This window comes from Pelobates fuscus, chromosome 3 (assembly GCF_036172605.1).
Source record: "Pelobates fuscus isolate aPelFus1 chromosome 3, aPelFus1.pri, whole genome shotgun sequence".
NCBI classification, from domain to species: domain Eukaryota; kingdom Metazoa; phylum Chordata; class Amphibia; order Anura; family Pelobatidae; genus Pelobates; species Pelobates fuscus.
The window spans coordinates 65400406-65607445 of record NC_086319.1 but is presented as its reverse complement, the minus strand read 5'-3'; the positions used below and the strand labels follow the sequence as shown (position 1 = coordinate 65607445).

Genomic DNA, 207040 nt, shown 5'->3' with positions numbered 1-207040 from the left:
TGCACACACATACAGACACACACCTTGCATCCCTTATGCATACAAACACAGATTCACACAATGCATCCCTCACACACAAACAGAAACACATAATACATCCCTTATACACAAATACACACTGCTTCCACTACACACAAACACACTGCATCACCTGCACAAACTGGTATCCCTATACACTACATACCATAAGCACACATATTAGATAACACATAACACATCCCCTACACACTCCACTCCCTGTGAGCGAGCTCATGGGTGGGTGGAACATATAAGTGGACTTATGAGTGGGCCTTATGGGCATACTCACCGTCAGGCACTGGGGCCCAGACCTTGAGCTGTGTAAGAGGCCCCCAAAAAATGGAGCTGCTTCCAATTCTCCCAGAACGTTGAATTTTGTGACCACAGTTGCAAACAGCCTCCAGAGGTCCTGTTCTACACCAGACCAGTGGAGCCTAACTGCAGCCCATCATCATCCTCATCTAATTGTAAGTAGGCAATCTAGTATATTATTAGTGACACTAATCTATAATTTACCTCACATTAAAGGGACACTATAGCTTAATGAAGTGGTTCTGGTGTCTATAGCTGGTCCCTGCAGGCTTTTTAATGTAAACACACACTGTGTGCAGCACTGGCGTTAGTTCATATGGCAGATCATATGGGTGGGGCATTGTGATGTCACATGGGGGGGGGGGCGGCAAATTTATATTTTGTCTAGGGCGGCAAAAATCATTGCACCGGCTCTGACCCACAGGAGGGGAGTTCACTGATTGCACTGCACTCTCCTCCTGCCCAGACCCGTCTTGACCGCAGTGCAAGTGCCCTCTGCCCTCTGCCCCTAATTTACAGTGGCTCACACTCACAACAAGCAGTGCCTGGAGCCCTTTGCAGAGACGGAAACAAAGAGGTTCTGCGGCAGATGGCCGTCCTGCAAGCCTTACATTAAACAGCTGTTCCCCATGCAGCCACAGGTGGCATTGTGCTGGGAGACTGTGATTACTCTTCACTTCCTCCCAACCTACAGAGCAGCGCATGGGGGAGAGTGAAGGAGGCATGATTTAATTTTGAATAAATCCTCTAAGCAAACCTTTATAAATTTGGGGGGATCAGCTCTGTTTCCACAGTTTATTGGTGTTTACGCTCATCTCTGTATTAATATTGAGGGATGTCTAAGTAGTAACATCAGTGTGTGTCAGCAGGGCCAGCCGTTGGGGTGGGCAAGCTGTGCGGTCACGCAGGGTGCCATGACAACAGAGGCGCCCGGCGGCCAACACAGCTCACAAGTTGGGTACACCAGCATATTTAATTTAAACGATTCGCTGGTGGTCCACTGGTGCGCACCAGCAGTAGGTGCAGTCAGATCATATCCTCTCCCTCGTGGTTCCGGCGCTCAGTTAGTGAGTCAGAGCACAGGCTCAGAGATTCTCTGCTCTGACAACATTGAAAGTCAGAGCCGTGAAGGAGCGGGTATGGCAAAGAGCTACTGGTTAGCATAACATCAATATCCGTTATAAAACCAGAAAAAGGTGGGCATGGATGGTGAACTGATTTGGTGGCGCAATGGGCCACTTGACTGGTTTTGCCCCCCAGGCCTAAGGCTGCCAGCCCTCCCCTGCTTGGAGGGACTAACTTTGGAGAACCTGAGAGTAATTGAGACCTAAATGTGACTCCTTACTTATATCATGTAATATTTAAATAATTTCATGATATTAAAATACAGCATACTTGGCATTAGTACATTATTAAAAGCTAATCTTTTATTCTGAAATAGATATCAAGTCAAATGTTGAATTTTCGATAATCAATGATGCAGACTTCTAAAGGTAAGCAATTCATGGACGCCTATAATTCTAGAATAACGATGTGAACTTTCACTCTTCCTTATCTGGTTAGCCACATGTTTTACAAACCGAACTTCCTTCTGCAGTTCATAAGCTGGAAAATAAGCAAAACAGTTCATAAAAAAATGTATTTTCTTTAAATCCATTGATGATTACATGTTTGTTTTAAATTGTTCTCATTTCATACTTTTCCAGAAAATGTAATATTTGCTACAAGAAAATAATACAGATTAATCCAAATTCGTATTTTTATAATATTTTCGTACACACAAGCAGCTTATTCTGGACTATGTAATTTGTCTTGTTGAATTCTTTATGAATGGCAGTTCACTGCTGTCAAGAATGATTAAACTGGCATTTTCTCAAAGGTTACATATCACAATATGATAAATAACGGCAAACAGGAAAATGTAAAGAAGTTCATTTTAGAACTGTAAAGCACGTGTAATATTCACTGGAAGTGGAATCAGATGCGAACTTAGATAATGCCTGAGTTGAAAATCAGCATCTATTGGGGATTGCTAAAAACCTTTAACGAGCCAACAAAGCCATCCTCCCTAGGCACCGTGAGCAAGGGGATTATCCCTTTAAACTTGTGGAGAGCAAAAAAAAAATGGGTCACAAGAGTATACTGAGAACGGGCAGCAGCTGAAATAGCCTGCCCTTCGGTGGGTCCCCGCTCAGATCTCAAGCTGTTTTTTGCTCATATTGTGCGATTACAGAGAGAACATTTCTGAAACATATCAGACTGGTCCCACCCATACGGGTTAAAGGGATAATCCAGACGTGGACCCCTTGCTCAAGGTGCCTAGGGAGATATCAGCAATGCCTCACTGATGATGCTTAACAAGGCTGAAACGATCGTCTGGGGTTGCTGTGTCTCTCGTGCAGAGAGAACTTGCTGGCATTTCAGATCTGGACTGCCCGTATGGGTGGGACCAGTCTGATATGTTTCAGAGATGTTCTCTCTGTAATGGCACAAGATGAGCAAAAACCAGCTTGAGATCTGAGCGGGGACCCACCGAAGGGCAGGCTATTTCAGCTGCTGCCCGTTCTCAGTATTCTCTTGCGACCAATTTTTTTGCTCTCCACAAGTTTAAAGGGATAATCCAGACGTGGACCCCTTGCTCACGGTGCCTAGGGAGATATCAGCTATGTCTCACTGATGATGCCTAACAAGGCTGAAACGATCGTCTGGGGTTGCTGTGTCTCTCGTGCAGAGAGAACTTGCTGGCATTTCGGATCTGGACTGCCCATATGGGTGGGACCAGTCTGATATGTTTCAGAGATGTTTTCTCTGTAATGGCACAAGATGAGCAAAAACCAGCTTGAGATATGAGCGGGGACCCACCGAAGGGCAGGCTATTTCAGCTGCTGCCCGTTCTCAGTATTCTCTTGCGACCAATTTTTTTGCTCTCCACAAGTTTAAAGGGATAATCCAGACGTGGTGTATGTATTTTTTTTGTGTGTATGTATGATTGTGTTTGTCTCTGCGAGTATGCACCTATGTGTGTATACAGAGAGAATGACTGGGGGTAGCAGCCAGAGGTTTATGATTTCTGATAAAAACCTGCAATAAAATGGCCGCACAGTCAAAGCTTCATAAACTATGTGCGTCTGTGTAATCTCCAGCCAGTACTCATCATCCCATGGCAATAGAGTACTTGTAGTACTCAACGTCAATTTAATCAAAGATCATAGAAAAGCAAAGCATTAATATTTCAGTTTTGCTATGGGACTTTATCAACACAAAAAACGGTATTACAAGATATAAATATGGAAAAGGAAAATAATGTTCCTGATTTGTATTTATTTTTCATATACATAGAATTTTGACCCTGAGGAAAGTCCCGAGCGGGAACTGAAATGTTGGTCGCTGATTTTATCCTGATTTGAATAAAGCATTTGAATTTTAAAAGACCGGTGAGCAGTTATCTTTTGGCATTATATATATATATATATTATACATTACACCATTTATTACCTTTTAATAATTCATTTATGTCATCACTGAATAGACCACATGCAATCCAGTCATCAGTGTTATGAATGTGTGCAAATGCAGTAAATCCTTGATTATCCAAATGCTTCACATTTGCTCCTGCACAGAAAATGTATGACAAATCAAAATTAACAACAGCCATAGAAAGAATAAAAAATAAATTTAGATGGAGTATTCAGATAAAATAATCTAGCTCCCTGCTCTGGGTAATGATTTTAATAGCACAATATACAAAAAGTGTTTTTATTTGCATTTTACTATAAACATTGTGTAGGTGGCAGAGAAGCTTTAGAAATGTGAAAATCATTTGGATTCCACAGGCATATTAAACTGTAACAAAAATCCCAGACATTTGTGGGTACACTAGTGTGCTGTTTAGAATGCTACAAATCCACATGTAAACCACATGTTTGATATCTGGTCTAAATAAGTTACCATTAATACAAAAATGCAAACACACCCCAAGCAGATTAGCTAAAATTAATGAAAATCTATTTTTAAAATTACATTTTTTTTTCTTCATTCAATCTAAAATCCTTTAAGAGATCTTTGTCAACATACCTCTATATAGAATGCACCTGTCATGGTTGAATATATTTACTACCTGTTATCTGTTAAATCGATGTATTTGTGTACAATATATGTATTGTATATTGTATTATTTTTTTGTAATATTATATTGTACCCTATGGTAACAATGCAATGTTTGTGTTCCCAGGATATACTTGAAAACGAGAGAAATCTCAATGTATCCTTCCTGGTAAAATATTTTATAAATCAATCAACCAATAAATAAATAAAATAAGTAGTTGGAGCAAGACATGTTAGACCAACAGGAACAGAATGTGCTGAGGGCCCTGTGCAAACATGCTTGCATTCTAAGGGAGTGGGGGGAAATGATACAAGACGGAAGGGTAAGATGTATTCCATGTATGGCAAATGTAGGTTGCTAGAAGGCTTGTGAAGGCTTAGTTTTATGGATAACACAGTTGCAAGGGGAGAGGTGTTTTGTCAGGAAGGAAAGCTATTATTAGTTGAATTTTTATGACTTCTTGAAGACATGCATTTTCAATAGTAGCAATTATAGCATCATTTTAGATCAATATTAATATGGCCTGAAGACAATATATTGGAATAAAACAAGAAATAAAATGACAAGTATAAAATTATGAATTTGCAGAACTCAGGATTCCTTTTGATTTATATTAATGTAACATGGTAACTATATATGGAACTGCATAGCCATACATCTCAACAGTCCGTATTTAGGAGGAACAGTCCCTATGTGGGGCCCTAATCTCTCTGCACCTCTTTTCTATCCTAATGTCCCTGTTTTCTAGGAGCTCCATATTGTTTATTTGTCGGAATGTACAACAGAGCTCCACAGCAATAATACTCACAGTAATGTTTCTTTAAACTTCAATAGATGCATTTAGAAATCAGTCTAGGTAAATAGGATGCATTGCTCTTGCTCTATTTTATATTTGCATACATTTTTAATAATAAGTTAGTTAAAATTGATTCAGAACATCCCTGCCCCAAGCCATAACTCCATTCACGCCCCTAAAATGTAATTATAAAGTGCCCCTCTTTGTCCGCTAGAAATGTTAAGAGGTATGTATGGCAGTATCAAAATGCATTAAAAACATAAAAAAAAAAAAAAAAACTATGCAATGAATGTAATGAATTCAGAATACCTAATAAATCTTCCAAACAGTAAAATTACTAATGTCTGCGGACCCTTGCATACCCTCTTTGATAACAAATGTATACCGTACCATAATCAAGCAAAAGTTTAGCTCCATGAAAGTTTGATGCAAAGATGGCATTAAAAAGAGGAGTCATGTTTCTGTCATTTTGCACATCAACCTCACTTCCTGAACTCAATAGCAGTTGAAGAATCTCATAACAGTTGATGCGGAGAGCAGCCAAATGCAAAGCACTGGAATTTGCAAGAAACAAATTAGGGCCAGTCTAGATTACATGCCTTACATTTACAAACAGCATTGACACTGGTGCAGATAACACAAGGGATGCAGAATTACAAAATACACAGCAATAGTGCAACAGTGCAAAAATAACTTCTGCCCCCTCCTCCTAAGTTACAAGTCAGTTTCATCCTTTCCTGTAACTCAATTTAGCAAAATACGCTATACTTGCTCTTAAAGATTATTGACATTTTTCACATATCGTATTTAGCAGAATTTGGGATATGGGTGTAGTCTGTGTTGACTTGTAGAGTGTTACATTGGGAGAGGAAAGGCATTCATTTAACATCCACAGATGATGTAATATCGTCCAAGTAGTCTTACCTCCTAGAACCACATGAAAATATAACTTCACCTGGATGAATAGCAATTTGAGACAATTTGCAGGCTCACATTCAGACAGAATTTACTGAATTTACCTTCATCTGAACATGAACAGACCAATTTAAGTATTGATTTAAGCAAAAAATAGCTACTTTGCTGCTATGCGGCTGATTATATTTGCATAATGGGATTTGCAAAGTCTTGGCATATGAATTTATGGAAAGGTTCAGCTTATTGACAAGTTTTATGAACCATCTAAATCTTCCTTCTGTGAGTCCGAAACAGTGGCACTGGCAGCTGGTGAACATTTTAGATGGAATGGGGATTAACTCCGCTTTACTTGAGCATGATATGTATGGTGACTAGGCTGCATGTATACTAGCTCAGGCCTTCTAACTGTCCTGATTTTTGTGGGACAGCCCCTATTTTAAGGTCCTCCGTTCATCCGTCCCAACTTTGTTTCCTGGTGTCCCTCTTACGCTCACAGTACTAGGCTCATGCAGAGAAGGTTGAAACAGTCTGCTGTATGATTAGCAGTTCCTCTGACATGCATTCAAGCCAGACTATTTTTCGCGGGGCATGCTAGCTCTTTTCCTCTTCTTCTTCTAGTCTATTGGGGCAGGTAAAATAGAACCCTGTGAGTTTATGTTCAAATAATTAAATAAATAGGGGCACCAAATAAGCTACTGAGTGCCCTTCAATTGAAGCAAAATCCATGAGTGATTTCATTATATGTAGCAGTTCAGACAAATAAAAATAATTATTGGCCATGCTTATTGTGATAAAAGTGACTTTAATTTAATTACATTAAACAAGCATACAGCCTAATCACAATGCATGCAATGTCTATTACGTTTAGCTTAGTGATTAGGCTGTGTGTGAACATTGATGCTTAATTACAATGCTTGATTTAAATTGAATGACCGTCACTCTCAATACATTAAATATAGGCAATAATGAGCAATTAGCAGTGGGAAAAAAACTGTGGCAAAAAGGTGGATAAAGAATATGATGTTTGTAGGAACACAGGTTTGAAAAAGTCATGAAAAAAAAAATGCAAATCCATTTGTTACTCTTTTATGCATAAAACACACACACATACACACATATATCACATTGTACCCCGAAATCCTCAGCACATGTATAGATCATGCTGTACTCTGCTTACATCATGGAGCTTTTGCAGCATCCATTTTGATTTCCATTCAATCATCAATACATGTAATTTTATTGAGTAGTAATAAGTAACCTTGGAAAAGTAAGTACATGTGTACTTGTCCAACATAAGAAGTGCATCATGCATATATAGAATGTGATGAATAATTAAACAATTCTAATAATCTTTGATTGGATAGATTGCATATTTGAAAAAGCCGAATAGAATCGGCGAAACGAGTTTTGGACTCATCAGCACTGTGTATGTATTGTAACTTATTTTACAGAAGTTTTTACTGATAGAATGAATATAAATTTTATTGATTCTACACATTGGTGGACCATTTATCCTACTCAAAGAAGGGTAGAGTCACCCTAGAACTGGACTCATCTATTTATACACTTAGAGCCAAGTGATAGGCTCTTTTTAAGGTGAGAAGCCATCTATATGTGTTTGCATTATACCTCACCTGATTAAGGATTTCTGCACCAGGGCAATTTTCCCTGTCTCCCCCCCTACCTCTTTGTTTTACATGCTTCTGAGGAACATCTTTCACGTGGACCTATATGGTGTGTGCCACCTTAAGTGCACAACGGTGCAAGTGATTAGAGCCAATCCAAAATAGGCTCTAGACCACGTGAGTGCTTCCATTTGGAATATATATTTCCACTTTAATTTAACAGTGTTGCACTATATACTTTTCCCTTTTTCCTTCTACAGCCATTTGCACATCATTTTATCCCCAATAATTTGGGAGTAAGTAATCTACTTTTTAGCGCTACACACCTTCACTAATTTGGCACTTGTTTGTTAAATAGTGTTTCTCTCATATTTAATTAGATGCAATCTGATACTTAGAAACATAGAAACATGCCAGCAGATAAGAACCATTCGGTCCATCTAGTCTGCCCAATTTTTAAAAAATACTTTCATTAGTCCCTGGCCTTATCTTACAGTTAGGATAGCCTTATGCATATCCCATGCATGCTTAAACTCCTTTACTGTGTTAACCTCTACCTCTTCAGCTGGAAGGCTATTCCATGCATCCACTACCCTCTCAGTAAAGTAACATGTCCTGATATTATTTTTAAACCTTTGCCCCTAATTTAAGACCTCCTGTTGTGGTAGTTTTTCTTCTTTTAAATATAGTCTCCTACATTACTGTGTTGATTCCCTTTATGTATTTAAATGTTTCTATCATATCTCCTCTGTCTGATCTTTCTTCCAAGCTATGCACGTTAAGATCCTTTAACCTTTCCTTGTAAGTTTTATATTGCAATCCATGAACCAGTTTAGTAGCCCTTCTCTGAACTCTCTCTAAAGTATCAATATCCTTCTGGAGATACGGTCTCCAGTACTGCGTACAATACTCCAATGAGGTCTCACCAGTGTTCTGTACAATGGCATGAGCACCTCCCTCCTTCTACTGCCAATACCACTCCCTATACAACAAAGCATTCTGCTAGCATTTCCTGCTGCTCTATTACATAGTTTGCCTACCTTTAAGTCATCTGAAATAATGAGCCCTAAATCCCTTTACTCAGATGTTGAGGTTAGGACTCTTTCAAATATTCTGTACTCTGCCCTTGGGTTTTTACGTCCAAGATGCATTATCTTACACTTATCCACATTAAATGTCAGTTGCCACAACTCTGACCATTTTTCTAGTTTACCTAAATAATTTGCCATTTGGCTTATCCCTCCTGGAATAATAACCTGGTACATATCTTAGTATCATCAGCAAAAAGACATACCTTACCATCAAGACCTTCTGAAATATCACTAATAAAAATATTAAAGAGAATGAGTCCAAGTACAGATCCCTGAGGTACCCCACTTGTGACAAGCCCATGCTTTGAATATACTCCATTGACTACAACCCTCTGTTGCCTGTCACTCAGCCACTGCCTTACCCATTCAACAATATTGGAATCCAAACCTAAAGATTGCAGTTTATTGATAAGCCTTCTATGTGCAACAGTGTCCAAAGCTTTACTGAAATCTAGGTAAGCAATGTCTACTGCACCACCCTGATCTATTATTTTATTTACCCAATCAAAAAAATCAATAAGATTAGTTTGGCATGATCTCCCTGAAGTAAACCCATGTTGTCTCTGATTTTGAAATCCATGTGTTTTTAGTTGTTCAACAATTCTATCCTTTAACATGGTTTCCATTACTTTCCCCACTACTAAAGTAAGATTTACTGGCCTATAGTTGCCCGACTCCTCCCTACTACCTTTCTTGTGAATGGGCACAACATTCGCTAACTTCCAATCTTCTGGGACTACTCCTGTTAACAATGATTGGTTAAATAAATCTGTTAATGGTTTTGCTAGTACACCACTAACCTCTTTTAATAACTTTGGGTGTATTCCATCAGGTCCCATTGACTTATTTGTCTTTACTTTTGACAGTTGAAATAGAACCTCTTCCTCAAAAAAAATATATAAATATATATATATAATAACTACAATAGTACCAATTACTCACATTCACCAGGATATTTCAGTTTTTTTTTCTCTCCTTTTCTTAAATTAAACTAGGTTCCCCCGAGACTTGATCTCGGATCGCTGGAGTCAAAGTCCAGAGTTCTAAACATTACACCATGGAACCACTTGATGATGTCCAGATGCCAGTGGTTTGCCTGAACTTTTAATATTTTCGGCATCATATTTTAGTTTCAATTTATTTTATTGCCATGAATCAAGAAGATATGGTAAACAAGACAGTTATAAATATCAGAAGAAGATATGGTAAACAAGACAGTTATAAATATTACGTTTCAAATAACATGCCTGAGATTTTCAGATTGTGGACATTTTCATCTCCTATTAGGAGTGTGCATGGGCAAAAAAATTGGTGTGGTTAGGAAATTCCGTTAAGTAAAAAAATTCTGCTCTTTGGCAATTTGGTTCAGTTCAGCACTTTAGAAACTCGGAAGTTCGGCAATTCAGAACATCGGCAATGCAGAACTTCGTAATTCAGAACATCTATAGGGCTCCCTAACCCTACCCCTAACCCCTAACCACCACAACCACTTACACATCTATAGGGCTCCCAGTGCCTGGATTGCCACCACAACCACTTACACATCTTTAGGGCTCCCATGACTAGGGATTAGCTTACTGGTCAAGATTCCTGTCATAATTCACGTAATTTTCCCTCCCTCTCTTGTTTTGCCAATTTTCAGAAATCCGAGGCACTTCGGCACTTCGGCAATTCGGCACTTCTGATATTCGGACTTCGGAAATTCAGCAATTTGGCACTTTGGACATTTAGAAGCATCCAAATGTCTAAATTGCCCGAAATCCGTCTGAATTTACATTCGGAACGAAACGAATTGTACATGTCTATCCCCTATACTCCGCCTGAGTATATCCGATATAGTTCTCCCAAACCCCAAGTGAAGCAGTGATTAAAGCTTAAAAATATATAATACCCCACAAAGATTTCATCCTTAAATAGCCCTGATCTGAGTGCCCAAGTTCTCCAAATAGCGCTCAGATCCATGCAGTGTAGGGGAAATGCCACCGTGTCAAAGTTCTGACCACCCACACACATGGTCCTATGCCCAAAACAGTTCCACAGCATATGGTACTTTGGCCAGTCAACTTTCATGAGCTCCTGGGGCCGCAATACAGGATGCTCAGGCTGGGTCTCAGGTAGCGTTTGTTCCCCTTAGCCTCAGGCACATTCCCTTCAAAAAGCTCTCTCCTGGCAGATTTCAAAGTCGTTCAAAACCCTGGACCAAGTTGCTGAAAACAGTTCTATAACATTCGCGGCTAAGTCCCACTGAGGTGACCGGGAACCCACCTCATGCCGAATTTAGTTCCATAACGATTGCGGCTAAGTACCGCTGAGGATAATTTGTGTGTTTCTTCATGCGAACGGCCACCAGGGAGCTAGTATTCAGTTGCATTCGAATGAAGGGAAAGTGCCAAACAAGGGCACCCCGGAAAAGCTGCTAATAGTGGCTGGGGAGATTTACCTCCCGAACAGAGTCTTGTATGTGGCCCATAGTCCTTGGGCAGGAGCCTAGCTAGTAGGGATGTGCAAAAAAATTTGGTTTGGTTCCGCACTTCTGAAATTCGTGACTTCGGCAATTTGGCACCTCAGTTCAGTTCGGCGCTTCTGACATTTGGAAATTCGGTTATTCGGGACTTTGGCAATTCCCTAACCCTACCTCTAACTCTAAATCTAACCCTAACTCTACCGCTACTCCTACACCTAACCCTACCCTAGCCCTACCCCTAACCCTACTCCTACCCCTAATCCTAACCCTACCCTAACTCTACCCAAAACCCTAACCCTACCCCTGTCATCATTCACGCAATTTTCCCTTCCTCTCTTGTTTTGCCACTTTTCAGAAATTCTAAGCACTTTGGCACTTTGGAAATTCAGCAATTCTGCACCTCAGCAATTCGTCAATTCTGCACCTCAGCAATTCGGTTCAGTTTGGCACTTCCGTAATTTGGCACATCGGCAATATAGGGTTAGGTTAAGCATTCAAATGTCCGAATTGCTCGAAATTCGTGCAAATTCACATTCAGACTGAAATGAATTACACATGTCTACTAGCTAGCAGGCCCCTCTAGGAGTTGTCACACATCTTACATGACATTTTGTTTAAAAGCCAAGTTAAAAGAAAGAAAAATAAAAAACATAAAGCTGACTATCACAGCTCCTCCAGAGCCTGTAGCTCCTCCATTTTGTTATACCACAGGGTCAATGGTGGAGCTGTGTCTTTTTTCCAGTACAAGGGTATGATACATTTTGCTATGTTAAGGATGCAAATGGTCAGGGAGTGTTTGTATCGGGGGGGGGGATATTGTGTGATGTAGTAGATAGGGGGTTGGTTGGAAGGGTGGCGGGTTATCTGTAAACAGGTCCACGATGGATGCTATTTTTTCCCAGAACAGTACTATGATCGGGCATTCCTACTATATGTGTAAGAAGGATCTTATTTCCCTCCCACATCTCCAGCAAAGGCCATAAGTATCATAGTGTGCTCTCTGCAGGAGTTCGGGCGTCAAGTACCATTGTGTAAGAACCTTAGTTCTAGCTAGTTTACTAGCTATGGCACAGTGGTGTACGAGGTCACAGATCTTATGCCATTGGTTTTCCGTGAACGTTTCCCTGATGGCCAATTCCCATTTAGACATGAAGGGGGGTGGAGGGAGCCCATGTTGTTGTTGTATCATGGGGATGTGATCTGGATCCTGACATACTTGTTCAAAGGGTGTGAGATCTCTATAAATATCAGGCCGTTGTGGTATAGCAGTGACATAATTCATGATTTGGGTGTACCTGAAGTTGGTCATGAAGGTGTGGATGAGTGTGCCCATTTATGTTTGGGAGGCTGGATTTTCGCATTTGCGGTGATATAATGGGTTCGGGGTATTTCTTGTGGGAGTATGCAGTGAAGGTTTCCGGGTCTTGTCTCCGGCTCAAAGTAAGAATTACTTAGAGGACACGCGTAGTTTCCTCTCTTGTGATTGCCAAATTGACATGGTGTTTAGTGAGGTCTCTATCCATTTCATATGGAATTGGAAGGTGATTTTTGTATGAAGTAGTGATAGTGGGGAAGGGGGTGATCTAATAATGTTGTATACTTTTACATGCTGCTGTTAGGATCATATGGGCTAATTTCAGAGTGTGGCTTCATTCTTCCTTTGCTACCCAATATTGCCAACAATGGAAAAGATACAGAAAGATCTACCTATTAGTTGTGTTATATAATTACCTGTTAGTTCTGTCCTACATTTCAAACAGCTCGCCAAGTCCCTGAATTTTAGAGAACAGAACATGTTTTTCAGTAAATACATGCTATGTGTGATCTGCATTTGCTTATAGGAAGCTGGTAGGAGCAGTTTAAGCAGCTTGACGGTTACGTAAGAAGGGGTTTAATCTATTGTCACTGGAGCCCCAGGAGCTGTCTCACCAATATCCATGATTTAATAGTGGATGCCAATTAAGGTTTTTCCTGTGCTTCCTCTGGGAGGGAGACGTATGGAGTGTGTAATAGTGTTGTATTCTAGGGCAGAGTTGTGCTTCTATGTGTACTACTGTGAATTGTCACGAAATAGTGTGCTGCTAGGGTGTAAAATTTTAGATTTGGAATATTTAAACTCAGATTAAATCTGTGTTGAGATAATGTGTGCATTGTTTTTCGTGGATGTGTTTTCCTGCCACAGAAATTTGGAGAAGATTTGAATTAGAGTTTTCTCACCAGATCGCAAAAGTAGTATTGGCAAGGCTTGCTGTGAATAAAAGCGTTTTGGTATTAACTGATTTTAGGAGGGGGGTCTCTTCCCCAAAAAATCAAAGGGAGGTGCTCCCGTCTAAAGAGAAGATCTTTTACCGCAGCCAGAAGTGGTGTCATGTTGATTTTATACATAGTGGACATCCTGCATTTAAATATGGGCATATTGAGCAATATCTCTCAAAATTGGCAATTATGTTCGGAAGAGATGTTGCAGAATTCAAGAGATAAAGCAAAAGATGCTCTGAAGAACCGTACCTTTAATGGTAGGGCGGCCCAATTGGATTCCTTTTATATCCTCAGAAGTATAGATCAATCTAATAAGTGGTACTAAACTTAGATTAAAAAGGATACCTGATAATGGGCAGTTTGTTTTACCTCTCCTCGCAATTACAAGTTATTTGGAATCTAGGTCATTAATGTTTACATTTATAGATTGTTGAGTGTATAAGACCTTCATGAAATGTCTTTTGGTGCCCTACCATTAGACATTATAATGCTTTGCTATATCCCATCACTACATGTTTATTCATACAGAACTACAAATACAAACATTACTTATGTTTTTATTTTGAAATATATATCCTTTTTTTTTAGCGTTATGTGCTGTTTATGGTTATATTGTCTGATCACATTCATTTTGTAAAGAATACATCTTAAACACAGGAATTCTATCTACGTAATCACCATGCCAGTTTGCAATAAATAATATTAAAATACTTCCTAGAAAATAAAATATATTACTACCAATCAATATCATCTTAGGAGTCTTGAGTCTTTAGCCTGCAAATGATTAATCTTAGTGCATTGATAAATCCATGATTTATATTTTTCTCATATTGATGTTTACTTTATAAATAATAATATTATTAACCCCTTTAGGACACATGACAGAAATATTCCATCATGATTCCCTTTTATTCCAGAAGTTGTGTCCTTAAGGGGTTAAGACAAGCACAAGCGCAGTTATCAAGCATTGCATAACATCTATATTTAGGATCTTAATATGTGACCTTACTTAACTATAGCAGTCTCCGGAGGTCTAATCACAAGAGATGCCCAATGCCACAATAGCTTTTTTTGAACTTGCAAGCTTTGCTATGCATGTGTGCATAAGGCTGCAGTGAACATTGCATTCTCCAATGTACAAACACATAATCCCTATCACCCCCGGGGAAAGGCTACCGTAGAGGGTAACATAGATTTTAGTATGCATGCAATGTTTGCTCAGCTGAGAATGGCTTTACCAAGTAGGAAAGTCCCTGATACCCAGCAAGGCACACTGTATAATATATCTAGATTGGCTTCACTTCAACTAGAATTAGCTGGTTATAGTCGCCAACTTCCTAGTATTTTGGTGTGATAGACTAAATACTACTTAATAATGTATTCTATTTATATAACATCAATTGCAATCAAACTAATGATACTGCAGTGCTTGCTATTGGACATTTTGGAAAAATGCAGTTTGTGTTTTGATTCGTTTTTTTTTTTTTTTTGCATTTCCTAAACTCCTTTCCTAAAGGTACCCTTAAGTAAATATAGCACAGGCATAGCTTTATTGAGGACATCTATACAATGAGTGGACACTCCGCATCAGTTTTATTACAGGTTACTCAGTGTTACATCTTCGTAGAGTTATCATTCACAAGGTTTGGTCTATTATTTCCTATTCACCTAACACAGCTTACAAACAAAAAAGTCTACACATGATTTTATTTTCTAAAAAATAAATAAAAAAAATACACGTTTATTTAGAAACATTTAAAAAGATCTTATAATATCGAGCTTGGTAGGCCATTATTGTGAGGTCAATGAGAAAACCAATGGTGCCTTCATTGGGTTAATGATCACATCACAAGTTGAAAGTTATAGAGAGACAATTTGTAAAGATGACATCAAGTACAATCTTTAGAGCCCTAGAAATAGCTATATAACTAGCACCATATGAAATCGCTATCGCCGGCAACTGGAAAAGCAGCCAGAAACGCTTGAGACCAAGTAAGGAGTGCAAGTTAGAGAGGACATATGTGACTGTAGGGGAAAGCCTGAAAGACCTGCACGGAGTAATAGTGGGATTATGGAGAGTGAGACACAGAGAATGAGAAATGTGGAAATGGAGAGAGCGAGAGGAGTGTATGCTAAGCTAGTGAGAGTGTGAGAGGTTGCGAGAGGCTTCGTAAATGCTTCTAGGATGAATGGACCTTTTATTGCTGGGTGAATGTTGCTGAAAGTGGTGAGGCTATGTGGGACTGTGAGTGCTCATAAAACAATAGAGGATAAGAGGAACACAAAAGACAAACACACATTTTGTCAAACTTACCTGTTTCCACAGCTGTCACAGGTGTTCACATTCAATCCATTGCTAATGAGAAAACGGATATTCTGCACATGGCATTCTCTGCGTAGGTTTAAAAAAAACATACACAAATATGTGTAAAATACTCAAATATATAAATATATAACCAGAATGATATATGCATTCATTTTAGAACATTCATAAACATCTAGACTGGCCAAAATTTTACCACTAAAGGCACCAGGACCACCTCATCTCAATGAAGTGGTCTGGGTGCAGTAGTCCAGGCCAATCCCCGGAGCGAGTAGAGAGGGGGGAGCATGACTGCTGCCCTGAGGAGTTGGCATAGCAACTAAATGGATACAGTTGGTTTTACAGTTGAATTCTGGGGAAAATTACCAGACTACTGGTGAACAATGCTGAGGGAGCCTGGCAGTGTATTTCCCCACCCACCCTCTCCAACTGTTCTGTTCTGGAAATGTTGTTTTGTTTTGTGTTTTCTCTGTTTTTCATTTTGTCACAGCTGCGGCTTTCCTGCCCCAGCAAGTTTGGTAAATAAATAATGCCCGGACGGGCTTGGGGAGTCGCAGCCTGAATTTGGTTGATGACGAAGGACAGGCTGAAGAGGCTCTGGAAGAAGTTTAAAGTGTACCTGTGTGCTGGGTAAAAGCAGCAGCTGACAGTATTTGGTTATGCTGGTTTAAATAAAGCTGTGGCTGTTGCCCTAACCCACTTACCATGTGTTGCGTTACTTATTGGGAATGGAAGGGTAATGGGATTTGATGATCGAAGGAGTCAGCAGTCATATTCTTTTAACCCTGCAATGTAAAACATTGCCGTTTTGTATAAACTACAATGTTTGCATTGCAGGGTTAAACACATCTCTAGTGACTTTCTTCCTTACAGCCACAAGAGGTGTTTCCCTCTTAGAATCAAGTCAAACTTAGATCTCAACCCAGTGCTGCTCCTAAAGGTGAGGGAGTAAAGTTAAGTAATTTTAACTTTTTAAAACCTCACTGGGGGTGGATGTCAACATAGGTAGCATAGGAATACATGTTTGTATTCCTAATGCCATAGTGTTGCTTTAATGCTTTCTGAAGTAATGAACAAACCTCCTCCATCCCCCTTCCGCCCCCCCCACCCCCACCATCTCCCCCCCAAAAACCCAAAAAACTGTTAGTGCAGAGTCATACACTAAGATGAAAATGTTTAGAAGAATGTTATACTGGCACTTTCATTCTTGGGGTCTTTGCATTTTTTTTAAAGACCTCTCAGGGTGACATGTCTGCTTGTATGTTTATGGCTGTGGAGATTTGATGGACACTTCACCTGCCATTAGCCATCATCATCACTTTTGTACTCTCATGCATGCACAAAAAGAATAGAATGGACTCTGTGGACGGTCCTGCAAGATCACAAGATCTTCCATAGATAACCTTGTAGTCATGCAATAAGGTGTCACAGACATCTTTTGGACATTGTGTGAGATGATGCCTAGCTATCCACTGTGACTGACCATTGATGGCAAATGGCCATCAATGGCCATTGATGGCAAGAGCTGCACACATTGCCAGAGGTTGTCAAATAAAAAGTCTTACATGAGACAAAGCAGTTCCTAATTTGAATTTATCTTTATGAAAAGTGCTTCTCTAACTATGCAGGCGCATGTGCAACAAAAAAACTGAATAAATGTTAAAATAGTTAAATGCATATTTGTATATGTTGATTATGAGGAGTTCTTCCTAGGGATAACAAAAACCAGTTCCAGATGCATTTATTGCAGTGCTAGTATTTCAGTAGACATTTTAATTAAAAGAAGAGGAAAAAAAAATATGTTTTTCTTTAATATTAATATGCACTTAAAAAGTGATGTGTGGTACTCTAGCAAACAATTGCTGTATGTAGCATATGCAGATAGATACCTGTCTAGAGGAGGAAGGATAATTAACCAGCATTCAAACCCCAGTATATTTTAAATGTAAGTTATTTGCATAGTAACATATATTGTATATAACATTGTATTGTATGCAACAACTAATTGACACAAGAATTACGATAATTCTTTATTTAAGAATGTTCTTGTGACTATATTGGAAAAATCACCAGAAAAATGGGTTTGAAGGAACACTATATGGTCAGGAACACAAACATGTATGCCTGACCCTATAGTGTCAAAACCACCATTCTATAGCAAGCTTCCAAAATATTTGGCTGAAATATACACTAGCAATGCTCCATTCAAATCGGAATTATGTATCAATTAACCCCTTCAGGACGGAGTCAATAGTGCACGTTCTGATCAAAACAAAAACTGTAATTTGCGCTAAATGTCTGTTCACCCGTAGTTCCCCTCTTTCATATTATATGCACCCACACTTATTATATATAATTTTTGTTCAGGAGAAACAGGGCTTCCATTTAATATCAAATATTTATATATGAAACATAATTTATTATGAATAAAATAAAAAAAACTGAGAAATTTAATTTTTTTCAAAAAAAATTTGTTGTTCCGCCTCACATTTTAGCTGTAAATGTCATAAAACTGTTAAAAAAATGCACATATTTGTAATCAGCGATGTCTCACGAGTACAACAGTACCCTCCATTAACAGGTTTTATGGTGTTTGGGAAAGTTACAGGGTCAAATATAGAATATTCCATTTTCAAATTGAAATTTGCCAGATTGGTAATGTTACCTTTGAGACGGTGTGGTAGCCCAGGAATGAGAATTACCCCCATAATGGCATACCATATGAAAAAGTAGACAAACCAAGGTATTGAAAGTGGGGTATGTTTAGTCTTTTTTAGTAGCCACTTAGTCACAAACACTGGCCAAAGTTAGCGTTCATATTTGTTTTTGTGTGAAAAAAGCAAAAAACGAATATTTGGCCAGTGTTTGTGACTAAGTGGCTACTAAGAAAGACTGGACATACCCCACTTGCAATACCTCGGGTTGTCTACTTTTGCAAATGGTATGCCATCATGGGGGTAATTCTCATTCCTGGGCTACCATACGCTCTCAAAGGCAACATAACCAATCTGGCAAATTTCAATGTCAAAAAAATGAAATGCAAGCCTTATATGTGACTCTCTAACTTTCCAAAACACCATAAAACCTGTACATGGGGGGTACTGTTATTCTCGGGAGACTTCGCTAAACACAAATATTAGTGTTTTAAAACAGTAAAACATATTACAACAATAATATAGTCCATAAAGTGTCGTTCGTTTGAAAAAAATGCAAAAAACTTAACTTTTACTTAAAATATCATCGTTGTAATACAATTTACCAGTTTGAAACACTAATATTTGAGTTCAGCAAAGTCTCCCGAGTAAAACAGTACCCCCTATGTACAGGTTTTATGGTGTCTTGGAGAGTTACAGGGTCAAATATAGTGCTTGCGAATTAAATTCTCTGCACTTTCGCCCTGTGTTGTCAGGCATGTCAATCAAATTTTAATTAATAAAATCACATAATTATGTTCAAAGATTATTTAAATATACACGCAGAATTTTAATATATATGCATTTATAGGTATTTAAATTCTACGTGTAGACTAATGGAATCTTTTATGTAATTATATGTATTTATCTATATATATATATATTTGTGGTTATTTGTATTTTATATATAGATAGATAGATATAGAATGTCATTCTAAGTGTATTTTGTTACCAATATATATATATATATTAATAACAAAATACAGTTAGAATGAAATTACATATGAATATATAATTTATATTACATTTTGTTTCAATATTTTATTTATTTAATTATTTAATTTATTTATTATTGTAATTAAACGTATATCTATAATATATGTGTATATATCTATTATATATATAATATATATATATATTATATATATGTAACGTCATTCTAAGTGTATTTTTATATTAATATATATACTAATATTAATATTAAAATACACTATGTATGACGTTACATATATATAATATGTATACATATAATATATATACATATATTATATATATAAAAATACTTTTAATTTAATTTTGCACTTGTCTAATATTTTTTTTTTACCCTACCTACCAGCAGGGGGACTGTCTGATATTTTAGACAGTCCCCCTGCTGGCAGATCCACAGCCAGCTATAGGGGGCCATGTGATCGCTCTTTGAGAGCGATCACATGGCCCCCGGGGGCCTGATTTGCTGGGGGAGGGCTGCCTGGGCTGTCAGGCAGCCCTCCAGAAGAGGATCGCGGCGGAGGTGAGTACATCTCTCCTCCTGGGGAAGAAAGCCGTTATGGCGTTCTATGCCGCCACAACGGCTTTAAAGCCCTTTAAAGCCGGGATGGCATAGAATGCCGTAATGGCTTCCTCTTAGTTATCAGGGACCTTGGAGCACTTCATATCCAGTCACCGAGGCTTGTCTGGGATCACTGAGGGCCATTTCCACCTTGGACCAAGCTAATGTGCTTACAGCCCTGGACACCCTTTCCATCAGCAGATTATATCCCTTTCCCCAAACCCAGACTACACCTGGTGAAGGTTAACACAGCAACTGACTTTACTAGACATAGCACACTCAGCCTCATTTACATACAATGGTGCATAGAATACTATAGTATGAGGAAGGGTGGGGTCATACAATAGCAAGGGCTGATGGGAGATTGTAGAAAGACAAAGCAGCTAGATTAAACTGGTCTGGCAGTGTCCCTGGGACAACGCCCGACTGTGAAAACAATAGGACAGGAAAAAGAGGGCGGTGGAGAGGCACAGACAAACAATACATTTAACGTACCCTGCATCAATAATGAGCAAACATACAAAAGAAATCTGGGGACCCACACATACTTGGTTCGGTAAATGAACAGGGGGGTGTACGGACAGCCGAACAAAAGGGAATAAAAGTGTAGCTAGAGCATCCATTCCGCTACACTTAGGTTGTGGAAAAATCACTTACGTTTGAACATCATCGTAAATTATGTAAAACAACAATTCTTCCTGTTCTCTTTCTTTGAAGGATATGTCTTTTGAAAGTAACCTAGCGGAATTGAAGGTTGAAAAATATTTTTGTTTTTTGGTTAAGCAATTCATGTTAAAATCATTATTTAGAAAGTCAGAGCTTTATATATTATTTCTATAGCAAGGATTCGATTTAATATTTTTGGATTCACTTTTTAAATGATTTCAGACTTCTGGATACATGTTTAAAATAATTTTTTCCAAATATTAAGTTATAAAAAAAAGTGCATAATATATAAAAAAATATATCATATATAAAATGTATGGCAGTATACAATAACATCTAAATATTACATAATTTTAAAAGTTTATTCAAAACTATCAAATCATATAAAAAACGCATCCAGAAGTATTAAAACTGAGGCCTAAGGTAGTTTAGTCCTGGACAGGTTTTACCATGGCCAGATTATGTCTTACGCAACAGCCTTCATGGGTTTAATGATTACATCACAGGTTAAAGGTTACATTCATAGTTACAATTTGCGTACTGCATTCAAATTATGGAGAGTGTTTGTCAATCAATAACCGATCGGTTTTAATTAATCTGGAGGTTATTCAATAAACACTACATTTTAATTAAATGAAAATCTAGATGCAAAATTTAGACAACAACAGATGATTTGTAAAAAATTCTACAACTCACCTATATTTAAATTATTGTACTTTTAGTTCTTTTAAATTTGAAATCCCTAAGTCATGGGAGACTTTTATATAGATAAAAACATAAAGTCTTTCCAAGAAATATATGAATTGAATAGCCCTTTAAAATCTGAGTTCTTAGCTTACCAAAAAATAAGAAACATTCTGAAAACTAAGTGTATTGAAGAAGATCTGTTTGATAAAATTGTATCGATAAAGGGGAAAGATCAGATAATTTCAAAAATAAATAGAATATTATATGATTATACTCCTAGGAACAAATTAAATAAAATCAGTAGATGGGAACAAGAAATCAAAATAGTTTTCTCTGAAGAAGATTGGGCAAAGGCATTTAAATTAACAAAAAAAAAAATACATAATATTATTATTTATGAGAATTACATCAAGATTCTACATCGGTGGTACATGGTACCAGTAAAACTTTTTACATTTCAAACAGGTTCTAATGATATTTGTTGGCGATGTAATTTGTTTAAGGGTACACATTTACATATATGGTGGGATTGTCCAAGGCTTCAATTAGTGAATAATAAATAGGAAGTGGTAATAGGTGGAATTTATGGAATGAATATCCGATTAACCTCTTACACATTCTTATTTCATTTAGATTTACCATATAGTAATATTTATTTTCATAGGCTGACGATACAGATTATAATGGCATCAAACATTTGTATGGCTAGGCGATGGAAATCTAGTTTAGTCCCGACATGGACGGAGATACAAGCTCAGATAAATTTTCAAAAAATGATGGAAAAAGCAGTGTATGTTAATATGGAAAAAAAGGAGGAATTTTATAGAATATGGAATCCCTGGGAGAATATAGACGGTGACCTAGAAGGTTGATTCCCTCTCCTCCCGACAGTGCTCAAGAATGTATGAGATTAGTGTGACTGGATGAGTAATTGAGGTAGAGTGTAGCTACGTCATTTTGTTTAAATATAAATATTTAATACAGTATGAAATTACAAAATAAATGTTTTAACAAATGATGATATGGTGTTTGATATTAGAGCTAATTATGACAGAGATATTATGAATTAAATACCATTATCTGATGTTTAAAAAAAACAAAACCAAAAAACTTAATCCCATTGTTATTCAGCAAATTATGTGCACACAATGAACACCTTTCATTTAAGTTGTTCTCCAAATAGAAACTGGAGGTAGTGCAACTTGCAATAATTTAATCATTATCTGTGACATGTAACGAAAGCAGTTCTGATATAACTGATCTGAAAAGTTAGTATTCGAAATCTTAAAAAAAAAAAAAAAAAAAAAATTGGAAATTCCTTTTCAACTAAGTACAATGTATTGTTTATTAAATAAACCTCTCTGTGTGTATAGGCCATTTGTAAATGTAGTCTGTGTGTTTATCATTGTTCATAAAACACTTAGAGGGCACAGTGGGGGCATATCAATCATGTCTCAAAATTTACATTCTGTAATATTATGGTATCATTTTGTGTTTCTATAACATGTATCTGTATCCATGTTCCATCTAAATATTCCAATTATTGAGGCTTTTTTGTAGCAAATCAGCATCTAAGACGCATTAAAGATTATTCCAATCTTAAACCCCTTATCTCAAAAGATGTTCCCTTGAAATGCATCAAGGTATTTGAAATAAATAAATAAATAATAATAAAGAATGTTGTACTTTTATTCTTAACATAGATCAATGATGTGTTATTAAATTCCCTTCACTTTGATTTACAATCCCTACTGTCAAAGGTGGCTTTGCATAATTTGCCATTTTTGCGTTTACACTAAATTGCCTTGTAACCGGTGTCAGAATGAGAAACCAATGAAAAGTATCTAAATAGTTGTCATAGATATGTATTTTAACTATAATTTATTCTGTATAAGCACTGGAAATAATCTGGGATTTCTAATTTCCTGCAGCCCATGTTCTGTGGATGGTAACGTTTTGTTTATTTTGTTTCTTCTATTGCTTGAAATATTTCTCCTTTTTAATAACGGTTGGGTGGAACACACTTTTGCCACTTGTTATTCCAGTTAAAGTGTTAATATTGCAAACTAAGGTGGGAGAAAAAGAGTTTTGAGGTGGGGAGTTATATTATTTCCCATCTCTGTTATTAACCTAGGTTATTGTTCAGAAATGTTTACTAATATGGGATATGGAATTAATATTTCCATGTATGTCGTAACCAAGTAAAAAACACTTGGGTTCAAGAACCATGCCCAACGCATTTCTCTGCAATATCTTGGACAACCTTATGGTGACCAATTGTTTAATGGTCTATAATTATTTTTTTTTGTAATAGTTTTCAAGAACCATTCAAATAGACATCAATCAAACACGACACAGTTAGAAAAAGTTACCATTTAGTACACTCCAAGTGGTTGTTAGATAATGCAAGATATGGAAGGCTTGGTGTGTTCTTTTCCATCATCTCTTTGTGGATTCTACCCCATTCTGTAGCATAAGATTCCACGATAGTCTCGATAACGTCTATTCGACCTTGTATAGCAGCACAATGAACTGCTTGAAGGCCTTTTTTATTTTGCTTTTTCTTCGATGCTCCTTGAGAAATCTGAAATATGGGACATAGTATGGCATAATGAGCTTGAAACTTTAACAACTGGTGATTCTAACAAAACTAATATTATTAATAGTAATACTATTGAACAAATGTCACATGCCTATAGAGAATATAGTAATATTATATGGCTAAAGAGTATGAGCTGGCCTAAGAGCATTATCAATAGGGGTGCTGCAGTGGAAGAGACAGCATGTCTCTTACTAAGAATTAAGTATTCTGACCAGCAAAGTATTAAACAATAGGCTTCTGTATATCAACTTTAGAAAATCTAAGAAAATATCGATTTTTGTCACATTACGCATAGTTATGTATGAAATTTTGTTACATTATGCATAGTTGTGTATGAGATTTTACATGTGTTTTGAATAAGCTATGCTTAACTATGTTAACGTTGTATTGTTAAAGGTTGCACACAGGTGTTAACAACAGTGAATACAGTGAAGTGGCACTACAAGCACAATTCAAGTGGAGCAAACGTATGTTTTGACTGGTGAACCCTCTTTTGTCTATGAGACTTTGTATTTTTTCGGCAGGCCGTGTTATTATTATTATTTTACAGTTATAGAATGGTAATATTTTACGACAAGTAAATGACATACAAAAAATAACAGATTCAGGTAAATTTGAATTTAAAATAATTATTGGTTTATAGCATACTAATGTTATATCAAATATAACAATAATATTTTATTAAGCCACTATTATGACTTCTAGATGCTGGTTCTGTTTTGCTTTGTATTCCCAATTACAATGTCCAAAGGAAGTAGTTTAATATTGTGTGTTCTCCAATGTGTCTCTATTCGTTGGCCCTTCTCATCTGATTTCATTTAGAACTGTAAGCTAATTTCTAGACATCAGCTACAAAATACAAATTAAAAGGCTACATACACTACAAAAATAAAAGAGAACAATGTATTAATTCATTTATCTGTTTATTTATTTATGGGCTTGTAAAACAAATAAATGGAAGCTATAATATTTTTTTTTTTTAAATTCTTTACTTTTGGTGCAATAGATTTAACAAACAGGCCTGTGGTGCCACGACAGCAGACACAGGCAGGTTAATGCAGATATGGTCGTGACATTATACAGTTGCACATTTTGTATATAAGACAGATTGTAAACGTTAGTGAGGTCGTTGCAAATAAAACAGTTGTAGCGGCATTTGCGAGATAGCATTAGAAAAGTCCTTAATGTACAGGTTATAAACTTTGCCGGTGCAGTACATGAGTGCCAGGCAGTCAGGCTCAGCTTCTCTATGTGATTGGGTGATAGGCTGCTTGAAAGTGTGTTTGGTGTGTGTATTACAGCGATATGTATCTATGTAAAGCATACTGAGAGAATAGTGGCTGTATAAGAGTGGTCAAACATTAAGCATTTCTATAAGGCTTTGCATTGTTGGTGAGTCTCTATTTAGAAGGCTGTAACGTGGTCTGTTCAGTGTCTGTTGTAGCAAAGGTTCTGGATGTGTACCTTTGTGGTTCCCATCTTGTGAGTCCAGTATCAACCCACCCCCAACACAGGGAAAGTTGTAGGAGAGGTGTTAGAGTCCCACTGGGTCACAGCAAGTTGCAGCATCGCCGTTTTCAGCGGCTGGCTTGTCAGCTCATTGCAGTGGAGGCCTGTTCTGGTGACGCAGGTGAGTGGTGTTCCCCTCTGATACTCTGGGGCCCTCTGTGGTTTCGGGCGGGTTCTGAGCTCCGTGGACCGCTTGCGCTCAGTCGATTGTGTCGTGGGTCTCAGTTGTATGCCGGGTCTATGGGGGGCTCGTGGTCTATTTCGGGCAGACCTCCTTGCGCGGTGTATTCTTGCTCGTTTATGTGCAGGCGGGAGAGGTCTCCTTCTCCAGCGCCATTTTGTGGGTCTTGTCGGGCGGGAGCCCGTGCGTTTCTGGTAGGTATACGCGGGTTCTCTATTGGGTGGGTGCCCTAGTTCTTCAGCCTGTCGGCCTCTGCTCGCCAGTTTCACCCAAAATGCTTTGAGTAAGGCATCAAGCTTAGCATGCATGTGTTGCTTTTCCGTTTGACTATTGTGGGCACATGTGGCGTCCGCCATCTTGTGGGCCCGTGTAGTGAGATGTTGTCTGAGAGGTTCCCCTTGCAGTGCATGATTTAGCTCCGCTGCCTGGAGGGGTTGGACCGGGATCACCCCCACCGGTCCTGAGGGGGAGGGGGGTATGCAGTAGTTTTGCACCTCTGGTGTAGGGGTGAGGAGAGTGGCCGTCTCCCCCAGCCCCATCTGCCGCAGGCCGCAGCTTGCCGCCTTCGCCTCTCGGTTACGGGATACACTCAAATCCGGTATCGGATGCTTTACCAGGGAGCCCCCGGCATGGGTAGCATGCCCCGGTTTCATTTCAGGCTTGCGAATTGTGGGTTTATCCCTTGTAAGTAGCTTGTATGGTGGGAGCTCCTCCACCATGCGGCTGCTCTGTTTGCAGGTCAGGCCCCGCCCAGAAGCTATAATTTTTAAGGATTTTCTTTATGAAGATTTGCAACGCATTAAACCCTATTACTTCTCCATCAAATACATCATTTATTTTCATCAAAGTGTACAATATTCAATCTCACAATATAAAACATATTATATATCCACAAGTCTCTTCACTGTTAAATTCTTATTTCTTATTAAATTCAAATTAAAGCTTTGCAATTCAATTGGAAAACCAAGATTCAAAATTTGCAAACATGATTTTAGGCAAAAAAAACTATTTTGTGTATAAACTGCTAAAATGTAAATTGTATACATAAATATAAATATAAGTTTCCAATTTATTTGTTCATTCTTTTATCGAAATGTTGGTAATGTATAAATTATTAAAAATTATACAACTTTCCGTGCCTGGTAAAATATCTGACATGCTCAGTATTGGCATTAAATTACAAATATCAATTTTATAAAGAATTTGTAATAGTAAACTATACAAATGTAAATAGTCCACTCAGTATTATATATAAGGAATCTGCTGGTATTTTGGAGAATGCAATGCAAGTGTTCAAAATGTAAGCAAATGGTAAACATTGGTCAAGGCTCTTCTACCTGCATATTTTATCTACCTATCTATCTACCTACCTTCACCTTTTTTTTCCTCCTCATATTTTATATTGCCTTCTCATCCAACTCAGCCTTCTCATCCAAACATTTCCCACATTTCTTATTAATACAGTCTTAAACAATGTACAACAAAAAGCAGATTCAAGAACATTGAAACATTCATGGAAACCTCAGATTTCTGTAGAAGTATGTGGCAAACGTGCCTATGCAACGAGGTCCTGGAGGAGATTGCTAGCTAGCCTTTGGCAGCCAAACCCATGAATTGTCCGTGATTGTTATGAAACTAAATTCAGCATGAGGACTTTGTGGGTTCCTGGTCACCTCTGCGGGACTTAGCTGCGAATGTTATGGAACTGTTTTTGGCATGAGGTGACTGTGCAGATCCCGGACAACTTGGTTCACGGTTTTGAACCACTTTGAATTCAGCCAGGAGAGCACTTTTTGGGGGGAAGGTGCCTGAGACTAAGGGGAAAAAACACTAAGAGCCAGCTAGACCACCCCGTATTGCGGGCACAGGAGTTCCTGAAAGTTGACCTGCAAAAGCACCATACGCCATGGAACTGTTTTGGGCATAGGACCACGTTTGCGGATTTAAAAATCTATTTTTTGTGGGGTTATTTCTTTTTATGATGTTTTGGGGTATTTTTATGTTTTATATTTTTATAAAAACACGATTATCTCCCAGGCACAGAGATCTTTGTGAGGGACTTGCATTGTAGTGTGGAGACTGCCTGCTGGGGGTTGTGTATATAAGCAGGCAACTTGGCCATAATAAACCGGTTCCTTTTTACCCTTCACTCAGTATGGGCTAGTGTTTGGGTGGATCAGCTATACTCTCTGCCAGAGGGCTTAATCACTTGCATTTACCCAGGTACCTGTTCCAGGACGGGAAGCGATGGAGAGACCCCAGCCAAGCTGCGGCGGCTAAGCGCTGAAGCATTCCTGTGTCCCAGAGGAGAGCTAGGAAGTGAGCTTGACAGAGGTACCCAGTTGGGGTGCCAGGCGGTCTGTCACATAGTATTTTTTTATAGGGCCTTTACTCTTTTGTCACAAGCATCCCATACAATGTTCATGAAATTAAGGTTTTGATACTTGGCAGGTTTAGTAATTAGATTTAATCCTTCTTTACCAGATATGCATTCTACAACATCAGTGTGTATTTTAGTCATTATTTTGTGGCAGAATAAAAGACTGTCCTACTAGCCAATAGCTTAATTGGAGCAACATATTCCTAAGTTGTGTTATAATAGATATACTTGTTAAACATTGGCTTGGTAAATATCTTTAACCCAGTTAAACAATAGTCTAGGGCTGCTGTATGTCTCTTTCAAAAGAAGCTTACCAGAAAATTAGCTCTGAACTGTATGGGTTCTCCTTGTAATGGCACAAGTGAGCAAAAACATGTTTGATAACTGAGAGGGGCCTAACCTCTAGCTATTGATGTTTCTCTGAGCTTTTGTCCATTCTCAGAGTTCTCATTTCCTCTGTTTTTGTGGCAATGCGTTAACGTAGGCTCTCCCTAAGTTAAGAGGCTAATACAGATGTGGAGTCTGTGACCACTGTACGCAGAGAGGTGTCAGCTGCACCTCACTGTCAATGCCAAAAAAAGGTTGAAATGATCTTCCAGGGATGCTGCATCTCTCATGCAGATAGAACTTGCCAGAATTTTGGCTCTGGACTGCCCTTATGGGTGTGATCATTCAGATATGCAAATGGTATTGTTTTTCTCAATAGTGGCAAAAACATTTTTGATACCTGGGTGAGAACTAACTGATGGGCAAGCTATTAAGGTTTTTCCAAGCTTTTGCTAGTTCTCAGAATTCTGATATTCAATGATTTTGTTGAAAGATATATTTACCTGAAATTTGTTTCCCCATGCACAGCATGGTCCCCTGGAATGAATAAACTGGTTGTACATCTAAATACCATGATCAGCATCCCATAATTCCTATGTGCAGCCACTTTCATCCTCCATAGATGTTGTATTTCCTACTATTCCAATAGCAGTAGATTGCAAGATGGTTGTAACGGAGGTCCCTGCCAAGGACCGCTTCCTAGCTGGAACAAGGGACAGACCTTTGCACTTCTGCCCCCAGTCACCGTGACTTGGAACCACTCCATCCTGGATCCGAATAGGGAACTAACTCTATCCACTCCCAGGCATTGGACGACACTCAGTCCTGGGAGCTGGAGTCCTTACAAGGACTTTCCCCGTGGAATCCTGCACACTGGAATAAGCCGGTGTAGTGATTAGCCCTTTCCCCTTCCAGTAACCAGACGACACATAGTTCTGGGAGTACAAGCTGGAAAAACCTTTAATCTGACCAGATGGCCTGCTTTTATACAATTTAGACACAGTCAAACATGCCCATAACACTCCCACACAAAACAGGATAATCCCCCCCCCCGCCCCCTGTGCCTGAGAGGAGACAAGTTACAAGCAAACATCTAACATACTCTTCCCCTGTGCCTGAGAGATAAGTACCTGAGCACACAAACTTATCATTTAATTATCTATCAGTACAGAAACAGGCAATATAACAAAACCCCTAAAATACCCCCAAAACACATAAAACCTCCACAAAAGTTACATCCCCTGATAGCCCCAATCTGGGTGACCAAAATATTCAAAAATGACCCAGATCGGTTCAGGAGTTCGGAATTTTCATGGAAGTCATAATTTTGACCGACTGTGCACATAGTCCTATGCCGAAAACAGTTCCATGAAATCAGTGCTAACGGTCGGTCAAGTTCGGTAGTCTTTTACAGTGGGCAGTGGGCAGGAGGCTGGCAAGCAAGCTCCTCCAGGAGCTCGTGGCAAACTCATGTGGGAAGGGGAGTTTTGAAACTTTTAAATGGATTTTCGCAGGATTACAAGGGTTATGTTTTGCAAACTTGATACGTTTCTACACATTATTTTAGGACTTGATCCTTAATCTAACTGTAGTATAGCAACATTTTAATAAATAATAATTACTAAGCAATTTATTTTTTCAATCACACTGTCTTTGTTTTGAAAGAAAAACCAGTTTAAGTGCTATATTTAGTTTTCACTTGTGCTATTTCTTAGCAGATTTTAGAAGGCACGGCAGTTACTGGGTGACTTACTGAACTATTGTTATAATGAAAAGATTAAGATAAAATCTACCAGGGAAGAAACTGGTCATGAAAGTACTTATTTTAACAGCAAGACTCTGTTTGTTAAAGTCTACTATTGGTATACTGCTGAGATGATGCGTATGTGTATCTACACATAGACAGATTTAACCACGTTAAGTCTCATTAGCTGTTGCAATTGTTGTGATTTAAAAAGATCAAACATTTGAATCATGCCTTAATTAAAATGTTTTAGTTATCACATGTATCTTTTAAAAACAGCACCTTTAAACATAGGGACACTATAACATGGGAGGACTGGCAAGGGGGCAGAAGGACAATTAACCCCCAAGACCTTTTGTACAGGAGGGATGGCAAATGGGTTGTGGACTGCAATCTCAAATCATTCTTTTGAAAATGAAAATAACAGGAGGTGTGTTGGGATGTCTGTTTGCAGAGTTTTGTAGGAGTGGAGCAATGGGTAAGAATTTTGCAGGGCTTTAGATAGCTCGACACCGTGTGGGTTTGTACATAGACTAGAGTCCTGTGCTCTCCAGGCCTGGACTGGCCCATTGGATTAGCGGACGCTGAAAAGGCTGACAGGCAACAATGATGCCCCTGAAGTTGTTTGCGAGTGGCCAAAAGGTGAGGTGAGACAGCGATTATGACATTTATAACACATACCAGTTATAAATGTTGGTCCACTATTTCAGGTATTTATTATGGCAACAGCATACAAAATGATGACAAAATGATGACGCTTGACAAAGGCATTGTGTTTGGTCTAAATATTGTCATATTGTACCCTGTTGCCTTATTAAATGGAGAGCTCATACCTGGAGTGCTGGACCTACATTTATTTTATTTTTAAACTGGATTGTGGATCTGGGGTCCCGGCACCCTATTACGGTATCCCTGTTTAATTGCTCACCTCATTTTTATTTTTTTAATATATATATATTTGAGTCAATGATGATGAAAAACAAAGTCTGCATCAGTTAGGTATGTATATTTGTGTTTAGCAATGTATTAACTATTCACTTACTTCAGGTGGAAGGGGTTTTAATCCACACTTTTTTCCTGTCACGATTCTGGGAACCCAACACGCTAACACACACACACACAGAAAAGGTGCAGTACCAGACCTTAGAGTGGCCGGGCTAAGCACACAAAGCACACAAAGAATAGTCAAGCTGAGTAAGGGGAACCAGAAGACAGAATAACGAGAAACAAGCCGAGGTCAAAGGGTAGAAGAAAGTCACAAAGTCAGATTAACAAGCCAGAGAGTACGTAACCAGAAACACAAGTTCAGTAGCAATACTAGCAAGCAAAGACCACAACAGGGCAGGGAGGAACAGGAAAGGTAAGTATTTAAACCATGAGGTTAATTCTGATTGGATAATTTCCAATCAGAATTAACAATCACACGTGGGAGATATCTAAACCTCCCACTGTGATTGAGGCACTGTGCCTTTAACTCCGGGTAAGGTGACTGACCCCGGCGTGTAATATATTGGGCGGTCTCCCAGCGTGCAGCGTCATGCATGCTGCCGCTGGGGACGTGGAGGAAAACGCGGGCGGCATCCGAGGCTGGAAGGATGCCGCTCGCCGAGCCCACGAGGAGAAGGGGACCGCGGACGGCTGGAGGGTGAGTACCGCGAGCGGAGTGCAGCCTCCCCTTGCAGCCGCCCGCGGGATCCCGACATTTCCCCACCACCTGTTGGTATGTGTATATATATATATATATAAACCACAAAAATATATACAGGGTGCACTCACAGGTCTTGATTACAAGTTTTGTTTATTCACATCGTTTATTACATGTGCAGAAAAAAATCTGTGATCGACGTTTCGACCCTTAGAGGATCTTGAAAAGGGCCCTCTAAGGGTCGAAACGTCGATCACAGATTTTTTTCTGCACATGTAATTTACACCAGTGAATAAACAAAACTTCTAATCAAGACCTGTGACTGCCCCTTGTATATATTTTTGTGGTTTATATATAACACTGAGGTTTGCACTCAGGCAAGAATACCTTTTTTGCTTACAATAGGGTGAGTGCCAAGATTACTTTTATATATATATATATATATATATATATATATATATATATATATATATATATATATAGATATAAAATGTTATTGTCTGTCCTGATGAAAGCTCCATGTGGGAGCTGAAACGTCGACTTTTAATGGATTAAATAAAAGTTACGTTTTACTTTAACTTTGGATGAAGTCCCTGGAGTGCGGTTCTTTTTGCTCTATCTACATGATTTTCCAGACCAGCACTGGGCATTACTGAAGGTGACCAGGAGTGCAAGCCTTTGCAGTTTGTTTGTTTGTTTGTTTATATATATATATATATATATATATATATATATATATATTCATATTTCATATTCTGTGCAGATGTTTCGGTAAACAATCCCAGCAACTTGGTTGTGTCTCTCCATGTATGCTGTTCCTGCTAACATCTTGCTTCCGGATACTAGGTGCTGGACTATCTCAGAGGCCTCTTTGCACATACTGTGCAGACTGTGCAAAGAGGCCTCCGAGACAGTCCAGCACCTAGTAGCCAGATGCAAGATGTTAGCAGGAACACCATACATGAAGAGACACAACCAAGTTGCTGGGATTGTGTACCGAAACATCTGCACAGAACATGGATTGGACCTGCCTAAATCCAGATGGGAGATACCACAAAGGGTAGTTGAGAATGACAGGGCTAAGATCCTGTGGGACTTCAAGATTCAGACAGACAAGCAAGTGCTGGCCAACCAACCAGACATTGTGGTGGTAGACAAGGAACAAAAGACTGCAGTCTTGGTAGATGTGGCAATACCCAGTGACTATAACATGAGGAGGAAGGAGCATGAGAAGGTGGACAAATACCAAGGACTGAAAGAAGAACTAGAAAGTATGTGGAAAGTGAAGGCAGTAGTGATAGGAGCACTCGGGGCTGTGACTCCCAAGTTGGGGAAGTGGCTTCAACAGATTCCAGGTGGGACATCTGAGATCGCTGTCCAGAAGAGTGCAGTTCTAGGAACAGCTAAGATACTGTGCAGAACCCTCAAACTCCCAGGCCTCTGGTAGAGGACTTGAGAATGAGGAATAAACATTCCTCCCAGGAGGGGTGAAAATCAGTTTATATATATATATATGTGTGTGTAAGACCATTCATACTGAGACCTGTGAGCTTTGTACTCAGATAAAAGATCGTTGGTTTAAACGTGTGCACCACCAAAAAGCTGCGAGCCCTCCCTTGAACTGTCACAAAGTTGCAATCATAAGAGCACAGTGGCGTTACATTTTCATGTATGTGATATATTGCCGGACCTTGATTTGTTGGCCGAATACACTTCACTGCAAATTTACTTACAGAGTACTGAGGAGCATTGATTTGTTGATATTAAAGGCTGAGATCAGAAACTTTACCAGCAATCACCAGCACTTATATGGACTGCAGTAGATTAGAAAGTGAGTACTGGTCACAATTCAGTTGTCCTTGTATGTTCAGTGTTTAACATTGATCTAAGGGTAACATTGACTTTATATAGGGGACTAGACATTGGATATGGATGTCACCTGTGCTGAAACTATTATATACAATAACACATGTTATTCTTAGCCAGTTAAAGCCAGCATCTCTCAAATCCAACATGTTTGCCCTACATCATTGTATCCCACACGCTAAGGAAAGAGTGCTGACAGTGTGTCATTTTATATTTCACTACAATGATTATAATGACACTCAATTTTTCAACTCTTGTATTACAGTATGTTTTGATAGAAAATTGTACTGATATCTTTTGTTTGCTTATTACGTATCACGTATAGATAAACACTGTAGAAACATTATATGCCAGCGAATACATTCATAAATTACAAATAAAGAAATATTAATATTTCACTATAAGTCAGTTTTGTTTTATATACTAAATCTATACGGAAGGAAAAAAAAAAAACATATAAATTGTGTTTTCAGAATAATAACTTTATATAATTTGAGATGATTACTTTTATTTTCCCTTAAGATTTGTTTTTGATTTTTATATTCGTAGCAGCTTTGATTGTAACATGAAATAAGTTGACTGATTTAATCCTGTCTTCCTACAATTGCTTCTTAAGTTACTAGCACATAGTAGATTAAGTAACTAACTAACTAACTAAACTGGTGTTTTGTCTCTAAAGAACAACTTGTTTGATGACTGGACAATTAATTTGTTTATTGGTCATTCAATTCGTATTTATCTATATTTCAGATTTAGTAGTGACTTTACTATAGACCAGGATAAGAGCATTAATACCTTGAATAACACAGACCCACTGGCTTTTTAAAACTTAACTTGAATCAGAGACAACCAAGGCATCATTTTCAACCCATCCTACCCCTAAATTCCCCTAAATTGTTCAGCAAGCTGAACGACAACACCCACTACTGTCAATACAGCTCTAGAATACATGAAGCTACATCACTGACTTTATCACAGCAGGGCTGAGTTCTACACCATACTACTTACCCTATTACTAAGCAGCATGGAATGTTAAGCTAATTTGATTGACGAATGGTAAATAAATATTACAGATAATCCTTTTATTTTTATAAAGATAAATTAGTTAAAATCATTATCTATACAGGATATGTAAGGTGGAGGGAATGGCCGGCCACTCTATGGCACACACTACATGGGATTCTAGTAGCACATGTGCCATCTAGGACCTAAAACCCTGCTTATTTACAGTTCTTACCAGAAACAGCAAACAGTCAATAGTGGAGGGCTTCCCTGGCTCACCAAAGCAAACCATGTGTAGAGCTGTATTGCCATCATCATCACTCCACTTTACATCAGCTCCATGCTTTAGTAAAAGCTACATAGAAAGAAGAAGAACAAGGGATTAGTTATCCATTCATGGCCCTCACCTCATGGTGCTGAGAATGCTACCAGCTGCATCTCTCTGATGGTTCCAATGAGCAGTTTGGGTTTCTGTAGGTCTTTTACAGACAAGACTTGCCTGGCATGATAATTCTGAAATATTCTTGTGGGTGAGATCTTTTTTTGCCTCAGTCGTGGTTTAGGTGAGCTAAAAATCTTTTGATACCTAAGTATGAGAAAACTAATACACTTTTGTTGTTCTATGTGTTTTCTGCGATTCTGTTTTGGCCACACAATTTGGTCTATAATGTCTCCATATGCAGGATTTCTCTGAGCAACTTCAGAGATTCCACAATCTGCGGTGACTTGTTACCAAAACAGTATTCTTGCAGATATATTTCATGGCAAACAGCAATTCGACTGAATTTGGGCCCTACGGATGAATTCCCAAACCCCAAGCCGTATTGTAGATGAATCATGAAATAAATGAAATGGCCAGGCATTTTTGTTTTGATTCGTGATTTGGAACCAAAAAGATACATGACTGATGGAAAAAAAAGATGACTGATGGCTAGGGAACAGTCACTAAATGGCTAATAGTGGAAAAACATGGGAGCATTAACAAATATATAATATATAATCTAATAATGTGAATTTTCTTTTCGTTTTATTGGTTACAGTTTTCTCACTTGATCTGTGACCCAAATGGCAGGAATATGTGCCTATCATTGTACTGTTAAATATAGCCATTATTTGCAGTACACTGATTTGCCCATTTTCAAACCCTTTTGGTTCTACTGATTGGTTTTCCAGAATCTTTCTTTGTTAACAAAATTCAGCTTTATTTTTGGCAAAAGGGATTCAGGTGAAACAAATATTTCCACTATGTCTACAACATAGTCAATGTTATTTACCAAAACATGAATTGTTAAAGCGCTATGGAATCTGTTGGCGCTATATAAATGGCAATAATAATAATAGTAATAACAGAAAATTAAAAATTTTAGATAAACACTGGAACAATTTCTCCAAGACTACTGATTTTCTTACTATTAGCTACTATTGGCCAATATTTGATATTTCCTGTTTAATTTGTAAAAATGATTTATTGATTGCTGCGGTGTGAGTTGTTCATCTCTATGCACAATTTAGAGCAACATAACAAGAAAATCTGAGTTTGACATTTTCAAGTCTTCTATTTAGACTGCAATGGTTGTTATATGAAATAAGCTCTGCATTTAGTGACTTGACCATTCATCATCAATTTGATATTAAAGGGGCATTACTACTAATACAAAAACCATGCTGTCTAGAACTTTTATTTGATATATTTTCTTTGTTCTTGCTTTTTGTAATTCTTGCACATATCAATTTGCCTCTGCGTCTTGCTTTATCAAAAAATAGCAAAAACAGATCAAATAAAAACACAGGCAAATACTGTGATACTTACCACTGTTTGAATTTCCGATTTTTATAAAACCACCTCAATTTTATTTAACTCTTCACCTTCTAGGCTACTTCACAACCATGTGCTATCGCGAGTTTTAGGATTTTTAACTCACTGCATTTATAGACTAATATAGACTAATATTTGTCTGTGTTATTCTCAAAAAATACAGTACTGTATATGTTGATTTTCATCAGATTATCCATTTTTAGTTAATAACTTTTGTTTACAAAAATATCTAAATATTGAAAACAGCCAAAATACAAATAATAAAAAATAAAAAATTGTGCAGTTTTCCTTAGTGTTCATAGCATTAAGAAACAAATTTGATGTTTTCACATCTAACAGAATTTCAACTGTGAACATCACAGTCATCATCTGCAGTTAAGGAGTTAAAAATACATGTTTGGGATAGGAAAAAAACATTGTCAATAAACATTATTCACTAACAAATTAAAATATAACCACATTCGGATAATAAAGACTATAATTATTCCCTGCTGAATTCATCATCCTTCTATGGACCCGTGTTTTATTATTTTGCTGATGTGTGTATCCAACGGACATTTATTATTTCATAAACATATTTGCTATAAGTACACATTACTCGTTTATTATATATTAAATCAGAACCGATGAGTTTTCATTTGGGAAATGTGTCAAAAATGACTTCACATCTGTGAAGAACAACTCATAAAATCCCTGCCAAGTTTTTAATGAAAGATTCCATGATGCTGATTGGCTCCCCTTTGTGTAACAGTTGTAATTATGTAAATATCTTAATTACAAACAAATTTAGAAAAGACAATGCAGCATTCTGTTACATTGTTACTATGGCAAATACATGAATTCATGACAGAATTATTACTATTTCGGAACAAAGTGAAACACAAAGAACAAAGCATTTTGCAGCAATTCCTTTACACCAGTCATGTATTGCGGGATTTTAATTATGAGTGGGAAATGGTAGCCATTCTTCATGGCCATTATCTTTGCATTTATGTTTACTCAACAGTACTAAATGTGACTGACACTTCAAAGAACAGCAGGAAATGAAAATTCATTTTGGGGGATTCAGGTGATGATCATATTCATTGTGTCCAAAGATATAGATATGAAAACATTACAGTGGAATATGTAGGATTAGTGTTTGCAGCAGGGTTAGTGTTAGAAGCAGGGTTAGGATTAGAAATAGGATTAGTGCTAGGGTTCATTAATCTTAGCGCAGTAGTAGGACATAGATGGTATTAAAGAACTGCTCATCTGCCCAAACTCATAGCTCTACCGTAGTCTTAACCTAAGGCATAGCCATAATCATAACTTTAGATTTGAATCCAACCATAACTATAGCCTTAACCAACTAAACTGGAACCTAATCCTAACCCTAACTCTTATATCAGCCCTAGATTTGGCCTAACCAATCCTAATCATTGCACTAACCCTAGCATAAACCCTAAATCTTGAAAGACCATTATTTAGTTATCAATATCCCACTAGACCCCAGACAAATAAAGTAGGACATGGGGTAGGTAGAGGTCTACTGAGCAGCTCCCAATGGCAATAAATATTGTTATTGAAAACTATTGTTCTTTGTGTCTCCCGGAGTTGATTAGAATCCTGTGTCTCTTACTGGCTCTGTCTTTCTCTCCAATGTTTCTCTCATGAACAAATCCTACAGATTTTGATAACTTTATAATGCTGTGCTAAGTGGCCCTCAAGGGATCATTTCTATGAAGCAATATTCTAAAGTTATGTTAACTCTTGGATTTCTTTTTTTTTTTTTCAATCTTTGTTTTATTAAGGCATATATGAAGGGTACAGAATAAAGAAAGGGAAATGCAAAAATATTCCACAAAAGATAAGGGTCAATACAGCTGTAACAATGCTATCTACATTTCTGAGATAAACATGCCTCATTTTATATTTTTATATGGCTTTGAACAGAAGCGTATACTAAACAAGTTATGTTAAGAAGCAAACTAAAACAACGATTATGTGAATCACGTTAAATAGGATAGACATCGCTAACGGTCTGGTTGCTTAAGTTAGTGTGAAAGTTAGGTTACATGCTTGGCAGTGTTCGACTGCGAGTATTCGTGTCAATTCTGCTTAAGTACACGCTGGGTATCACACAGTAGGCCCCTGGGGAAAGTTACATTAACTTTACAAGCTAGGTACACGCTATAGTTACAGCTATCATAATAAATTGCTTAAGTGAGTGATGGCAGTCGCTGAAGGTTACTATACATTTGGTTAAGTGTTAAGAACCACAGTATACATCTACATGCTGAAGTTACAGGCTATGGTGAGTAACGTTTGATTCGTGGTTAAACGTCGCTTATGACAGTAAACTGGCTACATAAATCCTAGATAGCCGGCATACAAACTGGCATAAAGGGTAAGTATTAAGGACCACAATATACAGTTACATGCTTAGGTTATAAGCTATGGTGATTAGCATTTGACCCATGGTTAAACATTAAGTATGATAGTAAGCTGGCTACATAGAACATAAATGCAATAGATGATTAGGTAGGTAAGCGAATAGGCAGGCATTACTGAGTGGTTGGTGCAGTTAACGCAAGGTTAAGTTAGCCTTTAGGCTAGTGTTTCAGCAGTGTGCCTGTTGGGAGTTGGCTATTGTTTAACTAAGGTAAAGGTGAAGTATTCTCACATAGAGGCTTTCTAGTCATCCTATTAGACAGACAGGAGCATATCAGAATAACTAAACTGTCACATAAATTTTACATTTGCGGCAAGCAATGTGGTAAGCCAAGTCGTTAAAGCTAGCACACATTTCTTAATACTGTTCTATCAAAGCGCTTATCTAGACAGCTATGGGTAGGAATTAAGCTAGTATGCATATTAGGCCAAGTTGGAGCTTGCATTGCGTTTTATTCTGGGGCTCTGTACAAAGACAGATAACCTTTGCATCTAACTTGTGCAATCAAAACTGGGGGCATCCAGGGGTAGTAAGGCAGTTCTTTCGCACCAAGCCGAGTAAGGCTGATGGATGCCCCCGGTGCACCCTTATTATAGTCCACATTCACCCTATACCTTGCATCGGTAGGGCACGTTCTCTGCCCACACTGGGGCATGCCAAGCTTTGGGGTCCAGATGATAGGCAGTGCAGTTTGACACCCAGCGTTTGGTCTTTCTGCAGCTTGTCGGGTTTGGGCTTGTTCCACGGCGGTTCCCGCCCCTATGCCATCGCTAGTGGGTCTTTGCCGGGTCGGCGTGAGGGTGAGCCTAGTTTTCCGCGGTGGCCCACAGCTCGGGTATGCGCTTGGTTACTTGGATTTCTTTTTAATAGATAAGTGGGTAAAATGTTTTCAATAAATCAATCTCTGAAAAATTGCCAAAAACCATGGATTTCTAGCTCATAACAAAGTCTTTTAACCAACATTATCGCATTAATGCATTAAAATATTTATGTCTCATATTGTAAATCTTTCCTGGCAAACCTACATTAACCTGTGATAGTTATCCTCATTACATATATATATACCTAAATATGGAAGTTCCTGAGCTGCTGATATTATAATTTAAAACAACTTTAAAATAATGCAGATAATTTATTTTTTACCTTTTTTCCGCAAGGGAAAAAACCTTTTAGCCAACCTATAATACACAAGTGGAAATACTATACTAATTGCCAGTTTAACCTGATAGTAAATTGTAATCTACTGGGGAATTATGCTGATAGACCTTAGTCAGGACAGGATCTATACAATTTGGTTCATGACTGAGAGATTTGTGGAGAAACCTGATACCTTAGGAAACACAAACACAACAAAATCCACTCAAGATAAATCTTTCACTGTAGATAATACTGCAATCAACACATACCTATGGCTGATCCCGTGAGAAACACAAACACAACAAAATCCACTCAAGATAAACCTTTCACTGTAGATAATACTACAATCCACACATACCCTATGGCTCTGATAAGTTAGTGGTGGGACAGCTCTAGAGAGAGAGAACAAAATGGAGAACCTTGACTCATTAGGTAAAATGCCTTGTAAACATTCTATGGTAGTCCTTTATGTAAAATATGGTTATCGCTATACACTGCAGTTACTAGCACGTTTATAAATACCATTTTGTTACATAAGGTTTCTGCATTTACCTAAAAAGCTGATCTTAACTATGAACAATATGCACTTTGTCAGATATGATGCAGGTATTTAATTCATTATATAAGTACATCTCTTAGGCAACATGTGTCATATTCTGCTCATTTGCAGCTAATTGTCACGATAGTGACCCCTTCTCACATAGTATAACCCAGAGGAGAACGTATACCGGACCTTAGAGTGGCCGGACTAGCGTTTTAGAGTAGTCAAAAGTATAGCCAGAGATCAAGGGAGTACAGAAGACGGATAAACGATATAACCATCGGCATTTACTTGCCGACCACGGCGCGCATGTGCCGTATTATAAATGAGTGAGCGTTGTGAGCGGCCAACATCAGAAGGGCTGTGCCGCTAACCGGAAAAGGATGCCGTGCTGCGCGGGTCCGAGGAGGAAAGGTAAGGTATTGTTACACTAATTAGCTCATTAGAGCAGTAACTAAGAAGAACGTGTCATGCACAGTAAACCCTCAGGCAGTGGCCTATGGTGGCACATGAATGGATCAACATAGTGTGCTTAGGAGAAGAGACATTATTTTGGATTGTTTATGTGTCCTGACATTCTCTAGGGATTCAGTATGCCAGGTATAATGATGTAATATCCCATCTACTGTCATGATAACTCACTTATGCCACACCAAAGGGTAGTTTTTTTTGGCTAAAGATAAAGTAAATATAATTTTGCCTCTTTATAAATCAATGGTAAAACCCCACCTTGAGTTTTGGGCACCAGTTCTAAAGAAGGATATTGCAAAACTAGAAAAATTTCAGAGGCAAGCTACAAAATTAATAATGGGGATGGAAAACATTATTTATGAAGAAAGCTAGAAAAATGGTATTTGTTTGCTTTATTTCTTTAGAAAAAAAGGCATTGCAGAGGGGATATGATAGCATTTTACAACTATATTCAGGGTCAGTACAAATTACCATGTGCTAACATGTTCATTAGTAAGAATATACAACAGGCAAGAGGTCACCTATTGAGACTAAAAGAAACGCATTTTCGATTACAGCAGAGGAAAGGGTACTTTATAGTAAGAGCAATACAGATTTGAAAATATCTGCATTAAGTGGTTGTCTTATCAGATTCCGTGGAGATTTTTTTTAACCCCTTAAGGACAAAACATCTGGAATAAAAGGGAATCATGACATGTCAGGCATGTCATGTGTCCTTAAGGGGTTAAAGGGACACTATAGTCACCAGTGCAACTACATGTATTCCTGACCCTATAGTTTTAACACGACCATCTAGCCCCCTTGGGCCCCTCATGCGTCCATAAATATAGTAGAAATCTTATTGTATTCAAGCTAGAAGCTGTAAATCTGCATGCTGTTAGACTCAGGAAAAACAAGCAGTCTGCTGACATGTGATAGCCTGATCCAATCACAGTGCTTCCCCATAGGATTGGCTGAGACTGACAAGGAGGCAGATCAGGGGCAGAGCCAGCATGATTCAAACACAGCCTCGGCCAATCAGCATCTCTTCATAGAGATGAATTGAATCAATGAATCTCTATGAGGAAAGTTCAGTACCTGCATGCAGTGGGAGGAGATATTGAATCACAGGATGCTCGTGCACAGCAGATCTGAGTGGATGGAGGCATATTATGCCTCCATCAACTCAGAAGTCCCTCTGGTTCCCTCTGAGTGACTGCAACTGGAGGTGTTCCTAGCTTTCAATGTAACACTGTATTTTCTCAGAAATACAGTGTTTACATGAGAAAGGCTGCAGGGAGCTATAGTTCTCACCTGAACAACCTCATTAAGCTGAAGTTGTTCAGGTGACTATAGTGTCCCTTTAATGTCTTGGGTATTTTATTTCTAAAAACTGAATTTTTAACAATATAAATAATAATATTGTGAACAGGTTGTTGATCCAGGTAGCACAGTGGTTATATGCCTATTAGTATTCATGAATTTCTACATGTACTCCTTTCCTAAAACCCCTTTGATTTGTGATAGTTGACCTCAACAACCCAGGACAGCAACCACAACCTAACAACCTACACATTAATAAGGTTAATGGCTTGCTTCCTGCAAATTTTGCTCTCCTGCTTCTGGGACATGGTCCTTCCACTTTAGAATGATGCATTATATTCTCTAACCAGTATACGTCACCATAACCATTGCAGCAGTAAAGGGTGCATATACAATATTTCCCTTGAGGAAAGTCATAAGTTTGGGTCATTACTCTGTGAATACTAGTGATGTACCGAACTGTCCGCTGGCGAACAGTTCCCGGCGAACTTAGCGTGTTCGCGTTCGCCGCGGCGGGCGGACACATGCGCAGTTCGATCCGCCCCCTATTCGTCATCATTGGGCAAACTTTGACCCTGTGCCTCTCGGTCAGCAGACACATTCCAGCCAATCAGCAGCACTCCCTCCCTTCCACACCCTCCAACCTCCCTCCCAGCATCCATTTTCGATTCATTCTGAAGCTGCATGCTTAGTGAGAAGAGGGAAAGTTTAGCTGCTGCTGATTAGATAGGGAAATTGATAGCTAGGCTAGGGTATTCAGTGTCCACTACAATCCTGAAGGACTCATCTGATCTCTGCTGTAAGGACAGCACCCCAAAAAGCCCTTTTTAGGGCTAGAACATCAGGCTGCTTTTTTTTCTTTTCTGTGTAATGTAATTGCAAGTGCCTGCCTGCCAGCTTCTGTGTGAGGTTCACATTGGATACTGTGCCCACTTGCCCAGTGCCACCACTCATATCTGCTTTTACAATAGCTGAAGCTTTAGATTAAAAAAAAAATATTTTGTTTCACTGTAATAGAAGAGCAGTTGCCTGCCTGCCAGCTTCTGTGTGAGGTTCACATTGGATACTGTGCCCACTTGCCCAGTATCACCACTCATATCTGTTTTTACAATAGTTTAAGCTTTAGATTAAAAAAAAATATTTTTTTCACTGTAATAGAAGAGCAGTTGCCTGCCTGCCAGCTTCTGTGTGAGGTTCACATTGGATACTGTGCCCACTTGCCCAGTGCCACCACTCATATCTGTTTTTACAATAGCTTAAGCTTTAGATTAAAAAAAAATATTTTTTTTCACTGTAATAGAAGAGCAGTTGCCTGCCTGCCAGCTTCTGTGTGAGGTTCACATTGGATACTGTGCCCACTTGCCCAGTACCACCACTCATATCTGTTTTTACAATAGCTTAAGCTTTAGATTAAAAAAAAATATTTTTTTCACTGTAATAGAAGAGCAGTTGCCTGCCTGCCAGCTTCTGTGTGAGGTTCACATTGGATACTGTGCCCACTTGCCCAGTGCCACCACTCATACCTGTTTTTACAATAGCTTAAGCTTTAGATTAAAAAAAATATATATTTTTTCACTGTAATAGAAGAGCAGTTGCCTGCCTGCCAGCTTCTGTGTGAGGTTCACATTGGATACTGTGCCCACTTGCCCAGTGCCACCACTCATATCTGTTTTTACAATAGCTTAAGCTTTAGATTAAAAAAAAAATATTTTTTCACTGTAATAGAAGAGCAGTTGCCTGCCTGCCAGCTTCTGTGTGAGGTTCACAGTGGATACTGTGCCCTCTTGCCCAGTGCCACCACTCATATCTGTTTTTACAATAGCTTAAGCTTTAGATTTAAAATAAATATTTTTTTTCACTGTAATAGAAGAGCAGTTAGTTGTCTGCAAGCGTCTGGGTGTCAGGCCTCCTTCAGCGTGTGCTCTGCAGACCTGTGCCAGCGTGCTTTGACAGTTGCCAATCATATCTGGTGTCTCTTTAGCGTGCTTTTACAATGAAAAAAGGTTTCCAGTGTAAGCTAATAGCAGCCAGTCAGTGTCCTTCAAGCGGCTCTGTCAGGCCTACAGTGTGTGCTCTCCAGAACTGTTCAAGTGCACATTGCCAATCATATCTGGTGTCTCTATAGCGTGCTTTTAAAACCAAAATTTTGTTTCCACTGTAATAGAAGAGCAGTTGCCTGCCTGCCAGCTTCTGTGTGAGGTTCACAGTGGATACTGTGCCCTCTTGCCCAGTGCCACCATTCATATCTGTTTTTACACTAGCTTAAGCTTTAGATTTAAAATAAATAATTTTTTTTTCACTGTAATAGAAGAGCAGTTAGTTGTCTGCAAGCGTCTGGGTGTCAGGCCTCCTTCAGCGTGTGCTCTGTAGACCTGTGCCAGCGTACTTTGACAGTTGCCAATCATATCTGGTGTCTCTTTAGCGTGCTTTTACAAAGAAAAAAGGTTTCCAGTGTAAGCTAATAGCAGCCAGTCAGTGTCCTTCAAGCGGCTCTGTCAGGCTACAGTGTGTGCTCTCCAGAACTGTTCAAGTGCACATTGCCAATCATATCTGGTGTCTCTATAGCGTGCTTTTAAAACCAAAATTTTCTTTATCACTGTTATAGTTTGAATAGCAGTTACTTGTCTTCAAGCGGGTGTGTCAGGCCTACAGTGTGTGCTCTGCAGAACTGTTACAGTTCACATTGCCGATCATATCTGGTCTCACAGTAGCTTGCACGCATAGTACCACTAATCCCAAAATAAATGACAGGCAGAGGCAGGCCACCCGCAGGGGCCGTCGTGGTCGTGGTCCTGTGATTCCATTTTGCCCTAGAATAATGCCCAGTTTTCAGAAGCCACGTACCCTGAACTTGAAAAGTTCTGAGGACATAGTTGACTGGCTAACACAGGACACCCAATCTTGTACAGCCTCCGCTCGGAACCTTGACGCACCATCCTCCTCCAGCTTAGCTTCAGGCACCTCTCAAGATACCACTCACCCGCCTGCCGCCACCACCAAAACTAGCACCACAGCCGCTTTACTTGGTATGTCAGAGGAGTTATTCACACACCCGTTTGAAGAAATGAGTGATGCGCAACCATTATTGCTAGAGGATGTAGATAACAGGGATATGTCTTAGGCAGGCAGCATTAAACACATGGAGGTACGGTGTGATGATGATGATTTTGTACCCGCTGCTGCTTCCTTTTCTGAGTTGTCAGATACAAGCGAAGCGGTTGATGATGACGATGCGTCCATGTATGTCACGTGGGTGCCCGCTCGGCAAGAAGAAGAACAGGGCGAAAGTTCAGATGGGGAGACAGAGAGGAGGAGGAGGAGACGAGTTGGAAGCATGGGGGGGGGTCGTCGCAAGGAGCTAGTGGCACAGTCAGACAGCATGCATCGGCACCTGGGGTCAGCCCGACAGCACGCCAATCAACACATGCTGTGTCCACCACCAGAATGCCGTCATTGTAGACCTCAGCAGTGTGGCATTTTTTTTGTGTGTCTGCCTCTGACAACAGCGATGCCATTTGCAACCTGTGCCAAAGGAAACTGAGTCGTGGGAGGTCCAACACCCACCTAGGTACAACTGCTTTGCGTAGGCACATGATCTCACATCACAAACGCCTATGGGATCAACACATGAGTACAAGCAGCACGCCTACTCTAAGCCGCCATCCTCCTTCTGGTCCAGCATCTTCAGCCACGTCAACCACTGCTGTCCTCCTTGCCCCCTCTCAACCATCCACCACTCCGTCTCCCGCCTTGAGCAGTTCCCGCTCATCTGCCCACAGTCATGTGTCTGTCAAGGACATGTTTGAGCGTAAGAAGCCAATGTCACCAAGTCACCCCCTTGCCCAGCGTCTGACAGCTGGCTTGTCCGAACTATTAGCCCGCCAGCTTTTACCATACAATCTGGTTGAGTCTGAGGCGTTCAAAAAATTTGATGGGTGTGTACTAGTGAGTGACTTCTGAAGCGTGTGGGCTGTCCAGTGCTGCCTCCTGCCGTGAGTGTGGTCTCTGCCTCACTTGATCGAAACTCCTAACCTAGGGAGTCGCGGGGGGGGTGGTCGTGGTAAGAGTGTAGCAGTCACTCCATTAAGCGTTTGTGGTATGTCCTCGTCTTAGGTGTACCAGTCGTGCGAGAGTGGGTCCCGTTGAGCCTGTGGTGTCAGTCAAGTACGGTCCATGTCAGGGTTAGGCCTGTCGATTGTTGTACGTGTGTCAGTCTTCTAGTAGGGATCGCAACAACATAAACAATAAACCGTTTAAACGTCCTTTTGTAACTCAGGTATGGTGTGAAGTTAGATAGGTTTCTCCTGACCTATGCTTTTGTATGCAATTCTTGACTCGTTTTAGACTTCACAAACCCTCGAGCTTAAAGCTCTACACCCACTAAGAGTGCAGGACAAACCCTAATCTTTGCAGAATAATGTACGTTGCCATATGGACACTTTGACGGTAGGTAATGGGTCGTATACAACCTGTACCTTTACTATGCAGCCCTCTTAAAGGCCGGCTACTGTTCAGTATTCTAGATTAGTCATCTATATAAGGTCAACATTTAATGGGCTTTAGCAATATATACATTTTGTCAGACCATTTAATCTTGTTTTTGTAGCTTGAAAGTAGTGAGGTGTGTTTATTAAATTTTAGTGCCCCTATTCAGCCTTAGGGGGGTAATGTCCCCTAGTCATGGGACACTGAGCTTGGCTTTAACCTCTATCAGATGTTTGGAGACCTTACAAACTGACAGCCACCGGCTCAAAAACAGGGTTCAGGAGAAAGAACAAGGTAATAAACAATTGTGATTTTCGCATTGAGTGTACGAACTGTAGGAATTATGGTAACGTTTCCAAAACGGCACTTGGTTACCAAAATTGGGCTCACAAAAAAAATAAAAATATATAAATATATTGTTGCCCCCAAGAACAATGGGGTACTATAAGAAATGTTAAATGTTCAATGAAAATAACTTTGCAGTCTTTAGACCTGAGGTAAAGGTGAGCGCTGGGAAGGTGTCCCTACTGTGCCTCATTGTCAGCCAGTCCCTTGAGGCTGTCTTGGGTCCGAGGACTGAGGGCTTCTGTTCCGCGGTACAAACGTTGCGGTGTGCTCTGGGTCCCAATTGGTAGTAGAGGGTCTTGAGGGTGAGTTGGCGGTCGGTGGGTCCAGTCCCAAGGCCTGTATTATTGTGGGTGCCTCTTCCATGGAGGCAAGTGTGAGTTGGGATCCGTTCTGTGGTATCACCAGGGATGCAGACATGACCTGAATCTTGTCGTGTACATTTGGGCACGTGAGTATCACATCTCTGGGTGTGTTTGAGCGTACCTTTGAGGACGTAGGCAGGCGGTAGATCTCCTCAGTGACCATCTTCTTGACCGTGGTGTGAGGCAGAATAGTGGCCAGAAGGCGCCTTGTGTAGTGCGGTAGTTCATCTGGCAAGATGGCTGCCGGGATGCCTCTAATTTTTATATTAGGGCGCCGATGGCGTTCCCCCATGGTTGTCTGCTGTGCCATTATGGCTCTTTGTTGCGCCTGAAGGTGGTGCATTGATTCTTGCAGCTCAGCTAGGTGAGTTTGCATGTCTGTAATGTGTTTTTCATTAGTGTGTACCCTGTTTATAGTGGCAGTGATGTCCTATTTGATGGGAGCCAGTTCTGCCGCAAGGATTTTATGGAAGTCCGATAATAGGATTTTTAAATCATGCCTGGATGTTGGGGTCATGTCTGCTGGAGGGTCTAGTTGGTGTTGTGGCCCTACGTGGGCTTCTGATGTTGTTTCTGCCTCCGGTTGATCCGTGTGTTGGTAGTGGGGCGCCGTACGCGGCGTGTCCACGGGAGTAGTTTTAGCCGGAGCAGGCCTTTGAAGCATGGTCCCTATGTCCCGGTTTTGTTCTATGGCTTGTGGGCGCTGTGAGCGGCGGCCCATGGCTGGTGTGTGTGCCGGATGGTCTGACCTTTGGAGGGAGGCTTCGTCCCGCGCTTGTCGCGCTCCGTAGCCGCCGAGTAGTTTCTCCAGGTCTGGGATTGTGAGCGTGGGGTAGGCCCCAACCTTCCGTCTCCGCTTCTGCTGGGTGGAAGCCGCAAAGAAGGGCATCGATCGGCTCGGGAGTAGGTAGGGAGTCCAGCTGGGGGCTGGAGGAGGTTGGATCGGCTGAGGGTGTTGGGATTTTTAATAGATTGTGCCCATTTACTGGGGAGCTTGTCGAGATGGCGTCCGTTTAGCTCGCTGGTTAAGCTCCGCCCCCTACGCTGCTGTATTTTAGCTCTGAATGACGTTTGACTTGCGTGACTTATCCGCCACCAACTAGGGTTCAAGCCGCCATGTTTTAGGGCACTTTCTGCCTGTGAAACAAACATCAATTTTTCTGGCCGCTGCTACAGCAGCGGCAGCAACAATACCACGTTTTTCAGGCATGTGTACATGCCTAATTTTTAGGCCCACTGGTGCAGCACTGTGGCTTCAAAAACCAAACCAAAAAAAAAATCCTCCAAGATGGCACCAATATACCAGTGGTCTAAGCATCTTCCCACCTTGGCCTAAAAAGGGGAGGTGATTCAACAATTAAAAATCGCCATTTACACGTCCACTGATAGGAGACGCGGAAGGTATTTAACTGATATGAACAATACTAAACTCACCACTCCTATCTGGTGGCACATTAGCATGCCCGCGCAGTGCCCCAAATTTCAAGTAAGAGGACCGACCAAGCATCTTCTTCCATCTCCCTGTTACAGAAATCACTGCCATATCCATAGAAATTGTACATAATATCCAGGAGAGTTTTACAGGGCCAAATCATGTCACCTTTATGAAAGAGGTGACCTTGCTCGGGTCCCAGGTGTGCGGTTCCTAAAATGGCTGCCATATACATGTCCACTGATAGGAGACGCGGAAGGTATTAAACTGATATGAAAAATACTAAACTCACCACTCCTATCTGGTGGCACATTAGCTTGCCCGCGCAGTGCCCCAAATTTCAAGTAAGAGGACCGACCAAGCATCTTCTTCCATCTCCCTGTTACAGAAATCACTGCCATATCCATAGAAATTGTACATAATATCCAGGAGAGTTTTACAGGGCCAAATCATGTCGCCTTTATGAAAGAGGTGACCTTGCTCGGGTCCCAGGTGTGCGGTTCCTAAAATGGCTGCCATATACATGTCCACTGATAGGAGACGCGGAAGGTATTAAACTGATATGAAAAATACTAAACTCACCACTCCTATCTGGTGGCACATTAGCTTGCCCGCGCAGTGCCCCAAATTTCAAGTAAGAGGACCGACCAAGCATCTTCTTCCATCTCCCTGTTACAGAAATCACTGCCATATCCATAGAAATTGTACATAATATCCAGGAGAGTTTTACAGGGCCAAATCATGTCGCCTGTTGAAAGAGGTGACCTTGCTCGGGTCCCAGGTGTGCGGTTCCTAAAATGGCTGCCATATACATGTCCACTGATAGGAGACGCGGAAGGTATTAAACTGATATGAACATTTACTAAACTCACCACTCCGAGTGCTGTTATTTATTTAATTTTTTTGTGGTGAGGCTTTACAGGACAGAGTGCTTCTCAACGGGACATGTTAACTCACGGGCAGCTGGCTCATCAAGGAACCAGAGCAGCTTGAACGAGGTGACCTTGCTCGGGTCCCAGGTGTGTGGTTCCTAAAATGGCTGCCATATACACGTCCACTGATAGGAGACGCGGAAGGTATTAAACTGATATGAACAATACTCCACTCCTATCAGTAGGTCCGTCCCATTGTGATTTATGCCCCCCACCCACCGCGCAGGGATGGGGGCCGGGAGGGAGGAAAGTAGGCCCCCCCATTGTGATTTATGGCCCCCACCCACCGCGCAGGGGTGGGGGCCGAGGATGGGAGGACAGTAAGTCCCCCCCATTGTGATTTATGGCCCCCACCCACCGCGCAGGGGTTGGGGAGGACAGTAGCTCCCCCCAGTGTGTATCATGGGCTATGATGACAGGTGTCAATCCATACCTGCCAAGTAACCCTATGTAGGGGGAACAGTCTCTATTCTGCTCTGTGTCAGTGTGTATCATGGTCTCTGTGGACGGGGAGCAGTCTCTATTCTGCTCTGTGTCAGTGTGTATCATGGTCTCTGTGGACAGGGAACAGTCTCTATTCTTCTCTGTGTCAGTGTGTATCAGGGGCTTTGAGGACAGGTGTCAATCCATACCTGCCAAGTGACCCTATGTAGGGGGAACAGTCTCTATTCTGCTCTGTGTCAGTGTGTATCATGGTCTCTGTGGACGGGGAACAGTCTCTATTCTGCGCTGTGTCAGTGTGTATCATGGTCTCTGTGGACAGGGAACAGTCTCTATTCTGCTCTGTGTGAGTGTGTATCAGGGGTTTTGAGGACAGGTGTCAATCCATATCTGCCAAGTGACCCTATGTAGGGGGAACAGTCCCTATTCTGCTCTGTGTGAGGAGGAGGAACGGGAAATGAGTAGCTCGGCATCCAACCTTGTGCAAATGGGGTCTTTCATGCTGTCGTGCCTGTTGAGGGACCCTCGTATAAAAAGGCTGAAGGAGAACGACCTGTGCTGGGTGTCCACGCTACTAGACCCCCGGTCTCTATTCTGCTCTGTGTCAGTGTGTATCAGGGGTTTTGAGGACAGAAGTCAATCCATACCTGCCAAGTGACCGTATGTAGGGGGAACAGTCTCTATTCTGCTCTGTGTCAGTGTGTATCAGGGGCTTTGAGGACAGGTGTCAATCCATACCTGCCAAGTGACCCTATGTAGGGGGAACAGTCTCTATTCTGCTCTGTGTCAGTGTGTATCAGGGGTTTTGAGGACAGAAGTCAATCCATACCTGCCAAGTGACCCTATGTAGGGGGAACAGTCTCTATTCTGCTCTGTGTCAGTGTGTATCAGGGGTTTTGAGGACAGAAGTCAATCCATACCTGCCAAGTGACCCTATGTAGGGGGAACAGTCTCTATTCTGCTCTGTGTCAGTGTGTATCAGGGGCTTTGAGGACATGTGTCAATCCATACCTGCCAAGTGACCCTATGTAGGGGGAACAGTCTCTATTCTGCTCTGTGTCAGTGTGTATCATGGTCTCTGAGGACGGGGAACAGTCTCTATTCTGCTCTGTGTCAGTGTGTATCAGGGGCTTTGAGGACAGGTGTCAATGTTAGGTGATTTCTGCCCTTTATGGATTAAAAGCAGACTCTGCATCAACTGTGTAATTTTCCATGGGAGTTTTGCCATGGATCCTCCTCCGGCATGCCACAGTCCAGGTGTTAGTCCCCTTGAAACAACTTTTCCATCACTTTTGTGGCCAGAAAGAGTCCCTGTTGGTTTTAAAATTTGCCTGCCCATTGAAGTCAATGGCGGTTCGCCGGTTCGCGAACATTTGCGGAAGTTCGCGTTCGCCGTTCGCGACAACACTAGTGAATACATTCAAACATTCAGGTTAAAAAAAAAAAACTGTCTATGTAATATATATTTGCCATAAACCCAAGTACCCTTTTATGTTTTATCTATATATTCCTGTTACATTATTCTATTCACATTTTAGGAGCGTGGGATACAACTCAACATAACCTTAGAAAATGTTATTGTGTTTGCTGATGCTCTAACCAGGAGTACAGGAACAATTGGTTTGATATTTAAAGAATTTCAACTCTAATTCAATTAAGGTAAGGGGACACTAAACAAAAGATGCCGAACGGCAATACTGATAATATAACACAAGATTTGCTGCTAGAATCTTAAGACATGAAATAGCACAGAACCTTACACACAGTCTCCAACCCCAGCAGCCCACACTCTTGTTGTTCTAAAAGGAATATCTGTACACAGCATGAAGCATTAATAACTGGTTACAAGGCTTTCAATATAAAGAATTAATCTATCTGTATTTTACAGAAAAGCAGTATGTTGATTGTCATGGCAACAATTCACACAATTTTCATTATATAATAACAGAGTCATATAAAAAAGTTCCTTGCTAATGAAAAGTACAAATACCTAAATCATAGTCGAACAACATATTATGCTGCAGCATTTTTTTCTATCCAAGCATAAGACAAACAAAACTGTGACTTAAAAAAAAAAAGTAAAAATAACTTTATTAAAATCACGATTAATCTTACGAAACTTAATGCTGAAATTTAAAGTTCATTGCTCAGTATGATGTCCAACTGTTCATTAGAATGATGAACAAGTGTTGAATTTCTAAAAGTGTAACAAAAATAGCACTCAAAATGCTGTAATATAAAACCTGTTCCTCCTGGATGGTTTTAAAATAGTTTTATTAATAATTTTAATTAAATCTTGATGGTTTTCATACATACAGTAGTTGGTTGTGGGATAACTGAATTATATAATATTAGTGACATCTTAACACGATATACACAAAATATAAACATAAAATTCCAAATATCTTTGAGTACCTGTCACATGTGCAGTTTATATGTTGCCTTGTTTTCCAGTTACTTGAAATTATTCCCAAACAATAATGTTGTTATTGTAAAGGGATTTAAAACTTTGCCATTTTTACTGAGTGTGCACCTTCCTATCATTCCGGCTGGGCACCGCGGACCGGAGAGGAGCTTGGTCACGCAACAGGGAAGGGGAGGTGAGAGGAAGGGTAAGAAGAAGGAGGGGGGTAAGAAGAAGGAGGGGGGTAAGAAGAAGGAGGGGAGGGGGTAGTAAGAAGTGGGGGAGGGGGGAGTAAGAAGAGGGGGGAGTAAGAAGATGGAGAGGGAGAATGAAGAGGGGGAGGGGGGAGTAAGAAGAAGAGGGGGGTAAGAAGAAGAAGTGGGGGAGTAAGAAGAAGAAGTGGTAAGAAGAAGTGGGGGAGTAAGAAGAAGAAGAGGGTAAGAAGAAGAAGAGGGGAGTAAGAAGAAGAGGGGGAAGTAAGAAGAAGGGGGAGTAAGAAGAAGGGGGAGTAAGAAGGAGGGGAGATAAGAAAAAGAGGGGGGAAGAAGAGGGGGAAGAAAAAGAGGGGGGTAAGAAGAAGGGGGAGTAAAAAGAAGAAGGGGTAAGATGAAGAGGGGGTAAGAAGAAGAACGGGGTAAGAAGAAGAGGTGGGGTAAGAAGAAGAGGGGGTAAGCAGAAGAAGGGGGAGTAAGAAGAAAGGTGGGAGTAAGAAGAAGAGAGGGTAAGAAGAAGAAGAGGGGTAAGAAGAAGAAGAAGAGGGGGTAAGAAGAAGAGGGGGTAAGAAGAAGAAGGGGGAGTAAGAAGAAGTAGGAGGGGGTAAGAAGAAGAAGGGGGAGTAAGAAGAAGAAGAGGGGAGTACGAAGAAGAAGAGGGGGGTAAGAAGAAGAAGAGAGGGGTAAGAAGAAGAAGAGGGGGTAAGAAGAAGTGGGGAAGCAATAAGAAGAGGGGGGAGTAAGAAGAAGAAGGGGGGAGTAAGAAGAAGGGGTTGTCACGTTTAAACATTTGTTATGAAGGAACACAACTGCAGATTTCTTATAGTTTGAATATTTATTATAAAAAGTAGAAGATATTGTGACGTTAAGTCCAATTTACAGGTACTGTAGCTTTAATTAGTAAACGATAACTGAAGTCCACAATTACAGGCACTGTAGCTTTAAGTAGTAAACGATAACTGAAGTCCACAATTACAGGCACTGTAGCTTTAAGTAGTAACCGATAACTGAAGTCCACAATTACAGGCACTGTAGCTTTAAGTAGTAAACGATAACTGAAGTCCACAATTACAGGCACTGTAGCTTTAAGTAGTAAACGATAACTGAAGTCCACAATTACAGGCACTGTAGCTTTAAGTAGTAACCGATAACTGAAGTCCACAATTACAGGCACTGTAGCTTTAAGTAGTAAACGATAACTGAAGTCCACAATTACAGGCACTGTAGCTTTAAGTAGTAAACGATAACTGAAGTCCACAATTAGAGGCACTGTAGCTTTAAGTAGTAAACGATAACTGAAGTCCACAATTACAGGCACTGTAGCTTTAAGTAGTAAACGATAACTGAAGTCCACAATTACAGGCACTGTAGCTTTAAGTAGTAAACGATAACTGAAGTCCACAATTACAGGCACTGTAGCTTTAAGTAGTAAACGGTAGTAATTAGCAGACACTGAATCAGAAAGAGTCTCTTAGTAGTATTAACGAATTAGGTGATAAGAAGTTCCATAGCATTTAACTGAAGCAAGACAGATGCAGCTAACTTGTATAGTGAATGAGTTAAAGATAGCTGTAACTGGGTTGTTTTATAGAAGGACTTTGGTGACAGGAATAACGGCTTTGAGATGTAACGCTTATCACAGAGTGTATACAGTATAAACAATGAAAACAAGTGTGGTAGCTAAAGTGCTACAAACCACCTGAGTGGGAAAACCCCTCACACCACTCAATATAACATAAATGAATACATACAAAAGATGGTAAATCACACTTCCGGATGTCTGTAAAAAATAAATATAACACGCACAATAGTGTAATAGAGTTTGTATAGCTGAGCAGTGCAGAATTCTCAAATGAGGTACTCACAAACGTGGAGCCAATGACGTGTGGCTCTCACTGGTATCGCCTTGGGACGTTTTTTGGGAAGGATGTCCCTCTCCTGACTGGCTCTCTCCTCCCACTTGATTTCCAGATGATTTCAAGATGGGTGAATGTTGTCAATTTCTCAGGAAAAATATATAGATAAATCAAGCTCTTCAATATATAGAGAATGGCATAAATAGCCAATGAATTTATTCGTTAAAAAGCAAATTATAAAAACACTTAATGTTAAAATAACATATAAAATAATGCAGAACTTTTAGCTAAAAACTGCTAAAAGAATAAATAGCCCAATGGCCAATGAAAAGTCCGAAACGCGTTTCGCCCCTGTGTGGGGCTTTGTCAATCGGTAATGCAGTCCAAACTCTTCTCTGGCGGCTTTTTCTTCCATTGCGTCCTTTTACTTCCGGGTTCCGGCTGGATTTCGTTGTGGAACGCACTATGCGTTCCAAATCACTTCCGGGTTCGGGTTTTTTTTCATTTGGAACGCATTGTTGCGTTCCACTTCATTTGCTACGTCACTTCCTGGCCCCAAAAGTCAATCTTTCGCAGCACTTAATGCTTGTTCCCCATACACGAAATAGTCTTTTATTATGGTATAGAGGAAACAGTCTCTTTGTAGCCTCAATTAAATAGATAAATCGCATTAGTAATTTTATCTCCAAAAAATGTGTACTTATCTTCTATTAAACCGGAGTGAAGGAAGGAAGAAAGGAATAACTCTAAAATGTGTGAAGAATAGCCACTAAAATGTGCCAAATCCATCTATTTTATGACTAATAGGTATACAATGGAGAAAAAAAGTCTTCTTTACTACTGTTCACTTTTAAAGGGGCAATGATTAACACCCCTTACATTCTGTAGAGGCTTATAACAACATGCAATTCAGAACACATTTTTCATGCATCTAAAAAAAGTGGCACACCTCAAAATCAGAATTCAGACCGTGGGGTGCAAGAGTATTAAAATTATATATGAATTGCATCTCTTCTTTCCCTATTTTTTGGTTAAAGTCGCCTCCCCTCCAATCTCTTTTAACTGTTTTCAAAGGACAAAAGAACAAATTATCTGGATTTTTTTGGTGATATCTCTTAAAATGATTGGACACACTGTGTGTTTCTACCCCATTTTTAATATTTCGTATGTGTTCTGAAATTCTTGTATGCAGGCATCTTATGGTCCTCCCTATGTATAGTAATTTACAGGGACATTGTAATACATAGATCACTCCCTTTGAAAAACATGTTAGCTGGTCCCTAATATTAAAATCCTTATTAATGTGCTCTTTCAGGTTAATTAGATGTCTTTTCTTACTTTTAGTGCTTCTGCATGCTAAACACATTCCGCATCCATAAAAACCTTTATTTTGATTTAAAAAGTGTATGTTCGTAGTTGGACCATCACTGCTGTGGACCAAAGTTCTTTTAAAATTTGCCGCACCCCTATAAATTATATTTGGTCGGATAGGTAAAATATTTTTTAAAATGGGATCTTCATGTAGAACGTGCCAATATTTCTTTATAGCCTTATTTATACCTCTATGATTACCATTAAAATTACAGATAAAGGGAATTTCTTTGGAGTGTGTTTGTTTGTTAGATTTTGGTTTATATGTCAGAAGTTTTTTTCTTGTTATTTTTTTAACATCTTCTATGTCTTTCTCCAAAGTTGTTTTCTCGTACCCTTTATCTTCAAACTGTGCTTTTATTCTTTCTGCCTGTGCTATATAATCATCCTCATTGGTGCAATTCCGCCTGATTCTGAGGAATTGCCCTTTTGGTGCATTGTTTAACCAAGGCCTGTGGTGGCAACTCGATTTCTCTATATACCCGTTTGCGTCCACTTCTTTAAAATAATTTCTAGTTTTAATCTGGGCATCTTCTATAAAAATTTGTAAATCTAAAAATTGTATTTCTGTCTGGTTGTGGCTAGTGGTTAGTAAAATCCCCCATTCATTGTCGTTGAGATAAAATATAAAATTCTCTAAAAACTCTGCAGGGCCATCCCAAATGAACAAGATGTCGTCAATGTATCGATGGTATGACACCAAATTCGACACCCAGGGCTGGCAGGAAAAAATAAAATGTTCCTCCCAATATGCCATGAAGAGATTCGCGTAACTGGGTGCGAATTTGGTGCCCATAGCTGTGCCTCGGACTTGGAGATAAAAAGTATCATTGTACCAAAAAAAATTATTTGTTAAAATGAGGTAGATTCCTTCCATAATAAAATCTATTTGTTCTCTCCTAAAATCGGCTTTGATTAAAAAGTGTTCGACTGCTTTTATCCCTTTCTCATGCGGAATCACAGTATACAACGATGTGACATCACTTGTGGCTAAACGGTAGCCATCTTTCCATTGTATTGATTCCAAAATTTGCAGGGTGTGAATGGTATCTTTGAGATGAGCTTGTGTTTTGATAACTATGGGTTGTAGTAGTATGTCGATATATTCGGAAATACGTGAGGATATTGAATCTATACCGGAGATAATAGGGCGGCCTGGGGGGTTAACTGGATTCTTATGCACCTTTGGCAAATAATAGAAAACTGGGATTTTTGGATGGGCTATTGTTAAATACTTGCCCTCTTTCTCCGTAAGAATATTCTCTGCAACTCCTTTTTTGATGTACTTATCGAATAATTCCTTTACTCTCTCAGTGGGATTAGAATTTAATTTTCTATATGTCGTTGTGTCAGATAGGATTCTCTCGGATTCCTTCATATATTCCACTTTCGACAGTACCACTATCCCTCCCCCTTTGTCCGCTGGTTTTATTACCAGTTCTTTGTTCTTCTGTAGTTTTTCCAGTATTTTCTTTTCTTTTATCGACATGTTGTGCTGAAATTTGTTCAACTTTTTCATTTTGTTAATTTCTCCCATCACCATAGTCTCAAAGGTTTTCATCTTATCTGAAGTCATGTGTTTTGGGTAGAAAGTAGATTTCTCTTTTAAATCAGTTTGTACGTACCTTGTACTTGTGTCTATTTCTTCTACACTAGTAGTGCTATATTCTTTTTCATTAAAAAACTTTTTAAGACATAGACTCCTCATGAATTTGTTCATATCTATATAAAAGTTAAATTTGTTCATTTCAGCGGTTGGAGCGAATTTAAGTCCTTTTTGTAGGACTTGTATTTCTCCTTCTGATAGTGGACTATTTGTAAGGTTGTAGATTCCACTGGAATCTACATTCGTCCCCTCTTTTCTTTGTTTCCCCCTGTTCCTTCCTCCGGTTCTAGTTCTCTTGATCTCTGGCGTTTCCCTGGAGATTCCCACAGTATGGGTTCTTCTTGCCATTTGAGTGTTTCTATTGTTGCATGTTGTTATAAGCCTCTACAGAATGTAAGGGGTGTTAATCATTGCCCCTTTAAAAGTGAACAGTAGTAAAGAAGACTTTTTTTTCTATTGTATACCTATTAGTCATAAAATAGATGGATTTGGCACATTTTAGTGGCTATTCTTCACACATTTTAGAGTTATTCCTTTCTTCCTTCCTTCACTCCGGTTTAATAGAAGATAAGTACACATTTTTTGGAGATAAAATTACTAATGCGATTTATCTATTTAATTGAGGCTACAAAGAGACTGTTTCCTCTATACCATAATAAAAGACTATTTCGTGTATGGGGAACAAGCATTAAGTGCTGCGAAAGATTGACTTTTGGGGCCAGGAAGTGACGTAGCAAATGAAGTGGAACGCAACAATGCGTTCCAAATGAAAAAAACCCCGAACCCGGAAGTGATTTGGAACGCATAGTGCGTTCCACAACGAAATCCAGCCGGAACCCGGAAGTAAAAGGACGCAATGGAAGAAAAAGCCGCCAGAGAAGAGTTTGGACTGCATTACCGATTGACAAAGCCCCACACAGGGGCGAAACGCGTTTCGGACTTTTCATTGGCCATTGGGCTATTTATTCTTTTAGCAGTTTTTAGCTAAAAGTTCTGCATTATTTTATATGTTATTTTAACATTAAGTGTTTTTATAATTTGCCTTTTAACGAATAAATTCATTGGCTATTTATGCCATTCTCTATATATTGAAGAGCTTGATTTATCTATATATTTTTCCTGAGAAATTGACAACATTCACCCATCTTGAAATCATCTGGAAATCAAGTGGGAGGAGAGAGCCAGTCAGGAGAGGGACATCCTTCCCAAAAAACATCCCAAGGCGATACCAGTGAGAGCCACACGTCATTGGCTCCACGTTTGTGAGTACCTCATTTGAGAATTCTGCACTGCTCAGCTATACAAACTCTATTACACTATTGTGCGTGTTATATTTATTTTTTACAGACATATCCGGAAGTGTGATTTACCATCTTTTGTATGTATTCATTTATGTTATATTGAGTGGTGTGAGGGGTTTTCCCACTCAGGTGGTTTGTAGCACTTTAGCTACCACACTTGTTTTCATTGTTTATACTGTATACACTCTTTATTTACACTATATTACTTTAATTCCCCTCTGTATACATTAACAATGTCATATTTAGAAGATAGGAACTATACAGTCAATAACATAGACCACATGTTTTCTGAAAATGAAGTAGCTACCCCCAGTACAGAATACATTAATTCTGATAAATGTAAGATTAATTTGGAAAAATCCCTTATACGGGAGATGAAGATTAAATGGGAGGTAGCAACCCTAAAGAAATATGTGAAAGAACAGATCACTCCGAGAGGGTTGAGGTTCGAAAAAGACCCTACATTTGATAGGGAAAACGAAAACTTTATGTCAGGATGGAATAAATTACTTGAAGGTTTCTCCTTCAGCGTAATTGGATACATAGTGTCCAGAAGAGAGGAAACACTGTTACAGCTAGATGAGGAAGTTAATATGTGGAAACAGAAACTTAGTGACACCTCCAGTCCAGATACTTTTAATCAAACTGTAAAAGAAATTAAAATAAAAGTAGAAAGAGCTGAGAAAGAAACAGTTGCCATTAAAAGAAAAAAATATCTAAGAGACACTAACGATTACAAAACAGGCAATATCAGGTTTCCAAAAAGAAAAAATAATAGACACAATTATAGTGACCGAAAAAATGAGAACCCCGATCTCTATAAAAGTGTTCCAAAACACAACAGAGAGTATAAAATTCAGGAAGGACAAAACAGACAAAATAGACAGCCAATAGATGACAATATCACGAACAGAAGGACCGAACAAAGAATAAGTAGCCAGTATAATAGGAACAATAACAGAGAATACCATCAGTCCCAAAAAGCATCCACTTCAACATACTACCACCCTAATAGGAGCTATAGAGATGTTGTGAAAGAAGGTAGGCAGATAATACAGGATGAATCCCCCCAAAAACCACATGACACCCAGAAATACAGAAGAGAAAGACAATTACCGATAGATTGGAGAAGGAAAGAAAGAAAAAGTAGAAGCAACAGTCCCAAACAGGTAACTAGAGATAGGAAACATGGCCAGCAAAGACAGGAGAAAGAAGAAGGAAGAAGAGTAGACACACTACAAGAGAGAGGCAGAGACAGAAGAGAACCCCCTTTAGAACAACGACACACCAAGAGTAGACAAGAATGCCCACCGGTTTTTCAGAAGGACCCCACAATAGAAACACTCAAATGGCAAGAAGAACCCATACTGTGGGAATCTCCAGGGAAACGCCAGAGATCAAGAGAACTAGAACCGGAGGAAGGAACAGGGGGAAACAAAGAAAAGAGGGGACGAATGTAGATTCCAGTGGAATCTACAACCTTACAAATAGTCCACTATCAGAAGGAGAAATACAAGTCCTACAAAAAGGACTTAAATTCGCTCCAACCGCTGAAATGAACAAATTTAACTTTTATATAGATATGAACAAATTCATGAGGAGTCTATGTCTTAAAAAGTTTTTTAATGAAAAAGAATATAGCACTACTAGTGTAGAAGAAATAGACACAAGTACAAGGTACGTACAAACTGATTTAAAAGAGAAATCTACTTTCTACCCAAAACACATGACTTCAGATAAGATGAAAACCTTTGAGACTATGGTGATGGGAGAAATTAACAAAATGAAAAAGTTGAACAAATTTCAGCACAACATGTCGATAAAAGAAAAGAAAATACTGGAAAAACTACAGAAGAACAAAGAACTGGTAATAAAACCAGCGGACAAAGGGGGAGGGATAGTGGTACTGTCGAAAGTGGAATATATGAAGGAATCCGAGAGAATCCTATCTGACACAACGACATATAGAAAATTAAATTCTAATCCCACTGAGAGAGTAAAGGAATTATTCGATAAGTACATCAAAAAAGGAGTTGCAGAGAATATTCTTACGGAGAAAGAGGGCAAGTATTTAACAATAGCCCATCCAAAAATCCCAGTTTTCTATTATTTGCCAAAGGTGCATAAGAATCCAGTTAACCCCCCAGGCCGCCCTATTATCTCCGGTATAGATTCAATATCCTCACGTATTTCCGAATATATCGACATACTACTACAACCCATAGTTATCAAAACACAAGCTCATCTCAAAGATACCATTCACACCCTGCAAATTTTGGAATCAATACAATGGAAAGATGGCTACCGTTTAGCCACAAGTGATGTCACATCGTTGTATACTGTGATTCCGCATGAGAAAGGGATAAAAGCAGTCGAACACTTTTTAATCAAAGCCGATTTTAGGAGAGAACAAATAGATTTTATTATGGAAGGAATCTACCTCATTTTAACAAATAATTTTTTTTGGTACAATGATACTTTTTATCTCCAAGTCCGAGGCACAGCTATGGGCACCAAATTCGCACCCAGTTACGCGAATCTCTTCATGGCATATTGGGAGGAACATTTTATTTTTTCCTGCCAGCCCTGGGTGTCGAATTTGGTGTCATACCATCGATACATTGACGACATCTTGTTCATTTGGGATGGCCCTGCAGAGTTTTTAGAGAATTTTATATTTTATCTCAACGACAATGAATGGGGGATTTTACTAACCACTAGCCACAACCAGACAGAAATACAATTTTTAGATTTACAAATTTTTATAGAAGATGCCCAGATTAAAACTAGAAATTATTTTAACCCCTTAAGGACCAAACTTCTGGAATGAAAGGGAATCATGACATGTCACACATGTCATGTGTCCTTAAGGGGTTAAAGAAGTGGACGCAAACGGGTATATAGAGAAATCGAAAATAGTAACAAAAAAACCGTGCTATAGAGGCGCTCAAACAATGATGAAATGAAGAATCTAGTATGACTAAGCAGCTCAACACACGTGAAGGTACCTCCAAACCTTAACACAATAACATGCAAGACAATGGGGTGATGAGAGTAGAAAGGTCACAACAAACAGGACCCAGTGGAGCGCTAAAGAATATATCAACTCACCCTTTTATAAAGGGATGTAAAAGTAGAAAAATCTGGAGGGAATGAGATATAATGGAAATAATGGTGTAGTATATCTGGACTAGGTGGATAAGGAGAGAAGAGTTATATGGTAACAAACTCACATGGTACAGAGCCTGAAAGAGATAGGCTCAAATCATAAGCGCAGGGGTATTATAAAGCTAATACCAGGCTTCTTCAATGGCTGTGTATCAATCCTCAGAGAAAGGGAGAAAGAAGGACAATGGACCAAAGTCCTAGTGTATTATCCTCAACACAAAAATGGATCTGAACAAATACAGAAACTTGCTCACCTTTAAATGAGCCAATCCGAACTGGGCTCTCAGTTAAATGGACAATGTGCCTTTAAGAGGGCACTACTCTTCTTGTTAGCAGGAAAAGTGGATGCAGGTCAAGGACTCAAATTTAAAAAATAAATTTATTGTAAAACACTTACATAAAAATCAAATAAAAAGCTCCCATAAATAAATGGTGCAGAAATGAGTCCTCTCCCGAGACGCGTTTCACCTTGTACAAAAGGCTTTTTCAATCGGTGTCCTGCTTGAGTTTCCCGCTGGTTTAAATACCCAAAGAGTCCTTTTCTATTGGTTAATGATGTCTTCCGGTTTTCCGAACACAACGAGGGATATTACCATCAGCTGTTGTGTAAGTTCGTGATACCGGAAGTGACGTATCGCGTTTACCGCAACGTCACTTCCGTTTAGATCGTGGCCGCCATATTAGTCATTGGCAAGCCACGAACTCACTCATTATATCAGTGTATTCAACATAGCATAGATGAACATGAAGGAAAAGAAAAAAGGAGATCAGTTTGCATCTTGACTCCATACATATACTCGATAAGAAAATGACACAAAATGAATAAATGAGCAAAGGGAATATAATAGATTCCCCTCAGTTAAACAGCAACGTCTCTTTGCTGTGTGAATTGATTACCATTGTAACCTATTACATCAGATGTTAAGTGCGAAAGTAACTGCCCAACATCACTTCCACTTTAAAGGGATATGCAATCAATTCCTTTTCATTGAAATATACGTGTATAAATAATGGGAAAATTACACACACATCAGATTATCTAGTAGATAGTCGTATATATACAATATTTACAAAAAATATTCAGTAGTGTCATTGTCTTAAAGAGGTACAATAGTAGTTATGTATCTTACAACAGAAAATGTAGTGAACAACATAGCAACCCATCATAGTAGAGATCATGGGATAGCTGAGATGAAAGGCAGAAAAAATCAATAAAAACTAAACCTATAAAAAATGACAAAGCTCAAAGTCTTGATTAAGACCTTTAGGGTGTAAAGTATCTAAATCAAAAATCCATTTCATCTCAGCTTTACCCATTTTTCTCACTAAGTCATCACCTCTCCAATCTGTGACTACTTTTTGGATTCCCATAAATTGTATACCTTTCGGGTCACTGTTATGTGTATTTTTAAAGTGAAATGATACATTGTGCTTTACAAATCCATTTCTTATATTTCTGACGTGCTCTTGTATTCTCACCTGCAAAGGGCGTATTGTCCGCCCGATGTACAGGAGTCCACAAGGGCACGTCAGCATGTATATTACTCTTTTGGTATGGCAGGTAATGATGTCCTTTATTTTATACTTCCTTTTGGGATTATTAGGGTCCGTAAATTCCCTAATTACTCTAATTCCAACTTAAGGAACAGTCTCTCCAATAATAATTCAACTAGAGTCAATGCAATTTCAAACCCCTTTAAGGAGTCTAAAGGTTTCTATGGTTGCGGAGTTTGTGGGGCTTGTAGGAACACCAGCAATCCTAAAAGAGTAATTAGGGAATTTACGGACCCTAATAATCCCAAAAGGAAGTATAAAATAAAGGACATCATTACCTGCCATACCAAAAGAGTAATATACATGCTGACGTGCCCTTGTGGACTCCTGTACATCGGGCGGACAATACGCCCTTTGCAGGTGAGAATACAAGAGCACGTCAGAAATATAAGAAATGGATTTGTAAAGCACAATGTATCATTTCACTTTAAAAATACACATAACAGTGACCCGAAAGGTATACAATTTATGGGAATCCAAAAAGTAGTCACAGATTGGAGAGGTGATGACTTAGTGAGAAAAATGGGTAAAGCTGAGATGAAATGGATTTTTGATTTAGATACTTTACACCCTAAAGGTCTTAATCAAGACTTTGAGCTTTGTCATTTTTTATAGGTTTAGTTTTTATTGATTTTTTCTGCCTTTCATCTCAGCTATCCCATGATCTCTACTATGATGGGTTGCTATGTTGTTCACTACATTTTCTGTTGTAAGATACATAACTACTATTGTACCTCTTTAAGACAATGACACTACTGAATATTTTTTGTAAATATTGTATATATACGACTATCTACTAGATAATCTGATGTGTGTGTAATTTTCCCATTATTTATACACGTATATTTCAATGAAAAGGAATTGATTGCATATCCCTTTAAAGTGGAAGTGATGTTGGGCAGTTACTTTCGCACTTAACATCTGATGTAATAGGTTACAATGGTAATCAATTCACACAGCAAAGAGACGTTGCTGTTTAACTGAGGGGAATCTATTATATTCCCTTTGCTCATTTATTCATTTTGTGTCATTTTCTTATCGAGTATATGTATGGAGTCAAGATGCAAACTGATCTCCTTTTTTCTTTTCCTTCATGTTCATCTATGCTATGTTGAATACACTGATATAATGAGTGAGTTCGTGGCTTGCCAATGACTAATATGGCGGCCACGATCTAAACGGAAGTGACGTTGCGGTAAACGCGATACGTCACTTCCGGTATCACGAACTTACACAACAGCTGATGGTAATATCCCTCGTTGTGTTCGGAAAACCGGAAGACATCATTAACCAATAGAAAAGGACTCTTTGGGTATTTAAACCAGCGGGAAACTCAAGCAGGACACCGATTGAAAAAGCCTTTTGTACAAGGTGAAACGCGTCTCGGGAGAGGACTCATTTCTGCACCATTTATTTATGGGAGCTTTTTATTTGATTTTTATGTAAGTGTTTTACAATAAATTTATTTTTTAAATTTGAGTCCTTGACCTGCATCCACTTTTCCTGCTAACAAGAAGAGTAGTGCCCTCTTAAAGGCACATTGTCCATTTAACTGAGAGCCCAGTTCGGATTGGCTCATTTAAAGGTGAGCAAGTTTCTGTATTTGTTCAGATCCATTTTTGTGTTGAGGATAATACACTAGGACTTTGGTCCATTGTTTTTCTTTCTCCCTTTCTCTGAGGATTGATACACAGCCATTGAAGAAGCCTGGTATTAGCTTTATAATACCCCTGCGCTTATGATTTGAGCCTATCTCTTTCAGGCTCTGTACCATGTGAGTTTGTTACCATATAACTCTTCTCTCCTTATCCACCTAGTCCAGATATACTACACCATTATTTCCATTATATCTCATTCCCTCCAGATTTTTCTACTTTTACATCCCTTTATAAAAGGGTGAGTTGATATATTCTTTAGCGCTCCACTGGGTCCTGTTTGTTGTGACCTTTCTACTCTCATCACCCCATTGTCTTGCATATAGAGAAATCGAGTTGCCACCACAGGCCTTGGTTAAACAATGCACCAAAAGGGCAATTCCTCAGAATCAGGCGGAATTGCACCAATGAGGATGATTATATAGCACAGGCAGAAAGAATAAAAGCACAGTTTGAAGATAAAGGGTACGAGAAAACAACTTTGGAGAAAGACATAGAAGATGTCAAAAAAATAACAAGAAAAAAACTTCTGACATATAAACCAAAATCTAACAAACAAACACACTCCAAAGAAATTCCCTTTATCTGTAATTATAATGGTAATCATAGAGGTATAAATAAGGCTATAAAGAAATATTGGCACGTTCTACATGAAGATCCCATTTTAAAAAATATTTTACCTATCCGACCAAATATAATTTATAGGGGTGCGGCAAATTTTAAAAGAACTTTGGTCCACAGCAGTGATGGTCCAACTACGAACATACACTTTTTAAATCAAAATAAAGGTTTTTATGGATGCGGAATGTGTTTAGCATGCAGGAGCACTAAAAGTAAGAAAAGACATCTAATTAACCTGAAAGAGCACATTAATAAGGATTTTAATATTAGGGACCAGCTAACATGTTTTTCAAAGGGAGTGATCTATGTATTACAATGTCCCTGTAAATTACTATACATAGGGATGACCATAAGATGCCTGCATACAAGAATTTCAGAACACATACGAAATATTAAAAATGGGGTAGAAACACACAGTGTGTCCAATCATTTTAAGAGATATCACCAAAAAAATCCAGATAATTTGTTCTTTTGTCCTTTGAAAACAGTTAAAAGAGATTGGAGGGGAGGCGACTTTAACCAAAAAATAGGGAAAGAAGAGATGCAATTCATATATAATTTTAATACTCTTGCACCCCACGGTCTGAATTCTGATTTTGAGGTGTGCCACTTTTTTTAGATGCATGAAAAATGTGTTCTGAATTGCATGTTGTTATAAGCCTCTACAGAATGTAAGGGGTGTTAATCATTGCCCCTTTAAAAGTGAACAGTAGTAAAGAAGACTTTTTTTCTCCATTGTATACCTATTAGTCATAAAATAGATGGATTTGGCACATTTTAGTGGCTATTCTTCACACATTTTAGAGTTATTCCTTTCTTCCTTCCTTCACTCCGGTTTAATAGAAGATAAGTACACATTTTTTGGAGATAAAATTACTAATGCGATTTATCTATTTAATTGAGGCTACAAAGAGACTGTTTCCTCTATACCATAATAAAAGACTATTTCGTGTATGGGGAACAAGCATTAAGTGCTGCGAAAGATTGACTTTTGGGGCCAGGAAGTGACGTAGCGAATGAAGTGGAACGCAACAATGCGTTCCAAATGAAAAAAACCCCGAACCCGGAAGTGATTTGGAACGCATAGTGCGTTCCACAACGAAATCCAGCCGGAACCCGGAAGTAAAAGGACGCAATGGAAGAAAAAGCCGCCAGAGAAGAGTTTGGACTGCATTACCGATTGACAAAGCCCCACACAGGGGCGAAACGCGTTTCGGACTTTTCATTGGCCATTGGGCTATTTATTCTTTTAGCAGTTTTTAGCTAAAAGTTCTGCATTATTTTATATGTTATTTTAACATTAAGTGTTTTTATAATTTGCTTTTTAACGAATAAATTCATTGGCTATTTATGCCATTCTCTATATATTGAAGAGCTTGATTTATCTATATATTTTTCCTGAGAAATTGACAACATTCACCCATCTTGAAATCATCTGGAAATCAAGTGGGAGGAGAGAGCCAGTCAGGAGAGGGACATCCTTCCCAAAAAACGTCCCAAGGCGATACCAGTGAGAGCCACACGTCATTGGCTCCACGTTTGTGAGTACCTCATTTGAGAATTCTGCACTGCTCAGCTATACAAACTCTATTACACTATTGTGCGTGTTATATTTATTTTTTACAGACATATCCGGAAGTGTGATTTACCATCTTTTGTATGTATTCGCTTATCACAGAGGTTTTACTTAGCTTCCGGCACATAGAACACTGGTTCCCGAGATCTCCTCAGAGGCGGTTATCATAAGTGAAGAGAGTTCAGCTTTAGTCGTGGATGAGGAGAGGTGAAGGGAACTTGAAGTGTCTTCCAGTCCGGTCCGGTAACAGAAGGCTTTCACAACGAAGTTGTAGCCGGTTCGTGAGTACGGAACGTAGTTCAATAATCCAGCGTCGATCAGCTGGTGCGGTCGGATTAAATAAGGAGACCGTGTCATAAAGGGGTGTGGCTAGGCTCCGTGGAACCAGGAAGTAAGAGGATACCATAGTTAAGGCATGACAGTACCCTCTCCTTAATGAGCAACCTCTGGGTGCTATTGACTTGGTTTAGAAGGGTAACGCTTGTGAAATTTGGAAATCAATTTGTCAGCATGAACGACAGAGGAGTTTTCCCATGTATCTTCATCAATTCCATATCCTTTCCATCTGATGAGGTATTGTAAAGAGCCACGATGAATCCTTGAATCCAGTATACTCTGAATTTCGTATTCTTCTTCACCCTGGACCAATATGGGATCAGGAGAAGTAGTGACATTTCTATGGAAAGGGTCAGGATGATGAGGTTTTAGCAAGGACACATGAAAAACAGGATGTAGTTTCAAAGTAGGTGGAAGCTTCAATTTAACAACATTACGGTTGATAACCGATATTATCGGAAAAGGACCAAGAAAAAGGGAACTTAACTTCTTTGATGGACGGTTTGTAGAGATGTTCTTTGAGGAAAGCCAGACAAGATCTCCGATTTCATAAGAGGGAGGAGGTTGTCTTTTTGTATCAAAAAACTTATTTTGATTGGAGGAGGCCAATTCTAGATTTTCATGCAATTTCTTGAATAAAGAGGACATATGAGAGATTTGATTCGAATCGGAGAGGTTAGATGAAGAAACTGTCTGAGCAGGAAATGAGGAGGGATGAAATCCATAATTGGATAAAAATGGAGTCATTTTGCTTCTGGTATGAAAAGAGTTATTGTATGCGAATTCTGCCATGGGTAACCATGTTATCCAATCGTCTTGTAAGTGAGAACAATAACATCGTAGATATTGCTCTAAGCATTGGTTGACTCTTTCAGTTTGTCCATCTGTTTGAGGATGATATGCAGATGATAGTTTACGTTGGATATGAAGAGTAGCACATAATGCATTCCAGAATTTGGAGGTAAACTGAGTTCCTCGGTCTGAAATGATTTAGTCTGACAGTCCATGAAGTTTAACTATGTTGTCAAGGAATATTTTTGAAAGTTCAGAGGACGAGGGTAACTTCTTTAACCCCTTAAGGACACATGACGTGTGTGACACGTCATGATTCCCTTTTATTCCAGAAGTTTGGTCCTTAAGGGGTTAAAGGAATAAAATGAGACATTTTCGTGAAGCGGTCTACTACCACTAAAATGGTGGTATGATGGTGAGAAGGAGGTAGTTCCACCAAGAAGTCCATAGAAATGGATTGCCAAGGCCGTTCAGGAATCGGTAAATTCAATAATTGACCGAATGGTTGATGATGGACATGTTTGGATCTTTGGCATATAGAACAAGATTTGACATAAGATTCAATAGTTTGGTCTTGACGAGGCCACCAATAGTATCTCTTAGACAATTCAAGGGTCTTTTTTTATACCTGGATGACCTGCCAGAGGAGAATCATGAATAAATTCAAGTACTTTAATTCTGAAAGAGGGAGGTACATAAATCCGGTCTTTAAAATAGTAGAGACCGTTTTTCTTGGATAATTTAATTGATTTAGGAAGTTCAAGAGCATCTTCACTGAGATCTTTAATGTCGTCAATAAGAGAAGATAAGATTCCAATGACTGTAGGCGGAGGAGGTTCAAATATAGTGTCTTTATGGATCCTGGAAAGGGCATCTGCCTTTTTGTTTCTAGACCCAGGTCTAAAGACGATTTGGAAATTGAACCGGGAAAAAAAGAGATTCCATCTTACTTGTCGAGCAGACAGTGTTTTATTGGAGTGAAGATATTCGAGATTTTTATGGTCAGTATATACGATTAAAGGGGTCTGAGCACCTTCAAGAAGGTGTCTCCAGGTTTCTAAAGCCACTTTGATACTAAATAATTATTTTTCCCCTATAAGATAATTCTTTTCGGCAGGAGATAATGATCGTGAGAAGAAGGCGACTGGATGAAGAGGTTCCTGAGGAGTTTTATGTTGAGAAAGGACAGCTCCAATTGCAATTTCCGAAGCATCCGTTTCAAGGACATAAAGATATGAAGGATTTGGAAGTTGAAGAACAGGAGCTGTTATAAACTTTCTCTTTAATTCATTGAAGGCAGTTTGAGCCTTCTCGTTCCAATTGAAGGGATATTTTTTACTGTTAAGTTGATTGAGTGGGTGAGCTATCTCAGAGTAGTTTTTAATAAATTTTCTGTAGAAGTTGGCGAACCCTAGAAATCGCTGCAATTCTTTTACTGTAGAGGGAACAGGCCAGTTGATGATACAATCGACTTTTGAATTATCCATACTTATTGAATGAGGGGAAATAACATAACCTAAGAAGGTTATTTCATTGACGTGAAAAATAAATTTTTCGGGTTTAGCGAATAGTTTGTGAGTTCTGAGTCTGGATAACACCCATCTGACATGTTTTCTATGTTCATCAGGAGTGTTGGAGTATATGAGAATATCATCTAAATAAATGATAACACAGACGTCCAATAGGTCTCTAAAGATATCATTTATGAAATGTTGAAAAGTTGCAGGGGCGTTGCAGAGGCCAAAAGGCATCACCAGATATTCGAAGAGGCCATATCTTGTTCGGAAAGCAGTTTTCCATTCATCATTAGCCTTTATCCTGATGAGGTTATATGCCCCGCGAAGGTCAAGCTTAGTGTAGATGGTAGCAGTTTTTAATCGTTCAACCAGTTCATTGATGAGGGGAAGAGGATAACGATTTTTAACTGTTATTTTGTTTAAAGCTCTGTAATCAATGATAGGACGTATAGTCTGGTCTTTGTTTCTCACAAAAAACATACTTGAGGCAGCAGGTGAACTAGAGGGTCTAATGAACCCTTTCCGTAGGTTTTCATCCAGATATTCTTTGAGAATTTGCAATTCAGACTCAGAGAGAGGGTAGATGTGCCCAAAAGGTACTGGGGCACCAGGTATGAGGTCTATAGGACAATCGTAGGAACGATGAGGTGGGAGCGTTTCAGCTTCCTTTTTACTGAATACGTCTGAAAAGTCTGAATAACAAGAAGGTATAGTTGGTTCTTTGGAGATCTGAAGAATGGGAATTTGTTGTAAACATGTTTCTTTACAATAATGGGAGTTAAAGGTGAGAGAAAAGGGAGACCAAGAAATTTGAGGGTTGTGGTTCCTTAACCAGTTGATCCCTATTATAACGGGATAGAGAGGTGATGGAATAACATCAAATACTAGAAATTCAGTATGAATATGATTGGTGGTTACCTTTAGAGGGATGGTTTCATGAAGAATCGGTCCCGAGGAGATAAGGGAGCCGTCAATCACTCTAATAGGATCAGAAGTGTTTTTTCGAAACACAAGGAATTTTATTCTTTGTTACAAAGGTTGAATCGATGAATACCCCATTTGCACCAGAATCGATGATAGCTTCAGTCATAATTCTCACCTTATCCCACTGTAGTATGAGAGATATAGGAGTGAACTGAGTGGTTGGTGTAGAAGGGAGTGCACTTAAGATAGCAGAGGCATAGGCTTGCCTACCACCCTTTGTCCGTTTCAATAAGGGACAATCAGGAACCAAATGATCTTGAGAAGCACAATACATGCATAGATTTAATTGACGTCTTCGGTTCTTCTCTTCAGGAGTGAGAGGACTTCTTATTACCCCTATTTCCATAGGTTCGCTTGGTAAGGAAGTCTTTTCAGGAGCTTTTGAGGGAGTGAAAGGTTTTCGGTCTTTAGAATGTAAGAGGGCTTTTTCGGCCTTTCTTTCTCTTAATCTTCTGTCAATGCTGATTGATAGGTGAATTAGAGCGTTCAAAGTAGTAGGGAGTTCTGTTCTAGATAGTTCATCTTTTACAGCTTCAGATAAACCAATTCGAAATTGGTTGCGCAATGTGATGTCATTCCATTGCGTTTCTACTGCCCATCTTTTAAATTCAGCAATGTAATCTTCAACGGGTCTATGTCTTTGCTGTAGAGTTCTGATTGTTAAATCAGCTGTTGCTTGTTTGTTAGGATCTTCATAGAGAAGAGACATGGCTTCAAAAAATTCATCCAGTGAGTCTAAGATGGGGTCATCGTTTTCCAGAAAGGAATGGGCCCATGACATAGGTTCACCTCTTAGAAAGGAAATAACCGAACAAACCTTAGTTCTTTCTGTAGGATAAGATCTAGGTTTCAAAGCAATTAATAGTTTGCAAGAGTTAAGGAACTCCCTGTATTTAGAACGATCTCCAGAGAACTTTTCAGGGTTACATACAGCAGGATCGCTAGCCGAGTGCAGAATAGTATGAGGAGTATGAGTTTGTAAATCTCTGACATAAGTGAGAATTCTTTCGTTAGTAACTTGCAGGTCTTGCACACCTTGGGCTAGTGTATCAACTCTTTGATTCAGCGTAGTTATCGTAGAATCGAAATCTGCTGGATCCATTACAAGGGCTGGATTATTCTGTCACGTTTAAACATTTGTTATGAAGGAACACAACTGCAGATTTCTTATAGTTTGAATATTTATTATAAAAAGTAGAAGATATTGTGACGTTAAGTCCAATTTACAGGTACTGTAGCTTTAATTAGTAAACGATAACTGAAGTCCACAATTACAGGCACTGTAGCTTTAAGTAGTAAACGATAACTGAAGTCCACAATTACAGGCACTGTAGCTTTAAGTAGTAACCGATAACTGAAGTCCACAATTACAGGCACTGTAGCTTTAAGTAGTAAACGATAACTGAAGTCCACAATTACAGGCACTGTAGCTTTAAGTAGTAAACGATAACTGAAGTCCACAATTACAGGCACTGTAGCTTTAAGTAGTAACCGATAACTGAAGTCCACAATTACAGGCACTGTAGCTTTAAGTAGTAAACGATAACTGAAGTCCACAATTACAGGCACTGTAGCTTTAAGTAGTAAACAATAACTGAAGTCCACAATTAGAGGCACTGTAGCTTTAAGTAGTAAACGATAACTGAAGTCCACAATTACAGGCACTGTAGCTTTAAGTAGTAAACGATAACTGAAGTCCACAATTACAGGCACTGTAGCTTTAAGTAGTAAACGATAACTGAAGTCCACAATTACAGGCACTGTAGCTTTAAGTAGTAAACGGTAGTAATTAGCAGACACTGAATCAGAAAGAGTCTCTTAGTAGTATCAACGAATTAGGTGATAAGAAGTTACAATAGCTGTTCCATAGCATTTAACTGAAGCAAGACAGATGCAGCTAACTTGTATAGTGAATGAGTTAAAGATAGCTGTAACTGGGTTGTTTTATAGAAGGACTTTGGTGACAGGAATAACGGCTTTGAGATGTAACGCTTATCACAGAGGTTTTACTTAGCTTCCGGCACATAGAACACTGGTTCCCGAGATCTCCTCAGAGGCGGTTATCATAAGTGAAGAGAGTTCAGCTTTAGTCGTGGATGAGGAGAGGTGAAGGGAACTTGAAGTGTCTTCCAGTCCGGTCCGGTAACAGAAGGCTTTCACAACGAAGTTGTAGCCGGTTCGTGAGTACGGAACGTAGTTCAATAATCCAGCGTCGATCAGCTGGTGCGGTCGGATTAAATAAGGAGACCGTGTCATAAAGGGGTGTGGCTAGGCTCCGTGGAACCAGGAAGTAAGAGGATACCATAGTTAAGGCATGACAGGGGTTGAGAAAGAAGAAGTGGGGAGTAAGAAGAAGAAGGGGGATAAGAAGAACAGGTGGGGGAGTAAGAAGAACAAGGGGGGAGTAAGAAGAGCAAGGGGGGAGTAAGAAGAACACAGGGGGGAGTAAGAAGAACACAGGGAGGAGTAAGAAGAACACAGGGAGGAGGGGGGGTAAGAAGAACACGCTAGGGGAGGGTGGGGGAGAGGAGAGACCACTAAGGGGCAGGGGCGAGCTCTAAGGGACAGAAGGGACAGCTCTACGCTCACACACACAATGCATCCCTATACATACACAGAAACACACAATGCATCCCTACACACACAGAAACACAACATGCTTCCCTTACACACAGAGAAACACACAATGCATCCATTACACACACACACACAATGCAAACCTTACACACAAAGACAATGCATCCTTTGCACACATACACAGAAACACACAATGCAAACCCTTACACACACATGCAAACACACACGCTGCTTTTCTTACATACACACAGAAACACAATGCATCTCTTACACTCAATGCACACACATACAGACACACACCTTGCATGCCTTATGCATACAAACACAGATTCACACAATGCATCCCTTACACACAACCAGACACACACAATACATACCTTATACACAAATACACACTGGTTCCATTACACACAAACACACTGCATCACCTACACAAACTGGTATCCCTATACACTACATACCATAAGCACACATATTAGATCATCTACAATAACACATAACACATACCCTACACACTCCACTCTCTGTGAGCGAACTCATGGGTGGGTGGAACATATAAGTGGACTTATGAGTGGGCCTTATGGGCGTACTCACCGTCAGGCCCTGAGGCCCAGACCTTGAGCTGTGTAAGGGGCCCCCAAAAAATGGAGCCGCTTCCAATTCTCCCAGAACATTGAATTTTGTGACCACAGTTGCAAACAGCCTCCAGATATCCTGTTCTACACCAGGCCAGTGGAGCCCAACTGCAGCCCATCATCATCCTCATCTGGTTGTAAGTAGGCAATCTAGTATATTATTAGTGACACTAATCTATAATTCACCTCACATTAAAGGGACACTATAGCTTAATGAAGTGGTTCTGGTGTCTGTAGCCGGTCCCTGCAGGCTTTTTAATGTTAACACACACTGTGTGCAGCACTGGCGTTAGTTCATAGGGCAGATCATATGGGTGGGGCATTGTGATGTCACATGGGGGGGGGGGGCGGCAAATTTTTCTTTTGTCTAGGGCGGCAAAAATCCTTGCACCGGCTCTGATCCTGGGCAGGTGCACCAGTCTACTGGTGACCCACAGGAGGGGAGTGCACTGATTGCACTGCACTCTCCTCCTGCCCAGACCCGTCTTGACTGCAGTGCAAGTGCCCTCTGCCCCTAATTTACAGTGGCTCATACGCACAACAAGCAATGCCTGGAGCCCTTTGCAGAGACGGGAACAAAGAGGTTCTGCGGCAGCTGGCCATCCTGCAAGCATTACATTAAACAGCTGTTTCCCATGCAGCCACAGGTGACGCTGTGCTGGGAGACTGTGATTACTCTTCACTTCCTCCCAGCCTACAGAGCAGTGCATGGGAGAGAGAGAGGAGGAGGCATGATTTAATCTTACAGCAAATCCACTAAGCAAATCTTTATAAATTTGGGGGATCAGCTCTGTTTCCACAGTTTATTGGTGTTTACTCTGATGTCTGTATTAATATTGAGGGATTTCTAAGTAGTAACATCAGTGTGTGTCAGCAGGGCCAGCCGTTGGGGTGTGCAAGCTGTGCGGTCACGCAGGGTGCCATGACAACAGAGGTGCCCGGTGGCCAACACAGCTCACAAGTTGGGTACACCAGCATATTTAATTTAAACGATTCGCTGGTGGTCCACTGGTGCGCAGCAGCAGTAGGTGCAGTCAGATCATATCCTCTCCCTCGTGGTTCCGGAGCTCAGTTAGTGAGTCAGAGCACAGGCTAAGAGATTCTCAGCCTGCGCTCTGACAACATTGAAAGTCAGAGCCGTGAAGGAGCGGGTATGGCAAAGAGCTACTGATTAGCATAACATCAATATCCGTTATAAAACCAGGAAAAGGTGGGCATGGATGGTGAACTGATTTGGTGGTGCAATGGGCCACTTGACTGGTTTTGCCCCCCAGGCCTAAGGCTGCCAGCCCTCCCCTGACTACAACTCACATGGTTCTTTGAATTACATAGATAGCCAGAGAATCTTGGGAGTTGTAGTTTAGCAACATCTGGGAAGAAGAAGAAAAGAAAAGTTTTTTTTTTCTTTTAACTTTTACATCCATTGATATGAAGAAGTACTGCACAAGCAAGCCTGAGCAATATTACTTGAGCACATGCAATGCTTTTCTGTTGGTTTCATTGGTGGAAATATTTATCCTTTTTGGATATAGTTTATAAGACTGCCGATAAAACAGGAAAAGAATATGCAATAATACCTGCATTATTTTCACATCTCTGCTGCGTTGCAAAGCGGTTGCCCCTTTGTAATCTAATATATCTACATCAAGTTGTAATTGCAAAAGTGTCTGAAAAACAAAGAAGAAAAAAATAAATTAAAAGCTCTACTAGTAACGTTAAAGGCAAATAATTAACTTTTTGAGATATCCAGAGGCTAATTCAAAGGTGGCTTGTAAAACACCACCATCATGCTATTCACTGAAAAACTGAGTATTGGGGAAAAAATATCAACTTACAGGAACACTGGCAACATAATAACTTCATTGCAAGGTGAGGTGGTTATGGTGCCTGCTGGTCTTAGGTGTTGTCTTACTTTGAGGGGTAAAACAGTTTCCAAATAGTTTCACACTAAAATTGCGCAGATCAGTATGGCGGACCGCCTGGCACCCAGCCTGGGTACCTTTGCCAATCGCGCTTCCTAGTATTCGCCAAGCACCATAAGCACGGCACCGGACACCATAACCACTCTAGCCCTCTTAGCTGCTGCAGCTTGGCTGGGTTCTCGACGTTCATTCCCACCCTGGACCAAACACCTGGATCCAGCTTCCAGTGGGAAGACCTCTCCTCCAAAAGAGTATCGCTGTATAGCCAGTAAAAGAGCAAATGATATGGCAGTATAGCTGTTCCCTCCACACATGAGCCAAGGCTTAATGCTGGCAATCATCTGTTTTATTCGGGGCCACACACGGCCTTTTATGCAATAGCCCATGCAAGGGGTTTCCAATACAAGAATACAGGAAAATCCTTCCCATGATCCTTCGTGCCTGAGAGATAATTATCTGAGAAGCAAACATATAATTAAATTATCACTCAGGTACAAAAAAACATACAATTTACAAACATCCCTAAAGTACCCCCAAAATTCATAGAAACCCCACAAAAGTTACATTCTCGGATAGACCCGATCTGGGTGACCAACATATCCCAAAATCACCCAGATCGGCTCTGTGGTTCAGTTTTTCCATGGAAGTCAATTATTTGACCGACTGCAAACATGGTCCTGTGCCCAAAACCGTTCCATGAAATCAGTGCTAATGGTCGGTCTCTTTGGGAGTTTAAAAGTGCATAAAATACTAAGCATAACATAATTACAGTGTGTAGCTTGTTCTTCTCATTCGTGGGAATGATTCCACCAAACAGTGTCCCTCCAAGTTGTATAGAATCGAACGCCGGCGATTATTAAAGTCCTGCAGTGTTCCAGAGTTTGAGTGTCCGATTTTAGTTCGATGAACTCGACGACTAAACACCGCTGCCTGTGTTCATGTGAACAAGATGGCCGCCACCTCATGGTCATTCATACGAATTGCGACCACCCAGACTAACAATTAGAACACTGCGGTGGAACTCGTTAAAAGGTGTAAATTGGGCTTAACAAGAACACGGGTGGTCTCTGGTTCCTGAACACTATAATCCCAAATCACACAAACAGAGCCTTTTAAAGGGCCCATAGTCCTGAGGCAGTAGGCTGGCAAGCAGGCTCCCCCAGGAGCCCGTGGCGAGGTTATGTTCGCCACAATCAGCTTATTCCCCTATGTTCCAGGGAAAAATTGGCACCAATAATCGTCTGACAGTGTTAAATTGCACCTATTACGAACTTTCTAATCAGTAAACTGTCTTTGAAAGGTACATACCTCAATGAAGCTGGGGGCATGGGGAAGGAGAGGCTGACGGGCACCAACCTTCAACTATGAAGTTAAACTATTTGAAAATGGTTTAATCCCCTGTGGTAAGATGGCAGCCAAGACCTGCAGGCACCCTAGCAACTATAAGTGGTGGGTGTCTCTTGAAATCCTGGTAAAAAATAAAACATTTTAATACTTATCACATTTAACGGTACAGTGGACAGAAATGCATAATTAGTATTTAAATTAAGTGCTTGTGACCTGCAGAGTGGTTGTGACATCAACCTCAGGTTTTCCATTAGACAGAAAGCCTTTGGACCTTATGCCAGCTATCAGTGAAGGATCATTTTACTAACACGAGGGTTCTTGGAAGATGATCTATGATCTATTTAATGGTGCACTGCATTGTGCAAATTATAGGAGTTATTGAACTTTCTCTGTCATTTACTTGCAGTATACTGACACCAGAGCTGTCACACATGAATTTATATATATTTTTATTATTTTTTATCTTGTCTTCCATCATTCCTTTTGTTTCAGCCTGGACCTGCAGCAGTGTTTCAGGTCTCTGCCCTTTCTTGCAGGTAAGTGCTATATATGTCTTCTTTGGTTGTTTTAGCATACATTAGGCAGTGTAGGACCTGCTGAATATGGGGTACATTGGTGTTGTGGCAAATAAAACAAACATTTAAATGAATCCAAGAGACTGGGAAATCCAGGGACGGACTATAGGAATGAACCCAGAAATCCCAGCATAAAGAAAACCAGACAAGAATTGTAAAAAGAGTACTGGATACCAGAAGCCAAGGCCAGACATCTCCACAGAACAGAGCAAGATGTGACACCACTGAACCGACTGACAGTGATTGTAGGTGCCAGGATAACCCTCTATGGTGGGGGTGGGGAACAAGACTAGTCAGTTATAGCCCTCTCCCAATGGACACAGGGCAAGAACATCGGCCTCCTTCTTCACACCCCAGCTCTCAGTTAGGCCTCCACTTTAGTTTTCACTTTTGCTTCACTGCGAGCGGTGAGAAGCACGCTGTGCATACTGGGCACGTCCTCCAAGGTCCCAGTCTCTAGAAGTAATGTGCTTCCAATGCATCAATTTAGGTGATTTTAACAGGTTTTGGCACGTAGCTCATGCAAGACGCATGCGTCCAGTATGGCGGTCAAGCCCTGCCTCCCCCCAAACAGAACATTTTTACACAAAATTTACAAATTAGTTGTCAACTTCCCAAGCTCACTGTTTAATGAATAGGACCTATGGTGTATTTTACATCAGTCCTGTGCTTATGAAAGTTAATTATCTTTTTTCTAGATTAAATATATTCAGTCAGTTAGGACCCAGTTAGGACCCTTTAATAGGGAAATCTCTATGAACCCTACAAGGGAGTGAAGGGTGTTTATGGAACAGTTAAATGCGGTTTAAAATTCCTTTTAAAGTTTCATTGTATTTAGTGATAGCATCATGAAATTATTAGCTAATAACTCAACTGTCCAACACTCACCTCAACGAGTTCTGCTTCTCCATAATATGCAGCCACATGCAACAGTGTGCTTCCATCAATACACCTGGAATATACAACAAACAGATCACAGAACCTTCTCACAACAAAACAACTTATGTTTTTGAAGTGACATCTTTTCTGTTTAGACTGTTTATAGCATGGATAACCTCCATACATACACAGTACACGTATTTAAATAGCTAAAAATCAATGAAAAGTAGAACTGAACTATATGGTGTGCCTAGCCTAGACATCATTGTTCTAAGATATCTCCATCCTGAGCTCTAAGCAGCACTGTCACGCCATCCCAATAAAAAAATGAGTATTTCATAAAGATAGAATCTTTATGAAATACTCATTTTCACTGTGTTGGAATTTTCCCTGCAAGTCCAACCCAATCAAGAGAAATACAGAAACAAATTAGGGACTCGTTCGTCTCTGTATATTTCCTCCAGCTGACTATCTTAGACTCTGGACAAACTACAGTGTCAATCCCGACAACCGTCAGCAGTGAAAGCTACAGGGAATTGGCTCTGTTTATGAAAGAATTCACAATCTCGTTGGATCCTCCATAATCCTCAATGCTGAACACTCGTGCATGCTGAAGAGGGTCTGATGGAAGAAGATGGTGGAGCCCACAAGGGACAGGTTTAATTAAGAAAATCTCATCTTTACCTGCCCCACCAGTGACTGAACTCCACAGTGGTGATGTCATCATCAGGAGTTGTTACAAACTGCCATTTGTAACTGGCCCTTTAAATGACAAATTGCCCTGCTTCCCTGGGTTGTGGAGAAGCCTATTTGCCAGCCTCCTTCCTCATGACTATGGCCCCTGGGAGATTGTGCCCCTGAAAACGTATGGACTTGTATTGGGTGTGTATGGCCCTTTAAGAACCGTCTGGGGACATATTGTGACTTTGTTGAACAATGCCCCTTTAAGACGGTGTCCCCAAACCTTTAATACACTGTGTTCCTGGCTTTCTCCCACTTGGTTCAGTAAATGGGCCTTACTGAACCAAGTACCACACAGGCGGACCCAGAAGTGGAAGTGTGCAGGCAATTTACCTCCCAGGCTGTGAGGTTACTGCAGGTTAATTGCCTAGCGCTGGGTGGCCGCAGTTCGTGCAAACGAACACATGGTCGCAGCCATCTTTGTTCATTCGAACGAGGTCAGCGGTGTGTGTAGCCAAATTCATGGAACTAAAATCAGCTACACATTTCCGTGAACACCGCTGACCCTTACCTTCTCCTACACTGAACTTTAAGCTGCAGAGACTAAGTCCCGTTCGAAGATTCGTTTTTCTGCATGAAATTGACCGACCGCACAGCCCAAATCTATGGAACTGTTTTGGGCAGGAAAATGTGCTTGTGGTCAGTCATAAAGGACTTCCGTCTAACTTTTTATCCACTGGATGGATTTGTGTGATTTTTGGTTATAGATAGATTTTTGGAGATACCAGCCCAGAAGCGGTGGTTCGTGGAGTCTGCAGTACTTATGGTGGCTACGCAGTAGTTATGGTTTCTACGGTTCTGATGGTCCTTTGGTGAGTGCTAGGAGCATCCTTTCTACGGTCCAACTTCCAGCCAGCCTGGAGGCAACCGTAACAGGAGTCTTTGTGAAATTGTCAAAATCCCCAGACAGTGACAGTGCCACTTTAACAAGAGCATTATCCAAAAGTCTGGATAAAGAACCTAAATAAAACAAGTGGCATCACTCAGGAACACTTACTACAATATATTTAATCTCCTTTTATTTACAATCGATCTTTTGTTTAATTTGCTTTTCAGGCACCTGGACATGATCCCACATTTACAGACCCAGACATGCTCTATGTGTCCATTTAACTAATAATTTAAGATATTGTTTAGAGTGCATACCTGCTTTTTCGTTTTTGGTTTTATAATTGGAAAACCTTTTTTATCGATGTATTTAGCAATTCTCTACGGATATCTTAAATAGGCTTACTTGCTAAATCAAAGTATTTCATACGTATCACGTGAATGACATCTATTTCCTAAATGAAAAGATTGATGGCATGCATTCAATAATATCTATCAATATTTGTGTGCACCAGCTCTGTGTATGTTCTGCATTGTATCACTTTGCAGATTAAGAGCTAGACACTCATAATAACATAATTAATGGATTTTGAGAATCCTCCAGCAAGCCAATTAGGAGGAAAAAAATTCACTTCCTGAATACTCTGGATAAAATTCTATTTTTAGACTATGACAACAAAAAAAATGGCTGGGAAGCATAGATATGTGTCATATCAGTCAAGGTATTTTTCTTTAACATTACTTGTTCATAGTGCTTTATTAAAGGCACTGAACAAAAAAACAAAAACATTTTATTCCTGCTATGAAATAAAATAATAGTATATATGTTGTTTACATGTCTGCTACATTTAATATTCTGTGAGTGGCAGGGCCGGACTGGCCCACCGGGATACCGGGAAATTTCCCGGTGGATCGCGGCACTTATGGCCAGGCAGGTAGGTCCAATACCAATTCCTAATACAATAAAAAAAATCACAGTCCAAGGGAATTATTGAGGAAAGTGCTGGGGGCTGCTGTTACTGCATAGAGCAGGGGTAGGCAACCTTTTAGCAGCACTGTGCCGATATAGGATTGTGATGTCCCATATCGTGCCGATCCCCAGGCCTGTCGCTACCAGGCAAGCAAACCAAGCAATTGCTTGGGGCCCCGAGCTGGCCTGGGCCCCCAAGCAGGGCCGGCGCTTCCTATAAGGCTGCAGCTGCCTGAGGAGAAGGGGAGATGAGGAGAACACGTGGGGGGGGTGGGGGGTGAGGAGAAGGGGAGATTAGGAGAACACAGGGAGTGGGAGGTGAGGAGAAGGAGAGATGAGAACACAGGGAGTGGGAGGTGAGGAGAAGGGGAGATGAGGAGAACACAGGGGGGTGAGAAGAAGGGGAGATGAGGAGAAGGGGAGATTAGGAGAACACAGGGAGTGGGAGGTGGGGAGAAGGGGAGATGAGGAGAACACGGGGGGTGAGGAGAAGGGGAGATGAGGAGAACACGGGGGGGTGAGGAGAAGGGGAGATGAGGAGAACATGTGGGGGGGTGAGGAGACGGGGAGATTAGGAGAACACAGGGAGTGGGAGGTGAGGAGAAGGGGAGATGAGGAGAACACGGGGAGGTGAGGAGAACACAGGGAGGGGGTGAGGAGAACACGGGGAGGTGAGAAGAACACAGGGAGGGGGTGAGGAGAACACGGGGAGGTGAGGAGAACACAGGGAGGGGGTGAGGAGAAGGGGAGGTGAGGAGAACACAGGGAGGGAGTGAGGAGAAGGGGAGGTGAGGAGAACACAGGGAGGGGGTGAGGAGAAGGGGAAGTGAGGAGAACACAGGGGGGGTGAGGAGAAGGGGAGATGAGGAGAACACAGGGAGGGGGTTGAGGAGAACACAGGGAGGGGGTTGAGGAGAACACAGGGAGGGGGGGCGAGGTGAACACAGGGAGGGGGTGAGGAGAACACAGGGAGGGGGAGGTGAGGAGAAGGGGAGATGAGGAGAACACAAGGAGGGGGAGGGGAGGAGAAGGGGAGATGAGGAGAACACAAGGAGGGGGAGGTGAGGAGAAGGGGAGATGAGGAGAACATGTGCGTGTATGAGCTATTATATTGTATATGTTCATTAGTAGTTTATGGTATCGTGTATGATACATATGAATGTGGACTGTGTATGAGGGCTGCTTGTGGAATTGTGTGTGTGGGTGGATATGTCACATTGTGTGTTTGGTAGTGTGTGGGGGCTGTTTGGGGTTTTGCATGTGAGAGGCTGCATGTGGGATTGTGTGCATGTATGTGGATTGTTAGTGGTGTTGCGTTTGTGGGGATTGTGTGTATGTTTGTGTGTGGGCTGTTCGTATTATTTGAATTAGGAGAGGCTTATTCTGCAGGTCTGTGTATATCTAGCACTGTGAGTGGCTTCCCTGGGTTCCAGTGGGGACCAGCCTGGGCAGGTACAGGTCAAGGACAGGAGCTGCAACATCATCGTGGGCTGCTCTACTACAGTGTGGATTCCCATTCACAAGTGCTGGGAGGAAGTGATCTGAGATCACTTACTCTATATGCTGCAATACATAAATTGAGGATTGTCCTTAACTACCTCTTTGTATTAGCAGATATCTGAAGTTTCACTGAGACTCCTGAGAGGCCAGACCCTGTTTGGCTCTAGCAGCCTTGAGTGCCGTGGAAAGACACCTCGAGTGCCGTGCATGGCACTAGTGCCGTAGGTTGCCTACCCCTGGCATAGAGGCTACGACGGCTGGAGGGAGCACTGTAGGGAGGGAGCTTTCTGTACTTCTCCTGCACTCAAGTTCCGCCCCTGTTCTCAAGATCCACCTCCACACACTAGCTCCACCCCAGCCAAAAGCTTCTGTCCTCGTCGGCAGGAAGTGGGAAGAGGCCAGAAAATTGAGTCTCCACCTCCCAGGGCTTCTACAGCCTTCAGTGCAAGGTAGGTTTCAAAAACACTGAAGCTAGTGAGTGAGAGTGATCTTGTGGGTGTGTGTGTGCCTGCTAGTTAATGAGCTTGTATGTGTGTCAGTGAGATTGTCTGTAGTGAGCTTGAATGTGTGTGTCAGTGAGCTTGTCTGAAGTGAGCTTGTATGTGTCAGTGAGTGTGTGTCAGTGAGCATGTGTGTATCAGTGAGCTTGTCTATAATGAGCATGTGTGTCAGTGAGCTTGTCTGTAGTGAGCTTGTATGTGTGTGTCAGTGCACATTTTAGAGTGGCCTTTAATTGTGGCCAGCCTAAGGCAAACCTTTGCAAGCATCTTGATATGCCTCACCTGTGAGGTAGATGGATTATCTCGGCAAAGGAGAAGTGCTCACTAACACAGATTTAGAGAGATTTGTGAACAATATTTGAGAGAAATAGGCCTTTTGTGTACATTGAAAAAGTCTTAGATCTTTGAGTTCAGCTCATGAAAAATGGGGGCAAAAACAAAAGTGTTGCATTTATAATTTTGTTCAGCATATATATATATATATATATATATATATATATATATATATTTACACATACACACACAAACACTACCGTGGCATAATGACTTATAGGACTGGCACACATTTTTTTCCAGGGCTGCTTTAGATTCCCAGTCTAGCCCTTGTAAGTGGAGATTTTAGCTATCCCCTTTCCTGATATAGGCACAAATAATTGTTGCATCAATTACTCAATCAGTAACCTGGAAAATTGTAATGTGTGATGATGCCATGCATAAGCAAAGCAATGGTTGCCAAGAAATCAATAAGTAGTCCTACAGTGCAGAACACATTTAAAATTGATCAACTCAACAGTCAGTAGTTTGGAGAAACTGTAGATTTGTGCATAGACATTTTCACATGACAATAAATCTTTACACTATATGGAAAATGTATGTATGTGGCTTTCCACAGTTACAAATGAGAATATATGCAGACAAAACATACAAACATAACCTCAGAGGTTTCTTTTATTGGAAAAACATGTCAGAGGGCAGGAGGTGCAACAAAAATATTTACTGAGTTAGTTGAGTTTAGTACCGAATGTACATTCGGATGAATTTTGCGCAATTCGGACATTCGGATGCCGAATTCCCGAAGTGCCGAACCAAAGTTCCGAATTGCCAAAGTTCTGAATTGCTTCGGATTTCTGAAGTGATTAGGGGTTAAGGGTTAGGGGTTATGATTTAGGGGTTAAGGGTAAGGGGTTAGGGTTTAGGGTTTAGGGTTAGAATTAGGGTTCCGAATTGCCGAAGTTCTGAACCGAACTGAATTCCATTGGTCCAAGTTGCCAAAGCAGACAATTTTTTTTTTTACTTACGCGAATTTCCAAACCGAAACAAATTTTTTGTCCATGCACATCCCTAATAGTGGGGTATGCGATAGAACTGCACTTTTTTTAAAAGTAATAAACAGGTGGATGCAAGTTATGTCAGCTAATAAGAGGGCAATAAGGTTGAATGAGATATTTTATTTAGGCTGACATTAAAATAGTCAAAGAAACGAAAACTAAATAGTAACATGCTAATCTATAGTTAATTTTGTAGCTTACATACAATACAACAATAGGTCAGCGCTAATTAACAAACAATATGTAAGCAGGCAGCATCCCTAACAAAGGGAACCCCTCAAACCCTTCAACAAATTTAAAAAGCAATACAAGGAAATGGGGTAGGGCTGCACCAGTAGACATAAATAGTCCCAAATAAAAGTCTTACTAGGACAGCGGTAGAAGGTCAGAGGTACTTGGTAGAATGTAGATGTGTAGACTCTTCTACAGGAATAGGTGCGTTGAAATGTCTCAAGATATTCGTATATGTATGGAGACAAAAGGAGAGATGAGGGCAACCAATAGTGCAATAAGTATGAATCCAGGAGAAGTGCGTCCATCAACATGAGATAAATACAAATAAAATGTATTTGTATTTATCTCATTTATGTTTTCAGATGTCTTTTATATACTTGGACGTAAATCTTGGGCGTAAAAACCCAAGGGCAGAGTACAGAATATTTGATAGAGTCCTAACCGCAACATCTGAGGAAAGGGATTTAGGGGTGATTATTTCTGATGACTTAAAGGTAGGCAGACAATGTAATAGAGTAGCAGGAAATGCCAGCAGAATGCTTGGTTGTATAGGGAGAGGTATTAGTAGTAGAAAGAGGGAAGTGCTCATGCCATTGTACAGAACACTGGTGAGACCTCACTTGGAGTATTGTACACAGTACTGGAGACCGTATCTTCAGAAGGATATTGATACTTTAGAGAGAGTTCAGAGAAGGGCTACTAAACTGGTTCATGGATTGCAGGATAAAACTTACCAGGAAAGGTTAAAGGATCTTAGCATGCATAGCTTGGAGGAAAGACGAGACAGGGGGGATATGATAGAAACATTTAAATACATAAAGGGAATCAACACAGTAAAGGAGGAGACTATATTTAAAAGAAGAAAAACTAACACAACAAGAGGACATAGTCTTTAATTAGAGGGGCAAAGGTTTAAAAATATTATCAGGAAGTATTACTTTACTGAGAGGGTAGTGGATGCATGGAATAGCCTTCCAGCTGAAGTGGTAGAGGTTAACACAGTGAGGTAGTTTAAGCATGCGTGGGATGGGCATAAGGCTATCCTAACTATAAGATAAGGCCAGGGACTAATGAAAGTATTTAGAAAATTGGGCAGACTAGATGGGCCGAATGGTTCTTATCTGCCGTCACATTCTATGTTTCTACTAATCCCTGATTGGCTAATTGTACTTTTGGCGCCAATTTAATTTTATTGTACCCCTATATAAACACCTGTCTAGTTATTATTTCTATTCCATTTGAAAAAGCCACATATGATGAAACACGTAATGGTTATTTAATATTGTGTATTTTAATCTATGAAAGTCTTTTGGTCCCTTTGCTGTGCCAATCCTCTTTTTATTGTATTTTATATGCACCTTTTTTATTTTTTTACTTTTCCTGGCATTTTACTGTTCCTGTACTCAAAGAAATCCGAGGTGGAGATCATACCACCAATGCCAGTGTTTCTGCTCTAGGCTTGTGAGTATAATTGTATCTATTTTTATACCATTTTATCATAATTGAGAGCACTATTGTTGCCTTTTTATCCCTTTCTGGAGCTTTGGATAACCAGACTGTGTTGACGGACACACTTCTCCTGCATATCCCATAAGCGGGGATTATACCGCTGTATGCCCATCACACCAGAACTGGTCATAGCTCTTTTAAATGTGAGTTTTCTACCACTTTTCATTATATTTTATCTTGGATTCAGACTTATTGCACTATTGGTTGCCCTCGTCTCTCTCCTTTTGCCTCCATACATATACGAATATCTTGAGACATTTCAACGAACCTACTCCTGTAGAAGAGTCTACACATCTACATTCTATCAAGTACCTCTGACCTTCTACCGCTGTCCTAGTGAGACTTTTATTTGGGACTATTTATCTCTACTGGTGCAGCCCTACCCATTTCTTTATTTGTAAACAATAATGATAAAAAATTATAGCACCAAAAATTGGAGGCATTAACCATGGGCTATGCAGTCGGAGAGTGCTTGATAGCAGTGGTGAGTAGTGCAAGTCCCCATGGCCATTTGCATCATTCAGCCAATGCCCACCCTGGAAGCCTGAGATGCCAGCCTAGTGTGGAGGTGCAGCTTGAGGAGGCCTCTGGAAGGCGATCCGAATGTCGGGTGCCGCGTGTCGCTCCAGTGGATCAGCCAGTGGGAAGCCACCTTGCCCAGCAGAGGCCTCTCCAGCTCCTCTCCATGAAATCTCTAAGCCTCCTTTGCAGATCGATCAGTGATGCCACCCTTCTCGAGACAGCCTCCAGTTTTGCACAGAAAAGCTTGAAGATAGCATCCAATGTTGCCATAGGTTGGAGAGTTGAGTAGGTCGGATGTAGGCCATCTTGCGGAGCCAGGCTTTGGGTCAGGAGTGCTGCAAAGCTTGCAGGTTTGCTTTGTTGGCGGGGGTGAGGGGGGTTAGGAGTGAGGTGTGAGGCGTGGCCCAGACTGTAGTCCTGTTGAGGATAAGGTGGAAGATCATCCGTGTCTCTTGCCCCAGTACATGTGTCATGCCGCAATAAGCTTTAGGCACCATAAAAAGCTGAGCAAAGCTAAATAAGTCAGTCCTAGAGGTTATCACTGCTCCTTGGGTCAAATTTAGCTGCTTCAATATTTTACGCTTTATAATCTTATATCACAGGATAATCTGAGGAGCTCCGGCACCCTGCGTGCTGCTCGCTTGGTGGGCAGGCCGTACCCCCCCTAACCATTTTTAAAAATGTATAATTATGGTTATTTGTAAAGTTCTAAAATTCTGTAATGCAGTACAATGAGACTGGTAGTTAAGAAAGTGTCGAAGTAAGAACAACAACAAATGAGCATGGATGAAACAGAACAAGGACAATAGCTAAAATTATATTGTAATTAATCTAATGCAATCATACCTGCTCCTCAGACTGGCCATAACTTGAAGTCCATTTGTATGATCTTCTACAATCTTTTTTATGGATTCAATGTTTCCCTGAATAACTTGGGGAACTATAGATTGCCACATTTCACTATAACCTGGAAAAGACAGTTATAAAAATAATCAAATATCTATCACATTAACTTTTACATATTTTATATTTTCAAAAATGCATTTGAACTTGTACTAAATCTCCATCCTATTGAGTTCCAATATATATATTAGTAGATGATGTATTGCAGAAAATACGTCTTCATTTTTAAGTAAAACATCTTGGATTTGTATGCTACGTTTAAACGCCTGTCATCCCCTAGTGAGTTAGAAATGTAGCCAGGAGCCTGTTATCCCAATAGAAAAATCAGCATTTTGATTTCCTAAAGTGGGGTCATTATTTCCCAGCCTTTCAACAATGTAGAAAAGACTTAGAACTGCCTAATGATATAGAATTACAATTTTATAGAATTATAGAGTCACTAAAAACAAAATCACAGGAGAACTAGATTAGTTTGAAATCATGTAACTACAAAAATGTTCTAAAATATATAGAAAATAATGCATTACTGTTTGATCTGACCACCATCAGTCTATATGATCTGGTCAGCATAGGTCAATATGCTAGTATTATGTGAAAGAAACTATACATATCTTTATAAATATTTTTTCGCACATGGAATTCTAGATTTAAAATTAATTACACTTTTCACGCTTTGAGAGATTCTCTTTGCTATCCTCCTTGCTAAAGCTCTGATCCTTCTCCTGTAAAGCTTGTGACTTGTGTTCCAATCACATGCTTCCCAACAGAAGCAATAGGAGACATGGAGCAAAGACGGTGATCCTCGCGATCTGTCAACAAGGCTTTTCATACAAAAGCATTGAAAACAACGAGACGCACCTATTTCCACTTTAAATTACATTGCAAAGCAAGTGAGATAGGAAACCCACCTAGCTGCTTGCTTGACAGCTGGGAGATGTTCCTAAGATGATTTATCTACATTTTGATTTCTCTTAAAATCAGCACTTTTATAAAGTAAACCCGTAGATACAGGCAATTAACATTTAATGCAAAGTGCATTAGATGTCAGAAGTGTTAAACGGCAGAGAATTGAGCAGTGAGACTGCAGGTGCATGATCTATACACCAAAACTGCTTCATTAAGCTAAAGTTGTTTTGGTGTCTATAGTGTCCCTTTAACCCCTTAAGGACACATGACGTGTCTGACACGTCATGATTCCCTTTTATTCCAGAAGTTTGGTCCTTAAGGGGTTAAATATATAAATATTTTATAAAAATGTTTTACTGTGCATGTTGAATACAACACAAATCTCAAGCACAGTCTCAGTGACAAGAATTTTGTCATGGAACAGATAGAGCATCAAGAGTGTACATGAAGCTTTCACCATTTACTTGTTTTGCATTTACAACATAAGTTAAACAAAACAAAACAAAAATTTGTCAAGTATAACATGGCTATGGATGATTTTCAGACAGTATAGTTGTAACGAAGGTCGACGGGATCTCAAAAGAATTTCACCATCGTTAGCAAAAGCAACATCTGCATCCAACCTTGGTCATTTTAAAAGGAGTAAGTGGTGGCCAGAGGGAAAATAAAAAAATATATAAAATGAAGGAGAAGGATACTTCCATTGCCTTTAAATATTTTTAAGCTTGCCTGTAAAGATAGTCTTACTTTTGCAATAGTCTCTGAGGTCTTGGTCGTGATTTAAATTAACGTTCAGATCTTTCTGTCCTTTGATGTTCTTGGCAGGTAGACTGCACCCCCACTCAATTAAAAGCTAGAGGAAAATCATATAATCAAAGATTGAAGACAAAATCAAAGATAATAATAAAGAACCTTTCCTGCACATATTCGAAAGCTGTAGGACAGAGGGGAAAAAAAATAGCGAAATAATGGAGTATAGAAGCAGAATCTCCCTTTTAAGTGTAAAACAAACATTATTTTAAAGAAAGATACATTTACAAATGTTACATTATGAAGCAATGAAAAAAAAAAAGATAATGACACATCTAAAATATTTAATAGAGTAAGCTAATGGTGAATATCAAAATATGGACAATATTGATATTTGTAATATTAAAAGGGAACTTCCGCTTAGCTATATACAGCAGATCAGAAGGATTGTGGGAACCGTAGAGAAGTGTGAAACCATTCAAAAATGGTTTCACCACTTATTGTTAAAAAGCATCAGGGGACTTCGGACACCATAACTACTGTATCGTGCTATAGTGGTTATGGTGCCTATGCTACTGCTTTCTGGAACTGTAAACCAGCCATAGTTACTACGGTAGGGTAAAATTAAAGGCTAACAATTAGGATGGCATGTAGTGGATGTTTTTTTTAGGGCCAAAAGTTATAATTGTGCATAAACATATCCATTATTTGCAAACTTTGACCTGTAAGTTTTTTTGTTTTTTTTTATGCCATAAAGATTTTCAAAATGAATGACAAAATATATATATTTTTTTATATCAAAGTAAATGCCCATTCTTTTATGCTAAAATGAGGTAACTAAAAGGCAACAGCCGTATTTAGGGTATTTAATTCTACTACAGTCTTCTACCCTGTCAACATAACCACAGAGACATCTATAAACACTTGGTGCCTACCCTCCCCCACTGCGTCAAGGCACCTCGCTAGCTTATTAAAGAATAGACTCAGATAACATTGTTCAGAGTATATCACATGGTACTGACTCAGCACACAGTTTGGTTGCGCAGTGGTCCTGGATCATAGGTAGATGATGAAAGACCTTTACCCCGTTCAATAGAAACCATAAGCAGGAAAGATAAGACTAGTTTTCATTGCTCAGTGACTCATAACTTCAATATGTGGAGAACCTTCTATAAAACAGGCATTTAAAATAAAATAAACAAACAAACAAACAAGCAAACAAGGATACTCTTTCTTCACAATTTCTCTCTCTCTCCTCCACTCTCTCTCTACCTCTCCATTCTCCATCACCCCAACTCTCTCTGTCTCTCTCCCTACTTTCTCTCTCTCTCCCCTTATTATCACTCACTCCCATCCTTCCTTTTACTCTCGCCCGTCCTCTCTATCTCCGTTCTTTTTTCTCCCCAGTCCCCTCTTTTATCCATTTCTCTCCCCTTATTTATTTGCATTTCTTTCTCATTCTCTCCATTTTTCGTTGTCCCTCTGTGTTTCTGTTTCTCTTGTCGCTCCTTTTCCTCTTTCTCTTACTATTTTCCTCTCTCCCTAACTCTTCTCAACATTTCTTTATCGTTTTCCCTGTCCCTAAATCTGTTTCAAAATTCATGACAGTTGTTGCCAGACCATCATTATTTCAGTATCATTAACGTAAGTACTGAAATGCATTTAATTTTGCTCACAACAGACACTATAATGATTGGATTTACTGCTTGTGCTTTGATACTGCAAAGACAGGCATGCTCAGTATCAGCCTTTTGACATAATGGAAATTTATTTGGAGGAAATATACAACACAATGCTGTGAATGGGCTGCTTATTCATTGCTGGTGTATTTTAACTTCTTATAATGCTGTAAAACTATTCATATTGTAACAATTTTTCAGCATTTCAAGTAAGTCGATTGCATTTCAACAAGGTAATGGCTACATGACATGACTATAATATAGTCACTCAGGTAAAATGATAGTATTATATTACAAGATCATTGGCATACTACCTGCTTTATGCTAGAAAAATAACATGCAACACATTTTCTTAAATATTCACACAGAGCGGTCTCACACAGACACACATAAACACACACACACACACACACACACACACAAACCCACATATATATATATTTCCTGTTATACTGTATTTACTTGAATCTAACACACTTATATTGGCAATATAAAGTATACAAAATATGAATGCGCATGAGATTCGATGGCACATGAGATTCAAGTACAAACAGTACAAATTCGTCAGGCCAAATTTGCATCGCTGCGACAGCAAAGCTGGAGCTCGCATCTTTGTCGTGATGTGAATGCGAATTTCACCCTGGCGAATTCACATTGTGTGCCCGTCATATCTAATGCGCCATTTATACTCAAATCTAATATGCCATCAAATCTATGTTGTATAGTAGTATCTTCTTATACAAATGGGCATTACATTTGCTAGCGAAAACATTTTTCGGCTTCCAGGTTTCAAAATTTGAATGCGCATTAGATTTAATGGCTCATTATAGTTGAGTAAATATGGCATTTCTAATTCAAGAGTCAGAAGTCAGAATAGTCACTTTTTTGCATGAAACTCTTGCACTAATATACAATAATAATTGTTTTGGCACAGAAGACTGGCCTTGTTGGAATATACAAATATATATATTTGTATTTATTATTATTTTTTTCTTTTTTTTATATATATATATATATATATATATATATATACACACAAGGTCCAGTGCACTCACTTATCTATTAAGATTTGTCTACTAAGATGGTTTCATATATATATTTGGAGGCGAGTGGCTATATTCGTTCTGTGTTCATGGCTCAACACTTTTGAAGCTTTATTCAGTGGTCCAAAACTCAATAGGTGCAAAAATATCGATAACATCTGTTTTCTTAATAATGCAACTCACAAAGACATATTACTGGCAGTTAAAAGTATCTACTGATCACAAAATCTCTCACCAACAGAAACTCAAAAGATAATGAAAACAAAACAAAACTCCCCTCATTAGACTGCATTGAGGTTTAGTGAGAGGAAAGAGGATTTCAGAGTTCTTAACTTAGTCATGTGAAAATTCCCCATGAAGAAATATTGACGCAAAATGTGTACAGTGAAGCTTGTACATTAATAGAGCTTACATACGTGTGTGTGTCAGTGGACTGCCTACTGTTCACCTCCAACAAAGGAGGACCTTTCATCTCCAAACTATTGTTATAGAAAGAGGGGGTTAGATTCCATGGTTAGAAGATGAGTCCTGAAGTTGGCTGAGCAAATTATTTATGACTTTATTTTAAAGTATTTTTAAATGCTTAGAAAGACATCCTTCCTTACAATGTGGGTTGATGAAGTGCTTTCAGCCAGTCTTTTTCACATTACCAATTGGTTCTGGAGTTCCCAGCAATTTGTTTTGGGGAAATACTTGCTTGTCAGGCCCTTCATGGTCACTACCGGTTCTGGGGCTCCCTTCTCTTGTTTTAAAAGGTAGTTCAATCTCGGTTCTATTGTAATACAGATGATCCTCACTTACTGACGGGGTTCCGTTCTTACGACTCAGTTGTAAAACAAATTGGTCAGTAAGTCAAGTGAGAATGTGCTAGAGAGCATGCTCTAGAGAGCAGGTCTATGTTCGGGGAAATTCCCCATACATAGACCAGCTCTCTAACATGGGAAATCCCTCGAATCCCCATGCTAGAGAGCTGGTCGTAAGTCCAAGCAGTCATGCAGATAATTCGCTACCTGTACCAGGTTCTGGTCAATACCCACCATTTATTAAATTTCTTTCTTTCTTTTTGTCTTGTAGCAGACCATGTTTTATGGAAAGTAATAAGTCATATTTTTGATGGCTTAAATTGCTCCCAAATACACTGAATACATATATCGAAAATATACTTTATGTAGTCAATGTAAATTTGTGACAGATGCCCACCTTACCCCCCACTCTAGTGCCACCATTTCCTCATTTTAGTGGTGTTTACTCTTTGTGTAATAACCACCTCTGTACTGCCCCTTGCACCACCAGCTCTCTTATTTAATTTGTCTTGCTTGGGCAAACCTCCTGTGTGACGCTGACACGCTGGCTTTATTTCAGCATACTGACGTTTGAACGGAATGATGTCAGTCACTCTGTTCCTATACTCCCTAGCCAGCACTACCAGCATCGGCTAGGGAGTTACCATAGCAACCACAGCACATTCGCTGTGGTTGCTATGTGAAGAAACTAGAAGAACCGCCTGTGGGAGGTCTTTTCTCCTTTACCTTATCAGTCAATTCTTAGGCATACAGTCTATGCCAAACATTTAAATGACAGGTGGGAGATCTATTTTACATAGGTTTTTCTCTCAATCTATATATTTGCTATCACTATGCATAGATAAAAGTATGCATTAAAATACCCATAACAGGTACCATTTAAACATAACTAGGAGGGTAACAAAGCACGTCTGCTTACCCTTCTGCAGTCAACAAAATGAGTATCAGTGGGTGAAGTAATAATAATATCTATGCAATATATATATATATATATATATATATATATATATATATATATATATATATAATTGTATAGTTGAAAACTAGCTAAAGCTAAATATAGTCATCTTGGTTAAATTATTTGATGTTTTATTTTTTTTTACCGTTCATCAACTTTTGTAACATTTCAAACCTTTTGAATGTCACTGACTGGGTGGACAGATAAATGTATGCAGTCATATTTTTAGTATGCAAAGGGTAAAAAAAAAATTGTAATTATATTTATTTGCCCTCTGTGCAATGTTTCACGTAGAGAACAGATGCTCTTGAATCTCTGGGAAGCAAGCCATTCAAAAATAATTGTCTGTGAAGCACTCAAAAGTAAAAACATTCAGTGTAACGGAAGAAAGATAATATTGACTAATGAATTCTGAACACATATGGTAACACTGGGGCATTTTCATGCTGCTGTGTCATGAATGTCTTAAATCTGATAATTGTGGATATCTATATCTAAAGCCAGCCAACTAAAATTCAAACACACTGTCTGTCTCTGCAGTGATCTTGTTTGCTATAGAAATGTTTGTATTACAGATAGTTTTGTTTTGTGTGTTGTTTTTTTTTTGTTTCTATTTAACATGCAGCTCCACATTTGATCACAGGGGGAATTTATATTACAGGAGTGCCCAAAAGGTAGATCCCCAGATGTTTTAAAACTACAGCTTCCATGATGCTTTGTCATCTTAAAGGAATGCAAAGCATCATGGGAATTGTAGTTCTACAATTGTAGATCCACCTTTTGGACACCCTTGTTATTTATCATATGCTGATTTAATGAGAAAGGGTGCAATGCCCACTCACATTCCTAAGTCATTTTAGAGGGAAAATCAATGGCCCCTTAATAAATAACAACAACTTTACTTATTCAACCTATACTATTAAATTGCACATCTGCAAATTATGAGGACTGGTTAAATATTGTAATAAATATCAGTATAGATGCATAATTTCAGATAGAGAAATCTTTTAAATTGAACATATCTAACTAGTATAACGTCCAAAAGTCATGTTTTGAATTCTTAAAAGTGAGAAAAAATTTTTTAGACTGAATGGGAATGAATTATTTTATCATTTTTTGCATGTTTAACTAAATACCACAGAGATACCACTAACATAGAGTTACTTGCGCTTAACGTTCACACTGCTTTCTCCAGCACTTAATATGTAAAGTTTTAAACACAAAAATCAATAGAGAATACACAAATTAAGTCCTCTACAGACATTATTAATTAGACCATGGGACAATCTATTGTGCAATTAAATATGGTCAGATTAATATTTTAATGGTTTTACTTAGCCGGGAGCGTAACAAGTCTGATGATCTTGAATTAAATTGGAATATTCTATATTCTAAAATATTTTGCCTTTACATCCTACAACCCTTTCCCTTTTTCATTTCAACCCTTTAAGGCGCTCTTAATTAGAGGAAATTGATGATTCTTGCTTGCCCATCTTTGAAGTTTTATCTATTTCTATTATCTGAAAGTAATGTCAAATATGTTAGCTCGCCATGAATAAATGATGAAATAGAGATACTTAACAGGCAAACTACAAAAACCAAAGTGTAAACATTTAAAGTAATTAAAGAAATATATCCCACCTGGCAAATCCCTTTGTGTTGTCCTAATATGGCAGATTCTAACGCCGTATGGCCTTTTTTACTAGTCTTGTTTATGGACGCCCCACTTTCCAGCAGTGCCAGCGCGACATTCTGTAATAAAACCATTAATCAAACAGAAAGGAAACAACACTCAGTTTGGGGAAATGTCATAACCAATTTTCTATTTCCTGTAAGAGGCTCTCATGGGTTGCAATAATTAAGTGGTTATGGTCTTTTCTTCTATTCACACAAAAATATTGTTTAACAAACAGAATCTCACAAAAGTGAGTACACCCCTCATATTTTTGCCATGGTCGACATATCCATAGGTTGTCTTTGGGAAATAGACGTATGAGTGCTGCAGAGGTTGAAGGTATGGGGGATCAGCCTGTCAGTGCTCAGACCATACACACTGCAACAAATTAGATCGGCATGGCTGTCATTCCAGAAGGAAGCCTCTTCTACAGATGATGCACATGAAAGCCTGCAAACAGTTTGCTGAAGACAAGCAGACTAAAGACATGTATTACTGGAACCATGTCCTGTGATCTGATGAGACCAAGATAAACTTATTTGGTTCAGATAGTGTCAAGCGTCTGTGGCAGCAACCAGGTGAGAAGTACAAAGATAAGAGTGTCTTGCCTACAGTCAAGCATGGTGGTGGAAGTGTAATGGTCTGGGTCTGCATGAGTGCCTCCGGCACTGGGGAGCTGAAGTTCATTGAGGGAACCATGAATGTCAACATGTACTGTGACATACTGAAGCAGAGCATGATCCCCTCCCTTCGGAAACTGGACAGCCGGGCAGTATTGCAACATAACGACCCAAAACACACCTGCAAGACGACCACTGCCTTGCTAAAGAAGCTGAAGGTAAAGGTGATGGACTGGCCAAGCATGTCTCCAGACCTAAACCCTATTGAGCATCCTTAAACAGAAGATGGGGGAGCGCAAGGTCTCTAACATCCACCAGCTCTGTGATGTTGTCATGGAGGAGTGTTAGAGGACTCCAGTGGCAATCTGTGAAGCTCTGCTGAACTTCATGCCCATGAGGGTTAAAGGGACACTCCAGACACACAGACCACTTCTGCCCATTGGAGTGGTCTTGGTGCCAACTTCCACTACCCTTAACCCTGCAAGTGTAATTATTGCAGTTTTTTATAAACTGCAATAATTACCTTGCAGGGTTAACTCCACCTCTAGTGGCTGTCTACTAGACAGCAACTAGAGGACACTTCCTGCTCTATAGCACAGAAAACCTGTGCTAGAGCGTCGCTGGATGTCCTCATGCTGTGTGAGGACCTCCAGTGTCGCTCAATTCCCCATAGGGAAGCATTGAAAAGCATTTTCAATGCTTTCCTATGGGGAGTTCTAACGCGCATGCGCATTAGGTCTCTCTGGCCAGGGGGAAGGATCAGTCTCGCCCACCAGCTGACGTAAACACTGGGAGGAGCGGCAGCGAGAAGAAACCACTGCCGAGGGGATGCGGGGTGGGAGGGAGAGGGGACCTGCAGTGCCAGGAAAACGGATTGTTTTCCTGGCACTGGAGTTTCCCTTTAAGGCAGTGCTGGAAAATAATGGTGGCCACACAAAATATTGACACTCTGGGCTCAAGTTGGACATTTCTACTTAGGGGTGTACTCACTTTTTTTCTTTTAATGCTTTATTTTTGAGTGCAGTGAGAAGTACAGGCTTATATATTGACATTTGACAGGATGCATAATGACAGCAGGTAAACAGATAAAGTCAAGAATCGTTGCACTCAGTTTTTGCAAAAAGATAATGTAGTTAGACTTATTAGTGGGCACACTTAGCAGTTATCGCTTAGCAGTAGCCAACAAGCTGCGGTAGTTCTGGTACTGAGCAGCGTGGGGTTGCACATAGGTACTAGAAAGGTAGAGACAGCTGTATCAGTATTATGTGTACACTGGTATTGCTCTGAGATTGACATATTGATATATTAAGACAAGAAAAGTGGCAGTGTGTTGCTCATCCAGTGGGAGTCATATAGGTTAGGAGGTGGAGAGCAGTGTAACTCGCAGAGCCTTATTCTGCTCAATATGGAGCTTGCGGTCAGTGGGATCAAATTAAAATCATTTGTGCTATGCAGAGTGAATGCATAGAATGCTTGAGTGTATCGCTGAGTATACAAACAGGGTAGTTTATGTAGGCAACATTTTGTGAAGCTCCCTAGTGGCTAATGTCCGATTTCGTAGCGTTCATTGGTGGCTGTCCACTATTTCTAGTGAGGGAATCTGGAGCTGATGGGCACAAGAACTAAAGGCTATAGCAAGAGAGAAATATAAAACAGTTAAACAGTGAAAGTTGGAGGTATAGACCTTGGGCTGTGCAGCCAGGCAGCGGTGGGTGATGCAAATCCCCTTGACCGTCCGCTTAAGTCAGCCAATGCCCACCCTGGAGGCTGGAGACGGAGGTCCGGCATGGATGAACACCCAGTCCAGCTGTGAGAGTCCCAGTGTTGGGCCCACTCGCCCATTGCTGTGGAGAGTTGTGAGCAGAGTGCGGAAAGATGATGTGCTCTGTGGGGTCTGTTGGGACCTTTTCGACGTTATCTGGGTCCGGTGCAGTGATTAGTGATGATTTCTCCGCGGCCCCACAGCTGGTGTCGGTGTGCAGCTGGGTTTAGAGGGGACCCATCGTGCTGTGTGATGAGGTTTAGCTGTCTGGTGCAGGCGTTGGGGTTTCCGTTTTGGCGGGAAAGATCTTCTCCCATGGCGCCGTCTCCAAGCTCCCCCCGAAGGCACAACTGCGCGTCTGTGGGCAGGGTGTGCAGTCTTTTCTCTGTGTAAGTATGTCCCAGTTTGCCTCTCCCTGCTGGCCAGTTTTGCCCAGAAGGCATCGAATATGGCATTAAGCCTTGACAGGGTGTCAGATCTCCTGTCAGTGCCTCTGGAGGTGCATGTGGCGTCTGCCATTATGCAGGCCTTCGCTTTTGGAAGCTGCTTGTTCGGCCTCACAGCCTGTAGCCTCTGTAGCCCAGTTGCTCCAGGGGAGTGGACCAGGATCACCCCCGCTGGTCCTGGGGGGGGGGAAGGAAGTCAGTGGCTCCGGCGTAAGGGCGAGGAGAGCGCCCGTCTCTCCGCGGTTCCGTCCACCGCAGGCCGCAGCGTGCCACTTCTGGTTCCCGATCGTTCCCGACCGTCACTCCAGCAAGTGGCATAGTAAATCGCATTATTAAACATTCAACTCAATAAACTGGAGTAGCAGAGTAGCATAACTCATATTCAGTATGATACTGTGTCATTGCTCCATGACTGGAAGCCATTTAATGTGTAAGGTATTAACTACCTAGAGGTGTGGTCTGATAACATTTGATTGGTCTACCACCCTTCTAAATGGGGTTCCGTGACCTTGTGCAATACAGAAGAGCAGGGCTAACATTCAGAGTGTTTACTGATACCGACCTCAAGTTCTGGCCATACCGCGTAGTGGAGCAATTGAGGAGTTTGTAGCCTCTGTTCTATGTATATGTTTGCATATAGGGCTTGTGAGATGACCTCCCACCTAATCTTCCATCCCACACCCAGTGCAAATGGTGTAGCCATGATCAAGTTGGTTCATGCTTTCTCCTGTGCTGCATCCCACAATCATACATCTTGTTTCCCATCTTTAGCCCACAGCTGCATATTGTATAGATGGAGGCGTTACAGTAAATCCCAGTCCCTCCACCCCTCACCTCTGGTCAATTCTTCAGCGGTTTGTGGCACATATAAAAGGTTGTGTCTGTACTTTATATACATCTGTGTATTTTGTTGTTCATGACAAAAGTATCCTATACATTTAGTTTACATCACTGAGATGGCACAAAGTGCCTGGAGGCACTTTATAACCCTGCGGTTACCCCGCCTACCATTCATGTGACATGTGTAACCTATTTAAACCCAGCAAGTGCCCCCCAGCAGTGCTTGGTTGTTCTCTTGAGCTTGGTGCATTTGGCCTAGACTCCTGGCATTCCTCCATTGTCTTCTCTGCTCCTGTCCTATCTTTTACTGGTTTATCTCCTGGTTCTGACTTCAAATTGTCCTCCCTGACTTCATTTACTGCTTCATGCCCTGCCATGATTTCAGTCTTATCCCTTCGCATACCTCTGCCTTGATTGTGTTACTTATTAAAGGCCCCCATGCCAACAGAGATCTATCTTCACCTCCAGGTCTCCCATGAGGGTTGTGATTATAACTGAGCGCAGTTCCATTGCAGATGAGTTTCTTAAAGAGCAACAGACTCCTGGTGGGTCACCATGCATTAGGAAAAAGTAGCTAAACTGTTAGCGTCAGAAGTTAGGTTAAAATTAGATTTAGTGTTTCTGTCAGGATCCAATCCTGACAAACAAGAATTGTTGTTCTGTTTATTCTGTTCCTTTAAAACCAAGTTCCTGCACTGATTATGTTTGACCACTAGCGGCCTCCCTTGCCTCTAGTTCTGAAAACGTTATAATTCTCACCTTCCTGGACTAATTGAGCAACCTACAAAAGGCTACACCCAACTCACCACAGGGCCTTTATATTGAAGTTGATGCTCATCCTGAAACACTTCAGATCCTGGCTCCTGTGAACCAACCTGTGGACTTACCTTCTTTGCTTCAATCCTGCACAATACCAGCCTGAACTACTCCTCAATCCTGGTTACTTCCAACCCTGCTCAATACCAGCCTGAACTACTCCTCAATCCTGCTTACTTCCAACCCTGCTCAATACCAGCCTGAACTACTCCTCAATCCTGCTTACTTCCAACCCTGCTCAATACCAGCCTGAACTACGCTTTATCTTACTCACCTGATTTCTACCAGCATGATCCATGCAACGTGTCTACTCCATACCTACCAGCATAACACCAATCTGGACTCTGTCTCTGTCTGGACTTATGTTTATATGGTGTTATTTTCCTGCTTGATCAATACTCCTTCTAATTGGGGGCTGATTAACTAGGTTTCTCCTTTTTCCTGTAATCCTGCAACCTATTTGTTCTGTTCTGTTTTATTTGTCCTTTTATTTTAACCTTTACTCTTATCTATAGGTTTTCTTATTTACTTTAATTCCTGTTTATATTTTATTTAGGGCATATTGCCTAAGCCCCTTTATTTTGGTTTTCCCTCTCTCTCTTTATTTCCTATAATTTCTATTATAGGATATCCTGTTTATACTATGTCTAAGAGCACAAACAAAGTACCTGAAGTCAACCCTGGCATAAGTCTCTCCTCTCTGACCTGCTCAAGATTGTGAGTTACAATTAGGGTTATAAATTAAGGTTAGAATCCGGTTTATATTTAGGTTTAGAATCAGGGAAATGTTTTTGTTTAGAGTAACATTCAGGTATGTATTTGTTTAGCTAGTTCAGGGTGTTTATATAGAGGAAAGTGGTTGATAAGTTTAGAGTCTTGTCCCAAAAGTTAAAAAAAACGTCCAATGATTTTGTAAATCGATATACTAAAAAAATATTTAAAATTTCTGCCTTGGACTGATCCTTATTTGCGAACACACACAGAGCTAACATTCACATTTTTATTTTCTTCGTTTACTTTAAAAGGTATTGAGGATGGTGGGTTTTTTTTGGGGGGGGGTTTTCTTTCATTTTCTAGCTTGGTCAATCCAGTTGCCCTTTTGTAAGCCTTATTGACATATTTATCTTTTGATATATAATTTTGTTGACCAATCCGATTTACAATCTTTAATGAGTAATGACAGCATTAATGTTTGGAGGTTTGTAGCATATTCCTAGAATTAATTCACAACTTATGTTTTTTCGTATTTAAAATTCTAACAATAAGGCAAAAAAAGTATGACATTTGTTACCCAAGCAGGTGTCCTTGCTAGGCAGGCATCAATTTACTGTGTCTTTTGATAAATCTGTTTCTTATACCAAGACGGTAAAGTAAAATGTGAATGGTTACTGCATATAAATTCATTCTGGAAAACTCACCATAAAATAAATCACTAAAAAACATATGTGAGGAAGGCTGAACTTGATGGACGCAAGTCTCTTTTCAGCTATGTAACTATGGAACTGTAAAAATCACCTAAAACTTCTGTTCATTTTTTTTTTTTTATAAAGTGCTTCATTTTCTTTTTAAATTGATTTTAAAGATTTTGAATGGACATCATAATTCAGTTCACACTAGGTAAGGCTAGAGAAAATGTTGCGAATGAAGAGGTGAAATAAAAACTTTTTTTTTTCTTTGTATGCTTTATCTATGCTGCCTGTTAAAACAAATATTTTTTGTGTCCAATTTCCAAATCAATTGCACAAAAAACAGCAGCTACTCTTGAGACGAAAACAGTTTGGTTTTTCACAATCAACTTATCGAAGGCAAAATAATAAAACTGGGCAAAGGGTGAGCAAGAACAGCAGACAGAAAAATAAATACATAAAAATTAAGTGTAAAAACATCTATATCACTGGACTAATACGGCTACAATCTCTACTGAAAAATTAAGTTAAAGATAAAATACCCATATTTAGTCCTTTGGATGATACAGGCTGGCTTTTATCTACCGCAGTCCTCCGCTGCTTCTGTGTCCCTTTGACTTGGGTGAATTCCCTACTGACTGACCAAAGGCACTCAACAACTAAGAACCTGATGATTGCACTAGCACTTCATATCCCTATTAACTAATTGCCAGATTAACAGTGATTCCTGTTGGCTAAATTGTGCATATCCCTAAAACTTTCTTAAAGGGACAGATGAGTCTGCATCTCTCTCATTCATGTTCTTTTAATTTTTTCCAGCTTTTATCCATAGGGCATAGTTTCCTAGTCAGTTGATATCTCTTAATCTTGGACCCTCTTCTGTCCAGAGGATAATTTGTGGTCTATGTCCCAGGGTATGATTTTAACCATTTATTTATTATGCAACAATTTGGATGAATGCATTTTTTATTTTAAAAAAAATTGTGATTTTATGTATTCATCTTAATTTAACACACATTTTAGGCAACATTTTGTATTGTTTAGTTTTCAGTATATTTATTAATAAATGTTTTAGCTGTTTCATACACTGTGCAGCTGCTCTATTTTTGTCATATAGCATTTGATATTTTGTTAACTTTGTAATTATTATTTTTTTTTATTTTTTTTACACTTTATTCTTTCCTTTTTTATGTATTTATTTTTTTATCGATGCTGACTGCCAGAAGCAAAAGACAGAGCTTATTACAAAGATTGACAGGAAGATAGGATGGAGGTGCCCAGTTTCAGGATAAAGAGGTGTGGAACTCTACATTTATTTATTTTTTACTTGTCTAAAACACACATTTATTAAATATAAGCATGTCAAAATATTGGAGAGCACCAATTTTTCCCAATAGTTGTAAAATATTGAACATATTCTTAAAAATAATACTTTTTGGTATTGAAGAAGAATGGGAATGTATCCAATGGTGTGTTACACTTACAAATTGTCCAGTCTGGCATGCCGTGTGCAGGGCTCTCAGGCCTGATGAAGTTTCCAGTTGATTAATTATATCAGGGCAGGACTCTCTGAAAAAATGGAGCAGATTCTCCACCTTACGATACTGTTTTTCCTTTATAGCATGGTGAAGGAGGTGCAGCCACGAAGAAGTATTACCAGGAAAAACTTGATATAGAAAACTGTGTAATAAAAGATCATATGAGGATATATCTCATGGCATTCATCCAGATAAGTAAATACTCCTTGCTTATTATTCAACTTATTTCTCCTTTGTGTATACAATTACTATCTTTACTAAGCCCCCAGGAAAGTGGGTGCAGTGATAATCTATTATAACTATAGTTAAAAATATAAAACATTACTGTGCGTAATAAACTGTCCTGAAGTGACAGCAAGTGGACTTTTTTATTTTTTTTAAATCCAATGTCCATGCGTGGTAACACACTACATACAATAAAACATTAACAGGTCATTTGTGTTAAATACCTTTTCTGGCATATCTATATAAATCTGACAGTAATTTATTGTTATCTGTTTCAGTGCCATTGAAAATAAAACATAAATCAGAGTTACCATCAGTAGGAATGTCCTGTGTTGGGCTGTTTATCATGGTCGCACAGCTGAGGTCATCTCCATTAAATTGAGGATAAGTTTATCTGATGTCCTCGTACATTGGGTTCTGCAATCCAGCTTTTTACAATTGAAATCCTCTGTGCTAGAGGTTTTCTTGTATTGCATTGTGGCAGTTTGGATTTTATTATTTTATCAATAATAATAATGCATAGCAGAAATGTTTAAACATGTGAAAAACAATATTATAACAATAATATAACAAAATACAAAGAAGTTTCAAGAATATTGGCAAAGACTTCTCGAACTTGATGTCATTTTCACAATAAACTTCCATAGTCACAGGGCTGTCTTTAATGCGGGGCAAACGGGGCAGCTGCCCCGGGCCCTGTCCCTGCTAGGGGGCCCAAGACAGCTGCTCCGTTTGCCCTCTGCCTGCGAACTATGGGGGCCCATCGGGTGGCCCATGCACTTAGGGCCACCCGGTGGGCCTGTGTCAGCAGGGGCCCGGTCGGGCGCTGTGGCGCTTTAACAGTGCGACCGGGCCCTTGCTTTTCGGCAGCCGACTGGGAGGAAGTGACAGCCGCGCGTCACTTCCTCCCACAGAAACAGGAGCCACGCGGGAGGAAGAAGCTGTTCCAGAGGGGGCCAGACCGGGAGAGCTTAGCTCCCAGCCACCCCAGCCAGCCCACTGGACCCCAGGGAAGCCACCCTCCAGGAAAAGGTAAGAAACTGGAGGGTGGTTATCAAATTTTGCATGAGTGTGTGTGTGTGTCAGTGTCAGTATGTATGTATGTGTGTATGTGTTAGTGTGCCAGTATGTCTGTCAGTGTATCTGTATGTCTGTGTGTTTGTGAGTCGGTCAGTTTCTGTGTGGTTCAGTATGTGTGCATGTCTGTCAGTGTATGTGTGTATGTCTGTCAGTGTGTCAGTATGTCTGTGTGTGTGTGTGTGTGTGTGTGTGTGTGAGAGAGAGAGTCTGTCAGTGTGTCAGTATGTCTGTGTGTGTGTCTGTCAGTGTGTCAGTATGTCTGTGTGTGTGTGTGTGTGTGTGTGTGAGTCTGTCAGTGTGTCAGTATGTCTGTATGTGTGTTTCAGTATGTCTGTCTGTCTGTCTGTGTGAATATGTGCCAGAATGTCTATGTCTATGTGTGAGTCTGTCAGTGTCCGTGTGGTTCTGTATGTCTGTGTTTGTCAATATGTCTGTCAGTGTATGTGTGTTTCAGTATGTCCATCTGTCTGTGTGTATATGTGCCGGTATGTCTGTCAGTGTATCTGTATGTCTCAGTGTCTGTGTGGTTCAGTATGTCTTTGTGTATGTGTGTTTCAGTATGGCTGTCTGTGTCAGTACGTCTGTCAGAATGTGTATCTGTATGTTGTCTATTTGTGTATCTGTATGTTGTCCATTTGTGTTTGTGTGTGTATCTGTATGTGTCAGTGTTTGTATCTGTATATCTGCATGTGTGTCAGGTTGTGTATCTGTGTGTCTGTATGTGTGTCAGTGTGTGTGACGGTGTATCTTTTTGAAGTCAGTGTGTGTACCTTTGTATCTGCATGCATGCCAGTGTTTGTATCTGTGTGTGTCTATGTGTGTGTCAGTGTATCTATATGTAGTCTGTGTGTATCTGTATGTTCTTGTGTGTATCTATATGCAGTCAGTGTGTATCTGCGTGTGTGTGTCAGGTACATGGTGTCCGCAGGGGGGGCAAGGGGGGCCTCTTGCCCCCCCCCCCCCCCCCCCTGGATTTTTCAGCTTGTTCTGCTATTTTTCGTGTGAGATTTAAAATGAACTGCAATACCGGCGCCGGCCAGTAGGTGGCGCTGTGTATGGAGAGAGACAGGGATAGGAAGCTGCATCTATCCCTGCTTCTCTCTGCTGATTGAAACCGCAGGGGAGCAACACATGCAGCCAGAGACAGCCTACAGACCAGGTAAGTGGGGGATGGTATGGGGGGTTTAAAATAGCCTATAGATTAGGCAAGTTAGGAATGGGGGGGCAGCCTATATATTAGGGGAGTGAGGGGGGGGCAGACTATATATTAGGGGAGTAAGGCATGGGGGGCAGCCTATATATTAGGGGAGTAAGGCATGGGGGCAGCCTATATATTAGGGGGAGTATGGCATGGGGGGCAGCCTATATATTAGGGGAGTATGGCATGGGGGGAGGCAGCCTATATATTAGGGGAGTAAGGCATAGGGGGCAGTCTATATATTAGGGGAGTAAGGCATGGGGGGCAGCCTATATATATTAGGGGAGTAAGGCATGGGGGGCAGCCTATATATTAGGGGAGTAAGGCATGGGGGGCAGCCTATAGATTAGGGGAGTAAGGTATGGGGGAGAGGCAGCCTATATATTAGCGGAGTAAGGCATGGGGGGCAGCCTATAGATTAGGGGAGTAAGGCATGGGGGGCAGCCTATATATTAGGGGAGTAAGGCATGGGGGGCAGCCTATATATTAGGGGAGTAAGGCATGGGGTGGCAGACTATAGATTAGGGGAGTAAGGCATGGGGGGCAGCCTATAGATTAGGTGAGTAAGGCATGGGGGGGCAGCCTATAGATTAGGGGAGTAAGGCATGGGGGCAGCCTATATATTAGGGGAGTAAGGCATGGGGGCAGCCTATATATTAGGGGAGTAAGGCATGGGGGGGCAGCCTATATATTAGGGGAGTAAGGCATGGGGGGCAGCCTATATATTAGGGGAGTAAGGCATGGGGGGTGGGCAGCCTATATATTAGGGGAGTGAGGCATGGGGGGGCAGCCTATATATTAGGGGAGTAAGGCATGGGGGCAGCCTATAGATTAGGGGAGTAAGGCATGGGAGGGCAGCCTATAGATTAGGGGAGTAAGGCATGGGGGGGCAGCCTACAGATTAGGGGAGTAAGGAATGGGGGGGAGAGGCAGCCTATATATTAGGGAAGTAAGGCATGGGGGGGACAGCCTATATATTAGGGAAGTGAGGGATGGGGGGGCAGCCTATATATTAGGGGAGTAAGGCATGGGGGTCAGCCTATAGATTAGGCAAGTGAGGCATGGGGGGCAGCCTATAGATTAGGCAAGTGAGGCATGGGGGCTAAATGAAGAGTCAGCAAGGAGCAGGAAGGGTCTGCAAGGAGCAGGGGGAGCAAGGGTCTGCAAGGAGCAGGGGCAGCAAGGGGCAGGAAGGGTCTGCAAGGAGCACAAAGGTAAAGTTGAAGAAGGAGCAGAAAGGGACAGCAAGGAGCACAAAGCTAAAGTAGAAGAAGGAGCAGAAAGGAATCAGAATGAGAAAGGAGCAGAAGGGCGCAAAATAAGCAGAAAGGTGAAGGAGCCAAATATAGAAGACAGTGTCAGAAGAAAAAGAAGACTGTCAAATGAAGGAGAAGAAAAGGAGATTGGAGCAGGAAGGACAAATGAAGTGAACCCTCCACTTTATTCTGGACACCACATCATAAGGCTTTGGTACCTGGGCCAGGCAGGGAAACTTTGGACCTTCTCATCTCCCCAGGTAAAAAATATCAGTGTTAATGTGTTCACTTTTATTTACTGAGTGTCAGGAAGCACAGAGGGCCGCTGGGCCGCTGGGGAGGGGTGTCGCTGTTTGGCTAGAGCGGTCAGCTGGCACTCTAAGCCAATCAATAGCTCCCCATTCATAAAAAAGTTTAAAAAAATTATGAACCAGGAACTAGCGATTGGCTTAGAGCGTCAACTGTCAACTCTAGCCAATCAGCGGCACCCATGCCTGACGTCAATCTGCACTTCCTGACACTCCGTTTCAGATGCCGAATACCACTGAGGGACCTGGAGCTGGAGGAAGCCTTTGGGGTTAAACCATTTGAGAGCGGTTTAACCCCTTAAAGGAAAGAGCACCCAGGGGCTTCCTGGCATCATAGCATTTTCATTTAGATGAAGTTGTTATGGTGACCAGAATGTTCCTCTAATTTGCTTAAAGGAACACTATAGTGTCAGGAATACAAACATGTATTCCTGACACCATAGTTGTGAAAACGCTACTCACCCTGGCTTTAAGTGATAATGACTATGTTCCTCCCCTTCATGACACTGTCAAAAAGGGGCCAAGCATAGATGTCATTACAATTATGCCCCCCCCCCCTGGAAAAATTACTGCGGACGCCCATGGTCAGGTAGTGTATTTGTGCGTATCTATATGTAGTCAGGGGGGCCCAAGTAAATGCTTGCCCAGGGTTCAATCCAAATTAAATACGGCCCTGCATAGTCATCTAGTACGTTTTAACATTCTCAAAACAATACAGTGAAAAAGGTGCTTATGTAAATTTGTTATTCTGAAACACTTACAGAGAGTTGGCCTTCAAGATCCAGTTCTTTGATTTGTTTTCTAAAAACACCTACAAACAAAAAAGCTGTTATGAACTGATCTTATCTGAGTCATATTCAGTAAGATATCGTAATTAACATCTCATACTAAGACTAGCACACCAGTACACATAGTACACCAACACGAGTATGTGGAGATACAAGTGAATTTTATTTTGATCGGATGTTCTTTCTATTTTTGAATAGGAAGTTGCTGATATGTTTACTCAAAGCTATATATTCAATGGGAAACTGGACTGATTTTTTTTTTTTAAGTGTTTTTCTAATTTGTACATAACCAGATATCCACAAAAACAAATAAAGAAAAACAATAGTAAATACAGATCCAGTAACGTATTATTAAGACTATCAACAGGAAAGACCACGCAACTTTTTGGCCTGATAAGTCCTTTCACAATGGTAAAAACTTGAACCTTGCGTTTCCATATATAAATAGGACCACATGCACTAATCCGAGGCAAACACCCCAAAAAACAACCAAAGGACTAAACCAAATAAGTCCATATGTATAGAGAAGAATATTTACTTATACTGCTGAATTGCACGTGAGAGATTTATATATACATATTAATTCGATAAAGATGTTATTTGATATTATTCTGGTCTAATTCTGGCATCTGGTGTAATGTGTTGTACATATATGTGACCAGTGGTATAACTGCACCCTTGCACATTTAGTGCTTTTTTTCATATAGTCTGGCTATATTTTTATTTAGTTCTAGACTAGAAAGTTACCCCTGGTGAATTATACTATGTCTTGCAGTGGCGAGTAATTTTTAATTCCCGGTCAGTAGCATTCAACTTCAAATTGGAAGCCCTGCTATATATATATATATATATATATATATATATATATATATATATATATATGTGTGTATATATATATATATATATATATATATATATCATCTATATATTAGTATTATTATTGGTATTTATATAGCGCCAACTAATTCCGCAGCGTTTTACAATGTTATGAAAGGGGGGGAAATTTTACAAATAAATGAGACAGTGACACGGGAACAATAGGTAGATGAAGATCCTGCTCAAATGAGCCTACAGTCTAACATAATCTAATAATATACTTGGACAATGAAGACTAGTGTAAAGCTTTTTAAGATTAAATAAAAAAAAACTACCTTATATTCCTTGTAAACATTTGGATCCACTTCAAAAGGTTGGAAAAGGGGCACGTTCAGCAATTTCCGTGCGTTTACTAATAAAGGAAAAAAGATTTTTTTAATCAATGCATCCAAATACTAAATTTGCAATATTAAAACATGAATCAGATTATTATACTACCAGGTTGTGTCTGCTTATGGCCTTACGTGTCAAAAACTCATATGCAATTAATACTATTTTTAGCAGAAACTTTAAATTTAGGGTGAAAGCCTTTTCAAGCTCGATGTTTTTCTCATCCCTATACAGCAGTGACCATTAGAGCAGTCCCTAAAATATTTGAGTAACTGGAATAAAGCATTCAAATAATTTATGTATATTTAAAACTATTTTAAACAAGTGATTATATCTTATCAGGCATGAATATAAATGGGATTCCATTAGAAAGTTTATTTTTTTACCTATGACGTTTTCCCATCTCCCGAAAACATTGTTCATTTAATTGTTGATATTATTTTGCTATCTGACAAAGTACACCCAGCCTTCTGACAATGTCCTTGCTCTCGTCAGTGCTGCGGCTGACAGATATGATTTATGATTGAGTGATATCCCATCAGTTATCTCACAAAGTAAACCACGCGCAAGAAGTCTTTACAGGACTTCAAGTTTACCCATTTATTTAAAAGGGTCTGGACTCTTCTTACAGTAAAAATTTTGTATTTTCACATTCTCCTCATCCTAGATTTTAATTTACATTTTACTGTCATTTATATTTCAAAAGCTAACCAAAATATTACCAAACTCAATAAAGTAATAAAAACAGGGCAAAATATGGTAGCCTAAGACAGCAAATTGTAATCAGAAGGAAAAGATTACCTTCATCACTTCTATTTAGTTTTTCACCTACTACTTAAAGGAACACTCCACTGCCCAAATAAAAATAACTGTTTAGTAAATATACCTCTAATACAGCCATGCATCCATTTATTAGGCATTGCTTTGCACAGAAAACAGCTTGCAAAAGCTTTAGATGTTTTTTCTGCAGTCTTTGCAAGTCCTCCCCTCCTAACCCTGACCATACTTTCTGTGGTTGTCCAATCACTGACTTCCCAATGCAGCTCTGTGCAATTGCTGCCTCTTGAGCTTAGCTCCACTGAGCTAAACAATCAGGAAGTAACAGTACTGGTTGTCTGATCGAAAGGCAGGTGATGCAACATGGTTAATTTATAAAAGTGTCAATTTCTATTGAAATCTGCACTATTTTTAAAAAGGAAAAAAAGGACACATTTCAGTAAGCTAAAGTGCTTTAGGGGTCTGCAATATTCCTTTAAGGAGTAGTTCAGTCTTTATTATATTTTGCTTTGTTAATTTTATATTTTTCTGTATATCTTTTTTTTTTCACATTTAATGTCATGTCTATCTATTGACCATTTCTATTATCTATATACAGTCTATTTGGTGTTTAGGTGGGAATGGGATAATAATATTCTGGGCAAGAGACATGCCCTTATGATATAGTCATAAGCTATGCTTCACACTACAAGATACATAATAGTTTCCTCTACAATGCTATGCTAATAGAGGCTTTGCCAGCAAGTAAATATCTTGTGTAACAATGCAGTGTAATATTAATCAAGTGACGTTCAGTATCGCTTATATTGAAACATTATGCAGTTATTCCAAAATTGTGCATGACTGTTTAGAGGAAAGATTAATGGTCTACAAATGGATTGCTTTTATTGCCTGCTCTCTGCAGGGTACAAAGCAATACATTACTGCATATCACAACGTTCTCATTTCTTTTGCATGTAGTGTTCAAAATGTATAATAGCAGATATTATCCTCGTTCATTTCTTAAACCCACAATAGCAGCTAAGGGAAGAAGAAATGTCCAGTTACCTGGACATTCTTACAAAATACTCACTGTCCACGAATAGATTAAAAACTCTCATAGAAATGTTTTATAAGAGGCATTATTTAATTAAGAGGAAAATCAAAGGATCTATTTTGGTTTAAATGTACTTTGCTTTGCTTTTATTTAATAGAATATACTTCATTTTTCTTTATTATTTCTGTATAGTTTGATTTTTATTTGATATATTATGCTAAAAGTGCTTCTTCTTTTTTTTGGTATACATCTATACAAATTTTGGAAGATTTGTATTCGAATGAAAAAAGAAGAAACGTGTAGGTCACTTTAAATAAACTACAAGGCATCTAAATATCTGTGCTGTCTTATTCCTACTGTGCAAATGGTGAGCGAAAATTCAGTACTTTATGGAGCATAAATGTAAATATCGCTCCCTAAAAGTTTTACTTTTAGATCATCCATGTTGGAACAAAACAAATCACGAAGCTCATATAACTATTTGAAGGTGTGTGTGTGAGGAAAAAGGAAACATACTTAGTTGTTTGGGACAGCATAAGGAGTGAATAGTTCATCACTTGAGAGGTGAATAAAGATGTTTATAAAATCATGATTTTGATGCTGATTCACATAAATTGATTTTCATGCTCCATAACGTCGCATCATAGCCTGGGACAGGCCCCTGTCAAAAGTCACCTGCTCTACGTGAGATTTCTTGATGATACCACTGTCTATTTGCAAGTCACAAAACACAGGAAAAAAGATAAATTGCTCATGGGCTAATTGGAAAAGGATAAACCTGTGCTGTGTAAGACTCACAAAATAAGGTGTTTTCACAAATTAAAGCCAATTTGTTCAATACTTTGTTCAGGAAAGAACTGGCAATGTTTGGCCTGTGCTGGTGGCAAGTATAAACAAATGGCCATGTCTTGCACATGAAGTTCACATGGATGGTCCTACTCACAGGAGATTATACAATATATAAATATAACAGATGACGGCTGCTGTAGTTGCAAGGTGTGTCATCATATGTTACATATCTGTAACATCCCCTAGTAAGACCTGCACAGAATGGCAATCTCACCATTCCCCCAATGACAGCCAGGGTGTGTTGTAAGTGTCATGGTTACTGTTTTATCTCACTCTGCGGTCAGTGGCATCAGTCTAGTAAACTGGTCAACCTCCGATACACACAGTCCACCAGGAAGTATTCTAATGGGCAGTCCAGACGTGGAGAGCCTCACAATTCCTGCCTATTGCATGGAAGTCTGACTGAGTATCATGGGAAATGTAGATCACCTGACTGCCCAACAGTCCTGATTTTGGTGGGACAGCCTCTATTTTAGGTTACTGTGCCACTGTCCTGACTTTGTTCCGACTTTGTCCCACTTTTGAGTACAACAGGGAACTAGCTTGTTGTTGGAAAGTGTAGCATAAGTGGATCATTAGAAGCACTCACACTATGCACTCTGAAAACAGTGATCCCTGCAGAGTCCACCCTTGGTAGACTTGCCTGCTTGATTGAAAGGCATTCACTCCATGCTATCTTGGCAGTTAATCCAGCGGATCTGTCCTCTTTCTGGGGAGGTCCACCCCTCTGTGATTAACAGTGTCACATTTTGCATCACCCTCCCCCTTTTCAATGACCACTAGGGTCCCACTTCATGGGATGATGATGACCCCTGGTGGGTATGCTTCAAATTTATCTGCAGTGGCAAAGTAAGGCATCATTTGTTTATCGCATAGGTAGACTGACTATGGACTATGGAACGTATACTAAAACTAAACAGAAACTAGTAAATTAACCCAAAGCTAATAGAGTATAAAGTAGCAGATAAAACATTCTTAGATAAAAGTAAGATTAAAAGCACAAAATCTATAGCAGCAAATAGCATATAGTATATGACAATATGTAAAGTGAAATATGCAGGGTAATAATACCAGATATTTATACTCTACATATTAGCTCATGGTTACATTACTAGTTTCTAGTTGGCAGTATATGTTGTCCATTCAGGGATTGCTATTATCTAACAGAGGGACCATCCGACGATATATTCTTTGTTTGTTTCTCTCCTGTTTTTCCACTTACTATGAAATGTGTTGTGTATTTGATTTGTTTCCTATTAACAAATTTTCTGGTGCTGCAATTGATTACAAAAATAGTTAATTGTACACCCAAAAAAAAAAAAAAAAATATATTAGCACATACATTTCATGCTGGAATTGGATCCAGAAAAATCATCAAGGAATTCCAGAGTATCTGTCTTCTGGAGCACCACTCTACAGTCAGGTGTGAGAACTTCTTTGCAGCATGCATGGACAAATCCCGAACCTTGAGTAAGCTGCATATTGATGCCCATTGTTAAACACAAATCGGTTATACTTATACTCCTGTTAAAATAAAAAAGAAATAAAAGACACGTGTAAAGCAGCTAATAGGAATGATGAACGATTGCTAGAATAATTAGCAGAACATATTTGACACTATCTTTCATAAACCATTTTAATCCAACCAGTTTAAGATAATACTGTATTTTATCTGTAAGAGACAAACACAGTTCCCAAGAAAAAATGTGTTCAGGGCCGTCTTTCCACATGGACAGGCTGGGCAGTTGCCCGAAGCCCCACGGGCACAGGGACCCCACCGCAATGCCTATGGGCTGAGGCCGACAGGGGAGATCATTGATGAATCAAATAGACAAAACAGTAAATAAAAAAATAAACTTAAAAAAAAAACTGCTTTTGCTGCAAATTTCTAGTGTGTTCAACTTCTTGTTGTGAGTTTTGCCTAGACTAGGAAATAGCTTGAAGTTATTTTAGCATTATGTTTATTTTAGTACAATTGATATTCAATGACAAAGGCAATGGTAGGCAACTGCCTACAGACTCCTGTCTACTAAGGGCCCCGATTCAAGCATTTCCCCTTGTATTTATTTATTGTATATTTTCAGATCCTTTTTATACCTGTTGCATGGTAATTGCATTTTTTTTTTTATTTGCAGAGGGAGATGCTCATTTTTCAATTCATGAACCATGCAACAAAGAACTGGATTTTTGCTTTTGTTTATTGGGGTTAGGTGCAGTTTAGGATTCTGTGCCTACAGGCACCCGACTTGTAAATCTGACCATGGACATAGGCATCTATATCCCAGTTTCAATTCAATTCCTGAAATGGAATTGCTGGTTTAAGAAATCTAAGTATTCCAGGTTTGCCAGGACTGATAAAAAAAGCAGGTAAAGAGTTTCATCATGCAGAACAGTTGAATAAAATATGAATATTTACCTTACCTTGGAACAACAACTGTGTCAAAACGATCCTGTATTTTCTGCCAGATAATGTCCTTAGTTTTCTTTTGAACTTTTCGAGCATGCTTGACCCATTTCTGGCAGCGTTCAACATCATAGGATTTCTGAATCCACAGCAACTCTGAAAAATAAATGCAAATAAATCAAATACTTTTCTTGCAGTTTGATTTTTTTTTTGTCCTCATTTAGCCTTTTTACTTCTGCAATGGATTGTGACTTTTCCTCATTATAGTAGTACCATGTCTTGTACTTAGAGGCTGTACGGCAGATTTGATAAAGGCTGATTAAAAAGGCTGGAGGCTTTTAGGCTTGCTTGTGCACAGCAAAAACCTAAACTTGTGCACAGCAAAAAAAAAAAAATGTGGTTAGACGAAATCGATTCGTCAGCTAAAAATTGTTTCTGGTGAAAGGTTTTGTTCTTCAGGTGTCCACATGATCGCTCTGGGAAAAACAATTCAGACGAACCAAATGGCTGGAAAATGTATAATGATAATTGTACTGCAAAGTATATGCATAGTATATACATTATGTACATATTTTGCAGTACACTGATAGGTGCATTTTTGCACTATTTAGCTCACAGATCATATGAGAAGAAGTAAACAATATAGAGGGGGGGGGAGGAGCATTAAAAAAAATCTGTATTTATATATTGTATATTTATTAAATATAAACATATATAGATATAGGTTTTTATTTTTTTATTTTATTTACTTTTTTTACTTCTTTTTTTCCCTCTGTTGGTTTCTTATAAAATCAACTTTTGGTAGCTGTCCCCTAACTAATCATCTTTTTTTCCAAAAATCATCTTTTTGGTGCCAAGGACAGAACCCCAAATCACAAAGCAATGAAACCACATGTTCATTCGGCATTTTGTTTGGTTTGTGAATCGGTCATATCTCATGGCAATTGGAGTTACAGGGTTCAGATGAGAATGAAGGTGGCTTTTACAGTAATACTTCCACTGGCGTAACCCATTCAACTTTTGCATAGAAGTTTAAAAAAACACTCTGTCACGTCTGTTCAATACAGGCTTGCCATGAAACTGAAATTGCCATTATGTTCATTTATAAAGTATAAAGTATATGGTTTGGCTATAGCTTCCTTAGTCTTGTTATAATTTTAGGGATTTGTGTGTAGAAGGTTGTGATGCAGAAAGGTGACTTTAAGTCACAATGTTGAGAATTTACATTATAATCTTTTCTGATACCCTCACAGTCTCACATCAAGGGATAAGTCATGGAATTAGATGGTGGGACATTTTCCCTGAGGATTGTCATGCATTACTAATAACACACCAGTAAACTGTTAATTTGAGGCCAAAATGGCTGTTATGACAAGATAGTCAATTATGTTTCCAGTTCTGTTATAATACCTATAAATTTGCTGGTGCATTTAAATAAAAATCACATTTTAGTAAATAAGCCTGCTTGTTAAAATTGGCTATCCCAATATATATCTTAATATGAATGGATTTTATGGTGTCCCGCTCTGACTTCAAAACTGCTCCTATAATTCCCAAAGAAAAGATTTATAAAACCAAAACAGGTGTTAAAAGTACAAAGTGTTAAAATCATTCCTTTGGTTTCTGTGTGCTCCTTATTGACCACTCTGCCCCAGAATATCTTCTATTTTTGCCACAATAAATCTGCCCTTTAAAAGATCAACAGGATAGATTTATTGAACATATTTTGAGAAGATTGCTATTGTTTATTCCTGACTTGTAATACGCCTAATGAATGAAATAGCAGAGATTTAAAATATTAGGTTTATATTAATTACCTTAAATTAAATACTAAACTTAAAAAAAAAGGAAAGTTCGTCGAGTCACCTATCTGTCGAATATCAACCAATCGACAAATTACATTTCTCTGATCCGCAGTATTGATTTTTAATAACTTCTTTTCACCTCCGAATGTAGGTACGAGAGTCGAGAGCAATGAGTTTCAAACGCGTGCATTGCCCAACCCTCGGGCATTTGGAAGATTTAATACTCACCAGCACTTATGCTATGTAGAAGTCAGTCGTCAGTGTTAAACAGCCCCTTTGAGTGTGTAAAATGTTCTGTCTCTTTCAGAAAACAATAAAACTGCAATACTAAAATGTAACATCTGAGTATTTTTAAATGACAGAACACATTTGCTTTCTTACCATTTTTCATTTCTATCACCTTTTGTTGCAAGTCATTTTTTTCTGTAAATTGGTCGAGTTCCAGGCATTCAGTAGAAAATGTTTTAAGCTTAGCAGTTGCTGCTTCAATTTGAAGATTGAGTTGTTTCTGTTAAAATAGAATAATAAAAAATATCAGCAGATGGTAAAATGTTCTAAATGCTTAATTACACACATTCTACCCTTAAAGTGAAAGTGTCACAAATTGCTCACCTAACGCTAAAACAAACCCTAAGGATGTAAATACATATTTCATAAACATAAACTATATATTTGCTTTATTAACCCCTTAAGATCACAGCCAAATGTACAAGTTGTGATCAAAACAAAACGTAAACAAAACCTGGCATTTGCGCTATATGTCTGTCCAACCGTAATTCACCTCTTTCATATTAAATGCACCCACACTTATTATATAATATTTTATTCAGGGGAAACAGGGCTTTCATTTCATATCAAATATTTAGGTATGGGACATAATTTAATATGAAAAAAATATACAAAAATGGGAGAAAATAAGAATTGTAAACATTTTTTTAGTTGTACGTGACATTTTAACTGTGAATGTAAAAATACTGTTTGCTTTTACTGCAGTAACATATGCATATTTGTATTCAGCAATGTCTCACGTGTAAAACAGTACCCCTATGTACAGGTTTATGGTGTTTTGGGAAGTTACAGGGTCAAATATAGCGTGTTACATACATTTTTTTCACATTGAAATTCGCCAAATTGGTTATGTTGCCTTTGAGACCATATGGTAGCCCAGGAATAAGAATCAGCCCCATGATGGCATACCATTTGCAAAAGTAGACAACCCAAGGTATTGCAAATGGAGTATGTCCAGTCATTTTTAGTAGCCACTTGGTCACAAACACTGGCCAAAGTTAGTGTTAATATTTGAAAATGCAAAAACCTAAGTTGAACGCAAATTTTGGCCAGTGTTTGTGACTAAGTGGCTACTAAAAAAAACTGAACATACCCTATTTGCAATACCCTGAGTTTTCTACTATTGCAAATGGTATGCCATCATGGGGGTAATTTTCATTCCTGGGCTACCATACGGTCTCAAAGGCAACCTGGCGAATTTTAATGTGAAAAAAATGAAACGCAAGCCTTATATTTGACTCTGTAACTTTTGAAAACACCATAAAACATGTACATGAGGGGTACTGTTAAACTCGGGAGGCTTCGCTGAACACAAATATTAGTGTTTCAAAACAGTAAAACATATCACAACAATTATATCGTCAGTGTAAGTGCCATTTGTGTGTGAAAATGCAAAACATTTCACTGTCACTGACGATATCGTCCTTGTAATACATTTTACTGTTTTAAAATACTAATATTTGTGTTCAGCGAAGTCTTCCGAGTAAAACAGGTCCTGCAAATTGTAATTAATAAAATGACCTAATTATGTAAAATTATTACATAAATATATACGTAGAATTATTATATATATATATATAGAGTAAAATTTACTCATACTTACCGTAATTTTCTTTTCCTGGTTATAGGCCATGGCAGCACAACAATGGGTAGCTCCTCCCCTATCCCTAATTAGACAGGAACTAATTAAAATTAAGGGTACAAATATCCCCTCCTACCTCCTCCTCCCTCAGTCTCGTTAACAGCAATATTCCCGGGCGGGATCTATGTGCTGCCATGGCCTATGACCAGGAAAAGAAAATTACGGTAAGTATGAGTAAATTTTACTCTTTCCTGGCCATATCCATGGCAGCACAACAATGGGTAATACCCAAGCTTAAAACCAAGGGAGGGAAAGAAAAGACTCAGACAAAATATTATATAATGCAAGTGTATTATCACCAAAAATTCACACGTGATGAACAATATAAGAGGTTGATTAATAATTTGCTGCAGAGAGAACAGATCTGCCAAATGCATCATATTTACCAGCCCTGACGTCTAAACAATAATGTCTGATAAAAGTATTAGAAGATGCCCAAGTGGCAGCTTTACAAATCAGTTCAGTAGAAACTTTAGCAGCAGCTGCCCAGGAAGAGGAGAGAGAACGCGTAGAGTGCGCTTTTAAACCTTCAGGAATTCTCGTATTAGACGCGTTATATGATTGGATTATGGCAGAAACAATCCATCTACTGATAGAGTCTTTAGAAGCTTGCAAACCCTTTATAGAGCCGTTAGGAATAACAAAAAGTCTTTTAGAAATACGCCATTCTGAGGATCTCTGAACATAAATCCTGAGACATCTCACTAAGTCGATATTCAACAAATCGGCGTCTTCTCCGTCATTTGTCTCTTTAGAGCACAAAGCTGGAAGCACTATCTCTTCATTCATATGGAACTCCGAAGTAACCTTAGGACGGAATTCTGGGACAGTTCTTAGGATGACCCTGTCTTTATGAAATATTATAAAAGGTTCTTCCGCAGAAAGAGCCTGAAGATCCGACACTCTTCTACCAGAGGCTAGAGCCACCAAGAGGACTGTTTTGATAGTGAGAAGATGACAGGTAATAGATTCCAAGGGTTCAAAAGGAACAGATTTAAGAGCCTTAAGGACCAGAGGTAGATCCCATGGGGGAGTAATAGACTTAATGGGAGGCTTAATCTTCATGACTGCAGTTATAAATCTCGCTATGTCAGAGTCCAATGCCCATCTATGATTAGTCAAAGCCGAGAGGGCTGAAATATGGACCTTCAAGGTATTATAACTCAATCCCTTCTCTAAACCAGATTGCAGGAATTCTAATATATCATTGGTTGAAGGATTTAGTATATCCAAAGGCCTTGAGCTGGCCCATGAATTGAATACATCCCAGATTCTGTAATAAGTTGATGAAGTGGATTTCTTCCTTGCTTGTAAAAGGGTCTCGATTACTGCTCTTGAAAACCCTTTATTCTTCAACCTTTCCCTTTCAAGTACCAAGCCATCAGAAGAAGGGATGCTGGGTTTGGATGAAGAATTGGGCCCTGTTGTAGCAGAAACGGAACAGCTGGAAGGCTCCATGGGTCTTTCTTGCACAGACTTAGAAGGAGAGGAAACCAAGGTCTGCGTGGCCAAAAAGGTGCTATCAGAATCAATGATCCCTTTTCTTGACGTAATCTCCTCAGTAGCGGAAAAATTAGAGGATTCGGGGGGAAGGCATAGGCTAGGTCGAATTCCCAAATGCATGTTAGTGCATCTCTTCCTATTGCTTGGGGATCTGGAACTCTCGAGAAGAAGTTCTTTACCTTTCTGTTGCTGCTTGTAGCCATCAGATCTATCTGTGGAAGGCCCCATTTTTGTACAATCTGTTGGAATATTTCGGTAGATAGGCTCCACTCCCCTGGGTCTAGTCTCACCCTGCTGAGAAAATCTGCCACCGAATTCTGTATGCCCGGGAGATGTACTGCAGAGATGCCCTCCAATTTCACTTGTGCCCAGGACATCAGTGGTTTCATAATCCTCATCATTCTGCAACTCCTTGTCCCTCCTTGATGGTTTATATATGCAACTACCGTGGCATTGTCTGTTCTGATTTTGACCCAATGGTGAAGTAGCAGATGTTGGAAGTGTTTCAGGGCCTTGAAAACTGCCAGTAGCTCTAGGACATTCGAAGGAGTGTTGACAGTCAAAAAGGACCACCTCCCTTGGACATAATTGTCCTGAATGTGGGCTCCCCAACCCCATAGGCTGGCGTCTGTGGTTATAATGGTCCATGGGATGTTTCCTAGGGGAAAACCTTTGAAGATAGATTTCTTCTGTGTCCACCATTTCAAGGACCTCTGCACGTGAGGAGGGATACTTATAGGCTGAGGCAGATTCCCCCCTTTGAATTGATAAAGGAAATTTCTTTGAAAAGGCCTCATCCTCCATTGGGCCCACCTCGTTAGTCCTATGGTGGAAGACATTGATCCCAGGAGACTCATAGCTTTCTCTGCTGAGGAAACACTGTATGCCGACATGTCTTTGCTCTTTCTTAGAATTTTCATACCTCTTTCTGGGGACAGTTGAATTAAACCTATTGAAGTGTCGAATGAAGCTCCTAGGTATATCATACTCTGAGATGGGGTCAGATTGCTTTTGGAGATGTTGATCTTCCAACCGTGCTGCTGAAGAAACTGCAAACAAAAAAGGCCGTGTTCGTCTAGAACATCTCTGTTTTCTGCCAGAATCAATATATCGTCCAGGTAATGATATATTGCTATACCCTTTTTCCTGAGTTCTGCAATTAGAACCACCAGAACCTTTGTGAAAGTACGTGGAGCAGTGCTTAGACCAAAAGGGAGAGCACGGAATTGAAAGTGACCTCCTTCCACTGCGAACCTGAGGAATTTTTGATGCTGGAATGCGATGGGAATATGGAAGTACGCATCTGCCAGGTCTATCGACATGAGCCACTGACCTGGGAAAACAGCTTTCACAATGGATTGAAGGGATTCCATTTTGAACCTCTTTATGTCCAAGAACTTGTTTAACCTGCTTAGGTCGAGAATTGGCCTCCAACCTCCTGTGGATTTTTTGGTGAGAAAGATATGGGAGTAAAACCCCTGTGTCTGCTGATCCCGTGGGACTCGGACAATAATTCCATCTTCTTGAAGGGATGATATAAAATTTTTTAGAGTGGTTCTTTTTTCTATATTTCCTGGCCAATTTGTCCTTTGGAAAGAGTGAGGTGGTTGTAATCTGGCAAACTCTAGAAGATAGCCTCTTTGTATTATATCCAATACCCATCTGTCTTGAACTGAATGTAGCCATCTCTCTCGGAATAGTAGTAGACGGGCACCTACCCCCCCAGATTGGCCCTTGTCTTTGTCATAAAGGCTTCTTGTGGAAAGAAGAACCCCTGGATCTACCTCCTCTGCTGGAAGAATGTCCTCCTCTCCAAGGAATAGATCTTCCATATTCTCTTCCAGGTTTATATGATCTGGTATCTCGAAAGGAGGGGTATTCTGAGTACCTTCTGGCTCGAAAGGATCCACGGGTTTTCCGGTCTTGTGGGAGAAAAGCACGTTTCCCCTCTGCAGCTCTTTTGATACAATCGTCTAGATTTTTACCAAACAGCATTTCTCCAAAAAAAGGAAGGGCACATAGGCTAGACTTTGATGATGAGTCTGCGGACCAAGATCTAAGCCACAAAGCTCTTCTGGCTGAGACTGAGAGAGCCATGTTTCTTGCTAATGCTTTCACCATATCTACCGAGGATTCCGAGGTAAAGTCGACAGCCAGTTTAATATAATTCAGCTTTCCAAAAGAGAAGATCTGCTTCTCCCATCTCTGATATCTTCTTCTAAATTTTCAATCCATCTTTTCAAAGCCCTGGATACGGACGTAAGGGCTACTGCAGGGTGAAAGCCAGTACCCGCTGCTACATACGCTTTTGACAGGTGCAAGTCCATCTTCTTATCCATTGGGTGTCTAAATGAGCCCGCATCATCGACTGGTAATGTGGTATGTTTTGCCAGCCTAACAACCGCAGCATCCACTTTAGGGGCGTTATCCCAATTGCATGAATCAGACTTGTCGAAAGGATAGAGGCGAGAGATTCTGCCTTGTGCTGAAAGCTTTTTATCAGTATTGGACCATTCGTCCTTAATCAATTCTTTAATAGTGTCATGCACAGGAAAGGTTGCTCTCTTTTTTCTCAAGTCTGAGAAATAACGATTGGAAGTCGACTGTTCTGAGGCTGTCACTTTTAAACTCAAAGATTTGCGGACTTTGTAGATAAGATGATCTACTTGCGCTGGCTCAAGAAAATCAGTGGGAGCTTGAGTTTCTTCTTCCTCTGAAGATAAGAAACTTCCTTGATATGACTCCATATCTATGGATTCGTCTGATGAGATGTTTTGTTGGTAGTCTGAAGGGTCATGTAACCGGGGTCTCTTGGTTCTCGTACCTGCTTCTTTAATGCCCTGAGCCACCGCTTGTTTTATGAATTGCTTAATTTCAGATGAAGGATTAGATGTTCCGGCTGCTTCCGATAAACATTCTCCACATAATCGTTTGCCTTCCAACGGCTTGTTATTACAGGCTTTGCATTGATTCCTTTTTGGAGACTTTCCCTTGAATGGTCTCATCATTTTCTTTCCCGTAGAACTATCATGATAGGGAAATATCACATATTAGCTCTCTTTTAGTTTTAATTGTTACACCTATAATATAGGAATGAAATAGACATGGCTTACCTATAACTCTTAGAGTGTGACCTATTTTTATATCCAGAAGAGTCAGAATCCGAAGATATTGATTTCCTTTTCTCTTTCTCCATATTGGTATTATTTGAAAAAATCTAGGCAAAAGGATTTATCATTATTGCGGAAAAAGAATAAAAATAAATAAAAATTGAGCATACACCTTTAAGATGTAAAGCCTACCTTAAGAGGAACCGGAATTCGTTAGAACTTGTCAAACTTGCAATTCCGAAAAGAAGAAACCTTATGAGACCCAATAAATTAACCAGGCAAAGATAACAATCGAATTTGGCGCTTAAATAGGCCTATGACGTCACCCGTGACGTCACTGCCTATCCGCGCATGCTCCGAACGGGGAGACCCGCAAGGTTTCATGTGCGCATGCGCGGCAAAAACCCGGAAGCCAGGCCCGCTGTAAGGATGGTAATACAGGGCGCATGCGCGAACTCGGCGTGCACGTAAACTAAATCAGCGAGCACGCGCGAGTCGAACACACATGCGCAAAAGAAACTACAGGACGCCAAAACGGACGGATTCCTAAAAAGTATGTAATAATCATTCTAAGGCAGGAGGGGAAACCCACATATACAAGTATACTAAATACATTGTAATGAAGAAGTATTTGTCTGTATACATACATGTGGTCTGTCAATATGGAGAAAGATATGGATCCTTTCAGGATGAAGTCTTCTTGCCACTTCCTGCTACCTCTTGGTCACTGCAGGGAATAAGATTAATTGGCATTATTTTCTCTTGCTACCCCTAGGGTCACAGCAAGTCAACCCCCGGTCACTAAGGGGGTGTCTTCAGGGGGACACCTTTGCACAGGGCCGGATACTGAAGCTTCCCAAGGAAGAGAGGCTGAACTCCCTTGGGGATAGAAGGTAAAGACCCTCAGGTAAGCCAAAAAGAAAACTGATTAAAGTCCTGAATAGACTAGGTTGGTCCTATAGGGATAGGACAGGAACAAAAAGACTGAGGGAGGAGGAGGTAGGAGGGGATATTTGTACCCTTAATTTTAATTAGTTCCTGTCTAATTAGGGATAGGGGAGGAGCTACCCATTGTTGTGCTGCCATGGATATGGCCAGGAAATATATATATATATATATATATATGTATGTGTGTGTATATATATATATATATATATGTATATCATTTTTTTAAGTTATTTTTATTTATATACAGGTATATATAGTGATATATACGTATATACTTATGTATATAGATATATATATATTATTTTGTTTTACATGTATTTTGATATCAATATATATATATTAATTTTAAAATACAGTTAGAACGAAATTACGCATGTATATATATTTTTTATCTATTTATTTTTTATTATTTATTTTATTTTATTTTTTAACGTATTTATATATTTATTTATTTATATATATATATATATATATATATATATATATAATGAAAATGATATATATATTTAATCAATATCATTGTACGTGTATTTTGATATTAATATATATATATATAATTATGTATATATTAATATTAAAATACACGTAGACAGTGTATGTATATTTATGTGTATATATATATATATATATATATGATCTAATTATATATAATTTTTTACACTGTTTTAACATGATTTAACTTTATTTCTAGGCAGCAGGGGGAGTACCTGTCATTACAGGCACTCCCCCTGCTGGCATGCCTTTGACTGCTATGCCGTCATGTGATCGTAAAGGTCCTCGCAAGGACCTCGCGATCACATGGCCCAGGGGGGCCGAAGAGGACGGAGGGGGACTCCCTGGATCCCAGGTAAGTCCCCCCATACCGCGATCGCAGTACAAGTACAAAAGATCGCAGGGCATTCTATGCTGCCCTGCGGCATTTAGAGCCATCTAAATAAGGACGGCATAGAACGCCCTGCGGTCTTAAGGGGTTAACAGAAAAAAAGGGGGGACAAAGAGCCACTTATAGGAATTCTAGAATTTATAGAAGCAAGTAACTCTTAGAAAGATATAATAACGAAAAGAGGGAAAAAATCATAGAGAATAGTTACCAAGAAAATGAAAACTTTACCTTTATTGTTACTAATTAACCCCTTAAGGACCAAACTTCTGGAATAAAAGGGAATCATGACATGTCACACATGTCATGTGTCCTTAAGGGGTTAAAACAGAATCAGACACAAATGTCCCAGCAAAACTAGGTGATGGAGTCAACTCCCGACGCGTTTTGCCGGTCAGGCAGCTCTTCAAGGGGAAGCTGTTTTATATTTATTTACCTGTTGTTCAAGTCTCCAGCACTTCTTTTCTCAGCAGAGGATGATCCAGAGCCCAAACTCAGGAGGGACATCACTGAATAATTTTGTGACACATTGTAAGGTGGACACAAACATTCAAACAAGCACAGACACACAAACTAACAAATACACTTTCATTGAGAAATACTTACACACATTTAGGTGGGCAGTTTCTGTAGTGAAACTAGCACTGAAGCCCCAGTTCCTGCATGATAAGTCAATAAAAAGCCTCCTTTTCAGGCTTATTCAACGGGCACCTGGCAATTTGTTTGAAAATAATTTGGATGCAAGGATTAGGAGGCTGTGTGTGGGGCCCTCAGGTATCCTCAATTTCCCTGGCATTGCCCTGGCTGGCCTGCCACTAATTCCCAGAGATTCTATATTTCTGTAACACCTATCCTCAAGTTCTGCTTTGATCCTTCCCCTCTCTGCAATGATTGGAAAATCATCCTCCTCCTAAACTGAGCGTAAGAGTAACAAGAAGTGTGGAGATACCACTGTAATAGATAGCAGGAGAACCACCTGGAGGAGATTCTCCAGAACTCCCCTGTCATTCAATCCTCACGAATCACAAAGCAAATGCTTTAAAAGAGCACCCCAAGGCACCCATACATGTCAGTTGCATTGTATTGATTCAGTTAATTATACTGGATGGGCTTCAATATTAAAGGGACACTATAGTCACCAGAACAACTACAGCTTATTGAATTTGTTCTTGTGAGTAGAATCATTACCTTCAGGCTTTTTGCTGTAAACACTGTATTTTCAGAGAAAATGCACTGTTTACATTACAGCCTAGTGATAACTTCACTGGCCACTCCTCAGATAGCTGTTAGAGATCCTTCCTGCGTCATGGCTGCCTAAAATGCATCCAAACATTTAGTGTCTCCTCCCTCTGCATGCAGACACTAAACTTTCCTCACAGAGATTCATTGATTCAATCCATCTCTATGAGAAGATGCTGATTGGCCAGGGCTGTGTTTGAATCATGCTGGCTCTGCCCCTGATCTGCCTCTTTGTCAGTCTCAGCCAATCCTATGGGGAAGCATTGTGATTGGATCAGGCCACCACTTCTGATGATGTCAGCAGAGAGCTTGTTTTTTCTGAAACAAACAGCACGCAGAGTTACAGCTTCAAGCTTGAATACAGTAAGATTTAGCTATATTTATGGAGGCATGAGGGGCCCAGGGGGGCTAGATGGTGATGTTAACACTGTAGGGTCAGGAATCATGTTTGTGTTCCTGACCCTATAGTGATCCTTTAAAGGTGTAATCCAGGTTCCCACACAGTAGGAGCACTGTGTAGGTTGCTGTTATAGTCTGTGGGTTTATATTAATAATCACTCCCCCAGGTGTTAAGTGCAATATGTAGGTTACATTACAGTAAGTTGTGCATTGGGTGAATTTCTATGCTGCCTCAAAGATCCTGCACAATGATTATTTAAAACAACAAATCTTAACTTGTTTATCAAAATTCATATCTCATCCTACAATTGTATTAAAATGTTTGGGCAGCCTTGAAAAATAACATATGTTCCTAATGTTCCAAGTGAAAGAATGTAATACAACCTTTACCGAACAAATGTAACCTTGAATTATTTTTTTCTAAATTGTAATGCATAGTTTATTATTCATTTGCAGAATTTAACTGATGTTAGTATGAACAAAATTTTGAGCACCCTTTCCGCTGATACACTGATCCAGTGGTTTCTTTGTAAGCTCTCAGAATCTTGAAGGAATCCTCCAGGCACCATAACAACTTAACTGCAGTGCTGTGCAGCTCTCCTCTTCTGCTCTGGGCTAATGTGGTAGCATTAGCATGAGCAGTGATGGGGTGGCAATGATTGGCTGAGAGCATCAGCTGATGGTTAATTTATTGCAAGACCCCTTTGGCATAGCAGTTTAGCCTAATTTCCTCCTAAAGAAAGCATACTGTTATAATGCAAACAACATGGGAAAAGCTAACTGAGAGCTGTTTATTATGATTTTAAGAGAACAGAGCCAGTATGTGGGAGAGGGGCTTACTGTCTATCTCCTGCCAATAGCCCCTTGTGTATCCCCTTACCTTATTTGTGTTCCCTGCTCATATCTCCCTGGGGTAACCCTATCAGGGCTGGATCTACCTGTCTTTCTGCCCCAAGACCAGTTTCCTCAATGCATGGTCCACCTCCCCAATCCCTTCATTTATATATGTATATTAATGCATGTGTGTTATAGTAATTCTTGTGTATAAAATATGTTCTTATCATAATATTTATACAGTTCTATAAATATTACATGTGTATTAATATACATTTCTATATACATGTACGCATCCTTGGTGCAGAACCATGAACACGTCCACACACCAGCACTCAGTGACCCATACATTCATACTTACTGACCCATATACTCACTCATTCATTCACTCATACTTACTTACACTCAGTGACACACACAGTCACACTCACTGACTCACGATGACACACATACACTGACCTATGCAGACAAATTCACAGACACACACACATACTGACCTATCCAGACATATACTGACCCATGCCGACACACATACAATGACTCATGCAATCACACAACCCACACAACACACTGACTCATGCAGACACATGACTCACACAGACACATGCACAGTGATCTATGCAGACACACTCACAGACTCACCCAGACACACACACTGATCCATCCAGACACACATACAATGACTCATGAGGACACATACCCACACAACACACTGACCCATGCACACATATTATAGTACTACGGCTCCAAGCATGTCCTTCCAGCTTTAAACTTTACAAAGCACCATTGGGCCTTAGAGATTTCTAGGCGTCATGGAAATTGTAGTACTACAGCAGCTATGGACTTAGCCATGGCCACAGTGCTGGTGGAGCCTGTAGGTCAGATGTGGAGTACATGATGTGATGGCTTTGGTTTCTGGGAAATGTAGTTCAGCTCTTAGCCTTCTGGTAAAGAATGGTATAAAGTAGAATAGTGCACAGCAGAATAATTTGGTGCAATGGCACCTTGAGTCTTTAATTAAGCTTTTGCATTAGGTTGCTCAACCCTTTGCATTCCCACGCTCTATGTGATGTGACTATGCCCCTCCCCTTCATGATATTGTCAAAAAGAGGCAGAGCATGGATGTCATTCAAATTATTGCCTCCCCTCCCTGGAAAAATTCCTGTGGATGTCCAAGCACTGTTATTTACTAAAGTGTGTAATGCTGGCAATTTAGAGTGAATTTCAAATTCACGGCCAAAAAAGCTGAACTGGAAACACCCCCCAAGTCAGCCATGCTTCTAGTTCGGCTACTTTGGTCTTAGATTTAAAATTCACTCTGAACTCACTTTGAAATCCTGACAATTCTCACATTAGTGAATAACACTGTAGATGTTTTACCTCCCATCTGTAACTTGCCATATGTTGTTGATTTGCATAAGAACATGCTTGGCTGCATAATCAAGATTATTCACTAAATTGCGATTTGTCAGGAATTTTAAGTCAATTAAAGTATATTTCAAAATTGAGACCAAAGTTGCTGGACCACAAGCACAGCTGGCTTGAATCGTTTTTCCATTTGGGCTCTTTTGGTCTTGAATTTGAAATCCACATTAAACTCACTTTGAATTGTCAACAATGTTCAGTTTACTAAATAAAGCTGCACTTTATCAGGTGCTGTCACTGACATGCAAATATAAAGATAACTACCGACTCATGTAGTTCAGTATCAGAATAATTGGCTAAGAATGCACAGAGATCTATATCATTCCACAACGTGAACTCACCATTACATCCTACCTGGTTTATCTCCTCGCTTTTCATTATTTACTTACCAGATAAAGAACAACACTCCTGCTTTGCTTGTACTTGAAGCCACTCATGCAGATAAAACACACATAGGCACACACAGCCTGAAGGTCAGCCTGAATAGAATTTATTAAAATAATCATTACAATAAGAAAAAAGAAGCAAAAATGTAATTGAAATACTCGTTAGGGCAATGCAGGCTAAAAAAAGATAATACATTGTATAACATTATATTAGTGTCACAATTGTTATTGTACTAACATTTACTTATTAATATGTATTATTATTAACATGTATCTATTTATTTATTATTAACCTTTTTCTTTATTGGGGCTAGAAACACTTCCCTGTTAGTTATTAAGTCAGCCAGGGAGGTTTCCTTCCCCATCACAGAACTAACGGATGTGGCAGGTGTACTTGGCAGGTGGGCTAGCATGTGCCTGCGTTTCTAACTTCTCATTGGGCGGTATTACAGATCATCGAGAAGCATAGGAAAGCTGTGATAACGTGCACATGCGCACTGCAGCACAAAAACTTCTCAATGAGAAGCATCTGATTGACTTATTTCACAGAAAGTCTATGCTGGGGGGAAAAGGGAGGACATGCATAGGCAGCAAACAAGGGATTTGCAGTTTTTGCAAGCTGCTTTTTCATATATACCCACAAAGAAACAAAATGCTTAAATAAAAGGCTAAATGGAGTGTTCCTTTAACCCCTTAAGGACACATGCCATGTGTGACATGTCATGATTCCCTTTTATTCCAGAAGTTTGGTCCTTAAGGGGTTAATATAAACCCCAAACCAGCCACATTATCATTACATTTGACTTGACCCCTTAGTGACCTTAATTTTTCTAATTTTTCTAAGATTCCGTACATGACTGAGGTTGTTTTGGCTGTATTGCTACATGTTTGTATCTATCTTAAAAGGAAACTGTACTCACTATAACAACTTCATCTTGATGATGTTATTATAGCACCTACAGTTATTCCTTTCTCCTTAGTAGACCCACATGTCAATATTTTACACATTAGAAGGCTTGAAAGTGCACTTTCTATGAGAGTTGGGACTGTTACTTCCCAGCTCTCATACCCTACCATACCATGATGTCATGTGCACATGCGCAGTGATTTCGCAGTCTTCCATAAAGAATAATTGTAAAAATGTTTTATTTTTGTTTATTTTCATTTTCTAATTTGCCTGCGCGAAGAAGGATTAAAGCCAACTAATGGCATTTAATAAACGGTCAGGGGTCAAACAGAAAACCTATGCAGAAGTAGCGAGGAGCAACTCGTGGAGGGAGCACCCCTTACAGCCTGTGTATAGGAAGAGGGCTAATGATGGGAGATTTTATAGCTCTCCACGACCAAATAAGCATACTAAACAGACTAGGTCTGATAACCCCAATTTTATTCCTGTAACTGATGGTTCCCGTTTCACTTCTAGGAACCAAGTGACGTCTGAGGCAAGGTTCCCACCTACACAAGAGTTGGGTGCCAGACCTAAGACGTCCCTTAATAGGATAAACAGGGGTAACTCGGAACAAGAGGATTTTTTAGAGATAGCTCCAGCTGGGGCAGCAAAGACCTTTCCATTATTCAAGGCTGCTCTTTCCAAAAAAAGGGGTGCAGTACTAGAGGAAGCAGAGGATGTGGTAGACAGCCCGTCCAAAGTGAGGTGCCTGTAATCAAAGGCATTTTTAATCTATCCTCGCACACCCTTAACCCCGGGGAGATGTCTCTCCTGAATAAAGGGTTGAAATTTTCACCTGATAGACTACCTAAGATATTCGAACTTTTTAAAGATCTTAATTATTTTGTGAGGAAGCTCACGATTCTGAGGTCATTTAATATTAAGCAAACTGTGGGTACCACAGAATGTCCAAGGATGTTCCATAATCCACAAGATAAAATTGTTTTCCATAACCTTTTTTCTCTATTGGAGGAGCAGGATTTGCCATCACTGGAGATGGATGTTATGCGTATCGTTGAAGCTAACATCTCATCGGGGTTGAAGGCCCCCTCTACTTTCTATCCACAGGCTGATAAGGGACAGTTTATTCAATTGTTTTATGATTTGGTCTTGAAGGAGTTTAAGGATTTATGTTTGCGCTGTGGCGCTATTAACAAATCGAAAAATAGTTCTAATAATCTTAACCAGCAGGAGCTATTAGCCATTAAGAGTCTGAAGAATAACCCTGATCTTATTATCAAAGGGGCGGATAAGGGAGGTGGAATTGTTTTGTTAAATAGGAATGATTACATTGAGGAAGCTATGAATATTTTGGGTAACAGAGAATATTATCGGGTTTTAAAGAATGACCCTACGAAGCATTATGAAAAGGAGTTGAGAGTCCTTATAGAATTAGCTTTCTCTAGTGGATGTATAGATAAGAAGGAAAAGGGTTTCTTTTTGGCCGCACAGTGTAACATACCCACTTTTTACCATCTGCCCAAGGTCCATAAATCCCTCACTCGACCGCCAGGTCGTCCCATCATTTCTGGTATAGGTTCCCTTATAGCTCCCATTTCTAAATGGGTTGATTTCCACCTTCAGAGGTATGTTCCCCATCTACCTTCCTTTATTAAGGATACAGGTCATGTCCTGTCCCTTATGGAAGAGGTTGAGTGGCAAGATCATTATTGTTGGGCCACCATTGATGTAGTTTCACTCTACACTAATATTGATCATGCTCTTGGCCTCAAAGCTATTTCTTATTATCTCTCATCTGATCCTCTATTACCGGAATTACAGGCTGATTTTATTTTGAAATTCACAGAATTTATCTTAAAGCATAATTATTTTGAATTTGATGAAGTTTTTTATCTACAAACCAAGGGGACTGCGATGGGGGCGAGTTTCGCCCCATCCTATGCCAATTTGTTCATGGGCCTCTGGGAGAGCACCATGATTTTGGAAAATTCGCATTGGAGGGGGCGACTCGCCTTCTATCGCAGGTTCATTGACGACATCCTTATCATTTGGAGGGGGGGTTGGGAAGAATTAGAAGATTTTATCTCCTACCTAAATAATAATCTATGGGGACTTACCTTTACTTACCATAGACATCTGTCCACCATTGATTTTCTTGATCTCACCCTGACTGGTTTTCAGGGGAGAGTTCTAACTAGGACCTTCCAAAAGAGTGTTGACGTTAATGGATATCTCCATGCTGATAGTGGCCACCACCCCACTTGGATCCAAAATATTCCTTCTGGACAATTCTATAGGTTAAGGCGCAATTGTTCCTCCCTTATGGACTATGAGAGAGAGTCACTCGTTTTATGTCGTCGCTTCATAGAAAAAGCGTATCCAGCTGAGCAGATCAGACGGGCTTATTTGAGGGCAGGGACACTAAATAGAGAGGACCTTGTCCCTCCGTTAGGCCGTTTAAAGAATAGGGTAGGGCCACTTGATAAAGAGTCACACTTGATTAGGGTGTCACACAGTAACAATCACGAACTTATCCTTAACCTTTTGGATGAATATAACCGTCCACAAAAGAGGAGAGCTAAATACAATATCAGTACTAAGGATGTGGGGGTGGGGATTTCTCCTGTCTTTACTACGGTTTTTAACAAATGTTATGATGATATTATTAGTGTCGTTTATAAATACTGGCCTATCCTTAGAAAGGACCCTTTACTTTGTTTTAGTATTCCAGAACTCCCGAAGATTACCTTTAGGAGAGCCCCAAACCTGAAAAATATATTAGCCCCCTCTAAACTAAGGGACAATGTGGAGGGGCCAGCTACTAGTAAGAATGGTGTCAACAATTTACGTTGCGGGCGGAGCAGATGCCTGACCTGTGGGTTTATTTGTCATAATACGTCCACCTTTAAATCATGTAGGGGAGAAGAAACTTTTGTGGTTAACCATAGGATTACATGTAGTACCCCCTTTGTTGTATACCTTTTGATTTGTCCGTGTAATCAGCATTATGTGGGACAGACCACCAGACCCCTGAAATCTAGATTTAGAGAGCATAGACTGGCTATATTGAACAAAGATAGGAGATCTTCGGTTGCTCGACATTTTGAGTTGTTTCATAATAGTGACCCGGCATCTATTAAAGTGATGGGAATAGAGTTTATACCTCCCACTAGGGATTTTGCTATTAGGAAAAGACACCTGATCAGGGCTGAGTCCTTATGGATTTTTAGGTTAGACTCCCTCACACCCAATGGCCTAAACGAGGAGATAGAACTTTTTTAGTTTGAGGTCACTTTTCTATATCTAGTTGGTTCATTGAGGAAAATTATATAGCTATATTATTGAGATGTAACAATAATATAGGGGGCATCTGCACTGCATTCTCTTTGTATGGAGAGGTTTTTTTCCCCTGACCTAGATTTTTGCTGTCTAATAGAATTTATTATAAATTTATTTTATATTATGTGTATAGTTCTAATGGAGCTTTATATGTTAATATTAAATCAGATTGTGTGGAAATAATTCGCTAAAAAATTTTTGTTTATATGCTAATGTTAAATCAGATTGTGTGGAACTAATTTGTTAAACTGTTTACCTGTGTGTTAAACTGTCAGTTTAGTCTATGTATCATTAGCACCTGTTCTATGTTTAACAGGTTTCACTGATGTAGCTTGATTACTGATAATTATCCACTCCGGGGTTCACCTGCTGGCTTTATCTTGAGCAGGTATTTAAACCCTGGGTGGTGATCTAGGCACAAGTACTGATCTTGATAAAGTCCCACAGTTTGGGACGAAACGCGTTGATCTGTGGGCTGCTGGCTGTTCCTTTCTTTCCACTTCCCCTGGGTTTGACGTCCTGTCTTCATCTTTGGCTGAATACCGCGGTCTTTTTTGAAAATACCGACCGCGGTTTCTATCTGCTGGTTGCTGTCTGGGCGGTTGCTGTACCACTCTGCACCTACTTTGTCCATCTTCACGGCTTCACCTCCACTGTGGTCTTTTTTGAAGATCCCGACCGCAGTGTGAGAGAGTTGGAGTTCCCATAACGAGGGTTCATCTGGTTGCTCTTTGATCCGCCCAACATCACCTTTATTCTGCCCACCCAGGGAGGACTTCTGGACAATTACTGGTTTTTTTCATTTTATATTATTTCACTCAGTATTATTGTTTCTTGTCACTTGTCTTTTATTTTTATATATCTCATTTATTCATCTTCTGGTTATATCTACCTCAGGTGGGGGCCCACACCGAGGACAGATATATATTATTTATTTTTTTTTCCTATTTATTATTATTATTGTGTTTATTGGTATATTATTTGTATCCACCCTACCTTCATTTAGTGATCAGACCTCTATATATATATTCTTTATATTGAGGTTATTCCATCTTTTTGGCCATTCAGTGCAGTTAGTTTGTGGATACATTTTTTGCCTTTTTTTATTTATTTATTTTTTTGTTATTCTGTTTTATGAGATTTTTGTATTTAATTGTCCGGTTAAGGTATAACAGTGGTGATCGGAATTAGTCCTTTGCTGATTTATTTTTTACTTAATTAATAAATTATTTTTGACAATTTTTATACTATTTATCTAGTTTTATAATCTTAAGCGCACACACCCTATTTTCCATTTCTGAGTATATAACTCATCAAGTCGCTAGAGTGGGTGTGTAGCTGCTACTCTTCTTTTTTATTCATTTACTGATTTATTTGTGGTGTTATCACTGCATGTACCGTTTTCTATAAGTTTTAAAGCCAACTAAATGCATTAATACTGTAGCATTAGGAATACAAATCTGAATTTCTAACCCTATTGTGTCCCTCTGATTTCCTCATTTCTCATGTACTCAGACCTAGTATGCTGATTTTTAACCCCTTAAGGACCAAACTTCTGGAATGAAAGGGAATCATGACATGTCACACATGTCATGTGTCCTTAAGGGGTTAAAAGACAGAATTGTCTTCTAACATCCTATATGTATTTATAATACTAGGTTACACATGAATTAAAATTAGACAAAAAGGAAAAACAAAACAAATGTAATTTTGCTGATGGCAATGTTTATACTACTAGTTTAGCTCAAGGAAATTAGCACAAAATAAATGTGTTTATTAGTCCTAATTATGGAAATGCCGTATGCCTTATGCCTAAAGGTTTATCAAAGTTCAAAAGCGATCATTGAACGAAAAAGTGATTTACAGGAAAATATGTTTATATTTGTGAAAAGTAAACTATTTTATAAATATATTCTATATTTAATTTTTTAATTCTTCAAATCCACTCTCATCTTTTATATAGTAGTTTGCTAGTTTTCATTTGAAAGTTATAGGGTCAAAATATATATCTGTCAATTTCACCATGTAGACTTCTTTGACATATTTATATACTGGGCATATGTTCCTTTTGGAGAGAAATAGCAAAGATTCTAATGCATCTCAAATTACACCGATCTTGCCATACAGTTTGCAAATGTAGACAACGTTTTTAGTCATCACAAATGGTTAATACAATAAGATTATCTGACAAAGTTAACAGCATTATTTTCCCTAGGTTTTTTTTACATACATTGCCATAATATAGTTATTGCCATTAGTATAATTATAATATAAAGATCAAAAGAAACTGAATTGGAGTACACAATAAATCTGTGCAAGAAAGAAAAATAAAAGGGCTGCGTCACATACAGATGAGCGACTGAACTACTAAATAAAATATTAACCATCAAGGGTATGTGAGCGCTCCAAATAATAAATATGACCACTAAAAATTATACTCCAAAGCAGCAGCTGTTGAGTAAATAAATGTATGTATATACACAGAGTATTTATTTAAACATATATAAACAAATAAAATCAATTAAGTATGGATACAATAATAAAAAATTTATCACCACGAAAATATGTCCAGATCAAAGTTCAAAGATATACAGTGTGGCGCCCCCAACACTAATACAAAGTGTGTATCAATAGAAAACCAGAAGATGTGCACATAAAAATTAAAAGTATAAAAAATGAACGGTACCCAGACACATATATCATCCCTGGGGGAGGGAGCTCTTAAACCCGCCAAACAACCAGGTCTAGGTTGAGGGTGCCGCTGTGAGTAATCTCCTCGGGTTAAAAAAACTCCAGGAGTAAGCCAGAGCAACTTACCCTATCCACCCGACCTTCGTGTGAGGTTAGAGGAGCACGCCAACTCCCTACCACGAGATAAGATGTGTATAAGGACCCGAGCACAACAGCTGCCGAAAATCACTCCCGGACCGTAAATGAAACCGGGCTGAAAACACCAAGGAGACGGAAAACAGATCGTCTACGCGTTTCGTCCCCTTTGGAGGACTTTCTCAAGACAAGGATCTGCTATTCACAAACTGGGTATATATACCCTACATGTAGAAAAAAAGTGGCCATAAAACTTAAATTGAAGATAATTTTATAAAGGGCCTAAGGAGTGCATTTAAAATACAAACATAAAGTGCAATAATACTAAATAAAAACCCCTAAATAATATTATTAAATGTTAATCCATCATAAAAGATCTTATAATACAAGACATGATATTTATCACCATCATTCTAGTCAGTGATATAACTCTCTCTATTTAATAATATTAAAAGGTAAAACATGTAGACTCAAGACTGCATGCAACAAAGACATTTTTATATATTTTTTATGGTTAAGAATACTCATATAAAATAGTTCTTTATATTTTTTTATATATATATATATATCCCTTCATATAAAACTAACAATAATCAAATCAAGAGGGATTTGTATATATAGGTAGGTGAAAAACATCACTACTTACACCTAATTAACTTCCGACTCTCAAAGCTTCTAAAAGTATAAAAATGAAAAAAAGTAAAAAATAAAATAAAATACTGTAGGGCATAAGTTAGCATATAGACCTTGTAAATAATCAATATGTTGCATATAAACCTTGTAAGAAATCTTCATATCTTACATTCAAACCTCAAATTCAATCAATATAGGGTGAGAAATGGATATTGTGTCTAACTGTCTAAGATCATATAACTGTACATATCCCAATAAACCCTCATATCCCTTTTTAATTCTTTTAATTAACCCCCCACTACTAAAACAAAACCATAAAGGTTTATGACTATAAACCATACTAATAAAAGAATTAAATAATATCCTCCAATTCCTCGTTTAACCCATAAGGGTTAAGTGTATTAAGTCGAAAAATCCACCTAGTTTCAGCTACAATAAGGTCTGATTTTCTATTCTAAGTCTTCTCTGGGATATGTTCAATACCCATAACTGATATGTGTACAGGGTTACTCTCATGGACCATTTGGAAATGTCTAGCTATCGGGGATTTCCTATCCTGGCTAATAATCGCTAATCTATGTTCTCTAAACCTAGTTTTCAATGGCTTAGAGGTCTGACCAACATATAGTAGTCCGCACGAACACTTCAGTAAATAGACAACATATGAGGTGTTACAGGTGATCCTTGAAGATACTTGGAAGGTCTCATTATTCGAGGATGACAAAAAATCCAATCTTCCATGACATATGAACTGGCATGTTAAACATCGTGTCGAGCCACATTTAAAATTCTCCACTCCAGAGGGTACCAATATATTATGGGATTCTACTGAGGCAAGTTTAGAAGGAGCCAACAAATTCTTCAGATTTCTATTTTTCCTGAAAGTGACTCTTGGTAACCCAGCGATACTGAATTTCAGCCAGGGATCCAATAATAAAATGGGCCAATGTTTACATAAAATAGAGATAATCTGATCAAAGGCGCTATTAAAAGTAGTGGTAAATATAGGACCTTTATTGTGAGTAACATCCCTGGTACTGATATTAAATTTATTTTGGGAACTTATTCTTCTTTTAGGGGTTTGATTTTCCAAAAGTGATAACACCTCCATATGTTTGACCGATGACGGGGATAGTATAACTGGAGTCTCTTTATCAATAAAGGAATCTATGAGTGAACTTCTGTTAGTGTTGCTCGCCCTTTGGTATGCCTGACAGATGATACTCGGGTCATAGTCTTATCCAGAAAGCATTGACATAATTCCAAAGCCTCTTCTTCAAAGTCCTCTAAAAGAGAACAGTTGCAACGTAGTCTAATGAACTGACCAAATGGGATATTACTAATCCACGTTGGATGGTGACCACTCGTAAAGTGTAGAAAGCCATTAACGTCCACCGGTTTCTTGAAGGTTTTAGTAAGAACATGTCCAGGTTTCCCACATAAAACCAAATCCAGGAATTCAATTGTTGTCTTATTCTTATTACTTGTAAAGGATAATCCCCATTCATTGTTATTGAGATATTGGACAAAGTTATCAGTATCATCAAGATCACCTTTCCAAATGATGAGGATGTCATCGATGAATCTTTTATAGAATATAAGATGTTCTCTCCATACAGGATGATTTAATACATGAATGGATTTCCAAAGACCCATGAAGATATTTGCATATACAGGGGCAAAACTAGCCCCCATTGCTGTACCTTTTACCTGCAGGTAGAACTGCCCATTAATACAAAAATAATTATGGGTTAAAATAAAAGCTATACTTTCTAAAATTGCTTCCGCTTGACAAGGAGGAAGGAGGGGATCGTCCAAAAGAAAATGTTTAATAGCTTTCAGGCCCAAATTAGGATCAATATTTGAATAGAGGGCTGCCACATCCACAGTCAACCAACAATAGTTCTCCTTCCAGGTAATCTCCTGCATCAATGATAGTACGTGCCCCGTGTCTTTGATATAGGAGGGTAAATTAATCATGATTTTCTGAAGATGAATGTCTACCCATTTCGACAAAAGTGCAGTGAGAGAGTCAATCGATGAAATGATGGGTCTACCCGGTGGATTGGTAAGGGACTTATGGATCTTCGGGAGGAAGTAAAATATGGGTATATTACCTCCATTGGAAAGAAGAAAACCTTTTTCTGATTTATCAATGACCCCTATATCAAACATCTTATTCACCCAGGTTCTAACATCCCTGGTGAATTGAGCTGTGGGATTGAATGTGAGGGTTTTATAATAGTTCACATCTTCCAAAATCCAATATGCTTCCTTGAGATAGTTCTCCCTATCGAGGAGGACAATGACTCCTCCCTTGTCTGCCCCCTTAATGACGATGTTATGATCCTTCTTAAGATCTTTCAATGCTGCCATTTCCATATTGGTGAGGTTATGTTCTAACCTTCGATTTTTTTGTTTGATATTTAGACTGGCGACTAGGGATCTAAAGTCCTTCATCACCAGTTCATAGAAAATAGGTAGGAACCCTCCTTTGTCTGCTACAGGATAATAGGTAGAAGGGGTTTTAAGGCCTGTAGTTATACTGGCGTCTATAACCTCTAACGCATCAATTGTAATTCCAGGCTCTGTTTGTTCATTAAGGAGACCTATCAAATTCTTAAGTAAGATTCTGTCTTGTGGGTCATTCAAAAATCCAGGACATTCATTTATGCTATTCGCCTCCTTAATATTAAAAGACCTGGTGAGGGTAAATTTTCTAATAAATTGATTAAGATCCCTAAATAGATCTAGAATATTGGGATTCCTGGAGGGGGCAAAATTCAAACCTTTATTCAGCAGGGAAATCTCTGAGGTTTTCAATATATGAGTGGACAAATTGAAAATTCCCACTAGGGGAGGCACCTCATTTTGTTGGGATTCGTGTCTCTTTCCTCTTGTTCCCCTGTGGGTGCATCTCTTTTCCTTTTTTTAACCCGAGGAGATTACTTACAGCGGCACCCTCAACCTAGACCTGGTTGTTTGGCGGGTTTAAGAGCTCCCTCCCCCAGGGATGATATATGTGTCTAAGCTCATTGACCAGGGCCCTCAACCCCTCTGTATCTGTGTGTCCAACTTGTCTGATTGCAACTACATGCTTGTTCGTCTGCCCACTGTAAAGCACTGCGGAATTTGTTGGCGCTATATAAATAATAACATAGCATGAAACAAACAAAATGGCCAATGGATGAACCGTTTCATTTGTTTGTGACTCAGACTTTAAAATCCCAATAATTTGATCGCTGTCAGCAATACCAGGCAGCAGGCAAATAGTAAAAGAAAGAAGAACATTGGTGACACAAAGGTTACTCATGTTACCCACACATCTTACTAGCCATCTGATTCATTTAAAATGTTAAATAAATAAATGAAAGACTTATCGGAGATAATATAACCTCTGTGTCAGTATAAGGGAGATATAAAACCTCCCTTATGCCTCCACCCACCATGCCATAGGTTCCAGCATGTCTACTAAGCTGTGAGCAGTCAGTGGCCACCTGCTAGCTCAAGAGAGGTAAGACATACATGTCCACCCCCTTATTTAAATTTTTTTTTTTAATTCTTTATTTTTGAGTGCAGAGTTAAGTACAGGCGTAAGCAGAGACATGTTCAAAATAACATAGCATTTTAAGCACTTGGTACATGTAGTCATGAGGTACTGCACTTGTTGTTTTTTTTTTAAAGTGGAAACAAAATAAGAACATTAGTTAGGTAGACAATGGCAAAATATAGACGTACATAGTTTAAACAGTCTAAACAGTTAAATGTAAGTCTATGCTGGTTTATCCAGGTTTTAAACGATTTAGCTGCTCTAAGCTGCAAGGAACTTTCTATTACAGAAATTTATGCTGTGGCTGAATAACTGGCTTCAACATTGACGCTTTAATGGTTACACATGTTTACAACAAAAAAGAAAAATAGAAAAATAGAAGAAAAAAAAAAAAAAGAAAAAAACGCTGGTGGCGACAGGGCAACAGAAATTAATGTACAATAATATGGCTTATAATGCAGTGCACATTTCCCTTTTCCTTTCTTTTGTTTTTCCCCCTTTCCCCCTCTGTTTTATAGACCAAGAATAACCTACTGACTTTTGAAAGGTGTAAAAGGTCATAGGCTTGATAAAACATAATCCCTTTGGTGAGACATATCTGTATATCAGAAATATGCATGTTAAAGTTAAATAAAAACACAGCGCCCAAAAGGAGCACTTAAATGATACCACCTAGATTGATGCCACAGATTGGTGCAAGACAAAATAAAAAAAAAAAAACATAAGCACAAAATAAGGAAAAACTAAACTTGTTGTTCAGACTGGCAAGTTGTTGAAAATGGGGGTGCATGTGGGGAGTGGGGCCCTGTTAAGGAGGATCAACATCCTTTGCCCACTGATCCACACAGCCTGCCCCAAGATATATTCAAGTACTGTCAGTTGGCAGAGGGACTATGAAGTAAAGGCCATCGGTGTTTACTAGTCAGGCAATTAGATAGTCGCATACGACTGTACAATCTCATAGGAGGTCTGCTGCAGTATGTAGCTCAGGGTTTCCCCCTCTCAGACCAGTCCTTTGGCTGGCCCAGCCTTTGCCAACAGGGGGTACAATGCAGTCCCCGAGTGCAGAGGTACACTAAGGACGTGACCTGTTTAATTAGATTAAGGGCACGTTTTGAGAATAGGTATGTTTAGTCAGGTGTCGATGAATCTTCAAAAGTAGAGTACGTCTGGGAACTTGGGCTTACAGTTGTTCCCATGAGAGTCCCAGCGAGGCAAAGTTATTAGTCAAGGTGGTGCCTTATGTTCTAGGGGGTGATTACATTTGTGAGCAGGATACATCTGCTGTGGGTATATTTAGGTACCACTAATAGAGGATGACCAGTCTGCTACGTCGTTAGTCACTGTATGCAGTAGAAAATGATAAGAAAATGAATGAATGAATACATAAAACAAAAAACAGTTAGTCATCGATTATTGCATTCAGTATTGTTAAGGTAATACAGGTTACACGTCTCTTAGGGCCGTGTTGGCTGTAGTGTCTAGTGAGGTGCCAGAGCTGGCGACAACTCCCTGGTGGGTTTAAACTGGGAAGTTAAAACTTGGAGAACAGTGTGTAGGGTCTGCATCATTAGAAGAGGGACACTATGAAGGGTTGAACTGTACTCAATGTCCAGTAGGTGTTGTGTCGTGTGCGCCTTATGCTGTATCTCTGCTGTCTGTGTTCTCAGGACGGCAGCGTTAGTACGTTCTCCGTGGATGCGGGGTCGCTGTGTGGTTGTCAGCAAGGCCTTTGGGTTAGGAGTGCTGCACCGAGTCTTTGGGTCGCACACCTACCGAACTGTCCAACCTGGGAGTAATTTGCGGAAGGCCTATGTTGGCCATGTAGGTAAAGTTAATTCCCTTCGCGGGTGGGAGTGGCAGCTTTGGGACAATCCGGGTAAGAGGCCCAGTGAACTGGTATCGTCTCTGAACAGGGTAAGAGGGTGGGCCTGTAGGGTATTGCTACTGAAGGGGGTAGTAGCTCAATCACTGCAGCCGCTGTATGTGCCATACCTCTGCTTAAGTGGTGACAGATGCGTAGGTGATTGGTGTGGCATTCCGCGGTACAAATGGGGCCGCATTCGCTGGGTCCCAGCCGTGGTCTGGGGGGGTTGGGGTTAGAGGTCCCGTTTGGGAGATGGAGTCGTGAGGTAGGCCCAAGGTGTGTAGAAGGGCTGTGGCATCTTGCATGCCCTGGATTTGGTGAGTTTTCCCTCAGTGTTGCACAAGGAGCTTGAAGGATGCCCGCCAGCTGTAATAAATGCTGTGGCGTTGGAGTAAGGAGGTGAGTGGCCGGAGAGATCGGCGCCAAGCCAGGGTGCCATTGGACAAATCTGCGTAGAAAGTTAACTCTGAGTTCTCGAACCGCACAGGAGTTTTACCTCTGAGGGCGGTGAGGACCGTCGCTTTGTCTGAGTTGTTCCCAAAGGTAAGTATGGTGTCCCTTGTGGCTGTTGCTGGGGCTCCAGGGGGTTTTGGTATCCGGAATATGTCCGTTGGCGTGATAGCCTTGGTGGGGCCAGGGGGCAGTACCGAGGTTAGTATGCGTTTAATCGCTTGTGGCAATTCTGCCTCTGGCAGCCCTTCTGGGATCCCCCTAACCTTTAGGTTCAGTCTCCGCCTCGTGTCTTCCTGGGCCGCAAATCTTTTTTCATACAGCGAGTTTTGGTGCCGCAGGTCCTGCATGTCTCTTTGCAGCGAGGCCATGGTCCGCTGTTGTTCTTGGGAGGAGTCCTCCAGCGTGGTTATGCGGCCAGTCAGGCCCTGTAGCTCTCCCCTGAGTGCAGAGACGTCTGTGAGGATGTTCTTTTGGAGTTCCGCTAACAGAGTCTTTAAAACCCCGGTAGTTACCAGTTCGGCGTCGGGGTTTGCTCTCGGTTTGTTAGGCTTCGTTCTAGGCTTCAGGGTAGGCGCCGGGAGGTAATCGTCGTCCGCGCCCCCTGAGCCGTCGTCCGAGAAGTCAGAGCAGCCTCCATGAAGCGCGGCCATATTTGTTCCGCTCTGGCCGCGTGCTTGTTGCCACATTTCCCCTATCGTGAGCCCTGGGGCTGTATTGTCCGGGGTCTTTTTGTGCTTACGACCCATGGGGTGGTCTCCCAAGTGAGCGGTGCTTGTTCGGGGTAATTTCAGCGGTGTATAACGCAAGTTTCTCCGATTTTAGCTTGGAGCTCCGGGCTCGTGCGTCCGCTCGCTTCGGTTGTCAGGCTCCGCCCCCCCCCCTTATTTAATTTTAAGCCCAAGATTGAATTTATATTAGCGACTAGGCAGTAATAGCTAGTATGTATTTACAGTGGGCAGCTGCTGACATGAAACACCACATGAACAAAATAAAATGTTCTGAACCAATCGCTTTAGAAATAACTAATTTTTCTTTCACCGTGTGCAAGTCTACTGAACAATAATTTTGTGCATCTTCCTTTACAAGAATCTTTTTTTTTTTATATCCAGTGTTTAAAACTATCATTCAATTTGTTTTTGTTTAAGATTTAGCTACCATCAAAGAAACAAACTTTTTATTTATACTTTTTTTTGGTTGTCTTGATCATGTATCTGATTTTTTTCTGCATCTAAGCTATGTTTTGCTCTTATGCATGTACAAATTCAGCAATTTTCTGATATAGTAGTCTATATTTAGTTCTATATGATCGTTGTTGACCGTAAACATACTGCTGTCACTTGTTTATGCTCCGTTTTCTTTGATATGGCTATTCACACGGGAGAGCTGCCAACATTTGCCTGTGGGGCAAAAACAAACAAATGGCCTTTTATTTTGTACACGTAGCTCCCAGATCTATGGGTGGATGGCCCTTCTCTTGCAGTGCATGTGATATTTGGGTTTGACAGACAGATGCTGCTGAAGTCTCAAGGTGTTACATTGTACATCTCTACCATCGATATGACCTACTCTGCACAAGGGATGCAAATGTTGTTCCAAGACCTCTACTAGTGAATTCTGCATGTTACGACTGTCTTGAGCTATGTGCAATTTTATTCTGCAGTTGTTTGCAATTACCACCAGGGACGCTATAGATACACATCATACTCTGGCAGCCTGGTTGACGAAGGTACTACAGTCTTACAGGAAATATTCTAGTGTCCCATTCCTGGCCTGGAGCTCATTGGGATCACGGGTCACCAGCCCAAGCACAAATATAAACACAAAGGCACTGTACGATTCTTCAAGTGCAAAAGAAAACTGGATATAAAATACATTGAATAGGGCACCACTTATCACCAAGTTTAAAAACTGGATATAATTACCCTCCAGCAGATGGGGTAGGAATATTCACATAGAAGATATAAAAGAAGAGAACATCATAGTGCAAACTTTTAATATTCAAGTAATAAAAGATACATAAATTAAAACACTCACAAACGGTGTGGCACAATTGAAAAAATCAATATGTGCTAAAATGCTGATGCCTTAAATAGGCTAAATCTCCCGGTCTGGCAGTCTGTAGAGGTCTGTGCAGAGGCTGCAACAAATATGGACCAGATGATTCACCATCCGCTGCTTTAGATTTCCGGGTTGATAACTGCTTGACGCGTTTCGTCTATTCCTGTTCAGACTTCCTCAAGAGCGTGTCCGTGTTCTTCCTGGTTCGGCATTTAAATATGCCGGGTGGAGTCTTTACTGTGCAATTGCGCATGCGCGACCGGGCGCCGGCGTGATGACATACCATCCGCCGACTTCCGTCGTGCATGTGCGCTCCACCATGGAACGCACACAAAAGAAACGTTATTGTTCTAAGCACCAGGGACAATGTTCGATGTTTAAATGCCGAACCGGGAAGAACACAGACACGCTCTTGAGGAAGTCTGAACAGGAATAGACGAAAAGCGCAGAGCAGTTATCAACCCGGAAATCTGAAGCAGCGGATGGTGAATCATCTGGTCCATATTTGTTGCGGCCTCTGCACAGACCTCTACAGACTGCCAGACCGGGAGATTTAGCCTATTTAAGGCATCAGCATTTTAGCACATATTGATTTTTTCAATTGTGCCACACCGTTTGTGAGTGTTTTAATTTATGTATCTTTTATTACTTGAATATTAAAAGTTTGCACTATGATGTTCTCTTCTTTTATATCTTCTATGTGAATATTCCTACCCCATCCGCTGGAGGGTAATTATATCCAGTTTTTAAACTTGGTGATAAGTGGCGCCCTATTCTCTGTATTTTATATACAGTTTTCTTTTGCACTTGTGGTTTAAGGGATACAGGGAGTGCATCCCTATTTATAGTGGCTTGCCTGCACTAATTTGATGATCAGTTTGTCTCACTATCCACTTCTGGTTTATACTGTACGATTCTTGCCTTCTCCCTCATTCCTGCAGTACTCTGCCAACAGACATATTAATACTCCTCCTTCTGGCTATAATCAGTGACAGAATGGTGTTGTGAGGCTGTACAATCCTTTTAGCTTTTGGCCCAGGAGGCAATTTCCACCTTCCTACCCTTGCTTTCTCTCCCCTGCTACGCTAACAGCCCTCCCATGCATTATACATGTCTAATAGTTCTTTAAAACTAATGCCCAGATCACTGTGGGTCTCTTGTTTATATTGAGATCATCCTTTTGGGAATATGTCAGTTTTATCCTATTTATTTTCCATCTTGCCCTCCTTGCCAGGCTTTCCATGTTTATTTGTGATATTTCAGAAGGCAGAATCTCTTCTAGGCATTGCTTTCTTTTACTTATCTATGTGTATTTTAGCTTTGATTTGTTTAAAGCTATAACTCAATTTAAAGATTGTAATAGTACTTTTGTTTTAAATGTAGTATTTTATCAGCTTTGTTCAAATCTATCCTGCTCATGCAAGCCTGTAAGAAAACCAAAGAAAAACCCTCATCAAACGGGATCACCAAGCTCGTATGTTTTGCCTGAAGACCAAATAAGATACCATGTCACTTCTTTCTATTCATTCACTTTTTGTGGCAGACTTTTACTATGTGCTGTTTTTTAACTCTTTATTGAAGGTGGGTCTGATATTAACTTGTTGAAAAATGCTTCCATTCCTACATATGAAAGACACATTTTGGCCTAATTAAATAACATTTATTATATGTTTTATTATTGAGAATATACTTCTCATTACAAATGTCAGTATCCAGCTGTTGTAGATTGGGTTGCACGTGTTTTTTTTCCATACAAAGCAGAATTTGTTTAGGTTATTTTTTTTTGTTCGGTAAAAAAAAAAGTAATCTATTTGTAATATTACTGGAGATTTTAATGGATTATATACATAATTCACAAAAATATATACAATACATTAATTAAAAAAAAAAAAAAAAGATATTTAGTTACTGCTTTTAGTGCAAATCCAACACATTATATGATGATCAACCTTGAGGTCTACCAATACCAGAAAGTAGCTTGGCCAACCAGCCTCTCATTCTGGTTTATCAAGTGTGAACTGTTGGAGATGTTTAACCCAACATTGCAAAGATTAAAGTTTAGATCAGTTACTAACAATTTAACTCTGTTTGCAGTGATGAGAAATGTGGCATTTACAGTCTACATAGAGATAACTTATTTTTCTCTATCGACAAAGTCATTCAATACCAAACTGCCCATCAGTCTGCAAAGTGTGTTGGAAGGAGGGGCTGACTAACACAATTCAAAGCTCTCTGTGCACACCCTCAGTTATGTTTAATGCGCTGGTGCCTGCTATTTAGTGCTGAGTTACCATTTTTTTACCTATATAAGTTGTTAGTTAAAATTCATTTTCCAGAAACCTTTGCAGTACATCCTGATGGCATGTAGAACAGTACAATTGTAGAAGTATTTAGGTTAGCAAGGAGTGACAGACAGGGTGTGCTTATGCAGCTTTGAAGTACCAAGGTCAATAACCAACAAAAAAATGTTTTTATAGCAGGTAAGATGGATTACAGGAGGTGGGTTTAAGATACAGAATACAGCAAAATATATATGTGTATATTTGTTTAAGAATTCATTAATTCATTAATTTCGCTAAATATATTCCATATTGAGTATGGAAATATAAAGCTAGGCCAAAAGCTATCAAATAAGGTTTTCTTGGTACCTGGACAGCCATTTTAACCACATTTCACTTTTAGATTGTAAGCTTGTATTTATAGCCTGCCTACCGCCATCAGACTCTCCCCTGGTCTTCAATCGTTTAAGAAGTGCCTTAAAACCCATCTCTTTAGGAAAGCTTATGGCCTCCCAGAGTAACCTCTACCTTACATACCTGTCTCTTGCTCTCTCCTAAAGGGCAGCACTTTACTCTCTCCTCCAGCTCTGCTTCACTCCCACCTTATTTGATTGCTATTTCTTGTCCTAAGGTGTTTTATACCCCACCTCCTATAGACTGTAAGCTCGTTTGAGCAGGGTCCTCTTCAACCTATCGTTCCTGTAAGTTTTCTTGTAATTGTCCTATTTATAGTTAAATCCCCCCTCTTATAATATTGTAAAGCGCTACAGAATCTGTTGGTGCTATATAAATGGCGATAATAATAATAATAATAATAATAATAATAATATAATGTAAGTTTGATTGGGCATCCCCACCTATGTTCCTGTATGTCATATTTGTTTTGTTAGAATTAAATGTTAGTATTATTTACCTATTGTACAGCACTGCAGAAATAGTTGTAATTGTATTCCTTGAACACAACAAAAGGTGGACTAAAATAAATGATCTTAAATTCTTAGGAGACTATAGGCAATGGGTGAGATTTGTAACACACTGAAAACTATTCGGAGAAAAACACTTTCCTCTTTTGTAGCGCATTATTATACCAGGGATTGTCAATCAATAATTCTTTGATGGCTTGCCATTAACCTCACCAAATAAAACATAAGTCTATGACATATTTTATGTAGCAACAGGCTGCCTCTCATGTTGGTATGTGGGTGCTCTTTCTAAAAACTTCATTAATCGAGTGATTGCATTTACTTAAAATTAATATAATTTAAAAATAAAATATCATAAATATTTTAAAATAAAATAGATGGAACCATTACTGTGTAAATGTACTGAATTGAAAAACTTACATATACAAAAACATGCATATACAGAAGACTTTAGACAAAATTCCAAAAAAGATTTAAAAAAACATTTTGAAAACATAATTTTTCAATATATACAAAAATATTTCTGTCTCCGTATTTAGGCCTATATTTATTATTTTTCGATAAACTTTTCAAAAGACTTTATACTTTTGGATAAACTGACAAAATGTTGTTGTTCAAAATTTTAAAATATCAAAAATGATATCAAATTTAAAAAATATATTAATATATATTAAACATATATCAATATATCAAAACATTACACAATTACAAATTTAAAATAGTATTCAGAATATTAAATTATTTGAAAAGCTTATCGAGAATATTTTATAAGAACAGCAATACACAAAAAATATCCTATTTGCTTCCTACAAATGTTAAATTTCATTGAAAATATTACCTGGGCTCCTAATTATCAACTGTTCTCTACTCACTGTTTTCTAGGTTTGCGTAAAATTGTAATAAGTGATAAAAAAATAAAGATTGTAAAAAAAATTATAAATGTATTTTCTTATTAGCCCAAATATCCAGTAACCTTTAACAGACTCCTAACAGGAAGGATATGGATGTGATTACTTATAAATAAGCTTTAAACAGCCTACAATTAAAATAGATAATGTGATAAATTTCCTGCTGGGAATTAAATTAGTAAAAATGTATTTATATTTTTCTATAACCGCAAGGAAATAATAATAAAAATCAATCCCAAAAATGAGTAGGAAGGGATTGATGTCAAAGTGAGGCACATTTTTATTATAAATTAGGTATTCATCTTTGCAAAAGAAATGGATTAGCTGTCACAGTGGAATTATGCAATACTTGTATGGAAAAGATGAATTATTATTACTGATCTAAGAGAAAGTATACCGAACTTAAATAATCTTTAGTATTAGGTTCATCACAGTTTCTTAAAAACTCAACCTAAAGTAGTTCAATGTCACCTCACGATACTGTCTACATATTATACTGTACTTTAGATCGAATTATATTCACTTTGCAGTAACTATTTAAGTAGTAGTTTGTTTCCTATGTTGAAATTAATGTAGAACCCACCGATTTTGGGGTACGGTGATGAAGTGATGGGCACAGCACAATATGGCCATATGGTGGAACTTAAGCCTCATATTTTATTGCTAAGATAGGTGGCTATAAGTAGCCTTGTAAAATTGAAAACTAAATTTTTGTGCGTGCCCTGCTCCTTAGCCCTTTCCCGACATTAGAACGTGCTATTCCGTCCTAGTGATCTTGGCCCTTGCTCCTACCTAAATGCCTACCCACAGTGCGATTGCGATCAGGGGACCTGCCTGACAACCCAGAATATAAGAAAACAGTATGGTACATAAATAACATTTCGCAATATATAACATAGATTCAAATAGAACAAATAGAACAGCACTTTCTCTATAGTGGCACTTTACAAATACTATTTGCACTTTTCTTATAATAGCACTTTAAAAATACCATTGCACTTTAAAATATAGGAGCACTTTATATAACAAGCGCTTTATTCTGTTATATACCTGCACATTCACTTTACACTACAATAGACACTTAATTTCTATATTGGCATTTTAGCTTTAATTTGTGCATGATTTAAGCATTTTGACAGTGCAGCTTGGTGTAATTTTTATTTGACTGAAATTTACATATCGTGATACAAGTTGTACACACTTTTTTTTAGTAACTTATATAAAGCTCTAAGCAGGTTTTCCTGTTCACAGTATATCTATTTCATCTATTTCTACCACCCTTTCTTTTATCCTAAATAATAATTCATGCAGGCTTGTACATTAAGCATTTAATAATTTGTTGTATCTCATTCCCATAGCGACGATGGAGCTACCCGTGTCGCTATGGTGATGCGCATGACGTTATTACTTTATGATGCCACTTGGGGGCGGAGCACATTTTTTGCATGTACACCAGCCACTACGGGATGCCAGTCTAGGATGCACATCACCTGGTGGTAAGTCACTTTAGTAATTATTTTTGCCTATAAATGTACTTGATTTTAAATGTATGTATATTGTTGATCTTGATAAAAGTCCCGAACAGAGGACTGAAACGTTGATGATCTTTTTTTATTTTTTTTATTCTTTATTTTTGGCATCACATTGCAGTACAGTGGTGTGGAAGAGCGTACATTACATGGTATAAGCATTAATCAACATAGGTTTGTAGACAAGTTGTACTCCATTTTACATCTTTCAGTACCCCATCTCCAATTTGAATGTACTTGCTAATTGGTGTCATTTTTCTTCACTTATATTTTGTAGAATACAAACAAGATAACTAAAAACGAAATTATGAAACCATGGTCATTGCGGAGTAAACCCTTTGTTGTGGACTTCGACCTCTCGTGTTTAGAAATGGGTAGTCGTGGTCCCTTCTCCGGTAACGATGAAAGAGTATTTTAGGAGGAAACGAAGAGAAGAGGAGGAAGGGGGGTAGAGGGGAGGGGACCCCCTCATGGTGGAGTTCGGAGTTCCGTGGAGGCTCTTTCGGGATCGACGTGGGTGTTAGACCCATGGGGCCTCTCTGTTGTGTTCCCCTCTCAGCTCTCCCAATCCCTTGCTATCCACAGGTCCCAGACTTTTTCGTAAGATTTCATGGTGCCTCTCACCAGTGCTGTGAGGTGGTCCATAACTTGTGTGTCTTTTATTTTGTGTATTACTGTGTTTACCTGGGGAATTGCTGGTTTAAGCCATGCCTGTGCCATGGTGAGTCTGGCAGATAATGGGAGCAGTTATGCCGGATTCTACGTCTGCCCATCTGCGGTCGCCCGGTGTTGAGTGCCACATGGCGATCTGGGCCAATTGGGCCGTTAGGTAGGTAGTAGTTGTAGAGGTGGGGCAGGCCCAGCCCTCCTCTGTTTTTGGGCCTGTACAATACGTTGCGTCAAACTCTGTGGCATTTGTGTTGCCAAATAAATTCCCCTATTTTCCTCTGCAGGGGGGCCAGATCTGTTTTAGTGATCTGGGCATTGCTTGAAAGAGGAAGAGGAGTCTGGGGAGAACGTTCATTTTTATTGTATGGACCCTTCCTATCCAAGATATTGGTTTGTCTACCCATCTGTCAAGGTCGGCGCTGAGGGTTCTGAGAAGGGGGGTGTTGTTAGCCCCGCACAGCTGTTTGCGGTCTGCGGTCAGTTGTATGCCTAGGTATTTTATGGTGCTTTGTGCTATAGGTATGCGGTGCTGGTTCCGTATGCATGTTGTTGTCGTTTGTTGTCATGGCTATTAGGATTGCAGTGGATTTGGACAGGTTGACCTTACAGCCCGATAGGTCTCCATAGGCTGTTAATTCTCTAGCTAAGGCCTTCATTGAGTTCCCTGGGTTTGTGAGAGTGAGAAGTACATTGTCTGCATATCCTGATACCTTATTCGTCTGGTCACACACCGTGATTCTCTGTATAGATTGGTTCGATCCGATTGCTTGCATTAGAGGTTCTAGTGTGAGTAGGAACAGGAGGGGTGACAGTGGACAGCCCTGTCATGTGCCATTGTGTAGGGTGATAGGGGCTGTCGTGGCGCCCGTGATCCGGATGTGTGCCTTAACATCTGTGTACATGGCTTGGATCATCTTAATGTACATCTCGGGGAACCGGAGGTATGTCCACTTTACCCTGTCGAAAGCCTTTTCGGCATCGAGAGAGAATATGAGCGTTGGGGTGCGTGAGGTCGTCTGAGTCCATATTAAGTCGATGTTGCATCTATTTTCTAATAGCTGTCGTCCGGGAATGAAGCCTCCCTGGTCTGCGTGGATAAGGTTCGTGTGGGGATAGTCTTTCGACTAATATCTTGGCCAGTAGTTTAACATCATGGTTGATCAGTGATATGGGTATGTTGTGTCTTTCCCCGGTTTTGGTATTAGTACTATGTGGGCCGCAGACATTTCTGGGTCGGTATGTCCACCTTGCATCAGGTGGTTGAACCACTTTAGTAGGTGAGGTACCAGCTCTTCTCTATATGTCTTGTAATAACTGCCCTCGTAGCCGTCGGGACCCGGGGCCTTTTGTCCCTTTTGTCCCTTAAGGCGGGAGATAGCTCTGTCTATTTTGTCCGCTGTGAATTCTTCCCCCAGGGTCTCTATTGCTGACGGGTTTAGTTTCGGAAGATCTATTTTGCTAAGGCATTGCCTGATAGCTTCCCACGTGTCTGGTGCGTTGTCAGCATCAGTGGGGGTGTGATTGTATAGGGATTTATAGAAGTCGGTGAAGATTTGAGCTATATCCGCTGGTGCTGTTTTGGTCTGTCCCGTATGGTCCCTGATTGTTGCGATGTGTGTTTGTCTTGTTCGCGGGCGCAATGTGCAGGCCAGGAGTGTATGCATTTTGTTGGCCTGTTCGTAGAATGTTCTCTTGGACCATGTCATAGCCTTCGTGACATCGTCTAGCAGAGTCTCTCTGATGTGGCGTCGGGTAGTCTGTAGGGCTATGAGGATGATCGTTTTTTAATGACTCAATAAAGATTTGAAACTAAGAAGACCGTGAGTGCAGCCGCATTATTGTATATATGGATGATAGAAACCCAGGCTGAAAAGCACCCGGCAGTAAGGGATTATTAAGCCAGAAGTGCAAGAGAACATTCCTTTTTATATATATATAAGTATATTGTATATGTTGCCACATTACCTTGACAATTCCCTTACCAAATCACTTTCACATTGCAGCCATGTTTCCACACACACATGCACACACAAATACATGTAGACACTGACACATATATACTCTCAGGTGCATGTCTATGAGGATGCTCGTGTGTATATGATGGTGACTGTGGCAAAGTGATTGTCACAGACTGAGTGTGACAGGGTAACTGTGGCAATGTGGTTGTCCAGTGGTTTTCCTGGTGATCTGGTGGGCTGCCAGAGATCTCACTACCAGCCTGTGTAGCGTGTGCAGCGGCAGGGGGGCTTAGCAGAGCCGGCTCTAGAATGGAATTGCCGGATCTGCTGTCCCGACAGCCATGCAAACAAAATTTGCTTGCAATGAGTGAATTTAATTTGCAATGGTTAAAATAGTGTATACACAATTGTGAGATACGGCTGAACACAAGTACATATACACAATTGGTGATGGGAATGGGTTAAACACAACAAGCAGGTAAAGGGGAAAGCATTATACATGTCCATTAACATACCAAGCTGCAGGCTTTCACAGTACTTGCAAACTGTACAGCAGTAAATAATTCATAGCTACTATATACTTCCAAGGACAGACAAGACTGACGTATTCAATGATGTGTTTATGCACTCTGTGTATTATTCTATTTCATTTATATATATATTTGTAGTCGAGGCAATCTGGCCGTAATGAAAAAAGGTAACATAACATATTAAACTAATAAACATATACAAATGGACACCAGTCGGTTGTGGTGTGCCGGAACTGACAAAGCAGTAGGCCTGTAATAAAAGTGGGCAAAATGAAAAGTACCATACAAAATTTATTCACATTTGGACGAGTCATGAAAAGCTTGTCTTAACTCTTAAACTGGGTTTGGAATGTAAGGAGTATAGGAGGAGGGTTTCCAGCGTCCTATAGCCTTGATGATATGAGCTAGAATGTAGTTGGAGGAGGCTGCAGATGCTGCACCTATACGGAAGGAGTGTCCTGAAAAAAGGTTTGCATTTGGGCCGAGCCTAGTTAATAGTAAGCGAACTTAAAGCACGAAATATAGCTGTCGTAGGGATGGAGCCGTGAAGTTCTAATAATGGTTGGTTTGGTTGTTATGGGAAAGTGACGAAATATTATCCAGGACACCATAGTTTTGAGTAATTTTAGGTTAAGGTGGCAAAAAGAAGTGTACCCCAAAATAGATTCCACAGCAAACATTACTATTCTGAGACAAAAGTGGCCGGGTACTGGTAGACTAGCTAGATGCCAAGTGGCGAAGAATTATGCAATTGAGAACGTGACAGAGGAGTCCCTACTAATTGGCAAGTGGCATGAGAGGCGCTACCTATGCGTTGGCCCGAGGGTAAATATGAGACCACCGAAACGTTGTGGCAGGGTGTCAGCCTCTCGGTGATAACTAAAGCATAAGATAGAATGGGAATGACATGGGAGGCCTCTCTATGCGACCATGCGAGGCGGCTAACTATGATTTGGCCCAAGGGGCGTTTACCTCCGAGTATGAGGATGGGTGTCGGCCTCGCGGGACCACTACCTCATGGATTAAGACCAGAAACAGAACCTAGTTGGACAACCTAAATCTCAGAAAGCCAGTACCACACTAAAAATAGAAAATGTACAGGGTTATGACATCGTACCTGAAAGTGTGAGTCAGGCTGATGCTAAGCGGAAAAATATGAACGAGAGGGTGGCAGTAGATGACGTGCTGCGACCCATGGATAGGACTTGCATGAGTATTTTTGCGTATGGGTACATTGTAGTGGGCCAGATCGTGGGCCCGAATTAAAACAAGGAACCTACCACATACTATTGGCGAGCAGTGAGAATATGACAGAGGCAGATGACGGGTTTTTGTGCTTGTAAAGCAACCGTCAGTATGACCAGGGCACCCAAGTAAAATGAAATGTTAATGTATCCATGGATTGCAGAATAAAACTTACCAGGAAAGGTTAAAGGATCTTAACATGTATAGCTTGGAGGAAAGACGAGACAGGGGATATGATAGAAACATTTAAATACATAAAGGGAATCAACACAATAAAAGAGGAGACCATGTTTAAAAGAAGAAAAACTACCACAACAAGAGGACATAGTCTTAAATAGACATAGTCTTAAATTCAGGCTATTTCAGCTGCTGTCCGTCCTCAGTGCACTCTTGCGACTTATTTTTGCTCTCCTGTGGTGTCAGGAGTACCGTTTGACAGTAAAAAAGGTCCCACAGGGCCCACACTGCATCCGGTTGTCAGTTTTGCTTAAATGAGGAACTCCTTCATATCATTCATTGGATTAGAGTATTCAGCAGATGCTCTCGGCCAATGAATGAATACCTACATTCGCATCCATCTACTTCTGCTAGAGACAACTGTATGCAGACTGGATGTACACTTGATTTGTCAATAGGTATTTAAATAAATAATTACATCTGCGATGGTACATAGAAGACAAAAATACAGTTGATTATAGTTCCTTAGTGTAATAATAAAATAAAAAAATATTCTCCTGTTTTCAACTAAAGCATAATAATTTACACCCTTAAGTATATACTCACTTGAATAAGGTCATCACAAGAGAAAGATGACGATATAAATGAAAGTTTCTCCAGTGTTTTCAAAGCCACATTCACAGCCCACCTGCAGGATACAATCAGCAAAATAGAGTCTGTATAGAACAAACCTAGAGACAATCTGTAATAAAACTATAGCAACTGTATTTCAACTTCTCACCTGTCATCCAGGATAATTTCTACTGTGAATGTACGTGGAAGAAAATAATTGACCAGATTGCAGATAACATGACAATGTACTAAATCTTCTATTTTCTTAATTTGAATTGTAGGATCCTGAGACGTGATCTGCGGCAAAATTGAAAAAAAAAATTTAAAACGCGTTTCCTTTGCGATATACTAATGTTAGTATGCAGATCGCGTGTTTTGTAACCTGGCTAGATTTTGAATTGGCTACATAAAGGAACATGGACTTATTGAAGCAATAGCGACTAAAAGCTTGCGTTGAACAGTTCACACTTTTTGTTTCTATTCTGTGCAATTCTCATATTTATGTAGTTTCATATGCTTACAACACTAAAATTTTATTTCAATTTATTGAACCAAATTAAAAAATTTCACATTCTATTTATCTTGATATACAAAATGTAATGGAGTTCATTTAAGCCCAAACAGTCATTGAGTTATACCGGTCTCTGGGAGAAATAGTAACTCTTAGATCTTGTTCCCATTTGTAATGTATTTGGAATAAATTGTTTCTTCATTGTTTTGAGGAGGCAATTACCAACAGAGATTATTTTTTTTAGTATCTATCTTGCTTATAATTTTATCATAAAAAATAAACGTTTCTGAGTCAATATGAAATATTAGATTTTTAATAGATATGCATAAATTTTAAGATAGTTATGAATTCTTTGTTTGTTATATCATGTTTAGAAATTAATTCTTGAAAGGATTCACTAGGTCTGAGATCAGAACAATGCCATTGGATACCTACTGGGACAGGTCAGAGTCCTTCAAGAGTTCACTAAGGGTGTCTATCCTCAATGACGGCAAGATGATTTGCCCCTTAAGACCCATGTTTTCCTTAATTTAATACCAGTTCTTTAAAATCTGGTTTAATGAAGATATGTTTTGAAACAAATCTAATTTTTTAATAGATTTTGGAGGGAGACAAAAAAAATAAGGCTAGTTTTCTGTATGAAAAATTCTCTTTAGTTCAAGATTATACCAGCTTTCATTGGAAGATGATTGATGAAAAGTACGGATAGCATGGGCTAATAAAGAAGCCTGATTGAGTCAATTCAGGCAGGGGAATCCTAGTCCTCCCTTCTTGATATTTAAAAAAAAAAAAAAAATTAAGCTTATTCTAGGTCTTTTCTTGAGCCAGATTCATTTTGAAAATAAGGATTGAATTAGCATAATCCAGCTCTGAGGGATTTGTAAAGGCAAAAGGCTCATTAAATATGTGATTTTAGGTAAGACATATGATTTAACGGTGTTAATACTGCCCCACCAGGAAATCGCCTTTTTTTTCCACAGCTTTTAAAGTTGGTATTGATCTCTTTTATTAAAGGTAGAAAATATATCTCTAACCATTTTTGTGTATTCGTAGAGATCGTTATACCTAATACATTTTGATGTATTCAATTTATAAATCGAGGATTGACTCTGATATTCAAGTCAAATTTGAGTTTATCCACTAAATTGTTTTTTTTTTTATATATGTGCTATACTTTGGGATTTGCATCTGTATTTGTAACTGCTTTGCTGATTTCTATCGAGATAATGATGAAATGTTCACTTTTTGTGTGATTCAATGGATATCAATTGGATTTGCCTTTAGTAAATGTCCAAAGTACGTTTAGTGTAGTACATAGTATAATGAATAACCTTGTAATATGTTAGCTACCTGATAGCACATATTTTATACGGTGTTGGCACTGTATTCATCAAAAACACCAGAGAATGTTCCATCCATGTTATTCTGCCTATACGTAGCTGCTTGTAGTCTTAATCATTTTCTGTTATATCAACTATACCTGCTCCTGTCTAGAGACTTGAAATTGTCTGCAATCATTTGTTATTCTGGTTCAATTCTGTCTGATGGTTTATCTGAACTTTCAAGTAATTTGTTCCTGAAGATATTAAGCATCAAAGCATATTTACCTGTTTATATCCACTCTTCCAGCTTCAAGGTTTCCACTACAATTTTACATGACAGGAGGCTACATGTCTGCTTTATTTTCTCCATAGCAGCAATTACATCATAAGAAAAATAAACAATTCAGAAACAAGAAACAATGTGGCAAAATGCCTCCCCACAGGAAGGGCCTCAACTTTCCGTGCTGCATTATATCAGTTCACAAATCATAACGTACTCCTTTGCCTTTTTGCTATACTGATGTCATGTTTATGTCCTATTTTCAGTTCTTTGTTTCTGACTATTGTCATTATTGATGTGTTGTTTTAGGTCCACTGGTGTTGTTTTCATCTAGTTTATTATAATCATAACACTGTCATTGTTCTTGATTTTACTTGAAGAGCCCACCATTGTATATTGTAGCATTCTGGCATGCCCCTCCAAATATTGAAACACTGAAATGGTAATTCTAAACCAACCAGATAATCTAAGGGCAAGGCCCCTGCCAAAATGCAAATGGTGTCCAAAGAACATAGGTGGCTTTGTACTGTCTTTGGATGAGGCAGACAATTATTTGCCTCCCTCCTTGTCGCTGGTGGGCGCAAGCTGAGAAATTGGCTTTGGTCATTGAGGTGTCATGGAGTATAACCCAAACACCCAGAGTTTAGGATAGCAAGGAACGGACAAAGGAAATATAAACGTCTTACTGGCCCTTAGAGTGGCCGGACTAAACATTAGATAGAGTAGTCGAAATACAACCCGAGATCTGGGTAACGGAGAGACAGCAAAAACGAGAACTAGCCAGAGTCAGTTACAAGGTAATAATCAGAAGGGCAAACAAGACAGGCAAGGGTTAAAGAGAAACTCAGAGTCAGGAAACAAAGCCAAGGTCAATACCAGAATACAATACAAAATCACAAGGAACGCACTAAAGGGTACTGGGAACAGAAACCACAATAGGGCATAGAATGTAGGGCCAGGTAAGTTTAAATAAATCTTTGTTTAATTTGATTGGTTCATTTCATGCCTGCGCCCCAAAACATGCATGAATGGGGGCGCCGGAATGACGCAGGCCAATGGAGCCGACTGCAAGATTAAGCTCCCATTTTTCCTTTAAGAAAACGCTTGCGACATGAGCAGCGTTCCTAATACTGTACGGGCCACGCACCCGAGCAGACTTTTTGGCAGCGAGGCCCGCAAGGAGTGTTCGAGCCGCATGCGGCTCACCTGGAGGCCGGAGAGCTCGAGCCACATGCGTCTGGATATGAGGACCGCTGCCGGCATGCAGACCAGGTAAGTACAGTTACATAAGGAGGGCTTAGAATAGGATACCCACCTTACTGCCCGTTATGTCCGTGAATCTGGTTGAGTCCGTTATGGCAACTGAACAAGACTTTTGGCAACTGAACAAGACTCACAAGGGTCGTTAGCCACAGATACAGATGCCATCCTGAGTACCCAGGAAGTTCAAATGTTTACCCATAGAAAATACGCCATCCACGGTCAGGGCATTGGGTCCCTCTGGATCACATATCAAAATTTGTACACTTATGGTTGACAAAACCACTAGACATGGAGGTTCATAACCACCTCCAGGGAGCGTGCCAAAACCTACATTTCCGGACAAGGTGAACCAAATCCCAGAGTTTGACCAGACCATGGTCATCTATATGGCCCACAGTGGCTTGTATCCTCACAAGGTTATTGATGATGGCCTCAGGGTGGCGCAAAATAAGCTGCTTGACATCATAGCAATACTGGCACAGATACTGTATTTGACAATGTCCCGGAGCAAGACATTGGATGCTAATGAAATTTGGGAATGGACTCAGAGACGCATGTGCTTATTCGGCAACACAATTGTGACTCTAGCCACTGAAAGATGGCTTCAAGTCTCCAACTTAAAAAAAATCTTTGATTGTTTGCACACTTGATGAAGCCCTGCGTGGCGAAACGTGTTGTTGATTTTTTAAATCTTATTGGTGATTTAAATATAACAAAATTGACTACTTTTATTATATTTGAGTGTGCGATGTACCTTTCTTATAGTATACCATTTTTTATACTATTTTATTCATTTACTTCACCAAAGAATACTTGGTGGGGATCATACCACCTAAGTCTGGTTCACATAGTGGTCTGCTCTACCAAGTGTAAGTACTATTTTGACATTTTCCTTTTTTCCCATACCTATATCAAACAGAGAGCACAAGCTTTTTCTTCTTCTATTTCTTTAATACATTTGGGCCTCACCTTGCTGTGAAATTAAGCTGTTATACCTCCCTGAATACCCTATTTCGAAGAACCAGCTGTACTGCCCTCATATAAACTGCATTTATTGGACATTACCATTGTGTATGGTTACTTGCAAGGAATACACAATTCTTATTCATTTTTCTTTTTGACTTTTTTTAAGATTGATACAATATTTCTATTATATGCTGGACTTTGCAATAGTTTTTTTTAATATATTCTATTGACGCAACCTTTTGGCATTTACAATGTTGGCCTGGGTAAGCCACTTTTTCTGGGTTCATCAAGTATCAGCCATACTGATTTTTGCTCTGCCTCATTCTGGAGATCTTGTTTGCAGACCCTCTGTTGCTACTATACTTTCCTCTCCTACTCACAGACTCTGCCAGGAACCCTCATTCTCTATTCTTTAAAGAACAAATACACACTTTCAGGAGTTCAGAACTTAGACACTTTCAGGGGTACATGGCATGTTGGAGAGTTATCACAGGCAGTTCATTCTCTCCTCTAGTACTCTTGGACCCCAGGCACCAAGCAGTGTTAATTCTTTCCATGGAAGGCATGGTGTGGCTGTGGTGAAGAAAAGGGTTAGGATTCCTTTACAGCCCTTGTATCCATCATCTTGAATTATCTTTCAGGTTTCTTTTGAGATGGTAGATTGTATCAGTGCATACTTCGGTAGGTTGTGTCCCGGTACTGGGCTACCCGGTTGGTAAAGACCCTTTGGTGTGCAGGTTAATGTGCGGTATTCATCTTTCTAGATGTCATGGCCGTTACCTGCACTGCCTGTCTCTTCTGGGTTGACGGACTGTAACCACACCCCCCTCTGACGCGGTCTCATTGCGCTACATAATGCGACCGCGCCAGGGAACAGACGCTGGATTAATGAACAGCGTACCGCGGAATTATACCGGCTGCAACTTTTCTCTTCAAACCTTACCTGTGTACCGAACCGGACTCGTAAACGACTAACCTCCTTCTCCTTCCTCGACCACGGCTAGCACTTGACTCCTCTCGACCTCTCTCCACGGAACCTCTCCGGAAGGCACTCTGGAACCAACTTCAACTCCTCTGGAAGCTAAGTTACCTCGCTGTATTATGCGAACTTTCCCTGACTACTGAGCTCAGGCTCAGCCTGCTCACACATCCTCCTATCGTTATAGGAGTAATTCCTAATTATCTACCTTTCTACCTCCATATGAGATGTTGTCTATCAATTAAGCTAAAACGAATCTCTGCAAGTTAAAGCTACATTGCTTCCTTCATATTATTGCTTCAATTCAATTGTATAAATTAATCTAAGAATCCACTCAACAACTTGAACCATTTAAAGATACAGTACCTGTGTTTATTAAATCAAAATTATTAAAGACACAGTATCAGTTAACTTCCTGGTGAACTGTCATCTCTTCAATTTCTCAACTCCTCACATTCACATCTAATTAATCAGAAATCTGCAGTTGAGCTCCTTCAAACTCTATGTGAACGTGACACTAGATCACCTTGTCTGAAATACTCTGTTCTTTAAGATGTTTGCTTATGTACTCCGATTTTTTGTGATTGACCTGACTGTGAGAACCTCTTGCTTCACCAGGTTTCAGCCCAATATACTGTTTTAATTTGTTTATTGTCTTTTTGGTGTTACTTTAATATATCTCAATGTACTAAGTCTAACTCATAAGCATTTTTTTAATATATGTTTTTCCACGATGATCCAAATTAGTGCGTTGTCAACAAGCTTCGTCCCTACGTGTTGGTTACCTTTGCATAGAATGGTTTCCAGTCCGGACAACTCCTGGTTTCCTATGTGAAACCATGTTGACCAGTAATAGTTAAGACACTGGCATGCTGGTTTCATTTGATTCTGTGTCTCACAAGTATAGAATCCTCTTTTAGTGCACACTTGACCTGTGGTGTGGCAGCATCTTGAGCATTTTTCTTAGGGAGTTTCACTGGTTGGTATTCCACATTTGGTGTATTGGTCACATGAGAACGTGTTTCGTTCTTTTTACTTCTGTCCTTTTTCCCATGTGGTTTTCTTGCTGCTGACTTACCATTAAAATAGCAAATGTTACTTTTACGGCCCTTCTGGTTGCCTTACTGAACTCGTCTTTACCATCAGAGAAGTCCCAGACTAGGGTGACAGCTTGTCACCCTTAAAGGGGCCTTGGCTGTTGAACTCCTCATGTCAACTGCCATGGTTACCATAACTTTTATTAATCAAGTCTAACTGCCCCTTAACTACTAATATTTTTGACATGTCCCAGGATTTGCATACACTCGATCCATGATGTAATCATTAAAAAAATATTATTTTTTCTTTCTGTAAATGTTTGTTAATTAGTAAAAATTGCTTAGTAAAGAATTTTGAAAAAAAAATAGCATATATTAAGTCTCTTGTCATGTTGAAATATTGCAAATTATCCTAGTTTTAGTGAAGAGATAATCTGAATTTTATTAATCACTGAAGGCAAGTATTTCCCTCCTTATTCCTTGTTTTTTTTCTTCCATTTCTGGGTTGGCTTTTGTAGTATTTATGCTTTATATGAATTTATAATTATTGGTTTTATTGCCTACACATTTTCTAATACTTTTTTTTATGTGTTTTACGCCTAGTTATTATACAGCTTGTTGTTTAACATTAATTGTGAATTAATTTCCTTTCACATATTTTCTCTTATTTTCCAGTTTCTGGAGGTGTTTTTTTTTTTTACACCGATGATGGTGCCTTCATGGTCTGAAAACAGCTTCTTTGGTTCCAATTTTCTCTCATTTTATTGTTATGTTAATCAAAGAAAAAAGATGGTCTTCCTGTGGGGAGGCATTTAAAAAAAAAGAAAAATCTTGTTTCGGATTGGTGGATTTTGTGCTTATGTTGTAATTGCTGCTATGGAGATGCAGTAAAGAAAATAAAGCAAATATTCACCTCCTTTCATTATTAAACTTCATAATTTATCTTCACTAAAACTAGGATAATCTGCAATTACTTTATAAAGTATGTGTATACCATGTTTGAGTGTGTGCCTGTTTGTTTTTTTGTTTCTTGTATGTTTGTGTGTGTGTAGGTGTTTTTTTTTGTAAATGTAAATACTGGATTGTATCATTAAATTTTTAATGATCATTATAAAAGAATGTATCATTGTTAGTGTATGGTGAACCAATATAGCATAAGCCACACATTTAATGGGGACAACATTATGGGTGGACGTGCACCCAGAGTTCCGGGCTCCCATCATGACAATCTTCATCCACTCCGCATAACTGTGGGTATTTTCTTTGCTCTTTCTACCACCCCTACACTATCTTAATGAAAAAGAAAATTCTGCTCTTTCCACTACACTCTATCCACTAAAGCAACATATTATTCCAACTGCCTACTGGTGCATACTGTTTATTAAGCACTGATGAGATAAAGCCATATTTGCACAGCTCTTAGGTTATGTTGAGATTGTCTCTAGATATCCTTGGCATCGCAATCTTTTAGGCAGTACCATCACAGAGAAAAGGGGAGTCATGAAAAAACATACATATAATTGACTATAATTGACTATAATGTCTGCCAGTTCAATGTATAAACATAATATTATGTTCTGAATATACAGACATTCTGATGGATGGATACATTTTTAATTTAAATAACTGTTGGAAATTTAAGGTGAATTCAAATCAGTGTTAATTTGTCAACTAACAATTTTAGTCAAATTTTAGTCGATTACATTTTTTTTTGTTGAGATTTAGTCTACTAAAACAATTCAGATGACTAAAATACGACTAAAACTAAAATGGCTTTTTTGTCAAAAGACTATGACTAAAACTAGATTAGAATTTGCCACCAAAATTAAGACTGCAAAATTGGGCTGTGGAAGGGGCAAAAGAGACAGACCAGGGCTTGTGAGAGAGACACTTAGAGGGGTTGGGAAGACACAGAGACAGAGGATTTAATGAAAATCAATTTTAGGCATTTTGACTGAAATATACTGGAACTGTTGACGACTAAAACTAAAACAATTCAGATGACTAAAATACGACTAAAGCTAAAATGGCTTTAGTAAAAAGACTGACTAAAACTAAATTCAAAATTTCCGCCAAAATGAATACGGATCCAAACTGCTTTCAAATGTAATGCCAAAAAAAAAAAGAACTGGAAAAAGTGTGCTATGCTTTCAGTTTGACTACTTTGGCCTTTAATTTAAAGTCCCCTTTGAATTTTACCACATGACAGGAGGCTTCATATTTGCATATCTTTCTTGACATGCGCATTGTCGTCTCTTTGGCCTATTCCAGTTATAACCAATTAACCTCCAATAAACACAGACACAAGGATTATTTGGCAAAAATATTCCACGGCTTTATTAATCTCATAAATATATATAAAATAAGATATAAAATTTAAGAGGTCATTGTCACCAACATTTGAAAAGACATTCCCCCAATTAACATAACTAAATACCCAGACAATGACCTCAAACATATTTACATAATACCATATAACAATGTAACATATCATAAATAACATAAACAATTAACACAGCCACCCAGGGCAACAATTTCCAATTGTAGGGGCATACCAAGACACCCCTACACCATTATCATAGCCACCAAGGGCATCCCATTTCACAGTAGGGGCATACCAAGACACCCCTACACCATAACATAGCCACCAAGGGCATCCCTTTCCACTGTAGGGGCATACCAAGACACCCCTACACCATTGTCCCAGCCACCAAGGGCATCCATTTCCAGTGTAGGGGCATACCGAGACACCCCTACACCCCCAGGTTCGTAGCTACCGCCAAGCTCGAACCTACCACCAAATCTAAAGGTAAGTATTCCTCTTGACCTATCCCACTTACCAAAAACCGACCTACCCCCAATTAAACTAAACCATCCCCCGCCGCCGTGACAAAACGGGAGAGACATAAATCTTAACCATTAACCCATTAAATTAGGGAGGGTGGGCGGGACAGCTAACAACAGGTAAAGATTTCAAATTAAAATGGAACTCAGTTTTAAAATGGCGAATATTTATATGACTAACCCACTCCCCTTTTACCAATTGACCAATCAAGTGACACTCCTCCATAGGCCTGCCTCCTAGCTCTGTCAAGGCCCATTCCACCTAGCTTTGCTTATTCCATGGGCTTCATGACATGCGCATTGTCGTCTCTTTGGCCTATTCCAGTTATAACCAATTAACCTCCAATAAACACAGACACAAGGATTATTTGGCAAAAATATTCCACGGCTTTATTAATCTCATAAATATATATAAAATAAGATATAAAATTTAAGAGGTCATTGTCACCAACATTTGAAAAGACATTCCCCCAATTAACATAACTAAATACCCAGACAATGACCTCAAACATATTTACATAATACCATATAACAATGTAACATATCATAAATAACATAAACAATTAACACAGCCACCCAGGGCAACCATTTCCAATTGTAGGGGCATACCAAGACACCCCTACACCATTATCATAGCCACCAAGGGCATCCCATTTCACAGTAGGGGCATACCAAGACACCCCTACACCATAACATAGCCACCAAGGGCATCCCTTTCCACTGTAGGGGCATACCAAGACACCCCTACACCATTGTCCCAGCCACCAAGGGCATCCATTTCCAGTGTAGGGGCATACCGAGACACCCCTACACCCCCAGGTTCGTAGCTACCGCCGAGCTCGAACCTACCACCAAATCTAAAGGTAAGTATTCCTCTTGACCTATCCCACTTACCAAAAACCGACCTACCCCCAATTAAACTAAACCATCCCCCGCCACAGCACAGAGCTTGACCCCTCAAGCCTCCTGGGCGCCCCCACCACGAATAAACAAAGCCTGCCTCAAACCATCTTGAAAGCCCAAATTAAGAAAATCCAAACCCACCTCAGACAAATGAACCCCATCACGCCGGAAGTATCCCGGTAACATATCCTCCAGCTCCCTGTGCCGCACTACTACCCCCCCAGATCTCTTAATAAAAATTGCCAACAACTTATTGAACTTCCGTCTATATCTTGCCATCGCTGCGAAATCCCTCGCATGACGCCAATGGAAACGCGGTACCGTTTCCGACCAAACAATAACAACCCCGGGGATCAAAGACCTCAACTTATCCAAGTCCCTTTTAATCCCACGAACTAATTCCCTTTGCGGGACCAACCCAAAATCATTCCCCCCTGTGTGGAACAATATGAACTCGGGGACTTCCCCTTGCCCTATCCTCCGGAATAAATCCAAACACGTGTCTCTCCAACCATAACCACGAAAACCAAACCACAACACACGTAATACATTCAACGGAAAGCCGAGCTGCGTGCCCTGTCTCCGAACTGCAGCCCTCCGTTCAGCCCAGTAGACATATGAGTGGCCTACTATCCATGCGACTCCACCTGAAAAGAAAAGAAATAACTTATAACCACGGCCAACCTGAATTGTACCGCCAAAACATCAACTTGATTTATAATAACAGATCAGGTCGTACATATGAACGGAACCTAAGCGATTCCCATCTCCCAATTTTCTTAACCAACTCGTCCCCCAAGCCTAATCTCGCCGCCTCTGTGGCAGCCCCGATCCTGAACGAGTGGGTGCCAAATTGCGAGGGATCCATGCCCAAGCGCTCCAAACCCAACTTAAAGACCCTGGTGAATTGGAACCTCGACAACGCCGAGCCGTCAGCATGGCGAAAAAATGAACCCCGCCCCTCTGGGCGGACTTCCACATATCGCTGAGCACAGCCCACCGGGCAAGCCTCCACCTGAGGTATAGCAGACAGCTTAATCGTCCGACCTCTCCCAAAGACATCAGTCTTCGAGCGCCTTAGCCGAATAGCTACTTCTGCTACCCTCAAGTCCACGTCCTCGAACTGAAGACCCCCTTGCCTAAGCTTACTCCCACTTACAATCTCACTCACTCGAAATGCCCCAAAAAAGGCCCATACAAAAGCCACCTTAAATAGCAAGACCTCAAACAGCGAGAAACACAAACTTGGCAAGACCCCCAGTAGCTGCAGAAGTACCGTGAAAGACACCGGCCTCCTACTGTCAGGGACAGACTTCCCCCTGCGATAACCCTTAACTGCCTGCCGCACAATAAACGACTTTGTCAAATCCTCCCACCCACGGAGATTGAAGAGGAATGCCAGTGCTGCCAAGTTCCGGCCAACCACTGCCGGGGAAGCACCCCCTGCGAACAGCCGGCAGAGCAACCATAATAAAGTCTCGAGACGTACCTTTGCCGATACCATGTCCCCTGTACAGCCTACTGCTTCGTCCCACCTTTCCCACACTTTACTATACGCTGCCCACGTGCCCGGAGCCAACGAATCCCTGATCAGTCTTCCAAGCAAGATGTCCCGAGCCGCCACATCAGATCCGGACATGGCAGACCCTCCCTTTGCGCGTTCGGAGCCTCCGCCCGAAATTCTTCCCACTGAAAGCGAGAAAGAGCATCAGCAATTACGTTTAAGAAACCTGGGATATGACGTGCATGAAAAACAATGTTCAACTGCATGCAGTACAAAACAAACCGATGAAGTAAGCGGACCACTGGGACCGATGACGCTGACAGATTGTTCACAGCCTCCACAACAGCCATGTTGTCAGTAAAGAAAACCACTCTCCTATTGCGTAAAACCTGGCCCCACAAGGAGAGTGCCATCACCAATGGGAACAGCTCGAGAAAAGCCAAGTTCCGAATCAGCGGGCTGACTGCCCACCTGTCGGGCCATCTTTCCGCACACCACTGACCCGCGAAGTAGGCCCCGAAACCTACACTCCCAGATGCATCGGTAAAGAATTCCAACTCGGGCGACTCAATACACTTTTCCCTGAAAAAGACCTTCCCATTAAAATCCTTCAGGAAGGTCTCCCACACCCCCAAGTCCTCCTTGATCGGAGCGGTGACTCTAATAAAATGATGAGGTGACCGCACTCCCGCCGTGGCTTTGGCTAGGAACCGGTTAAATACCCTACCCACCGGAATAATGCGACAAGCGAAATTCAACCGTCCCAACAATGATTGTATAGCCCGCAGTGTCGCCTTCCTTGCCCCCCGCAACTCTGAAATAGCGTCGCGCAGGGACTCCAACTTATCCGCTGGCAACCTACATTCCCCGGCGACCGTGTCAATTTCAAGTCCTAGGAAACTAAGGCAAATAACGGGCCCCACGGTCTTGTCGCGAGCCAGAGGTATCCCAAAAACCTGGCTAACCCATTCAAGACACCGCAACCTGAAACGGCAAGCGTCAGAGCCGGCCGGTCCCACACACAAGAAGTCATCCAAATAATGGACCACAAACTTGGTGCCCGCCTCCTTTCTCACTACCCATTCCACGAACGTACTAAATTTCTCAAAGTACGCACATGAAATGGGTAAACACAGATCCACAAAATAGCTATCATCAATAAAACAACCCAATAAGTGGTGACACATTGGGTGAATGGGCAAAAGGCGGAAAGCCGCTTCTATGTCCGCCTTAGCCAACAACGCTCCGCGTCCTGCCTCCCTTACCAGCTCGACCGCCTGGTCGAATGATGCGTAGGAAACAGAACAGAGAGCTCCGTCAATGTCATCATTGACCGATGACCCTTTCGGGTATGACAAGTGGTGGATAAGGCGAAATTTTCCCGCCTCCTTCTTTGGCACTAAGCCTAGAGGGGAAACCCTGAGATCGGGCAGCGGAGGCTCTTTATACGGTCCCGCCATCCGGCCCAGGCGAACCTCATGAAGCAATTTCTCACACACTACGTCATGATGTTCGCCAACGGAGCGCAGATTACGGAAACGAGGTGCCACAACCCGCTCCCGGAAGGGAATGATAAAACCCTTCGTAAATCCCTCAAACAACAAACAGGCATCCTCTCGTTTACCGTAGCAGTTTAGCCACGGGAGCATCGCGTCTACCTTCACCGGTGACCGACCCAGCGGCAGCGGATGGTGCTGAAGCACCTCCGGCCGAGCTAGGTGCTGTGGACTTACCCCGCTTGAAACACCGGTTGTAACCGTGCCCCCCTCCGCATCCGGAGCATTCATGCTTAAAGCGGCATGAGGCACCCCACTTACATTGGCCCTCGTTATAGAGCCAGCAAAATCCCTTCCTTTGCGCAGCCGACGCGGTGGAAGAGGCACCGACGCCAGCCCCCCCCCTGAAAGGGAGCCGCCTTCTGGGACATCATCAGCTTCATCCATAACGGTAGGTCCATCTGATCCCACCTCATCCCTGGATTAGCTGATAGCCTCTGGCGAAACTGCTCGTCGTACCGCCACCAGGCTAGCCCCCCATAAGTGCGGTAAGACTCCCACACCCCATCTAAGTAACAAAACAGTTGTGAACATTTTTAAGGGGCCTTTTCCCCCAGCACACTCGCCAGTATGCAAAATGCTCGTAGCCAATTCCCGAAAGTTTTCGGGATTTTCCTATACCTACGCCGCTTTTCCTCCTCCTCTTTTTTAGCGTCCTTTTTGTCCTCTTCCTTCAAATCTAGGTACTCATCTAAAGGGAGAAGGGAGAAGATCTCCACAAATTCACCCTTCCACAACCTTTCTTTAACTTCCACCTTAAGGTGACACCCCAGCGGACCCGCAAACGACACGTGTACATTCTGCCGTGCTGCATCCGGAATCTCCCCCACTAGCGTGTCCCTCTCCGCAGCCACTTCTGTGGCTACTGACCCCGCTGACGCTGCTGCCAACTCACCTGCCCCGCTCCCCGCCCGCTCGGAGTCCGGAATCACCCCAGACCCCAAACCCGACGATCCTGGCAACCAAGCCCTGCTAAAAGAAGCCCCCTTATCCAGCCCTGAACTCCAAGATGTAAGGAACGATTTTAAGCCCTCTAATAAATCTCCAGAGTGTGGTGTACTGTGCAACTCACCGACCAAACCCCGTGGTGTTGCTGATCCTGGGGCTGCATCCCGAACTCCGCCATGCAATGGGCCTGGCGATGCTGCTGCGAATTCTCCGCCGTCCCTAGGCCTCCTGTGGCCCGCTGAACCGACTTCCAATGACCTGCGGACGAAAGAAGCACAACTGGGGAGGCCGTCTTCAGAACCCAAATCCTCCCTAACCTCAACCCTTGCGCTTCTATGCGTACTGCTACTCCTGGCCTGCCGGCCCTTTCTGCCACACCTATCCCCGGACGAACTTCTGTCCCGCCTGTCAGGAGAGCCCCCGCTCGCTGACCTGGATGCACTCTCCCGCGAGACTGGACCCCGAACGGGTGAGCCGCGGTAACGCCCAACCGAAGACTCCCCGCTGCTGCTGCGCTGTCTGCTCTGACGGTTACTCCTGGAGCGATGACGAGATCCCCTATCACCCCCCCTGTCTCTGCGCCAACTAACGGGGCTGTCCGACCTATCCTGAGCGCGGCCTTCCCTGCCCGCCCGCTGATCTGTCGGCCTACAGCGCCCCATCTCTGTGCCAGTTCTGGAGGGGGCCATGCCACTGCCTGCTGTGACCCCGCCACCTGTCACCAGCGCCCTATGAGCAGTCCTGTTGCCTGTCACCTGCGGCCGCTGCGCTGATGGAAGGGGTGCTTGCGGCCTAGCCCTCGCTTGCTGCAACCCGCTGCGTGCTCTGGGTGCCGCCCTACCCGCCCTGGAATGGGTGGCAGGTGCTGACTGTCCCCTGCTGTCCAAGCCCTTACTGGCTGCCCCATCATCTGCTGAACCTGAACGGGTTAAGAGGGCCTCCTTTGACAACCCCTGTTTTTTACCCCTTTTTGCCCTAACTGACCCAGGGGGCGACTCACCGCGATTACTCTGTCCTGCGGGCTGCTCCCTGCTCCCAACGGGGCCCGCTGCTGGTAACGAGCCCGCTGCCTCTGCGTTCCTCGGCGCCATCTTGTCCTGACCGCACACCTCAGATGCTGCTTGCCGACCTTGGTGCGCGGTCGCCTCCGGGCCGCTACCTCCGCGGATCCTAGCCCGGCCGCCACTTCTCCTGTTGCCGGTCCCTGTCCTGCCTGCTGACGGGCTGCGACTTCTAACCGCGCCAGCACCGGCATCAGGGCTCAAGCGTTGTGGAGGCCTGGTCCGGCGCGAAGTCCTCCGCGCCGGCGCCGCCGACGGACCCGCCATGCTCAGTGCTGCCCCCAGCTGCTGCTCCATCCAAGCTGTGCCATGCTGCTGGATTGCCGCCTTCACGCCCTCGAGGATCGCTGCCATATCACTCTCAGCCACGGAATCCATCTGAAAAACAAAAAGAAATCCCAACCAGAAGCCAGCAACAGCTAACAACAGGTAAAGATTTCAAATTAAAATGGAACTCAGTTTTAAAATGGCGAATATTTATATGACTAAGCCACTCCCCTTTTACCAATTGACCAATCAAGTGACACTCCTCCATAGGCCTGCCTCCTAGCTCTGTCAAGGCCCATTCCACCTAGCTTTGCTTATTCCATGGGCTTCATTACTGAAAACTCCAGCAGCATAGAAACAGTAACAACCAATCAGAGAAAAGATATGCTGCCCATAAAAGGGCCTGTCTATGACATCATTTCCTCTTTCTTTGCTGCTCCAGCCATCAACAGGTCAGAGTATTTTTTACCTGGTACTTCATATCGATTATCTACTGTTATTCTGTATGGTGTACTACATCTCATTTGATTTTCATTTTCTGTTATTGTGTACTGTTTGTAATTATTTCATTCCTTCACCCTGTCTACCTGTACCCGTTTTTCTTCCCCTCTCTACTGCCCCTGTACACTGTGCTTTACTTTTACTGCTTTCAGATGATCCGCGGGCGGCGTGGCTTCCCGTGCCTCGCTCGCCGCGCGGACCTGTCTGCTCTCTCACAGGGGTTGGTGGGGACGGGTTGAGGGTAGCCGGGGTCTGTACTTTATTCCTGTCTCTTTGTTTGCCGCGTTCCGCGGGTTATTAGTGGCCGCGATCGGGACTTTTCTCTCCACGCGGCCGGCGGCCATCTTGGATCTCGCGGTTCTCGCGAGATCCGCGGCGGCCATCTATTGTACTTCACGGCGGCTCGGTATTCACCCGGCCGCCGCCACAATACCGGGGATCACCCTCAGGGTGACTCCCCGCTCTCTCCTCTACCACCTACGTTCTACAAGGTGCAGGGGAAAACGATATTTTTTCAGGCAGTCTGCCCCTAAGGCTGCATGAAGTTTAACACGTTTATGTATATCTGCCTCAGTGAGGCAAAGAAGAGTGCATGCATATATATATATATATATTTACACTGGTATTTGAAGGCTTATATGATACATGTTATCGCTGGATATTATACAGCAATTTAAAGGGACATATCCCTATACTCCCTCCCTCAGGGGATTGTGTGTGATTACTTTAACCCATCCAGGGTATACTATATGGTTACCCTTTACAGGGTCATACCTCTATACTACACCCAAGGGTGAAATCTATGTGGGTGTCCTCTGGGTATTTTTTCATGGCACACCACCTGGGGTGACCCCCCAATTACGCATGCAGGGCGATACGGCCCATGTTTTGGTTGATGTGGGTGTCCTCTGGTTTCCACGACACACCACCCGGGGTGAACCCCGAGAATATGCACGAGGGTGTACCTATTCTAAAAAACTTAGCCCTTTGGATAAGATTACGTGCATAAAAGCCTTCTATACATGCAATCCCTACGCCGGGTAACCCCGGTCGTAGCGAGACCCGACTAATATTGTCTATATTTGCATACGATAAACCATCACGGTTCTCCCCACTGAACCTTGTTCTCGCCCCACAGGTCTAACGATACATCTGATCATGGAAGATACACAAAGCACAGACTTTCAGGCCATGATCAATGCCGCCGTAGCGGCTTCTGTGGAAAAGGCCCTCTTGCGAGCCCTCCCCCACAGCCATGGTGACACTAGCCCTCCAGAACGCATGGAAGCGTCGGGCTCTGAGGTGTCCAAGGCCAAGAGACTCAGAAAGCCTTCGAGCCCCCCTCCGCCAAGGCGAAGGGCAAGATGCCCGCCAAACGGGTCAAGAGCGCGGACCGACAACCCGCTCCCTTCACACCCCTATCCTCGGACGATGCCTATGGCCCACACCTCCTGAATGTGAATGGCAAAGGGACGGCTAACCCTCAGACGACGAGGAATGGCAAGATCTACCACCCACTTCTTCGGCTTATGTCAAAGAGACCTTTTTGGACAAAGAGGCCGACGACAGCCACACCACCGGTCCGTCCGGAGATGGCGTCTTTATGGACGATCAGGGGATGCCGTTATTTGACCCGCGTACCATCCGACACCCTCGCTCCTCGGAGTGGACACTGCCAGAACATCTGGCAACATTTATACATTACTGGCTGCGCAAGCCATTGGAAAAGGAGGTACGGACGCGCCTCCGGGACGAATGCCCCAGGCCCCTGATCCCCGACAAAGTGGCACTAACCCCAGAATTTGATGACACTATGGTGGTGTTTATGTCACGCTCGGGCAGAGACCCCCGGAAAGGGGTTGAAAAGGGCATAAAGGCGGCACAAGACAAGGTGCTGGATCTGCTGGGCCCCATAGCTAAGATGCTATATCTAGCTGACATGGCCCTCAGCCAAGACTCGCAACTGGACCCTCATGTCATACGCGAATGGGCCCAACGCGCAATATGTCTGCTGGGCAACGCTAACGCCGCACTTTGCGTTGAGAGACGCAGATCGGCACTGATCAGAATCGACAGCAAGCTCCTGGAACTGGGAGCCAAGGAATTTGGACCTAAGGCCCAGGGTCTACTATTTGGCGATGCTTTCATCACAGAGCTGAAGCGACATGTGAACTTATTCACGACCTTAAACAAGGCCCAGACCTCCCTCAGGCAGGGCTGGCCGACAGCGGAACCGTGCCGCCAGCCGATTTTGGTCCTCAGGTTCCAGGGCGTTTCCACAGACTTCCACCTTCTTCCCGTCCTCATCACAAAGGCCCTCTACGTTCCGAGGCGCAGGGAGGACCAGAGGTTTCAGGGGCCGCGGACGCGGCCGCTTCAATAATGGTGAGTCCTTCCATACAATCAAATGTCCCAAAGTTTATTGCAGGCAACCTGTCTTCTTTCTTCCAGAACTGGGAACAGATTACCAAAGACGCCTGGGTTCTCCAGACGGTGCGCGGCTTCGTAATAGACTTTGACGCGCAGCCCGTCCAAACCACTCTCCCCCTCCCGATCCACATGTCGGCAGAACAAAACAGACTGGTGGACGAAGAGATCCACACGCTCTTCGAGAAGGGCGTGATTCAATACGCGCCAGACGGGGGAGGCTTTATAAGCAATATCTTCTTGGTCAAGAAGAAGACAGGCGAGCATCGGCCGGTTATCAGCCTCCGACAGCTAAACACCTTTGTGGTCTACAGACACTTCAAGATGGAAGGCATCCATCTTCTACAAGACCTTCTCGTCAAGAACGACTGGTTTACACGCCTGGACCTCAAAGACGCGTATCTCACGGTCCCTGTGGACAAAGATTACCATCAGTTTCTCCGCTTCAGATGGAGAGAGCGGGTATGCCAATTTACTTGCCTGCCATTCGGCCTCAGCTCGGCTCCGTGGTGCTTCACGAAGCTATTGAGACCGGTGATGGCTCGCATCCGTACAAAGGGCATACGCTGTCTCGTATACTTGGGCGATTTGCTGATTTTCTGCGAATCCGCGTCCAGGCTGCGATTGTAGATGAGATTTGTAGTTCACTTACCGGAGTCCCTGGGATTTGTGGTGAACAGGCAAAAGTCGTCTCTCTCTCCATCCCAGTCGGTACAATTCCTGGGCTTCGACATCGATTCGAGGGAATCGATCGCCTCCCCTCGAAAAAGATTGCCTCAATAAGGAAGGAAATCAGGCGAGTCTTGAAGATGGACTCGATACCGCTCAGGATGCTCGCTCGGATTGTAGGACTCCTGTCCTCATCCATTCAGGCGATATTCCCGGGCCCCCTACACTACAGGGCCATGCAACGGCTGAAAGCGGGATACCTGCGCACCGGACATTCCTACGACCACTGGATCCCACTCACTCGGGAGGTGAGATCAGAACTGCGATGGTGGTTGCTACACATACAAGCCTGGAACGGCAAGGCGATCTTCGGCTCCTCCCCGGACTTCATCGTGGAATCGGACGCCAGTTTGTGGGGATGGGGCGCCAACTGCTCAGAGGCCTCCACGGGGGGCCCATGGCAAGGAGAGGAGACCGGCCTTCACATCAACTGCCTGGAGTTGATTGCGGGTTCCTTCGCCATACGCAGTCTGGCCAAAGACAAGTCGAATTGCTGTATCCTACTCCGCATGGACAACATCTCAGCGGTACAATACATCAACCGCCTGGGCGGAGCGAGGTCCAAAGACCTGACCGAAGCTACGAAGGACATTTACAGCTTCTGCATGCAGAGGAACATCATGTTACAGGCGGAATATCTCCCAGGGGTCTCCAACCTGACAGCGGACTGGTTCTCCCAGCACTGGAGAGACACCAGCGATTGGACGCTCAACAGGGAGGTATTTCAGACACTGCGACAACGGATGGGTCCGCTATCAATAGATCTGTTCGCCTCAAGGACCAACCACCAACTACAGAGATACTACAGCTGGCTTCCGGACCCGATGGGCGAAGCGGCGGACGCTTTCCTTCAGGACTGGCCCTCACACGGAGCCTACGCCTTCCCTCCATTCTCGATGATTCCACGAGTACTACGGTACTTACGCACCCACAGGACTTCGATCCTGCTCATAACGCCCCTCTGGCAGAGTCAACCGTGGTTCCCGGACCTCCTGGAGATGTCCCACGACAATCCCGTTCTGCTTCCGACTTTCCCACTCCTTCTGTCGGGACCTCGAGGGGAACCTCACCCCCTCGTCCTGGAAGGCCAACTGGAACTAGTGGCTTGGACGATTTCAGGGGTTCCTGGTCAGTCCACGGCCTATCGCAGCCTACTAAAGACCTCCTTTGGGATTCGTGGGCTCCGGGCACCAGGAGATGTTACATCTCCGCATGGTCAGCCTGGAGTGATTGGTGCGTGGAAAGGGATTCCGATCCCTTTACTGCCCCTATCCCGCTGATACTCAACTACCTCGCTCATCTCTTCTCGACTGGTAGATCATTCAGATCCCTTAACGTGATCAGATCGGCCATCTCAGCGGCACACATCCCGGTACAAGGCAGACCGGTGGGTCAAGACCCACTGGTATGTCGCCTGCTGCGAGGCGCCAGGCTAACGAGACCCCCAGCACCCAAATACTCCAACCTCTGGCAGGTGAATGGAGTGCTGGACTTCCTGAGAGGTTGGCCGGACAACCCGTTTCTATCTCTGAAACAACTCTCAGCAAAACTGGCCCTTTTGCTATGCCTCGTCTCTTTCCGACGGGTGTCGGACATTAGGGCCTTTGACGTGGACGGTTTCTCTCTCACTCCAGAGGGAGTCACTTTTTCCATTGCGAGACAGACTAAATCAGATACGTCCTCCGTATCCTACCCATACTTTGAATCAGATCCCAAACTGTGCGTTGTCAAGACACTTAGGAGATACGTAGAAATCACAGCCACCCTCCGGCACTTCCCGACGGGTCAACTGCTGATTTCCTACGTGAAGCCTCACGGCCCAGTGTCTACGACCACCCTGGCCAGATGGGTTCGCTGGTTACTTCAACTGGCAGGAATCGAATCTAGTTTTGGAGCACATTCGGTTAGGGGGGCGGCGGCATCCCAAGCGTTCTTGGCAGGCGCCTCCCTAACCGACATTATGCGTTGCGCGGACTGGTCTAGGGAAAGTACTTTTCGGACATTTTACTTCCGCCATGTTTCGCATGCTTCCTTCACACTGGTTAGGCCTAAGCTTTAAAAATGCAAATATGAAGCCTCCTGTCATGTGGTAAAATTGAAGATTATATTAGCTTTAGTGTACTAATAATCTTAATTTTAGTAATGACAGGAGGCGAATATTTCCCGCCCTAGGGTTTCTTCCCCTCCCAGATTACTTATTTTTTTCAGGATTTAGTCCTAGTGCTCAGGTAAGCATGCAGGTTCTTACTGTATATGTTAGCATATATTTTTACATTGTTTGTTGTTATGCATGGATTATATAAATTATCAGTTTTTCCTTTGATTTGGTTGTTATCCTTCTCACGTTCTGTTTTTGATGTCCTATGTTTAAGTATAAGACTACGCATCTTACTATACATTACTGCTCAGTTATACAATGGTTATGATATGCGGACACGTTGCCACGCCAGAAACCTTTCACCTTTTTCTTTTTCTTTCAGCGTGAATATCCATTTTATGGGACGAAGAATCGTCTTCCACTCCGTCACATCATGGATCTACCAAAGTTCATTATCGTTATATGTTGTTGAATTGTTAATCTGTATTGATATTTTTATGTATTGACTGTTACTTTTTTCGCCTCAAAGAAAGAGGAAATGATGTCATAGACAGGCCCTTTTATGGGCAGCATATCTTTTCTCTGATTGGTTGTTACTGTTTCTATGCTGCTGGAGTTTTCAGTAAAGAAAGATATGCAAATATTCGCCTCCTGTCATTACTAAAATTAAGATTATTAGTACACTAAAGCTAATATAATCTTCAATTCACTCTGTATTCCCGAAAAAGCTTACCTCCGTGAACAGTCCTATCAAGTCCAATTGTGTTTTGTGGTCTTAAAGAGTTTTACATTCCCTTCTATCATTTAAAGTATTAAAGGACCACTATAGTGCCAGGAAAACATACTCGTTTTCCTGGCACTATAGTGCCCTGAGGGTGCCCCCACCCTCAGGGACCCCCTCCCGCCGGCTCTTGAAAGGGGAAAAGGGGTAAAACTTACCTTTTTCCAGTGCTGGGCGGGGAGCTCTCCTCCTCCTCTCCGCCTCCTCTCTGCCCCGTCGGCTGAATGCGCACACGCGGCAAGAGCTGCGCGCGCATTCAGCCGGTCGCATAGGAAGCATTTACAATGCTTTCCTATGGACGCTTGCGTGCTCTCACTGTGATTTTCACAGTGAGAATCACGCAAGCGCCTCTAGCAGCTGTCAATGAGACAGCCACTTGAGGATTAGGGGGAAGGCTTAACCAATTTATAAACATAGCAGTTTCTCTGAAACTGCTATGTTTATAAAAAAAAAAATGGGGTAACCCTAGCTGGACCTGGCACCCAGACCACTTCATTAAGCTGAAGTGGTCTGGGTGCCTAGAGTGGTCCTTTAAGGCAGCATCACTCAAAATACATACATAACATAAAATGCATACACTATGTTAACATTTATTGTTTTAAAAAAAAAATGTATTAGCTACAAAGGTTCATTTTGTTTGGCTACATTTTGCTTCTTTAGCAGTATGACCATATCTACATTGTCTTCAGAGACTGAGGTTATTTTTCTATGTATTGACAAAATGAAATATGCTCACTGTGCCAAAACAGAAGTTATTTATAGAAGCCTATGAGTTTAATACAATTTCATTTCAGTGAATTTGATTTTGCACGCATGGCTTCACTTTTTCAGATGCCTGCAGGAGAAGATGAGACAACCAGGCCCTTAAACTAAAATTAATATGGACGATTCTTCCAAACATTATTTAAAATGTGTTTCAACTGCCCATTATCTTTCAAAACCAATTAGTAAATGTGATCAGAATATTTTGAATCATTTAATAATGTTCTGATGTGTTTTAAACATCCAGATGGGGCCTTCTTATCAATGAACTGCAGTGCTTAGCTTAACCTTTAATGGAACATTTTATTTACCTATAAACAAAAACTATTTTCTGTTTCTTTTGAACACCCTTCAATAGATTTGGAAACATTACACACTATTTGACTATGTGTTCATAATGGGTCAGGTAGTTTCACTTCTCACCTCTGCTTACAGTTAATGGACTCAGTCGAGATCTGAAATATTAGTAGTTTAATTGCAATATTACTTGGTTTTGAAACATATAACAGAACAATTCGCAGATGACAATAATCCAAAGTTGGGGCAATGTGTTCTGTTCTGGCAAAGTAATGAGTATCAAATGGTTACTGGCAAATATTTGAAATTTCAGTTTCATGAAACTGAAATTTAAGGTCACTGAAAAGGCCAGTGCCATTTCAAGAGTACAATGACATTGAACATATGAATCCTTGATCACTGTGTCCTTTGTATTTTTAGAAGGATAGTATGATGTGTGATGGATTTTCGGTATTTACTGAGAATTATTTTCCTTAATCTGTGCTTAAACAGACTATGGCATCTATTACGTTAGAGTGTCCAGTTTTGTAATCTGCTAATAATTTAATTTGAATATTTGCTAGCATAGAGAAATACTTCTTTGATGATGAACCACATTGATTAGGGATATGATGGATCAGCAAACTAATAGGAATAACTGGGGTTACCCTTTAGTCCTTGTTGCATCTAATAGCAATTAAAAGCCTGGAAGGATGTTCTATAGCAGGCAGAGGCAACCTTCGGCACTCCAGATGTTTTGGACTATACCCTCCATGATGCTTTGCCAACATTATGGGTGTAAAAACATTATGGGAGATGCAGTCCACAACATCTGGAGTGCCAAAGGTTGCCTATCCCTGTTCTAGAGAAGACTGTGGATAGCATTCCTGGGGGCATTAGGGAGAACTAGTGATGACTTTTACATGAAATATACTGGAATTGTGCACTGATATACTGTTGATAGCACTCGGAAGAGGAGAGGATTATTTCTTTCATAGTGTGGACCTCCTGCACTCTGGATATCCAGTCCCTGATCATAGGGGTGTAAACTAGATCTCTAAAAGTTATAGGAAACCATAAGGCGAACCTAATTCAAAGTTGGTAACAAAGCATCACTAGAAATTGAGAGGTGTATTCTGCACTACATCAAAAATATATATTTATTGAAGTTTAAATAACTGCAGTTGAGGTGCATTCAAGCTACAGGAGAAACAACAGAGTGTCATAGAAAGAATAGGAATATAAACTATAGAATGTGACAAACTGATCCTCCCCGCTCAAAAATGCGGAGTCTACATATATTCACTTTTTCTTTAATAGAAAAAGATAAACATGTCTTGACTGTTGAACTAAATTAGAATTTCAGTTTTATACCTTTAGAAGCTCATTAACCATAGCCATTGTGCATTTCTCTTGCCTGGGATAGTAATTCCATTCTTCTTTTAGAAGGCTCTTCCTCACTATTTCCTGGCCTATGAAAAAAAAAAATGATCAAGAAAATTAATTTTTAATGTCTTCTGTTGATGATTTCATGCTGGTTTAGTAATGGAATCTAGAACTATTAACAAAATATTAGAGGATTTGTTTATTTGCCGGATGTGCGTGGATTGGTTGAGCTGTCATAATAACGTGGTAACATTTCATAGAAAAGCATAACTTGTCACATAAAGCACAGACAGAAGAGAATCGTGAAACATTAGACAGCTATAATGTTGTCATTGTACTGCGGGGTGTGATCATTCTTATAAATTAGATTTAGCATGAACATCATTTAAACCTACTATGCCAAACTTATATAAGAGAATCTATGGCAGAGCAGTAATAAGGAGGGAGCAGGCAGTCGTACAATGGGGTGTAATACAGGATATCATGGGAGCTCTGAGTGGTGTGCAAAGTGAGCTGAGGGGGCAGGGATATGGCTGAAGAGAGATTAATTGACAAACCTGGGTGAGCATGTTTGTACTACTATACACAGTATATAAACTCCTTCACATAACTTTCTTGGTGACACAGAGTGGTAAAACTGTTAAACTAGAGAGGAATTGAAACTGTATCCCTTTCAGTGTGCAGATAACTAGCATGCAGCTCACTCTGCAGTATCTCAGAGGTGTAGGTTCAAATTAGCCTTTACCCTTAAAGGGACACTCCACAGCCCATATACAAAAAATAGGTAAAAAAAATCATATTTAATAGATATACCCCAATGGAAACTTGCATGTATTTTTTGTTCATTGGGGGTAGATCTAAAAACAACTTGCAAAAGATGTAGTTCTCTTGTCTGAAGCCTTTGCAATCCTTCCCCTTCTAACCCCGCCCAGACTTTCTGTGGCTGTCAAATCATAGACTTCCTAATGCAGAGCAATGAGAAGTTTTCGCAAGGCAGGAGCTGTGGGCAATTGATGCCTCTTGAGTTTAGCTCCACTGCGCTAAACAAACCGGGAAGTAACCGGATGTCTGCTTGAAAGTCTGGGAGTATAATCTGGTACCAAAAGAGAAAAAAGGGTTGCACTCAATCATAAAAATCACAAGGTACTAACTGAGTATGGGTCAGCATACCCCATAAAACATATGTCAAAGAAAAAAATCTCAGGCACATTATCACAGTGAGTGCCTGAGATTTTTTTTCTTTGGGAGTGTAATCTGGTGAATTTTGAAAAGTGGCAATTTCTATTGAAAATATGCACGTTTTGTAACATACTCTTTGCACATAAAGCATTTTAGCATACTTAAGTGCTTTAGTGGTCCAGAGTGTTCCTGCAGAAGAATAATGATACTTTGGAAAGAGTTCAGAGAAGGGCTTCTAAATAGTGATGTCCCGAACAGTTCGCCGGGAACCGTTCGCTGGCGAACATAGCGTGTTCGCAGTCGCGAACACGCGCAATGTTCGGTCTGCCCCCTATTCGTCATGGAGGTGGGAGGATCTGGGAGGGAGGGTCTGCTGCTGATTGGCTGGAATGTGTCTGCTGACTGTGAGGTACAGGGTCAAAGTTTACTCAATGATGACGAATAGGGGGCGGACCGAACATTGCCGGCGAACGGTTCCTGGCGAACTGTTCGGGACATCACGACTTCTAAACCAGTTCATAGATTGCAGGATAAAACTTACAAGGAAAGGTTAAAGGATCTTAACATGTATAGTTTGGAGGAAAGACGAGACAGGGGGGGATATGATAGAAACATTTAAATACATAAAGAGAATTAACTGTCAGGGTACCTGTAGTCTCTACCTCAGAGGAGGTGAGAGACTTAGACGTTTATCCTCCCAGAGGGGTTGTTTCTTCCGTTCCTCGCGGTTCTCTCGGCCATTTACAAGCCGACCGCGAGGGATCCACTTCCTTATATGACGCGACGCTCAGTAGTCGACGTCATGACGCCAACCCGGGTCGACCTGTCAGTCAAGTCCCGAGCACTAATCAGGACTCGTCGGGGGCGTGATTACCCTCTAGAATCAAGGTATAAAGTAAGGCTTTCGGCATCTGCTCATTGCCCTGTCGTGGTTCTAGCCTGTCTAGTCACTCAGTGCTCTTGTATTCTAGTTGTCTCTTTGGTTCTGACCCGGCTTGTTTGTACTACCCTGTTTATCTCTGTTACCCTTTGACTCGGCTTGTCTCTCGCTTACCTGTCCTCTCGTTCCCTCGACCTCGGCTTGTTCCTAGACCATTCTCTACTTACTCCTTACGTTAAGTCCGGCCATTCTAAGGTCCGGTATACGTACCTACCACCTGTTTGTACTCTGCGTGTTGGATCCCTGTCCCGATCCTGACATTAACACAGTAAAGGAGGAGACTATATTTAAAAGAAGAAAAACTTTCACAACAAGAGGACAAAGTCTTAAATTCGAGGAGCAAATGTTTAAAAATAATATCAGAAAGTATTACTTTACTGAGAGGGTAGTGGATGTACGGAATAGCCTTCCAGCTGAAGTGGTAAAGGTTAACGCAGTGAGGAAATATAAGAATTCGTGGGATAGGCATAGGCTTAAGATAAGGCCAGGGACTAATGAGAGTATTTAGAAAATTGGGCAGACTGGATGGGCCGGATGGTTCTTATCTGCGGTCACATTCTATGTTTCTATGTTAAAAGAATAGTACATTAAATAAAATAACATATTTTATTTTATTTTTAAAAAATGCCCGTGTGAGTTGATGTAAGATGGGGAATTCCAGTATTCAAGCTATGCCATTAACATCAGCTGCTGAACACATTCTTTCTTATTATTATGGTTACTGCTTGAGCAGTCTTAACTGTGTATTGCACTCATAGTAGTCCACTAGACTGTATTGCATCTTCATGGAAGAACATTAGCTTACCTGTAAATGGCTGTAAAACTGTGCTTTCTGGAGATTCCATTTTGTGGACTACAGAGCTCATGTGTAACGAGGGTTTATTAGACAAAGCATCTAAACTGGAAAGCAATGAAGAAACTGATCTGTGTGTTTGTTGCACCTTCTCTGGTGTCTGAGCTTCAGGCGTCCACTGTAAAATATATTTAGAAAGATATTGTAACTATTAGTTGCTGAATGAACTCCCACTGTATGATGCAACATTTATACGACTTCCCTAATCATGAATTGGCATTAATGGCTTTCATGAAGACACAGTGATATCAAACATGAATGTTGGGATTTTATTCATTACCTTCAAGGGAATAGAACAGACAATTTTATCATCACTATGTAGAAGCTGACTGGAGCGTTCCCACGTGAAAAAGATATCGTGTGTAATCAACTTCCATAGCAGGGCCAATATCTGCATAGATAAGAGTGTAGATAAAATGATATAGAAAAACATGCATAAAATGAAGAAAAACAAGTATATGTGTATGTATGTGTCACCATTCTGTTTACTCTTAGTCTGGCGCAGTACTTCATAGTGGCACTCCCTGTCTGACTTAGTGCTAAAATCTCTCTCTGTTCCCATCTGGCCTTACATTGAAATTATCTTCTCCATATTTCATTGAGCTTCGCCCCCTCTTGTTTGCCAGGTCATTAATAATAATAATGTTGTTGTTGGTCTGGTCCTTTTGCCCATTGTAACAGTCTGGTTTCTGAGCATTTTGCCTCCCTGAGTTCCCGAGCTAGCTACTTCCCTGAGGTCCTGAGCTAGCTGCCTTCCTGAGTTCCTGAGCTGCCTTCCTGAGCTAACTGACTCCCTGAGTTTCCAAGCTAGCTGCCTTCCTGTGTTCCCGAGCTAGCTTACTTCTGAGGTTCCGAGCTAGCTGCCTTTCTGTTTTCCAGAGCTAGCTGCCTCCCTGAGGTCCTGAGCTAGCTGCCTTCCTGAGTTCCTGAGCTGCCTTCCTGAGTTCCTGAGCTGCCTTCCTTAATTTCTGAGCTAGCTGCCCTCCTGTGTTCCCGAGCTAGCTGCTTCCCTGTGTTCCCAAGCTAGCTGCCTTCCTGATTTCCTGAGCTAGCTACCTTCCTGAGTTCCTCAGCTATCTGACTCCCTGAGTTTCCAAGCTTGCTGCCTTCCTGTGTTCCCGAGCTAGCTGCTTCCCTGAGATCCCGAGCTAGTGGCCTTCCTGAGTTCCTGAGCTAGCTGACTCCCTGAGTTCCCGAGCTACCTGCCTTCTGAGTTTCCGAGCTAGCTGCCTTCCTGTTTTCCAAAGCTAGCTGCCTTCCTGTTTTCCAAAGCTAGCTGCCTTCCTGTGTTCCAGAGCTAGCTGCTTCAATGCGTTCCTGAGCTAGCTGCTTCCTTGAGTTCCTGAGCTGCCTTCCTAAATTCCTGTGCTAGCTGACTCCCTGAGTTTCAAAGCTAGCTGCCTTTCTGTGTTCCCAAGCTAGCTGCTTCCCTGAGTTCCCGAGCTAGCGGCCTTCCTTAGTTCCTGAGCTAGCTGACTCAATGAGTTCCCAATCTAGCTGCCTTCTGAGTTTCCGTGCTAGCTGCCTTCCTTTTTTCCCAAGCTTGCTGCTTCCCTGAGTTGCTGAGCTGCCTACCTGAGTTCCTAAGCTGATTGACTCCCTGAGTTTCTGAGCTAGCTGCCTTCCTGTGTTCCTGAGCTAGCTGGCTCCCTGAGGTCATGAGTTAGCTGACTCCCTGAGTTTCAAAGCTAGCTGCCTTCCTGTGTTCCCGAGCTAGCTGCTTCCCTGAGTTCCCGAGCTAGTGGCCTTCCTTAGTTCCTGAACTAGCTGACTCCCTGAGTTCCTGAGCTAGCTGCGTTCTGAGTTTTCGAGCTAGCTGCCTTCCTGTTTTTCCAAGCTAGCTTCTTCCCTGAGTTGCTGAGCTGCCTACCAGAGTTCCTAAGCTGATTGACTCCCTGAGTTTCTGAGCTAGCTGCTTTCTTGTGTTCCCGAGCTAGCTGCTTCCCTGAGTTCTCGAGCTAGCTGCTTCCCTGTGTTCCCGAGCTAGCTGTCTTCCTGAGTTCCTGAGCTGCCTTCCTAAGTTGCTGAGCTAGCTGACTCCCTGAGTTCCTGAGCTAGCTGCGTTCTGAGTTTCCGAGCTAGCTGCCTTCCTGTTTTTCCAAGCTAGCTTATTCCCTGAGTTGCTGAGCTGCCTACCAGAGTTCCTAAGCTGATTGACTCCCTGAGTTTTCAAGCTAGCTGCATTCCTGTGTTCGCGAGCTAGCTGCTTCCCTGAGTTCCCAAGCTAGCTGCCTTCTGAGTTTCCGAGCTAGCTGCCTTCCTGTTTTCCCAAGCTAGCTGCTTCCCTGAGTTCCTGAGCTAGCTGCCTCCCTGAGGTCCTGAGCTAGCTGCCTCACTGAGTCCCTGAGAGGCCTTCCCGAGTTTCTGAGCTGCCTTCCTGAGTTCATGAGCTGCCTTCCTGATTTCCTGAGCTAGCTAACTCCCTGAGTTCCTGAGCTAGCTGACTCCCTAAGTTTCCAAGCTAGCTGCTTTCCTGATTTCCTGAGCAAGCTGCTCCCTCAGTTCCTGAGCTAGAGTCCTTCCTATGTTCCTGAGCTAGCTGATTTCTATGTTCTGGAAAGTAAAATAATAATAATAACAAAGTATTTAACCAGAAAAGACACATTCAGATTACTCTGGTTTTAAAGTTTCTCCTGGGGATGCTACCTTAGTCAAACATTCAGGGGTTGTTACTATTACCCAATTTAATGGTACTAATTTTATCTACCTCCGAAGGATGAAGGGCTGAGTCAACACTACCAGAATTTTAACCTGCAACCCAAGGGTTAAAAATAATCGAATGATGATGCTTTAGTCCACTGAGCTATCACATTCATTTACTGTTCACATAAGTATGTATCAATAGAACAATAAGTACATTCAACAATCAGTGTGGATCCTTGAAAAACACAAAGTGGGGAAAAATCAAATAATGGAACATACTAAAATAAAATATCTATTTTATTAGCATTTTATTGAAATGGTGAGAAACATAAAAAGAGATGGGGGTTGGATCCATAACTCAGCCGCCCACATATACTTAGTATTGAGAGGTAAACTCTGGTTTTGGTTAGAGTAACCCTATTTCACCTTAGCTAATGAGGTGGAAGAAGGTCAGGGAGGATGGTCAGAAGGCTGGACTGGGAAATAGATAATGCTGCCATGCTGCTTGTGCTGGGGTTGGATGACAATTTTGCACAGAATTCATATTAGAAGGCTCAAAACTTTATTCTGGGATGGGTAATGACATTGTTGGAGGTGGCGTTAGTCAAAGTGAAATGCTACATATACAGACCACACATCACGACCACTTCAAATCACAATTAATGTTAATGTTACATAGTTACATAGTTACATAGCTGAAAAGAGACTTGCGTCCATCAAGTTCAGCCTTTCTCACATATGTTTTTGCTGATGATCCAAAAGAAGGCAAAAAACCTAGTCTGAAGCGCTTCCAATTTGCAACAAAATAGGGAAAAAAAATTATTCTTGATGTTTAAAGACTGATTGCTAGCCTTGTGCCTGAAGCATATAAATTATACATTTGATGTATGCTGTCAGACTCTATCTTTCTATTAGAAAAAAAACAAAACATTAATTAAAATAGAAAAAAAAGTACATAAACAAAAATTGGACTGTCATAAGTAAATGTTACTTTGTAGAAATGAAAGAACATTTTCTCATTTTCCTGTGTTTTTTATTTTCTTCTTCTTCCATTTTTGATGAATTGGCGAGCCACCCACTTCAATTTTTCACTTCACGCTGTCTTCCAAAATATTAGCTCAAATGATCTGACAGTGACCTACAGAGTTAGGGGATGATAATGAGAAGTACACAGCATCTTATCCAGCGTTTGCTGTTCGTTAAGTTAAATTTTAAGACCACAAGGGATTTCTTATAAGAGATGGAAGATATATTCAAACATATTGTGTTCATTGTACGCTTTTGATCATGATAAGGGTTTGTTCCCTTAGTGACAAACAAAGCTGGATGTTCATGGCGAGCTTTTAAGAGCACTTGAAATACGTACAGCAAGGCTCATGGAACCAGACTTGAAATCTCCACTAGTCTATGTGTCCTGCAACAGAAATTAATATGAAATATGGTTTGTAATCAGTTTGATTACTTACATCTTACTACTTACAAGGGCACTTCTGGCACCATAACCACTACTGTTGTACGGTTATGGTGCTTGGAGCATTCTTTTAATTTTTGGTAATAACAACAGCAAAAAATATGAGATGTAACATTGATTTCTTTTCCATTTTTACATGTCCATCCCCTCCTAAAGATATTCTACTTGGTACTTTTTTCAGAGTGTTGTTCCTCAGTCAAAGTTATTTACTAAAATGTGAATTTTTGGGAATTCAAGATAAATTAAAAGTGAAATAAGGCTAAAAAAAGGAAAAGGAAATAGGTACCTTTTTTTAACCTGTAAAACCTCAAGGAGATTGAAAAAAATGAACAGAATAAATGTCACCTGGCATGAATATTAGATGTTTAAAATAAAATTCAGCTAAGGTTATCACTATTATTAGTCAGGTCTCCCCTAGTAGTGACCTAGAGCTAGATATAACACAGAATACTACAGAACACAATACATTGTTCTCATAGGGGCAGGTTCATGGAAAGGTTACAATGGCAGACGGTATAACGATGATGAAAGGAAGCTTGTGAACTAGACTTGTGCACAAATCCTTTTCAACTGCATTGAACAAATCAAATTCCTGTTAATCTACACACGAATGAATCGATTCGTCACATACTTTCCTGACTGATCGATTTGTTTGGGCGTAGATTAAAAAGAATGTGATTTGTTCTGTTGAAAAGGATTTATACACAAGTCTGTTATGAGCGTTTCACAATTATTTGTATCTATGCATTAATTTAACGTTTTCAATAATTGGTTCTTTCCTTAGCACTTTTTTTAATTAAAACACTGGAAGCATGACTATCACCGAAATGTAGGTCACATGTGTCATACATAAAAAGAATAATACAGTCAAAGTGACCTTCACCCAGGGAGGCTAATGTTCAGTGCGTACAAATGGGAGTAGCAGTATCTACAGCCCCTATGCTAGATACAAAGTGGATGGGTAGAGCCCTGGCAGAGAAATCATGTCTGCAATAGAAACAAATGACTTGTTTACAATCATATTAATAAATAGCATTATTTCCAGATGGAGCTATTAAAGGAACACTTCACTGCTCATATAAGGAAAAAAAAAAGAGAAATCAATGTTTAGTAGATACACCCTCTATGAATACATGTTTGCATTTTCATATATGTATTCATTGGGGAAATATCTTAAAATAGTCTGCAAAAGCTGCAGTTCTTATGAAAGCCCTCCCCTTTTTCCCCGGAAGAGAACTTTCTGAAATAGCCAATCAGAGACTTCTCATTAAGAAGCCTGTGAAGAGCTCCCTCTGTGCATACTGGACACTAATATGAGGTCAGAGGTATGCAGGGGAGAGGCAGGCGCACTGAAGGAGAGCATGCCTGCCACTTCTTAGGCCCCATTTAGGGTCCTAGGAATATCCCCTTGGCAAGTCTCATGAAAGTCACATAATTAACCCTTCCACTGTCCTTCCACTGCTGTGCACTCCCCTCCCGCTGGTCACCGGACATTGCGTTCCACGGGCTGGTGCGCCCAAATGAGGACGCATGTGCCGCCTTATGGTTGCACCGGCCCTGATTCTAAATTGCGAAAACCAGAACTTTTAAACCAGACACAGAATGCTTCCAAATGATACAGATGTGGTTGGACACGCCAAATTCAGCCAGAATTGCCTTTAGTAAATAGGAGAATTGCCATTCCAGTAACAATCCATGCATTTTCACCAAATTTTGTCCATGTAGGCAAAATCTTGCATTTAGTGAAAAACACTGTTAGTATTGCTAGTGATCACTGTGTGTCAGGAAATGATATATTTACTCAATTAACCCAAGCTGATATCAAGTGTTGTTTTTTTTCCCCAGGAAAGAATGACAATTAAAGGTAGCACAATGTAATATTTAGAGCACTCTAAACATTTATTTGTTCATAGAAAACCAAAAGGATACGCTAAATTGAAGAAATTGAGACTCGGCGCTACAACACATTTCAGATTTTAAAAGCATTCTTTCGCCCTGCTTGGAGCTTTAAATGTCAGTGTTCATTTGCCTAGTCAGACTATGTTAGGACAGTCAATATGTTCCAAATATATTATTAATAATCCGTGTTCAAGACAAATTATGTCAGCTTGCCCTTGTAGTAAAACGACCTAATTTGACCTTGGGTACACCGTTTACTCTTATTAAGCCATCAAGGAAACTGCTGCCTTTTCTTGCAGTCTAAAGACACATTACTGTGAGTATTATTGCTGTGGAGCTCTGTTATACATTCAGACATATCAACAATATAGAGCTCATAGAAAATAGAACCATTAGGCTGGAAAATAGGAACAGAGTGATTTGCGCCCGAAATAGTGACTGTCCTTCCTAAATAGGGACACTTGGGAGATATGATACTCTGTTTACTTTAAAGGGTTACTCCAATCAGCATTACTATGTCAATGATTTTAGCTGGGTGGCTAATGAGAATCCTGTGCAAATTTGGTGTTTGGCACCAGCACACTCAATATGCTGGTACCAGACAGTCAATAGTAGCATGGCTACCTTCGGTGCTGCTCATGGTCTTCCCTTAACCAACATACTCTGATTTCCTTCCCCCTTCAGCGAGGCAGACTGCCATCAACTTTAGGAGGATTGGGCTGCAGGGAGAACTGTGCCTCAGCATTGGAACACAGGTTTAACTTTTATTCATTGTTTTGTTTGTTTGAGAGGCCAATACAGAAAGGATAACTCTAATCAACACCGGTGTTTTAAGAGAACGTTGCTTTTGGTTGGAGTAACCCTATAACTAAATTATAATATTGCCAATTCTTACATGTCATAGGTCTTGAAATGGTTAAGCATTGCTTACAAATCTCCTTTTAGAACATCCCACTTAGGATCAGTGACCGCACTACTGAACATCTCTGCAGTTCTTCATTTCTTTGAATCAGGACCTGCACTTCATCACCTCTGCTGTAAATGATATCATGAATTGCTCTCTTTGACATTAAGTACCCTCTATTGCATGACTGTGTGAATGGTGATATTATTCACCACAATGTCCACAATTCATCGTAAACTAATGAGAGTTGAGTACACTTCATGCTTGTAGAGAATGCTAATAATTCTAATATAGCACTAGCAGAAGGAATGACAAACATTTGCAGATGTTACATACCTAATAAAACAATGATGTTGCCTGTAGCAACCTCAAGTCATTTCCTTTCATACAGAGAAAAACAAGAACGGCAATGAACGAGTAACATGCGGCAGTCTTCTCCTGCAGTGTTAATTTTGTCGACTTACAATTATAGTAACATTTTAGTCAACCAAAATTTTTTAGATTTAGTCGAACAATTCAGATGACCAATATATGACTAAAAATAAATTGAAATTTGCCGCCAAAATTTAACCCTGCACAGCGGGACTGTGAAAGGGGTAAAAGCGACAGACCAGGGTTTGAGAGAGAGAGACACCTAGAGGGGCTGGGAGGTCACAAAGAGACACAGATGTGCTGGGGAAGGGGCAAAAGAGACATGTAGAGACTTTATCTAAACCCATTAGATTTTAGTTGTTTCAACTAAAATCTACTGGAGATTTAGTTCACCAAATAAGACTAAAACTAAAACAATTCAGATGACAAAAAAATGACTAAAACTAAAATGTCTTGTTAGACAAAATACTATGACTAAAACTAAATGGAAATTTGATGCCAGAATGAACACTGTTCTCCTGAGTGTGTTTTAGGTGTCATAGAATTCTGCAATTTTTTTTCTTGTTTTGGCAAAGAACACACAAAAAAAATCAAAAGTTTTTGCATTAATGTTTCAGATTTTAAACCAGAAAAAAAAAAACGGACACAGCATGAACTCTGAAGTGAGATTTACATACATGATCCTTGTTTTGTAATGCAATATTACGACAATGGATGTTATCTGTTTGAGGGATGACATCGTAGTTTTTCAGTTCTGCAACAAACCACTCCACTCTGGTGACAATTTGCTGCCTTGTCAGTCTCTTTAAACTATGCAATCTTTTCATTGGTCTCCCAGTAAAACCTAAATAATAGACAGAAAACATATAAATAATGTTAGATTACTAATTATGTGTAAATATAATTACGGTAGAGTCATTTATATACAAGACAAAATATTGTGTGTGACAGTACAGTTTACTTACTTTGGGCTTTTTTCCTGTGGTTTCCACAACAATTTAGAGACAACTTTGTAAATGCTAAAATTGTTGTTGCTAACATTATTGACTAATGCCTGTTTCCATAAAACATAAAAATTAGTGTTTAGTGACTCATAATTAGCAGCTGCCAAAAGTTTTTACATCTTTTTTTAGCGATGATTTGATGGCGTTCGGCTGAGGTGTGAAACCCACATTCGTATTGGAGATTGGAAATCCAAAGGGGGGGGAGACAGTGAAGTACACCAATGGAAGCACCAATCAGATCTAGTGATTAGCTCTATAAATGATGGACTTGGGAGGGAGGGAAATTTGGCTGCATATTGCGGGAGTTTTTTTTAACTATTTGTATTTTTTATGTTTTTTATTCACAATTGTTCCTCGAGGAAGTCCACATTCGGACAAAATGCATAGGACTTTAGCACTTTACTCTAATTTTATTTATTTTTACATTTTTCATATAAATGAATTTGCTGATTTGTCACTGGGAGTGCTGGCATTATTTATCCTGTCGTGGACAGTTTGAGACGCAGGTGATATCTATTAACTACCCATGATGCTCAGGGCAGACACATTGAAACGTTTCCATTACTATTCCATCTTGTGAGTGCATTTCAATTAGCAAAGTTCATATATTTTAAATTGTGTTACACTATATTATTATCCATTCTCTGTAGATTCACACCTGTTTCTCTACTACATATTGTGTATATTGATTATCTACTGGTCTACTTCAGCAACTCATACAGCAGGAAATACTCTTGACCTCATCTTCACCAATCGGTGTACCACCTCCAATCTCTCCACTGTTCCATTTCCTTTATCTGACCACCATCTGCTAGCCTTTGACATCAGCATACCCCATACCCACATTTCACCACCCTCAACTATCCAATCTCGCAGAAACCTACACTGCCTTAATCTCCAGCATTTCTCCACCAAACTCCAAACTCTCCTTTTACCCATCGCACATCTCACTTGCCCTAACTCTGGAACCTCACTCTACAACTTCACTCTCTCCTCTCAACTAGACAGCATGGCATCTCCTACATTTAAATGCAGCAAGCGTTCCCAATTACAACCCTGGCACACCAAGCTGACCCGATATCTCCAAAAATGTTCCAGAACTGCTGAGCACTGTTGGAGAAAGTCTCACTTTGCACCTGACTTACACCACTATAAATTTATGCTGCACTCCTACACTCTGGCTCTTTCCTCTGCTTCCATCTAAAAAACATAGCTCGCATCCACCCTTATTCAACACCAGATGCAGCTAAGGTCCATGCTGTTGTTCTTTCTCGCCTTGACTACTGCAATCCCCTTCTCAGTAGTCTTACGTTTTCCCAGATTGCACCACTGCAATCTATAATAAATGCGGCGGCAAGGCTCATTTTCCAGTCCGCGCCCGCACCACCCACGCCTCCCCCCTCTGTCAGTCCCTACATTGGCTTCCTGTAAGATATAGGGCTCAATTTAAGTGTTATATATTATTGTTATTTTATTAATATAAGAACAGTAACTGAGTCACACCACACAAAAACTAAAGTTTTAGATTTTAGAAGAACAGACTTTTCTAAAATTAGAATATGCATAAAGGAGAACTTTTTAGTTTAAATGGAGTCCAGGAGAAATGGGTTCTTATGTGCCGTTGATAATTTGTGCACAGTTAATAACTGGTAAATAACACCGGTATTAGTAGGTGGTGGGTCTCTTATTTTAGAAAGCAGCCGCTGATCTTTATTTGCATTGTGTCAAGTTTTTAAGCGCCAATAAACCTATATATTTTACAAACTCTAGCAATTAGCATTCTTCTCTTTTTCTGAAACTATATGCTCAAAGTAAGTAATAAAAAAAAAACTTACCTCTGCCCTGCTTATAACAATGATGCATGGTTTTACAGGCTCTGTAAATGTATTTGTTAACCAAAGGCAATTGCTCACATTAAAAAAATATATATACTTACTATAATCTCAAAACATCGATAATCACCCTAAACTCTTTATATTCTACAAGTGAGAAATTCAAATGTACCTTAGATGCAGAATACATGCTGACCACAAGTGCCCTAAATTGCATGAAATATGGAAACTATCTTTTAATGCTATTGCAAAGAATGAGGAACATTTTCTTGAAGGCAAATTATTCTACATTAGAGAAGAATAAACTTGCCTTATCAAAATATTGTAAATGGAATTATAATATCTCTATATGTAAGAGGATGCAAATGTTACTTAATATGAAGAATAGTCTCTTAAAAATATGTTAACTTCATGCTGACCTCGTTCTCCTTATGATATAAGTATAAATATAATATTACAGAAAATGTCAGTTCATTTTAAACAAGGTAAACATGAGTTTAGGGTCAATGTTTCACAAAGTCAAGCATTCGACAAAATGAGATATTCAGTATTTGACATAGCATGTGTACATCCAGATAATTATTCTGTTCACTGAATCCCTTATCAAGAAATGTCAATTGTAGGAAAATTCAGAAGTTACCATGGCAACAGAAATAAGTTTATGAAAACATGCTAGTGTGTAATATCTTCATGTATTATGTATTACCAATATGGATTTAATAAGATTAAACATATCATTTCCATTGACTATCTTTAGCTCGGTCGCCAATTCAGAGAGTAGATATTCCCATTGGAGGTTATATAAATATGTCTGTACTTTGAAAAGTGAGTTACAACTTATTGCATTACAAATTTTGCTATACATTTTAATAAGTATTAGGGTTACTAAATTCTATCACAAAGTATATGTATTCAGGAATTGGTATCTGGCCATCAGTGGATATTGGGAATAACCGACAAGGCAATCGAAAAATGTTGGCCAAAAATATGAAAAAAATAAAAATGGGCTATATTGGACCAAGATTTACAATTCCACTTCCACGGATAATAATTTTGCAGAGTAAGTACTAATAAAGCCAACAATGTATTTACTGAAAAGTCACATAGACCTAGGCCATAGAGATTTTAGAAGACAACATTATATTGTATTATAACTTTTTTGGTTAGAAACTCTTCCTAAACATTGGGCAACAGCTTCTGAATCAAATCCCCATTTCAGGTTAGACCTTGACAACCTCAGTGTTGTCTCCCATGTCTCACTGGTGCCTTGTGTATATCAGGTTAATGTATGAGGCCTGCATGCTTGATTCCACAATGCTGCTTGTACAGAAAGCCTTCACCACCTGTACTGAGTCTGACTTCTTCCGTCCTGATCCTCTTACACACACAGAAACAAAATGCATCTCTTAAACACACTCAATGCACCCCTTACAGACACACACTGCACTAAATTACATACACAGAAACACACCTTGCATCCCTTATATACACACACACCCATTCCTTACACACAAACACACACTGCATCCCCTATACACACATTACATCCCTTAAACAAATTGGTATCCCTATACACTACATTCCATAAGAAAACACACACATTGGTATCCCTACACACATACACTCCACTCCCTGTGAGAGAACTCATGGGTGGGCCATGTAGGTGGATTCATGGGTGGGCCCTGTAGGAATACTCACGGTCAGGCCCTGGGGGCCCAGACCTTGAGCTGTGTAAGGGGCCCCAAAAAATTTAGCTGCTTCCTGTTCTTTAATTGTTGTGAGCACTGTTCCAAACAGTCTCCAGAGAGTCTCTTCTACACCATGTGGCGGAACCAACCTCGCCACTGGCCACTGGAGGAGCCTGGTTGCCCACCTCTTGCCTCTGGACTATGGTCCTGCATTAAAAACCTTTTATTTTCCCTATGTGAGCAGTGTTACCCCAGATAGCTAAGCCATGGAGCCCATTCGTATACTGAAAAACTATGGGAAAGACTTTGACTACATGGCGATTGAACTGTATGTATGTGATCTAAGCGCCATTCGGTGATAATGTGCGCTCAGATCTAAGCTATCTTGGGATATGTTGAATGTATATGTTTTATGTAGTAATTGTAACACTGTGTAATTTTATGTCTTTTTACTAACAGGTGGCCAATGGAGTTTTGCCTCTGTCCTTGGAGATAATTGGATTACTTCCCAATTATCTCCAGGACAGAGAGGAGGGATTGCAATGCATTGTGGGATCTGTTTAAATGTGTAAGCTTGTGATTGGTCCGTTTACCCTTTGTGTCCCAGTTTCCCATCTGGTCCCCTAGGGGAGTGTCTACCAGGTGGGAGACCTGCATAAAAGCCGGGCAGGTAGCCCCAGTAAATTAGTTCAGCTTTACCCTCAAACGAAGTGTCGTCTCGTTCTTGGGGGAGAATTGGATTGTATGCTGTTACAGTGCGACTGCCAGGAGTGTAAGCTGTTCGTATGGTTTTTCCTGTTCAGCTGTTTACAGCATTCGAGTGTTTCCTGTTCGAGAGTTTGGAGCATTCCCCTGGTTGCAGTTCGGGAGATTGGTGAATTCATGTGTTCACAGTTCGGGAGATTGGTGAATTCATGTTTGCATTTCGGGAGTTTGAGTATTCATGTGTTTGCAATTCGGGAGATTGGTGATTGCAGTAGCTGTCTGTGCATCTGAAAAGGGGAATATCGCCTAAACGGTTTTTAATCTCTTGTGTGCAAAACGGTCCGTTACAATTGGTGGCAAGCGGCGGGATCATTTCCACAGCCCAGAAGGACAGCTACAAGGTAACACCATTCCCTGGATTTACAAATTGAGGGTAATGCTAGTATCCGTACAGCGCCCCTATCTACAAGGGAACTAACTTCGTCAGAGCAAGCAAGAGAGGTTACCGCGCTGCTGGCTTACTTTGGACCCAACCCCACCGAGAAAACCGTGCAGTTCGTGAGGAAAATAGTGGGAGAGTACTTGCCATTTGAAACATAGCGGGCAAGGGGGTTGGCACGTCAGGAGAAACCGCAGCGGCAGTTTGTATCTTTAGGACAGGAGACAGTTGGTCCCTCTCCTCAGCGGTCAAGTGAGTCCCAGGGAGCCGAAGGTGCCGTCCTTCCTCCCCAGCGGCAGTATGCATCCCAGGGAGCTGAAGGTGTTGTCCTTCCTCCTCAGCGGCAGTGTGTGTCCTTAGGAGAGGAGACAGTTGGTCCCTCTCCCCAGCGGTCAAGTGGGTCCCAGGGAGCCGAAGGTGCCGTCCTTCCTCCCCATCGGCAGTATGTATCCCAGGAAGCTGAAGGTGTCATCCTTCCTCCCCAGCTGTAGTGTGTGTTCTTAGGAGAGGAGACAGTTGGTCCCTCTCCCCTGCAGTCAAGTGAGTCCCAGGGAGCTGAAGGTGCCGTCCTTCCTCCCCAGCGGCAGTGTGAGTCCCAGGGAGCCGAAGGTGCCGTCCTTCCTCCCCAGCAGCAGTGTGTCCGGCAGGGAGCAAAGACAGTCGGTGTCATGTTTGCAGTTCGGGAGTTTGAGTATTCATGTGTTTGCAATTCGGGAGATTGGTGATTGCAGTAGCTGTCTGTGCATCTGAAAAGGGGAATATCGTCTAAACGGTTTTTAACCTCTTGTGTGCAAAACGGTCCGTTACACACCAGACCTGTGGAGCCAGACTGCAGCCTGAGCCCATCATCATCCTCTTGTCCTCATCTGGTGGTAAGTAGGCAATTCAATATATTATTAGTGGCACTAATCTCTAATTTACCTCACATTAAAGGGCCACTATAGTCACCAGTAGCACTACAGCTTAATGTAGTGGTTCTGGTGTCTATAGCCTGTGACTGCAGGCTTTTTAATGTAAACACACTGCCTCTTCAGATAAAAGACACTTTGTGCCAAACTGGCGTTGGCCCATATGGCAGATCATATGGGTGGGGCATTGTGATGTCACATGGTGGGCAGGACATATGGGGGCGGCAAATTTTTTTTTGCCTACAGCGGCAAAAATCCTTGCACCGGCCCTGTCTGTGCATGTGGTAGGCAGGTGGCAAGAAACATTGATACACCTCTGTGTACCTGCACACAGGGCCGCCATCAGGGGGTGACAACCATAACGGTTGTCACGGGCCCGGCGGCCCTGGGGGGCCCGGCTGCCCGGGCCTCACGTGTAGCGGCGGAACTGCTGCCGGTGATGGGGCCCATCGGGTGGCCCATGCACTTAGGGCCACACGATGGGCCTCATATCTTCAGGGGCCCGGTCACAGCTGTGGCCGTGGTATAGTGCGACCTGGCCCCTTTAAAAAAAAAATGCCGCCGCAGCGCAAGTGCTGCTGGGAGGAAGTGGTCACTTCCTCCCAGCTCACTCCACGCGGGAGGAGCGCGCACCCGGCAATGAAGAGGGAGAGCCAGCCGACTGCCAGTCCCATCAGCCCCAGCCAGCCACCCTCCTGCAAAGACAAGGTAAGAAACAGGAGGGTGGCTGGAAAATGAGATGTGTGTGTGTCTGTATGTATGTATGTCTGTCTGTATGTCTGTCTGTCTGTGTGTATGTCTGTGTGTATGTCTGTCTGTATGTATGTATGCATGTCATTATGTGTGTATGAATGCCAGTGTATGTATGTCTGCATGTCATTATGAATGTGTGTATGTCTGTCTGTCTGTCTGTATGAATGTATGTATGTATGTGTGCATGTATGTCTATCTGTATGCATGTCATTATGTGTGTATGGATGTCAGTGTATGTATGTCTGTATGTCATTAACAATGTGTGTATGTATGGATGTCAGTGTCTGTATGAATGTATGTATGCCAGTATGAATGTATGTCTGTATGTATGTATGTCTGTATTTATATCTGTATGTATGTCTGTATGTATGTCTGTATGCATGTCTGTATGTCTGTATGCATGTCATTATGTGTGTATGAATGTCAGTGTGTGTATGTCTTCATGTCATTATGAATGTGTGTATGTATGTCTGTCTGTCTGTCTGTATGAATGTATGTATGCCAGTATGAATGTATGTCTGTATGTCATTATGAATGTGTGTATGTATGGATGTCAGTGTCTGTATGAATGTATGTATGCCAGTATGAATGTATGTCTGTATGTATGTCTGTATGCATGTCTGTATGTCTGTATACATGTATGTCTATCTGTATGCATGTCATTATGTGTGTATGAATGTCAGTGTATGTATGTCTGCATGCCATTATGAATGTGTGTATGTCTGTATGAATGTATGTATGCCAGTATGAATGTCTGTCTGTATGTCATTATGAATGTGTCTGTGTCTGTCTGTCCTTATGTACCGTATATACTCGAGTATAAGCCGACCCGAATATAAGCCGAGGCCCCTAATTTTACCCCAAAAAACTGGGAAAACTTATTGACTCGAGTATAAGACTAGGGTGGGAAATGCAGCAGCTGCTGGTAAATTTCTAAATAAAATTAGATCCTTAAAAAATTATATTAATTGAATATTTATTTACAGTGTGTGTATATAATGAATGCAGTGTGTGTATATAATGAATGCAGTGTGTGTATGAGAATACAGTGTGTGTATGAGAATGCAGTGTGTGTGTGAGAATGCAGTGTGTGTGTATGAGAATGCAGTGTGTGTATGAGTGCAGTGTGTATGAGTGCAGTGTGTATATGAATGCAGTGTGTGTATATGAATGCCGTGTGTGTATATGAATGCCGTGTGTGTGTATGAGTGCAGTGTGTGTATGAGTGCAGTGTGTGTGTATGAGTGCTGTGTGTGTGTATGAATGCAGTGTGTGTATGAATGCAGTGTGTGTGTATGAATGCAGTGTGTGTGTGTATGAATGCAGTGTGTGTGCATGAATGCAGTGTGTGTGCATGAATGCAGTGTGTGTGCATGAATGCAGTGTGTGTGTGTATGAATGCAGTGTGTGTGCATAAATGCAGTGTGTGTGTATGAATGCAGTGTGTGTGTGTATGAATGCAGTGTGTGTGTATGAGTGCAGTGTGTGTGTATGAATGCAGTGTGTGTATGTGTGTGTGTAATGCAGAGTGTGATGCAGAGCCTTGGTGGGGGGTGGGCATTTTTATTTTTTAATTATTATATTAATATTTTTTTTGTTTCATTACATTTTTTTATTATTATTATTTTTGTATTTTATTATTATTTTTTATTTTATTATTATTTTTATTTTATTATTTTTATTTTTTTATTATTATTAATATATATATACAAATTTTTTTCGTCCCCCCTCCCTGCTTGCTAGCTGGCCAGGGAGGGGGGCTCTCCTTCCCTGGTGGTCCAGTGGATGGGCACTGTGTAGGAGGGGGCTGTGGGGGCTGCAGAGAGATGTTACTTACCTTTCCTGCAGCTCCTGTCAGCTCTCTCCTCCTCTGCCGGTCCGTTCAGCACCTCGGTCAGCTCCCAGTGTAAATCTCTCGCGAGATTTACACTGTGAGCTGACAGAAGAGCTGAACGGACCGGCAGAGGAGGAGAGAGCTGACAGGAGCTGCAGGAAAGGTAAGTAACATCTCTCTGCAGCCCCCACAGCCCCCAGTCTGTATTATGGCAATGCAAATTGCCATAATACAGACAATTGACTCGAGTATAAGCCGAGTTGGGGTTTTTCAGCACAAAAAATGTGCTGAAAAACTCGGCTTATACTCGAGTATATACGGTATTTGTTTTTTTGCAGCTTTCAGAGACCCTGGAACACTTTGGCCCCAGTCACCAAAACTTGCCTGGGGTCACTGAGAATCTCTTTTACCTAACCAGGCTGCAGCTCTCTTCTTCCAGACAGCTATTATCCCCTTTGCCTTTCCCTCTTCAGCTCCTTTTCCAAGCAGGTATCTACACCTCTGTCTGTACTGTGATTAACTACGGCTTTGTGACTTTCAGGCCTAGGTCTTTTCAACTTGTCCTGGGGTCCAGGGATCATGCAGCCAGCCAACAGGTACACCGAGATTTTTGCCTACACCGGCGAAGATGCATTTTGCCGCCGCTTACCCTCCTACTCCCACCCCCCCAAAAAAAACGCGTCATCACCTCTGTTTCTCGTAGCCCCCTTTTTGAATGTATTACTCCCATTTGTGTTTCATATCCGCTTTCTTGACTTTCACCCCTCTTTAGTGTGTCTCTTACAACCCCTCTTATGTTTTTCTTACTTCCCCGCCAGCCCCTTTGTGTCTCTTTCTTCCCCCAGCCCCTATCTATCTCTCTTTCTCCCATATAGACATAGATACAGGAACAAATACATATATGCACAAATGCACAAACATACAGACACACAACCATACAAGCAAACAGACATAGTTATTCAGGCACACAGTCACAAAGATATATAGACACACAGTCATAAAAAGCACACAATCAAACAAACAGTCATACAATCTACACATACAGGTACACTGTCATACAGGTACACTGTCATACAAACACAGACATACATTCATACAGACACAGGCACACAGAGAAATACAGAAAGACAAAAATAATTAAATATATCCTTCACTGACGCAGAACACCACAATCTGCTTTCCACTCTCTTCCACACATCCATTAGCAACTCCACCCAAGAAAGCATTTACAAATGAATCTCCAGATGGCATTATATTCCTACAAGACTCCACAGACTATTTCCTACTTACCTGGACATGTATAATATAAAAATATATTTTCAAAATATCACAAAATTTAAAGTTACCTGGACATGTTGTGGTACCCACAAGGGCAGTCTTGGTCACATATGGTGTCCTGTGAAAAGATCTAACAATACTGGCAGAGACTTACCACTCTAATACACTCCATAATGGGCATTAGACTCTCCACCTCCCCCAAAATACTTTTGTTCCTACTCTTACCTCGCGATATCCCCAAGCCAATGCAAACACTGTTGTAGCACCTTATGACAGCAGCAAATTTATTAATCCCAATCTTCTGGAAAAAAGAATGTAAACCAACTAGCAGGGATTGGATTCAAAAAGTTGAATCCATTAGACTGATGGATGAACTGGCCTCATCCCTATCCCACATCTATTTCAAATACCAAAATAGCTGGGCACCATGGTTGGAGTACATGCGCTTTTCATCTGAGGGCTAGGACCTACATCTTAAGCTCATATTGCACACAATATCACCTCTGCACCCTCCACTTTACCCAGCAGACTTAGAGTACTGGAAAGGCTATTGTTACATCCAAGTTTATTTTCCCACTCCCCATGACTCAAGATACCAACATCATTTGTCATTACTCCTGAAGCTTTTCAACTTGATCCCGCAAAACACATAGCACCGAAGTTACTGATGTTAACGCAAGAAATGCACCCACACATTTCGATGGGCCGAACCGAACATAATCTTACACCACCTAACACAATATCTAACATACCACTTACCCTAATGTGGTGATAAAACACTCGAGCAGGTGACCTCAGATTGGGGACAGTCTTCTAACCATATAAATGACACGCTCGCATGGTAGTAATGTTCAACTGCCTTAACCGTTGAGGTACTATACCTAGACAAAAGGTTATACAGTATAAAGTGTTGGATATCAACCAATTGATCACAGGCTCATCCAGGCTTACCACCCTACCTGTGTGAGCCAGGGGCCACAACGGTTCAACCTAAGACAATTATACATCTACAACATGTATGAGCGACTTGAAATTATCTAGATGCTAATTGTGTTATGTTTATCCATCCACATGTTATATGTCTGTCCTCACGCGTGGTATGTTTATCCATTCATATGTGATATGTTCGCTCATACACGATTGTGGTACGCCCATCCGAATGTTGATGTAACTGTTGTCCATGCTCGTAACATTGTTTGACTTTGGAACGGTTGTAACTTTGTGAACATTTTCAATAAAAGTCTTTAACCCCTTAAGGACACATGACGTGTGTGACATGTCATGATTCCCTTTTATTCCAGAAGTTTGGTCCTTAAGGGGTTAAAAAATAAAAAAATAAAAATTGGAACTATTCACATAAATTCTATGTAGAGAAAATGTATTAATTACTGTAGAGTTTCCTTTTCAGAAAACGTTTATATGGTATACGAAGCAACAATGATAAAAAGAGCAAAATGGCCTAATTTATGTATTGTGTTTATATAAATATACAATCTGTTCTCAGAAAACCCCCCCCAAAAAAACAATGGATACCTGATTAAATTTTTACAGGTGACCGGGTCTTTATGAAAAACAGAGAGAAGTCATTGCATAAATATATCGGTATTCAGCTTCTCATTTCAATACATCAAGATGTCTTCTCTTCACTAATACAACCTTCACACCGGCATCTACCACAGTTACCTAAAAATAAACTGGTTTTCACAGAGCTATCCAAACAAATCCTAGGATGAACCCCTAGCAATATTTTTTGTTTATTTGAAGATGACACCAAGCCATTGAACAGGGATTAGTTTTTTTTTTGTTTTTTTTAAAAAGGACATTCAGCGCTTAGTGTGTTTTATTTATTTTTATTTATTTTTTTTACATTGATGCATTCAAAAGGCTGGGAAATCCACAATGGAATTTTATCTCATAGTAGTTTGTAAAAAGTTTAACAAATTTTAGGATTTGCACACAAAAAAAAAAAATGTGAATGTTAATATCTCAATTGGCAAGAGAAGGAAAAGTTTGTAATACAAATTGCCCCATGAGACAGTGATGCTGGTTTAGATTTATAAAGGGTGTTTGTTGCCATAACAACCACATGCAAACTGACAGAGAAATGAAATAAAGTAAATGAATAAATAACAAAAATGCATGTTCTGCATGACATATCCAGACATATTTATTCACTCATACATGTGTACGTGCATGTATATTATATAGAAATTTATAGAAAACTTTTTTTTAAATCATCATTTTGAACCATCCCAGTAGTAGTTGAAATGTAACAATCTTGCTGAATATTTGCCAAGTCATTTCTGTGACCCTTTCTCAATTATGTTCCATATCCTCACCCCCTCCCTTAGATACAGTTGCTATGAGCAACAGTCTAAAGCATTGATTTTTTTTTTTCTGGTCTCTGTTAGATTACCAATTCTGTGCGTTTCTCCTCGTCTTGAGAGGATTGTAGTGAAAGAGAAGAAACAACTAGGTTTTTCAAAGAACTTATATTGAATTCCAAAGTAAAAAAAAAAAAAATGTAGTCAGGTGTTACGTTTGTGCTCATATTGTTTTTGAATTTTGCAATATATAAAATCTGTGTCATATTATGTTTTTGGTTTAGAACTAGCCCACAGAGAATCAGCGGCTAGAGGTCTGAAGAATATTCGTTGAGTTGCACACATCCTGCTTGATATGCACATATGCATGTTATTAATTCGGCACAGGGCTTTGCCCGGGGCTGAAAGGACTGGATTTTAACTTCAGGCTGCCGGAGGACATTTACTTCATGTTCACCATTAGAAGAGTGTTTGCCACAGGTGTGAATTTCCTGACCTGGAAGATTCTCTTCCTTCTCTCCCCCCCCCCCCCCCCCCCCCCTTTGAGATTTGAATAATCTGTTATACTTTCCTTACTAAAATGTGTAAATGTAATAAAGATACACTATATATGTCATCGCACGAGAGAAAAGATTTATCAGACTGTTCTTTCTCTCTCATCTGTTATATTTCATTGGCATAAAATGTGAATCCAACAGCAAGCAGATTAAAGATAATGGTCCTCGATTTAATATTTTGGATAAGCTTTTGAAATCATCACAGTCTGTTATAAAACATTTTCAAATGATTCGTCTACAAAAGTCACAATTAATGTCTACAGAAATTTTTGTAGATAAATAATAATTAGAAACGTATATCTAACAGATTGAAAAGCTTATCTAAAAGTATTAAATCGAGGCCATAAATTTGACGTCCTTTTTTAGTATATCCTCTCTGCTAATTCATTATTACCACTACTGTATCTTTTCCCCCTGTTCCAAATGCGTGCAAAGGAGCGATCATTCTGAAGCCACTAATTTAATGGGAATGTGTTTTTTTCTAACCTTTCAACAAACAAACAGAGGTCGTGGTATGAAGGTAGTAAGATATTGCATGGATTGGAAGTGATAACACTGGAGTATTAATAATTGGAAATACCTGTTCTATTTCACATTTTTTAAAAATATAGAATTAAACAATTGAGGTGATGGCATGGTTACATGTGATATATCTACTTAGCACGTAACCCAATACATCATACAAGACTTTTATGTGGCCTAGACTGAATGAATACAGATTGCATTATTTTCTTTCTATACTAATATTGACAGGATTTACTGTTCAGGAGGCTGATGTCTTCTACTGCAACTTGGTGAAAGACATCTTTGTAACTCATTCAGAAGGCTGACCATCTCTCTCTTTAGACTGATATCTTAATTTTCCTTGTGGTTATTTGCATAGCTGCTTGTGTCGTACAATAATTACAACATTATTCCAAATCACATTTTCCACTAATTCTCATATGAACATCCTTTCTATCCCACACCTCACGTAGACATTACTCTAGCAGTAATTGTTATTCACTGAACTACCATTGCATGCTCCTTCGGTCGGTGGTCCTAATCATTTTACTGCACATTGACAACTTACAGGTTGAGAGCAATCATTTGTACCTCAATGGTCATTAAAGAACATTCTGTCCCGCACCACTCTTATTCTCATACTACAATACCTTCTTCAAATATAGGAGTCATTATTGGATATCTTGACAGTGGTTCCCAACCTAGTCCTCAAGTACCCCCTAACAGTCCAGGATTTAAGGATTACTCAATTGTGTCTAAGGTGTTTTGGGGAAAAAAACACTTTAGACACAACAGGGTAATCCCTAAATCCTGGACTGGGTTGGGAACCCCTGGTCTACATCCTTCTAGTATCCACACCCAGGCCCAGGTGACCAAAACCAAAATACACAACATTCTGCTGACATATAATGTCCTCATCACACTGTCGTTATTTGTAATCAGGGCCAGCCTGTCCATTAGCCCCCGTGGGGACACAGCTCCAGGCGGCCCTGTGACAGTGGCAGCATTTTGCCGCCCCTGTACCTTTAATAAATCTGGAGCAGGGCCTGGGCCCTGCTGGTGTGTATAGTGAAGAGGGAGCCCTGATAGTAATCTTACATCCCCAGCACCAGCAGGTTCTCTTCTCTCGCGAGCCGCGAGAGAGTTGCCATGCTCTGGCATGCATTGCATGGCAACCTGTGGTAACGCTCTCGCAGCTCATGAGAGAAGAGTACTTGCTGCTACTGGGGATGTAAGATTACTATCAGGGCTCCCTCTTCGCTGACCTCCAGCTCCACTGGTCCACCATGGAATCATGTATCCCTCTCCCTGCCCACAGATCAGAGGCAGGGAGGGGGGAATAAGTGCAGGGAGGGGGGAATAAGTTACAATAAAAAAATTAAAAACTGCTCACCACCACAAATTTACTTATCACCACAAACACACACTGCATGCACTTCACTAACACAGTCACTGCATCCACTATACACATACACTGCATTCACTATACACACACACACTGCATCCACTACACACAGACACACTGCATCCACTACACACACACACACTACATCCACTACATATATACACACACACACACACACACACACACTGCATCACTATACACACACACACTGCATCCACTACACACACAAAAACACACACAGTACATCCACTACTCACATACACACACTGCATCACTATACACACACACACGGCATCCCCTACACACACACACTGCATCCACAATCCGCACGCTGCATACACTTCCATACACACGCTCTGCATCCACTATACACACACTGCACCCATTATACACAAGCACACACGCAATGCAATTAACACACACTGCATCCACTGCTTCCACCACACAAATACACACACTGCAACCAATACACACACTGCATAACATAATGGACGTGTGTTTTGGTTGGTGTGGTTTTGTTGGAGGGGGAGCAGCATTTCATGCTTGGACCCAGTTTGTAATCTATACTTTATCTTACATTTTAATTGAACTTTCCTGAATATTTAACCAAAAGGAAGGGTACAGTCATTTCCTATATATACAAATATACATGATGAAGATGGATGGATGCTTTTCATAAGTAAGTTATGTTAATTATACAGCACCTCGCAGCATTATGAGCGTGCATCTCTGTTGTATCTCATAGTTGATAAAATGTGACATTCATTTTACTTTCACTACTTTACTGAAAACACATGAATTATTCTGAAACTATATTTTAAACAGTAAATGGTCAAGGACAATTTGGCTATCCTGTTGTTTTGAAGAAGATATTACTGGGCAGCTTTGGTATTGGTTATGGTCCATTTTCACAGGTATGTCACAGTCATTTAGTTTAGTTGCTCTTGATAAAATACATTTACATATAGGACTCACATTAACATGAAGCATATATTAGAGAATTATAGAGCCTATAGTAAAGTGAATGAAAGTATTATAGAGCCCCGCAGTAATATGAAGTATTCCAGGGCACACAGTAATGTGCATTGTATAGTGTGACATTACAGAGCCCCACAGTAATGTGTGCTGTATATTATTTTATTTATAAAATATTTTACCAGGAAAGATACATTGAGATTTCTCTAGTTTTCAAGTATGTCCTGGGTCCACAAAACATTGCATTGTTACATTAAGGTACAATAAAATACAAAAACAATATTAATACACAATATATACAAAATTTAACATAGAACACGTAGGAAATATATAATCAACCATGACACATGCATTCTGTTTTGAGGTATGTAGAGAGGGATCTCTTAAAGGATTTTAGATCTGGGGAAGATTTGAAAGTGTGCGGGAGGTCGTTCCATAATTGCGGTGCTCTGTAGGAAAAGGAGGATCGGGCTGCTTTCTTTTTGTATTGAGGTA

General features: G+C 40.5%; 1 protein-coding gene and 1 long non-coding RNA gene across 2 annotated transcripts; both read right to left on the bottom strand.

The window, feature by feature from the left end:
• Positions 1 to 1801: 1801 nt before the first annotated feature.
• LOC134601622 (ankyrin repeat domain-containing protein 27-like) lies at positions 1802 to 113841 on the bottom strand. The gene is made up of 16 exons (XM_063446139.1): positions 113691 to 113841; positions 109632 to 109708; positions 108454 to 108503; positions 103572 to 103767; positions 96164 to 96274; positions 90037 to 90142; positions 88327 to 88447; positions 79358 to 79421; positions 76203 to 76292; positions 34995 to 35114; positions 23876 to 24087; positions 20808 to 20888; positions 15900 to 15977; positions 5622 to 5785; positions 3826 to 3942; positions 1802 to 1935 (listed from the first exon to the last, which is right to left on the bottom strand). The coding sequence occupies exons 1-16, from the start codon at positions 113839 to 113841 to the stop codon at positions 1802 to 1804; spliced, it is 1872 nt and encodes a 623-aa protein (XP_063302209.1).
• A 951-nt stretch (positions 113842 to 114792) lies between these two features.
• On the bottom strand, positions 114793 to 129254 carry LOC134600782 (uncharacterized). The gene is made up of 3 exons (XR_010090361.1): positions 129215 to 129254; positions 116939 to 117065; positions 114793 to 114908 (listed from the first exon to the last, which is right to left on the bottom strand). It is a non-coding gene; the product is annotated as an uncharacterized LOC134600782 (long non-coding RNA).
• Positions 129255 to 207040: the final 77786 nt, after the last annotated feature.

Bases quoted from the DNA above. Each gene is read 5' to 3' on its own strand.
- LOC134601622 (XM_063446139.1), bottom strand. From the start codon at position 113,841: ATGGGCATCAATATGCAGCTTACTCAAGGTTCGGGATTTGTCCATGCA. The intron at 109,709-113,690 runs GTATGTGCTAAT...TTCCTTTATTAG, and splicing joins ATCCAATTCCAGCATGAAAT to TAAACGCACGGAAATTGCTG. The intron at 3,943-5,621 runs GTACGGTATACA...TTTTCTGTGCAG, and splicing joins TAAACTTTTGCTTGATTATG to GAGCAAATGTGAAGCATTTG.